The sequence below is a fragment of the Phyllostomus discolor genome, chromosome 5 (genome assembly GCF_004126475.2).
Source record: "Phyllostomus discolor isolate MPI-MPIP mPhyDis1 chromosome 5, mPhyDis1.pri.v3, whole genome shotgun sequence".
NCBI lineage: Eukaryota > Metazoa > Chordata > Mammalia > Chiroptera > Phyllostomidae > Phyllostomus > Phyllostomus discolor.
In genome coordinates, this window is record NC_040907.2 from 93100279 (window position 1) to 93388636 (window position 288358).

Genomic DNA, 288358 nt, shown 5'->3' on the forward strand with positions numbered 1-288358 from the left:
TTAAATAAAATGAATGCTGTACCTATTCCAAAGGATGGAGAAGGTAAAAGAGATGGAGAAGGAGATGGAGAGAATGAGACAGGAGGAAGAAAGACAGAAAGATAAAGGAAAAGGAGGTGGAGAAATCGACTATATGGCTTGAGTCTGCGGCTTGGGGAGCTCTTCTCCATAATTGTCTCTCCTGTTACCAGAGACACAAACTGGGAGTCCAGAGGTAAAAAATGCAGGCTATGGAATAAAACAGATCTTGGTTTAAATCATGGTATTTCTGCCTTGTGGCTGGACAAATGACTTAACCTTTCTGAGCCATGTATGTGTAATCAGTAAATGGGTGTTTTAGTAGTACTCACTTCATAATGTTGTTGTGAGAACTGAATTGGGTAATACATGTCCTTAGAAAGTGCTGGCTCTTGGGAAATACAAGACACTATTTTTATAGCTTTTAGGCAGATATGTTGAAAGATAAGAATTTAATTGCCCACATAAACTCTTTTACCGAAAATTCTCCCTGGAAAATGAAATTACTGTCTTCCAAATAAATACCAAGACTTTTTTATTTTGAGATTCACTGCTGAGGGCTCTTTACTCAGCTGTGGGTCCATCATTTAATGAGTCTCCATTAAGGATACAGAATGTCAAGGCACGTACTTTATTCTCAACAAAGGCAATGTTGGGTTTTCCTCTCTGTTCCCATTTTTCTTCCTCCTCAGACTTCTCTTTTCATTTCATTCTCTTCTTTCTCATTTCTTTGTCTTTTTTCACTTTGCCTACTTTCCTCTTGGCCTCTGTAGTCACAAGTAACCTGAATGTTAAAAACAGGAGTGACCTTAGGTGACCATCACTTTAATCCATTCATGTTGCTGATGAGAAAATCAAGTCCACAAAGAAAGAGTTTTCACCCCAGGCCGCCTCCACCACCCTGCCCAGGTGGTCGCAGACCAGGACCAGGGCCAGTTTTCCTGTAAAGTTTCCTTTCCACTCAGCTTTTGGAGGTCATCTTATGCCAGAGTGTCCCAAACCCTGTATTGACCAAAAAAGGATAAATTTGCATTTAGAAAACAAATGAGACATGAATTGTTTTTTCATTGGGGAGTTTATACTTTTGAAACTTCAGTGGTAGACATGTTTGTCAGAGGGATATAAATGAAGCACATCACAGTGGGGCTCAGTGAACTCCTGCTCCATGTTCAAGGGCATAGGAGGACCTTCCGGCTTCATGACTTAATAGGCAGGGATACCCTTCCAAGCACTCTCCTCTTCATAAAGGCCTGGCTGGTGTAGCTTGAGTCCTCAACCTGGAAGCTGTGGAACAAGCACCAAGTTTTAGAATAAGAAGGTAATGAAGGGCAATAATAGCAGTCATCTATGGGACCATTACTCTCTGCTGAATGCTGTGCCAGGGGACTGATGCATATAGCAGGTCCAAACATCACAGGGCATAAAACTCAGATGTATAAGAAAGGTCACAGTTCACTTTTCTTTACCTTAATTTCATCTCTGCCTTTTCTAGAAAACATTTTTATTTATATTTAGAGAGAGGGGAATGGAGGGAAAAAGAAAGGGAGAGAAATATCGATGTGAGAGAGATGTTTCTAGGGATCAAACCGGCAACCTTTCACTTTTTTCACTTCGTGGGACAACATCCAGCTAACTGAACCACATTAGTTAGGGCTCTTCTCAATCCTGAACCTCCCTTTTACTTAGAGGCCAAACCCATTTTAATAGAATTACTCCCAGGATTTCTCAGCTATTTCACATGAAATGCAGTCAGTTTAGGGTGGGCTCCCTCCACCTCTTCCCAAGCATGCATCTAAGTTCTGAGTGGTATGCAAGCACTCAGTTATTGAAGATGGAGGGTATGGTCTGAGACCTTCTGCCCTGCTCCCAGTTGGCCCATGGGAATCAGGATCAATCTGACTGGCACCTCCCAATCAATCTGAGCGCCTTGCATCACCTTTCCTAGTAGATGTATGTAGTCTTCATTTTCCTCTCCCTAATACTGAGGCCCCTCTGGCTTCACCAAATCTCTCTAAAGTTTATTTCTAGTTTTTCTCTTTCAGGCATATGGAGAAAATGTACTTCCCATCCCCTTGAAGTTGGGTGACCTTGTGACATGTTTTGGCTGATGAAATGTGCTCACTTACTCAGTGGAGCATGACATTTCCAGGTAGAACCTATACAAACCAGCAAAAGTCACCATCTCCCTTCCCCTGAGCATCAGTCATCAGCAATGTGTCATACAGTAGTGTCTTCATCTTCCTGGCAAGGGGTGAGGACAACGTGAAGTAGACATATCCACTTTCAAGATGGACATTTAGCAGGAGAAAGAGATAAATCCTCATCATTTCAAGCCATTGACATTTTGGGCTGTTTGTTACATCACATACCTAACCCATTCTGACTAACATGAAGAGAATAAAATTTTAGAATATTCTCCCATGCCCCACTGAGCCCCAGAAGAAATGAGGTACTCTTGTGGACCTCTATACCTAGCCTGCCAGGCCATGATTCACATTCTGTTGTTACCACATCAGAAAGAGGAGGGGATTCCCTATGAGATATAGGATGCTCCCAGACTCCTCCTGGGAAGTGGAACACAAAGCTTTCATACTCTCAAACTCTCAAAATTTTTTGAGGCTTCTCTTCTCATTTCCCACCAGAAGTTTGGCCCACAAAGTGGAAAGAGGAGAGAGGCAAGTAGAGTTTACCCACCCCAGTGCTTACTTCTATCATCCCATCCCTAATGTCTTTGTCTCAGGCTCTGATCTGCATTTGGGGATGATAATAAGGGGCAGGGAAGTAGGAAGGAAGAAAAGGCCATCAGTTGCTAAAAGGTAATATCTATGTGCACCTCATGTCAAACCCCAGAGTTGAGATACTTTTGGTTTTTATTTTGTCTCTTTCTGTTTCCTTAAAAAGATGGCGAATCTCCCAGGCAGACTCAAATAAAAATCTAAGCTCCCTGAAGCCAGAGAAATGTATTTTAAGGTTCTTTGTTTCCTCCACAGAATCCAGCAAAGATGAGTAATCTGTAGAATGCATCTTTAATTGACCCAGAGTGATCTTATCCTCCTGCCCGATGTGACTCTAAGATCATATTTTATTGGCACGGATCACATCTCCATTGTCTGAGAGGCAGACAGAGAATATCCTGTTAGGTCCCTTTCCTTTTAAAAACAGGTTTATTTTGAGGATGACCTGGGACTCAGTCCTTCATATATGTAAACATGACATGTAGAAAACAGACAATTAGGTCTCTGTGGGTTTTTTCCCCTATTGGACTAGTTGTAATCTTTCTATCTGATTCCTAGTTAATCTGTCTATTTCTTTCCAATTTGGTGATACAAAAGTAAACGAAGCCTTTTAGTTTCTCTGGTGACATAAAAGTCTCAATGAGGTAGGATTACTCATTGATATAATAGAAATTTAGAGAAAATGAAAGTCAGTATTTCCTTGATAAATAAAATCTTCAATTGGATTTTCTTTCCACAATTAAATTTGCTACCTTAGTGTCCTGTTTTTGCAATGTTATGATTAATACATTAAACCAATTAAACTCTAAGTAACTCTTCACATTTGTTTGCATATTTCCTTAGAAGCACACACACAGAATTAGCCTGACTCAAAGGTGTAATTTATTTGTCTGCAGTCTGAATCATTAAGTTCCCTCGGGGTATCTTTCAACTTGTTTTCTAAAGCTCAATGGACTATTTTTTTTTCAAAACATGTAATTTATTTAGAAACAGGCTACCTAGCACAAAGCCCAAACTCTCCCATGTCTTCTATTTCAGAATTTGTTCACATGACTTGAGAAACTTGAATATTCTGTACTGTGTTTTTACAGCTCTGAACTGGTATGTAGTGGTGAATATTGTTACTGTGGTTGCTTTATCACATAAATCAGAAAAGGCCACTCTCCCTAGATGTGCCTGTCAGGGTTGGAAAGGTAAAGCAAGAAGATAAGAGAAACAGTCTTCACACACCCTTTCAGATTTATTAAACTTCATGGCAGTACAGCATCAGACAACATTTGACCTAAAGTTCAAAAGAAATTCTCTTTCAAAACATTCACTTGACTTTTGGCCTTGAGCTGAAAGAGCATCAAAGATACACTCAATGATTAGGTCCCAGACACAAGACCACAGTTTTTTTCCAGACCAACAACTCTTCTGAAATATTCATGAACTCGATGGTTTGTGTCTAAGAAGACACCAGAACTCAGGCTGCAGGTCTGCTACTACTTACCATGTGATGGTGGGTGAGTTACCCTCTCTGGGGATAACACTTTGTAGGCCCACCTCAGGAAGCTGTGTTTGGTTTCAGATGATTTAGTGCCTGTTGGAAGTATGTCCAAACATGGAGCATAATTATGTAGCTTTTTGTTACTTCTCTTAAAAGAGAGCTCTGCAATAGGACCCACTTGGGGGCAGGAAGAAAATACCATAATGCCTAGAATGTTTACTCTCAACCTTGAATTTCTCTTTTTGTAAGCATCTGTGGAGTGTGTGACTCATGTGTTTGATGGTAGATTGGTCCTTCTGGTTGGACTTCCTACACAGCAGAGGCTGGAAAGCTAGAAATCCAGACCCCTTGTGGCTAAGGTATCAGAGGTGATTTAGCTTTATGTACTGACCATATTTCTAGCTTCTGTAAACTTGATGCTTTCACATCTCTCCTACTTGGATATACCAGACATGACTTATTCTGGACAACCCAGGGACATGCCTGAGTCACCTTGCCTTGGCCTCCTGCCTTCTGTGTCAGCCCCCACTCCCTCCCCTCACCACAGGAGGAGTCCTCCTGGGGTGGTATACTTTTCAAATTCAAACCAGTTGATCTAGAGCTCATAAGCTCACCACCTCCTCCATGGCATTCTGACACTCTGGTTACTGTCCACTTGGCCCAATAACCCAGGGCCAGGTACCAGAAAACTAAGGACATCCCCTGTGCCTCAGAGCCCACTAAAATTATTTGAACTAGCAGGTCCTAAGCCTGCTCACTTTGCCTCACCTGTTCTCCTCAAGGAAATCACAATGAAGGCTCTTGCTTACATTTCTCTCCTTCCTTCTCCCTCCTGACTGACCATGCTTCTTCCTGTGTGGTGCTGAATGGCATGGCATGCCCCCTCCTCTTGGGACCTGTGAGAAATAAGCTATCTTTCCAATGAAATTGTTTTCTGAACTGTTAGTTTTGCTATACCTCAAATTTTCTATCAATACACTATATTTTAAACCACTGCATTCACAGGAGAATTTCTTTTGGAGGGTTAGGAGGGGAGTAGATTCAACATCCATTTCTCTGGGCTCCCAAGTGCAATATAGCTCTGGAGCTAAGAGTTTGGCAATGACTTCCTGACCTCTGGTTTGCAGCTGAGGCACTGTATTCCCAGAGCTAGAGCCTAGCACCTGCTTCCTGCTCCCACAATGTCCTGACTATGGAAGAGGTAGCTGTTTCCTGGTCAGTCCCATCTGTGGTATGTTACTGTACTAAATCCCTTTTGGGTTATGTGCAGCCAACCCTGACTGATACAATTTTCATGATGAATGTATCACTCAGGGTAGTCAGGAAACAGAAACCACACCAGAAATCTGAATAAGGTTTAATACACAGAATTTTATTAAGTAGCAATGGGAGATTCACTCCTAGGAGGTGTGAGAACTCACTGAAGAACACAGAAGTAGCCACTGTGGGAAGTGGCTGAGGCAGCACATCCAGACAACAAGCACACTGGGACCAGGTCACCTCCTCTCCCACAACTGAGAGTCATACCTAATGGAAAGTGGCTGAGGGTTGGTGGGCAGGAAACTGCTTGCCTGGTGCCAGCCAGAGTGGCTTGAAAGACTTCTGTGGGGTGTCAGAGAGACCCACTGGGGAGCCCCTTTTGGATGTCAGCAAGAGTTGCTGGCAGGTTAGTGGCTGGGCCGCTGGTGAAAGTCACTGGAGACAATGTTCAATGATGCTCCCCAACACCACCAATGGAGCGCTCCCATGGGCAGCCAGGCTAAAGATGCAAGGGGGAACGGACATTGGACTCAGTCAGAGAAGCTCCTTCCTCTCACAGTGTGCATCACTCTGAGTCTAGTCAGGATAGAGAAACCACACTGTAGTTTGAAACAGTCAAACTTTAGTAAAAAGAATTACTAACTATAACAGGGGGTGGGAATAATGAGGCATTGACTAGAAAGAAGCACAGAGAACTCTAAAATTTCAGATATAAGAAGCAGCACTGAAAGGGGCTGAAGTTCAGAGGACCCAAGGAAGCAACATATACCACACCCTAAACTGAGATCTGGACTCTCCTAGTGGGGTCATGGCCATGGCCAGGTCAATGGCAAAGAAGCTGTGGTGCCTCACCAATGAAACCTGCTGGAAATCTGTGCTCTAAAATCTGTGCTGTGGAAAGCTGTTCATGGGAGTTGTGATCAGAAGGAATGCTGGGCAGGACACCATGGCAGTAATGAGGCACTTTGGGGTCTGCAAGAGGAGTCTGGTGAAGGAATTACAGATAGGGAAGGAAAATCCATATCCTGAATATGCATCTATGCCTGTGAGAAGAAATCCCTGCTCCTCCATGAGGGGAGAGGTCAAATGCAATCTCTCTGCACCAGGTGGTTGGCTGGTCACCCCAGGAATGGTACCATATTGGGACTCATGTTGGTCGCCCCCATGAACCCCCAAATTGGTTTCTCAAGTTTGCACATTTTAGGTGTCAGTTTTCCCAGTAGACATCAGAGTTCACTAATAGGCAATGGTCATCCTAGAGTGCAATTTTGCTTTCCTGTGTAAAGAATCCCTCTTCCTCTTACTGAAAAAGAAAAAAATAGTCAAATCTTTGATAAGCCAAATAGTACACTGACCCTTCTTTCCCTTTTTCCTCCCCCCCGCCCCCGCCAATTTAAATTTCCATCTCTGGTCTCAAAGATACCCCCCCCCCCAAATTACTGTGAAGTGTTCTATTTTTAAAACACTGATAATAAAATTGCAATGTGATGCAGACTCCGGCCCTCTGGAGTCTGTGTGCTGTGGATGAGGTAAACAAATTCACACAGACTACCGAGTCCTGTGGAGAAAAAGGGACAGCATGGCCTTGAGAGTCACCGAGCCCTGCCTGAATAGGCTTTTATTGCTTTCCAGTCACATTACATCAAAGAAGTTTCTCATTATTTCTAGATTTAGTTAAGTGATTACTTACAGATAACAAAAAAAGAAAAAAAGTTGCAAATGCAAGGGATCAATAAAAATAACATCTTAGCACAGACTTTAGAGAGTTGCTTCAGAGATCTACATTAAACATCTGCAGTCTTAACTCGGGGTGAGGGAATTTTAGGAAAAGCAAGTCTCATAGCAGCCTAGGTACAATGCAGGCCTGATTCCCCATGGGAAAGCCAATCTGCACACCTGGCTCCTGTATACCACCTTGCATTGATTGGTTTTCCAGATCAATGCTGGGCTACATTTGCCACTACCATGCTGATCAGTTCCCTACAGCAATGTTGCTTTGAAAAAAAACAAAGGAGGAAGGAGGAAGGAAGGAAGGAGGGAAGGAAGGAAGGAAGGAAGGGAGGGAGGGGGAAAGAGAGGGAGGGAGAGAGCAAAGGAAAGAGAAAAGAAAAGAAATAAAAGGAAAAAGAAAAGGAGAAAAAGAAGAAATGCAGGGAACCTGACATGACAGCAGGCCAGGTTCTGAGTGCTTCACCAACTCATGAGGCCAGAGCCTTTTTTTTCCCTCCCAGAAACACAGTGGCTCCATCCAGGAAGGTTTTTCCCATCAGGGATCTATTACTTTCAGGCTAGCTTTGTATGGAAAACAAGTAATTTAGGAGCACCATAAAAGCTTATTGATTATCAATGGTCCATTCTGTGGTATGTACTTAGGCAAGGGGAAACAAGGAAAAATATAAATAAACCCCAACTTTACTTCTGCAGAAAGGAATGGACCCAATTCCAACATGGCACTTTTCCCAGCCTAGACCATTTCTTGCTCTCATTAAAATTCAGAAGTTGTGATCCAAGTGTGTCCTGGAAGAAACTTCCCAGAGTCTCGCTAATGGATCTCTCTAGTTTCCTTCTCCATCCACAGCAAAGGTGCTCTGAGGAAAGAAGGGGAAAAAGAGCAGTGCTTCACAAACTTGAGCTTGCATTAGAATCACCTGGATGGCTTGCTAAAGCACAGTCTGCTGGGCCCCTCCCCGAGCAGGTCTGGGCCAGCCCAACACCTTTTATCTCTAACAGTTCCCAGCTGATGCTGATGCTGATGCTGCCAGTCCAGGGACCACTCTGAGAGTCACTGGTTATTAGGCAGAAAACTATCATGGCTAAGAATGAACACTCTGAAAGGCAGATCACCTTTGTCCAAATCATTGCTCCACTAATGACTGGTATGACCCTGGGCGATTACTTACTAGTGCCTCACTTTCCTCATCTTTAAAATGGGGATTATGGGAGCACTTACTTCAGAGGGTTGTCAAGAGAAATGAATTCGCTAATACAGATAAACACTTAGAACAACACCTGTCACGTGGTAAAGACCATGCGCAAGTATTGCCTAATATAAATGTTTTAATTTAGGTAATTGCTGTTGTTTGTTCTGTGACCCCAGTCTGGCCCGGAATCAACAAACCTGTTCTGTGAAATGTCTTGTGTGTGAGTCTGCATTCTTTTCTCAGCTCTGCCAAGTTTTTGCTGTGAGACTAAGACTGGTCAGCTCCTAACTGAGCTGTGGTTTCCTTATCCATAAAACAGGATTGGCTAGTTGACTTTAAAAGTTCCTTTTCATATAAATACAAATGATGTCTGTAGCTTATCTACTGGAAGCTCTTTGTGTGTTCCTGGGCTATGAGAATACCTGGCCATGCCTGCTTTTGTAACTTTCAGATGTAGCTGGCACCTGAGTTCTGTACAACTCAGATGGCAGCAGAGCTGCCTGTGTATGAACTGGCTCCTGGTCTTGCCTGCACTTTGTGTGTGCATGTACATCTCCCACCTCCCCACATGGTTCTGGTGGAAGGAGAGGAAAGGGAGTTGAGCTTGGCACAGGGCAACCACCTCACATATTCCTTAGGATGGCTCCACAGGGCAGGTGGCATTGTCCTATTTTCCAGATGTGAAAACTGAGCTAAGGAAGGCTAAGTAACCTGCCTAAGGTGCCCAGTTGGCAGGTGATGAACCCACGATCTGAACCCTGTTTGAAGGTCTGTGCTAGGTACTAAGGGGTGGAGAGGCATGGGATAAACAGACACAAACTAACAGACAATGATCGAGTGAAACAGAATGGGCACCATTCTCTTTGTGTGGATGCCAAGCCTATTGTTCCAGAGTCTACTTTACATAATCCTGCCAGAACGAACCATTTAACAAGGGATAATTGTACCCTTCATCTCTGCCCTAAAGGCTTTACAGGAGAACAAGAGGCAACTGCTGCCCCTCCTTGAACTTCCCTTCACACAGTTATTCCTCTTCTGGTGGGTAGCGAGCCCCACAACCTCCGCTTCCCGGCCCCATGCCCACAGCAGTAAGTACTCATCCGTGAAGGTTTAGCCCCTCGAAGCTCCTCTAAGGGGCTTCTGAAACCTGTGCCCTCCCCCTGCAATGACCACTCTTCCCTCCTTGAACCAACACCCTACATGTTTCCACCTTGGCCCTGGGGACACTTTAAAACACACTTTCCTTCCCCTTTCTGACCCTTTATTATGGGCAAGATTGTGTCCCCTTAAATTCAGATGTCGAAGCCCTAATTCCAAGAGATAATTAAGATTAAATGAGGTCCAATATGACAGGTGTCCTTTTAAAATGAAGAAACCAGGACACACACACACACACACATACACACACACAAAGACCATGTGAGGACACAGGGAGAAGAAGGCAGATGTCTGTAGGCCACAGAGAGAGGCCTCTGAGGAGCCAACCATGCTGGCAGGTTGGTCCCGGACTTCCGGCCTCCAAAACTGTGAGAAAATAAATTTTCATTGTTTAAGCCACCCAGTCTGAGGTATCTGTTATGGCAGCCTTCATAAATTAATACCCCCACCCCAACCGATGTAATAAACACCTTGGCATCTTGGAGACTGGGGATTGTTCATCCTGGAACTCCTCATGCCCTGGGTAGTCCTTTCAATAAATGGGTGTTGACTGAATCAATGGACTGGTATCCAAATACATACATATATGCGCACACACGCACATCATCCTGGTATTTCGTTATAAAGCCCCTCTTATATGTTCCTCACCTGACACATGAGATATAAGATAAAAACTGTTGTTTGCCCTTCACCCCAGCCCAGAGCTATGTTTGAGAAACAACAAGCAAAAAGGATCAGGTGAAAAAACACAGATATTTCTTTTGCTGAGTGCTGAAAAAAATTTACAGGAGTTGTCCCTGACACCACAAACTGGCCTAACTGTGCTATTCTCTTATTGGACACAGGCCATGGCTCAGAACACCAACCCCTGATGTCACTCTGAAACCATCATTAAATGAGGCAAAGAAAGGCCACTTCATAATTGTATCTAAGCACAGAAAAAACAAGGTCACTGTGCTAACCACAAAAATACTCCCCCCAAATACCTCTTTTGGCTAAAATGAGTGTCTGCCACTTTGCCAATTACAGCTTTATGTTGTTTGTGTCTCTCCTCCTCATAAAGATTTATTAAGATCCCCACTCAAAGATTGTCCCCACATTCTGACAGCATCCAGGCTGCAATCTAGAGCCAATCCCAGTTTCCTTAGACCCTCCCCCAAATCCTCCAACAAAATGCACAATCCCATAGTAGATCTCTCCTAACACCCCCTCGCTGAGATCCTCCATCCTTCCTCACAGTGAGCCTTTCGCTCACTGCAACCCATAATACACCCACCTTGTCTGAGCACAGGTGTGCTCCTGGGGGGCCTCAAGCTGGAGCTTCTGACAGTGCTGATCACTGGCTTTTGTTTGGTGGAGTGGGATAAGCTAAGATGAAGTGGAGAGGCACTGAAGGTTAAGAAGAGGGATTTCACGGTGTCCAAAGGAAGAGAGAAGTTGGGAAGCCATATTAAAGTAGGTTGTCTCTAGGGAAGGTGGGGTAATGCAAATATTTTCTCCATCTCCCCCCAAAAAAACCTTTAGTAAAGTTTGTGCTACTCATTGAGCTCTTAAAGTTGGATTTGAGTTTGGGGCAGAGAGGGGCTGGATCTTACCGAAACTGGCTGAAGAAAGTGAACAATAAGCAGATGCCATAAGAGAGGCAAGGGGCCCCAAAGACTCTAAGGAGTTACTGAGACTTCCTCTCCACCAGCCAGTCTGCAAATGTCTGCAGGACAGTTTAGTAATGACAAGAATAATTTAATTTCCACAGTGTCCTATACCATGTGCTGGCCATGGTGGGTGCTCAAGACTGACTAAGGGACTGTGTGAGAGTGAGGATACCCTTCTGTGACCATTCCCAGAAACTCTTTAGCCTTCCAGAGAAAGGTGGCCAGGGATTCACCCCTACCCTGTCCACAGCTGATGGAATCAGCTGGGCTTCTGACCCCAGGGCAGCCAATCCATAGACTGGCCAGTGGCCCATGAAGTATCCAGTCTGTGGGCTTGGCAGATCAGGGATGACAGTGGCTCATGGGCCTATGCTGGTCACTGCCAGTTTGAAAGTAAAATATATAAAAGACAGCATAAGTGAATTAGTTCCATATGGTTGCTGTAATAAAGTACCACAGTCTAAGTGGCTGAAACAGACATTTATTGTCTCTTAGTTATAGCAGCTAGATAGTGAAGATCAAGGTACTGGTAGCATTGGTTCCTTCTCAGGGCTGTGAGAGAAAGATACACACCCAGGTCTCTCCCCTTGGCTTGTAGATGACCATATTCAGTTTGTACATGTTTCTCTGTGTACAGATTTCCTCTTTGAGAAGGACACCAGGCATATTGGATTGGGGCCCACCCTAATGACCTCACTTTAATTTGATTTCCTCTATAAAGACCCTATTTCCAAGTTAGGTTACATTCTGAGGTACTGGGGATTAGGACTTCAAAATATGAATTTAGGGAGATACAATTGAGCCCACTGTAGTGAGCGGTCAACAGACAACCAAAGCAGACACTGAAAAGCATCTTGGACAGTCCCTTCTAAACTATAAAGTTCCCATGAGTCATTTTTGGATCTTATTTCATGCATATGCTAATGCAATAGGTCTTCAGTGGGACCTAGGATTCTGTACTTCTAAAACAAATGGCCAAGCAATGCTGGTTCAAGAGCAACGCTTTGAGTACCTAGGGGGAAGGGCGATTCCCAGGGCCCTGCTCTCCTCTTGAAGAGGACTCACTGATCTGAAGAATTTAACTGTTGTCAGTGTTCCTGCATTCCATGAACCAAGGCAGAAGTTCCCAACCTTTGCACATTAGATCCATTCAGGGAATTTGAAAAAAAGTCCTCATTGTCTCACGTTCCAGAGATCCAGATTAGCTGATCTGGAGAGGCCTTTGTCATTTTAGAAAGCTCCCAGGTGTTTCTACCACTACTTTCAGGTATCCTTCCCACAGGTCATGTACATCTTAATAGATACAATTGTTTAAAAAATAACCTTAATTTTGAGAATTGAAACACTAATTTCAATGGTGGGAAACAATTTATGTACAGATACATCTTTTGTTCTTCAAATAGCAATAGAATGAGGTCATTGTAGGGCTTTGTAAGATCATCTGGGCAGAAAGTATAGGGTGTGAGGCATGGGTGATAGTGCCAGTTCTCTTATTTGGAACAGAAAAATGTGCTCATTCTCCAAGATGCAATGAGTTGTGCTCAAGGCAAGAACTACATCCCACCCTCACAGGGGTGTCCAACCCATGGCCTGAGGGCCACATGTGGCCCAGGATGGCTATGAATGCGGCTCAACACAAAATCATAAATTTACTTAAAACATTACGAGATTCTTTTGTTATACATGCTGCAATGTATTTAATGTGTGGCCCAAGACAACTCTTCTTCCAGTGTGGCCCAGAGATGCCAAAAGGTTGGACACTCCTGGTATACAACATCTGGAATACTCATAAGACAGGAAATAGTCTTTCCAGTCTTGTTAGTGGTGCTTTAGCAGAATGAGGATGCCTGGATAGGAATGGGCTTTTTGCCACCAGACCTTTGGGACCATAACCAAATAGGACAATCCCATGACCAGGTGCTGAAAATCATCAAATATGTCTGTAAGAGACATAGTCTATGTAGGCCTGCAGTGTTGACAATGAAGGCAAGAAGCTGAGATCTGGTCAAAATAGAATGGCATTTCAACAATGCTATAAAAAAGAGCAGTTTTTAAAAATCATAGATAATTTGACCCTGGCTGGTATAGCTCAGTGGATTGAGTGCAGGCTGTGAAACAAAGGGTTGCCAGTTCGATTCCCAGTCAGGGTACATGCCTGGGTTGTGGGCCTGGTCCCCAGTGGGGCCATATGAGAGGCAACCACACATTTTTGTCTCTCTTCCTCTCTTTCTCCCTCCTTTCCCCTTCTCTAAAAATAAGTAAATTTTTTTAAATAATACAGAATTTGAAAAACAAAATAAAAAATGAAATGTGCCCCTATTAAAGAGTTTTAATTTCTTCTTTGTCCAAGTGGATGACATATGAGCACTAAGTCCTAAATACTGTACTATTTAGAATGTTCATCACACGTGGCGTGGTAACTGCCTCCTGACAATGATTTCCTCCCTGACAAAAAGTCCCTTCTTGTAAAACTTGTGTTATTTTTATCAAAGACTCTCCAGTGTCTAGCATGATTCCTAACACATAGCAACATCACGGGTGTGATAGACTAGAGATACAAGCACCAGGAGGGCACACTGTCTTGATCCTCTACCCCAGCGTCTGGCACAGAGAGGAGGTCAGCAAGTATTTGATAAGTGAGCATCAGACCATTGAATACTCAGAGGTCAATTTCTCATTACTCAAAAGTGTGCCTCATGATTTTTCAGATTGTTTCATTTGTCCAGATTGATGCAGCTTTAATGGAAGGGAGGCTGGGCAGGGAGAGGCGGTGACCATATGACACTGGGAAGGTGAGGAAATCTTCAACCTTGACCTTCACTGTTGCCCTGAGACAGTCTGGGCTCCAACCACCCAGCACCTACTTTACAAACCACCAGTGAGTGTTGAGGGTCAGGAATCCAAGCTATCTTTCTATAGAGTAGTGTTTCTTCAGAAGAATGAAGTGTCCTATTCAACAGCTCCTCTGTCTCACACATGCTTTGATGCTGCCAGCCTTGCCCTCGAGTGACCCTGGTAGCTGCCTTTTTTCGAATGAGGAGACCCAGCACATTTTTGCCACTGGCAGGCACCCTCAGGCCAGGACTGCATATCCTAAATAGATTTAAAATAGCACAGCCAATATTTTGGAAGCTGGTTAGTAATCTGATGTTTGCTCAGCTCAGCTGCCTAAGTTGAAACCTATTCATATCAATCAGCTCATAGCTATTAAATACCTACTGGGAGTTTGGGACTCTACTGGGTCAAAAGAAACACAAAGTGCTCCATAACATGAAGCAGTTTCCTCCTTCCCTATGGAGGCACAAAAATGTTGAAGATAGCAGCTAGGTGCTTCATTGAGTGACATGGGTACAAAAGCAGTTGAGAGATGGAAAGATGACTAGGGACAGGAGTAGGTGGAGAATATGGGGTTGGGACTTAAGCAGATGGAGCACAGAAAGGAATAAGTGTGGTTGTAAGGGTAATTTTGGAAGAAAAGGTGTACGGGTGGGGAAGAGCATTGTGCCTCAGAGCATTTCAAGGATGCTGTCCTGACTGGACTGAGGGTGTGTGCTGGGACTACTGGTAAACAGGGTTAATGAGTTGGGGTGGGGCCAGGTGCCAAAAGACATGGAAAGCCTTGAAATACAAAGTATTAGGTGGGTAATTCAGAGACACCAGCTTTTTCAGCAGGCCAAACAGGAAACAGACCAGAGACTGCAGGGATACCCACCAGGGAGGCACATGGCAGGCACAAGGTGCTGGGGGCCTGGACTGCAGTAGCAGAGTGGCGATGAAAAAGAACAGACAACCTCAAGGTAAGGAAGACAGGACACCATAACAGATTGGAGGGAAAGGGTGAAGAAATGAGGGACTCTCAGGCCCTGGGGGGCAAGAGAGGTAAATAGTTTAGGGCAAATTTTAGTGACATTTGAATTAGTTGGAAAGATTTTCTCTTTCTTTTCTTAAAATATTTTATTAGTATTTTTAATTATAAAATATACATAAGATCTACCATTCTAACAATGTTCAGGTGTAGAGTTCAGTGGCATTAAGTACATTCACATTGTTCTGCAGCCATTACCACCTTCCATCTCTAAAACTCTTTCATCTTGCCAAACCAAAACTCTGTGCTCATTAAACACTAACTCCCCATTCCCTCCTCCCCACCTCCAGCCACTGGCACCCACCACCATTCTACTTTCTGTCTCTGTTAATCTGACTACTCTAGGAACCTTGTATAAGTGGAATCATACATGTGTCCTTTTGTGACTGGCTTAGTTCACTGAGGAAAAACTCAAGGTTCAGCCATGTTGTAGCATATGTCAGAATTCTCTTCCTTGTTAAAAGTGAATCACATTCCATTTTGTATGTATATCACATTATGCTCATCCATTCATCTGTGGGCAGACACTTGGGTGGCTTCCCCCTTTTGGCTATTTTGAATAATGCTGCTATGAACATAGGGCTACAAATACGTGTTTGCAGTCTTGCTTTTAATTTATCTTTCTCCTCTTGTATTTTACCATAAGCAAACCAAGTCACTTCTTAAATGTTTTGCTTAGAAGTCTTCTCAACTAAGTATCCAACCTTATTGCTTTCAAGTTCAACCTTCCAGAAAACACTAGCACAGTTCTTTGCCACTTTATAAGGATTGCTTTTCCTCCAGTTTCCATTAACATGTTCCACATTTCTGTCTGAGACTTCATAAAAATGGCCTTTAACATCCATATTTCTACCAACACTCTGTTCACAATGAAATATGTGTTCTATAAGACCACAGAGGCTTTCTCTCCAGCTCTTCTCCTTCCTGAGAATGGACCAGAATCACCTTTAACACCCATGTACCTGCCAGCAGTCCCTTTAAGCAGCCTAGGGTTTTTCTAACATGCATCTTAAAACCCTTTCACCCTCTACCCACTAACAAGTCCCAAAGCTACTTGCACATTTTTACATATTTGTTACAGTAGCACTTCACTTCTCTATACCAAAATCTACAGGGGTGGGTAAAAGTAGGTTAATAATAATTATAAACACAATGATTAATAAATAAATGATAACAAGACTAAACTCTGTGTTTCACAACTGTAAACCTACTTTTTCCCACACCTGTATATTAGTCAGTTCAGGCTGCCATAACAAAATGTCACAGACTGTGTGACTTAAACAACAGAAATTTATTTTCTCACAGTTCTGGAGGTGTCCAAGATCAGGGTGCTAGCAAATTTGGTTTCTACTAAGAGCTTTTTTTCCTGGTTTGCAGACAGCCACATTCTTGCTACTTCCTCATGTGGCCTCTTTCCTGCGTACATGTGGGGAAGAAAGAAAGATCTTTGGCATCTCTTCCTATTCTTAGGACCCCAGTTCTAATGAATTAGAGCCTCACCCTCATGACCTCATTTAACCTCAATTACCTCCCTAAAGGCCCTATCTCCAAATGCAGTCACATTGGGGGTTAGTTACAGTTTCAACATGTGAAATTTGTTCCACAATTCAGTCCACAATAGCATCTCTCCCATGACCCTTGTTCAGGTGGCTGTGATATCATGGAATGAGCTCTAGACCTCAGTCAGATCAACTTGTGCTCTCATCCTAGCCCTTCTTCCTTGGGAAGCCATTTAACCACTATGGGTCTCAGTATTGTCAAGGGGAATGGAGGGGCAAGGGCAGACATAATCTTTTCTCAGAGTTGTACAAAAGGTCAAATCCAGTCATGAAGGGGGAGACACTGTTGTGCCCTGCACACTTAAGGAAGTCCTAGTCACAGCCTTCCAGGCCCCCAAGTGGTCTAACAGTCAAACAACTGAAGCCCAGCTCTATCATCATCTCTGAGTATACACCCTTCCTACAAACCTCTTGCCTGCTAGGAAGTGCGGAAAAAGTAGCATCCTTTTTGTTGGTCATTGTTTTAGATTGAAGACCAAATATAGCAAATATTGTGTTGCAGAGGACTCTCAGCTGTGTTCATTCTCAACATGGCCTGATAAGGTGGTGGGATCTACCTCAGGGGCGGGGGCAAACTCAGCTCACATTACCTGGGGCTCTAGGAGTCAGTCACTGGGCTCTTGTTTTCAGTTTTCTAGGCTCTCTGTAACCCTACTAGCACTCTCCAGGATCAGGGTACATTGTTCAAGGATGAAGAATCATAATATCAGAAGATGGGAAGCTCTACTTAATGAAGCTCTACATCATCTCAGGCAAAGCAAGTACTTAAGATAACCTACAAATAGTTATAAGCAACTTTGCCTATGTTTACATACCTTTCACTTCTGTGTGCTCTAATGGCACTTTTTCATTCTGTCATTAGCACTTCCCATGAGGTATTATAATTACATGATTCTACTTTGTCTCTATCATTAGACAATGAACTCCTTGAGAGCCAGGAACACATCTTCTTAATCTCTGTGTTGCCAAAGCTTGGCATACAATCTCCTGCATTAAAGTTATGTGTGGACCCTGGCTGCTATGGCTCAGTGGACTGAGTGCCAGTCTGTGAACCAAAGGATCACCGGTTTGATTCCCAATCTAGGGCACATGCCTGGGTTGACAGCCAGGTCCCAGTTGGGGGCTTGCGAGAGGCAACTGGTGGATGTTTCTCTTGCACATCAATATTTGTCTCCCTCTCTTCCTCCTTCCCATCCCCTTATTTTTCTCTCTAAAAATAATTTTTAAAAAACTAAAGTTATGTGTGGGATGACTTTGATGAACCATGAGGGGTGTTGTCAAGCTGCCAGAGCCAGAGATGCCAGTGAGGTCTTCCTTTTCTTGTTCCTTTCTCCCACATCTCATCACCTGAGGGCACCAAAGCAGGAGCCACTTGATTTATTTTTGTCTTTGTGTCTGTAAATGCATAAATTAGCTGGCTTTTTGAAAGAGGAGGCTATCCGAAATACAAAAGATGAGAATTAGATGTGATGTTGGATGCACACAGAACTAATCATGGGACTAAGAAAATGCTGTTACCCAAGATATAAATTGTGAAGCTTTCTATTTTTTTAATGCAAAACATGAAGTAAACACAAATCACTGTCATTTTTAATGCCCTGGTACATTTCAGAGACTCGTTTAATATAAATGATTTTCAAATGCCTGATTAGTCTGGTTGGAAAGCCTCTATGGAATTAATTTGCTATAATATATTCAAATCATTTTAAATCAAGCTCTGCTTTGATGTTTGTTTTTCATTGTCATCACTGATGAGCATAAAGGTCACATAAACAGGGCATTGTTGCTAGGATGTGTTCTACCCCAGCCATTCATTCAAATTCTCATTTTCTAGCTCAACCAAGATTGGCATGAAAGTTCCAAGACAAGCCACTGGATATCTTTATTGTGATCCATGTGTAATGGTGTGATACAGGAGGGTAGAGGGTAGAGGAGGGTGGGAGAGTTAGAGGAGGGTAAAAGTATGTGTGTGTGGTCCACTGCAGGTAACAGAGATACACACAGAGGAGAGATTTTTGAAATCTTTCAGGTACAGTGAAGTGTTTTTTAAATAAATATACATGGTTAAAACTCAAGACAAGTGAAAAAATTAATTTTAAAATATATACATTAGGGACTTCCAGCCAAGATGGCGGTGTAGGTAGATCCATGTTGCCTCCTTACACAACCAAAAGAAGGATAACAATAAATTTAAAAACATAAAAAAAAACACCAGAACTGCCAGAAAATTGAACTGTATGGAAGTCTGACAACCAAGGAGTTAAAGAAGAAACATTCACCCAGACCGGTAGGAGGGGCAGAGACAGGCAGCCAGGGTAGAAAGGATATGTGGCAGGGTGGTAGCTGGAGGACCTGAATTGGCAAGGCAGTGTCTAGCAGTCCCTCACTTGCATGTGGATAAACTGGGAGTAACAACTGGGTAGCAAGACAGACAGCACAACCCAGGGTTCCAGCACAGGGAGAGAAAGCTGCAAAACCTTTTCCAATGGTTTCTTCCAATGCCACAGTGGAGGTTGTGGCATTGGAAGAAACTCCCAGCCTCACAGGAGAGTTTGGTGGAGAGACCCACAGGGTTCCTGGGATGTAAACAAACCCATCCACCCTGGAATCAGGACCAGAAGGGCCCAGTGTTCTTGCAGGTAGCAGGGGGAGTGACTGAAAGCCAACCAACAACTGAGCAAGTGGCATTGTTTCCTCTCTGACCCCTTGCCCACATATAGTACCACATGTAGTCACCTGGGTAGCCCCGTCATGGCAAATACCTAAGGATCCACCCCTTACAACATAATTGGTATGCCAAGACAAAAAACTATATGGCCCTAATGAAAGAACATATAAAAGCTCCAAAAACAGAACCAAGCAAATGAAGAAATAGCCAATGTATAAGAGGCAGAGTTCAAAACACTGGTAATCAGAATACTCTCAGAAATGGTTGAATATGGTCACAAAATGGAGAAAGAAGTGAAAGCTATGCAAAGTGAAATGAAGAGAAGTGTACAGGGAAGCAACAGTGAAGGGAAAGAAACCAGGACTCAAATCAACAGTTTGGACCAGAGGGAAGAAATAAACATACAACCAGAATGGAATGAAGAAACAATAATTCAAGAAAATGAGGAAGGGCTTAAGAACTTCCAGGACAACTTTAAATATTCCAACATCCAAATCATAGGGGTGCCAGAAGGAGAAGAAGAAGAGCAAGAAATGGAAAACTTACTTAAAAAATAATGAAGGAGAACTTCCCTCATCTGGCAAAGGAAGTAGACTTCCAGGAAGTCCAGGAAGCTCTGAGAGTCCCAAAGAAGCTGGACCCAAGAAGGAACACACCAAGGCACATCATAATTACATTAGCCAAGATTAAAGATAAGGAGAGAATCTTAAAAGCAGCAAAAGGAAAGGAGACAGTTACCCACAAAGAAGTTCCCATCAGACTGTCAGCTATTCCTCAAAAGAAACATTATAGGCAAGAAGGGGCTGGAAAGAAGTATTCCAAGTTGTGAAAGGGAAGGACCTACATCCAAGCATCCTCTATAGTTATCCTTTATAAGGGGAGGACAGATAAAGTGCTTCCCAGATAAAGTCAAGCTAAAGGAGTTCATCATCACCAAGCCCTTATTATATGAAATGTTAAAGGGACTTATCTAAGAAAAAGTAGATGATCAAAAATATGGACAGTAAAATGACAAACTCACAACTATCAACAAGAACCTAAAACAAAAACAAAAATAAAAAACAAATGAAGCAAACAGCAAGAACATGAACAGAATCAGAGAAATAGAGACCACAGGTATAGGGAATAAAAAGCATAAATGGTAGGTAGAAAATAGACAGGGGGAGGTTAAGAATAGTATAGAAAATGGAAAAGCCAAAGAACTTAAATGTATGATCTATGGACATGAACTAAGAGGGGAATGCTGGTGGGAGGGGGTTGCAAGGCAGAGGGTAATAAAGAGGGATGAATGGGACAACTCTAATAGCATAAGCAATGAAATTTCTTTTTAAAATGTAAAAAATAAAAATATGTACATTAAAAAGTCATTCTCCCATTTCTTTTTTAGTAGTTTTTAGTGTGTGCCCCCAGCATTCCTTTGTATGGGAATATATTTTATTTTCCCCATAAAAGGAAGATTATAAAGAAGGGATGCTAATTGCAAATTAAATTTATTATGTACTTAGAAACCCTCAAGTCAATTCTAAGAGGCATTATTAAAATATCCATTTTACAATGCAGAAACAGAGACAAGTACAGAGTGAAGTAATTTGAACCAGGTAGGGTTGGAGCACCTAACCTCTATTTCCTTGGTTCTCAGGAAGAGAGAAAGATCTGCAGAGAGAGTTTCTGTTATTCTTTAGTGATAAACTATTCAGAATCAACTGCTCCCAGGTCTTAGGCAAGAGACCAAGGAGGTCCCTGGAATGTAAAGGCAGAGCGGCAGGACCTTTCCAGCCTGAAAACCACAGTGAGGTTGTCAGTGCCAAAACTTGTCTCAGTGTCTGTGAGAAAATCTGTGTTATTTGGGAGGCATGTCTTGGGTGTGTCAGAAATACAGGTAAGCCTAGGTTGTTCTTCCATCTACTTCAGGATGAAATCAAAGCTCAGTGGAGTGTCAGGTGCTAGCTAGCAGTGACTTTGTGGGCCCAATACCTAGTGCAGTCTCTCCCATATGAGATGCTGCATGAATGGATGCCCAGAATGACAGATGGAACCATTCACTAATCCATCAAAAAATGATTGACAGAAACTATGGGCCCAATGTTGGGCTAGAATGGCAGAGATGGAGGGGTGAACAGGACATTTCTGCTTCAAGAAGTCTACAATGTAGAGAAGAACACAAGCAGGCACACAGGATGCAATGCAGTGCTATGAATGTTGTGATGATAGTACATGCATATGGCGGACCAATGATGGCCACCGTATCTGCCAAGAAGTTGCAGGTGATATATAGGTAGGAAACATATTTCACCCAGATGATTAATCTTAACAAAATGTGTGAGTAGGATTAGGAAAAACAAGGTGGGGGTGGTATAATAAAATGAAAAGAATTTGTTATTTGTTCCTGGTTTCTGGCACAGATCATCTAAAATTGTTGGTAACTCCTGAGTATAGGAGTATCTTTTGTTATTCATGATGAGCCCTTTTTGACCACACTTGAGTGTATGCTAATCAGGAGGCTCTCCATGGGTTCCTAGATAGTTTTAGGATGGGACTAATCAACGGAAGAACCACCATGTGATTAAAGGGCTGAAATTTTCAGCCCCACTCCCTGGCCTTCTGAGAGAGGAGAGGAACTGGAGACTGGGTTCAGCTACCAATGGCCAATGGTTTAATCAATTGTGTCTAGGTAATAAAACTTCCATAACAACCCTGAACAATGAGGTTCAGGGAGCTTCCTGGGTGGTGAACATATTGATGTACCATGGGGGTGGGGCACCCCGACTCAACAGGGGCAAAGTACCTGTACCTGAAAGCTCCACAGACCTTACCCTATTGATCTCTCCCATTCGCTCTTCCTAAGTTGTATCCTTGTAACAAAACTTTAATTGTAAGTATTGTATTTTCCTGAGTCCTGTGAGTTGTTCTAGCAAATTGTTGAACCTAAGGAAGCATAGTGGGAACCCCTGAATTTATAGCCAATCTGGACAGAAGTACAGATCACCTGGGGACCTGGAACTTGTGGTAGCATCTGAAATGGGGAAAATCTTGTGAGAACGAGCCCCTTAACTTCTAAGGGTCTGTGAGAACTCTGAGTAGTTAGTGCCAGTATTGAGTTGAATTGTGGGACATCTTGTTGGTGCCAGAAAACTGTAAAATTGTTGTTGAAAGGATAGAGGGGTATTAAAACACCCAGAAAATAGCTTTTCCCACACTTACAAGTGTAAACCAGGACAGCAGGAGGTGTGTGGAGGGCTTACTTCAGCAGGAGATTTCATTATGTGTGCAGCTGCTGCTGTGCTCAAAGTACTAAATGTTTGGGGGGTGGTATGCAGAGATGAGAAGAATAGGCCTAAATTAGATGCCATAAAGAATGAAAGTAGGCATTGACTTTGGAAATATCAAAGGCTGCCAGGTTGTGCATATGGCTGAGCTGACCATGGGCTTGTACTAACACCACCTGTACTATAAAATGCTTTTATCCAGCAAGGCTTGCAGCCTAGGCTTAGGAGCACAAAGGGGAGAGTAAGAATGATCCAGAAATAGAAATTGGTGGGGGGGGGCAGGAAGGTAGGGTATATTAGAACAACAATGGAGTTTGGGATGTTAGGTAGATATGGTTGAAAATGGTGAGCCACATAGTTTATGTAAGAGAAGGGATAAATGAAGCCAGCAGAAGCAGGGTGGAAAAGAAAAGTAGATGCATAAAAAAGTTAAACTACTGCCCTGACTGGTGTGGCTCAGTTGGTTGGGTGCCATTCCATGAAGCAAAATGTCACTGGTTCGATTCCCAGTCAGGGCACATGCCTGAGTTGCAGGTTCAGCCCCTGGTGAGGGTGTATATGAGAGAGGCAAAGGATCGATGTTTCTGTCTCACATCAATGTTTCTCTCTCTCTTTCTCCATCACTTACTCTCTCTCTAAAAATAAATGAAATCTTTATGGAAAAAAAGAAAAATTAACCTACTAAAAGTCCTAGTAAAGTTGAAAACAGGTATAGTGGGAGTGTTGGTGAAATGGCACCAGGTATTAGACCAGTGGAGTCAGCAACCTCACTACTTGAATTCTAGCTAAGTAACCTTGGTATTTGAGTTCTACAACCTTGATTCAGTAGTCTCAGTACTTGAGTTCTGGCTAAGAAAGAATTCAGAGCCAAGGTTCAAACTATAAGAGAAAGTTTAGAGATTCCTGTCAAGGTGGAGGCATAGGTAAACACATTTTGCCTCCTTGCACAACCACAGAAAGAAGGACAACTAGACCTCAAAACAAATAACACCCACAACTGTCAGAAAATCGAGCTGTATGGAAGTCCAACAACTAAGGACTTAAAGTAGTCACATTCATCCAAACAGGTAGGAGAGGTGGAGATGTGGAGAAGGGTGGAGAGGTATGAAGACATGGTTTGGCATGGGGAAGTGGCAGTGGTAGAGCAGTGGTCCTACATTCACATGTGGTGGATAAAAATTGGGAAGGATACATTAGGAGCAAGTGATGCCAGCCCTAGGCCAGACAGCACAGCCCACAGAGATAAGTCCCCATAACTTCTGGCCATAAAATCCAGTGGGGGGTGGGCTGGCAGAGGAAACTTCTGGATTTTCAAGAGACTCCACTTAAGGCACCCACATGGACTTAAAATGTACGCAGACGCACCCCATCTGGGATTCAGCACCAGGGTAACAGCTGGAAGTGTGCCAGTCATACAGTGCACATGCCAGGCAAACCTCCAGGCAGCAGCATTGTCTCCTCTCTGAACCCTCACCCCACAGAGAACCACAAAGAGGTGAGACAGGTAGCCCTGCCCTAGTGATTACCTAAGGCTCTGCTCCACACAATTTACAGTTGCTTTTTTTACAATAGCCCACACTAATAAGACAGGGAGTCAAAGCAGCTCTATCTAATACACAGAAACAAACACAGGAAGGCTGCCAAATTGAGGAAACAAAGAAATATGGCCCAAATGAAAGAACAGAATAAACCCCAGAAAAAGAACTCAACGAAACAGAAATAACCATTCTATCTGATGGGTTCAAAGCACTGGTGATCAGGATGTCTGAAGAACTCATTGAGTACAGCAACAAAGTAAAAAAGACCCAGGAAGAAATAAAGTTTACACTAAGTGAAATAAAGAAAAAATCACTGGGAACAAGCAGTGGAGGGGATGAAGCTAGGATCAAATCAATGATTTGGAATATAAAAAAGAATTAAGCATTCAATGAAAACAGCAAGAAAAAAAAAGAATTAAAAAAAAAAGAAAGGATAGTATAACGAGCCTCTGGGACATCTCCAAAGGCACCAACATCCTAATCATAGGGATACCAGAAAGAGCAGAGGAAGAGCAATAAATTGAAAAGTTATTTGAAAAAATGATAAAAGAAAATTTCCCTAATTTGGTGACAGAAATAGACATACAAATCCAGGAAGCACAGGGAGTTCCAAACAAGTTGGAAGCAAAGAGGACCATTCTAAGACACATCATAGTTAAAATGCCAAAGGTTGGAGATAAACATTCTTAAAAGCAGCCAGAGAAAAGCAGAGAGTTAACTGCAAAGGAGTTCCCATGAGACTGACAGTTGAGTTCTCAAAAGAAACTTTTCAGGCTAGAAGAGGCTGGCAAGAAGTATTCAAAGTGGTGCATGGACCTATAGCCAAGATTACTGTATCCAGCAAAGTTATCATTTGGAATGCGAGGGCAAATAAAGTGCTTCCCAGACAAGGTAAAGTTAAAGGAGTTCATCATCACCAAGCCAGTATTACATGAAATGTTAAAGGGACTTATTTTTAAAAAGATAAAAACTATGAACAGTAAAATGGTAACAAATTCACAACTATCAACCACTGAATCTAAAAAAAAAACAAACTAAGCAAATAAGCAGAACAGGAAGAGGATCATAGATATGGAGATCATTTGGAGGGTTATTAGCTGGGAGGGGTAAGGGGGAGAATGGGGGAAAATGTACAGGGATTAAGAATCATAACTGGTAGGTACAAAATAGACAGGGCCTGTGAAGAATAGCATAGGAAATGGAGAAGCCAAAGAACTTATATGCATGACCTATGAGCATGAACTAAGGGGGACATTGCTGGAGGGGGACAAAGGGAGAAAAATTGGGACAACTGTAATAGCATGATCAATAAAATATTTTTTTAAAGTTTACTTAAAAAGTCACAAAGGTAGAAGCACTGGGCTGTAGAAGAAATGGACTCAGGAAACAATTTACAGAGGCAAAAGAAGGGCCCTTGGAGCTTTGGTGAAAGACAGAGGCAAGGAAAACATGCCTGGGAGAAGGAGGTGGGGAAAGGCACTGATGAGCTACATGGAGAGAGCTGCATCAGGTCCTCTGTCCTGAGAGCTTTTAAGGGTAAATATTTTAAGGGAAGTTCCAGGTGAGGATCTCAGTGAAATATTCATCAGCTTTCTAAGTGTGTCCTTTAAGGGTTGTGGTCTCCACTGATTGACTATCACCAGGGTGGTGGTGGGGTGGGGAGGTCACTAGTTAATGCAGCTGGTCCTGATGTCAGTCTGGAATGACTTGTCTGGTTTTGCTGCTTTTCTGGGCCTGGAGCAGAAACACAACTGAGGTCTAGATGTTATCCTTAGGGGTTAATGCTTAAGGATGTGGTTGTGCAAGGGCCCAAATGGAAGCCCCATGAGGCCACGCTTCAGCCCCTTGTTCCTCCTCCAAGAGAGTCTACTGCATAACTAGCAACATGCCAGGAGATGAAAGGTCAGGGGAAGGTCTAAACTGCATGACCAGTAATAGGAAAAGTCAGGGACAAGGTCTTTGTTTTCCTAGTTTTGTTCATTGTTAGGTACCCAGGACTTTCTGCCCTGGTGGTCTCCTGTACCTGGACCACCATCCTTGTTCTGCTCATGCCTATCTAACTGCCTCCTAAAGGCAGAACCTAAGTACCTAAGTTAGGGATCTGGAAGCAAAGCTGTATTCAAAATAGAATAATCAATCTCAGAGTTGATGCCATTTAGGGTAACAGTGAGGTCAGGTCATTGTTATGAACTGACTTGTGTCTCCCAAATTCATATGTTAAAGCCCTAACCCTCAATATGACTATATCTGGAAACAGAGCTGGCAAGAGTTAATTAAGGTTAAATAAGGTTATAGGGGGGCAGTCCCTATGTATATAAATAGCTCTGGCAGCCTGAGCTGACTAACACAGTTGTTGCCGGGGGAGAGATAGCTCTGTAGTGGGGGTGGCGGGGGAGGTCACTGGAGTTGAGGAACTCAAGGAACTGAGAAGTCAGAATTCTAGGGCTGGGTCAGCCATATAATCATTGAAGTCACCAGAACTGTAGTAGGACTTAGAGTGGTGACAATGAGCACTTGCTTAAGTATTTAAAGCACAGATGAGAGGGAGTGACTGGGAGGCATTAGATGACAGCACATCAGAGGATAGAATATGGAGTAGCCAAACAATGTGAGTCTCAAAGGAGGAGAAATGACTAGGAGGAGAAAACTGCTAGTGCTGATCCCGAGGTCTGAGGAGAATATAGAACAGCCACTGGTGAAGGCTGCTGGGAAAGGAATAGCCTAATATCCTCAGCAGAGTCAGACTTCTGTTACAGCAAGAAAGTGTAGGGAATACACAGTGGGGAGTTGGAAGTACAGAGGTGTCCATACTTGATGGGTTGGGAATAACAATAGAAGAGCTGGATGTCTGGGTCTGCAGGGAAGTTTCCAGCTCTCCAGAGAGGGAAATATTTTCACATCAATCAATAGTTTTGTGATGTGGTTGAACCAACAGAAGGACATAATGTTGCAAATACATAAATTGCAAAACTTGAACCATAATCAACTTATAAATAAACTTTGTACCTAACATGTTCAATAATCAAAGCAACATATTCATACCCCACTAACCTTAAGGATGAGAAGTTAAGAAATGATAGATGATAAAGAGGGCTTCTGTGTTGGGTAATAAGAAAGGATAAGAGGCATGTAAGATGTAGTGGTCTGGTAGGCAGAGTTACTGAAATGTTGGTCCCTGTGGATGGGAGCATTTGAACCTCACAGAAGTTGGGAACTTAGTCTAGGAGGGCAGGCCAGTGACAGAGTTAGCTGATCCTGTTGGGGAGAGCAATGACCTCTGATGGAGGGAAAGAAGAGCAGGGTCCAAGACCCCAGGAATAGGGTACTAATGAAAATAAGAAGGTAAACCACTTACCTCAAAGGACAGGTGACCTAAAGAAATTACACTATATTTACTCTGTCCTCCAAATATTTAGTGCAGTACACAAGTGTTCAAAATGTCCTTGTAAGGTTTTGTGGGGGCTAAAAATAAAATATTTTTTCTTCTACCTTCTAGGTTACTCTAGCTGGGCTAATAATCAAATTAACAGGGAGATTAACTGGAGAAAAATCAAAATTTTAATGTATGCACATGAGAATTTTCATAAGCATGAAAATTCTAAAGACAGTGAGCCCACATTGGGTATTTTTGAACAAAGGAGGAGGGACCTTTGATTTGAGAAGCGAGAGTGAGTGGTTTACAGGTAGATGAGGAAGAGTGGAACACACATGGCAGGAGACTTTTGGCAGGCAAATCAGAAACAGTGGACAAGGTGGCTATCAGCTCTCATGCCCCTGCCTAAAGCCTTCCTGTTTACCATACTTAGTTCAAATCAGGCTAAGTTGACATCCTAAGATCTCCTTCCCAAAGCCAGTTTCTCTGTCTGAATCTCTTGGGCAAGAAACGAAGGAAAGGTAAAGGTTCTTACTCAATCTTGTTTCTTAAAAAACAATATCAATATTCCAAAAATGTAGCATAAGGGTGTCAAAACTTTGGTTCTCTTCAGTTTCTTCATGAACAAAGATTCTGGAGGCAATTACTAACACAAGTGAGGGCAAGTCTCAAGAAAACGACTATGCAAAGAAGAGTGATGCTATGGGAATTCACAAAGGGCTCTGCCTATATTTGGCAGATGGTTAGAGCCTGCTCCAAAAGTGCACAAAAAGGGACTATACACACAACAAAATCTGACACAGGATTGTCATGAACCATTGCACCAGATCCAAGAGAAAGGACCCATGACCAGGAGATGTTTGTACTCTTGGGAGTGAGTCCAGTGTCATTGTGAACTGCTCAGAAGATTCTGTGAGAGTTAGGGCTCCCACCTTGCAGCCAAAGACCCCAGGAGTGGGCAACACACTTAAGAACCAAAAGAAGATTAAGAAATAAAGAGGACAGCACCAAGACTTGCCTTAATTTCTGTCAAGAATTTACCAGTCCTGTTTCTCTGTTTCTTTAGAGAAACAGAGATCCTACAAAACCACATCTAAGCAGCACTACTGTAAAAAGACATTAGTTAAGAAAAGAGTTAAGAAAACTGCAGTGGGGTTCACCCACAATGTTGTGTTAACTCTTCTAAAATGATTCCAATTTTTTGCAAAACCCTGAATTAAAGAGCACACTTTTATGATTCCTTAAACAAAATGTAAGAAAGCACAATGAACAATAGAAAAAGACTGACAAATTGACTACATTAAAATTTAATACTTTCCTGTAATGACAGGCACAGTAAACAAAGTTAAAACCAATACCAATAACAAAACAAGCCACCAGCGTATTTGCAGGTGAGAGAGGATTAGCTTCTAGTATACATAAAAATCCTTCCAAATCACTGTTTTTAAGGGTGAACAATAGGAAACAACCTAAATCTTTATAAATAGGGAAATGGATGAATACACTGTAGTAAAATCCATAAGAATACCACTAAAATAGCAGCTCAAAATACATGTATTATGTCTGCAAATATCAGCCAGTACAAATTTTGAAAACATAGAATCAAGAAAAGATGTTAGCTGCAGAAAACTGTGGTATTTATATAAAATGCAAAGCACCACTAAATATTGATTATTTACACACACTTGTGAAAATATAAAAGCATGTTAGAATGAATAGACACCAGGTCAGAGTCCTGTTGAGGAGAGGGTGGGAGCTGTTAGAAAGCATGAAGGAATTCCTACCATATCTTTGAAAAACATGAAGAAGATATGTCAACATTTGTAAAATCTGGATGATACATGTTTATATTATTCTCTTTACTTTTCTGTATGTTTGATACTTCAGAGAGAGGGACTGTTCAGGTACCCTGATCCCCTCTCTGAGCCCCAGCCACCCTGAGCTACGTGTTGGTCCCAAATGTTCTGGTAAACCTCTTCTTTTCAAATTGGGGTCAGCCAACTGTGTATCACCTAGCAGCTTCTTGGAAATGCAAATTCTCAGTCCCACCCAGATCCACAGAATCAGAATCTGCAATTTATCATGCTCCAAAAAATATCTATATACACTGAAGTCTGAGCAGGCTCATGAAATTGCTCCTGCTGCCACTATGCCTCTCCATTCACTGTCCCTGTTACCTAGCTAACTCCTAAAACTCAGCCTGGATATACTTTAAGAATTGCCTGTTCAACAATTTCTTTGAACCCCTATCTAGCTCAGGAGTCATCTACATACATGTACTTTTCTCAAAACAGACAGCATTGCTGTCTTCTGCTAACTGGACTGTGAATTCCTTATAAGTCCCTAAATATAGTTTTGGGACAGTTGTCCTGTCACAGTATATGGCACATGGCACAGGTTCAACCAGTGTGTTACAAATGAATTAGAATCCACATTTTAGATCCCAGTAAGGCAGCCATGCATACTAAACTATTCAGGGAATGGGAGTGCCTGGCTCAGAAGCACTTTAATACATGGAATTAATTACTTACAAACTTCTTAAGTTCTAAATATAAAAGGTATTACATTTACTTTTAAAATTATTCACATTTTTTAATATGCATATTTAAAATTTTGTAGCAAAGTGCTAATTTTTAATGACACACCTTTGTAAATTGATGTAAAATGTGTCTCCATTTCAGGAACACTTTATCTTTTGAGAAGTCTTGGCACCATTTTAAAGTCTAATGAGAGATGTGTGCCTTCTACTCAGATAAATGCACATAATTATATAATTTCAGTGACTACAAACCTCAAGTAAAGAGATCCTACCTTAAAGTGGACAAGCTGTGTATGACCCCCTACTTTGCATTGTTAGTAGTTTTACACTGTGTCACAGTAACAAAAATGTGTCCATGGGAACCCTTGACAGCAACTGTGTCATTTTTGCTGAGAAAACAACCCCAGCAACCCACAGAAAATCACGACCACCTTAAAATCTCTGACCATTGCTGGCTGATAAAGTGATGTTTCGAAGCATTTTAAGTCTGGATTAACCCCATAGTTTCTACCTGCAGGTGTAGAAGACAGGAAGTCACCATGAGAATCAACATCTGCTGGTCAGAGGCAATTGTGGAAGAGAAATGTGGGCCCAAGTGAGCAGTGAGTCCTGTCCTCAGTTACCTGGGCCAAACATATTTTATCAAGTGGCTATTATTTTCCTAAGATAGGTCAAAAGGGCTTAGGTAGCATTCAAAAAAAGCAGTGGAAATACTTTATTCTACTTGCAAGCACCACCTAATGACCACATGTTTTAAACATAATAAACTAGTGACACCCTAAGGGATCAAGAGATGGGAGGGACACCTGCATAACACTCTGGTGATGTAAGAAGCCCAGAGCATGGGGCTGACTCCCCCAAGTTGATGCTCATTTACCTCAAAGAAAATTCCAACACCCACCCTTCTCAGCAAATGACCCCAATCCCTTCAGGAGAAACACTACCCTCTCTATCAGAAGTTATCTCCTTGACATTCAATCATTGGAACTGTGCTACACTTTATTAGAGGAATATAATAATGAGTATCCACGCCATTTTTAACTTTGCACAAGTCTTTTACATGTGTTGGTCTAGCATTTTATTTATGTCATCAGAAAGGAAGAGGAACATCCTCCACTCAGCCCCACAGGCCCAGACAAGTCCACACAGCCACAGAAGCCACAAGGCAAACTGCCACAGAAGCCACAAACCTGTGCAGCCTTGAATTAGCGTCATGTCCTGGGAGCCTGGGTTGGTTATTGCCTTGTTTGTGCTCACATGTTTGTGAAATGATTCCCAAGAACTGTAAGTCAGCTCTTCCTAAACTCTGAGTGCTTAGGTATAGTAGACTGTTCTGCATGGTGTGGGTCCACACAGGACCCATGCCCACAGATAGGTTCTCCCATGGGGAATCAGGCCTGCATTGTACCTAGACTGCTATGAGTCTTGCTGTTGCTAAAACTTCCTCACCCTGAATTGAGACAGCAAGTGCTTATGGTAATTTCCTAAAATCCATGCTAAACCTTCCAAGGATGAGTATAACCAGTTCAACCACTTTTTTCTTTGCATTTGCAAATATCCTTCTTCTGTGATGTGATTAGCGGCATCCTCTCCTTTGTTTTCTGTAAAAGGTAACCACCTAAAGCGAACCTGTGCACAGTAAATGAGGACCGTCCTCAATGTAATGTGCCCAGAAAAGTAATAAAGGCTGATTGAGGCAAGGGCTGAGGCTTTTTTCTCTTCTTGAGAGAGAGGCCATGCAGTCCCTTTTCCTCCATAGGACTCGGTAGTCCATGTGAATTTCTCATATCTTATCCATAATGTGGTGGACCCCATGAGCCAGGGTCGGCATCACTTGGGTTAGAGGTTGATTGAAAAAAATACTGAGATGTTTTGAAAAAGGCTGAGGAATTTCAAGCAGTGTAGAGTTTATAAGAGGCTAGCTTTTCCAGAAGCATTGTCTCCCTTTTGAGAAGTCAAATAGTAATAACATTCTGGAGATAAAGTGAAACTTTAAATAGGTAACACTTTTATTTTGGATTTTAGGTTTCTTTAAATATTGTATTGATTTCATAAAAACAAGTCAACTTAGTCCTGGCCCAGTAGCTCAGTTGGTTAGAGCATTTTCCCCATACACCAAGGTTACGGGTTTGATCCCTGGTCAGGGCACATATAAGAAGAAAATAATCAATGTACAAATAAGTGGAACAACAAAAATCAATGTTTCTTTCTCTCTTTGTCAAAACAATAATTAAAAAATAATAAGTCAACTTCATCAAAATAATGGAAATGAAAAATTGGAACTTGCTTCTACCTCTGGCTGGTTACCTTTACCAATTGGCACTAACAAGAGATTCAATGTGGTTCTTAGTGAGATAGCTGGTTTTTGCCTTGTTTTATTCATCCCTTTATTCACCATTTATTGAGCCCCTATATGGTACAAAATATGAAGGTATAGATAAAAAGAAGTCAGGTTCCCTCACCCAGATGTCTGGGCAACTATGACTTAGCAGTATTCATATAATCTTGATTTGGCCTGCACGTGTGGAATCACACTCTGTTATATAATATCTTGGCACTCTGCCAGCTTTGTGTTCATTTAGTATATAAGGGAGTCCAGACTTCCTGTGGGTGACACATGGCTTGTGGCATGCATGGATGCCTCACCCTAGAATAAAGCCGTGTCAGACATCTCAGTGGCTCCTTGAATTTTCTTCCATCTGCCCGAATCCCGTGTGAACCTGCCCGGCCTTAAATGGCTGCAAGACAGAAGGATACCCAATTGGGTCTTCAGAGAGCTTAAAGTATCAGGGAGGAACTCAGAGAGAGCCTATTTTAAAACATTTAAGCTATTTGTTTACAAGAGATGAAGTTGGAGAATGATTAGGAGAAATGTCCTACTGAATGTGTGCCCAGTTCTGTTATTGATCATAAGGTATTCAGCACACATTCCATTTTTACAGAGGCAGCATCCAGGATTTAGTAATTGGAAATCAGAAGAACTAACTGCACTCTAGTCCCAGGTTGGCCTCTGCTAAACTCTTTGGTTTAGGTCAAAGGATTCAATTTCCCTAGACCTTAGCTTTTTCTCCCAGAAAACAGCAGTTTATAGTAGATGACTAAAGGTTCCATTTAGCTTAGTTATTTGTTCTCATTTAAAAATGGCATTTTTCTGCCTAGGAAAGGGAAAATTATAAATGCTGTGTTGTCTTGGAAGAAAACCAGTCATGGTGCACTGACAAATACACTAACAAGCTCACCCTGAACAAGTGGCTTCTTCCCTTCTTTTTATGACCAACACCACTGGGCCTTCAGGTTGCTCTTAAAACAAATGAAAAGAACCCATTCCTCCTTGGCCTGAGCATAAATACATTGGCTATTTGCAAAGGTACATAAAGGTCTTAATTAGTGTTAGTTCATACTTGGGTTTGATGCAAAACAACATCTCTTAGCAACAGAGAACTTCAAACAGTGAAGTGAGGCTGAATTCCAGTACAAGTGAATGCAAGCAAGTGAAGAATCAAGTTAAAGGAAAAAAATGAGACTTTGGGATAGAGTCCAGAAGCTGTGAGACTTGGTAATTAGAATAGGAAAATAAGCTACCACAACTATTTTCCTTAAGTAGCCTAAGTGGCTGATTAGTATATTAATCTGAGGTAACTGAAGATCCCCAGAAAACTATTGATAAAGGTGCACTTTTGTTGAAAATTGGCAAATTGGGACCAGCAGGATTTCACACCCTGAGACTGAATTAGGTAGACAGGGTCACACCTTTGAAAGGAAGAAAAATAAAACACGTGGAAGGGAGAGCCTGGAGGAAGTGGACCATGTTTTGATTTTGTTTTCTAATCCTTTTATCTTACCACAGTGAGAAAGCTAGGCCTCTCTGAGTGAAAAGCAAATATAAAATGAACCTTTCTCTGGAGGACACATGGGCAAGGAATAATTTAAATTCTTCTCCAGTTTCTCTTGGGGTTTAGACATGTTGTCACTCACTAAATGAAAATGTGAAGGATAAATGTTCAGCAGGGATCAAAAAGGAAGTGACATTTTAAAGTGGGGATGGAGAAGAAAGAAAGTTCTTTCATAGCTAATCAAACCCAATCTCACGTTGCCTCAGCACAGTACAGGCTTCCTCCCATCCAAAGCCTTCATGTGCTCAGAAGACAACCATCACCTCCAGAGCCCCTTTATAGACAACAAGAGAAATTCTACCTCCTTATTTTGTAGTCACAGGTTATTATAAACCCCAAATGATATTTCTCAGTTTAATCACTAAACTAGGTTTCGATTGACTTTTAGCCACTGTTCTTAAAGTCAAGAATATAAAAATTTTTCACAATTGAGAATATTCAAAAGAATGCACTGCAAATTCCAAATATAATTTCAGGAAAACAGGGCTAAATGGTTTGAACAATAACGGCACCTCTTTCATGAGTCTATTGTCCTCTGTCAGAAAAGCAGAGGCTTATACATACACATTCAGGTCTGCTCATTTAAAAATATCCATTTCTATTTGTAAAAACCTCATCTAATGCAAGGCATTAAAGTCATTTATTCAATGAACTAGATGGGGAAATGGCAAAAATAGAAAATACAAATGGAGTTTAGTTTCTCCTGTTTTAGATCTTTTCTGCAGAAGGGTCCCCCCAGGGTATAGAGAACTATACCTGGCTCCCTTGACAACTCAAACCAGCTTCAGCTTCTGTTTCAACTTCAGCTCCAGCCAGAGCTGCTGAATCCTTATGTGGCCTCAAATGAAAAGTAAGGGACTGAAGTAGTACACCGGTGCTTGTGGTTACTTCTGCTTTGAGCAAGTGGGATTTTCTGAGCATCTCAACCAACAAAGGCAAGGGAAGACACAGAATTCTATACTCCACAGGTCTTTTCAGTGGGAGAACACTTCCAAACCCCAAACAAAAGGGAATAAGGAAAGTTCATAAGAAGTCCTCACTATCTAGATTTCTGTTTTGTTCCATTAGTCATGGTTAATGCCAGAGTTACCTCCCTCATTACATAAGTGTTTCCTGGAGAGCCGAAGAGCTCAGAGATGTCTCCAGTAAGGACCATGGGTGAAAGTACTGGCTTGAGGTCCCAGAAGTGGGCATTTTTCTACAAGAAAGCTATTTGAGTTTTCCTAAGGTCACTGTTGGGGCAGAGAGGAAGCTTGGTCATGAAGCAAAGGCATTTGCAGGGGTCAAGGAACACAATGGGCACAACTTTCTGTTGAGGGAAGAGGGGCAGAAAGGGACAGAAGCCACACAGCTGTGGGTGAGCCCTGGCAGATTGAGGACAGTCATCCAAATATATCAGAAACACCTGTGGGGAGTTCCGGCCAAGATGTAGGCATAGGTAGAGACCCATCACTTCCTTACACAATCAAAAGGAGGATAACAACCAATCTGAAATCAATACATAATCAAAAGTGCTAGAAAATCAGACTACATGGAACTCCAACAGCAAAGGAATTAAAGAAAAAATAAACCAGAACAACCAGACTGGTAAGGTGGTAGACTAGCCAGCAGCCTCAGAAAAATGGAGCGACTCAGAAAAATCAGGCAACACAGGGGACCTTGGGGGTGAGGCTGGCTGCTGAGCTTCTAGGGCCGTCCTGGAGGGGCTGACTTAAGGGGACTCAGAGGTGGCTGTGGCCTACGGCAGTTGCAGCAGTAAGAGAAGCTCCCAGTCTCACACAAGAGTCTGTTGAAAAGTGTGCTAGAGACCAGCAGGTGAACCACACTGTTCCTTCTCTGGCCCCTTCCCCACAGGCAGATCTGCAGCAGCAAAGACGGCTGCTCTGCCCTGGTGAATTCCTAAGGCCCTGCCCCCGTGCAATCTATTAGCTGCAACAAGACAAAGAAATATGCCAAAATGAAAGAACAGAGTAAAGCCTCAGAAAGAGAGCTAAGCAAGGAGGAAGAGATCGCCAACCTATCTGATGGAGAATTTAAAGGCCTGGTAATCAAAATGCTCACAGATCTGATTAAGCTTGGTCAAAAAATGAAAAAACAAATGAAGGATACCCAAAGTGAAATAAAGCAGAATGTTTAGGGAACCAACAGTCACAAGAAGGAAACCAGGACTCAAAGCAATGACTTGGAACAAAAGGAAGAAATAAACAGCCATCCAGAACAAAATGAAGAAACAAGAATTCGAAAAAAATGAAGAGAGTCTTACACACCTCTGGGACAACCTGAAATGTTCCAATGTCTGAATTACAGGGGTGCCAGAAGAAGAAGAGGAAGATCAAGAAATTGAAAACTTATTTGAACAAATAATGAAGGAAAACTCCCCCAATCTGGCAAAGGAATAGACTTCCAGGAAGCTCAGAGAGTCCCAAAGAAGTTGGACCCAAGGAGGAACACACCAAGGCACATCATAATTACATTACCCAAGATTAAAGATAAGGAGAGAATCTTAAAAGCAACAAGAGAAAAGGAGGCAGTTACCTACCAAGGAGTGCCCATAAGACAGCTGATTTCTCAAAAGAGATCTTACAGGCAAGAAGGGGCTAGAAAGAAGTATTCCAAGTCATGAAAGGCAAGGACCTCTATCCAAGATTACTCTATGCAGCAAAGCTATCATTTAGAATGGAAGGGCAGATAAAGTGCTTCCCAGACAAGGTCAGGTTAAAAGAGTTCATCATCACGGAGCCCTTATTATATGAAATGTTAAAGGGACTTATCTAAGAAAAAGAAGATAAAAAATATGGACAGTAAAATAACAAACTCACAACTATCAACAAATGAACCTAAAAGAAAAGAAAAACAATGAAAACAAAAACTAAGCAAACAACCAGAACAGGAACAGAATCAGAGAAATGGATATCACACAGAGGGATTTCAGTAGGGAGGGGAAAGGGAGGAATAGGGAGGGAAAGGTACAGGGAAGAAGAAACATGGTTAATAGGCATAACTTAGATGGGGAGAGGTAAAAAATGCTATGGGAAACAGAGGACTCAAAGAACTTACACGTACAACCCATGGATGTGAACTAAGATGGGGGGAATGCAGGAAGGTTGGGGGGGCAGGGTGGAAGGAGTATAGAGGGTAGAAATTGGGAAAATTATAATAACATGATCAATAAAAAATATTTTAAAAGAAAAAAAGAAAAGAAACACCTGTGGGAATTCCCTGCCTTACCCAGTTCTTTCCTCCCACTGCAGGGTGATTTCGGTGATGATTGGACTCCTGAGTGCTGGCATGACCTGATCTGAGTTTTGGTTTTGAGTTCTGGTTCTTATACTGTGTGACCTTGGGCAAGTTATTTCATATCTTTAAAACTCACTTTCCTCATCTCAAATGATGCAATGGTCCCTCTTTCATAGGTATATAAAGTACTTCGGTGAGGTAGTATATGTGTAAATGTGTTCCATGTACAAAGAATGAGAGCTGTGATTTTTATTAAGATTATTAGAAATATGTCACATTTCTGGACTTCCAGCCAAGATGGAAGCATAATAGATACACTCTGCTTCCTTGCACAACCCAGAAAAGGACAACAAAAAATTTCAAAACAAACAAACAAAAAAAAACAGAACTGCTGGAAAATCAAACTATATAGAGGTCAGACAACCAAACAGTTAAAAAAGAAACATTCATCCAGACTGGTAAGAGGGGCAGAGACAGGCAGCTGGGGCAGAGAGGACCCACAGCAAGGCGACAGACTGGGTAGGCAAGGCAGTGGCTGGAGGACCCTGGCAGTCCCACATTCATGTGCAGATAAGCTGGGAGGAACAACTGGGGAGTGAGACAAATTGTAAAACCCAGGGTTCCAGTGCAGGAAACTAAAGCCTCAGAACCTCTGGCTGTAAAAACCTGTGGGGCTTGCAGCACCAGGAGAAACTCTCAGCCTCACAGGAGAGTTTGTTGGAGAGAACCATGAGGTCCTAGAATGTACAGAAACACACCCAACAGGGAATCAGCACCAGAAGGGCCCAATTGGCTTATGGGTAGTGGGGAAAGTGACTAAAATCAGGGCAAGAGCCAAGCAAGTGGCATTGTTCCCTCTGACCCCTTCCCTACATACAGTGCCACAATGCAGGGAAGCGAGTTGCCATGCCCTAGTGAATACCTAAGGCTCTGCCCATTACAATGTAACAGGTACACCAAGACAAAGAAATGTGGCCCAAATGAAAGAACAGATCAAAGCTTCAAAAAAAGAACTAAGTGATGAGGAGATAGCCAACCTATCAGATGCACAGTTCAAAACACTGGTAATTGGGATGCTTATAGAAATTATTGAGTACAGACATAAAATAAAGGAGGAAGTGAAGGCTATACAAAGTGAAATGAAGAAAAATATACAGGTAACCAACAGTGAAGAGGAAGAAACCAGGACTCAATAAATGATGTGAAACAGAAGGAAGAAAAAGCATCCTACCAGAACAGAATGAAGAAACAAGAATTCAAAAAAATGAGGAAGGGCTTAGGAACCTCCAGGACAACTTTAAATGTTCCCACATCCAAATCATAGGGGTGCCAGGAGAAGAGAAAGATAAAAAAATTAAAAACTAATTTGAAAAAAGAATGAAGGAAAACTTCTCCAATCTGGCAAAGGAAATCGCTTCTCAAGAAGTCCAGGAAGCTCAGAGAGTCCCAAAGAAGTTGGACCCAAGGAGGAATCCACCAAGATGCATCATAATTACATTACCCAAGATTAAAGATAAGGAGAGAATCTTAAAAGCAGCAAGAGAAAAAGAGAGAGATACCTACAAAGGTGTTACCATAAGACTATCAGCTGATTTCTCAAAAGAAACCCTACAGGCAAGAAGGGGCTGGAAAGAAGTATTCCAAGTCTTGAAAGGCAAGGACCTACATCCAAGATTACTCTATCTAGCAAAACTATCCTTTAGAATGGAAGGGCAGATAAAGTGCTTCCCAGATAAGGTCAAGTTAAAAGAGTTCATCATCACCAAGCCATTATTATACGAAATGTTAAAGGGACTTATCTAAGAAAAAGAAGATCAGAACTATGAACAGTAAAATGAAAACAAACTCACAATTATCAACAACTGAACCTAAAAACAAAAACAAATTAAGCAAACAACCAGAACAGGAACAGAATCACAGAAATGGAAATCACATGGAAATCGCAGGGAGGGTGAGAGGGGAGAATGATGGCAAAGGCACAGGGAATAAGAAGTATAAATGGTAGGTACAAAATAGACAGGGAGATGTTAAGAATAGTATAGGAAATATAGAAGCCAAGAACTTATATGTATGACCCATGGATATAAACCCATGGATAAGGGGTGGTGGTGGTGGTAATGCTGGTGTGAGGGGGGTTATAGGGTGAAGGGGGATAAAGGGGAAAAATGGGGCAACTGTAATAGCATAATCAATAAAATATACTTTAAGAAAGGTTTGTCACATTTCTGGTTTCATTAAAGATGCAGAGCAATGTGTTTACAGCAGGATAGGGCAAGTAGGATGAGGTGGTGCCAGCACCTAGCATTAGATCTGCCCAATGGATAAAGTCTGGAACAGGGAAAGAGGGATGCTCATGGTGGGGATTGGGTTCAGTGTGCAAGACACTACCAGGGTGTTGTTAGGTAATTTAGACAGTAAACCAAGGCAGGAAGGAGAAGAGATCCATGTCTCACCCCCTGACTCAGGAGTCCTGAGCTTGGTCAGATAATACTGCCAGGTGTTCCAAACATCACAAAAAAACAGGATGCTTGCTTGGGAAGAGGGCTGTCCTGGAAGTTCTATGTATCATTTGCTCTATCTGGGAAAGAAAGCCTTTAAAACTGTGTATTCACCCCAAGGCCTGGAAGGCGGGAGGGAGGCACAGTGCCCAAAGATGAAGGTCCATAAAACAACTTTGGTGAATTGCCTGTCTGTGGCCACTATCTGTTTTACAAGGGGGTCCCTAGTGTTTACAGAAAGAGCCCATAAATAACTTTGGGTAATTGCCTCAACTTTAATGAATTGCCTCCTGTCACATATCAGTTTTACAACAAGGTAGACAAATGTGGTCGGTAGCAAGATAAGAATTTGAGCCACCCATATCTATATTTGAGTAGTCATATCCCCCAGGGGAAGCTGGCACCACCTTTACCCACAAATAAATATGCAAACTTCTTCACTCCCACCCCGCCAAATATATAGGTCCTCCAAACAAAGGACCTGATGCTCTTGCTGCCCTTACTTTGCCCTGCCCTCAACCTATGCCTTTTAACCCCCGCCTTAGCTAGGCCTACTCTCTTCCATGAGAACTTAGTACTAATAAGCCTTGCTTGTACTTTAATAGACTAGATGATCTGTAATTCTTTACTGCATCAGCAAGAATAACTGAGTTTCTCCTGTAACAGTGTGACAGGCCTCCACTCCTGATGTTTATTTAGCCTAGTAGACAAGATGGAGGACTGGCTTGCCTGCCCCCAGGCAAAATGAGGAAACCAGGGATTCAGAATAATACACAGAGATCTGGGCCAGCAAGCACTTGCTACCAGAATAGTCTGACCACAGGCAGCAAACTCAAGCTCTGTGTCCATCTGATTATACTGTAGAATTATTTAGCAAAGTTAATGGAATGAAATGTCCTCTGGGCATTCCAACCTCCTTTATCTATTTGATTGCTATTGGAATCTGCCCCCAGGTTTGTGGTGTCCGGGAAAATCAGAGAAGCTCAATATAGATATTTTGAGTGTTTGGGATCAAAGTGACCACTTCTGATAGCACATAAATAATAGTGGGTATTATATAATTGTCTACACTTCCAAGTCCCCTTTGTTCACATTATTTCATTTGTTCCTCACAGCAATCCTACGTGACAGGCAGGTAAGGCAGGTGTTATGACTATCCCCACTTTACAGAGGAGGAAAGTAAGGCTCACAGTAGTGATATGACTTGTTCAAGCCATGGGTGTAAAAGAGGTTCTATGGAAAGTAACCTCATAGGGTGATCTGATCATAAATTCCCAACTGGGCAGATCATGGTGGGTAGTCATGCACGCCCTTTCATAACTTATTTAGTGAAATGTTTGAGCCAGCCCTGTCCATTGTTCTAGTGCATCTAGGTTAATACACCTTTGAAATACCGGAAGTAATACCCCTCAAAGGGGTTATCCACCCTCAAGAGGTCTTAAGGGTTAAAATCTCAATATGTGTAGGAATAACTTTGTGGTATTTTACAAGGGCACCTGGAACACCTCAAAGGACTTGAAATTGCATAGGAAGCATTGTAAAATAAGTGATGAAAACTTCTAGGGTATATTGTATGGATAAATAGTAGTTGTAAATTAAACGAGTAGTTGGGGCTATAGGAAACACAAGATGGCTGCTTGGTTCTTCCATACTCCCTGGATCCAACATACTTTTGGAATGTTTTTGCATTCCTTCATGCATTACAGTGCATTTAAGCTGGACTTAGATGAAGGAATTTAAGAGCTGACATTATTGAAAGGAGACATTATACAGTATTACTGAGGTTTGATAAAGTCACTTCAAGAAAATGCCGAGTTAGTAACCGCTTCCTTTCATAGTGACCTTCCAGGAGACACAGACTTTACAGATCATTGACTAACACCTGGAGATTTTTTTTTCTTTGAAAGAAGATCAAATAAAAAACATTCTCCAACCTCATTGGAAGGAAACTTATCAGGTGGCTAACTGCAAATGGACATCTACCCCTGTTTACATACATCAAAGACTCCTCAAAAATGAGAAGCCATAACACCAGATGTAGACAGCTATCCCAACACATGGGCAAGGCTTGTATACCTAAACATTAATATTGAACTCAGAATCCAACTTGTCTTTTTAAAATTTATTTATTTATTTTTAGAGAAAGGGGATAGGAGGGAGAAAGAAAGGGCAAGACAGACATTGACATAAGAGAGAAACATCGATCCATTGCCTCTCTTCTGTAGCCTGACCTGGGACTGAACCTGCAACCTAGGCATGTGCCCCAACTAGGAATCAAAACAGCAACATTTTGCTTTGCAGGATGGCACCCAACCAACTGAGCCACACTGGTGAGGGTCATTTTGTTTGTCTTTACCAGTTTGCTAATAATATTAGCCATAGTTATGCTTCTTTGGATTTTCTACATGTTCCAAACATTAATGATTCCTGAACATGTATAAGGTAACTGCTAATACTCTTTTCATGGCTTATGTAAATGTACTAGATCTCAAAAACAGAAAAATGAGACAGAGGGCAAAACTTAGATCAAGATAATTCACAGGATAGAAATGACCCAGAATGTATTTTCCACAATAAAAGCCATGAAAGTGACTGCCCTCCATTTACCTGCTCTTCCCATTTTGGAAAACTTGGCCCAAACTCAGATCCAACGGCTATGGTATTCCCATCCTCAATGGTCAACAAGTGATGTAAATACTGAGACTTCTAGGAATGAGCCATCCTAGAGCTATAAGATCACACGATCTGACCAAAGGTTGGTCATCAATGCATCCTTTGGATTGAATTATGACCAAAAGGGGAAACTGTGGACAAAAATGGGGTTCTATGGAAAGGATGATCTGTTCACAAATTCCTAACTGTGCAGGTCATGCTGGGTAGTCATGTCCAAGGCCTATAATGTCTTTAATAGAAGGTTCTAAGCCAGCCCCACCCATTGTTCTGGTGCATCTAAGTTAACACACCTTTAAAATACCAGAAACAGACTTCCCGCCAAGATGGAGGCATAAGTAGACACACTGTGCCTCCTCACACAAGCAAAAGAAGGACAACAACAAATTTAAAAACAAAAAACACCCAGAATTGACAGAAAATTGAACTGTATGGAAGTCCAACAACCAAGGAGTTGAAGAAAAAACATTCATCCAGACCTGTAGGAGGGGCAGAGATGGGCATTCTAGTGAAGAGGACTCTTGACAAGGCAGCAGTTGGAGGACTGAGGTGGGTGAGGTAGCAGCTGGTGGAGCAGGCAAGCCCACATTTTTGTGTGGATACACTGAAAGGAACAAGTGGGGAGCGAGACAGACTGCACAACCCAGGATTCCATTGTGGGGGGAAAAGCCTCTAAACCTCTGACTGAAAAAACCTGTGGTGGTTGAGGCAGTGAAGGAAACTCCCAGCCTCACAGGAGAGTTTGTTGGAGAGACCACAGGGTCCTAAAACATACACAAACCTACCATCCTGGGAATAAGCACCAGAAGGGACAAATTTGCTTGTGGGAAGCAGAGGAAGTGACTAAAAGCCAGCAGAGAACTGAGCAAGCAGCATTGTTCCCTCTCAGACTTCTCCTCCACATACAGTGCCACAACCCAGTGATGTGGGTTGCCCTGCCCTACTGAATACCCAAGGCTCCGCCCCTTACTACATAACAGGCACGCTGAGACAAAAGAAAATGGTCCAAATGAAAGAACAGATCAAAGCTCCAGAAAAAATACAACTAAGCAACAAAGAGATAGCCAACCTATAAGATGCAGAGTTAAAAACACTGGTAATCAGGATGCTCACAGAATTAGTTGAGTATGGACACAAAATAGAGGAAAACAGTGAAGACTATGAAAAGTTAAATAAAAGAAAAGATACAGAGAACCAACAGTGATGGGAAGGAAACTGGGATTCAAATCAACGGTTTAGACCAGAAGGAAGAAATAAACATTCAACCAGAACAGAATGAAAAAACAAGAATTCAAAAAAATGACGAGAGGCTTAGGAAACTCCAGGACAACTTTAAATGTTCAGAAGGAGAAGAAGAAGAGCAAGAAATGGAAAACTTACTTGAAAACATAAAGAAGAACTTCCCCAATCTGGAAAGGGAAATAGACTACCAGGAAGTCGAGGAAGCTCAGAGAATCTCAAAGAAGTTGGACCCAAGGAAGCACACACCAAGGCACATTATAATTACATTAGCCAAGATTAAAGATAAGGAGAGAATCTTAAAAGCAGCAAGAGAAAAAGAGAGTTACCTGCAGAGGAGTTCCCATAAGACTCGGCTGATTGCTCAAAAGAAACCCTACAGGCAAGAAGGGGCTGGAAAGGAGTATTCCAAGTCATGCAAAGCAAGGACCAACATCCAAGATTACTGTATCCAGCAAAACTATCCTTTAGAATGGAAGGGCAGATAAAGTTTCCCAGACAAGGTCAAGTTAAAGGAGTTCATCATCACCAAGCCCTTATTACATGAAATGTTAAAGGGACTTATCTAAGAAAAATAAGGTGATCAAAAATATGAACATTAAAATAAAAACAAACTCAAAACTATTAAAAACTGAAAACAAAAACCAAAAACAAACTAAGCAAACAACTAGAACAGGAACAGAATCACAGAAATGGAGATCACATGGAGTATTATCAGTGAGGAGGGAAGGGAATGGTGCAAAGGTACAGGGAATAAGAAGCATATATGGTAGGTACAAAATAGACAGAGGGAGGTTAAGTATAGAATAGGAAATGGAAAAGCCAAAGACCTTATATGTATGACCCATGGACATGAACTAAGGTGGTGAGGAATGTAGGTTGGAGGGGGCATGCAGGGTGGAGGGGAATAAAGGGGGAAATAGGACAACTGTTACAGCATAATCAATAAAAATATTTTAAAAAATAAATAAAATACCAGAAGTAATAGCCCTCAAAGGGGTTATCCATCCTCAAGAAAGCACATACTCTTGCTAATTATCCTTTTCTGATCCCCCCTTGCTTTCTCTCACTTCAATGTAATTAATCTTCCTTATGTTCTCTCCTTAACTTCAGATGAATAAAAGCAGCTACAAAACTGTTATTCTCTGGTGCAACTGAGATCTTGTTCCTCAGCATATGTTATCAGTTTGGCTCATATAAACTCTTGTTAAAAATTCTCTACAGGTTTGGACATTTCTTATGTTGACAAAGCTCACATAACCAGAAGAATATAAGTTCTGAACAAAAAGTTGGGAAGTTTGACATTAGATTCTTTACTTTCTCCACTAGAGCCTGCCAAGTGCTTCTTTGGGCTTGAAACTTTCATCCTCATGAACTCCAGCTTTGATGCCTAGAAGTAGATCCTGAAATGAGGTTTCATGTGCAAAGAGCCAGGGAAGAGGGTTCTTTGCACATGAAACCTGTCACAGGTTAAAGGGAAACTAAATTATTAGGAATTTCCTGCTCACTTGGCAAATCCGCTCTAGTAATCCAAGAGCAATGCTTGGAGCAAAAGTCTGAGTGGGAGCTGCTGGAAGCAAAATATCCTTGAAGCTGGCCTCCTTTTCTCAGTCCCCAGAACTCCAAAAAGATATAGTAAAAAGGGCCTTGAGGGATCTGGGAAAAGCACTGATATCATCATCTATGGTCACTTTAGCCAGGAGGGCTTTGGAAGGCCCTGGACCCTGATCACCTGATGAGGAGCCATGTTGATAGTGCTCCTACACTTGCTTTAGATGGAAGACAGAGTTTAGATAACTTGTAGTCACTGGTGTTCTTGTAGACAGTAGTAAACTTTAATTTATTTGCTGAGTTTTCCTGAAAAGTGGAGGATTCTTTTCTGACATAGTTTGCAACTAATGTCTTATCTATTTTCTCTTTCAGATTAAGGGCCCCAAAAGACATCTATATTTTTAAAAATCTAGAATTTGCATGTCATTTCTAACCAGAACAATTGAGATGGATATCATTGTTTTTCCTGACAACTCTTGGGAAATTCTGATCCTCCACTTTCAATCATCATTAAGAACATTTCCATACCATGTGGACCAAGTCTGACCAATCAGAGCATCACAGCCCTGGAGCCACAGGGATAAGCTAAAAAATATCATATGACCCAGCCAGCAATAATCAGAGCCAATGAGATTGGCTGTGATATTTTTGGAGCTTTTCGTGAAGAAGTATTCTTTTTCTGCTGGGGCTGCTAGGGGTGAACATGGAAACTCAAATGGAGCCTGAGAGTGAAGGTAACAGAAGAAAGTGAACCCAAGGAGTGGAGACACACCAGGATTCAGCCATATCTAAAGCCATGCAACCCTTGGTCTTGTTGGTTGCATAAGCTAATAAAGTCCCCCTTTTGAATAAGTCAGTTTGCCTTAGGTTTTCAATAAGTTTTCGTATAAAAAATACTAATATACTCACAGTGTTGGTAATTTCTTATAGATTGTTTGCTAGGTAAGCAAGTGTGAGACCCTGATACACTACCTAAAGTAAGTCAGCTTTCAAATGCTAACACTTAAAGTGTTCACTTTAGCTTTAGATTCACTAATCGGCATACTCTGTACTTTCCCCCATTGTCACTTCTATTCTCAAGCATTACAAGCAAAATACAAGCATTATTCTATTTTCATAAGAACGGTAGTTGTTCCATGCCAGCTCAGATGATGCTCTGTCCAGCCTGGGTGAGTCACCCTCTGGGTGTAGATGTGTTCACCGACCTGGAAGCTCTCTGAACCCCTTACTATGGAGATTTCACGGAGGCTTTCTCACCTAGGCACGATCAATTGTAAACTCCATTTCCAGCCCCCTACCTCCTCTCTGGGAACTTCCAATCATAGTTTGGTCTGTCAGGTGACCAGCCCTCATCCAGGAACCCACCCAGCATCACCTCATTAAAAAAAAATGTTCGTAGTACTCTTGCCACTTAGGAATTTACAAAAGTTTTAAGAGCCTTATGTTAGGAACTGGGGGAAGAGACCAAATGTATGTATTTCCTGTTATTCAAAAACAAATTGTATCATCAAATTGTATTCTATAAATCCTATAATTAAATCATATTACAGAAATGCCATTAGGTCTATAAACTTTGCCAAAATGCAATTCTCATTACTACCTTTGTGTCTTCATTCCTGCTGTTCCTTCAACCTGGGGGGAAAGAAGAGGTTCTTTCCCTGGCAAAATCCTATATATTATCCTGTTTTTCATTAATTCATTAATTCATTCCACAAATATTTATTGAGTGCCATGCCCTGTGACAGGGAGTGAGGCTACTGAGACATATAAATCAGGGGGCTTTCCTTTGGGGACATATACTAAAAAATGGAGCTTTACCTGAAAGCCCTTAGATTTATACTCCCAGAATTTTCTGGCTTATAAAAAGATTGTCAAAGCTCATTAACCTGGAGGCTACAGCCTGCTGTATTACATTTACTCAAAGCATGTGGTTATTCCATACACATGTATTTTTCAACCTCCCTAAAGGTTCTATGTTAACTTTAAAGAAATAGAATCTTTGAGGAGGTTAACAAAGTAGGAGAAAAAAGCTCTGAGAAATTAAAGAAAAACTTGGTTTAAATGCATTTCTGGGTCAGTGATGAAAACAGATTAAATGTGGAAATGTAAACTCAAATTAAACAGAAGAATTTAAACAAAACTACACTTGCCATATGCCCAAGATGAAGTTTGAGGCTTGCACCCCCTTACTGGCCTTTTAGACCAGAGCCCAGGCCACAACTGAGAAGTTTGTTGATGTTGATTTCTTGTAAACACTTAGGAGTATTTTTTAGAATCAATTATATAATAAGCATTTATTAAAATTTACTTTTAATTATATTTTTCTGCTCTCTCATCAATTTTGTGTTCCAAACTATTAAATCTTTACTTGATTAAAAATATCACAGAGATAGAACCTATACAGAGGGAAATTACTGATTTAGAGCTTAAAATGAAATGTTTGAAGAGTTTTAAATCATCTTTTTAAAAAATAAAATTTTTATTTTAGAATATTTTCACATTTGTAGAAAAAAATTACAAAGAGAGTAGAGCCTCCCCAAATACCATACCTAATTTCCCCAGTTATTAACATCCCAAATTAGTCTGGTACATTTGTCACAACTAATGAAAAAATATTGATATGTTTTTATTATTTGAAGTTCATAGTTCACTCAGATTTTCTTAGTGTTCACCTAATGTCCCTTTTCTGTTCCAGGATCTCATCCAGAATGCCACATTACATTTCATCATTGTGTCTCCTTAGCCTTCTTGACCGTGACGGATTCTCAGACTTTTCTTGTTTTTGATCACCTGGACAGTCTTTAGTACTGGTCAGGTATTTTGTAGAATGTTCCTTAATTGGGATTTGTCTAATGTTTTCTTCATGGTTGGATTGGGATTATGGTTTTGGGGGAGGAAGATTACAGAAGTAAAGGGCCATTCGCATCACATCATATCAAGACTATGTGCTATCGACATGATGTACCACTGTTGATGCTGACCTTGATCACCTGGCTGAGATAGTGATTATTAGGTGTCTCCATGGTAACCTTCCTCTGCCTCTCTCTTTTTTTTTTCTCCTCCCGTTTCATACTATCCTCTTTGGAAGGAAATACTATGCATAGCCCACAGTTAAGGAGAGTAGTACTTTATTTATTTTGTTGTTCAAATTGGGCTCCCATGTCCTTTTGACATAACCCTATCATTGTGTGTGTGTATGTGTGTGGGGGGGGGGTGTTAAGCACTTTCTTACTTTCTAACACTATGAGATGCCCCCAGCTCATCTTTTCTATTTCCTGCCCCAGTTTTATAATCAGTTATTTCCCCAAAGAGCCTTGGTTCCTTTTCTTGGAGAATAGTCTTAGAAATAGTGCCAGGTAAAATAGCAATGAGTATCACTGCTATTAGGGTGTTAAAGAACCTTCTACAATAGCAAAAGTGTTTTACTCAATCAAAGCTCAAACACTCAGTTTCATATTTTAAAGTACTGACTGTTAAATTTAAAAAAAGTTTCAGTGACTTTATCCATACATTTATATGCCTTCTGCTATAGAGACACTAAATTTTTAATCAAAGCCCTTTGAAGTAGCCTATAATTTATGCTGATATGCATATAGGTGCAGCTAATTTTTTAAATATAAAAATACTTTATGACTTGGTCAAATTCAAACCAACTTTATTAGAGATAAAAAGTTTATCAAATTGTTCCAGTCAAATATCTTGCTTCAGAAAATATATTCTGGGTCTGTGATCTCCCCCACTTTAAGAGTATTTTTTACTCTTACCCTCTTTTAGCTTCTGTCATTCGAGGAAATTAATTTAATTACTTTAGATTTGGCTAGAACACCCAGACCATGCAGATATGGGTTTTTCTTCAATTTCATTAGAATTAGTAGCAGAAGAGTTAGGGGGAAAAGTTGTTTAAAGAACATATCTGGCTCTCTTAGGAAGTGAAAATTTTTTCCTAAATCTTTGCTACTTGACATTGTTCCTATAAACCCTCCTGACAATGATTGCCTTCAGTTGCTCACCCATTGCGGTAAGCCCCAAAGTCCACACTTGAAATCTGAAATCCATTTGCAAATTTGGGGATGGTGAGAGAGAGAGAGAGAGAGAGAGAGAGAGAGGGAGGGAGGGAGGGAGAGAGTCTGTCTCCTTGCTGGAATGAGTGACATACTATAATGTTCTCCTGTAAGTTCTGGCATTCTGTCCTTTTTCCTGTGTGTTTGTGAAACAAAGAACATTCTTAAGTACTATAAAGCAAATGTGGTATCTGTGATTGTTAGCAAACAAAAGCCAACATACAAGTCTAGATCAATTTGTTCTGCTAATTGTTTTTTTAATTCAACAAAAGAACTCAAAATTAAAATTTGACCAAGCTTTTAAAAAGTGATTGGGCCCCATCAATCACATTTACAATTAAATAGCTTTTTGCATAGAAATCTTATCTTCACTTTGTTATTTCTACTTGGCCTTTTGATCAGGATGGGTGAATTTGATTTGTACAGGATGCTTAGTTTTCCTTAAGATAGATTATGTGACATTTTTATTACTTTTGCTAATGAACCAAAGTAGCTTTTTCATTTTTGTTTATGATAGGTTTTGTAAATGTCAAATTCCTTGTTATAAAGTCAGAGCTAACATTCCAAAAGTCAGTGGCTGATATAAATAATGTTCATATATGCACAGTGTGAAGTAATTTCATATCACTTTCTCTTATTCTCCACAAATCAAGATAATGTACTTTTCAAATAACTATTTGAAAGAAATCAAACTGCAGTCAGAATAAAAAAAGACACATACTATCCTAAAATGTGGTATCTATCTATACTTTAAGTATAAATAAAAAACATGAACATATAGGTAAAACCAATGTGAAATCGATTTGCTATCACTAGTTTTGTTATTTTAACTTAACTAACTCTAACACCAATTCCTTGGAACTTTTATAAAAAGTTTGGGAGGATTTAAAATTAGATTTCTATCAACTTCAGAAGTAAGCTAATTTTTTTAACTCCAGTTTATCTCCAAGCAAATAAGATTGTTCAAGTGTATTGGTGATTAGGTTGCATCTTTCTTTTCTTTATCCTCTCAAAATTAGGAAATTACAAACTGGTAGGTTATTTTTTAAAATATTTATTTATTTATTTTTAGAGAGGGAAGGGAGGGAGAAAGAGAGAGAGAGAGAAACATCAATGTGCGGTTGCTGGGGGCCGTGGCCTGCAACCCAGGCATATGCCCTGGCTGGGAATCCAACCTGTGACACTTTGGTTCACAGCCCGCACTCAATCCACTGAGCTACACCAGCCAGGCCTTTTTTAAAATATTTTACTTATTTATTTTTAGACAGAGGGGAAGGGAGGGAGAAAGAGAGGGAGAGAAACATCAATGTGTGGTTGCCTCTCACATGCCCCACACTGGGGAACCTGGCCCACCACCCAGGCATGTGCCCCGACAGGGAATTGAACGAGCATCCCTTTGGTTTACAGGCCAGTGCTCAATCCACTGAGCCACAACAGCCAGGGCTGGTAGGTTATTTAACATGCTTTCAAAGGAAGAGAGATTGGCTCAGTATTTTTTTTATTGGAATCAGTGAGTTCACGATACTACGATAAATTTAGGGTCACAAATTCAGATGCTTTCGGTAGCCAGACAAACGTTGTGCGTAAGAGATGCAAGCTGATGGGTGAGGACTAGGGGAGCTGGAGAACACCTGTCCCTCTACTGCATTCCAGGGAGGTGTGGCCCAAAAACCCATCTTTGAAGCTTCTACTTTCTCTGTGTTTTTTAAATGTTCAATCTTCTGGTTCTCAAATGTTGGCAATTACCATATTTGGCTGCATATAATCGCACACTTTCTTACCCAGATTTTTTTAGGGAAAAATAAGGATGTGCATTATACATGGGCATATGATTACATACCACAGGTATGATGATTCTGTATACAATGCACATGAAACCATGGGCATATATTATAAATGACAAAATATAGGTATTTTTCTTCAAAGATTATGTGTAATATGTGAGCTGTATTTGACCTACAAGCCTACTGTCTGCAAGCCAATAACTGCCCACAATAACTTCATACTGGGAGTTAATCCATTAAGCACAATTACTTATAATAAGATATATAATTGTCAGCGACCAGAGGGGAGAGGGGAGGAGATTACAGGGGAGAAGGGTGAAGGGTTTGCAGGAACAATTATAACAGACATATGGACAATAACAAGGGCAGATGGAAACAGGAGAGGGAGGTGGAGAGGGCTGGGTGGTGGGGAGGGGTGGGAGAAAAAGGCAAAAAAGTGTACTTGAACAACAATAAAAAATGTTAAAATAAAAAAAGATATATAATTGTCAAGTTCATTTGAATTCTCATTTTGGCTGCTCTGAGTGCTATATTTGATAAGTTAAACAAATATGAAAAGGTTGCTTGGTGACTTAGGAATCAAAGTAAACAGTTAAAGGATCCTGATAGATAACTTGATAAACTCTTTTATTCAACAAATACATGGGTCTTACACGTACCAGGCACTGTTTTAAGCACCAGAAATACAACTGAGTACAAGGGACCTATCTAGAGCTGGGAGGTGGTCAATAAATAAGTAAACAAGAAAACTAGCACTTAGTGATAGCTACCACACAGGAAAATAGAATAGGACAATGTGATAGCAGATGCCTGACTGGTTTCCCCATACTAGTCAATACTCAACCTGCAGGCTATCAGAGTGTCAAATTCTTCCTCTTTATTCCTTTTGTTCTAGGTCCCTCTATGAGGTTGTTTGTGGTATGGCTTAATGAATTGAAGGCCAGTTTGTTTTAAATTAGTCACCTTTCAATCTTCTTGGGGGCTATGTTGATCCAAGAGGGATTTAGGGAAACCTCTAATCTAACCAGCAATTTAATTACAATGCCTGAGTAGGTGCTGCAGATGGCTAAAACCAAACATTTTATGTTGATTCCTTTTAGCTTGTATTTTAGAGAGTATCATATCCTAGCATATCCCCAAGTCCTGGGAATATATCATTTAAGGATTTCTACCACTTTGGGGGGACAAGGACAAATAACAGCTTGGCAATGAAACTCCTTGCCAAGACCAGGGTTTCTCCTACCTAAAAATGCACATTCACAAATATATTTCAAACTCTTCCCTATGGTGTTGTAATCTGTCCCTGCCCATTGAAATGGAAAAACCCTGGAATGTCAAGTCAGAAGATCTCGGTTCAAAGTCATTGATTTGTCTCTGCTGTGGACCACCTCTTTGATCTGAGAGTCACCTAACCCTCACAGCCTTATCTTGAAGATCCACCTATTAAGGGTCCTGGGAGGACCGAATGACAGTGTATATTTGAAAGCCAACCCTGCAAAGCTCAACATTATTTATTATTATGAGTGGATGGCCATCAAGGTCATGCCTGTTTTGCAATTTGTAAAATACAACAAAAAAGTAACGAGGCAGAGCCAGACCCAAACCCAAGTAGACAGATCTCTTCTGTCTCAGTGGACCAGTGAAGAGCAAATAAATAACATCTTTAAAGTTATATTTAAGCTCAGAAATAGAACTGCAGATTTTCTGTAATAGTAGGAGTAGCAGTGGCAGTAATAAACGGCTAACATTTATTGATCACTTTCTCTGTTCCAGGTATGGAGATAAACACTTTGCATTTATTATCTCTTCTAATGGTGCAAGGAGAGGAAGAAAAAGTAAAGTTAATAAAATGTGAAGTTGGAAAAAATTATCACTGCATGCACAATGTGCACTGTCACCCCAAAAAGTTCTTTAAATACGACAAGTTTTGAGCCCCATTCTTAGAGGTTTGGTGTCTCCTACAGCCCTTTGGGTCCCCTCAGACCACAGTTATCTAATCTCCCCCTTCTCAGCAGGAAAGCCCAGTACCTCCCCTGCCCCACTGGCAGTATTAAGAGTTGTCTTGGATATGCTAGAATTTTACCTAGTAAGCAAGATGCCCATAACAACAATAACAGCAACAACAAAACAAACCTTCTGGTTAAATATGTAAACAAGTAATGGAAATGCAAAACAAGACATTCAGTAGGTGTAGCTTAGAGTGTATGTTTTTGGAAAGCGAAGGCATTTCTTTTATCTCCCCCGATTGCTCTATCAAGACTTCCATAAACTTCTCGGAATATGAAATGTGTCCAACAAACGAGGACACTGGGGTGAGAGGTGCGGCCCCATTTTCATCTGTGCCTGGGTGCAGAAGGAAATAATGCTAATTCAGCCGTTTGCCGCAGGGCTGGTGTTACTCATAAAGAGCCGGCTGGGCAAGGTTGGCACTGGAGCACGGGAGAGGAGAAAGGTTTTATCTTCATGAGAGTGAATACAGACATGTGCGCCTGTGCAGTCAGCGTTCAGCGTTCGAAAGGCGAATTTAAGATCCTGGGGAGGGGGTGGGGAATAACATCACCATTCACGTTTCTGTACATGTCACTTGTTTTGGCAACATACCCTTCTAGCATTGTAACTGTATAGCATTCATTTGGGAGTGGGGAAGAAATGGCGATTCGGGAGTGGGTGCTGCAGTCACTGGTGGGTGACCCAACGCTGCGGTTGACAGACGACCAGAAACTGGCAAAAGCGGAGGCGGGAGCAGAGCCGCGAACACACGCCTATTCACACGATCCCGGCGCACGCAGCCTCCTCTGGAATCCCCAGCCCGCCAGCTCAAGCCGCTCCGCGCCTGCTCTCCCTAGCCTCGACAGGCGCTGGGTGTGGTGGGGGGGCAGGAGGGGGCGTTTGGGACTGGCAGGGGACCCTTGGGCAAGGCGGGCGGGAGTATCCCATTTCCCCGCCCCCTCTCCGGTGGATCCCGCGGCGGCGACCGCGCGTCAGGGCTGGAGGGGGCGCTCGCGCCCAGGAGTCGGGCGCAGCAGGTGCTGCTGTTACCTCCACCTCCGCGGGGGGAGAGGGGGCGGGACTGGGGAGTCAGAGGAGGCGGAGGAGGCGGAGGAGATCCCCCGGAGGAGGGAGATCAGCTCGCCGAGCCCTAGAGCGCGGCCGGCTCCCGGGGTTGGAGCCCGAGCTCACAGCTTCCGGAAGGCGTGGAGGTCGGATAAATACATCCCGGGCGCCTGGGGAGCGGCTGGCACTGCACGCACTGCCCGCACCTTCGGCACAGCGGTCCGTACGGCTTAGAGGCGGCCGCAAGGTGCTGCACCCGCTCCTCCTCCTGCTGCGGCCGGCGCGGAGCGGCGGAGAGCTGCGGGCTCGGCCGCTGGCGCCCGGGCCCGCGGAGCAGATGAGCGGTGGCGGCTGAGGGCCCCGGCTGGCCTTTGCCCGCAGTCTTCCCGGCGCCCGAGCGGGGCCGCAGCGCCCAGGGCGCGGGGTCTGGGCCAGTGACATGGGGGCGGACTGAGGTGCCCGGGGCAGCCGTGCGCTCTCTCTCAAGCCGCGGGCCCTGCTCGGAGGAGGCGGCGGCGGCGGGCGCCTGGCCCGGCGCGCTCTGCTCGGGGCACCCGCGGAAGCCTCCGCCGCGCTCTATGCGCCTAGGTGGACGCCCCGGGCCCGGGCCATGGCGATAGACCGGCGGCGCGAGGCGGCGGGCAGCGGGCCCGGGAGGCAGCCACCCCTGGGCGAGGAGAACGGCTCTCTGCCGCCTGGGGACGCGGCTTCCTCGGTGCCCCTCGGGGGACGCGCGGGCCACGGCAGCGGCGGGGAGATCCAACCGTTGCCCTCCCCGCATCCCGCCGGCGGCGGTCAGCACCCGAGCTGCTGCTCCGCGGCGGCGGCCCCGAGCCTCTTGTTGCTGGACTACGACGGGTCGGTGCTGCCTTTCCTTGGGGGCCTGGGTGGGGGCTACCAGAAGACCCTCGTGCTCCTCACCTGGATCCCCGCGCTATTTATCGGCTTCAGCCAGTTCTCGGACTCCTTCCTTTTGGACCAGCCGAACTTCTGGTGCCGCGAGGCCGGCAAAGGCGCCGAGCTGGCGGGAGTCACCGCCACTGGCCGGTGGGGAGCCGAGGACTTGGTCAACTGGACTAGCCCGCCGACTACCTTCTTCTCCACTGCCGCCTCGGGGTCCGCAGGCCACCTCAGCAACTGGAGCGGAGCGGACAGGGGCGACACGCCACCTCTACCGTCCCCTCCGGACAAGGGGGACAACGCCTCTAACTGCGACTGCCACGCATGGGACTATGGTATCCGCACAGGCCTTGTCCAAAACGTGGTCAGCAAGGTAAGGGCCGCGACCGACCAGGCCCCGGTGTCCTTCTCCTGAACCTTTTCCCCTGCTATGTGCCCTCCACCCTTACCTTCGTCCCTCTCCTTACATCCGAGGTCTAAGCCCGAGGCAGCCCGGGAGGAAGTCATTAACGTGATGCTAGTCTGTGTGTATAGGCATCTCGAATTGGCTCAATCGCTTCCCGTCCTCTAAAGGAGATACATTTACTTGGGTGTGAAGCGAGAGCTTTTTCGGGTCCCCCGCAGTGACACTGCCTCCCAACTCTAACGGGACACCATAGCCTTTCCTAGTTTGCACCCAAACTCCTGTCCCAGTGCACATAGGGAAAGAGCACCCCCCCACCTAAAAAGACTAGAGCTTTTTCTGCCACCCTTCTAACTATCACCCTCATTAGGGAAGGGTGGCCTGCGGCGGGTAAGTCCTCTGACCTGTCACCAAGCCTGCTCCGGAGGACCTGCCTCATTCAAGGTCTGCTGGCCGGGGCCAGGCCCAGGGCTCTGCTTTTCTGCCTGGCTAGTTGTCCTTGTGTCTCCCATAAAGAAATGTCTATCTGTAAGCATAGTGCCCTATTCCCAGATACCTCAGCCATCTCCTGCTTGCTTTGGAAACAGACTAAAGCCAACTACAGAACCGAAGTTGTAGCTGGAGAAGCAAAGAGCTTTTGAAAATTCCCTTTCCCCCTCCCCAGGCTCAGCCTATTCCAAGCTGGGCATAATTGGCTTTAAACTTTGCCACTCCAGCGTTCTCTCCATTGATTTCTCAGGACTTTAGTAAACATCATTGGAATGTAGGAAGGATGCTAAGAATGTTTTGGTGTCCCAGGACCACCACTGCTGCTACATAGCACTTCTTTTGTCTGAGGTGCTGAGACCCTGGTCAGCTTTAGCTGAACTTCCAACTTACTACCCGTCTAGCGGAGGCCCCCTAGCAGAGGTATTGTGTAGAACTGAACGGGAGTGTATGATGAGAGCTGTGTGGCCAGCATAAAAATGGAGAATGGGCAATGTTAGAAAATCAGTCCCCAAGTTATCTATAATTTTCTGGATTTCTTAACATATAGAAGATATCTTATGCCAATTTGTCAAGCAATTTGTGGTTTTGGCCCCTTCTGTGTTTTAAATAGCTAACTTGCATTTCAGAGTAAACCTTCAGAGTAGACCTTTTCCTCTTCTGGGCTGCTCTAGGCAGAGTTTTAAATGATTTGTTTAAATGTGAGACTGACATTTAACAGTTTATGATAATCAATGTGCATGTATTTTTTCCCAAACGCATGTTATTAAACAGTTGTAGGTCACAGATTTGTAAGATGAAACTATTACATCATCATAACCCTTGCTTTAATCTCAGCAAGAAGTGATCTGTCCTGTGGGAGCTGTCTGGATTAGCTATTAAATAGGGAAGATCCTTCCAGTTTACTTCACCCTGACACCCCCACCTCTGCCCCAACTCAGGGTGGCCTTCCCAAAGGTGTTTCTGTGACTCTTTGCCATTGATGGAAGGCAAGATTTGTTTTTCTTTTTACCAGTATGGAAAAGTTAAGAACAATGACTACAGTGACTATTTTAATACTCTGTAATTTTGTGAAAATAAGGATTTGACAACATTTTCAAATCTTTTAAGCCCATTTTTAAAGTAGAGGAGGAGTAATATAGATCAAAGCAAATGTGGGTGGAGGATGCTGTGTCCTGGGATCAGAGAGGAAGGAAACTTAAAAGTTAGGAGGGGGATGGACTATCATTATCTTAGCCGTAGGGACCTAGGAACAGCTATTCACACTCTGCCATGGATGATGAGAGGAGAGAACTAAAATAGTTCATGAAGACAGGCTATGGAGGCATATTGGGGAGCTGGAAAAATTTTCTACATTAGCACTTGAGAGGGTCAGAGATAGCACTAATGTGTGTAGTATGTTCGAGGGGTGCTAGGTAAGTCACAGTTACGTATAGCTGACAAGGCAAGCCTGGGAAGAGAAGACTTGGAGACAATAGTTAGAGACACATTTTCTTGTAAGATAAAAACTAGAAGGGACATATCGATTTTCACACACAAATAAGATCTAAATAAAGGACAGTCCTTCCACAGTGTTCTGTTCCATAACCAATGCTTTAAAGAGCTCTTGAAGCACATTTTGGCATGTACTAAGAGTTTCTCCTCTTGGCTGTGCACGTTGGATACACCGTCAGATGGACAAATGTGGAATCTACTGGGTGCTGATTTCTAGGGGTCAGGTGCCTGTCAGATTTATAAGTAGAAGCAAAAGTAAAAGGTTTGCCTTTTGTCAGCGAATGAAAGTTCAGGGTTTGAGAAGCTGCCTTTTGTACCCTCATCCCTGACACCATCCTACTTGCAAATAGGCCTCACACAATGTCTTTATCATTAGACTTCCTTCAGCATATACAAGGTGGGACCAAAAATGCCCCTGGAATTTATTTATAAAAAATTGTGTATTTATTGTTACATGTTAGAGCTTTAGTCACCTTCAAAGTACTCTCCATTTGATGCAATACACCTATGGAGACTTTTTTCCCACTGCTCAATAGTTTTTGAACTTGACAATTTTGATGCCTTTTAGTGCTTCTGCCATTTTTTTGTTTCATCTCTTCCACAAAAAAGTCATTCAGAGAGATCAGGTAAATAGGGATGTGGGGCCCAAGGGTCCTGCTGTTTTTGGTCAAAAACTGCTGGACACTTAGTGTGGCATGGGCAGGTGCACTGGAAAATCACCCACCATGAAATGGGCAAACACATTGAAAGAGTCTTCAAAAAAATTCACTGAAGCTGAATGCAGCCTCTTACAACAACATCAGCTGGTACACTGATATAGATGGGTTCCTAGAATACTCACCTAGCAGGAGAAGCCTGTATTACAAGGGGCCCGCCCTCCAGAAGATCATTTTGTTTTTTGGGGGGGTCCCTCTTCATATGCACCCCTACAATGTACACTTTATTAACTCCTTAGGTGTTACATGGGGAGGGGGATACCAAAGAACAGGTAAGAATATATATTATTATATTTATATATTATAAGTATATATTATATTATGAACATGTTAATATATATTATGTGTTGTATTATATATTAAATAGCTTATTATTTATGCTATAATAGCACCTATACAAACTAGTTAGAATCCCATGTTACTGTAGTTAAAAGGGATCTTCAGGCCGACAAGCCTCTCTCCCATCCTGAATAAAATCTGTGGTGTGGATGTCCCTTCCAGAATAGGAAGAGAACCCCCCTTAGCCAGACAGCTGACTCCGTAATTGTTCTTTCTTGCAGAAAGGCATGTTTTTTGGTGACTATAAGTAGGGCAATCTCATGCCTACTTGTGCACTTTGCTCCTCTGAATGATTCTTTTTCCTTCATATAATACATGTTCAGATGTTTGAGGATGCCCAAGTATGTAGTTTCTCTTCAGGGTCAGAATTCACCAGCAGCTTTAGCTGTTTCCATACATGACAAACTTTGCTGTACTGACTGCTCCACTTGACATGTGTCTCTCAAGCATGGCACCCAGAACACAACCCAGCAGGCCCTGTGTCTTCTAATCAGAACTGAGGAAGAGTGGACACTGCTTCCATGAACAAGCCTAGGGTTGATGAGTTAAACCTCTTAGTAGACACGACATGCTTCTAACTAGTATGTCGAGACCGCAGTCACCAAACCTTTCTGGGATTATGCTGTGTCTGTCAGGGCTTTCTCAGCCTACGCTTGTGTGACATGGTGCTCGATATATGTAAGGTTCATCTTAATAATTTGGGGTTATTAGATCTCTTTTGTTAGGATCTTTTTTTCTGTTTATGCCTTGGTCCTTGGTATTTGTTATCTGTTCCAGAATTCATAGTCCCTCAAAATAATACCAACCTTCTTTTGTGCAGCCCTATAAAATTTTCAAAATACTTTGACATGTATTTCCTTTTATTAAGAATATTTAGTAATCCAAGGCCAGTCTTAAAACACCAAGCATTATCTTGTAATTAAAATCAGTTGACACACACTTGGGTGGGCCAGGTGTTCTATGCCTGAGCCTGGTGTTCAACTTCCCGATGACATCTATTGCTCTCTATTTTATTTCCCAGCCATGTTGAAAGGTATTGTGAGTCCCTTCCGGAAAAGAAGAATCAAATAAATACCTGCACAGTCACTTAGAGGGCAGCTCTAGGGGAACTGAAGCTGGGAAGTTTGGGAGCCCTGCTCACCCTGCCTCCCTGACCCCCACCAGCATCACTCCCTGTGCAGCCCAGAGATCAGGTTCTGCCGAGATTTTACTCAACAAGGTTAAAAAAAACTCCATTGATTTAAAAATATTTCTCTTAATAACTTCCAAAGTTTATTCTGCATCATTCTGAGTGAATTCTCGTTGGATTCTAATGCTCATCAGTTCTGTGAAAGTGCCTAGAATTTTGCAAAAATAAAACCCAAAACAAAACCAAAAAATGTCAGCTAAACTCTCTAAGCTCCATTTTTTCCCCATATATCAAGCTTGTCTATCTCCAGTCTTCTGATATTTCTTCTGTTCATAAATTCTCAAAGGTTGCTGGCTTTTACCCTGTTAGGACAACCGAGGGTTATTTAAATATCCTGAGAAGTAATTTGTATTCTTTTTTTGTTACTCAAGACTAGAAAGTGACTCAGGACAATTTAATTAATGTTAAAAATAATTACAATTTCATTGCAGTAGTAATATTTTAAAAAGACCCCACTCTTTTGTCAGTCTAGTGGTTTTTAAATTTCATCTAGTATATACAACACAACAGTGAACATATTCATGCATATCTATGTTTAAAAGTTGAGTAATAAATAATGCATGCACATGGTACTGAAAGCAGACAGTAAAGTAACATTTCTTGTCATCTCTGCCTCCAGTTTCCCTCCTCAGAAGCAAATGGTTATCAGTTTCTTATGTATTCTTCCAGAAATATTCTAAGTATGTTTTCATTTATATATTTTCTTTCACAACCAGTAACATTGTGTACACTGTTCTGTGCCCCCCTTTTTTGCCTATGTTGGGGATGGATGCATATTAGTGCATAGAGAGCCCCAGATTCTTTTCTGTGTCTGCACAGCATTGTATGACTGGTCTGTAATTTATTTAATTAGTCACCTCCTGAGAGGGCATTTAGGTTGTTTCCATTCTTTGCAATCACACACTGTGTAATGAAATCCTGGTACAAATGAAATTTTTAGAAGTGGAGGGTCAAAGTGGGCTGTGTTTTTATTTTGATAGGTGTTGTCAAAGTGCCCTACACAGAGATTTCAATACCAATTTACTCTCTTGGTATGAGAGGTTCTCTTCCTTCCCATCTTTCCTGAGCCAGGGAGTTAACCACACTTTTACATGTCTCCTGGTTGGATATGTGTGAAGTGATGTTTGGTTATCGTTATGACTTGTATGTCTTGTCACGAGGAGGGTAGACATCTCCCTGAAATTGTTGGGGCTGTTGTGTTTCCTTCTCTTTGAACTGTCTCTGCATGTCCTTTGGCTTTATGTGTGTGCGTGTTTGGGGGCACCTTATTTCCTTACTGACTTATAGAACAACTTCATGCATCAAGTAAATTAACCCTTTTGGATGTCTTGTAAATTTTTTTTCCAGTTTGTCTTTTGAATGAGTTTATGGTCCTTTCGTTAGGCAGAAACTTTTGGTTTGGATAGTGTCAAATGAACTAAACTTTTTTTTAATAGTTTCTGGGTTTTGTGTTAGATTTAGGGCTTCCCTAGTCCCAGAATATTAGGGAAAATATTCCATGTTTTTCTACCCATGTTTTCTTCTAATAGTTTTATGATCTTAATACTTCTTTAATTTGGTGTTGTAGGGACCAGTTTTGCTTTTATTGAACTCTTAGGGTCAATTGCTAGAAAGGGGAGTAAATACTAGACAAGAGGATATAGCCAGCATTTCATACAGGCTCTCACTTGCTCATAACGATATCCTAAGCCTTGACTTTCCCGCACTGATGGAAAGACTGAAAGCTAAACTTTTAAACATTAAACTTTTAAACTTTTAAACATTTCCATCAGTGGCCCACACTGATGGAAAGACTGAAAGCTAAACTTTTTAACATTTCTTTCCTCTCCTTTCAGAACACAGCACTTGTCTCCATGCAGTGGGTCTCACCTTTCCCTTCATCTTCTTGTTCTGGACTAGCTGCAAAACATCTTTTTTCTTTGCTTTTTCTTTTTTTTTTCAGTCTTTAGCATTTTTTTTTTGCAAGGCTCAATTCATTTTGGCCATTAGTCCAACATAGAATTGAATCAAAAGTTAATGTCATTTAAAAGCACATTGGACTCTCTGAATGTCAGTCCTGGCATCGCTATAAGCCAGTGGTGTGCTGGAGCCAGTCTTTCCTCTACCGACCCTGCACCAATGTGCACATCTGTATCCAGCTGCTCATTCAGGAACAGCATTTTGGTGGTTTGGAACAGGCCATGATAGGAGCATTTACACTATGGAAATTGGCACAAAATTTTTTTTTATTTAGTCAGAAAGCCAGTTGTTAAGCAATTATTACTCCACTGAGCCTGACCCTGGGCCACCACTTTCCCTTTTTTTTTTTAAGCCTTTTCTTCTCTCCCCTTCCTTTCATAGATGTGAATGTCTATTCTGAGTTAAGCACTGTGCTGTACATTGGGGATAGGTGGAAATAGGTAGTTCAGCTCCCATAGAGCCTATAATATGCTAATGAGGGAGGTACACCTTGACAAATTAAATAATAACCTTTTAATTACCAACAGTTAAATGTATGGAAAGACAGGAAAATGAATGACTGGAAGAGCCAGGCTTAGACTTACTGGTCTCTGAGTGAAGCTAACATCTGAGATGAGATCTGAGGTGGGATACGGAGGCAAAAGGTATGTGTGTGTGTGTGTGTGTGTGTGTGTGTGTTCCAGAGAGGGAACAGCATGTTCAAGGGCCCTGTGGCATGCAGGAGCCTGGAACTGATAGCATGCTGTGTGGCTGGGAACATGGGAAGGGGATGGCTAATAAGAACATAAGCCATGAGATGAACTCAGCCAGCTGAGGGGATGAATTAGGAATGCAGGGCAGCAAAGGAGAACATGTGGGGTGGGAGGAGGGCCTAGGACACAGGCCTGTGCCTGCACTGGAGAGTTGGTGCTCTGCAGGTAGGCCGAGGGGAGGGGGGAGGGAATTTGAGAGAGAGAGAGAGGGAGAGGTAGCCTGACCAAAGTTTCCATGGAAAACTGGGCCTTTTTGTGCTGCTGAAAGGAGACCAGCTGGCCCCAGGTGGGGGTGGTCCTGAGCAGGATCTCTGGAAAATCACTCTGGAGCTGCAGGTCCAGTCTAGGCGTGGGCAAGTAGGCCTGAAAGCCGTTCCCAGATCTGTTGATGGGAAACAGCAGTGGGCACTAGAGTGTTCTAGTTTTTCAGTTGCCCTCCTGCTCAAAAGCGGAGAATGCTAATTAAATTTCCACAAGGCTGAAAGACCCTGACATGGGAAACCATTGGTCTAGAATTTATTTTCATTCAACCAGCTTTACCTTTGCCAAGTGCCTAGTGTAGGTAAAAGACTGCCTTGGTCACAGCTGACATGTAATCTAGTCCAAACTCCTCAGTTTATAGATGAGAAGACTGAGGCTTGAAGGGGAGAGGATCTTTGACTTGTCCAAAGCCACCAGAATTAGGGTAAGAACCCCATTTTCCTCACCCTGCAGGCATTCTTGCCTCTGCCTGCAAGTGGTCCCAGCAGAGGAGAGGGCCAGGAAGCACTGGCCGGGCTCCGGCTCATTCTCCTTGGGTTGTTCCTTCTAACTGGCCTAGCAGAGAGGGTCTCCTGCCTGAGGACGGTCATACCTTCCTGTAAGCCTTGGTTACTGCACATCGAGGTGTAGTTGGTTATACTGTGGCTTCATAAGGGTGGGCTTGAGCAAACCACCTCTCTAGGCAGATTTCTCTAATCTCTTCTCCTTCTGCCTTTATTTTCCACTTGCCTGGAACTCCCTTTCTTCCTTCCTTTAGCCAGGTATTTCCTGTTCATCCTTCATATCAGCTCAGCCCTCATCTGGTACTCCCAGCACCCAGCTGCCCCTTTGTCACAGCACTCACTGTGTGGTGATCAGAATGGTGTGTGTACCATCCCCCACTGGAGGTATGTCTTATCAGTCTTTTGCCTACAGTGTCTTCACCAAAGGATGTCTGAGCTCACCTGGTCTTGAAGTTATGGAAACAGTGGGGGTTTTAGTTTGGCAGATGTGGGTTCAAGTCTTGTCTGAGCTGCTCATGACCAATTTACCTTTGAGTGCTGCAGGAACCTCATCAACAAAGTAGGTCATTGATCACCTTACCTGGAAGGCTGTCCTGAGGCTAGAATGGGAACAGCTGGAGAGAGAAAGTGGAATTTTAGAGTTGATGGTAACCTTGAGCTATAATAGCAGGGATCAGAGAGCTAACTTCAAGGGGATCAGAGCCCCCTTGTAGAGCTGCCCTGTCCTGTCTGGAGTGTTAGTCTTGCTGAGTTTTTGTGGGAGAGCATTGACTCAGTAGTCCTTGGACTTTGCTCTTCAGTGAGTCGGGATTTAGTAGTTTTATTCTTTCATTTGCTCAGTATTTACTCAATGCTTGTCATTATCCATAGGCATACCTCCCTCCCAACAGTGACCTGCAGATTGACAAGGCCTACATTTCTAGGAAAGGGGGGCAGTGTTTATTGACTGATTGAAGCCCAGGCCATCCATTTGCATAGTATTATGTACCCCACCAGCCTCTCTTCTTAGAACTCTTGGTTGCAAGTAAAGAAAAACAAATTTCAAGCTACATTAACAAAATGGAAAATAAAGTTATTGGGAAGATGCAGGGATGATGGCTCAGGGAACCCAGGGTGGGGTCTGAGACCAGAAAATGTGTGGCTAGGGAGCATCTTTCAGGAGCCCTGCTGCCACCTGCATCCTGTCAGAAGCCACGTCTGCTCTCATCCCCTTCTCCAGAAGTCGGCTTCCTTCCCCCTCCAGACTGGCTTTGTCTGGGCTTTTGCTCACCTGGTCCCTGGTCAAGCAATGGCCAGCACAGAGGCCAGTATTCCTCTGTCCACCTACAGGTTCCTAGACATGTAGCTGATGTCCAGCTTGGGCTGGGGTGGGGAAAGGCAGTGGGTTGGGGACCCAGGGCTATGTGTAAACGTAGAGAGGTAGGGCCCCTTCAAACCATGTGACAGAGCTGTTCTTTGTTGGGATGTAAGGGGTTTGGGATCTTTTTGGCAGTTAATCAAGAATAATTGAGTATTGATAGTTTGACCATTAAATGCTTTAAACAAAGTATTCATTTTCTTCCCAAGGACTCAGAATGTAACTTACCTGGCTACTTATGTCTCTGGTCCTAAATTTAGCATGGAATTGGCAAGAATACCCCTCCTGAGGTTAATTTTCTGGAAATAGTTAGAAATGGCCTTGGTCGTTAGCTCCAGACCACTGAAGGAGCTTGGAACAAGCCCTCAGGCAACCACTGAAACAGTTTTGCATGTTCACTTCCACCCCTGCCCCATGCAGGTTTCCAAACCTTTCTTCTATTCAGGACCAGCTGCGTAGCTTGTGGGACCCAGTGCGAAATGAAAATGCAGAGCCCTTTGTTCCACAACTATCACAAAGATCAAGACGATGACAGCAGCATTAAGCCAGATGTGCGGCCCTCCTGAACTGGGCCCTGCTTCTGGTGACCTCCGGCCTTTCACAAAGCTGGTTGCCCCTGCTACAGAGCTAAGCAAGGGTTCCTCAAGCTTGCCAAGTTTTTCTTCCCTGCTTTTAAATGCCTTTGGTGCTTCTCTAGGCCTTTGTTGTGTTTGGTACCTTTCTAGATTTCTTGTAGTAAGAGTGGCGTGTACCTTTTATGAACCTATTTTTCTCAGGGAACATTATCACAAAGGCCTAACCAACTTTGTTGTGCATGTTAGTCAGCTCAAGGAAGCCAGGGTGCCTTCTTACATTTGAAAATGCTGCTCCAGAGGCGAGACAGTTCATTTACTTATCCGAGCAGTGAACCAAAGAGCTGAGTCACAGGAGCGTGTGGTAAAGAATGTTAAGTCATTGGGAATGCTAGTTAAGTGTTCATTGGCCTTTTTTATTTTTTTAAATATGAAGAAGGGTCAGTCCTTTATATAATTTAATTCTACTAGGCAATAGTCATACTGTATTTCATAGTATCATTTAAAGAATACATGCAAAGGAGATGATGCTGGCATAAAGCAGCCGCAAGCATCCCAGTGCTCATATTAAATTATGGATGGGTTATGCACTCAGCATCACAATTTGCACTATAGGGTGTTTCCTCTCAGATTAGATTAAAGGCTGCCTTTTCAGTGTGTTTAAAAGACAGTTTACAAATGGGGCACCCTGACTATTACATACTGAGGAACTCCACTGTTCTCAGGTGGATGTACGTGAGTGCTTATAGTTAACACAAAATTTTTTTTGTCCTACTTAAAAATTGTAAATTATGATAAAATGGACATAACATGAAATTTACCATCTTAGCCATTTTTAGCTGTATGGTTCATTGGCAGTAAGGACACTCACGCTGTTAGGCAAGCATCACCACCATCCGTCCACAGGACTTTTTCATCTTCCCAAACTGGAGCTCTGCTCTCCTCACTCTCCATACCCCCGGCCCCTGACAGCCACTGTTCTGCTCTGTCTCTGTGGATTTGCTGCTCTAGGAACCTGATATAAGTATGTTTTGCAATATTTGTTCTTTTATGTCTGGCTTATTTTACTAGACATGATGTCCTCAAGGTTCATCATCCATGTTGTAGCATGTGTCAGAATTTCCTCCATTTTTAAGACAGAACCATCTTCCATTGCATGGATAGGCCACATTTTGTTTATCCATTCATCCATCAGTGGACACCTTTTGGCTATTGTGAAAATGCTGCTATGGACATAGCATTATCCTTCTTTTTAAAGACAACTACATACAGCCCCATGTCCCTTGTCTCCCCTGTCAGAGGTGATTTCTGCAGCCACTTGGGTAGTGCCTGTCCCTGGTTTTTCTTCTCAGACATCTGCTCTGTGACAGACCTTCTGCCCTGCCCTGGGTGGGCGACACAGATGGATAGAAGACTGTCTTGGCCCTGCAGAAGGAGCTAGTGGTGTAGCCGAGACATTTGGTCAATGGAGGATGGATTTCAGGGCAGTGTGGGACGAACTGGGATGAGAATCTGAGGGGCTGGGAGCTGAGATGTGGGGAGAGCAGATGCACATCCTGAGGAGCACCCACCGTCAGGCCGGCAGGGGTCAGGGTGCTGTGAGCTGGCCCCAAGTAGGGCTGGTTTTGCACAATCCTACAAGCCAAGGAGAGAGGCCTCAGAAGGAGCCAACCCTGCTGACACCTTGACCTTGGACTCCCAGACTCCAGAAGTGTGAGAAATAAATGTCTGTAATACGTGTTTCAGCAGCCCCAGCTGACTGATATGCCTGGAAGCTGCCTTAAGGGGCTGAGTGACTGAGGATTCATGAAAGAGATTGGGAGAGGGGAGCAGCCTTGAGGCAGAGGGAAAATCGAGAGAAAGCAGCACTGCCTGTCCTAAGGAGAGGGTGTGGAGTACCGACTGGTCACTGCCAAGGCCACACAGAGGCCAACTGAAACCACGGAAGCAGTCCTGAGGGACCTGGCATCAGGCAAGCCTGACAACTCCTGAGGCACAAAATCATGTGGCCCCGTGTAGCAGGGACGCCGGGCACAGCTGGTGCTCTCGTGGAGACAGGCAGAGAGAGAGAAGGCAGCAGCCACTTCCCCTGCACAATTGTGAGGAGCTTGTTGGGGTGGTGTTCCAGAAGACCCAGACTAACCTGTGTGCTGCGGGCCCCCAAGGATAGGGGTGGCAAGGGTGGGCTGGAGAGGGAGTGTCTGAGGTCTGCTGCTCACATCCTGAGGACACAGCAGAGCCAGGCTCCAAGTCCTTGGGCAGACATGAGCCTGGGGCTGAAGCACTTCCCTCCTGGGTCTCTTCTGTCACCTCTGCCTGAGGTTTAGAACCCTCAAACGCCTCATAGTCTCCTGGGTGACACATCCAACTGACCGGACTCGTGGAGTTGGGTCCCAGGCCCTCCTCCAGATCCCTACCCCTCTGCACCTGGCCCCTCCTAGCATTTGTCAGCTCCTTGGCAGATGGGCCCCTTTCTCAGTCCTTTCCAATCCTGATTCCATCCCACGTGGTCTCTGTGTCAGGCCGGCCTGATGCCAGGTCCCTCAGGACTGCTTCAGTTGGCCTCTGTGGGGCCTTGGCAATGACCAGTCACTGCCTCAAGACTGCTCCTCTCCTTCCAGTCACCTGCATGAATCCTCAGTCACTTACCCCTTTAAGGCAGCTCCCAGATGTATCAGTCAGCTGGGGCTGCTGAAATAAGTACCACAAATATTCATTCCTCACACTTCTGGAGTCTGGCAGTCTGAGATCAAGGTGTCGGCAGGGTCGGTTCCTCCCAAGGCCTCCCTCCTTGACTTGTAGATGGCTGTCTTCTCTCTGTGTCCTCACATGGTCATCCTTCTGTGTCTGTCTGTGTCCTAATCTCTTCTTACTAGGACACCAGTCATACTGGATTAGGGCCCATCCCAGTGACCTCATTTTACCTCAATTACCTCTGTAAAGAACATTCTGAGGTACTAGGTGTCAGCTCTTCAGCATATGAGGGTGTGTGTATGTGTGTGAGGGAGCAATTCAACCCTGAGTTCCAAGCACACACCCTGAGTATAGCAGCCCCAGATCTTTATCTGTAACCCAGATACTTCCTCAAAGTCCTACACCTGTGCATTTGGGTACCTGCTGGACTGGGATGCTAATATGGCCTCTGGTCCTATCCACTCCTATTCCCCTCATGAAATTCTAGTGTTTTGGTTCTAAGTAGCTGAGTGGCTCTTTTAACTCCTCTGGTTAAATACCTTTGTGGCTTTCTTTAGCCTTTTGGATGAAGTTGGGCCTGCTTGATGGATTTTCGAGGTTCCTCATGAAGAGCACCCTGCCTGCCTCCTCTGCAGCTGCTCCCATCACTCTTGCACAGAAACCCTGTGCCCTAACCCTTGGCCAGTTCTCAACACTTGACCTTTGCCAGTGGTGTTCCTTCAGCCCAGAATCCACCTCTCCTTCCTGCCAACTTCCTCAGGTCTTTCCTGACTCCCTGTTCCTCCACTCCGGTCCCCCATCTCTCCTTTCTTGGCCCAGGTCCCCCATCTCTCCTTTCTTGGCCCACATACGTATCTTCAGGACCTGGATCTAGTAGGTGCTCAATTAACATTTCTAGTATGATATAGGTACAGAAGTGGTGAAGGAGCTGCCACTCTGTTCTGGGTAAGGGAAATTGATTTAATTCTGGAATCGCAAGAATAGGAAGAAGAGGACAGATATCTAAGTCAACTCATACCTAAAGTCAAAACAGAGAGCTGCCGAAGACTAAGAAGAGTGATGTAATTTATCTGAAGTAGCAACTAATAAAACTTAAAATCATACTGGGCTACGAAGTACATTGTCTTTACTTTAAGCCACTGATTTCAGAACTTTAAATCATAAAGCTATTTCTTCTACTGGAAACTCCATGTTGAACTGGTGGTTCTGAATCTAGGATTGGGGACAGAAGTGGTGGTGTCTGGAGCACTTAGAGTCACTTGGGGAACCTTTGGAAATATCTGTGGGACCCAGGCACAGTTGTTTAAAAAAAGTTCTCTGGATGCTTTCCATGCAGTCCAGTTTCCCCCTGGGGCGCATTTGGTGCCTGGAAACATTTTTGGTTGTCACAGCAGGGCGGGGGTGCTACTGGCCTCTCTAATGGGTAGAGACTGGGGTGCTGCTAAATATCCTGTAATGCAGAGTGAGCCAGCTCAAAATGTTGAATGCCAAGTTTGAGTAATCTTGGTCTAGGCTAATGTAAAGGTCCATTGTATTTTCTAACCACTCCCGATAGCTGGCCAGGGGTCAGCCCAGGAGACACAGCTCCTCCGTGCCCCACAGGGGCAGTGTTGGCGGGCAGGCTGAGGAGCTGCACAAGGGTGCTTCACCGTGCGGGGAATCACCACAACTCTGTCCCCTCTCCCGCTGTGAAGAAATGGCTCAATAAGCATATTAGTGGTGTAAACCAACTGTCAGCAGGCACATTTAGTCCACCAGGGGAAGCCTGTTAGGAAAGCTACCCTTTGGGTATTTGCGTACAAATGAATGTTGTTAATGACCACACCACTCATTAAAGTAGGTCCTTTGAACCTCTGCTTAGAATAATGTTTGATTACTTGAAAAGGAAACATTTATTTGGATGTAAAAGGTATTTATGTTCAAAATGCCCCTAATTCTGACTAGGCTTTTCCATAGCTAATTCCCAGTAAGGGGCTCTAGTATTGTTTTCAGTAGCTGGGAACGAGAAGTCCCCCAGGAGACAGGCACCAGGAGTTAGAGGCCAGAACCACACATACACAGTATGTATGTTTGCTGAGTAACAGGTTGGGGTTCACTGCCCTCGTAGGCACAGGCAGTGGTCCTGCAGTGATCTGAGAGTAACGTCTCCAAATATGACACATGCACCTCTGAAGGCAGGCTTGTCAGGTGTTAGCTGGGGCTACTGACGAGGTGCCCGCTCTGCTGACCCAAGCTGACCTCTCCACTTCGATGTTCACAGCAGTGGCTGTCTGTCCCACTCACTCGTATTTCTCTTTGAGGGTTTGGCTGACATTCTTGGTGTCCTCTAGTAAAGAGCTGTCAGGGGCTGTAGATGGTGAGACTTGGTGAGTGTTCTGGGCTGGGCAGAGTGTCTGATCTGGCACTCAGAACTAACTTTCAAGTAGAAGATAAAGATGCTTCGACGAGTGGTCGCCCAGTGAGAGGAGTGGGACTGAAGAAGGTGGTGCATCTCTGGGGCCCGTCCACAGCTGGGCCATTTTCAGGGGTGCATTATGTGGTGAGCCATCAAACCTCCTACCTCCCAGAGTAGGGTTTTGACAATTTAATTTTAATAGAAGACTTATTCTTAATCTTTTTCTGGTCTCATAGGAAGCAACTTTTCAAAAATGAGTATCAAGTTTATGAGGGTGTGTTTTTGTTGTCTGCTTTAGTGTGTCTGCTGATAACATGTTTGAATTGAATTGAACTGTGGTTCAAGCTGTGGTTTCTCTACTTGATTAATTTTTCATCTGCCATATTGTTTTTCCCTGTTTAAAATTCTAGTTCTTTTTGACAGGTTTTAGATAAGCCCTAAAGGGAAAGCAAAACTGCCACCTTGGTCATGAATCTCATTTCCAACAGCCACTTTTGGGAAACTTAAATGACCTTCAATAAACAGAATGTAACCAGGGACTTTGAAGACTTGTCATTTATCATACTGAGAATAGGTTTTTAAGTCTCCAAAAGGCATTTTTCTTCTTAAGTACGGGCAGGTGATGATACACAGCAATCTTTCTTTTCTGATCTGTTTGAATTTGTGTAGCAAATATAGTGGCATAATCTCATATAGTAGTTAAAAATGTAGGCAGGGAAAACATCATAGAGGAAAAATCCAGAGCAGTATATAATGTTCAAATGTTTATTGAGCAGATAGTATGTGTAAAACACTGTATCGGGAGCTGCAGGGGAGAAGGAGCCTAAGAGTCGTTCCTTGAAGAATGGGTGGTCCTGATAGACAGATGGGCTGAAAGGAAGCCTTTTGGGCAGAGGGAAGCATTGAGCCAAAGAATGGAGATGGGAACGGCAGAGTTATGAATCGGGAGTAACTAGGATGTAGGTTTTCTGATGGGAAGGAGGAAGAGGAGGCATTTGTTTCAGTTAGGAAGAGAGAATGTACAATGTTGTGAAGGGTTTAAAAGCTAGAGGAGGCCAGTTAAGATGCTGTCTGCCGCAAATGGCTGAAAACCTCAAATTAAATGGAGTGAAAAATACACAGAAAAACTTATGACATCTCTGGAAGCCCAGAGATAGGATAGGCTGTAGCCCCTAGTCCTTTTTGTCTCTATTCTCGGCCTTCCTCAGGATCAGTTCATTCTAACGCTGTGTTGGTCAGCTTGAGCTCTCATAACACAAGCACAGACTGGGAATCTATGCACAGAAGTTTATTTCCTCACAGTCCTGGAGGCTGAAAAGCCAAGATCAAGGCATCAGCAATGTGTGTGTGTGTGTGTGTGTGTCCCCTAATCTTGTAAGGACACAGTCATATTGTGTTGGGGCCGCCCCTAATGATCACATTTTAACTTAACTGCGTATCACCAAATACAGTCACACTCTCAGGTAATGGAGATTTTGAGGGTACACAGTCAACCCATAACAAATGGTGAGTTCTTTGTAGTTGCAAGGTGGCTCGCCTTAGCGAATTATTCACTACCTCTGCCCCCTGACTTGGAGGAGAGGGAATGAAAAAGGGAACAACAGTCTTCTCCTTTTCCTTGAAGCGGAGTCCTCTCTTATCTGCACCACTTCAGGCCAAACGCCAGTCCCTGACCAACACCACTCACCAGGGCATGCTGTGTGCATCAGAGATGGGGCACCTTCCTCCAAGTCATATGGAGTGCAGGGGGCCCACACAAAACTGGGTTCCAAAGGGAATGGTATGGGGAAGAGGTGCTATAAGTCACTATCACAGCCCCCTGCTCTCTGCAGAGAAGCCCAAACTTTCCCTGGTGGGTGATGGAAACTACTGAAAGGTTTTGAGCAATGGTGTGGCAATACGTCCCAGGCACCCTTCATCTCCCCGTGTGCTGGCCGCTGTAAACAGTCCGCTTATTTCACCCTTGCAGCAGGCAGCCCTGTTACCAGCACCCGATCAGTGAAGAAACAGACTAAGATGCTAAGAAATTGGCCAGGAACACACTGTTAATAATCGGTGAAATCAACATTCTAAAATGCAATACCCTAGCATCAGAGCTCCAAAATCTATGCTCTTTCCATAACACAAGCTTCCACATTTTCAGGATACAAAACTGGCTGTGGTGGAGGAGATAAGGGATAAGAGGGTGGTGCTTAGTGCTAGGAGAGAATGGAAAGGGCTTTGCAGGAGCCTGTGCTATTGATACTGAAGTCCTGGGCCAGGCGGTGGTGATGACATAAAATAGACCACACTCAGATGAAAGGAGGTGGGAGGGCAGAAGCATCAAAGAAGTTCTAATCTGCCCCAGGCCACTTTCCAAGCTTCTGGGGGTTGCTGCAGTCCTTGGTGTTCCTGGGCTTCTAGAGGTATCACCCCAGGCCCAGGCCCAGCCTCAGGTCCACTGCTTCACATGGCCTTCTCCCAGCGTGCCTTCCCTTCAGCTTCCCTCCGTGTATGTCTCTGTGGACAGATTTCCTGTTAGCTTCGGGCCTACCCTAATGACCTCATTTTACCTTAATTACCACTGTAAAGATCCTGTCTCCAAATACTGTCACATTCTGTGGCACCAAGGGTTAGGATTTCCCCCAGATCTTGTTCAGGGGACGTAACTCAGCCCACAGCAGAGTTGTTTCAAGGAGAAGGCTCATGTGGCAATTCTGCCCTTCATACCAGTTTAGCAAGAAGAGGGCTCTCCACCCCATTTTGTCTGTTGTAAAATTATGGTTCCGCAAGTGAAGTTGGCTGAAGTGGTTGGAATCCAGGTGGTGACAGAAGGGAGCAGGTAAATGGAAGAGGTGGCTGTGAAGAGGGGTAGGAGTGCCTGTGGGCACCCTTCACAGGGGGTGGAGGGGGCAGGGAGAAGGAGGAAGGGAGGAGGAAGGAGGCTATGACAGGCTCACCTAGCCGAGCACCTTAGGTACATCAAGGCCGAATCCTGACAACAACCCTGCTGAGGAGTGGACCTGCCTCTGGCTTACTCACAGTGAAGCTGCAGTTCCGAGAGATTATGTAAGTGGCTAATGTGGCTAATGTGACACAGCCAAGCCAGGTGGTGGAGGTGCCCTGAATTCAGTTCTTGCTGGTACACCCCTGCCTCTGGGAGGGGCTTCTGGAGAGCAGCACTGCCTGGAGCTCCTTACCAGGAGGATTGCTGTGCCAGCTTCTCCTCTGCTGCCTTCTCATCAGGAGTGTAGGCCAAGGGTAGGGGCCTGTTTTGTTTGCTTTTGATACAGTTACAACGACGTTCTTGTTTTGGACTGACATAGGAGGACCCATAACCATATTTGTTAAGAACCTCAGGCCTTGAAATAACAACTGTGTGAGTTGTTTACTCTCTGTTCTGAGCTCTGTCCGGGCCTAGACATCTACTTCTGCAGATGCCTTCCTACTGAGGTTAATTGATCTGGTTGTTTGGGGTCTTCCATCAGGGACTTGCCCACGCTGCTGCCTTCTCCTTCCCCTTTGCCTCCTGCCACCAGAGGGCCAATGGAAGGAGGAAGAGACTGGACATTTCTGCCTCATCTTTAGGAGCCTATTTAAAACAATTTCTCAGATTTTAAAAAATGGAGGTATAATTAACATAGAGTAAAATGCGCATATGTATTTTAAGTGTAAGTTTAGTGGGTTTTGACTCATAGTACACCCATTAATCTCCACCTAAATTAAGACACAGAATTTCTGTCACCCTGGTAAATTCCCTCAAACCCATCTCCCACCCCATTGGCAACCAGTGCTTTTATTGTCATCACCACAGCTTAGTTACACCTGGCTCAGAACGTTCTCTAAATGGGATGCTGCAGTGTGTAGAGTTTCATGTCTGCTCACTTTCACTCAGCACCATCATTGAAATTTGCCCATGTTACAGTAAATGAACAACTGTTCCTTTTTTTTTTTTCTCAGTGGTATTCCATTGTGTGTGTATACCACATTTGGTTTACCTCTTTACCTGCTATGGACATTCAGGTTGTCTCCAGTTTGTGATTATGATGCATAGATTATCATGAAGATTATAATCTGAATTCTGTAAATCCTTTCTACCTCTTATTACCTTCAAGTTCTAATATTTAAAAGTTGATTGACAAGATCAGAGTAGCTAGTGAAAAATCTTGACTTTTTATAATCTAGGTAAGCTCCCTTCTTTCTCTTTTCTTTTTGGGAGTGGGAAACAGGATGGCAGGGTGCATGTGGGGGAGGAGGCTACCACCTTTAAGGGGCAGGAATCCAGTACCTGTTCCCCTGCCCTAAAGAGCTGCGGCGAACCACTCCCAGTGTGGAGGCCCCAGGAATGGCGGTGGTGGCAGGAGTATGTGTGGGTGGGGAGAAACCACAGCTAGAAATGGTGTTGCCGGTCAGCCGCTGTCTTGTCACCCAAGGAGAGTTAACCAGGTGTTCTGATGTTTCATCCTGTCTCCTGTAAGCAGGTGAGTGGCTTTGAGCAGCCAATACTCCTGCCTGTAGCCACCTCCTGCCATGTGGGATCCTTGAGGAGAACCTCCTTCTCTGTTTCCTTCTTTAAGAAGACCTGGGTCAGCCTTATGAGGCCAGGCAGCTCAAGGGTTAAAGAACCTGGAGCAAAGCCCCAGACAAAAACAGATGGAGCTTCTCCTATCGCTCAGCCCACAGCTGAATGTGGAGAGCAGCACCGCCCAGTTCCTAGAGGCCTAGGCAAGGGGAGTTCTCTTCTTATGGAACCTGCCCTGCAGGATCCTATTTGTCCCCTGCACTGGGTTCAGGAAGGAATTAGAGGAGTATTTCCCAGCAGGAAGGAGTGAGTGCGAGGAGAGTCAGCCCTCCTAATTTCTCACTGCCTGTCCAGAATCCATAAAGGAAGCAATGAAATGCAGTTGGACATTTCCCACGTTTTTAAATATACGAAAGATGTGGCTTTTAAACAGGATTTTCCCATTTCTCTGTTTGCAAATCATTCAGCATTTTGTCAGGAGGTGTGTTTTGTGCTTGCTTGTGCGCATTTGTGGTCATGCACACTCGTCATCCCGAGTTGAACTGCATTTCTTTTAAGGCAGGGTGGGCAACTGGTGGTGGGCTTCTATTGAGATAGCAGTGAAGATTGGAGGCCCCATAGTGTTCAGCATAAATGATACATTTATCATGATGGCTGTTGAAATTACTGAGTTAGCGAATAAATACAGGAGGCAACTTTACTGAAAGTTCTCCCAACACTTAGGTGTTTTGTGTTTAGAGGACTAGTTATACACAGCAGCAGGAACACTTGGTTCCTTTAGGCTTTGTTAAAGTAGTCACATGATTTGGGAAAAAGACATTTTTAAAATGAGTTTCAGTATAGGTTTTTCACAGCCTCACAGTCAACTGCACCTCCAACGCTGGGTGTTCTGGAGAAGCCTGGTGGCCTTCAGCAGGGCCAGGGCCCTCTTGCGGCAGGTGCTGCTCCCACTGAGGTCCAGGAGCAGAGGTGGGGGAGCCCGGCACACAGCACAGTGCACAGGACCCCGAGCTGAATCCCAGCATTGCCGTGTTACCACTGTGAAGCTTCCTGGAACCTAATTTGCAAAGTGGAGATGACACTTATTGCATAATCCTGTGGGGACTAAATGACATGGTCGATGTGCAGGCTCCTTCTCAGCAGAGTGTGTGCTTTGAGACACACATGTAATATGAGTCCTTATCTGCAGTCGTGTAGACAACTACTGTGCCTCATACAGCTAACCACAATTTCCTGACCATTAACTTGAACCTTTAGAATAAGAAGCATGGGAGTTCACAGGGTGCAGTTAAGACCAGCCCTGGCAGTGACTGTCTTCATGGCATGTGGCCAGCCAGCTGAGCCGTGGACACTCATGGCTGCTCTGTTTTCTTACTTTCAGAACCCTTCTTCCTTTAGCCCTCTATCACACCCAGCTATTCGACATCTCCTTCTTTAGGTGTAGTTCCTCGGTGCCCTAAAATGCCTTCTTTCTGAAAATTTTCTTGTTCTCGTCCTACTTTCTAAAACACCTGGACAACTAACCTTACCTAAGAGAGTGAAGCAGTTCACACCAAGGTATCAGTGACTGACAGGGATAATCCTCCTTCGGGTTCATCCATTTCTTTCAGCCTGTTGATCAACAGCCTGCAGCTATAGGTGGTATATTTTTATATTTCTGACAGCAGCAGCATCAAACAAAAGCCAAAATAAGGTTTCATTTCAGTTAACATTTTAATTCTATTTAAAAGTTGTTTCTGATAAATTCTCTACTCCGCAGCATGGTATGCAAGGACCCCGCAGGATCTGCCCCCTGCTTGTCTCCACCCTGCTCTCTAACTCAGTGTCTGGCCCCAGTGCATGCCCCCTCCCTGCTCCACAGCTCTAGTCTCTTCCAGTGCAAGGAACAGTCTTGTCACCACCCAACCCCCATGCCTGTCTAGGCCTTGGGAATTAGAAGAGAAAGTCACTACTAAAATGGACTGAAACGGAACCTTAGGCTCTTCTGTGTTCTCACAGCCCAGTATATGCATCCACTGTCACAGCCCGTTACTTCTCATCTTGTCAGTTCTGACGCACGGCCTGTTCTCTGCACTTACACCCTGACCTCAGGAGTGAAGACAGCACTTTCTGCACTGCTGCTTCCCTGGGGCCTGGCACTCAGTAGGTGACCAAACAGTCGTTAAACACTGAAGCTGTGCTGTTTTCTACAACATGTGCATGAGGTCCCAGTGGCCTGTATCAGCATGCTGGCTGTTGGCCAGTGACACAGAGGGAGAAAACCATTTTTCAGAAGGACAGAACTTGGGGTCACCTGCCTTGACCATTGTGTGAAGTTGAGGGTATAGGTTGAGGGAGCAGGTGACTGTGTGAGGTAGGAAGTTGTGATTACTTCCCCTTTTTTGTGATCAACATCTCCTGTACTGTTTCACTCAGAGGCAACTCTGAGAAGAAAGGGTGTCTCATGACAAGGAATAGTCTCTCCAACAGAGATAAGATGCTGTATAGAGAGGTCTGGACTGTGGAAAAGATTTTCTTGGGATTATGTTCCCTTAGACTGAGAATATACAGGAAGGAAGTGGTTGCTCTGGTACCTTCTGCTAAGACACAGGTGGCAAACACAAGGCCCACGGGCCGAATCCTACCCTCCACTTTGTTTTATCCAGCCTGGCACCTTATTTCTACCTGGCGGCAGTGCCAAGTTCTCGCTTAACTGTTAAGGGGTAGTTGCATTTATACAGTCCTAAAGTTACATTTGGCCCTTTGAAGGCAACCACAAGGCTGATGTGACCCCTGACGAAAATGAGTTGACACCCCTACCTTACACAGAGGAGAAAGAGTGAGGGATGCCTAATGGGAGAACTGGTCATCCTGTGAAAATCTTTGTCAAGTCTGCTCTGTTGAATCAGTGGTTAGTGGGGAAGCATTATTTTGGATTGTCTGTGAGCTGTATCTTTTCAGACCATGCCATAGGGCTGGGATAGAATTCAGGTGCCCTGGCTTAGCTAAGCAAGGCCAAGCCCATGGAATCACAAATACTGATTGCATTTAATATTGTACTATAGCAGAAGGATGATGGTTTTCAAAAAAACCATCAGAAGCAAAACAACTGCTTATCATGTTCCTCATAGGGGGCTTCCCCACTGTATCCTAAGTGCTATGACTCCAAATCCATCAGCAGCAGGAGGACATCTTCTCTGCAGCTAGTCGTCTGAGGCCCGCCACCAGTACGAAGTCCTGGATCGTTCTCCAACCTGGGGGTAGTGGGCAGTGCAGCAGAGCTGGAGGGCCACTTTGCAGACTGTCCGAGGACCCTGACTCGGTGACATTGCAGCTACTTTGGGTTCAGACAGTCTCCGCCTTTTCCTCTCTCTTCTTGCTGGGGTTCAAATTGTGTAGTATATTCTCCATTTCCATTTCCCACACATCTGGCCAGGCCCTCTGTGGGTTCCTGGGGTCTGTCCTCAGGAGAATTGGTCCACAGTATAGTGAGCAGTACTCTTCAGGGAGATGGTTCTGGCTTTGGCTTAAGGATAATTTTAAGATTTATTTGAGAAAATACCTTGAACTATCTGTCAGTTAACATATTCCCCAGGATGTCAGAGGCACCCAGAGTAGAAGGTGAGGGCCCTGTCCATGCCCAGGTCCCTGGGGCTCGGCCACCGTTCTTCCCCACCTGCCCCCAGGGACCGCACCTGCACACTGTGCTCTCTGCAGACGCAAACTACACGGTCACATTTTGCTGTCACGTTGCCAGTTAGGCGCGGTGTTTTTAAGAGATTAATAGTTAGTTCAAGGAAAAAATTGAAAAACACCCTTTTAGATATAGAAGTGTTGTTAGCTCTTGAGAACCAACCTACTTTTTTTTTATTTTGGTCAAAGATATAGTATATTTAATGAACCATTGTGGGAAGTCTGGGAAATGGCACTGTGCTGCTGTTCTCGGTGTGCTGCTGGGAGGTCAAAGTGAAGGGCATTGCATCCTGAACTGTGGTGAAGGACGGGAAAGGCCTGGAGAACCCCATATGGAACTGTGCCTGTTCTCCCCCCAGCCATGCTCCCTAGCTGCGAATGCAGTAGGACCCTGGGGGTACCCTCTGTACCCACCTCCCCCACTTGCTCTTCTGGTGCTGGCTGTGCAGACAGGATGTAAACTGGTAGCATACCCCTTAGTTCAGATCAGTTAGGGGTAAGGCTAAATGAACAATGCAGACTCCCAATGTTAAAATCCTTTTTGAAAGCAGTTTTTTTATTCTTATATTCAAATATTACTTACCATCACACATAACCCCCCAAGGAGCTGCTTAAATGACTGACAAAATTAATGAGTCATAATCACCTTGTGTCAGTTACTACACTAGACACTTTACATTATTTTGCACTCATGACAAACCTTTATTACAGGGTTTGTGACCCCGATATCACAGCTGTTGCAACTGAAGACCCAAGAAGTGAAATAACTTGCCTAGGGTCACAGGATGATCGAGGGAAAGCTACCAAGAATCAAAACTCAGTCTATCTAAGTTAGAACCCGTGCTCTCACCATGATGCCCAGTTGCTCTCGACAGTCTCAGCCTCCATGTCAGTCCCTAAGTTCCTCACCTCCAGGCTCTTGTTTATCTGTGATGCTCTTCCTCAGAGGTGATGGTGAGCTGTAGCCCAGGTCAAGTGCAATGAAGACAAAGAGCAAATGGGTAAAAGTTCAAAAAAGCGTGCCCCATTTCTGTTAGACCATTTGTTGAGTTCAGTAACTTTGGGACACAGTGTGGGCTGGGTGCAACCTGAGGGTTTTGTGGACCTTTATTTTAGTAGGTTGATGTCGGCTGTCTCCAGGGCAAAGGCCATCAGTTAGAGTCACAGTTGTGCTAGCTTCCAGTTTGAGTTGGACAAGACAGACAACATCCTTGTTTGAAGAGGCCCTTTTACTTTGTATCATTCACATCCTTTGGAAATGATTAGACCAGTTGAAACAGGAAAAAAACTGGTTTGGCTTCTCAACTACTCTGATTTATAAATTATAAAAGGAATGATTATTTGACAGCAGGCCAAAGAGTTGGTCTCAATCAAAATGTTGAGTTAATTTTTAAAAAATCCTTTATGCTGGAAGTGTTTTGGACTAGAGTGAAGGTAGACAGAATGACCATGAGGGTAGGAAATGCAGTTTCTTCTTACTGTCTTGCTCGGCAGTAACTGATGTGTGAGGTGTGTGGGAGAACCACTTGTCCCTGTGCATTGATTGGGGTGAGCGGTCAGGAAATGAGATTTTCCATGGAAGCCTGGGGTGCAGCGACTGAGGAGGTGCAGCAGAGCCCGAGGAGACCTGGGCTCTGCCCACATGTGGCTAAGCTTCAGGCTTTGTTATTTTGAGTGTCACATAACCTCTCTGGGCTTCAAGTTCCTTGTTTTTAAAAGTAGGACATTGGCCTTGACTTTTTCCAGCATTTCAGCATTAAAATTCTATAAGGTACTGTGATATTTTTAATAGGTGCCATGTATTAAATACCTGCTGTTCACAGGCACTTTATAAGTTATTTTTGTTTGGTCACCATAACAATGAAATAACAGCAAAGCCCGTCATACTTCCATAACACTGTGCTTCCGTGTACATGAAGTGTATCTAATACCTGACAAGACAAATGCTATAACCTGTAACAATTTAATATAAACCAGAGAATTGTTTTTATTTGCATGAACTTGGGCTGTTTCTTTGAGTTTATTGGGGAAAGAACATGTTTTAATCACACATGGATTTACTTAAAAGCCATTTCACCTTAGACTAGTTGCTTCACCTCTCTTGGTCTCAGTTTCCTCACCTGTGAAATGGACACGCTGGTAATCATGTCTGTGTTGTGGGCCTGCTGTGGTGGCTGAGTGAGAGAACTTAGAGCAGTCAGCAGAGTGCTCGGACCATGGGGTGTGTTAACAGATCTTTGTTTCCTTTCTTCTTAGAACAATGCCCAACTTATATAACAGATTTGTTCTATAAAGAGAGAATTGCTTGGGCCCTGGCTGGCGTAGCTCAGTGGATTGAGCACAAGCTGCGAACCAAAGTATCTCAGGTTCGATTCCCAGCCAGGGTACATGCTTGGGTTGCAGGCCATAACCCCCAGCAACCACACATTGATGTTTCTCTCTCTCTCTCTGCTCCCTCCCTTCCCTCTCTAAAAGTGAATAAATAAAAATCTTTAAAAAAGAGAGAGAGAATTGCTCATTGTTTTAAATAAATTTCTCTATACCCAATATTCTATTGGCTTTTATAATAAAGCTATACTTATCTTTCTCTGGGGAAAATTACTGATAGTGAAAAGTTTGGTGGAAACATTTAAAAACTAAATTGCCTATATAAATGTTGTATAATAATTATGTATTAATTATTTAAATTAAATTATAATCACAGAGGAAAAAGGATTAAGATGCTTTGCACAATGAACACATGCAGATGCAAAGAACCTTTGACTTCTGGGAGTGGCAATTTCTACATGACATTATCCCTTTGTACCTCCTTCATGCCACACATTGGCTTAGGGACTCGGGGTATAGACATAAAGCATGGTCCCTTTCTTTGAGGAATGCAGTCTGGTGCTGGAGTCTGGAGTTGGCAAAATTCCTATGAAGGGCCAAATAGTAAATGTTCTTGGCTTTGCAGGCTGTATAATCTCTGTTGTAACTCAACTCTGCATAATTCCAATAAATTTTACTTTCAAAACAAGTGTCAGGGCTGTTTGGCTCAGAGGCTGCAGTTTGCTAACCCCTGAGCTAGTGAAAGTCAGACTTGTAAACAGCCAGCAATTATAATATATTGTGATAAATAGTCTGGGAGTTTCTGAAGAGTACAGGATGCCATAGAAGTACAGAGAAGGGTCACCAGGTCCAGCCTCAGAAAAAGAGACCCCCTCAATTGAGTTTATTAAACTTGTTAGAAATATAGAAATATATTCATTTGAATCTTTGTAGTTTTGTACCCCTTTACTTAATTGCATGCTTTCAAAGATAATTAATAGATGCTTATTAAAAGAAAAAAATGCAAGAGAGCCTGCCATACTCTCTGACCCCAACCTAGGTGATATGCAATGTTAAATAATTTTGGTGAAATGAGCTTTATCCTTTGAATAGCCATTGATCCAAAAAAATTGGGGGTGTGTGGATATTGTGGGCAGATACTGAAGAGTGAGGCAGCAAAGGGCAGTGAGGCTCTTTAGGAAATGGTGAGTATTTTGGTGGGGCTGGCTCATGGTAGGGCTGGCAGCAGAGGGGTTGGGCATGTGAACGGGATGAGGGGATGACAGATGACAGAGTTGAGTCGGGTCATAAAGGGAGCTTAACAGGGCTGTGTTAAAGTCAGGGTCATAGCCTGCCAGGCAGTGGGAAGGGATTGAGGCATTTGTTTCTAGCAAGTGAAAGATGATTTTCCTTCTGACTCTGAGTTAGTGCAGGATTGATCACACCTGAGCAATCATCAGTCCTTCTCATTCCAAGAATTTTCTGATCCTAATGTCAAATGTTGCCCTTGGACATTGGCTCCTTTCCAGAATTAATGAGACCATTTTAGATGTTAATGTTATAGTCCAGTTTTGCTCATGCACTTTACTATACCAAAGGATATCTTCTATTAGCACATGAAACAACTTCAGTTTCTCAAGTTAAGGGTCTTTGAGTTACTTAGTATAAATCAGCGTGCTGGAAGCCTGTGTTGCTGGTATTCACTAAGGACATTAGTGTTTGCTCCTGTTTAATGCTCAGGGCTGTGAGGTTGTTTTTCTTCCTTTCTTTTTTTTTTTCTTCCTGGTTTTGCGATAGACCTCTTTTATAGCATTCACTTTTAATTTCCCTTTTTAGAGGTAGTTGGTGAGGGCCATTAGTAAAATATGCATTGCAGAATTTGGAGCAACTTGCCAAGGTTTGGGGCATGAGAAGGGTATTGCTTATAATCTATGCTGCCTCATGGGATATATATTCAGCTTCACCAAATGCCATCGGGGGCATTGTACCAAATGAATAACATTCAATAATGTAAGCTTCTGCTTAAATTATATGTATCTTTGTTTTCTCTAAGAAAAAGTAAAGAGAAAAATGAGTGCCTCCTAATATTGTCCTCCCAAAGGTAATCCCACATCGGCTACCTTGGACCGGTTTGGGTGGGTTTTTTTCTCTTTCCCTTTCCACTATGAAAGGTGAAACTTGCCCTTTGAAAAATGCTCAAATTCAATAAGAACTGGAAAGCTCCCAACGCTTGTAACTGAAGCAGTGTGTTTCCTATTTCTCCTCCTCCAGGAAGACAGCATGGCAGCCAAGGAAGCAGGCAATAAGAGTTGTCATTGGAAGAAAAAAAGAACATGGAGATCATTGTGTGAGGGGGTTAGAATGAACCCCAGATTACCACATTAGTAAAAAATGGGACCATGTGAAGTTTAAGAAATGTAATCAGCTTTAATGCTGTGGTTCAGAGTGGGTTTCCTGCAAACAAGTGGGAATGCAGATTGGCTAGTCAGGGTGTGCCTTCCATTGTAGCACAAGGAGGCTTGCAGATCATAGGTGGCAAACACAGGCCGGTGGGCCGAATCTGGCCCTCTACCTTGTTTTATCCGGCCCTGCACCTTGTTTCTACCTGGCAGCAAGGCTGAGCTCCTTGCCCCTAAGTTAAGGAGTAGTTACATTTATAGTCTTAAAATTACATTCGGCCCTTCGAAGGCAACCGTGAGGCTGGTGTGGCCCCTGGTGAAAATGAGTTTGACACCCCTGCAGTAGATTGTGGTACAACTATTTTCCTTAACGTGCCATGTTTGGTTTTTTGGCACTAAGTTAGAACTAAGTTAGAAAAAAAGGTGAGGAGCAATTTGAGCAGCAAACAAAACTAAAAAATTCTCCCACAGTACCTGGCAAGGATGTTCATTATGTCATTAAGGAAGCTTGCAAGGATGCCAGCTCTAACAAGCAGCTGTGTTGGCTACTGTGGAAAGTGAACCTCCTAAAACTGGAGGATGAGCTTTGGGGCAAAAAGTTGAGAATAATTTTCAAAACACATGGCATAGCTTAAATTTTGATAGAATCTTTTAGGAAGAAAGGTTTTTATACTGCTAGATTAAAAATCCTGAAAAACACAGGGTAGCATAGGCTGCCTAAACATTGAGAAGCTGATTGTAGCTAATGTGCTTCATCGGTCCAGCTTGTGCAGTGCTCCTTTCGTCTGTCCGTGACTGATCTGCAGGGTCGGCCTGTGTGCCCACGAGCACGTGTTCATCTGTTGTCTTGCTGTTTCCACTGTTTCTAGTTAAGAAATGCAGGGCATGGCAGGGCCGTGGTATATAAAAGTGGTTCAAGCTGCTGAAATACCACTTTAGGAGGAAAAATGGTTGCAGAAGATTGCTCACCTGATATTTCTTTAAATTTCTACAACTCATTAAGGAATTTTTATTTTATTTAAGCTTTTGAAATTTTAGGGAGTATTATCTCCTTTGTAGTGCTGAGCAGAAATGTGTCATCCTTTTTTCTTAGCCGTCTGTTCTTAGGTTGTTAACAGCTGACTTGCATAGTGACTGGTAAAACCCTCCTGGTTTCTAATGGAGTGAGCTCAGTGGGGATCTCCACTACGAAAGATGAAACTTGGGGGAGATTTTTCATTTAGTTCCCTAGAAATTTTTTTTGCTTTAGTCAGTATGCATTAACATAAGCAAACTTTCAGGCTATGAAGACCTGGTTTGTCCCCAGTCACTTTCCAAACAAGCTTTCTCTAGGCCCGAGTTCTTAGATTGTGGTAAAACACACATTTCTGAAAAGGTGGAAAAGGCTTAGGTTGTTATTTTCTGTTTTTAATTGTTTTGTCCTACCCTCGCCAACATCATTTCCACCTACCACCATGGTAGTTTACATTGCATTTACCTATATTTTTTTCTCTCATTATAAAGTTTATAAGTAATTGTAGAAAGTTTGGAAAAGTCAAAAGTATAAAGCTGAAAATAAAACTGTCTTAATTCAACCCTCCAGAGACAGTCACTTCAAATATTGTGGAATGTTGTCTTCTAATTTCCCCTGCATACATAAAATCTATTCACTGCTTTTTTATTCTAAGGCATTCTCATACCGTTATATAGTGAACCTTTTTTTCTCAATCATTAGTTTTCAAAAGCAAAATTTTAATGGTTCTATAGTATTGTTGGACATTTAGTCGAGTTCCCTTTTTTTTTCTTGTGTAAGTTGCACCCCTTGAACACCGTTGTACTGGGACCTCTGTGGGCATCTGATAATTTCCTTGGGAAGAAGTTCACGAAAGCGAATTGCTGGGATGGGGAGTATACACTGTTTCAAGTCATGTCATGCCTATTGCCAAACTGCCTTCTGGAACCACAGTGCCTAGGTTATACTCCTAATGCAGATTTGCACCTTTTTGTTTCTCCTGCATCTTTGGGAAATTTTAAAAAATTATTTTTAGAAAATGGAATATTAAGTTTTGATTTTCACTAGTGGAATCGAGGGTTTCCCAAGTAATTTTTAGCCATTTGTTTCATATTTTGTTCATTGTCTTGTTGCTCTACTTATTTCTAGTTGGAATATCAGTCTATATTGTTATGTAAATACTTACATATTAAGGATATTAACCCTTTGGACATTGTAGGGGAGGAAAAAAAACTTTTTCCTTTTGCCTCCCTAGGTTCTGTGGCTGGGGCCCTGAAATTCACACTGACAAAAACAGGTTAAGAAGAAAAAAAGCAGTTTATTAACATGTGCAGCTAGCATGGGTGTGGGAGGGCTCCATGACGAGTGGCGCAAAGAGCAGGTTACAACTCGGGCTTATACAGCATCTCAACAAAAGAACAAAAAATAGGTAGCAAAGCAACAAGACAAAGGAAAAGGGGATTAGGCTTTTAGGGGCAGCACACTTGGGAAGGTAAATATATGAGGGAAACTAATGGAAAATGAGGGCCATTTTAGTAAGATGACTTCCTGTCATCTTCATGGCCATACAGTTCCCCCAGGATTGAGGATCTATGGCAGCCCTCGTTTCTCAGAAATCTCTGCTGTAGTCAGACAAGCCAGGCTTTGAGAGGGCTTCTTTCTGCATCTGTTGATTCTCATTTGCCTCCAGTTGAAAATTATCCTCACGCTGAAGTAGCATCTTTTGGGGTGGCATATTCTGATCCCATACAATATATTTTACAAAATTGTTTATGGCATTTTGATTCATGCATTTTTTAATTAATTAAAATCAATAATACTTAAATAGTAACAGTCAGTTAAACTTATAAAATCTATCAGTCAGTCTTTCCTTAGGTAGTTTTTTCATCTTAGTTTTTAATGTTAGGGATTCCATCTTTACTTCACAATTGGATAAGTAATGTTTCCTTCCAATGTGTTTATGTTCTTCTTTTGTTCTCTGTATTTATGTTCCTTCCTTTTTATGTTCTTGTTTTACATTTTACTTTATTATAGTATTCATTAGTGCTGAAAATGAGGTTGTTTTCTTTATCTCCCACTTGTTTCCCATCTTCATTAGAAATTTCATTAGTTTCCTTGATGAATATTTCTCTGGCAAGTCAAACAATTAGATTATTCCTTTGAAAATAATATAAATTTTCTTTCCTTTAGTGTATCCTTAAAAATACATAGGTAGAGAAAAATGGACCAGATTTTCTATAACCTTTGCCTTTTTTATTTTTTAAGGAACATGTGCAACTAAAATTGAGAACACTTCTTAGGGTACATTTTCTCACTGTTTAGTTCTGGCTCACAAGCATCATGGGGCACCCCCACAGACATCCTGGTGTTGGAACATCGGCAAAGAAGGCAAGCCCACAATTATGAAATGGGGCCGTGACTATAACGCTTTTATGATCTTGTTAGAACTTCCGATGAAGTGTTAACAGGCCTAATGAGAGCGGTGCTTTCATTGCTGTGTAGGGAATGGATCTGAGGAAGGCTGCAGTTAATGCCTCAAGGCTCTTGTATTAGTTCAGGAAGGGAGGATGGCAACACCCAGTTCTGTGAGTTCCATCCCAAGAGAATTTAATCAGGGAATAGGGTTCACTTTGCAGGTAACAGAAACCACAGTAGGTATTGGAGGAGCCAGAGACTGAATACAGGGAAATAGTGCTTAGTAAATTGTGGAGCAGCTGAAGCCTAGCCTTCCAGGAGGATTCCTAGAACAGCTCCCTAGACTGGGGAAGTGGGATTCTGTCTCCGTGTGACCTCTGGCTCCAAGATTACAGCTTAGCCACTCTGGACCAAGTTCTACTGCCAGATCTGACCAGCAGAATGGGTGTCCCACTTACTCCCTGCTTCACATGCTTTCTAATTCAAGTCATCATCCCAAAAAATTAGAACTAGGTTGTGCACTGAAAGTTATTTTGGGCCATGCAGCTAATTGGCAGAACCTAAATCACATTTGAAACTTTACCTGTAAGGGAGTCTGGAAGGTTTTTTTGATTTTTGTTTGTTTGTTTGTTTTTGTTTTTTTGTGGGCTTTGCAGCCCATACACCAGAAAGATGGTGCCTGAACCCCTAGCACATGCCCATGAATCAGGTTGTTCAAGTAGAGATGGAGTGTGAGGGAGAAGTATAGGATATGTGTGCAAGGGAAAATTCTTGGAAGTGGTGGCTGATTAATGGAAGGGTGGTGAGAAGAGGGAGGTGACAAGGGTGATGTCAGAGGCAAACCTTTCGCTTTAAGTCCTGGTTTGGCATGCTTTAGATTTTTTAAAGTCCCTTAGTCTTTGCTTAGTAAAATGATCAATTACCGTAGTGGAGCAAACAAATTTCAAGAACAAGGTAATCTCAGAGCTTTCTCATACTTTTGAGATTCCCTTGAAGATAATACATCTGAATATATTTTCTTTTCCCAGTACATTTTTGCAAATACAGACGTAGAAGTCAAACAAGGGATGTTGTCTTACTGGTGCCACTACCCCACCCCTCTGGGTTTGTGGAATGTGCCTCGGGGTGGCTCTGCAGGCTTCAAGAGGGTTGTGATAAGCAGAACCTCACCTTGGGGCTGCTGGGGCCTGGAGTCAGCTCACTTGTTGACTCAGAGATGCTGTCTACTTCTGTGCCTAATTGAGGGGATTGATGCAACAGAAGGCTGCTTGGTCCCAGATCCCCTGGGCCCCGCCCCAGGCTGAGAACAGCAGTGCCTAAAAACTCTTCCAGCCAGGCTTTCTTTCTTTACTGGCTGTGAAAGTGGTTCTGTGTCTCTCTCAACAGTTTTAATCTTCCACTTCAGAGTTGTTAATTGATAGAGACTGCATTGAGGAGGCCAGTGAACATCTTATTTGGTAGTACCTAAATTGAGTCTTGGCTGCCCAAGGTCAGCTAGAGTTATTATTCAGGTGGCTGAGTTCACAACAGTATTGGCAATTTTTCCCACCTCTCCAAATGCTTTTATAAAAATCTCTTGTCTCCTGGCCACATAATGTAAGTGTAATGTGCTCCTTTGTATCACTTCACCTCAAGTAAACTCATCAATGAGAAGTCTGGGTAGAGACCCAAGCCAGTGACTCTCTGCCACAGAGTCAGCAGCTGGTGCTCTCCTCAGCAGCAGCCTGGGACCAGGAGTGCCCCTCTCTTGCCAAGAATGTGCCAGGCTGAGGCACAGGCAGGTGTGGTATGATTGGGCTGTTATGATTACAGGTGTCATAGCACTTCCTCTCCCAGGTTAGCCAGCTGTGCTTATAGATGTAGCTCTTACTCTTGAAGTCAATTACTTTGTGCCCAGGTTCATGTGCTGGGCAGTGAGGAGAGGAAGCACCTCAAGGACGGCTTCAGTGTATAAACCTGCAGGGGAAGCAGATATACACACAGTTAGTTATGTTGCTGTAACTCACAGTATAGGCAGAGCCTGCATTCCAGAAGTTATAGGTTGCACGCTGAAAGCTGTTTATTATTAAAGATATGTTTTCTTCTAGAAATGATATATATATGAATGTTGGTTTTCCAGGTTTACCATCAAAAGCCCACTTAACTCATGATCTAGTTTTACAATCTGCATTTGCAGTACGCAAGAATAGCCAATGCTAATGTGTGTGATTCAGGCAGCGTTTGGCTGCACGCTGCCCTTGAACCTCAGCCCGGTACTGCGAAGCTCATTCATCGTCTCCAGGATGGCAGGGAAATGGCAGGGCCTGGCTGGCCAGTGGTTCTCAGACTTGAGCAGGCATCAAAATCACCTGGAGGGCTTGTTAAATTACCTCTACCACTTACCTCATTCTGGAAGTTCTCATTCAGGGATCTGGAGTGGGCCTCAAGAATTTGCATCTCTAACACATATCAGGTACTGCTGTCACAGAGACCACACTTTGAGGACCACTGGAATAGGCATAGGAAGAAGTCACACATTTAAAGAATGCCTGTATTTGAATTCATAACGATAAGGTTCTGTGCACCCAGCAGTGCCCGACTCCCCAAACACGTGGACAAACGTGGACAGCAACACACCTCAAACCATCCCCTATTGACAAGGCTCTTCACGGTCAGTCTGTGCGGGCATTCCCTTTCTTCCTGAGCCTAGCATTGGCCACCAGTCTGGAAGTTGGTGAGGTAGATGAGTTAGTCACTCTCCCTGGAAAGTTGGAAGTGCCTTGGGGGCATCAGTGAGCAAGTATGTGTCCCAAAGAATCCAGGGAAAAATGTGACAGGCAGCTAGCTGCCTTCCTGTTTTGTCTGGGCTAAGTGCCTTTCTCCAGAGTCTGGTGTAGAAATTCAGCTTTTCCCAAAGCCCACTGAGCTGAGACCCACAGCTAGGAACTCCTGGGGGTCTCCATCAGACTTTCCAGAGATTCACCTGAGCTTACAGTGCCCTTTGAGGATCCCCCACATTATACTCTGGGTCTCGAGATGGACAGAAAGGGGAAGATATCAGAGAAGGTGGAGCTAAGATCAGATCTCAGCCCGACCTTCTATATAGCCCACGCCACCCCCACGAATCCTGTGTCTGCTTCCAGAACTTCTGTTCTGAACTCCCCACTCCCTTAACTCCACTTTGCATCTATCCAGCCTCTTTCTTCCCTACCCCTCCCCACTGACCTGGAGTAACTCATGCTTACCAGAACTGGAAGCTTCAGCCACTTCTTTTCACAAGACAGAGGGATTTGTACCACTGATGTGGGGACATGGGTAGGGGACTGCTGTCTTTAAAGTGCCATCTGCAGAGACTGTCGTCATTTGCCCTTGAGCCCAGAATTAGCTGTTTGGGGTCCACTGGGACACACATCACTTTGAGGGAATAAACATGCATTTCTCTCCGGCTTCCACAAAAGGAGAAAAGAAAATTTGGAGGGTTATTTTATTTGTTTATTAAATAATAGAACTTAATTGTAAATAGTCTAAATGTTGTATCCAATAACTGATCGGCTTTCTCTCCAAGTGGAGCTTTGGGTAGGAATATGGGAAAACACAAGGGACATGTACATGGAAAACAATACAAATGCTTAGTTAAAGTTGATATTTCAACATTTGCTATCAACCCTCTTTATTCTTAAGACTACTTGTGAAGTTTGTGGAGTTTTGGGAAATGGAAACACAGAACTTGTTATAATTTCCTCACCCCATTATGATATCTGGTGTAAAAAGTTGTCACGGCCTTCCTGTCTGCTGGGCCGTGCTCATGGGTGCTGGTGACCAGGAACCCCGGACTCCCAGCCCGCTCGCTGCCCCACAGGCTATGTTCCCTGTGGTAGCTGGGACAGAAGGAACACACATCCCCAGATTTCATGGGGGTACTTCCTGTAGACTTTTATAATCTGCCTCAGACTAAAACATTACACTGCCTTCCGTAGGCAAATTATATTTCTTGTTGGATTTCCAAAATCATTGAAGAGAGTTTTAATGGTGCATATGACATGGCGCTGTGAATGGTGTCATGGTCCTCACCGCAGTTGTTGTTTTGCCCTTATGATTGACTACCACCGGCATGTGTGTATGTGTCTCTCTGATTTATTTTCTATTTGCCCCTCTCTAGTGGGATCTTGTGTGTGATAATGCCTGGAAGGTCCATATCGCTAAGTTCTCCTTACTGGTTGGATTAATCTTTGGCTACCTAATAACTGGATGCATTGCTGACTGGTGAGTACCAATGTGCCCGCACATGAACCTTTGGAAGCCACAGCAAGACTCTGCTGGCTAAAGAGAAGTGGTTAGTGTTAGCTGCTGTCACTGAGTCTTTTCTCTGTCCTGGTGTCAGTGCCAGAGCAGAAAAGCTGAAGCTGTTAGCTAGAAAATTCAGAACTAAAAGAATTGGCCAGTGCACCTAACAGACCCTTTTGAAGCAAGAATTTAAATTCATTGCAATTCCCTAGCTGCTAGAATCTAGCAAGACCGGCCAGCAGCCTGCAGCCCTGCGATCAGTGTTTAGATAGGAAGAGCCTGAAGATACAGGTTCAGGGCTTTCTGGGCTGAGGTAGCCCAGAACAGGTAGGGTTGTGCTGATTAGTACCTCAAAATGTCCCACAGATTTTAGAGAAGGATAGTCATTAAAGTTCTCTTGGCCAGTGGACACCTCTGTAGGGTCCATGGGGAGCTGAACCTGGAAAAGAGGACAGCATTTGGATAACAGATGCGCATTTCAGGCAGAGGCAGAGTAGTAACCAGAGGGCAGCATGAATATGCTTTACTTGGGTGGGTGAGGGAGTCTAAGGGTCTAGAGTAAAATGTGTGGTTCAGAGGGAAGTGGTGAGGTTGGTGAGGTGGGGAGGGGGAGATGATAGCAGAGATGATAATGATGCAGTAGCTGACAGTTATTGACTGATTACTCTTGCCAGGCACTGTGCTAAATATTTCCATACATGAAAATATTTCATCCTTACAGAACCCCTGCTATGTAGGTACTATTATTACTTCTGTCTTATAGTGGAAAAACAGAAGCACAGAAGTTTAAGTAAAATCCCCAAGTTCCCTCAGCTTTCAAGCTGGGGAGCCAGGATTTGAAACCAAGCCCAATGGTTCCAGTGCCTGCCTCCTCACATGTGTGCACAACACTTTTCTTTAGGGTACACTGTACTCCTGAGGGCAGCAGCGGTGACATGGCTGAGCAGCGAGGCGGTTGCCCAATGTTGGCAGGTTGTCAAGTAACGTGACTGCTCAGGGAGAGAGGCGTGGGCTGGCTGTTCCCTTTGACATTCCTTTATCTTTAAAGAACTTTTTGTGTGTGTGTGAGTAAGAATGTCTTGGAACCAGTGACATAATAAGGACCAAGAATGATGCAGAGCAAACTCCTTATGCCTGTGGCTTTGCTTTGTGGTGGCTTTGCTTTGTGGTGCCTTCTGTACCTGGTTAGCTGAGAAAGCTGGCTGAGGCAAGAGCCTGGGAGTATAGAGCAGCAGTGGAGCCCAGCAGGGAGCTGACACCACTTTCAAGTTCTGGAAATTTCTTTCCAAAAACTAGCGTCTATTTGGGAGGTCTTTGCATTAACATGTGTGATTTCCTGTGTGTTCTGAATTGGCTTAATCATCATTTCTAAAGGTTTCTTAAGGACACATTTCCTAGAGATGGTAACAGAGAAGCTGCAAATGACCTCTGGAAAGCTATGCCAAGGCCCCATTGGATACTTTTTCTCTGGGGGCCTGTGGAGGGGGAGCACAAGTTTTTTTTTAACCAAATACTTGAGCTTAGAGGTTTTCAGAGTAAACTGAGCTGATCTAAGGGCTTTTGTTTCCCAAAAATCAGCACTGAAATAGTTTAGGAAGATACAATTCACATCACTTCTTTCTAAAAACAAAAATTCAGTCTTGACACAGATTCTAGTTTCCTTCTTCAGTGATTTTTATAGGGAAAGCAAATACGGACTTTTATTAATACCAGTCTATAATGGGGTTTAAATTGTTCAGAGGTAGTTTTGTGAGTACTTACTTCTTGCATATACATGCTGCTCAGCCTCCCTGATCACACACCAGGCCTGGGAACAAAAGGCAGGAGAGTGTGGGGTCTCCCTTCAGGAGTAACCAGGGTTTGGGTTGCAGACCCCCTCCTGTGCAGTTGCTTTGCCAAGGCCTGTGGGGGGTGGGCATGGGTGCCTGAGAGCCAGGGCAGAATGTTTTGTGCTGTGTGCGACTTGTTGAACATTTTGAGTGGGCCTCAGTTCCAGTTTGAAAGTTTGGTGTTTTCCACCCCTTATTAATTTATTTTTGGCATTGTACTCCTTACTAGAGGCTTACTGGAAAGGAAATGAGCACATTTAGAGGGAACTCTGGGTTCCCCAGGCGTCAGCCCTGCTTCATGGCTGTATAGGGAAGTTGTTCGAGTCATGAGTTAGGCTTTCGGAGTTTGCAGTCAGCATATAATAAGACTTAAGTAGTACACTTTTTTTCTGTAAGAAGTTACTGTTTCCCACATACATTTTGTTTGGAGACATATCAGTGCATTACATGTTGTTATATAATGTGTTTAGTAGTTTGAGGGAGCGGCCCTCTCCATGGCTCATGTCACATGACCCCTTTCCCCTCCATTGTTGTTTTTTTGCTACATGGTCTGCATTGCTCACTCCAGGAGCTCTCTGTGCCCTTTTTGGGCTACACTGGAGATCCCCTTGCACTCTAGGTTCTGGCTTAGCCAAGCCAGTGGTGGGGTGGGGATGGGGGGTGCACGGGAGGAGCCTCACCTAGAGATCTGAGAAAAAGAGGAGAGGTGGGGGCATTTTAATCCCCAGCTAGGTCTCTGCAGGGTTGCCAAGGGCCAGCTGCCTCCATCAGGGGCCCTCCACATACGGCCTCTCTCCCTGGGTTTGGTGACCATCCTTCCTTCAAATTCCCTGCTGCTAATAGCCCCATGGTATCTCTCACAGCTTGCCCACCTTTTGTAAATAATCCCCTTATTATAATAAAATCTCCTCAAATTACTTCATTTGAGTGGGACATCTGTTTCCTGGTGAGATCCTGTATTTGCTATGGCTGCTCTAACAAATTACCACACATTTGGTGGTTTATAAATTAGCTTACAGTTCTGTAGTTCATGCTGGCTAAACACAAAGTGCTGGCTAGGTTGCATTACATTCTGAGGGCTCCAGAAGAGAATCCATACCCTTGCTTTGTCTGGCTGCAGAGGCTGCCCACACTCCTTGGCTCAGGGCTCCTCTTCTAGCTTCAAAGCCAGCAAAGGTCATCAGGTGCTTCTCACGCTGCCATCTCTCTGGTTCCCTGGAGCCAGGAGAGGTTGTCTGTGTCCTTAGATTGGACCCATCTGGATAATCACCTCATCTCAAGGTCTTGAACCATTATTGCATCTGCAGAGCCCTTTGCCATGAAAGGTAATATATTCATAGGTTCTGGTATTTAGGATGTGGACATCCTTAGGGACGTTATTCTCCCACCACAGAGCCTAACTATAAAGCCTCTGCATTACAGATTTATGAGTGTGATTTTGTCCTTCATCTCTGAGGGGGTTCTGCTCTGGGGGAAGCCAGTTCACACTAAAATTTCAGTGATTATGACTAACACTTGTTGACCACTTGCTAAATCACTTGCACTTACCTAAACCTGACCACAGCCCTAGTTAGTATGTGGGCATTGGCTGTCATTCTTAAGAAAAAAAACACCAGGCTCGTTTGAACAAGTGTGGTCTTTCTCAGGACAATGTACTGCTGCATATGTGAAGAGCCCAGATTTAGGACCAGAGTGCTTTGACTTTGAAGACCATGATTACCCCACAGTTCATAATAGTAACTTTGCCCACTGATTTTAGCAGTACAGTTGGGAAGGAAAGATTTAGGACAGTTTCTACAAGTTAAAAACAAAAACAAATGAACAATAAAACATCAGGGATCTTTTCCAAAGTATCAGAACAGAATAAACCATGTTTGGTGGGCATCAGGGGTAGAGACTCGCAGAAAGGAACCATAAGAGCAGCCACATTTCACTGTTTGCTTTGTGCCAGGCATTGTGCATATTGTACCCATGGTCTCTCTTAGAGGTTTTAATAGTGCTGTGAAGTAGGATGGTCACCCTCACTTAGAGATGTAAAGGCAAATAGAAATTGGTAAGTTAAATTTTGTTTTCCTTTATTTTAGGAGAAAACCCAAGCCATATTTTAAACTTACTTCTATAAAGTTTTTGGCTCTGGACAAAATTACCTATAGTCTTTTCTGATAAGGGCTTAGTGATTCCCAGCACCAATCAAGGAGTAATGGCTAAAACCTCTGACAGAATTATTGACTTACATTGGCGTTGATTTCATAGCTTGGCCTCATTTCACTAAGCTAATGCCACTATGGGGAATGTTAGAAGCCTAAAATATTTTGAATGAAATTGTGTCCTATAGTCTCTTCCCCGTCCCCCAAATTTTCTTGAAATTACATTCATCTCCTTAATGGGGCAAAGCCATGTATTACTGAGCATTGCTTTTTTATTTTTGAACAGTTTTACTGAGGGATAATTTACATACCATAAAGCTCACAATTCAATTGGTTTTAGTATATTTCCAGAGTTATACAATCATCACTATACTCTAAGTTTAAGACATCTCTACCACCCTAAAAGGAAGGCTCATGCCCATCTGCAGTCACTCCTCATTCTCACTCCCAGCCCCAGGCAACCAAGAATCTTTGTTTCTCTATTTGCTTTTTCTTGGCTTTTATGTAAATGCCTTGTCATAAGTATGTTTAAGTGAATCCAAGGCATTCAGCTGCCCTTGGGGTGTTGGGGCTACGAGGCATGGATTTTCTTCCTTTGGCAAATAGATTTCTCTCCAATTTCTCTATGAGCTGTTTTTCTAGTTTAAGTTAGTTGTGCTATATTAATTTGTATATAATGGAGATTTTTCCCCCTACTAAGTTGATGAAAGAAAATCTGGAAGGTTAGGAGGGGAGGGGTGAAAAACTAGTTACTTTCCATTCCCATGGACCACCCTGCTGTCCTCTCGGCCACACCTAGAAGCACATCACACCACAGTGTAGCTGATCTTGCCCGGCTCTGTAGTCTGCCGACCTAGTTGGTACACTGCTTTTTCCAGAAACACAGTGGACTGGGCTCCTTCCAACCCTTTGCTGCCTGGCAGGCTTCACTTTCAGTTATTCTTTAAAGTTCAAACTATCTGAGTTAAGTCTGTGATCTCTTAAAAATTACTTCTCATCATAAAGTTGAAACAAACAGCAGCTGGCTTGGCCCTGGCTCTTGACAGGCTGTGTGTGAGGCCAGGTGCCCGACTAGTTACCAGCCCTAACAAACGATATGAAGCTGCTTTGCTCTGTGTCTGTGTTGACTTTGGAGCCAGTTCCAAAGGTCAGTAATTTCTCAAGACATTTTATGCTGGGTGTGTCAAGGTTTATGTTTGGGGAATTGTTATTGATTTTATTGCTCTTGCCTTGAATTATCCTCCTATACATTTAAAAATAGACTTACCAACAGGAATTGGGTTCCTGTTTCAATTCTATTATATAGTAGCTCTTTAATCTATTGCCCCCTTAGCTACAAAATGGGGGGTTGGACTAAGTTTCCCCTGAGGGCTTTTCTATCCCTAAATATACCAAAGTGGGTCTCAGTAGTAGGAAGACTTAGCCCAACTCATTCAGCATCTCTGGAACACCTGCTGGATACTGGGTTTTAGCATCATCGCCCTGTTTAATGATGACTCCTAACTTTTTCCTTCTCTGTGTGCAGGGTTGGCCGGCGGCCTGTGCTGCTCTGTTCCATCACCTTCATTCTGATCTTTGGACTGACCGTGGCACTGTCAGTGAATGTGACAATGTTCAGCACACTCAGGTTTTTTGAAGGATTTTGCCTGGCTGGAATAATTCTCACCTTGTATGCATTACGTAAGTAGGAGCCTTCACAACTAGTCTTGAAAAAATTAGCAAAAGAGCTCTTGGGAAGGGGCCTCTCTGTGCTAGGTGTTTGGATTGGCAGTCTTTTGGAAGCACAGACTTTAATGGCATCAACTGTTGTGGAAAAGCTTCCTAAGGTAATGTCACCCGACACCCAGCCTATTCCAGTCTCCAGCTTGGGCTGAGGGCACATCAAAGGACATAGAAGGTGGCATAATTGCTTGGAGAAGCAGGGATCAGCCCACAGCTGATATGGAGGGGCTTTTGCTTTCCTCCAGAATTTTCTGTGTTAATGTCCTGTGCACTTTCAAGTCTAATACGTAATTAGGCATCCCTGTACTTGGTTCCAGAAAAAGCATACCAACTACCTGCTACCACCTGGTCTGGGTTCAATGTTTTAATAGACTATTAAATTTTTATTTTTTAATTTGTTTTCTCTCTATGCAGGGTCCAAATTACCCACATTCTCATGTGCCTAGATATGGTCTTAAGTCATCTGTACTTGAACCCTATGCAATGGAACTAGAAGAGTAAATGGCAATATTTGTTAGTATTTGCTCTTTTAGGGTGAAGAGAAATTTCCTTCATTAATCCATCATGTTTATTGGCTGTACTAACTCCCCTGTCAAGTATGGTTATGTTTTATTTCTTCATAGTTGTTTTCTAGAACATAGCCACAAAGCCATAAGAAGGAAAGTTTTAGGCATGAATGTTTTTACTTGTGTTTTAGTTTTATGCTTTGTAATCACCTGATGGAAAAACTGTTAGGAATAATGTAAGGCGATTTGTGATATGTTTTTTCTTTTTCTTTCCCTTTGACAGGATGGGAAGCAGTCAGTTATAAGTCAAGTAGCAATTCCCAGTGAGGTCAAATAAGAGTGGGTCTGATTCTCTTAGGTTTGCTTATTAAAAACTTGACAACCCTTTTGGATAACATGCATTTCTGTCCCCCTATTATACAGAATAGAAATACAATCATTTTGTAACATAGTTTTAGAGTCACAAAGAAGAAATGGGCTAGAAGAAAGGCTATGGGTGTGTTCTCTAAATCCATAGTTGGATTTTTTCATCTTCCCCCAAAGCTGAATTGTTGCTAGTTTATTTTCATTTATTTTGGATCCCTTGTTGTTTAGGGGGGTTCTTTAGGAATATAAGTGTTCAAGGTCAGTGGGTCTATGTAATGGCTGTTTGGAAGTTTTGTTTCTTTGAACAAGGTGAGTGTTGGGCTTGAACTATTTCCAAATAAAAGGCCTGTACCCCATTTTCTGGCCCTGCCCACCCATTGGCCTGTGCGGAGGAGCAGGTTCCTCACCCTTTTCTGAGGTGACTCCAGGCCGTGCTCTCAGGCACTCTCTTACCCTGCATATGTGCAGGTGTGATGGGGTCTTCTCTTCAGGCAGCCAGCCTTGTATGGCTTCTGGTTCTCACAGGAGGATGTCAGTCTGGTGCTGACTGGACTGACCTGGTAGATGGCCTTAAAGGGGATAGCTGTGCATACTGCCAGAGCAGAATAGCTGTGCTTCAAGAACTTAGCAGAGTGTAACCTCAGTCTCAGCACATGAGTACTTATCAAACTTCGTGGAAAGAATGTTAATGGAAAATTGCCTTAAAGCAAAGATGACATATTGGTTTTGTCTTGCATGCCATCTGCTAATGATTGATTGAAGCTACCAGGGAACTCAAAGACTTCAGAGGACCCACTGGGGCTCAGCTGGAGAAAACACCTTGATCCAAATAGCCATGTCTGCCTGGGATAAGGAAGGCAGGTGGGGGAGGGCTGCACAGAGCTGACACTCCACATCTCCACAGATCCCCCAAATTAGGGCAGACCTGAACTCAATCGTTTCAGCCTTATGTAGAATCATTTTACTACCAGTGTTATGATATTATGCCACTGACTCTGTGAAACCTGTTGCTATATTTACAGTAAAAAATGAAGCTAAGATTATTTTTTCAAGAGATTACATAGTAAGCTCTTTATAGTAGGAAGTTCTCTTTCTTTTCAGAATCATACAAAGAATGTGCTTACCCTTGGAAGCTGCTGTGCTTTTATCTCACAGGCACAGAATTATGCCATAGGCATCTGCAAGCTTTTTTTTTTTTTTTTTGCTAAAGGCCAGATAGTGACTATTTTAGGCTTTGCAGGTCTGTCATGACTACTCAACTCTGCTGTTGTACCATATAAGCAGCCATAAATAACATGTAAGTAATTAGGTATGGCTGTGTTCCTATAGAATTTTATTTGCAGAAACTGATGGTGGGCTGGCTTTGACCAGCAGGCCATAGTCTGTTTCAACCACTAATTGTAAGTGCATCTCTCTCTTTCCATTGACTGCTAGGAAGCTTAGAAGCTTGGAATCTAATCTTCCATGTGTGTGAGCCTGACAAACTGAGCTTTAAATTAGGCCTTTCTCCTATTTCATCTGAACTTTCCTACTTTAATTTCTCTTTTGTCCCATCTCCTGTCTGCGTAATTATTTTATTATGTGTACTTGTAAAAGCAACCTTAAATTTTTTCTGAAATAAAGCAAGGCAAAAATAAAGTTATGTTTTCTTAGATTGGGATTACAAAAGAAATGTCATGACAAATGAACGTTGCAATGAAAAATTCCAAGTATCAACCAGTGGCCTCCTGTCTGAGCTAATACAATATCTGTTATAGCAAAATTAAAATAAAACCAAAGGATATAAATGGTTACTTGTAGTTCATTGAGATAATATTTAAACAATATAAATAGAGGGCCATTGATTGAGAGATGGCAGAAGAGCTAACTAAGCTTGGCAAGAGAGAATCAAAAAGACATAAAGCTGTGATGGGCAGACAGGGTTGGAGCAGGATATGGTGCATGCTGCACTGGGCAGCCCATCTCTGTCAATCTTGGATCAAGACATAGACTGCTGACGAGTAGTTAAGAAATAACCTCCCAGTCAATAGGGCAGATGACTCAGAATTTCCAAATTAGTGTGCTTGCTAGCATTTTATACACGAGTAGTATCTGTCTTAGTTAATGCTTAAGAATTTATTTTGCTTAAAGGCAATTATTGATAATCTCAGTCACAGGGTTGAAGTATTTCTTGGCTCTAAAGAAAAGTTTAAAACTTTTGGGTATTGATTATTTGGAAGAGACATGTTCAGTGGTCCTGACTTTTTCTACCTCTTCAGCCATAAGGTTCTCATCTCACTTTAATGCATCTGCTGGAAAGGACTGTACTTTCTCAAAAGAGAACTAGGTATCATTTTTTTAAGTCTTGCAGGTGCTTGGCAATATTAGTAACAAAAGTAAGGATTTTTGCAGATTCCATTTCTTGTATAGCTTGCCATGTGGGTGGACTGTGAGTTTTGAGAAATGCTGCTGACTTGAGTAAGTTTTCTGCTTTATATGCAAGGCTGCTTAAGGGTTTTTTGCACACTTTGGAATTTGCCTTGGCTGGTGTGGCTCACTGGATTGAGTGCCAGCCTGCAAACCAAAGCATCGTTGGTTCAATTCCCAGTCAGGGCACATGCCTGGGTAGTGGCTCATGTCCTCAGTAGGGGGCGCACAAGAGGCAACCATACTTTGGAATTTTTCTAAGGTACATTCTAGTTAACATACCTTTAAACTTTTGTTTCCTTCAAGTCAACAAAGGGAGACTTGGTTGTATGATTAGGACATAAAGAAATTACTGGCATCTTCCCTGAGATTCTTTACATGGAAGCAGAGTGCACACTGGCGAGAGCAAGAAAGAATGAAAAGAGCTGGGAGGGTTTGTGCAGGGCCACATTTGGCTTTCCTGCCTGCCTCTGAGGGCATTCGGAGACACTGCAGTAATTAAACATACCTGGGCTACATCAGTGGCCTGTGTGCCTTTACTTCTGGGCAACGAAAAAACGTAGAAATCTTAGCTGGGCAAAGCCAGGGAACCACAGACCAGGAAAAGAAGCAATTGATCATCTTTCTTTGTCTATTAAAATAAAGTCTTATCAAAAACTAAAGAAAAAGTTGCTTTTCAATATAAGCAGACATGATTTGTGATGGTATGAATTCTTTTTCTAACTAGGATTGTAACGCTGTAGGCAGGGCAATACAGCATTGTTTGAGATGTGTCTTTCTTCAGAAGAGGCTGATGAGAGATCATTGCTCTTTAATTTAATGTTGGATGTAATAAGTCCTGTGGGAGAGAAATATTTTTTAAAATATACTTTTTTTTGCATTTCTTCTCATTTCATCAGTGTCTTCCCCTTCTCCACCATTAACAACCCCTCCCCACCATTTGAGATAATGAACACTACTTTTTGTTGGCAGAGACTGCAACTTAGTTACTGTGGGCAAGAGAAAAAGTTTCTTTTTCTCTTTTGCCTTATAAGAATGAATAATTTTCTTGAGAAATGTTCTTAAAGCTTCATACTTTCATTATAATAACTCTCATACCCAGACAGCTTAAATAATTGGATGAATTTTTTACATAATCAAAGAGTGACCATAAATTTCACAGGCAACTAAGTTACTGATTACTTTACAAAATTAGAGGCCAAGCCTTAACTGGTAAATAGACTGAAAAAAATCTTGAGTTTGCTGTGGGTGGGGTGGTGTTCTCTTTTTCACATTGTATTCATAGTTTTACACTCTCCCTGAAGTGGTTGAGTAGTTTCTAATGTGCTGACGTAAGATGACTTTTTCTTCCTCATATTGCATGTATTTCTATAATTTGATATTTTTCTGAACTAATATTCCTCGGAACATATTCAGTCTACAAGATGTTATTAAGCATCAAATCTGTGCTGTGCATTTCAAAAAATTTGACAGAATCAAATGGCTCCATGCAGTGAGTTATTGAAATGTGGAATGAAAAAAATGGAGATTGTTGAGTGGAGGAATTAGTGGAATGGAGATTGCCACTGTTGGCTATAAGGGACTTCAGCTGTCTTGTGCTTCACTTCTTCTGGGGAGCAAATATTTTCATTGTATCTGGGTAAAGGGCAAGTTTGACATGAATGCGTGCTCGGTTGTCATAATCGATAGGTCTCTCTCTCTCCCCTCTACTTTTTCACCCCCGCCCCCCTCAGATACCTGGGCCTTCCCATTGGCAGCAAGCCCAGGGAACCATCATGCTATGCTTCTGGTGGAATCAGATCTACTGACACGGCTTTTTCCACCAAGGAAATGAGTCACAGTTTACGAAAAGCCTTTGACAAATGACTTTATATATTTTTAAAAAGCTTCAGAAGAATTTTGGTTTTATCCCAGTTCAGACTGGGAGAGCTGGGAAATCAGATTGAGGTTTCATTCATCTTTTTGTTCACCAAAAACATGTTACTAATCCTGCAGACAGACTGTGAAAAGCAAAGGAGTAAATGTATAAGCAAAAAAGTACTGAAGCATTTGTACTCCACCACCCTGTCTTTCCTCTGTCATGCCTCTGAGGAGTCACACGACTCCTGGTATAAGTGTGGAATGTTGCGTGACAGCAGGACTCCTGGTTAGGGGCTTCTAATCCCTAGGGTGGAGGCGGTGTGGCAGCTAGTCAGGGCAGTGCCAATTATTGGTCTGGGACCAGAGGGGTGAGTCATCCAGCAAGCAACCCCCCAAATGCAAACTGAGGACTGTTTTTTCTCAAAGTTGTTCTAGCCTTTCAAATAAAAATGATTAAACCTCTCTCTATTCCTACTTACACATTAGCCCAAATTTGGATTTATAGCAAGACTTTTCTTTGGAAAAAAATGAAATGTCTGTATATCTTCTAAGGGCCTGTAAGGATATACCACCTTATCGGCATAGTAAAAATGAAAGTTGAGGGCAGAGGAGGAGTAAGTGCCTGTGGGGCATCAGTGACACTCATTCACCCACGTTTCTCCTGACCAGAAGTTAGGGCAAGGAGACATGTGTATGTTGCCTAAATGGGTAAGTAAGCTTCTAAGTACACATTTCTTTGGATGTTTTGAATTCATTGAAGATAGTCTTGTATCAATTAGAGGAAAGAACTGCAAATATGTAGATATCTGACATTTTAAAATTAGAGTATTTGGATGCCTTGCCACACAGTAGAGGATGTTGTTAAGGCTGTGTGTATCCCTAAAGACTAGCTTTCTCCCAGACTGGAACTTCAGTGGTACATGTGCACTTCATTTGAAACAAAGCTGTTCACCTCACTAAAAGGGGAGGTAGAAAGATGTAGAAATCAGGAAAGCTGAACTGTGGTGTGAGCTCTGCAGTGGACCGACTGTGCCTTTGACAAATTGCTTGATCTCTAAGCTTTTGTCTCCTGCTGTGTAAAGTTGAGGCATGGGTTTTCAAACTGTGCACCATGGAACTGTAGGACCCATTCCTGGAACCATTTGTGGGGGAAAATGTATAGAAAACAAAAACAAATGGGTTCTATGTGACAATATTTAATACTGCTATAAAAATAAGGGCACAAAAAATCAAGTGGAAAACCACTAGTCTTGTACCTTCCAGTTTTAGAATACAATGGCTTTTGGATTCCAAGCTCAACCAGTAAGCCTCCTTCAGTATAGAAGATTTCATAGCTCTGGGTGGGGGGGAGCATGCAACCAAGGGTGCTTGCCCCCAAGTTGTGTTCTTCTCAAGGCCACACTAATAGTCACTGGACCTCCATCCTTGTTCGTGAGGCTGCTGCCCTGTCTACCAGGGAGATCTAGGAAGAGACGAAGTGATGGGGAGGATTAATGGTAAACAGCCTCCCTCTCCCCATGGTTCTGGACCTCATGCCAGCAGCTTCACCCTTCCTGACCCCTTCTTGCTCACTTCGGTCTCTTTTCTTACCCCACTTTTGCTTGGTAGACTCACAGGTCTACTCCAGGAATCTTCCTCTGCAGAATTTTCTTTTCTCACCTGGAAAGACAGGATGGGACATAAAGCTAAAAGCTGTGCTGATTAGAAGAGGAGGGTGAGAAGAAGTAGGAGAGCAATATTGGACTGATTTTATTTTGTTTTGCTTTTTCAGTCTTGATATAAAATAAAAGAGAGAGTAAATAAATCAATCACCTTGAAACCACATAAAGAACACCAGGCTTCCTCAAAGTTTCTGAACATATCTGGTGGAAAGTAAAATCATTACTGATTTGCCAAGGCTTACGATAGCAAAAAAGAATCTCGGCTGAGAGAACAGAGAGAAGTATAGCTCCAATGATTTGGAGCCATCATATAACTCAAATGGTGTAGTTAGCCGCTGTGTCAGTCCAGATGAACTCTACTTCAGACAGTTTGTTTTGTTTTTTGGTAACTCGTGGAAACACAAGACTACTTTCTCCATCACTCATTTGCTTGGCAAACATTTAAGAGTTCACTGGGTGCCAGGAGAACAATAATTGGTTACCTTGAGTACTCACTGGAAACTGTCAGATGCTCGGCATGCAAAGGTGGACCCACCTTCCTGCTTTGCAGGACTCTCAGTTTAGTGAATAAAGATGCAGGATCAGGCCCTGGTTGGACTGAGAGTGTCAGAAAGTGACCCCTGAGTTGTGAGTTTTGCAGGAGACTAGGTCTTTGTTATTTGCAGTGGGTGTTCAGAGGAACCTAGTGCATTCTGGGTACTATGGGTGATTACAACTTAAGGAACCTGGTGTATTCTGGGTGCTGCAGGTGATTAGGAGCCAGGTGGAATGGCTGTGATCACCCAGAGACTGTGTGACCTGAGAAGTAACTGAGTACCAGTTGAGGGAGATGGGAGGGAATAACCTGAGTGGTCAGGGGAAAGTCAGACTAGGCTGATAACCAGGGAGCTAAGGAAGATACAGATGAGAGGTCAAATGATGCAAGACAAGGATTGAGAAATGTCCATTGGATGTAGCAACCACTATCGACAAAAGCAACTTTAATTCCATTGAGTGATTAATGCAATCACTAATCTAATGTAATCTAAATGATTTCAAGTGTAGGCTTTAACTCATGTACTCCCCAGAAGAGTACTGTCTTACTGTTATGTCGAGTATTTTAGAAGTAAAATACATTTTTATTGTAATAAAATAAAATTTACCATTTCAACAACTTTAAGTGAACGGTTCAGTGTACATTCACATTTTTGTGCAAGAAAATAACATTAACAATGGTTAATGTTCATCATAATTGGGTAGAAAAGCTGGCTTAGAAGACAAATCAGTAATGACTTTTTTTCCAAATCACCTGAAACAGTTACTGAAACATTATCATGGTTCAGTAACTGGAAATTCAGAACTACAATAGGGTTAGAGAGGCAGTTTCGTTCTCTGTATGATGTTATGTTGCTTATGTTGAAGGCAGTGCCTGAAGACTCACCGTGTGCCCCACCTCAGCCTGAACCCGTGTGCGTGACCACACGTCGTTGTTGAGCAGATCTGGGAAGGATCCCAGTGTTGGATAAAAGTCAGGCCCCACCAGTTTCCCATTGTGGTCCTGGGAAAGGTACTGAATTCTAAATCAGTTTTCTCACTGATGCAAGACTGTGCACAGGGTCAAGAGCATGAATGTGATCACCATCAGTGAACCATGAATATGCAGAGAAGTAGTGGCAGGTGTGTCTGTTTGTGTCCACGTGACAGACAGCCTGTGCCGAGATAACCCTTTCCTCTGCCAGTAGGCCTTCTCATGTCAGGTCACATGTGAGGGCTTCTCTGAGGTCACAGCAAGCTTGGAAAACACCACTAAAGAGGACCTTTGGACTGGGGCTGACTACTAGCTTACACAGGAGAATAACTGTGATGGGGATGGGGTGGCAGGGGTGGGGGGAAGCGGGGCCTAACAATCCACTTTAGGATGGTTTCTCCAGTGGCCAGCTTAGTAAATTACCTCTCCTGTGACATCCATTCAGAGCTCCATAGACTGCAGTTGAAGTCCTAACTGTGTCAGGGCTGGGCAAAGGTAAGAAACTCATGGAAAAGTTCTCCTGGACAAATCATACATAGGGACCTTGGCTCTTCTGTTAGACATCAACACCTAAGTATTCATTCACACCCAGAATACTCTGTTAATTGCTGAGAAAAGATACTCAAGAAATAGAATACTGGTAGCCATTTTCAAAATTCATCTTACACACATTCAAAAAAGCTCCCTTTTTCTCTTCCCTATATTATCAATTCTGCTTTATTAAACATGCCTATTTTCTCTATACTCCTAAACATTAATTCGTGGAACTTGCTTTCTGTCCCTTCATGCAGCTGTCGGCCTGCTCTGGTCCTATTGCTGGCTGGGTTCTGCCATGAAGTTTCATTTGCCCGCCTTCATGCTGGGGTGATGGCAGTTTCTATTTGGGATGTGATTTGTGTGAAATATATGCTCTCAGCATAGTTGTGAGTAACTGTCTGAGGAGGTGTGTTTCTTGAAATAGCGCAGGGCTTTGTTTTCTGTTGTATTTCCAAATGACTCTTCTGGAGGAAAAGCTGTTCAGGAGCCACCTCCCAATGGCTGGTCCAAGAGCATGTGAGAACTAGAAAGGATTTGTTCGTTTTGCTGTCCGCTCTGAAGAAGCACTCCCTGTATGTGAATGAGGCTTCCCAACCCAGAATCTAGTCTTTATGATCCATGTGCACCAAGGCTGAGCGGGGATGTCCTGTTACGTAGGCTGTTTCTGGGTTGTAGGACCCATCCATCCCTTCTCCCTGGAGTCTACCACACCCCATGGCTGAGGGCAGACCCTCCCTTTGCCATGTTTGCAGATCCCAGTGGCCCAGACTCTGGGTGCCTTTCTGGTGATTTTCTGTGAAGTTGGACTCGCAGACCTTCTGGGCATCTTTAATGCTATGACCTCTACCCTGATGGGAAGCAGCCTGGAGAGCCTGAGGAGCCAGGAAAAGGTTACACTGTGTCAGGACACTCTGCTTTCTGGGTGGCATTCCCCAGTGACCAAGTAGGACAGCTCAGAGACCGAGGTATGGTATTCCCTCTGAGCTGTGTGCATTGAACACAGACCTGAAAATTATGGGACTCTGAGAGCTGTTGTCTTCCTTTCATTTCCCACTCTGTGGCAGGGGGAGGGGGAGAGGAAAAGGGGTACCTTGTGTCCAGCCTGATTTGCTTTTACCCAGTCTTTTTTTGAAAGGTGAAAGGTTCTGTGTCCCTTCCAACCTGTGCCTTTTGCAAGAATCTCTGATATTTACTTTAGGTCAATTCTGAGAAAGGGCTCAAAACTCCCTCCAAACTATTGGCAGGAGAAGAATTAAGGACCATTTAGTTCAAGCCTAGCTCTCTAGCCATGTCAGTTTTACTGAAGAGGGAACTTTTATTAGTTCCAGTGTGACTTGGAATTAATGACTGTTTCTTCCCTGATATCTATTTAATTTGTCAAACTGGAATTGCTGTGTAAAGCCTTGGGCTCAAATTACAGAACAAGGGGCTCCTGATGTGGAAAAGAATATGTGGATAAATATATCCATGTTGATAAGTATTCTTGACTTCTTTGTGTTGGGGGCCTGTGTCTGTCCTTACTTACTACATGTGAGGTGCTTGCAGGGAGGTCCCCTGGCCCTTTATCCCTGGTCATTTGCTGTTTATCTGTGCTCAGTGCTCGAAGTGTGATTTTATTTACTATCCCATTATACCACTGAGATAGATAGATAGACAGACAGACAGATAAAGACAGACAGACAGACTCCCTTCCTTTTGGAAAAAATCAGAAGCACCCCTGCTGTGCAGGGTTGGACTGAGAACAGCTGAGGTGAACCTTGTGCTGAGACCCTTTCTGTGTACTCCAGTGTGTACAAAGCATGGATGTGGCATTGTGCTGTGCTACGTTATTCATTCATACACACTTATTTTTAAAATTTCATACTATATAAAGTAGATCCCACTAATAGCCCCATTTTACAGATAAAGAAACTGAGACCCCTAATCTCTGGGCTTATCTACTTCACTAGCAGGGCCTTTAAGCAAGGGCTAACATTTGTTAGACCTTCACAGTATAGCTTGATGCTGTGCTGAGTGCAATATAAATATTTCATTTAATCCACCCCAGAATCCCATGACATGGATAGTTGTACCCTTGCCAAACGGAAACCTGAGGTGTGGGTGAGGTAACCTGCCGAAGGTCACATATGAAGAGAGAGAGAGGAGCCAGAACTGGATCCCACATCTCTGGCTCCAGTGCCTTTGTTTGTTAGCTCCTGAGTTACTCTAACATAACCTCTTCTTTGATATTGGGTTGGCCAAAAAGTTTTTAGTTTTCTCTGTACAGTGGCTCTCGTGGTGTTTAGTTGTCTTTAACTTGATTTGAAACAATTTTTTTAGATTATATTATGACAGCTGTCACATCAGTGCATTTTAAAAAATCATCAAGATTGGTGAATTTTTGTGCAGCCATTTTAATATTGAACTTGGGAAAAGATATGCAACATTTTGTGGCATATTATGCTTTATTATTTCAAGAAAGGTAAAAACACATCTGAATCACAAAAAAAAGATTTCTGCAGTGTGTGGAGAAGGTGCTGCGACAGATGAAATATAGCAAAAGTGGTTTGCGAAGTTTCTTGTAATTGTTGACATTTTGACGAAATAATTCTTTGCTATGGGGCTGTCTTGTGCATTGGAAGATGTTTAGCAGCACCCCTGGCCTCTACCCACTAGAAGCCAATAGCAAAAGATAGCTGACGTACTCAAAATATCCAAATCAATAAAGTTATTGGTGAAAATGAAAAACACATCTTTTATTTTATGAAAAAAACTAAATGGACTTTTTGGCCAACTCAATATGTTATTACAATATTATTTAAATGTGTACAAACATCTCATAAGGAGTTTGCATTAGTTCTTCTAAATAACTGTACGACCAAAATGTCAACAATATTCCATCAAAACTACTACAACCAAATTAGTAGTGGTACATAGATGTGATGGATGATGGTCTTTTCCTGAAACAGAATCACCCATTCACCCTTTTGGGGTTAAATAGCAGGAAGGCATAGCTACACATTCAATTTCATATTTAATCTATTGTGGCACTTGGACTTGAAAAATTCCAGTGTACACAATGCCTTGTTTCACATAATTTTTCTGTCTAAGGTAGAATTAACAATTTTAAGGCTTTGCCAGCATGGAATACTGAAACTTCGTATTCTAGCACGCTCATTAGCATGCTGCAATCACTCACATTTATGGGGTGCCTCTTGACAGCTCTGCTAACCTGCCTGCTTCTCTGGAAGATAAAGCTTGATTTGTGACATGATTAAAATATTAATTAAGGGGGTATTTAATCCATTATGACTGGAAATGAGACTAGAAACTGACATTATTGCTTGTTTCCTAATGCTCCTCTGCTGATGAAGTTGGTCTTTTCAGAGACCACACACACAGCGCTTGTGTGCTCAGCCTGACACCAGGCTCAGCTACTGTGCAATGTGGTGACTCAGTTCTCCTGCTACTTTATTCACACCACTGTTAAACCTGCATTTGCACAGCCCCTCATGGTGCCATTTGGTTTTTGCAAGGGTAAATCTGGATGCAACATGAGCTCAGAAATCTAGGTCCACACTAGGTTATAGCTGCTTATCCAGACGATCCAGGTCACACTTATGTTAATGTAGACTAAGATTTTCATTGACACAAGAACATAAAATTTGAAAACTCTTGTAGATTGCCAAGAAGGAATGTACCCACAGATGGCCATAGTCTCTAGCCCCCCTCCCTGGTGATCCCCTCTCCCTGTCCTCATTCCAGCTCTTCTCAGTGCCCACCACACCACTGGTTGATCACTAGACTTAGGTGTGCTCCCTGCTCCCCTCTGCCTTCCATGGTGCAGCTTCCACTCTGGCCCTCTGGCCTTGTCCTCCAACAACCTGAGGTCAAGGTATTTTCCCAAGACTTCTCAGCCCCTCTCCCCATGGAGCCCAGCTAGCACAGATGTAACCTCTCCACAGGTAGTCACCACATGGGGGCTGTGCAAAGATGCAACAGAGACGGGGTTGGGAAGGTTTTCCCCAAGGGCTCAGGCCAGTGGAGGGACATGTGTGCCAGATAAGGTATTTGGGCTTTGTTCAGTAGGCAGTAGAGAGCTAGCACTGGCTTTTTGAGAAAGTAGTGTCCTCTGTTTGGGGGAGATAACTCTGGGCATTGTGCCCTTCCTGTCTCTTGGGCTGCCATGAAGCAATAACAGTTTGTGCCATTTAACAAGTTTGAAGTGATAATTTCCATTGATGAAGAAGGCATCCCTGGAAAAAAGTAGATGGAGAACCGAGAATCCATATCTGTATTTCCCATAAATGAAATGAAATTTCCCAAATCACTCTGCTTCTTGGCACTTTTTTCACTAAAAAGATGGGATCGTCTTTCAGCTTCCTCATTTCACGTGGGCTTCTTGAGTCTCATGTAATTCATCCTGCCAAGCACGGGGAAGAGTTATCCTCAGAAGTTTCCTGTGAGCTTAGAGTTGTCCGGAGAATCAGGTTACTCTAGGCGACACGAATCTTGTTCTTTCAAAGGGTGTAATTGGATTACAGAATGCACCACCCAGGGAGTCCCAAACTGAAGTCCTGGGATATCTCAGTACCCAAATCCTGTTTTTTCCTTTGTAATCATTACCCGAAAACAGTGGTGTTCTCTGACCTGTGGTTGGATTGTATTTTCCATTTCCTTTGTGGGGTCACTGTAGGGTCTTATTTCATGTTCTCTTTAGGGAATAATTGCTCTTTTGCTGTTTTTCCAACCTCTCCTTTTTGGCATTTTTCCTTTCTACCTTGTGACAGACAGTAAAGAAGCGAATGTTTGCACAGTTGGCTGTTCCTTCCATCACTGCTGGTCTGACATCTGTGGGCCGTGGGGAGAGAGGGAGGGGCTCTGCTGCCTTCAGCAGAGTGAAGAATCACTTTGGTTTCCATCTTTTTTTAGAGGGATGGTAAGGCAAGTTGGAATGAGAGATCAGTTGAAAACCTTAGGATAATTACCTTCTAAAAACTTATGCAGATCTCTGGTTTCTTCAAATTGAAAATTATTACAAACAGTTTATAAACATGACCTGAAGAATTTGGACAAAAGAGCACGAACGATGGTGGTTACATGTCTTAAGTTACAAATGAAAAAATGAAACCAAATGGGGAAATGCATGTTTTTTCCCCTCCTATTCTCTCTCACACATACCTTATGAGACCAGGCGAATCAATCATAATAAACTATTTCCAAGCAGGTTTCGACCCGAGCTCTCCACGAGAACCTGCTGCAGTGAAGGAAATGAATGCCTGCACAGTGCTGTAGCCCTAGTCACATGTGACTGCCAGGCACTTGAGATGAGGCCAGTGTGACTGAGGGACTGCCTCTGTAATTTTAGTTAATTTTAACTAAACTTAAGTAACCACAAGTAGCTGGTGGCTGCTTTTCTCAGTCAGCTGTCCTGGACATGTGGATGTGGCAATAAATCATCTCCATATGACCTATGTCACCGCCTCTGACATTCCCACCAAGGTCCAGCTCATATATCCAGCTGCCTCATAGAGGTTTTACTTAGATGTCCAGCAGATCTTTCAAAGTCAGTGTGACCAAAGAGAACCCTCCCTCCAGTCTTTCCAGTCTTAATAAATAGACCCACCATTTATACAATTACTCAAGCCAAAAGTGTTTGAGTCACCCTTTATTCTTCTCTCTCTTTCTCTTGATCAGCAAGTCCTCTCAGCCCTTTCTCTGAATTATACCCTGAATCCCTCAATTTCTGTTCATGTCCACTGCAGCCTTCTGAGACAAAGGCTCATACCTCCATTCATACCTCCCAACTGCTCTAGAGTGAACTCCACAAAAGCAGGACTTTATCATTCTTGTTCTCTACTGTATCTTCAGTACCTGGACTAGATATATACTTGGACAGAATATCTACATATGAGCAGGATGGGTGGATAGATGGATGGGCAGATGAATGAATTCATGGAACATGATGAAAACCTTGCTTCTTGTCTGGATAATCACGACACTTCCTGATGGATCTTCTTGCTTCCCACTCAGACCTCTACAACTAATTATTCACTTACCACCATGGTGGTATTTATACAGACATGAATCTGACCTTATACTCACGTGCTTCAAACCCTCTGTATTTGTTAGCACTGTGAAAGGCTGAGAACCAAAATGACAGAGACCTAAACAAAGTAGACATTATGTCTCATGACACTAGGGACCGAGACCCTTTCTGACATGCCAGTCCTGCCATTGTGTTCGTATTCCAGCCACAGAGAGGTGGAAAAGAGGAAGCAGGGACAACTTTCTCATTATGGTTGCTTCTTAGAAGCCATAGGTACCACTTCTTCTTTTATTTTTTATTTATTTATCTTTAAAGAGAGGGGAAGGAAGGGAGAAAGAGAGGAAGAGAAACACTGGTGTGCAAGGGAAACATCAGTCACCCCCAACCAGGGACCTGGTCAGCAACCCAGGCATGTACCCCCACTGGGAATCAAACTAGTGACCTTTCAGTTTGTGGAATGACACCCAACCCACTGAGCCACACCTGCCAGGGCCGTTGGCACCACTTCTTTATTTCATTCACCAGAATTCAGTAACCTGTCTACATCCAACTGCAAGGGTGGCTGGAAAATGTCTTATTTTGTATAGCTATAAGCCTGAAGGAAGAAGGGCAGAATGGATTTTGCAGGATAACTGGTGGCCTTTGCCACACCCTCCGTTGGCTTTCACTGTGCAATCCAAACTCCACACCATGGCCCATGAGGTCCTACGCCATCTGATGCAGTACACTATTGTAGCCAAATTGACTCTCTTTGGTTCTCTACATGTCAAGTTCTTACTTTTTCTTTAGATCATTTGTACTAGTTTTTCCTTCTGCCCCAAATGCTCTGTCTCTGACTTTGTAGGCATGGCCATGTCTTGTCACTATGATTCTGCTCATGTAATATCAGTAGAGCTTTCTCAAACTACCCATATACTCATCACCGAAATAATTCCTTTAGAGTCATCTGTTTTCAAGCATCTACCACTCCCTGAAAATACATGTAATTATTTGCCTCTCCATTCATACCTCCCAACTGCTCTAGAGTGAACTCCACAAAAGCAGGACTTTATCATTCTTGTTCTCTACTATATCTTTAGTACCTGGACTAGATATATACCTGGACAGAATATCTACATATGAGCAGGATGGGTGGATAGATGGATGGGCAGATGAATGAATTCATGGAACATGATGAAAATCTGTGTAGCAATGTTACAGAATAAGCATATGTGTGTGATTGTAAAATATTAAAGCTGGATAAACTAGAGTTCTCTTAGTCCAATTCTCACATATTAAACATGCGGAGAAAGGACACTGGTCACATAGGTGGTAGTAAATAGTAGAGATAATTTGCCAGAATTTCTCATGAAAGCCTTTTGAACTGGACATATTTGAACTGGATGCCAAAAAATTGTTTGGATTCAAAACTGATTGCTCAGCTGTATCATACAGCTATTGATTAGTAAATTGATGTCAGTCAGAATAAGGTCTTAGTAACTTGATGAGGGCATTTGTGTGCAAATAATGTTTTAATGAGCACAAAATGGTGCATTGTCAATAATGAATGATAACATGGGGTCACCATCTTCCTTTTCCAACCTTACTATTATTAGTCGACTGTCCACGAGTTGGCTTTTATCTTCTGAGTATTCCCATGAGAGGGCATGGAGCTGCTCCTCTGTCCTCTGTGTGTAGCAGAGGCCCTGCCCAAGGTGGATGTACAATAAGAACTTTCAAGGAATGGGTAACCATCACTAAAAGGTGAGGGTAAATCTTGTCGGGGGGGTTGGGTAAGTTTAAGAAAATTTTCATCATTGTAAAGAGTCAGGGTATTATTTCTCTACATTCCATGTATGCAGTTCATCAAACTTATTTACAGAATGGAGCCAAGCGTCAACTAAAATTCTGGGTAATTGATATGGTGTGTAGGGGCTTTCAGGCAGGACTCCAGCTTCAGTGTTAAGTCCTTGGCTCTAATTCTGTCCAGCCTACAGGATCTGAAACTAATGTTTAGAAAGGAGAAAAAGCCGAGTTCTAATTACTCTGTATCCTCACTTAGGGTTCAGTTGTGCATGCCAGGCTCAAGAATGCTAAGTGTCCAGTGTGGGGTAGATGCCAGCTCCCCAATTTTTACCTAGCCCTTGCCATATGAGACAGATTGGTAGTAAAATAGAGCCCAAGTGACCACAGGGGACACATCTCAGCTTAGTTATTCCTTAGAAGATATTTAAGCCTACGTGAACACTAAGTGTACCCCAGGACTCTGGGCCCCCAGGACCACTAAGGTTTACTGGGTGCTCTTAGGACTTATTATGGGAAAGCCTATGGACTAGGGCTCTTGCAGACATGAGCAGAATTCTTGGGCTGTACACATCGGATCGCTCTAGGACTAGACTGGGTTTTGGGCATGGAGGAAAGAGGGAGTGGGGCTTATGTGGGACACAGGGTCTGCTTAGATCTCTCTGCATTCTCATGGAGGGAGATCTTTAAAAATTGTGTTAGTGTTTTGTGTAATTTGAGTCCAATTACTTGAGATAGCTGAATGTAAGTTTTTCTAGGCGATCATACATTTTTCTTCCTTCACTGGCATTGGATATGAGGTTTTGGTTAGATCAAGAGGTTGTAAAGAAAGCCACATTCCCTCATGCCTGACTGCGGCACATAGCTGCTAGCTCTTCCAGATGCACTAACAGACAGATGTTGGTGACTGGCCCAGTAATGCCATGCCAAAAGCAGTCTGTTCATTTCATTCCAAACTGGGCCTTTTTGGAAAGGCAGAACTCTCTCACTTTCATATATTAGCCCACCCTTTGACTGTCTGAGTATTATTGTTTGAGGACAAGTGACATCAAGTTTGCAAAGTTAGCAAAAAAGGCAAACAGTGGGAACAAATCTTTGATACTGGTTCCAGCACTGGCATATATGGCATTAAGCTGATGGGATTCCAGCAGTTGGCAACAATGTGACATGCAAGTATCAGAAACCTGTCATCCCCTTGTGCCTGGTTTACATGGGTTGATTCTGTTGCTTTCACTCACGAAGAATAACCTTTTCTCTGTACTCTGTCCTGCACAGGCCCCAGGCCAGATAGCCAGGCATTTACTGCATCACCCTGAGGAGCTTAGGCCTTCCTGAGGTGATTGCAGGAACAGCCTGAAAAGGTAGAGATGTGGTGCAGTCAGAGAGCAGCAGTAATGAATGATGCCAGAGAGCTCTGTCTAGACTTGTATCCCACCTTCCTCCCCACTTCTGTCCTCAGAGAGGCCTTCCCTGATGGTTCACTAGAATTCACTAGCTTAATTCTCTGCATACACTTAAAGTTTTTAACTGTGGTAATATATATATATGTGTGTGTGTATGTATATAACTTATCATCTTAACCATTTTAAGTGTATAATTTAGTTGTGTTAAATATATTCACATTGTCGTGCACCCATCACCACCATCCCTCTCCTGCTGAAACTCGGTGCTAATTAAATGCACAGGACAGCCACCCCAGCCCCGCCCCCAGCCACGCCCCCAGCCCCACAACAGCCATTCTACTCTCTGCCTCTGCAAGGGTCACTACTCCAGGCACCTCGTGTGAGTGGAATCGCAGACTACTTGTCCTTTTGTAGACTGGCTTATTTCACTGAGCATAATGTCTTCAAGACTCATTCATGTAGCATGTGTCAGAATTTCCTTTCTAAGCCTGAGTAATATTCCATTAGTGTATATGCCACATTTTGTTTATCCATTTATCTGGCCATGGACACCTGGGTTGCTCCCACCTTCTGGCTATTGTGAATAACGCTGCTGTGAACATGGGTGTGTATAATTACCTCTTTTGTACAGATACCTCTTTAATGCCCTGCCTCTGATTTTTTTTGGAAATATATCCAGAAGTGGAATGGCTGGAACATATAGACTCACTTTCTTCATCTGTAGAACAAAAGGGTCGGCCTCCAAAGCCCACTCTGAGCCTTGGGGCTGTCTCCAACAGTGCTTGTCATGACTGCTGAGGAACAAGGGCCTTCAGAGCCCCCACCCACAGGGATGGCTGTCACCCAGCAGTGCCAGTCTCCTCTGTGGCACTAAGAACAAGGCTGTCTTAGAACTGTGAGGCTCCATGGCTGCTTTATTTCCAGTGAGGGGCCTTCCCCCGACCTTCCAAACAGGCACACTTTTTGAGGAGGAACAGGGAGAAACAAGATACTAGTGCCCACTTACAGAGTTCATAGATGTTGGCTTTGTGGTTTCTGTGGAACAAGTGAGTTTTTCTCTTTTCTTCTCTCTTCAGCTCTGAGGTTTATCTGCCTCCCTGCAGCTCCTGCTTGCTGCCTCTGCCACCAGCACCCCTTTCTGCCTCTTTCTCACTTTCTGAAGTCCAGCTCTAGACTCCCAGAGGTGTGCTCTCAGGGCCTCTGTGGTGTCCATGTCGAGTTTCTAGCTAATGTAAAGCTGGGTCATTTAATAAACCCATAAGGCCAGGTAATTAAAGACCGAGGAGGAGTGTGGAAACGTGTTTTTTGTTTCTTTAAGCCTGTTAAAACCTCTTCTTTGTGTCCAGCGGGGCCTACTGTTTAATGCGGAATTTGAGAGCTTCATTATTCACAGTGCGATGCATTTAATTTGGCGGCACTTTGCCTGAATTCAGAGCTGGGCACTTGTTGCAGTACCTTGGCAGCCTAATGCATTATTCTGAGTATGTTCTTTAGAGATGAGCTAAAGAAAATTAAGTGACAAATTCATTCTCACAACATCCCAGCTCTGCATCCCAGCTGTAATGCATCTCTCCTAGCAACAAAATGTTCTCTGAGGAATTTTGAGGACAGAGGTTTTTGTTGTTTCATACGGGCCAGCGCAGGCATGTGTGTTGGGTACCATAAGTAGGTCGATGGGGATGTCCTGACCCCTGGTCAAGCACTTGCTGTGACTTGCTGAGACCTCAGAGGAATTCTGCAAGAAGCCCACACCCTTTTCGGAAACTAGGACGATTAGGTCCAACAGTGCAGAATTCCAGACTACAGTCCAGAACTGTAGGTCTGGTCTACAGTTGTGTGGTTCAATTCAGACATCCATGGTTTGGAAATTTTTGTTTTATTGTGGTCAGATATACATAATATGAAATTTACCACTTTAGGTATTTTTAAGTGTGCAATTTGAGAAACTGGGGAATTAAGTACATTCACATTGTTGTGTAACCATCACCACCATCCATCTCAGTTTTTCATCTTGCAAAACTGAAACTCTGTACCTATTAAACACTTACTTTCACACCCCTACGCCCGGCCCCTGGCAACCACCATTCTGCTTTCTAAGTACCTTGTATAAGTGGAATCATCTAGTTTTTGTTGTTTTGAGTCTGCCTTATTTCGTATAGCGTAATGTGTTCAGGGTTCGTCCATGTTGTAGCCTGTGTCAGAAGTGCTTTCTTTTTGAAGGCTGGGTCATAGTGCAGTGTGTGCACACACCACAGTTCGTTTATCCCTTCGTCAGTTGCTAGACGCTCAGGTTGTGTCCGCCTTTTGGCTACTGTGAGTAATGCTACTATGAACTTGGCTGTGCAGGTATCTGCGTGGGACCCTGCTTTCAATTCTTTTAGGTATGTATTTTGAAATGGAGTTGCTGGATTATATAGTTTGAAGGACTTTTACTATATTCCTTGGAGGCCATCTTTGAAGATCTGGTAGAACTTAGTGCAAACATTAATAAATAAAAGCATATGTTGACATTATTTAAGTAGAAGTAACAGGAGGCAAAAATATGGTAATTATTGAGCAATTAAGGCATAAATTTGAACTGGATGGAAACCAGAAGGCAGTGCTGTTGTTATGTTTTATTTTCTTTATAGCATATATATAGATAGATAGATAGATTGTTCTTGCTGCCAGAGAAATGTTTTCTAACTGATTAAACTAATGTTATTTAAAATTATTTATAACAGTCATAGTTTTCATTCATCTACATTTTAAAGAATTAAGAAGCATTTTATATAGAATTTTTTAATGAGTCTGACAGATTAAATTCTTTTACCACCAAGTCAACAAGTGGTAGGAGATTCTTTATTTTAGAGGAGCATCAGCTTTTGTGAAGATTCACCATAGAATGTCTTACAATTGTAAGCTCTACTAATACACAAATATTTAATTCAATGTACAAAAACATCTTTTACACAAAACTCTGGTGTGCTTGCACCTAGAGTCGATAGTCAGCAAGCATCTGCTGTGTTACGCTGTCATTTTGGCTTCTTGACTTCATTTGTTTGTGCAGTGGCTGGCACTGCACGTCACTGCCACACACTACGGGCACCGGCATTATTCCGACCCGGCAGAAAGCTGATGGGACTTCAGGTAGCAGAATCAACTGGAGTTGCCACAGCAGGAAGAATCTTTTTTAGAGGTGACTGTGAAGATGTCTCTTTATTCCATGGCTTAAATCTGTCAAGGGCTCATGGCACTTTGGGAACAAAGGACACATTTTTCACTGTGGCTTATCAGGCTTCCCTGTGTGGCCCCAGAGGACCCCTCCAGCCCTGCTTTCCCTACTCTCCACCTCACTTGCTGGTTTCACTTCCTCGAAAACTTGATAATCTGTTGGATCTCTCACCTTTTGCACAGGCTCTTCTTTGCTAGAACACTCTTCTGTGACCTTCTTGGGGTGAAATTTGCTTGTCAGGTCCTCAAGTGATGTGTGCCATGTTTCCTAGGGATTTTCTCCTGACCCTCACCTCTGAGTGAGTGGCCCCTCCTCTGTGCCCTCGGTAGTCTCTCCTGTTCATCATATCACTTCTTCATGCAAAACTCAGTTTGATGAAATATTGAGTAGATATAAAAATACTAATAGAATATATCAGGTATAAAGGTTCTGGCATCATGCACATTTGTGCACCAACCGCCCAATTTTAGAGGAAGAACACCATAGTCATTGCATCTGAAGTCCCCGGGTGCCCCTTTCCACCACCCCTCTCACTGCCGTCCTCCCAGGAACCACGAGCCTGGCTTGTGTGTGACTCCTTCCCCTGCTTCTCTTTATAATTTTGCCGCCTCTGTTAGTATTCATTTAATTTTGCATGTTTTTGAACTTTTAGTAAGTTGAATTGTATAGCATATATTCTTCTATATTTTCTTTTTACTTAGCATTATTCCTGAAATGCACCTGTGTTGACCTTTATAGCTGTAATTCACTCATTTCACTGCTGTGTGAATATATCACCATTATTTGGCCTGTACTTGATTCTTTTTACATACCTCTATTTCCTCCCTTTCCCTCATGCTCCCATTTTTATTCGAACACACAATTATAAATTCCCAAAGGGCAGATATTGAGTTTATCTTGCTCATTTTTATGTCCAGGTATCTGGCACATAAGAAAATATTTGTTAAATAAAATGTGTACCCTTTGGCCTGAGGGTCTACCTGTGAATGGGAGTGAGCAGCCATAGCATTCTTGTTTGGCCAAAGCTCTTTCCTTCTTACACCTTCCCTCACCACAGTGCTCCAGACCAGGGCTCGGCAAACTTTCTGGAAAGGGCCAGCTGGTAATTATTTTGGGCTTTGCAGGCCATTTGGTTTCTCTCATAATTACTCCATTCTGACATTGTGGCGTGAAAGCAGCCATAGATGATGCATAAACAAATGGGTGCCAATAAAGCTTTACTTACAGAAATAGGCATCAGGTTGAATTTGGTCCACTGGCTATAGTTTGCCAACTTCTGCTCTGGAGAACTGCTCCAGTTGGAAGGGAAGACAGTGATGCTATTGGATCAGAGACAGGAAGCCTTGATCGTGCCTGTGCCTTCCAAGGGGACCATCCCAGTCTAGTAAGACAAGGACAAAGAGTGGGCTCGTGGCACCTCATAAGGCCATAGGCAAAATAATACGGCTCAAGTGAAGGTGGAAAGGTAGAAAAGTGCATGAGACTCGCACCAAAGTGCATCTTAAATGTCAACATGTTATACGTATAGACTGTTGCAAAGCCATGAATAAAAACACTGTAACATCTGAGCTAGAACAGTTCAGGTATCTATGTCACCTCCTTTCATCCGGACCCTTTCTTCCCTCCTCCATCTCTAGCATCTGAGGCTTGAGCCTGGCTGGCTCCATGTGTGAAGAACTCAGAGTTGGCGCCTCTGTTCTGTCAAGCACACAGAGGATATTCTGATAGAGAAAACATTGTCTCTTATTTGTCAAATTGAGCAGAACGGTATCTTCAAAAGTTCTAGTACAAGGGGGGAGACCTGGACTGAGCCATTTCCTTGCATGAAAGTGGCCCCTACACTCATGACATCGGCAGACCAAGCAGAGCACTGCAGTGCCAGAGCGCAGGCTCAGGTGGACACATGTGAACCCTGAGGCCATCTTGCTCTTTTCATTATTTGAGTGGGGACACTTCTGCCTTCTTCACAGGATTCTTGGGAGGAATGTGACTTGCTCCTTGTGAGAGCAAATAAGTTTGAAAGAAGTGTGGCTGAAGGGAAGTCAAGATGATGAGGATAAGAGAAAGAATAGGAAGGAACAAACAGCCATGCTTACTGAGCTCTGTGCTCCTCATTCCATCCTCACAGTGATCCCAGAGGGAAGGTACTGCCACTGTCCCCTCTGACCAGAGGGTTATTTGGCCAGGTTTGCTTGACTAGTGATAGAACCAAGATTGAGACCAGTCTGTCTGGTTGGAGAGTTCCCATTCTGCACCATGACCCTGCCCCACATGGTGTTGCTACCAATGCTTTACATTTGGCTACTATTACATCATTACTGGGGGGTGGTCCTAAAACCCCTCACCACTGAGGTGACTGGCTCAGCCCCATTCTGCTCTTGATCATGCCCTACCTGTGTCAGAATAGAAAAAAACTGCCATAATGAAAGTTCCCAGAAAAAAAATCAGGGTATAAAATTGTAGAGAGCTGAGTCTCCACCATGATACAGGTGCTGTGGCCAAAGGCCAGGTAGATGTTACTAAGTTAGGGTTTTGTTTCCCCCTACCAAAGATGGGGTGCCTCAGTGGGACTTTAGTTAGTCCCTGTGGTGGTTTTAGGACTCCAATGATAGAGACATAGAAAGTGGTCTAGAGATATCAGCTATTCCTCTAAGGACACAAAGCATCCAGGAAATTGTGTCATGTACGATGTGTATTTGAAGCATTTTTGAAAACTCAACAAAAACTCAACTAAAACTCAACTGCACATAACAAAGTGTGGAAGTCATTGGTGCCTTTTGCCAATATTTCTTTTCAGTTGGGCAGGTCCATGTGCCTAGTTCCGACCAACGAACTATGAGTAGAAATGACATCTTTTATGGTCTGGAACATTTAATTACCTGTGAGAGACACAGGCTTCTAAGACATCAACCAGCAATATTCAGGAGTTGGCTGCTCTTTCAGCCTACATCTCAAGTGACAATGATGAAAAGAGACCCCCTGCCAACCCTCAGTGGGCAGGTAGTTTGAGCAAGAAATAAACTTTGGATGTTTTAAAGCTCTGAAATTGGTAAGAGTTGTTCATTCCTACAGCATAGCCCATGACTAATCCACAAACCTACAACAGTGATCTGCCTGAAAAGCAGATTGTTTGTACAGTTTTAAAAATGACTCTACATGAGCTAGGACTGGAATGAAAGAATGTTAGTATTGCTTTGGGTGTATAGAGTTTTACTGGAGAGTAAACAAGGAGTTCTAAAAATAGAGTCCAGTTCCATAGGACTTTGTACGTATTTGATTGTACTTATTGATAAATCTATCAATGTGGCTGATTTTATGATAATATTGAGAAATGTTTGTTTCATTGGTAGGCCATTGTTAGGGGACTCAAATGTATATAAATGCTACTAACTGATACATATAAATTAGTCCCTTGAGTAGTCTTCATATCAATGCCTTATGATTATGGTTTGAAGTAATTCTTTGTAAGAAGACTTTTTTTACTGACATCTTAACCAACTATATTACAGGATAGCTTAGTGTAGGTATTGTATTTAAAAAACATCATTCCTATTTGCCAGACTGATTCCTATGCATTGGCAACCTTAGTCTAAACATTTACAAAACCTGCTAAAGTTGCTGAGTTTGGACAAACCACTCACCCCATAGGCTCTGTGGTGTTAGCATATTGTTCACATATCACACTGCTGTCCCAAAGCCTGTTTCCTATTAACTGTGTCTTCAACAGTTACTATTCAGGATTTTTGCACCTTTTACCCTCTCTCCACCTTATCCATCATCACGTTCTTTAGATTTTTCTCTTTTGTTTGCACGCAGGCGCGCGTACACACACACACACACACACACACTTGCTCTCTCTTCAAAGATTTGAATTGATTCTGCTCTAAAATCCCTGACATTATGGGAAATGACTGCACAGTATTCATCATCCCTAATGAACAAAACTGCAGGAACCCTTTGAAATGCTTCTTTGGGAACTAAGGGAGGCTTTTTGGCTAGTTGTCATTAATCCGAGCCCACCTGGCTGTGTGACTTCAGTGTGCGTGGTGTAAGTTTCTGTCTTAAGCACAGACTCCAAGGCTTTAGGTTTTCAACTGTGTTCAAGGTGATATGGACCAGGGCGAGTTAGTGGGAGAAAATTTAATATTGGGTGAAAGAAAAAAATGGCAGCATTCCAGTCTCTGCAAGGCATGCTTGCCTTTCCCTTCTACATAAGCTAAAATTTTCCAAACCAAGTGGAAATACTGTCTATCCTCCCCTCTCCCACCCCAGGCCCTGCAAGTGTATAATACCTTGGATTTGCTACATGGTGTTCTGTAGTTCATTGACAGTGACCCATAGCGTGAGATAAAAATTTCATCCTTGCCAATGAGAAGCACACCCTGAACTTTCTCAGGGAGTATTTGGTGGTTTTTTAAGTTTTTTAATTATGCTTTAAGAGGTGGGTTTTTCCCAAGAGCTTCTAATCTAATCTTTCCCAAGAGTAAATTGTAAGACTTTTGCTGAGAAGAAAGAATATTTGAGGGAGAAGACACCTAAGCCCCTTTGGTAGAGGAGAAGTATGTTTTAAATTTCTGCTCCAGGCAACACTCAGCAATATGACATGGTCTCAGAGATGGGCCAGGTGGAGGAGAGACTCTCCAGAGAGCTCAGTAAGGGACTCAAACTTCCATCACGGGAACACAGGCGGAATCCTGGCAGGCCAGCAGGAAGAGTAGAGCAGGCTGTCCTATGAAGTCAGGCTTTGCTCCAGCTGCAGCTCAGCACCTAGACCACAGTCCAGCTCGTCCTTCATGTTCAAATCTGATGCTAGGAGAGGTACAAAACATAGGTAAGGCCAGACAGATGGTGTCTGAACTAGAGTTAGAACTCAAACCTCCTGAATAGCAAGCAGTCTGATGTCCCTCATATAGTAAAAGGAGCTGACAGTTGTCCAGGAGTATACAAAAAGAAGAAAATGATTGATTTTCAAAGGAAATTTATGCCTATTGTCTGAGTAATAATAACAGCAACAATCACTGTGCAAAAACTTTGTTTAAATTCTCCTCGAGTCTTGTAGGAGTAGATTCTCATGCATGGACTGGGAGAACTATCCAGGTTTTCCGTGTCTATGTTTGATGGACTTTGGCCATGTTGACCTCTGGCCCTCCAGCACACCCATCTGACAAATGGAGGGCCAGAAAGAGAGGCAAGGGATTCTAGGTCAGCTGAGCAAGAAGGACTGTTTCCGGGGCTGCTGGGAATACTGAATGTTAAAGGAGGACTTGAGGATACGTAGGAATTAGTCACAAGTAGGTTAGCTATGTGCTGTTGTTGCCAGTTTCCATGTAAACAGGTTCTGTAACGATGACACCCAACCCTTCACACACCTCAGGAAACATCCTTATGCGCATGTCCCTGGTCTGGGGTTGGATGGAACTACTCATAGGAGTTGCTTAACAGTAGTTTCCTCAGCCAGGGAAAAATTTGTATGTCCTGTTCTTGCAGTGGACTTGATGGGCTCAAGGAGGAGATGAGTCTTCCAGGGTGAAGCATAAATGCCACTTGCCACGGTCACTGCCTCGGAGCCATTAGCTCCTGTTGAGGTGTGTCAGTAGTCTCCTAACTTGTTTCCTGGCCACTGCCCCTCCTTTTCTCAATACTATTCTTGGGGCTTCTGTAGAGCACAGCACAGATCACCCTGGAAGTCAGCCCAATGGCACTCGCTGCCATTCACATTGAAAAACCGGGTCGTACCCCTTGCTTCCAGTGTGGCTGCACTGGTGACCAGCTCTAAAGCTGGGAGAGGCAGGGCCTGCCTTAAAGACTGGACAGAGGAGGCTGCTCACATTCAGTCTCCACACTGTTCCACCAAGAGTGTTGGAGGCATCAGGGAGGCAAGACCTGAGCAGGTGGGCTCTTCCATGGTGTTCCCCATTGTTCTCTTCCCTGTGTTCCTTCCCCTTGACTCTCTATATCCACACCCAGCCCTTCCTTCCATCTGAAATGCCCTTATTCCTCTGTCCACCATTTGCATTTCCAAATTCTAGCAGTTTCTCATTGGACCAACTCAGTAGGCCCTTTCTTCCCCCTTTCTAATAATATGGAATGCTTCACAAATTTGTGTGCCATCCTTGCACAGCAGCCTTGCTAATCTCTGTACCATCCAATTTAAGCACGTGTGTTGCCCAGGCAGTCACAAAGGGCCCTTTGTCTTTATAGATCATCCCATGTCCCCAGGCCCCAAGCTACAGGGCCAGTGTCACTCTAGTGAACCCCTGCCAGACTTTACTTTTGCCTTTCTTATGATCTGTGTCACGTCTCTCTTCAGCTAGCCTACAAGGTTAACATATGTCCCATTGGGTTTTTTTTCCAAGTGACCCAACACAGCATTTGTACATTGAGCTATATACCTAAATACACTGAACTGTATTCAACAGACTCTAAAATATTTGTAATATAGGTGAATGAATTAGGGATTGGTACAGGGTGGCTGTAATTGGAAATTTAGGAGAAGGCAAGAAGGACCTCAGTTTGCAAGATGGGAGTGTTTCTGTGGACTGGAAGATGGAGGTAATTATTGGTGAAGATATGAGAAGGCACATTCCAAAATGAAGGAGATGCATGGTGACTGAAATGGGAGCTACATGATACAAGCAGAGAGAGGTGGAAGCTGTGGTGGGAGGTGGCAGGGCCGGCTGGGGTCTAACCTGGCTCAGAAAGGTTGGCTTAAAAGGAGAGCACTGGGAGGGTTCACTCTGCACCAAGATTTGGTGTTGGCTTCATTCAGCCACAGGACAGCAGTGGTTAAATGAATTGCTCAAATCGTACAGTGAAATGGGGAGGGAGGAGGATGCAGCTGGGTGTCCCCTTCTCATTAGTGAATGCCACTCTGAAATTTTTGCACAACAGACATCTGTATTCTGAAGCCATCATTAGTATTTACTGCTCTGCTCTTACTGGCACAATTGCTTAATAAAATCTGCAGGACCTTTAGTACTCCAAATGCAAGGTGTTTTTCCAAAGAAACATGTATGGCTATAAAATATTCAAAGATGAAATGATGAAGAGGCTTCCTAATGCCTGCTAGAAATGATACTGAAATACACATAGCACTAAATGAACTTATTTCTACTATTAAAATTCCTAGTTTACCAACTGCTTAAAAGGCAAATTTAAGGCAACAGAATATTCATGTGTTGTCCTCTAAGGGGAACATTTCAAGCAGAATAGAAAGACAGTTGATAGACATTTCTATCTGGATCTCTTCTTTCTGCCCCATTAAACCAGAAATTGGTCTTTGCCAGTACTAACCTAGTATGTGTGTACAAGGGAAGATAATTAACTGGAAAGAGGCCAATTGCAGAATTGCTTACCCTCTCATACTTAATATCAGCCATGTATATTCAATGCTGATACATACATTAGAGGCTTTATGTCCCCTCCCTGGAAAAAGACTCTGTACAAAGAGCAGTAAATTACATCTGCTGGAAATAGGTTGTGCGGTAGGACTGAGCAGTTTATCCCTGCAACTCCCATCTTGGCCCACAGTCATGGCCTTGGCACTAGCCCACTGGCCCATGTTGACCCCCAAACAAGGAAAGCTTACAGTAATGCCCCCCACCACGGTGATTGAATGGTTTAATCGGATGCTTAACTGTGCTGAATATGTGGAAAAGCAATTAGCTTGCTGAGGGTCAGTAGCTGATATTCTATTTCAAAATGCAGAATTAATCAGACTCAACCACGGTTGTATAAGCAATATTTTGAAAGGGGGTGGTTTGTTTTGAAGCTGGGAGTGCTGAAAATGCTAAATGATGAAGATGAGTGGATTAAGCAACTACCATCTAAGTCCTTTTCTCTTGGGCTTACTTTTAATTTTTGTTTGCATTTTGTGTAGCTTACTGTCATTTAAAATCTCACTTTCTGTAGCTGTTGAGATGATTTTTTATTAAACATATTTTTTGTGTGAAATAAAGAATGTATTTGAATTTTTAATGATTAAAATGTGTTTTATACTGTCTTATATTGCAATGTCTGGAACAGAATTCAGAAATTTAATTAAAGTCATAAAACATAGAAAGATACTATAACAAAAATTATTTTTAACCCTTAAAAATGTCTGTGTAATACATTTTAACCAGTCTATAGTGGTCTGTTTACAAAAAATATGTAAATAAAGTTATGTACTCTATTATTACTAAAATTAGTGGCTTAGGAATAAATTCAGAGCACCTATTTAACAAAAATTTATATCAACAGCACACTTACAGATGGCTAACCTCTCCCAGTTTAACTCTTAGAAGACAACCTTCCATCTTTAAGGAAATTCCCCTTTTTGCAATATCTTCGTGATCCTGAGTATATTAAGTCCTCTTTCAACTTAGGGTTCGAATTTATAAAATATTGAAAACAAACATACCTGCATAGTAATGTAGTTAATCTGAGTTTCAGTGGGGTAACACATACATAGCATTAAGCAAACTTTCTAGCATAGCACATCACAAGTGCTCAATGAATTTGTATTAGTAATTACAAAGTAGTCACACAAACACAATGAATTTGTTTTGTGTATTAGTCAGAGTAACAGATGCTAGCCTCTGTAACACAACCCCCAGATTCCAGTAGCTCATTGATTCCTGCATTGGTCTGATGCTGGCAAGTTTTCCTGGGTGGGTCTCTACCAGGTAATGATGACTCAGTGATTCAGAAGTTTCCAATCTTTTGATCTGCCATCTTTATCATCTGACCTCCACTGTCACTGCAGAAAGGAAAGAGATGTAAATGATTGAACAGGAATTTTGATGACTGGCCTCAATGTGGCATACTTCCCTCTGTATTCCGTTGGCTAACAGTTGAATGGGACCCAAATGAACTGCAAAGGAGCTGGTAAATGTCTTCTTTCTTCATGTTCAAGAAGAGATGGGATTGTTGAACATCCTATCATTCCTGTTGCACTCATTGTTCCAGCTATTATTGCTGTGCAACAAATTATTCTAAATTTACTGACATAAAACAACAGCCAATTTCTTTTTTAAATTGAATTTATTGGGACAACATTGGTTAACAAAATTATGTAGGTTTCAGGTGTGCAACCCCTCCAGTTGTGGGCTCTGGCCATGTATCCTGTTGACTGACATCATGCTGAGACTCTTGCAGCTATTTCTCAACTTGTCACCCTGTTCCAGGACTCTGGCCCATCAAGCCGTCTCTCTGTTGTGCCCCCAGATAAATCTTACAAAATCGTTATTTTTTTCATTGTCACTTTCTTGCTGACTGGCTGCCCTTTGCTTGTAACTCCTGCTTTTCATTTCATCATAGTTAGATTTCACCCACTTTTGCCAAGGTACACTCTTTATCCCAGCCAGTCTTCCTTCTCTTGGTCCTCTCACCTTACCATGGTCATTGTTCCACCTCTCCACCTACATTGTTGCTGCCGTGTGGAATGCCTATTTGGAACTTAACTTTGAGATCCCTCTCAGTGCCACATGTTCTCTGAGACCTATAATCACAATTTTAGACTGTGCCAACCTCCCACTCCTGGATGGTTTTTCTCCTCCATCCATCTGCATCTGAATGCTTACCATGTGCAAAGTGTGCCATGGAGGTGACCCAGAGACGCCCAGGGCATGAACCTAGCTACTCAGCTTAGCCTCTAGCACAGGCATTAAAACATGCACAAAAATAATTCTGATGTTCAGTAGAATGTAATAAATACTTTATTTTTTATTTATTTTAATTTTTTAAAATCCTTACCTGAGGATATGCTTATTAATTTGAGAGAGAGAGGAAGGGAGAAAGGGGATGGGGAGAGAAAAAAGAGAAACATCAATTGGTTGCTTCCCACACATGCCCTGACTAGGGATTGAACCCGCAACCTTTTGGTGAACAGATTGACGCTCCAACCAGTTGAGAAACCCAGCCAGGGCAATACTATATTTTTTAAAATGTAGGTTAAATTGGGCCTATTTATAATAGTTAGGATTTATCTCTATGTCCAGAGAGAGATAGTATGGTGTACCAGCTAAGAAGTCAGATTCTGAAGCCAGAGGATATGTTGCCAATAACTAGCTATGTGGACTGGGCCAGTACTTAACCTTTTTGTGCTCAACTTCTTCATCTGTGAAGATGGAGATAATGAGATCGCCTAGGTACCAGGGTTGCTGTGAGGATTAAACATATTGACATGAGAAGTGCTAGGAGAATACCTGGCACATAGTAAGTGTTAGAGGCACATAGTAAATGAGAATACCTGGCACATAGTAAATGTTTGTTGTTATTGCCTCCATTGCCACCACCATCATCACCACCACCAGCATCACCACCACCTCCACTGTTGTCTCCTATACTTGACTGTGAGTTCCTGAAGGACAGAGATCACAAGGTTAACATCTCCCTGAGCATCGCAGCCTTTGAAGGGAGCAATAGATAATCTGATGCCTGCCCTCTGCCACAGAGGGCAGGATCAGTAGCGCAAGCATCTTCATCTCTCCCCCAGGCTCTCCTGTGCTGGCACAGCACCGTTTCAGAAGGACAGTGTCCTCAAATTAATTGGCTGAGGATGGCTGTGTCAGGAGTCTCCAAGATCACCCCCAGGACTGATGATTCACTGGAAGACTCACAGGACTCAGCACCTCAACATCTAGTTGGCTGTGATTTGTTACCACAAAAGGACACAGGGCAGTGTCCACAAAGGGGAAGAACACATGGGCCACAGTCTGGAGGAAACCAGGCCCAGGTTTTCCAGAGCCCTTTCCCAGTGGAGTCTCACAGGATGTGCTTCATTCCCCCAGCAGTGAGTTGTGACAACATGAGTGAAATGCTGTCCACCAGGGAAGCTCATTAGAGATCCAGTGCCCTGGGTTTTCACTGGAAGCTGGTCTCATGCACACCCTCTACCTAGCACATACCAAACTTTGCCTTCTCCAGAGGAAAGCAGATGCTCAGCATAAACCACATGGCCTGCACAAACTGTGTAGGCATGGAGAGCCACACTTGTCAGTTAGGGGACAGTGGGGCGACTCCTGCAATCGGGTTCCCAGAGGCCAGCCAGGGCCGGCCTTGCAAGGAGGCCTCTGCAGGAAGAGCAGTCTCAGGTCTGCTGTTCTGGCACCTTTCTGCACAATGGCACAGGCTGAGACTGCATGTTGAACAGCTTTTGACTAATTGGAGTCTTATAAGAAAAAGAGAAATCCCATTCTTTTTAGCATATTTAACCACTCCATAATTATTTGGTGACAAAATAATTGGAGAAAGAGATTTGAGGCCAAATTTTGAGAAGAAAAACAAATCAAAATTTCAAAGAAAGTTTCAGCCTAAAATCTCTCTTAATTTCTGCATTCGAAGGCTCACATTGTAACTCCCATATCGTGTTTCCAGCTCTCTGACTGATACAAATGGCCCAGCCAAGAGCTCAGAGTCTGTCCAGAGGATGGGAGCCCCAAAGGACCATGGCTTCCCAGGTGACAGCGTCAGAGGGTGGTCTCTGGCCTTTGGACTCCACACTCCACAAGAAATAAAGCTCAAGGATAAGAACCTTCTCCATGGCCTTCCCCTCCTGTCCAGCCCCGTTCTCGTTACATGCTTTTAGCATCTGCTCCCATCCTTCACTGAACCCAATAGGACTCCCTAGACAGCTATTAAGAGGGAGCTGCAAGCTGAGAAGTTAGTGCATCTTGCCATCCTTATTCTATAAAATTCCTGTTCCCTCTTACTGCATACGCACCCTACTTCAAAACACCAGAGGGACATGACTGACTGGTGTGCTATGTTTCCTCTGACTGAGGAGGGAGTTCATTAGGGCCAGACTTCCATGACCTTGCCATTTCATACTTCTGTTTCCACCTTCTTTCGGGCACTCATGCCCTTAAGGCAGAGCTCAGACTGTGGACCAGGTTGCCCATGTTAAAAATCCCAGCACTGACACTTCTAGCTGTTTGAATGTAGACAGGAAACTGTTCCTCAAAATAGGGACAATACAATGTCTATGTAGGTCCTAGGTGGTACCTGTCTTAAGATACTTGTGGACCGGAAGGAGATAGTAAATTTCATTGGTTCTACAGTGCACCCCTCACACACACATTCACATCTGTGAAATCAGGACGTATCTTACAGTCAGGGCCGTGTCAGAGGCTAACTGGCAGCTTTTTTTCCCCGGTGGTACATTCAGTAATGGTGCATCTTAAAACCAATGGCATCAAAGATTAGATTAAATACTGTAAAAGGTATGCAGCACTCAACACAATGCCTACCAGGAAACAAATGCTGTTGAAGGTTAGTTTTTATTGTCATCACCAGTGTCATTATCATCATCAAACACAACATCCCTCCAGGAAGGAGTTCAGCTAACATTCATTTAGTGTTTTCTCTGTTTTGATATCTAATTCTTAGAACACACAAGACAGAGATTATCATCCCCATTTTACAGATGAGGGAAGTGAGGCTCAGGAAGTCAGGGCAACTTACTGTACTTTCCCCCACAGAGCTGGTAAGGGCCAAACCTGAGAGTCTCACCCAAGAGTTTGTAAGCTACAGCCCTGGCCCAACCCAGCCAGCTGCCTTTTTTATGTGTATTATGAGTGGTTTTTACATTTCTTAAAGAGTTGTAAAACATCAAAAGAAGGTTAATATTTTGTGACACGTGAAAATCGTAAGAAATTTAACTTTTAATGTCCATCAGTAAAGGTTTGTTGGAATACAGCCCTGCTCAGATGTCATAGGTAGTCTTAGTGGCTTTTGCACTACAGTGGCTGAGTCGAGTCATTGCAGCAGAAGCCACATGGCCCATAACAGCTAAATATTTGCCACTTGGCTTTTTACAGGAAAAGTTTGCCAGCTTTTGGTCTGGTTCTAGGCATTCCTACATGTGTTCTTTTGAGGACAGAGGGTACCTTGTTCATCTTTTTACCTCCCACACTTGGTAGGCCCTCAGTAGGTGTTTGCTAGATTGAATTTCTAGTATTGCTCCTAAGTTTAAAAAGTAAAAAAAAGTTGTGCTGGTACCATGGAATCAGATAAACAGCAAAATAAAATGATCATTTGCTCAAGAAGAGAGAAACCACTTACAGACTCTCCAAGACACTTTTTCACATAAACTTATATTGGTGTCACAATATCTCTTAGAGAGTAAATAAAATAAAGTGATTTTCTAGGAACAAGGCTTTGTTTCAGGAGCAGCTGAATGGGCAAATTAGTCTCAGGTAGAAAATGTTTTTGGGAAATTGAACATTTGGTTTCCTTCTTGTCTGCCCCTTGAAAGGCCTGCTGTGCCGCTAGGACCTAGTGTGGATGGCAGGGGCTTTGGCTGCCAGGAGACTCTTTAGCAGGTGTGTGGAGAAATGAGTCCATGATGGTCTGGCTTTGAAGGCCTGGTTAGTTTCAAGAGATCAATCAAATTATGAAAACTAAACCAGGATCGATATTTCCTCTGCATTAAATGTTTACAAGATAGGCAAGTGTAGGCACACTCAAGGTCACTGGGGGAACTTGCTCAACTTGGAGTTTGAACCATCGGGCACATGGGCCCACTGTCAGGGAGAGGCACTGGGAAGAGCGGGGAGCCCTACTACCTCAGGCTGCACAGGGAGGTGGCGTGGGGCCCCCAGGAGCTCCCTGTGGTTGCAGCTGCAGCAGCCTTGGGCCAGCACAGTCGGTTGATACCCAGAGCAGCTCTGACAAGTTACAGTCCTCTCTCCACACCCAGGCGGAGACTTCTCTCTCAAGCTTAGGAGTCCCTTGGGAGGAGCCCATTCTTCACATGTGTATAGAGAAAGCTTTGTGCAAAGTCAGAACCAAGAGCCAAGGCCTGCTGTGCTTGGAAGTCAGCATGCACCCTCTGTGTCCCCCAGACCAGTTCAGGATTCTTCAAAACTTGTTTAGCCATTTAAGTTGTTTTATTATGTATTTTCCCTTTAAGCCACCCCCCCACACCCAAAACTTAATTTTATAAAAAAGATTTTTTGGCATTCCTAGCTAATCGATGGATTTCTCTTTATGAATTTAGGAGGAAAAAAACCCAATCAAGGCATTTTTTAAAAGGGGAACATATACCATATTCCATAAAGTGAAGGGCAGTGGCGTGCACTGTAATCTAGTCTATAACAGTAATTCTAATAAAATTGGATCTATTTTCCTATAATTTGTCTTTCTACCCTGCAGAAAGTATAATGCTCAACAAATGTTAGTTGTGGTTACAGTGTACTGATTTTTCTTTTTTTCTTTTTGCTCTTGAATATGGAGGTATACCTATATATAAAGGAAATTTTCACATGAAAAAAGTTACGCTTAAGATATATTAAAAACTATTTCCAATATTGAAGCAATATTGTTTCAACACATACACATTTTAATACACATTTTAAGTATGAAGCATTTAAGCAGATTTTGGTTGACATACTTGTGTGCACTAGTCTGGGGTTTCTAAAAAATGTGGCTTCTAATTGAGAACCTAAAGATAGGTTTAGTTTGTACCATTACTTCTAAAAAGCAAGTTACACATGAACTTTTGGAAAACACTTGGGAGGTGGATATTACCTTAACCATAAGGTTGAAGGAAAATTACAGGGAGGTGGTGGTGATTTTTTAAATGTTAGGGTTATAGTCCTTCTTTTGTCATAATTTTTTTGTCCTTTTATTTTTAATTAGGGACCCTGCAGGGTGGGTCACAAGGGTTCAATGTGGTTTTATCGGTTCCCCTCTGCCTAGAGTGGCCCCATCTGTCTTGAGAAGAAAGGAGGCTGGAGGAATTACCAGCTTAGCTAAACATTTCACAGGAATATTAGGAAGGAAAAAAGTATTTTCTTAAAATATATAAATTGCACACTAAGTGACAGACATAATTGTGTTAAAAACAGAGCTATCTCTGGGAAAGACCATGGAATTTTAATTAGCTTATCATTCTGAGCACTTCTGACATGTCAGCAGGTTGATCCCAGAGGGGAAGCCAACTTCTGTGCCATATACACTTTTTTTTCAGTAGGTTTAAGTAAAAATAGCTGGTATGCAGCCTAAACAAGCTGCCTGCGGAGCCTGCCTCTGGAAAGCATCCTTCTGGGAGCTGGACCTGCCGCCTGCCCTGTGGATTTCCTCCTCCATTTGTCATTTCCCCTGGTTCTTGCTCTTTCCTGATTTGTATCATCCTTGTCCCCCCGCCGTTTCCACAGCTAATGGTGCCCCATTTTTTGGAATCTTTTTGCATAATTTACTACATCAGAGGATTTGTTTTAATTTCCCTAAAATTATACATATTAAATTGCCCATTATTGACTTTTTTTCAGCTTTTAATTGCTCTGACCCACTTTATGCCAAAATTTGGCCAATTTGACAGAAATGAACATTCCATTTAAAGCAGTGCTTCTGAGTCTTCTGAATCTTTTTTGAGTCAGAGACCCCTTCCAAGAGTCTAATGAAAACTGGATCCTTCCCCTGGAAAAATGCCTATCTAATACACATACACACACTCAAGCATGCACACATGTGCTCATATCTTTGTACATAAAAGCACAGAAAATTCATGACCATTCCTGGGACACATGTGTAGATCCCAGGTTGAAAATTGCAAGCTCTGGCTGAGGACAAGGGGCAAGTACCCTGGTGGGGAGCCTAATACACCATGCAAACACTGGGATCACATGGAAGGTGTGTCATGTGAGGGGCCAGAGCAGGAAGCATCTTTCCAAGATACATGTGCTTTCAAGTACTTTGTCATATGAACCAAGGATTCAGTTTTTGGTTAAAATCCCCTATTTCCAGAAAACGCTTTTTGTCCAAAAGGGTGGGAAGTGGTTATGTCCCCAGAAAACCTCCCACCTTTGCTATCCACCCTCAGTTACCTTGACCTTTTTGGAGCCCAGTGATGGGCTATCCAGGTGCAAGACCTTGGGCTACTGGTAAAGAGGCAGAGAGCCAGATGTTTCTTGAAGAGTCTGAGACAGCACAATAGGACTTAGCATTCTAGAAAACATAGCTCAGTGAGAAAGTGCAGAGACCAGTGCCCAGGTTTTGCCCTTTTCTGAGCAGAGGAAACGGTAGTTGCTCATTTGAGTCCTACTTGAGGTCACTGGATACATTGAGTGGAGAGCATCTTTTCCCTTTTCACCTCAATGTGTTTCATCTTTAAATGCTAATGAGTAGTCAGGAGTCCTTCAACAGAGCAGCCACTAGAAAACCTCACCTAGGATTTATTCTGTGCTCTTCTGCCACCATGAGCTATGTGACTCTGGGCAATCTGACTCACCTCCCTTAGCTTGAGTTTGCTCATCTGTGAGATGGGAATACCAATGTTTTCCTCTCGGGGTTGTGAGGAACCCATGTTGTAAAGCTGTGTAGTGAATGCCTGGCTCCTTCTCTGTACTCTCCAAAACCCAGATGTGTCTCTTTCCTGGCCAGGGTGGCTGTGAGCCTGCACTACCTTCTGGGGGGAAACTGGGAGAAAGATGGCCACAGAGCTATCTTTAGACACTGCCAGGGCCAGGTCCTGGGGCCAAGGGGGGAACGCCCCTGCAGGTGTCATCAGGCCTGGCTCATTGATGCCTGAGTGACGGTGTATAGGAATAGACATTTTAAGCTCTGACTAAAGAATGAATACCCACCTACCTGCACCTGCATGACCTCTTATCCTGCCTCAAAAGTTTGGTGTCCAAACTGTTTTAGAAATGTACTATGTATTTCTGAATCCTCTGAGAGGGATGCTCTTGCCACTGAAGCAGCCGTGACCTCCAGAAAGCCCAGAAAACCCAAAAGCTCCATGGAAAAGAGCCTTTGAGCTCTACATGCATTTTCTCTAAAGGTGTGCCAACAGAGACGTCTGGTGAGGGAGGGCAGTGACGCTCCATTGAGGTTCATGGGCCTCGCCGAGTGACTGGTTGCCCTTTGTAAGGAGGATCCTGCCTGCCTCCTCACTGCGTGGGGCCTGGGGTCATCCCCTGCCCTTTCGTTTTAGAGGAAATATCTAGGGTGACTGTTGCAACGCTGACAAATCTCAATGGAGTTTTAATTTTGAGTAGAGGATGGGCTAGTGCTGAGAGGCCACTTGCTTAAACCATATTTCACCTGCCATTGCCAGGACCCCTCCTGTCTGAGGTCCATGTGGCTTTGGCTGGAGCTGAGCCTCTGATTTAGAAATTCTCTAAGACTGATATTTGGGGCAGCCTTTCTGCTTATGGGAAAGGTCTGAGTGAGATCTGAGTAACAAACAACTCAGGCAAGGTTAGTTTTCATATATTACCAATGATGATAATAATAAAGTAGTAAGTTATTTATTGAGTCAGGAACTGTACTGGACAGTTGACACATATTAACCCATCATCTCACTACTATGAATAAAATCCTGACTATCACTTAACAGAATACTGTGGCTTAAAAACTGTACCAAAGTTACCTAGCCTTGCTGTGGGTGAGTGCTAGCTTGTACCCACATGTTTCTCACTTGACTCCCAGTGTCCTTCTGCCATTTCCTCTGTTGTTTCATGGTGCCTTAAACCTCTAATATATGTGTAACTACTGTAACAAGTTAAAGGAGTCAAAGAAAAATTAAGTGAATAAAAGAATAAGAAACCAACATATTTTTTGGTTGACAATTAGGAAGTTGTTTTAAAGTTTTCTGGTTTTCATTTTTCTTTTGCCTCCGATGTTCCCAGAAGAATTCAGGATAAAGATGCTTGCATTACAGACCTGATGACTATTTTTTTAATGTTCTAAAAATTTTAGTGGGAGAGGAAGGGGTCCTAAACATATGGCCCAATACTTGTCTTATGGTAACAATAGAAAATAATATTTCTAATGGGGTTATTCTGGAAAATCCATGAGGGATAGTCTCCATGATTATAGGTTTAACTGTGTTCTTTAATGTTTAATTCTTTGCCAAAACCTCTGTGGAGTAGAGAACACGTGCTCTCCACGGAAGGTGTCCACACCAGCTTGGCTCACTACGGCACCCCCAAGTGCCCGAACAGTGCCAGGAGTGTGGTGGGGACTCAGCACATGCTTAGTGACTGTTGGCACCTAGAAGACAGTATTTCAGGGAACCCTATTCTTTGCTCAAAGCATTGTGCCGGGATAGGTTTAGGGTGGAGGTTTAGCATGGTTTCCTCTTGTGTTTCCCAGAACTGGAGTAGGCACTGGAGGGTTTGTCTGTCTGAGCTGCAGCAGTTCACAGTGGACCTCATACCTTATCTGTCCCCTTACTCCTGTCACTTCTCCTTGGACCCTGGGTGCCTCACCTTTGTCCCAAAGAGGCTCAGGAAAGTGCCCCAGAAGTAGCATGATTGGGTGAGACACAAAGACATTGGTCTGGGCTGGTTCCTCTGGTGCCTCACCCCGCAGGCCGGGCCACATAAAGTCGGCACCTGTCTGAGCCACCAGTTACACCAGACTTGCATCTTATGGCCTGAAGTCAAAAAATGTCCTTTGGCTGTGCTTGCTCGGTTGCTAATGCCTTGTGGGGTCAGCTGGTCCCTGGCTCTGCCCTATGTCCCTGTGTACTCTCAGAAGTGTAAAGCCAGTTCCCCTGAGCAGCCAGGACTGGAGAGGTGGGGGCATTGGAGTCATTGCTGAAGTGGAGCTGAGCATCGGCCAAGATGGGCAGCTCCCTCCATCGGCCCTAGAAAATTTCCCTTGTTCCCTGGGACATAGTGGTGGTTGGTGCACGGAAGGGTCAGTTTCAGTGCTCCAGTTGCCTTTCTGGAGTGCTATTGCCCTAGAAGGAACGCAGGCAGGCCCCTCAGTGCTGGGGACACCAAGTCCCACTCCGGGCGTGTCTGCTGGGCCCCACACTAGACCCCTGACTTACAGACAGCAGCCTGTCTCATCAACCCCAACAGCCAGGCACTGAGTGGGGGTTGAGCCCATGAGCCTATTCCTGCCCATTTATTTTCGCTCCTCTCCAGTCCCTTTCTCCCTCTCAGTCCAGCTCAGGCTGTGCCCAGGGGCATCATGGTTCCCTGAGGAGGAAAGCCATAAAGCTACCATATCCTGCCTGGGCCACATCTTACATCCTGCTTTGGTTAGTAACCTGGCCCCTGGGACACAGCCCCACAGCCAACTCCTCCTCCACCCCCAACCTGCCATCAACCCTGATATTACCTGGGCTGAGCTATCTGAGCTCCCCCCCTGCTGCTGTGCTAGGTGAGGACAGGTGAGCTGGTGCTACAGGAAGAAAAACTGGTGGAGGGAAGATGCAACTGCTTTTATGTTTTTGTTTTGTTTGGAAATCACAGGAACTTAAGTCACAGAGGGGAACATGCTACTGCCTCACATCCTCAAGCTGAGTGGAAAGTCCATTTTTGATGCCCATCAGAAGTGATGGCCAGTGGGCCACAGGATGGGTCCCAGGCGTAGCAGGAAAGAGTCCTCGATAGACTTTTTCAGGTCGGGGATGTCACCTGCTGCTGAGACCAGGGCACAGGGACCTGGCCGCCTAGGCTGACCATGGACTGCCGGACAGTGTGGTGGGCATAGATCTGGCCAAGTGCTGCCAGCCTGGTGGGAAGTGGGGTGAGCAGAATGTTAACAACACAGCAGGAAACTGTTCCCAGCTGAGAGCTGGGCTACTCAAGCGAGAATACAGATCAAAACTCAGCTCCTCAGCCTCAGAGCAGTCTGCCTCTGAAAGTCTGCCCGTTCATTGGCTGAGCCTGCTTAATATTTCATTCACACATGCACATGGAAACCAAGAGGCTGGCCTGTGGCAGAAGCTGGCAGAGAACTTTCCCCTTTCTCTTCCACCCTGTTTGATTCTGGGCAGTGGAGAGATGAAGAGACCAGGTGGCTGACCGGGCATCTCCACCTGGACCAAGTCTGGTCCTGTACTGCCTTCTTCCTAAAAAGACGGGTCTGCGGACTTTGCTGGGGGTCATTAACCTGGTTCCATGAGAGGTCCCAGGAGGAACATGGCCCTTATCTAACACTGTTTGGGTCAGGAAAGGGTTTCCTTGGTAGGTGTTTCAATTCCTGATAAAAAAACAAGTACACTAATTTTTAAGTATACTTTAAGCAACTTTTTGGGGGTGGTTAGAGAGTCATAGAGCCTTTAATTTACTGATATGCACACAGAGCTCAGAGAAAGGTGCATAAAATGTTTCCTACGTGTTTCTCTGCTTTCTGTGTGACAGCACAAGTGGTGCGATGTTTTCTGCATCTGACTGTAGTTCCCTGAGGATCGGGACTATGTCTTTGTGCTCTTGGTTGTGAGCATGGGAATTGGCTCATACCTCACACTGCACTAATGTTTACTGCAAGAATGCCTGTTGTTATCTATCAGGGTGGCCTTGTGTTTCATATTGCCCCCAAAATGTGATTCTGAAAGAGTACTAGAAACAAGTCCATGGAGGGTTTTTCATGGTTACACAGGGCTTGCCGTTGCCAAGGGAGTGCTTGGTAGTGAGGTGTGGCTGTTGGAGAGAGCTCTCCAGACCATTACCCCAGCCCCTTGCCCAGCTGCTTGCTCTCCGTGGAACAGGAGATGGGAGCTCCAGTCTGGAGACTCAAACCCCAGAGTTTCGGAAATGGTGCTGATGACAGGTACAGTCACCACTTCCTCTTGGAACCTTGGCCTTTGTGACCTTGCCGCCAAACTTGAGATATTTCTATTTCTATGCTGGTCCTTACCTGGTCTTTATGATGCTGTTTGAGGGGACCCAAAGTGTTTGAAGTTATGAGAGATAGGAACAGGATGTAGGATAGAATAGTCATTGGCACAGATTTAATTCATCGACTTTGTAAAAAGATAAATGATGTAGAAATTGTCGAGTTTCTTAAAAAGGGAGGGCTTTTGGGGGACCCAGCATCCCCCGTCTTTCAGTGCCATTTCATTGGGTTTTGGTAGAAAAGGGGTACAGAGGGTATGTTCCGTGAGATGTAGACTCTTTGGGAGGGAGGGAAACCCTGGTTTAAACCACAGTTGTTTCAGGTCTTAAGTCACTGGAGCAGTTTAACATGGGGCAAGCATAAGATGCATAGAAATAAAAATACATAAACTGTGGAAATGTAAAACAGATGCTCTGTATGTCCTGGACGTTGGGTCCCTCCAGGGTCACGCCCCTTGCTGCTGCATGCACCCCACTCACCCTCTCACTGACCCCTTCTTTCCTCCGGCTCATGGAGCCCCCTTCCTTCCCCCATCCGGGGAAGTCTCCGGGGAAGTCTCCTTCAGTTCAGCCCAGAAGGATGCCCAACCATCAGGGTCTGTGTTGGAGGACACCCACCTGTGTGGGGGTTGTCTGAGCCTTTGTTCTGCCTTCATCACAGAGGGCTCGATTCAGGGTCCTCTTTGTTTCCTAAGTAACTAGGACAGTGCTGGGACTTAAACAAGCAATTAACATAAGAGGAAGTAGGAATGTGGAGTTGGGGACCCTGACTGTCAGGGTTGACCTCAGGAGGTGAAAGGCCCTGAAAACACCTTCCTCTGCTATTGGGCCGCTGCCTGAAATCTGACCATGAGAATGTAATCCTCTATTTTAAGCCACAGAGGAGACTTGACCCCTGAGAATGGTAACACAACAAGCTCTATGAATCAGTCCTAGTGCATGGTGATTGGGTTTATGTGAAGGGAAAGGGGAGAGTGTGAGGATCCTTATGTGGTAGGGTGGGGTGAGCACAGACCAGCGGAGCTCCCAAAGGCAGATAGTCCTGCTTTACATTTTGAGATTTGTTTGCTTATTTGTTAGTTTGCTGGGGAATTTTTTTATTGTGATAAAATACACATAAAATTTACTATTTTTACCATCTTTAAGTGTACAAATCAATAGCATTAAGGATGTAAACATTGTTATACTACCATTCATCTCCAGAGCTTCTTCATCTTGTAAAATGGAAACTTTGTACCCATGAAACTGTAAATTCTTGTTCTCTTTCCAGAGCCCTGGCAACCACCATTCTACCTTCTGTCACTATGGATTTAACTACTCTAGGTACTTCATATAAATGGAATCCTGTGGAATTTGTCCTATTGTGTCTGGCTTATTTCACTGATTATAATGGCCTCAGTGTTCTTACATGTTCTAGCATGTATCAGAATCTCCTTCCTTTGTACAGCTGAATAGTATTACATTGTATGTATATGCCACATTGTGTTTATCCATTTATCATTAATGAACATTTGGATTATTTCCACCTTTTGGTTATTATAAATAATGTGGCTGTGAACATGAGTGTAGGAATATTTTTAGAATCCCTGCTTTCAAATTATTGGGGGCACATACCCAGAAGTGGCATTTCTGGATCATATGGTAATTCTGTTTAACTTTTTGAGGAACTGCCATGCTGTTTTCCACAGTGGTGGCACCATTTCACATTCCCACCAGCAGTGCACAAAGATTCCTATTTCTTCACCTTTGCCATCCTGATGGGTATGAAGTGGTATCTTGGTGGCATTCCCCTGATGATTAGTGATGTTGAGCACATCTTCATGTGTTTCTTGGCTACTTGTATATCTCTTTGCTTTCCATTTTGTTTCAGACTTGCAGTGAATATTGACTTATGTGACCTGATCAATCAATGATGGAAGGTAATGTGCCAGGCAGCTACCTTAGCAGCGTCTGTCCAATAGTGGCAAGTGCTCAGTGAGATGCTTGCTCGCCCTTGCATTGTGCTAGAGGCAGATGAGGTTTAGTTGCTGTGTTCCTCACTTCCCTTTTCAGTGCCCCTCTTTTGTTCAGTTGAATGATCTGGGATTCTGGGTGTGGCCTGTATCGACTTTTAGCTGTCTCTGTGTGGCTCTAAATTAATAAAGAGTTTTCTTCTTTGCAGTTGTATGGCCCTCTGTCCTGTCACCCTAAATGACTGTGAGGCACAGGAGTAGGGGTACAGCAACCGTGATGTACTAACACCATAGGCATGCAACATGGCTCACATAATGGGGATGGAGGGCCGGAAGCAAAGGCCTCTCAGGACACTGTACCCAAAAGGAGCCAGAGCTTCCCTTTGAATCTGCAAACACCCCACCAGCCTCTTGAGGTCAAATCGCTGCTCTCCTTTTCCTCAGCGGAGCTGTGCCTCCTTCTGATGTTGTCATTGATTGATGAAACAGAAATCCCCTTGGGACTTTTTGATACTAATGACCAATCCTGTTCTCAGGCTCTCTTTTCTCCCTCATCACCCACAAAGCAGAAAAATCCCACTTATTTCCCTTTAAGATCAAGTTCAGATACTGCTTCCTCTGCAAAGTCAATCCCAAGAATTACTCCCTGGTTTGCATTTTCTGCATGGGTGTCACGCCCATTACGGATGTGATACCAGGTGTGCCTCGTCTCACAGTCATGTGTCTCCTACACCAGGCTGTCAGACCCCTGAGGCCAGCACCGCAGCTTCCCCATCTTGGCATCTCCCCTGACAACAAACTATGCACAGTCCATGATGAATAAGTGACCCACACTTACGGTGCACAGCTAGCCTTCTGTTCTCCGTTTCTCAGCATTATTCAGGGTATTCTCTGGGTTGAGAGCTGGGCATGGGATGTTGACTAACAACACAGTTCCTAAATTCAAGAAGTTTTTAAGTTCGTAACCAAAAAGTCAATTCTAAATTTTTATTTATGGCATTCTTTTAGATATCTTCTTGGTATTTAGGAAGAGGTAAACAACATAGTACATGGAGTCCTGTTTTTTAAATAGTTGAGATCTGTGGCTAACGCAGTGTAGGAAGCTAGGAAAAACAAACCTACTCTTTGCTTGAAGTCATTTCCTCCTGCTGATTGATAAGGGAAATAATCTGTGTACTGTTGCTGAGCCACCTGCGTTTGCATAAGAAGCTGTCTGGGTAATTATTGGCAAAGACTTGTTGGGGCTATCACAGGTACTCCAAACTGGTTGTTTGCCCTGGGTGGGAGGGGCGGGTGGTTAAAGTGAAGTTGACCTTTGCTTAAGGTAAGGGAGGATTTGTTTAGCAAAAACAATGATAAATATGTTCCATGGCATTTAAATACTGCTGGATTTTTGAACCTCTGGAAGCTAATGGGGACACTACACAAAACGTGAGCATCTTTACAGTGCCTGCGTGGTTTCTTGCTCTGTGTGGGTTTTCTCTTCAAGGCTGCTGTGCTAGGTGGTCTGTTTACACATGCATGCTGCGGGTGCTGTGGCCTCTGGGTTTGTCACAGGGCTTGGAATCTAGGAGCCTGTGCCTGTCTCGGAGGTACCACTTGGCATCACTGTGTCCATGAACTGACCTTTGAAGGTGCTGTTTCCCATCTTAGAAATGGGGATAATACTTCACATCCTTATTTATAGGATTTGGTGAGGGCTTATGAGGTAATGTGTCTAAAAATGCTTTGAAGGGCTTGGGTGTGACTATGCCCCTTATTACGGATGGTTGTGGATGTGACAGGTCTGATTTCAAAACCCCGAGGTACAAGCCAGCAGTCCTCGCTGCTGAGCTGATGAGGAGGGAGACGACAGGGTTACAGCTGAACTCCAGACTGAGGGAGAAATGTCCTACGCAGGTGGGGTCCTGGCCAGCAGGTTTGGTTATAAATAAGCACTCCTATGTCTTGAGCTGAAGGTTTGCCCAGTGAAATGAAGAAGCTAATGGGAGGGTTATACAAACTGGCCAAGTTCAGGGTCAGCTGTATGTTCAGAAGCAGATAAGGAAGTGAGAGACTTCCAGGATCACTCCTGAGGTTTCCCCATCCTTAGAAGGTTGCTACCGTCTCTGGATGGGGGTGCAGGCCTTTAGATTGGATTTAATAGTGTTTTAAGATCCGAGTCCATCAGCTGTTTGTTGTTCACCGTTTCCTGTTGAACAGTTCCTGTAGCTGGCAGTCCAAATCTTGAGGGCTAGCATGCTAGCGAGAGCACTCAGCAGCAGCCAGTATGTTTTGATTTTTTTGTTTTTGTTAACTGCGAAGTATTTCTGACATCAAACATCTATATACCCACTACCCAGACTTGGAGGCAAAACATTATGAGTACATCTTCTTCTTCTTCACTTTTTCGGAGTCATCTGCATTGTTGTCTGTGATTCCCATGAATTTCTTTCAGTTTTACCACTTCTGTACTCATTCCTAAGCAGTTTATAATATTAGATGGTACCGTTGTGCCTAGGAAATTTGTCTTTCTCCTACTTTCTAAGTTAAAGTCTTCTTACCATGCACAATAATCTTTTTCCTCTGATACTCTGTATCTTAAAATGAGGAAATTAATGGTATTAGGTCTTCTCTGTTCATCTTATTTTATTTTTACAATGTAAAGTTGAAGAGACACTAGTACATATTGGGGAAGGAGATTATATTTTTTTGATCTGTGAAGGCAATAACACAAAGAGAGGGAACCACCTCTAAGTGGATGGAGAATGTGAAACCAAAGGTAAGCATTTGAATACTACCTATTATATAGGTACAGAGGCACTATTTTCTTTTTCTTTTTGTAAATTCAATAACAGGAGCCTCAGGATTTTTCCTGTTTACTATTTAAAGGAAAAGATGAAGCACAAAGGCATCTAGATGTTTCATACTCATTGGGACAGAATTAGTGCTGTAACCCTCTGACCCTCAGATCATCATCTTCTCTCTTACACCATCTTGCCTACCCACGAACTGACAAAGCTACCTCCTTAATTGACTTGGAAGGACAAGTATTAATTGAAGAAGGTGACATTGAATTATGAGATTCAGCAACCAATTACATGCCAACTTGGCCCAGGATAGTACCTTCCTCATTGTAGGCATTCACTAATTATTTGAGTGATTAGTAGGAAATGAGAGATGGTGTGGATAAATGAAATCTAAGCAATGTCCCCAGCTTCTTGTCTTCCCCCAACAATCTTAATGAGGCATCTACTGAAATGCAGGGGCCATGTTTTAGTTCATCTACAAGCAAATGGTTTGGCCACCATTTATCAGGTGCTTGCGCGATGCTGGAGCTCTAAAGATGGAAAGGTGTTGTGCAGCCACCAGGGCACAGAAAACCTCCCTTGTGACCCTGGCTCTGACCACAACACAACGGTCGTCGAGAGAGAGGCATGTACTAACTACAATGGGGAGGTGGGAGAAAGGGAGTCTCAATTTTTCCGAGATTTTCTTTAATCACACTACCTTCATGTAAAGGTGCTACTTAACAAAAGCAAGGAGAAGGGAGTCTGAGTGCCCTTATTTATTAACTTCTAGGCAAATGGGCATTCCCTGCTGAATTCACCAGTGAGGTGTCTCAAAAGGATTATCTTTGCCCATCTGGTGCACTGACTGCCTCTGATTTGCAAATGGAAGAAGGAAAATGAGACGGAGGCAAAGATTAGAGTCTGTAGAAATTAAACCCTTAAAGCAAGCTTTCTTTTCCTTTTGTTGTAAATGATTGTTACACAATAGTTGAAGCTTAACGGCTGTCCATGCCCGGCTTGCTTGCTTTCACTGTATGTGTGTGTGTGTGTGTGTGTGTGTGTGTGTGGTTTTCCCATCAGAGTAGGAGGAAGAGATTCTTTCAGAATCTGCCCTTCTCCATGGTTCTGACAGGCTGAGGTTGGCTCTTTGTCTTGGTTGCCCACCTTGCAGCGCTCTACCAGCCCTGCTGGCAGCAGAGACTTGGATTTCAGATGCTGGGGAAGGAGCAGCCCCTTCAGTTGGGCCTTGGGTGGTCACCACTTCTGAGGACTCCTCTTGCTTTCCTGTTTGCTGAGGCCACGGGCATTGGGACTGCCTCAGGTTGGTCCCACAGTCTGCAGTGCACAGGTAGGCCTTGGCATTGTCGTCCTCCCTCCTCCTCAGGGGAGGCAGTAGAGCCTGGGTCTCTTGGCTCAATCTGGAAGAAAGCACCCTGTCTCCTTAGCTGCCATTTGGTACCAAATAGCAGAAATATGGCTTCCACAGTCCAGCTGCTGTGGGGCAGTGTAGGGGTGGGGAAGAGATGTATTACTGAATATTCCAGGTGGGCAATGGCGTGTTCCTAGCCTCAAGGCAGGAGAGGCAAAGAGAAGAGGATTCCAGAGCTGCTGGGGTGGAGCATGAGTGGGTGTGGGGAAGCCATAGAGGCCAGTGACTCAGCCATGACGCCTGCTCATTAGTCCTGACGGTACAGACTTGATGGAGTGCTCCACGCTGGCCTGTTCCCAGACAAAACCCCAGGATTTGTATCCGGTGCCCATCTCAGCCACCCTGCCCCCAGAAAACCTTGAGACTTGTTTTTCTGCCAGCGTTAGTGAGAACATCAGATTACTTTTCACCTTACCTTTTCCTTCTCCTCTCTTTTTTCTACCCCAACTGGCTAAATCCCAGGCCTTTTCCACCCTACTCCAGTTACGCTGGACAAAGACCCGTCAGCTGGAGAGCTCACAGGGAGATTTCTTTTCTGTCCAGTGTGGGCCCCACACAGGCTGGGGACTTTAACTGCAGGGCCTTCCAGCCCTCTCTCTCTCTCTCTCTTTCCTGTAATTCCATACAAATGGCATTAGCCTTTACCAGGTCTTTGTTTGCAGCCATGCTAAGGGCACTTTTCATCTGACTTTGGTTTCTTGAATTTTAAGTGAAATTTGTTCTTATCAGCCTGGTGTTGCTTCATGTGGAGGAAATGCAGGCTCACGATTGTAAGTTATTGAATGCAAAACAGATAGTTAAAAAAAAAACTTTCTCTTCTACTACAAATTAAATGCCTCAATGGGAGAAGAGCATTAAAATTTGAACTAACCTTTGATGATTCTAGCTCATTGCCCTTGGAATACAGGACTGAGAAGGGCTGTCTCCCCACACTCTGAGAAATGCCTTTTGTGTCATCTCTGATAAGAAGGCAGCTCACTGTTTGCATTCTTTAAGTGATATTACTCATTTTTCTGTTACAAACTGAAGTAGAACTAAAATATCCTAGCTCTGACAGCCATTTGACAAATTGATCAGATAATCCAGTCTGTACCTATTAAAACTTCAGAGCACATGACCTCAAACTTTTTGGGTAAGGGACCAGAAATTTAGTATTTTCAGCTGTGCAGACCACACAGCCTGTACCACATCTACTCAGCACTGCTGTTCTTGTGCAAAAGCAGCCACAGACAACCTGGACATGAATGAGCAGGGCTGTGTCTCCATAAAGCTTTTTTGTAGACATTAAAATTTGTATTTCTCAAACAAAATATTTTTTGGTTGTTTTGAATCATTTAGGAATTTCTTTTAAAAACATTCTTAGCTCACAGGCTGAATGAAAATGGGCATCAGGTTGGTACAAAAACAGGCAGTGAGCAGGATTTGGCCCACGGGTCATAGTTTTCTAAACTCTACGTTTTACTTCATCTTAGCTGAAAGGCTGAGAAGCAATTCAGAACCCTGCTCTAAAGAAGCATTTAAAAGCAGCAGTTCATAATGCACTGGTGAGTTATGAAGTCCATTTGGGGGATCCTTACCAGTATGTTTAACAGAAAAAGAATAGAATTTAGTGCCTCACACATAAGAAAGGTTATCTTTGGGGTGGGTGTGTGTGTACTGAGTCACCATGTGTCAAGTACTTGGAAGGAATTTTATATCAACCATGGCCCTCCTCGGCCCCCACACTATTGTGTAACCCAAGGAACACAAAGACTCAGAATCAATGGAGTGCTAATGTTGTTAGCCAACAAGAGGGGCCAGAGGTGAGTATGCTTGCCTTCCTTCATGTATAAAGGGAGTTAAGATTCCTAGCACAGTTTCTCTCTCCTAGGTCTACAGCTGGTGAGAGGTAGAAACAATAAGCAAATATCTCTCCTTACAATATTGGGTTGTTTGGGGCCATACCCACTAAATATGAATTTCCTGCTTTCATGTTTTGCTTCTTTCAAAGTAGTTCTAAGAATTCATTTTCATCTCTTTGTTTTTCTGTCTCCCTAGACTCAGTAAACCTTAAAACCTTCACTTTGGTATTCGGTATTCTTCACTAAGTAGAGATACAATTGTGTGTGAGAAGATGGATGATATATTTTAGTCTGACAAAAACAACTTGTGCCAACCGTGACTGTTAGCCTAATTGCAAGCCAAGCCTTGAGGAGGTGGAAGAGGGGGAAGGAAGGAAGATTCTAGCACTCTAATAATTCAGTGCCCACAGTGGATGGTGCCCTGTGGATGACTGATATTCTAGAAAGGGTCCCAGAAACTCCAGGAGCCAGAGGGCTGTCCTGGGCTTTGGTGGCTGTAGTTGGGCTGAAAAGTCTTCTGGTACATAGGATAGTGATGAAGGCAAAGAGGGAGGGAGAGACAGACTCTTAGGTTACTGCCTTGGATGATCTTTAGGAAATTATATGGGGTATACGAAGGAAAGGTAGAGAATCCAAATGTTTGAGGGTTCCCACTGAAGAACTGAAAGCCCCAGCTCAGCCCTGTACTTCCTGGTGGTTGAGGGCAGGCCGTGTGTGTTCCCAGCTCTGAAGGCCTCCTAGAGGGTAAATAAAGAAGGAGCAGACACAAGTAGCCCTGAGGCCAGCTGGATGCTTCTGGCCTGATGAGTGGGAAAGGCTCCATCTACTGAGTTGGCCAGAAAGTCTGTTTAGTTTTTTCCTGTAAAATAAAGACACATTTTTCATTTTCACCAATAACTTTTTTATTTGGATATTTTGAGTATGTGGACCCTCTCCTGCTATTGGCTTCTAGTAGGTGCTGCTAAACATTGTCCAATGCATAAGAAAGCCCCACAGCAAAGAATTATTTGGCCAAAATGTTGATAGTATCAAGAAACTTCACAAACCACTTTTGACATGTTCGATCACTCACAGCACCTTCTCCATACACTGTGCAAATCTTTTTTTTTGCAGTTCAGTTATTTTTTACCTTTCTTGAAATAATAAAACATAACATGTCAAAAATGTTGTGTATCTTCTTCCACCTTCAATATTAATGCTGTACCCAAATTCACCAATTTTGAAAAATTTTTTTAATGCACATTGATATGACAGCTGTCACAATACAATCTAACAAAATTGTTTTGAATGAAGTTAAAGAATTAAAGATAACTAAGCACTACTAGAGTCCTTGTATGGAAAAAAACTAAATGAACTCTTTCACCAACCCAATACAAGCCGTTGAGAGAAAAGGCATGCTGGCTAAACCAGAAGAAGCCTAATGCTTCCTTGTTCTCTTCTCAGATGACACTTGGCGCTTTCTTATTTATCTAGAGAAAGAAATGTTTACTTTTTTGAAGGGATAATGAAAGATTAGCTTCTAACTGTAATTGGTATGGTTCAGTGGATTGGGCATTGTCCCGAAATCTGAAAGGTTACTGGTTCATTTCCCCCATCAGGTCACATGGTTGGGATGCAGGCCAGGTTCCTGGTTAGGGGTGTGCAAGAGGCAACTGATTGGTGTTTCTCACATCTATGTTTCTCTTCCTCTATTTCTTCCCCCTCTTCCCTCTCTCTAACAATAAATAAATACAATCTTTTTAAAAAAGAAAAGAAGATGCAAATATATGGAAGCACATGCTGTACACAAGAATAGGAAGAATTAACATCATTAAAATGTTTATATTACCCTAAGAAATCTACAGCTTCAGTGTATTCCTTATCAAAGTGCTGTGGCATTTTTCACAGAACTAGAACAAATAATCCTAACATTTATATGAAACCAGAAGACCTTGAACAGCAATCTCGAGGAAGATGAAAAAGTTAGAAGTATTGTGTTACCTGACTAAACTATATTACAAGGCTACTATAATCAAAACAGCATGGTAGTGGCATAAAAATAAATACATAGGTCAATGGAACAGAACAGAGAGCCAAGAAATAAATCCACACCTATATGGTCACTTAATCTCTTACAAAGATGGCAAGAATATATAATCAGGTAAAGACAACCTATTTAATAAGTGGTTTTGGGGGAACTGGACAGACACATGCAAAAGAATGAACCTGGATCACTTTCTTACACCATATATAAGAATACACCATAAACTCAAAATAAATTAAAGACTTAAATGTAAGACCTGAAGCCCTAATACTCCTAGAAGAAAACATAGGCTATGAACTCTTTGATGTCACTTTTAGCAATATTTTGTTGGCCATGTCTCCTTGGTTAAGAAAAAAAATAAAGAAAAAAATAGCATATTTTGCCATGTATTATGCCCAAATTTTTGAGGGAAAAACAAGGATATGCATTATACATGGGTAGCACTAAGTCCATATCTATATAAATGTTTTTAATTCTTTTATTTATGCTTATGCATTAAAAGAGTAACTCTAGAAAGCAATAATGATATCTGTATGCCAAGTAATACCCTGGAATATAATAATTGGTTTTGTTTCTAAATGTAAATAAATAAATACATAATTGGATTAAAAAATGAAAACAAAAGATTTTTTCCTGAAAGTTTGGCCCAAAAAATGTGAGTGTGCATCACACATGGCAAAATATGGCAAACAAATGGGACTACATCACACTTAAAAGCTTCTGCACAGCAAAGGAAACCATAACAAAATGAAAAGTCAACTGCTAAATGGAAGAAGACATTTGCATGTGATACATCTGATAAGGGGTTAATATCCAAAATATATAAGGAACTCATACAATTTAACATGCACACACACACACAAAAAAACCCTCAATCCAATTTAAAAATGGATGGAGAGGACCTGAATGGACACTTCTCCAAAGAGGACATACAGATGGTCAATATACATATGAAAAGATGCTCAGTGTTACTAATCATCAGAGAAATGCACATTAAAACCACACTGAGACATCACCTCACACCTGTCAGAATGGCTATCATCGATAAATCAACAAACAAGCGTTGTGGAGGATGTGGCAAAAAGGGAACCCTAATGCACTTTTGGTGGGATTATAAATTGGTACAGTCACTATGGAAAACAGTATGGAGTTTTCTCCAAAAATTAAAATTAGAACTGTTTCATGACCCAGTGATTCCACTTCTGGGTGCTATCTGAGGAAATTCAGAACACTAATTTGAAAGGATACATGCACCCCTATGTTCATTGCAGCATTATTCGTGATAGCCAAGATACAGAAGCAACCTGATTATCCATTAATGCATATATACAATGAGATGTTATTCAGCCATGAAAAAGAATGAAATCTTTCCATTTGTACAACATGGATGAACTTAGTGGTATTATGCTAAATGAAATAAGTTGGAAAAATACCATATGATTTTATGTATACATGGAATCTAAAAAACAATAAACAAAACAGAAACAAGCTCATAGATACAGAGAACAAATTGATGGTTGAAGGGATTAAGAGGTGCAAATTGGCAGTTACAGAATGGTCGTGGGGATATAAAGTAAAGTTTGGCCATTAGAAGTAACACTGATCCTGGGAATCAGCAAAGGCAGGATGTTTTAATAGGATGAGTGGGATAAGCAAAGGCATGACAGAAAGTAAACTGGGAGGTGTGTGTGAGGGAATGAGTGCCTCTCACGGGGCTGCCTGGGAGTGGTGGGCAAGATACAGCTCAAAGAGTAACTGGAGGTGCTGGAAGTCAGTGTAAGTAGGGATGGATGCCAACAGAAGGCTTTGAAAAGCTGCTCGATTGTTCGGGAGTGATCTCATTGCTGTGTGTCAGATCAGAGAGGGTGAAGGAGGATGCCCTGCCTTAGCCGGAGCAGTAGCAGTGGAAATGGGGAGGAAAGTCAGATCTGAGAGGATTTGTAGGGAGAAAGTTTAATGGATCCAAAGACTGAGTCCAGGTAAGAGGATGAAGAGGCCCCCAGGTTCTTAACCTGAGGTAACTAAGGAATGCATATGTCATTAACAGACATGAGGAAATGGAAAGATTGACATGGGGGAGAACCATGATGAGCTGAGCTTCAGATGTGGGGTATTAAGTCTTAGGTGTGGCAGAAACTTGCAAGGGGATAAGCAGAGATGCACAGCTGGAACTTAAGGAGAAGACAGCTCCGGCAGGTCAAGGTGACGTCATTCACATACTGGAAGGAGTCCATGCCCTCTGACAGAGAGGCTTCAGTCTCTGGCTCTGAGCAACTGGAGTAGGAAAAAGTTTTGGTGGCACCAGGTTGAACCAGTCATAAGTTGTAGGTGGAACATTTTAAATGCACAAGTGAAAGCTGTTTAGTAACAGTAGAACAGCTGACAGCAAGCATGGTACCATGTCACTTTGGGGTCACGTGGTATATTCTGTAGTACCCAAGAAGGCCACAGCAGACCACACACTTTAGAAAATAGTTGACATCCACACAAGGGATGTGTAGCAGGTTGTAAATGTAAAACAAAAACAAACTTCATTTAGCGTCTGGTAGGCCGGATTTATTACATGACTGGGGTAGCATGGAGCATGCCATCTCGAGTCTGTACCTGCACTAGTTCCACATGTTGTCCTGCAAAAGGCACCATGTTTTTAGAAATGTAGGCTATACGTACTCTTTATAGCTGAAAAATGAGTGGTTTTCCTGTAAGGAACTGTTTTCTTCAGACGAATGAAGAAGGACTATACGAAGTCAAACACATCTTAGCATTTCTTTCCCAGTCAGTTAAGTCCCTGTAGCCATCAAAACCCCTCTGTGTGCTGATTCCCCCAAGTGCAGTCTGCTGGATTCGAGAAAAGAGTAAAAGTGACAGTAAATGAAAGAGCGTAAATAATTCTGACAAAACCAGCATTGGGACATAGGGACATACTTATTACAGACTTAGCCATGGATCGTTTCTCAAGTATTGGACAATAAATATTTGTTTTCTTCGTATAGAGGGAACTTGCTCAGTGAGGGTTCCACTTGTTTTCTGATGCATAAAACTTACTGAATGACTTACCAAGACTAGAGACATGTCTCTGCCGGGCTCCAGAGCTGCCAGGAAAACATTTCTTGTGTTTGCCTCTAGCCCTGGAAGCCCCTTACTCCTTTCACAGGAGACAGCAGGTGGACACCTTGCGGAGAAGCTTGTTTTTCAGGTTAACAGGAACCAAACAGTGATATTGAAGGAGTTTGTGATTGCTTAACTGGTTGCTTAATGTGCTTGAAGTTTGGCTCTTTCCAGAGACTTCTCTGTTTCTACCTCTAGAGAAAGGATCTATATGCATCATTTTGTGAATTCAAATTAGTTTCACCTTAACCTTCAGCGGAACTCCAAGCATTCTAGAATTGTTACTGGTTCTTTGGGAAACCTGGCCCCATACCGTGTGATCCCAGGGCCCAGGTTTCTCACCACATGGTTGTTTCCGGGCACCATTGCTTTTGTCAAACAGAATACTTTAAACTTTTCAGTAAAGTATTTATTGAGCTCATTAAAGGGCTATCATGGGATTCTATATATCTGTGTGTTTTATTTCTTATCCTCACTGAAAAATGAGTTGGGGGGGGGGGATAGTGTTAATGTAAATATTTGACCCAGCTGTGTGTTGGGCATACAAGTATTCTCTATTATTTCTTAATTTTTTCATATACTTGAAATATTTTTATTAAAAATATTTAAGTTCAGTTTTCCCCTCCTTCCTACTTAAATATTCTTGAGTGTGCTCACAAAGTGTCTTTATTTCAACACTTTAATGTCAGATTCTAGATCTGTGCTGTTCAATAGAACATTTGAAATGTGACTAATATAACTGAACAAATGAATTTTAATTTATTTAATATTAATTAATTTAAATTTAAGTTTAAATAACTGTATGTGGCCATCATATTGAGCAGTGCAGTTCTGAAAAACCTGCAGGAACCAAGATGTTTCTCCAGTGCCATCCAAAATAGGCTGTATATTCTAATTTCTGTACTATTCCTTAGCGGAAATCCTCTTAAAAGATCTTGGGAATTAATGAACCAAGTCTGAAATTTACTGAAGGAAATGATATCCTAAATACAGGGTCTGGCAGAAGTAAGGCCTGCTTGAGTGTGGCTGGTCAGGTAATAATATGGGTGTAATAATTTATAGTTTTAATTTGAACACTTCACCTAAATTGTCATATGGTATGCTTGAGTGTGATATTGTTATATTACAGAATTACATGCTCATGGGTTTGTAATAAAAGAGTTTGTAACAAAAAAAGGGGGGGGCGTTATTTGTGCTGGATCCTGTATATCATGTAAGTTTCTTCTCCCACCTCCTACTTGTCCTTCTCTAAATGAAATGTTTTTCCTCTTGTGGAAGAGATGTCCTCACATAGGCACTAGTGTTTGACAAAGACTGGCTGTTCGCTAGGTTTAACCATACCCTAGTCCCTGGGTCACCAGTCAGTAAGTATCATTATGTTTGGAAGCAGATAGAAAATTTGAGAGCAACCATGGTCCTTAGATGGTTGGCTGGTTGCTGAGCATTTAATTATGTCTCAGCAAACACCGGAGTAAGCCCTTATTGATAAACTTAGTTTATGAAGGGCTGGTCTCCTTAATGGTTGTGGTGATAAATCATGCTAGTCTATTGAAAAGAGACAATTGTATGTTTAAATGAAGGGAATTTGTGTGTGTATTGGGGGGCGATGTTGTTTGTTTTGTTCTTACAGAATAATCTGGTTTTAAAAATCAAAAGATCTAAATTCAGGTCCTGAATACTAGAAACCATATGACCTGAGGCCTGTTTGGTGACCAACCTCTTGACTCCTGACCCCCATAAAATGGGAGTAACTCATTTGCATGACAAGAATGCAAGAATGTGGTTAGAAATAAATGTGGTGTTCTGGTAACTGTGTTTGCTAATGAAGGGTCCCCAGTATGCCCCTGTGGCAGGATTATTTTGAGCCGATGGCATTTGAGAATCAACAAATGCAGAAAGAGGCTTTCTCTGCAGCCCCCTGACTGCCTAAAAGCAGATCCTTTCAAAAGAATTCAGCTGTTCAAATACCCCTTTATCTTCAGGGGAAAATATGACTTCTGTCACCAAAGAGAACTGCATGAACAGACTTTACTAATACAGACTTTACTGTCCACTGGTTTCCCTCACCTATTTTGCAGTCATTTCCCACCATTTATCGTCCCTTGAAACCCTAATTCTTTCCCTGTGTTAAGATAGTGTATAAAACCCAAATTCTAACGGCTTTTTCTAGCCACTCTTTTGTGAGCCCTCCCCCATACAAACCTTCCTAAATAAGCTTTACCCTTTCTCTTGTTAGTCTTTGTTCGTTTAATTCTCAGACATCCGATGATTAGAGTTAAAGAGGATAAAGGAAAAGTTTGCCCCCTCTCCCAATACTAACAGGTGAAGGAGTTATTCGTACAATTGTGGTTTGAGGGAGAAAAATCCCTTTAAGGCAAAGATTCTGAGGCTTTCCTGTGTGTCAGGATGTCCTGGGCCCCGTCATCACACTCCGGCTCCTTCACCCTGAGACCATCTGCTTCAGTCTGGGCATAGGACCCCAGGAGTCTGGCTCAGCAGGTCAAGGCAGCCACAGCTAGCGAAGCACTGATTCTAGGGCCTCTGTATCTAGGGAGATCAAAACGCTGGGGATGACCTAGGATGGCTTCACTTTCATAGTTTCTGGGACTGTACTTTATTCTGCATTTCAATTTTGAGTTTAGAATTTGGTTGCCTAAATGGCATGATTGGTACCTTTCAATTTTGCTTCATCTCAATTTGCTAGACACACAATACCTTTTTGATGGAGTTGAATTATGTTAAGGAGACTCATATCTTTAAAATGTCAGGCTTTAATAGGTTTGATTTGAAATTCAAGGTTATATTTTGGAACAAAATGGTAACTGAAAATAAGTTTTCACACAGACAGACCTGGCACCATATTATTTACCTAAAGGAACAAATACTAGTTGAGGAGTTACTAAACTTGGATTATCTCCTCAACTCGACTGGGCGGCTTGCTGCCTCAGTCCACGAATCAAAATATATTTAACCACTTGGGCCCAGGATTTGTTTTTGAAATGAGAGAAGTACATGGAGATTTAAGTTACATGATTTTAAAAAATCTGTTAACTTTTCAAGTTTACATTACTTATTTTGCTTAAAGCACATGACTTGAATTTTATTTTATTTTTCCCAAACCAATGTCTCACAGTTTTCCCTGCTTGTATTTTATTGCCAAACATGCTTTTCTCCCTCTGCCCCACCCCCATGCTGCCAGGAAAGCTGTCACCTAAGATGATAAATGGATTGTTCACTTGGTCTCTGCTGTTTTGTCTCTTTCTTTTCTGTCAGCTTTGTCAAAGGCTGCCTGGCATGAATCAGAAGTGTTGTCTGAACACTTACCCCAGACATCTGGGTTGTTTTGTATGACAGCATTTACATTTGAATGTTGCCCAATACCACAGACGTGAATAACCAGTGACTGCAGCATCACATGCAAAGTGGAGTCGTGGAATGACTTTTTCTATGTCTTTATGTTCTGGACCAAAGACAGGGAGAGAAGAGGGAGAGAATGAACATTCATGGTAGAAGTGTGCCCTCAAAACTTCACCTTGAAATGGCCTCGTGCACCACATTAAACTAAGCTTTTAGAATAAAATCTTTTGAACAGAAAGATTCAATGGCAGAGCTTTTTAAAACTTTAAATCCTTTGTAGTTAACATGGTCCTTCTCAACTTGATAGGAGGGAATGCTTTTTGAGAAACTCTCTTCCCACTGACCCTCATGAGGGCATCTGTGAATCTGGTCAGCCTGTCTAAGGCCTCAATATGGGGAACGTTTCTCTTTATGAAGTGCTGTGAGTCCTGAACGCGTCTTCTTCAGAACCAGGAACTCTCAGGAGCCCCTCGCAGCAGCTCATTCTGGGCAGCACCACATGTGGGGACATGTGTATGTGATGATGGTGCGCATGTTCACATGGAACATAAGGACCAGGCTTCCGATCACTTAACTTCATCCTCAAAGAAGGACTGTCATGTGAAACACTATTTTAAATAGAATTACTTTAAACCTGTGTTATCTCTGTTTCTGCTTTTCCAAATACTAACGTGTCCCTTCCAACCCAATCTCATCAAAACCACAGATACCTTGGGGAAAATATTTCAGTTCCCCCATCTCTGGCACATGGGGGGCTGTCCTTTCCCACCTGCCCCATTCATTTTTCATGTGGACAGCTTTATACATTTGCTGTGGCAATTGTCTCCTCCTTTTTCACATGGGACCTTGAAAATCGGTTTTGTCCTTTACACAATGAATCATTTAGAGAGGCACTTATACTGTGACTAGAATTCCAGTCCCTTTGGAAGTTGCCATTCTTATGCAAAAAGTCCTCAATTTTCACAAGGATTATAAACTTTTACAAAAGTTCATTTATATCAGGGTCACCTGGAACTACAGGAGCATTTCATTATAGCTCTGTTATGGTTGTTGAACTGTGTCGCTGAATTACTATAATGTGCTGTGCCAGGCACCAGAGCGAACATGCCTTGTATCATCGTGTTCTTTAACTCCCACACCAAGTCTTGCAGGTAGTACCTGTCATCACTTCACAAGCCTTTCATGAGCATGTGAAGTACCTTGCTCAATGCCACATAGCTGGTACTTGTGTTACAGAACAGCAAGGGGGGCCTGGGACGATATACTATTACCGAAAGGAACCCCCAGGTCCATTATGTCTGCCGTCTATAGGAAAGATGTCTCTCAATGCCAGAGATTCATGAAAAGGAAAGGAAATGTTTATTTAATGCTTTACAAACTTAAAGTAGTGACCTAATGTCTTCATCAAAATTCTAAAGTCCCTTAAAACACCCACAAACATACACAGTCCTTCCTTCCCCCTTTGCCCAGTCTGGGGTACCATATCTCAGGAAAGGAAATAGAAGTCCTGGGCTCAGGCAGCCCCCAGTTCTTCTCAGTAATCTGTCTCGGCTGGTAAGCCTCCCTGGGTTCCCAGCACCCTCACCTGTGTCACCGGGATCTCTGCTAAAGCTCGATGGTGGTTCCCCCTTCTAAAGCTGCGGGGGTCCCCACTCTGGCAAAGGCATGTGGTCCTCTCTCCAGCACTCCAGCCCCATGGTCCTCTCTCCCCCAGGGCCACGGGAGTCCCCACTCAGCCAAAACCACGTGGTTCTCTCCTCAATGGCTGCCGTGTCTGGGTTTAAATCCCCGCACCAATCTTCCTCTGCAGCCCCATTTCTGACTCCTCCCACACTCAGCCACACTTGCTCTCAATCTCTTGTCCTTTCCAGCTTTTCTGGCTGCCATCGTGGGTCTGGGAAGGTGTGGCCCCATGTCATGGAGCCAATCTTCGAGCTCCCACACAGGTGCTGTAACTTGGGGGACCTGCCCCCTCGTCACATCTTGGGCAGGGGGTCCCTTTCCATCCCCCCTGGCCCAGACCATGGCCATAGCTATTTAGCATATCTAAGTGACCAGCCAAAGGCTATAGGTATGTTAAATGACCATGCCATGGATTAGCTGCAAAGCAGTTACTATACAAAACAGCCCTGCATGTTCTTGCTCCGTGTGTCCCTTCCCCCAACTCACACCTGTGGGGGAAGGGGTGAAGACATCTTAAAATCTCCTGGACACCTTGAGTTCTGCACCCCTTTTCAAATGCCCATTTGGGGTTCCCCCTCTTGGCTGCACCCTGTGACACTTGGACAATGGAAATTCCAACCAATTTCAAAGCTTCTGCTATTTTTACTGCTTTCTCCAGTCTGTGTCTGTCTCGGAAATATTGCTTCTGTGGGACACCCTGTAGGAAACAACAGGAGGGAAGGTGAATTCTCGTGGATATATTTATTTTGAATCTCAAGCATCATAAGCTTGGAAGCTAAGGCTCTCACCCCAAGAGGGATAGGGCTGGAGCTTGGGCTAGGGCAGTGCCTGGGGAGTGAATGTGAAACAAGAAGAGAAACTTGACTGAGTCGTTGGTGACAGTTAACCCTTAGTCTCTACCTGTGCACATGGTGCTGGGTCATCAGACTGGGGGTGAGGGGGAAAGTGGGAAAAAGCATACTAGTTTTGTTTTTATCAAAATTTAAGAGTTTTAAAGGATTTGAAACCCCAGTAGGAGGCTGATAGGATGTTAGTTGTAGTGGGAATAGTAGCCACAAAGCCATTGTGTCCCCTAAGGAATGACTAGCTACTTTCTCCCCTGGACCTTCCATTCCCTCCCCTCACCCCTTCATCAGACACCTCTGCCACATCGCTCAGGTTTCAGTCTAGGGGTCACTTCCTATTGAGCCTCCCTAGATCCCCAAGCTCTCTTCTGGAGCTCCTGACTTGGGTTTTCTCTTGCCCCTTACTATCCAGCTGGTTACTTTTGATGGAATAGTGACTGTAGGCAGAAAGGGCAGACATTCTCAGACAAAAGAAATTCAAAAGGCTACACCTTATAAGATTGAGCTCATCTTAATGCGACCACTAATATTGTACAGACTTTTAATTCTCAATGTTTTTTTAGAATTATGACAAAAACAGTCACACAATTATGAAATGTTACCATTTTAAGGATGTAACAGTAGGGGAGAAAAAACTTTTTCCTGTACCCTCTTAGGTTCAGTACATGGGGCCCTGTAAATTAAACCAACAAAAGATAGATTAGCAGGAGAAAAGGCATACAAATTTTATTTGAGCTTAATATTTTAATTTTTATATGCACACAGGTCTCACAGAAAAGAAAGTGAAAACCTAAAGAAGCAGTTAGGCCTAAGAGCTTATATGTCATTTTAATGAAGAGCAGTACATTTGTGGGAAAGTGACAAGACAAAGGAAAAGGGTTTGGACTTAAAGGGGTGGTAGTTGTGGAGAGGCAGATATATGGGGAAACAAATGGAAGATAAGGGCTATTTCAGTGAGCTGTGTTATGTGGACTCAAATCGGTGTCACCTCCAGTAATAAGGGTTATCCAGTCTCCTGTCCCTGGTATGGGTGGAGAAGGAAAGAGGGACACTTTCACAAAGGAGAATTTATGTCCTGCCTTTAGGCTAAAAGGAGGGGTGAAGAACTTTTCTTGTGTCTGCTGTTTCTCATTTGCCTTCAGCTCAAAACAGTCCTTCCACCAAAGTGGCATATTTTAGAGTGGCATACACTAATCTCCTTTGTAATCTTGTTTAACATTCCTTTTACAAATGAGAAAACTTAGTACCAGAGCGACTACTCATGGGTCACTGAGGCGGAGCCAAACCCGGAGCCTCGCTGTACCTTTCTCCCTCACTGGCTGCTATACCCCTTGTAGGTCCCCCACAGAGATCACTCCTCCGATCCTGCCCCTTTCCCTCCTGTGACCTTCTCAGCAGGCCCCACCGAGAGCCAGTGGGTTATTTCCCTGAGCCTCAAATTAGAATAACACCTACCAACGAGGGAGGGTGTGCAGATGAAATTTAAACAAGATGTGTGTGAAGAACCTTGTCTAGCGTGAATCTAGGTATGTTATTGAAAGTCTCCAAGCCTGTTCATCCAATCTGTTTTTTAAAAAAGGTAATAATTGCATACCTTATGGTTTCCTTCCAAGAATAAAAAGAAAGATAAAAGGTGCCATGCACAGTGCCTAACACATGCAAGCCCTCCCTAAGTGATAAAAGCTGTCCCGCTGTCCCTACCAACACCATGTAGCAGCTCGGTAGATGTGCTACCTGAGGCAGCAGTACCCATCTCAGGAGCCCAAGTGGGGTGTGGCGGGGAGCTGCTCCACCAGACAGGCCCACTAGCTTTTCTGTGGTCAGGCAGCACTGAGGAGCTCAGTGTATTTGTGTTCAGTGCAAAGAGCCCTCAGAGGTTCCATTCATGATAGGCCTTCATACCTTCGTGTAAAGGTGCTTAGTACATGCTGCAGTCCTTTCTTAAATGATCCAGTTCTTTGACTCTCATGGAAATTTGTGCTACTTTTGTCTTTGTCATTTTAATCCAGCATTTATTAAGCATCTGATAGGTGCTAGATATAGTACTAGACATTAAGAAGGAGGCAGAGAGCTTCTTTTTGGCCAGAACCACCATCTTCCAATAATTAGCCAAAATGACTTAACACAAAGGGAAAGAGGAGAGGCACCTACTCTTTGTTTTCTAGGTCTTTTAGAAAACATGGAGGTGTTCCTTTGGCCACATACATGCAAATCTACAAGAAAGGCGATATTGCAGACATCAAGGGACTGGGCAGTGTTCAAAAAGGAAAGCCCAAAAAATGTTACCATGGCAAAACTGGAAGTCTGCATTGTCACCGAGCATGTGGTAGGCATTGTTGTAAACAAACAAGAGCAAGATTCTTGCTAGGAGAATTAATGTACAAATTCATCATATTAAGCCCTCTAAGACTCGAAATAGCTTCCTGAAACTTGTGAAGGAAAATGATTAGAAAAAGAAGGAAGTCAAAGAGAAAGGTATCTGGGTTCAGCTGAAGTGTCAGCCTGCTCAGCCCGGAGAAGCACACTGTGTGAGAACAAGTGGAAAGGAGCCTGAGCTGTTCGAATCCATTCCCTATGAATTAATGACATGATAAATGTGGAAAAAAATAAAAGACCTCTGTATTGATAAGAAGGAGGAGGAGGAAAAGAACGCACAGGGGACCAAGCATGGTTTTCATTCTCAAGGAGCTCATGGTTGTAGGGGGCACATGACAGCTACAAGAGAAGGGGAAGCCAAGGTTCTAGAATGTGGCTATAGAGTGCTGTGGCGTCCAGAAGGAGGAGGTCACATCTGGCCTGGCTGTTGGTGGTTGATGGAGGAAGGTGTGGGAGGAGCTGATCCTTAATGGGGGGGGGGGGGAGTTTCAGGGGACAGAGGCAGAGGGGCTGGGAGGGGCAAGCAGTACAAGGTTTGGAACAATACGATTTGCCAGGAACGTCAAGTTATATGAAGAGAGCAGAGAGTGAGAAGGGAGACAGGGCCAAGGTGAAATCAGAGAGAACCATTACTAGCATGCTCAGAATTGGGACTTGACTTGGCATTTTCAGGAATGCTGAAATATAGCAGAGCTACAGTTTAGGGGAAGTAATCTGTCAGCAGTGCCAGGTGAATTAAAGGGAACACCTTCCTAGAAAGCTACTGGAGCAGTACAGGTGAGCAATAATGTGGGTGTGACGATGGAAGAGGAAACGTGTGGTGAGGCCCTGTCTTCTCCCTCCAGCCACCTGGAGTAAAAGTTTGGGTGGATGTTTTGATTCCCAGTTTGTTGGGAACATTTACTTAACTGCTGAGCTGGGTGAGGTGCAGCTCTCTGTGTATGCGTTTCATATTGCTTCCTACAGCCACTCTTGGAATACAGCAGAGCAGCACTTTAATGTAGAGCTCCTCAGGTCCAGGTGTGAGTCCTTGGGGTTAGGACTTTGTACATTTTAGAGACAGAGCCCACCAAGGGGATACATACCTCTCATGTCCAGGAGAGAAGGAGGCCCCTAAGGTTTGTTTGTGTGCTTGCTTGCTTTTAAGATTTTATTTACTTATTTTTAGAGAGGGGGAAGGGAGGGAGAAAGGGAGGGAGAGAAATATCAATTGGTTGCCTCTCACATGCACCCCAACCAGGGAACCAGACCAAAAGCCAGGCATGTGCCCCAACCAGGAATGGAATTGGCAACCTTAGGTCACTTCGCAGAATGAGGCCCAACCAACTGAGCCACGCCAGTCAGGGCCTGACTAAGGTTTTAAGAGGGTAAGTGACTGCCTCAAGGCCGTACAGCTGAGTAAGTGGGGATCACAGTAGGGCTTTGTCCTGTACTGTGAACTCGAATTGAGCTGTGAGGAGTTGACGTCCACAGTGGCAATTTAAGCAGAGGAGTATTCTGTTACTTGATGGTTATAAATGTGTTGCTCACCAAGCCCATACTGTTCGCACAGCCGGGCATGTGTGTGTGGGTGTGGTAAATGTAGCGTGACCCTTGGACTCCCCTGGGTGGGACTGCAGATTCGTGCCCTCAGAGGCTTTGTCCCCACATGGGACGAGAGGCTTTTCCACAGAGCGAGCATTATCACTTAAGTCCCAGGGCAGGACTTGGCTGAGACCTATTGCTCTGTGGTGTCAAAATTCTCATCCCACCCAACCCTAATGTGCAGCACTTTCAAAGCTGATATGTCATGGAACAAGTTCTGCCAGAAGCAAGATGGCCCTGGGACATGGTGGCACTGGGTCTTAGAGCATCTCAGATCCTGCTACTGCTGCTGCTGAGGACACACCGTTTCTGCTGGGTGGGGAGGAAGTTTTTATTGCTCCTCCTGGCCAATATATCCCCTCACCAAGGACCTGTTTCTTGAAAATCCCTTCCCAGTGGCTGACTCTCTGACCCTTGGTTTAGTTGGCTGATGTTGTTAGGTTGAAATAGCACAGAGGGGTTTCCTGATTTGGTGGAGGAGAAAAGAACTAATTTTAACTGCCTTATGTCACATCAAGTTTGCCTCTTGTTTTTATTGGAATCTCTCTTTAAAAATAAACTAGAAGCAATCCAAGTGACTTGTATTCTGCAGGCATGAAGTGCCCCAGGCTTGGAATTCATGTCTTGCTTTTGCTACCAACTAACCCTTGTGACCTTATTTTCCCCTTCAGTAAAATGAGCAGGTTGGGTGAGGCTTAGCGTCTGCAGGCTGGCAGCGCGTGGCCAGATCCTGACCCTCGTCATGTTTTGTATGACCTAGACAGTGTTTTATTTTCTAATTGAATTTAAAGACCTTTAAAATGGTGATTTGCCACAGGCCCCACCCCTAACACCAGGTCAGTTTGGCACATTTCTTATCTGCCTGGTATTTGACTCCGCCAGCCCTGGGGGGTGTTCTCTGGGTTTCCTTTCAGCTGAAATAGTCCGAGAATTGAATTTCTTTGCAACTTCAGGTCTTTTATGCCTCTGCCTGACTTGCTCTTTGGACATTGGAAGAATTTTCTTCAATGAAAAAAAATCACATGTCAGTAGGCCAGCAGGTGTTATAAGCTGTACTATAGTTTGGTTTTGTTTTATTTTTATATGCCAGTGCTGCAGAGGGATTGTTAATTATGGGGTCTCAGGGTTAATATGTGTGAAGATCTGCCTACAGTATTCAGATCTGGTCCACTGCAGTGGTTCTTACACTTGGGAACCATCAGAGTCACTGCATGGTTTTTTAATACAGATGCCTGGGCCCAACCCTAGGTTTCGATTCAGTGGGCCTGGAGAAGGGCCCTAGGAATATGGTTCCAGAGACCCTTATCACTCTCCCCTGTGTGATGAGTCATCCAGGAGAACCTCGGGAAGTGAGAAGGGGCAGGGATTACTGTTTTGTATAGGGGGCCAGGCAGAACCTCCCTAATAAGGTGACTCTTGGGCAGAGACCTGAAGAAAGAGAGGAGGGAGCCCTACGACTTTCCCTGGAGAGTACTCCAGGCACAGGGAACAGACAGTAAACGCAACCAGGAGGCCAGTGAGCTGGTGTGGAGTGACCACGGAGGACAGTGGCAGGTGATGAGCTCAGAGGGGTGAGAGAGAGTGGTGAGCACGTGAGGCCTTCAGTCACTGGGAAAGACATGGCGTCTGCTCTGACGGCAGTGGGAGTCACTGGAGGGTGATGTGGTGTGTGAAATTACTCATTATCCAGAGTGTCCATGACTATATTGTGCTGCCTCTTCCGAATTAGCTATATTTCTGGGTAAAGAAAGAGCCATCATTGGTAAAGAAACATTCTATGCAAAATAATTCAAGGTAAAAAAAAAAACGTACAATGAATGGTGGAATTACAAAATCAAATCACCATTTTTCACCTCCAGTGAAATCATGGATATGGGCATTGGTCACGAGAAGATGCTAAAACCAGCAGGGAAAATGTTGGTGAGCAGCTCCAGGGTGGGAGGCCGAGATGTCAGCACTTGAATTCCTTGATTCATCTTAGCATCATTCAAAGTTGGAGCACCTCCCAGGTGCTGCTACATGACTAACAGACCCACCCCTGAACTGTCCCATCTGGCTTTTGCAACAAGACGGTGCCCTGGGGGGAGGAGAGTAGGACTTTTCTAGATCGAATGGGACCTAAGACATGTGCAACATGTGGATCTTGTTTAGACCTGAATTTGTTTGATACAACCATAAAGGGACTTTTTTGAGGTAACTGAATTTGAACACAGACTGGATATTAAGTACTATGAAAGAATTATTAATTCTGTTACATGTGATGATGGTATTGTCTTTGTATAAGAAAATGCCCTTTTTGTAGTGGGACATATATTCATATTTAGAAGTGAAATGACACGATTTCAAGAATTTGATTTAAAATATTACAGGAAAGAGTGAAAGAGAGAAAAGAGGCAAAAGAACCAAGAGAAGCAAAATACTGTTAATTGCTGACCCCAGCAGATGTGATATAGGTAGTTATTAAACTATTCTGTTTTTGTGAATATATGAACTTGCAAAAGAAAAGGTTTTTGAATGCAAATGCAAGAGAAGATGGAAAGATAAGAAAATTTTTAAAAAAAAGTCTTGTTAGAAAGACAAAGTTACTGATAATTCTTTCCTGTGTAGAAAAATTATGCGAAATAGTGAAATGGATTCACTATTGCTAGATGTTACATAGTAATGATACTATGAAGTATTGTTGAAATATATTCTGTTTATCACATACTCTATACTTAATTTCCTGATTGCTTGCCAAGCTCATAAAATAACAACAACATTGACAACACTGATGGTGAGAAATAACAGTTTTGTAACGCTCCCTGCCTCAGACATTCTGGGGAAGCTGAGAGCACACTGCTGTGGGGCAGGGTTGGGACCACCCTCCTTGGAAAGCCTGAGGCTTCCATTTGCTCCATGGGTAATCTAATTAAGCAAACACGAGCAGTCAGTGTGTTTGATACACGGAATGCACAGTATCATGGAAAATGAGGACTGTGGATTGTTACTTAGGAACTGGTTTCTGGAAAACCTGGATGCTAATTTCCAAACTGTGTTCTTGACCCTAAAACCACTCATGTTCTGTGTCTGCTCCTTCATTTAGCTTGAAAATGCTCAACCAAGTTAAAATGCAAAGACTTCTGCAAACTTGAAGTTATTCTGATGCTTGAAGTCATTTCTTTCCTTGGATATTTCTTCTCTTATTAAATACAGTAGGCTGATATTAAATTCATAAGTGTGTACTACTGAACACCATTCGCTAGTTTTAAACAGAAGAGATTGCTGAGCAGAGAGATCAGTATTTAAATCCCTATTCCTCATTTTGAGTAATTGCAACATTAGTTAAAAGAAAAAAAACATAAGGTGATAGAAAGAACTTATCTGGAAAGGAAACAACTTTATGGCTCATATTGGGTAGCTGGGTTTTATGGTCACCAAATTTTATGAGCATATGAATATGTAGACCATGATGAGCTCCATGTATAAGACTGGGGTCTTCGGGTTTATTGACTGACCTCAGCCACCCTGACTCTAATTGTTCCATTGTAGAAATCTAAGGGAAGAGGAATGCAGGTGAAGTGACTGCACTAGACAGGAAGAAGCCATCACACAGTGCTGCATTTGACAGGTATCTGAGCCCCTGCAGGGTGCCCGACAGTGGTGGCAGCTCTCAGAGACTCTGAGGAAGAGGCTGAGCATGAGCAAAGCCAAGGGAGTCCCCCCTCCTTGGCTATGTGATCTTGGACAGGTCACTTAATGACTCTGAGCTTCAAGATCCTCTTGTGTAACAGCACAAGTTAAGAAACAGTTAAAAAGAATCATAGAGTTGTTAGGCAGATTAAGTGAGTTTAATGCACAAGAAATGCCCCCAAGGGCTCAGCCCACAGCGAGTGGCAGTCGTTCCTTAGCCTAGCCCTGGAGACATGATAGATACTCAACAGCTAATTCATTTGGTACCTCTGCGTCTGAGCACTGAAATGCCCAAGTCCCTGTGTCTGCCGGTCACTGGAATGTCATTGGTAGGAAATATTTACATTTTTGTCGTTTTTATTTTCTCTTTCCCTAAATGGAGAAAACAGCCTTCAGACTGTTCAGACCATTGCTTTAGGTTGGCAGGTCCTAAAATTAAGAGGAAAAAGCAGTTTCCTATGGGGAAGGGGAAACTTGGAGTTATTGTGATAATAGCAACCTTTTACAGTCATACCCTAAAATGCTATTTGAGTCTACATGACTGGCAATTTCAGGCCCTCTTGCTATAATAAGTAATTTCACAATCCTGTGTCCAAAGGTGTATTTTTTTAGGATTCCTGGGGCCCTGTGTGCTTGGCCAGGGCAGTCATTAGGGAGTGGCACGTTCACATCCAGGCCTGGCTGCGTGAGGGCGAGTGTGGTAAAGAGACAGGCTCACAGGTGCCCGGACACAGGAGGCCAGTTAGCGAGCCAAAGCTCTTCAGTTCTTCCCCTTGCTGAGTGTGACCCAAGTGGCTCACATCCTGCTTGGAAGCGCCTCTGTCAGCCTCCACGTAGGTGTCAGCAGCCCCAAGGCTGAGAGGGAGTCAGGCTGGAGGAAGCAAGTGCCCAAGTGAGACAGGCCACATTGCCAACCCCTTGGTCTCACAGGTGAAGTTGGGAGATGCCATGGAGAAAGCAGGGCTTTCTTCCATTTAGCAGGGAAGTTCTACTCCAGGATTGCAATGCACTTCTGAACTATTTGATTGATAAAAGAGGAGGGCTGGGAGAGCAGGCTTAGTCTGAATGGTTGGTGAGTTTGGAAAAGTGGCTTCTGTGAGTGACATTTGTACTTGCTGCAGGGCTGTGCAGTTTGGTGGTGGTGGCCCAGCAGCCTTGGTGTGGGTTTGCCCCTTTGTGCAGCTGGCCAAGCCATTCAGCAGTGCCCTGTGTTTTGATGGGTTTCTCAGTCTCTGGGCCATCCCAGGAATAGTGTTTCACTGCAGTGCTCAACATCAGTTTGGGGAGACACTGCCCTCTCCTGAGCCTGTCTTGGCCCCTCCTCCAGTGAGCTGTTCCAGCTCATTTGTGTGGAGCAGTGTTCTGGGTCCAGCAGAGTGGCCTGGGCAGCGCAGCCAGGGAAACTGCAAGGACTGGCTCTTCTTCCAAAGTCCGTTGTAAAATAAAAGGTTCTGAATCTTTGCTGAGCTTATTAGGAAGAGTGTGTGCTTTTATCAACTTAGAGGCATTTTTCTCCTGCATTCGGATCTCTCTGTTTCTTTGGTGAAATCTGGTCTAGGAATTTGTGACAGGGGGAGGGAGGTCTGGGTGTGAGCTTCCTGGCTAGAGTGAAGCACCACAGGAGTAGATGGGTAGCAGGAAGAGAAGGACATCTGGTGGCTGCCCCCACACAACCTCCATTGGAGCAAACACCCTTACCCAGAAGAGAGTCTTCTTCCTTTCAAGTAACCTCATCAACTTTCCCTGAGTAGCAAAGGCTATTAAAAAATATGAATCCTGTCATATGGTGCTTGTACACCATACCATTCTGTCATTTCTGGCCAAGTTTTATCTAACACACAGGACAATTTAGGTCCCATGTGGAAGAACTTGATTCACTGGAGCTAGTCTCTTGGTGACATGGCCCACCCAAGGCCCCACTGAGGTGGCTGAAGTCTGTAAGGATAGCTGCAAACAGGAAGCCCTCTACAGAGGTTAGATATGTCCAGCATGAAGCAGGTGCAATTACTGTCTACTCCATAGACCAGGGAACAGGAGCACAGAGAGTTTGAGTGACGTCCCCTGGCCTGGAAGAGGCAGGAAAGGAATTCAACCCCCACTTTCCACCCACAGTCTGGGCCTCAGCCTCTCCCTTGCAGAGCACATTCCTTGTTCTCTGGTGTAAATAGTGTCAGTCAAATCCATATATTCCTTTGTTACTAGCCAGTTCTGATCAGAAGAATCATGTGGGCTATTTTTTTAATTCTCACTTTAGGATATATTTATTGATTTGAGAGAGAGAAAGATCAATTGGTTGCCTCCCACACACACTGACCAGGATTCAAACCCACAACCTAGGTATGTGCCCTGACCAGGGATTGAACCCACAACTTTTTGATATATGGGACAACACTCCAACCAACTGAACCACCCAGTCAGGGTGTGTGGCTATTTTAGACACGTTAGGAACACTTAGCAATTCCAAGAAAAGAGAGTCTTCAGCATATGCACATACACAATTTTGTAAAAATATATTTAAGAAAGATAAGGATTGTGTTTTGTCTACTTACATATTATAGAAAAATGGGACATGTCTTTTTAAGACTGGTTTCAACTTTGTTAAATTAAATAACCATAATTCCCAAATATAGTCAACAGGTAAGTGTAATGTTGGGGGTTGGGGAGGTGGGAAGAGAATGTTAAAACCTCGTTCCCTAACTGGTATTTCTGGCAGGCAAATAAATACCTTAGACACTGAAGCAGGGTGAGTTCTGCCAGCACAGAGCTCTGTCTCTTACCCGGTGCCCTGGCCCTAAAGCTTCAGTGTGAGTGCCTCTGCACGCAGCGTGGCTCCTGTCCAGCTCTGCCGCCCTCATCTGAGGGGTCCTGAGCTATGAGTCACCTCTGCCTGCCAGTGCTGAGGTAGGCTCAGCTTTATGTGAACAGAAGTCTCTTCTTTTTAAATGAAGTTGTATTGATATAAGCAAGGAGTTTCTAAAGTCATTATTTGGCATTGAATAAGCAAAACCGTAGGCCTTTGTTTATTTATTTTTTGTAAATTGATAATTGGCTTTTTTTAATCCTCACCAAAGGATATATTTGTTGATTTTAGAGAGAGAGAGGAAGGGAGGGATAGAGAGAAACGTTGATGTCAGAGAGAAACATCAATCAGTTGCCTCCATACACACCCCTACCAGGGACCAAACCCATAACCTAGGCATGTGCTCTGACTAGGGATTGAATCTGAAAACGTTTCCGTGCATGGGATGATGCTCCAACCAACTGGCAACCTGGCCAGGGCAAAACTGTAGGCTTTTACAATCCATCAAGCCCAGTATGGGTGACAAAGAATGAGTAAGTGAGAAGACGGAGCCTTTGGTGTTAGCTAAAGGACAGTATTTTGTATGTTGACGTTCTTGGCGGACGTGTTCAGAGGTGTTTCCTGGAAGGACTCTGTTTTTCTCTGTAATAGTCACCTGACTTTTGGGTTCCTCTTATAGGACTCCCCACTTAGGCTCCCCCAGAGGTGCCCTGTCACCAGCCCACAGAGTCTGTAGGCACCGTACTCTAGACCGGAGCTCTTGGTTCAGCGGCAACAGTGGAGCTGGATTTGGGTGATGGAGCCACCTGGACTCACCCTTGGGACTCTGCATCCTCAAAACCTTTTATTCAGACCGCATGGCTACCGTATTTTTCAGATTATAAAACACACCTCCCTCACCCAAATTTGGGAGGAATAATGGTTGTTAATGTTGCTATTGGGTTCTGTTTACATTTACATTGGTGAAATACTATGTTATTAAATATTTACCACATTTTTTTTGCTTCAAATTTTTTTTCCTATTTTCCTCCTCTAAAACCTAGGTGTGTCTTATGGTCCAAAAAATATGGCAATTTCAGCTGCTTGTGCTTTGATACTATCACTTTAAGTGGGAGAGTGTTTGAAATTTAGGCCATATGCATATTTAAGGCCTCTTAGTAGCTCTTGTGTAGGATCATGGTGTTTGCGAGCTGAATGGGGCCTTGGAGAGCTGTTTGCTCCCTTTTCAGATTGGCCCTCAAATTCCTGGTGGGTCAGAGCACCCTCTCCCTAAACCTTTCTGCCGCCCAAATAAAGGTAAAAGCCATCCTGGTTTTTCTCATTACTGCAGAATTAATGAAATCCTTTCCAAACTCTGAAGTTTAATGTTAACCCTTCAGCTGTCTTCTTTCTGCCTCGCTCCCCTCTGCCTGAGCTGCAAATCCTTTCTAGTTCTCAGTGCTATTTTGTTATCTAATCTGAGGGGCCTATCTAAGGGCCATGTACATACTTAACAGAGAGAGTAGAACAATGCCTGCCCCCTTCATGGGTTTTGACTTAGATGCCCCCTGAGCTGGGCAGTGCTCTGTGCGTCTGGGAATGGTGTCCAGGCTGCCCTGGGAAGAGAAGCCATGCCAGGAGGTGTGAGAAGGCACAGCAGCCAGCAGAGTGAGCAGCTTCTGAGACAGGGCTTTGTGTGGCCCCTGTGTGACCTGGGGTGGGTGCAAGAAGCCAGAACCAGGCGGAGATAGATAGGAGGAGATTTTCTGCGGTGAACTGGCTTACACGGTTACGGGGGCAGGTTGGGCAGATCTGAAATCTTTGGGACAGGCCAGCGGGAAGGGCAGCTGGAAGTCAGGCACAAGGTGAAGCTGCCGTCCACAGACAGAATGTATTCCTCATCCTCAAGGAAGCCTCAGCTCTGTTTTGAAGGCCTTGCAACTGTTGGGTCAGGCCATCCTAGATCATCTGGGATAATCTATTTTACTTACAATCAACTGACTATGGATGTCAATCTCATCTACAAAATACCTTGGCAGCAACACCTAGATTACTGTTAATAGACTGCCTGGGAACTGTAGCCTAGCAACACTGACACAGCACACTGACCCTCACATCCTCTTTTGAGGAGTGACTATCAACTCTCTCTGGCCAGCTGATGACCCCTAGGCTTCAGTGCCTCACTTCTGGTCTTCAGCTTTCTCTTTCCTTCATCACCTGAAATGACTGATCCGGGCAGCACTGCTTTCTTTTCCTCCAGGAAAATTACAAGAATCTGAAGGCTTCTGAAAGGCCCCTAGAAGACCTCACATCCCAGCAGCACATTACCAGCACAGCTTACGGACGGGCCTCAGGGCTATACCTATGCCCCGTGTGCTCTGGCTGTTGTGGTCATAATCCCTTTTTTTCACAGGCCAAATGCCTCAGTTAAGTCTTAATTACATGCTATTTAATTCTCATAACCTTCAGTAATTTCTCTGTTTATTGACAAAGTCTGTCAAGCTTGTAAGAATAGCTTTTAAGCCTTCTCCACTAATGTGTTAGGGGAAAAGTAATTTTTTATTATTTTTAAAAATATATTTTATTGATTATGCTGTTACAGGTCTCCCATTTTCCCCCTTTTATTCCCCCCACCCTGTACACCCCCTCCCACCCACATTACCCCCTTTAGTTTATGTCCATGGGCCATACATATAAGTTCATTGGCTTCTACATTTCCTATACTATTCTTGCCCCCCCACCATCGATTTTCTACCTCCCATCTATGCTACTTATTCTCTGTACCCCTTCTCCTTCTCTCCTGGAACATTAGGTATTTACCAGGGTGGGGCAACCCAGGTCACCATGTTGTGGCACTTTGTATGGAGAAGGGGCCCGAGAGGGAGCAATGCTGCTTGCTCGGCTCTCAGCAGGCATTCAGTTCCCCTGCTATCCACAATCAAATTGGGCCCTTCTGGTGCTGATTCCTGTGTGGGTGGGCCTGTGTACATTCTAGGACCCTGTGGGTCTCTCCAATGAACTTTCTTGTGATGCTGGGAGTTTCTCCTGCTGCCACCTCAACCTCCACAGGTGTTTTCAATCAGAGGTTTGAGGCTTTATTTCCCTGCACTGAAACTCTGGGTCCTGAGGTCTGTCTCACTCCCCAGTTGTTCCTCCCCATTTATCTGCACCAGTCCACAATCCGCTGCCTCTCTGGGTCTACCTGCCTTGCCCTCCCTGGTCCTCCAGCCACTACTTTGCTGTGAGTCCTCTCTGCCCACCTGCCTGTCTCCACCCCTCCTACCGGTCTGGATGAATGTTTCTTCTTTAACTCCTTGGTTGTCAGACTTCCATACAGTTCGATTTTCTGTCAGTTCTGGTTGTTTTTTGTTTTTACATTTGTTGTTGTCCTTCTTTTGGTTGTTCGAGGAGGCAGTGTATCTAACTATGCCTCCATCTTGGCCGAAGTCAGGAAAAGTAATTTTAACAAAGAGGAATTTTATTTTGGTTTTTGAGGATTCACTTAGTTCTGTTTTTTAGTTGGCAGATTGTTTCTAGGTTTACAAAAATCTCTAAGAAATCAAATATAATGAGAAGAAAGGATATAGACTATCATTATAGGCTATTTCTCTTTTTCAGTCTTTTTAGAACAAACAGCCCTTCCCTGAAATTCACCCAGTCAGGTGAATAATAAAGAGGTCAAATGAGACCAAAGAATGACTTGGCAATAATTATATTATAATATATGGTAATTATGTATAGTATTAATACTTACAAAAGCCAACATATAGCGTCTACTCTATTCAGGCACTCTGTGCTTCTTTGATGCTTATTACAACAGCCCACTTTACAGATGACAAAACTGAGACACAGAGTTCCTGGATGGCTGAACCAGGTCACATGCACATAAGCACTAGGGACAGGATTTGAACCTAGACTGTCTGGCTCTAGCCTCCTGGCTGTTACGCATGTGGTGAAAGCACTGCATGCTGGACACTTGAGATATTTTTATGTTTGAATCTATGATGCATCACCTAAGATGATCGTTTTTGTGACCTTTAATTGTTTTACATGATGAAGGGGGTGGCTGCCATATGTGAAAATCTACTAAGATGAATTGAGGTCGGCCCCATTGGCAAAGAAGGTAGCTCTAAGAAGTATTATAACACAGCATGTAGCCCAGGCTTTCCACAGGTGCTGCTGAGCAGCTGACAACACAGAGCCAGGGATGCCTGCTTGTGGGTGACCTGTTATTATTCTACATATCCCAGGTTCTGAGTGGGTGGCTGGGTTGGGGACTCCATTCCCTACTAGTGGCAGGCTTCCCTGCCTTTCAAGACCAAGGCCAGTAGCCTGGCCAGGAATCTATAAGCATCTCTGAAGAGTGTGAAGCATTTTACCAACTGCTCCTGTGTGCAGAGCTGGCAGCAGGCCCTTTGTGGGCAGAAAGGATCCACCTGCAACTGCAACCTCAATGCCTCCTTCCACATGTGGGGACTTAGGGTTGTAACCTTCTGACATATTTCTGTCTTCCACTTAGAGAATCTGATTTCTCATTATCCAGAAGGAACATGTGATTAATGACAAACTTCAAGTGCCTGCAGTTCTTTGATAATTGCTTTTTAAAAAAATCTTTATAGCCACCTTCAGAACACAGTTGATATCAGGCAATTTGGAAAGAATTTCTGGTGTGTCAAGGCAAAAAGTTCATTACCTGCCAAGTGACATACTTGTATCCTTACATCAGATGTGTGTTTTTCCATTGCTCCTGCAGGAGTGCCAAAATACCACATGGCTGCTGGAGTGCTCTCCATTGTTCTATCTAATGAAACACAGTAAACTCTCTTCTAGGATTCCTAGCAAAAACAGGGAGTGGAGGGGCTGGGAAATGCTTTTACTCATTCAGCTCTCTTAGATGTGTGTTGGGCAGGCAAGAGCATCACTCCTGTTTTGGGCGATGCTTTTGGTTTGGGGAAAATATAGTTAGCTAGTGCTTCTCAGGGAGTCATCTGGGGACCTTGTTAAAGTGCAGGTGCTGATTCTGCGGGGCTGGGTGGGGCCTGAGCGCCACAGCTCTAACAAGCTCCCAGATGATGGTGGTGCTTCAGTAACAAGGAGAGGATTGCTCAGACCGCTTGTGGGAGAGGAACAAAAGAAGCCCACAGAGGAAAAGCTGCGTCTGTGAAATCATATCCACAGTAACAATGACACATGTACTGGTCACAGTGCATCATGTGCAGCAGGGGGAGAGTGAGACGTCAGACTGGAGTCGTTGGCCCCTGAGGGGCAACTTTCCTTCATCATCCACTAACATAGCCTGGCTTTGGAAAGTTGCCTCGTGGTCCTTGTATGAAACTGCATAGTGTGGATTAGTGTGGATTCCTGTGTAGCATCAGATGTCCCAAAGGGGGTCGGTGGGGACAGAATTGGAGTTGCAGATATTTTCATACTTCTAGTATCACAGAGTTAAAGAGAAAGGTGGTGAAATGCAATGCTTGTTGTACCAGCTTTGTGTACTGTTGGCACAAAGCCATGATGCTACACAGTATCTCTGTGACTTTGTTTAAAAGTTACCTGAGTAGTCAAGGGCTAAATTTCCTCATTTGATACCAGCCTGTGCTGAGCTGCAGAGCTGGACTTAGCCCACCTAATGCCAATTTCAGGTTTCCATAGCAAAACTGCTTGTGTTTAATAAGTGAAAACTAGAACTTGCAACTGGTAGTCTTTGCTAAAGAGAATCTAGTCTCTTTATTATTGTTAAGAGCAGACATGCCAGGCCTAGAGTGAATGTCTGAGCCCTGCTAGGAAGTAATCTTTGAAGTGAACCTGGCCTGCGCATTGAAAAGAATATCAAGTCAGTGGCTAGGAGAGGACTGTTTAATCCTGTTTTGTTCATTAAATGGAAAAAAGTTCTTTATAAGCTGTTTTCAAGATGTCAGTTTTTTCACTCTTGCTCACCAATAGGAAGATGAATGTGTGTGTTTGTGGCAGAGCGGCTGTGGGAGTTCTGATCACCTTATTATTTGTTTCCCACAGATGTGCCAGTATAGATACTGCCTGGCATGGTGCCCTCTCCCTGTTAGGGCTGATTTTGTCCTCGTGGCCAAGTCCACAGCCTGTCTCTTCTCCCCTCCGATCTGCCCCCCTTCTCACTGACTTTCAGCCTCCTACTTCTGCCCTGGTCTCCCAACAGTCAGAAGATGAGCGATGGACTATAGCAACTGATCTACAAACAGTCTCCCAGTACAGAGGCATGAAAAGTGTTTTCCCCTGAGAGTCTGTAAAAAAAAGATTCATTTCAACTACACTTTAAAGAAAAGGCAAGCTTTAGGGAATGCTGCATATTGTAGGAGAAGAATAGCAAACAAATTTGTATGCTCTGTGGGGAAAAAATACATAAAACCTAGCTGTCTTTTGTAGTACTGAAGACCTTTACTGTAAGAATTCATGTGACAGATCTCTGCTGGTTGTCAGTTGGGTGCTACAGTTTAAGGTCTTGTGACCATCATTTTTACTCAAGGTCAAATTAAGAACACAGATTCTTGCAAACAGGGGGGATTGTGGTGTCCTTCCATTCAGCAGACATTTAGTAGGAGGCAGGCACTGGTGTTGTCTTGAAGCTATGAAGGTAAATCCAACACACCCCTGCTGAGGCATCTAACTAATAGGGCCAGAGGAAGGAGTGCCCCACACACCATGTCACAGTGGGCAGGAGAATTCCAGTACGGAGAAGCTTCACTGTGATCATCACAAGATCTGGGTCTGCTTTACTGTTTGGGTTTTGTCTTATTCAAAAGTGGGGATGGTGCAGGTAGGTGGGAGTGAGAAGATGGATGTTCCTGGGGCCCTGTGCAGAGATTGAGAGGGTCCCCTAGTATAGCATCCTAGATGGAAGGAATGGCAACAGATGGGCTGAGGGAATCCATACAAGAAGCTCAGTGACATCCAGAGATCAGAACTGGGAATAATGTGTGATGCAAACACTCTGCCCCCATACAGTGTTTTCTAGGTTCTGGCCTTGGCAACTCCAAATTACCATGTTCTTTTGCCACTGGCTTGCTCTGTGACCTGGACCAATGATCTCGCTCCCTTTCCAGTCCAGTCCTCAGCTCATCCTGCTGTAAAAATGAGGATCTCAACACTGACACACCACATGAGGCTCTGGCATACATGCAGGGCTCTCATGGCCACCAGCAAATAGAAACCAATTTTATAGTTCTTGGTTGGCTAAGAAATGCATTGGCCCGGGTGCACCGTGGCTCCCCCAGGCCATAAGACAGGATGCTCATGTCTCTCCTGTCCCTTCTGTGTTCCAGGAATAGAGCTGTGCCCCCCCGGAAAACGGTTCATGATCACAATGGTGGCGAGCTTCGTGGCCATGGCAGGGCAGTTCCTCATGCCCGGGCTGGCCGCTCTGTGCCGGGACTGGCAGGTCCTACAGGCCCTCATCATCTGCCCCTTCCTGCTCATGCTGCTCTACTGGTCGTGAGTATCCTCCCCAAAGACTCTGCTGCCTGATGCCTCTGCCAGCCTGTTCAAAAGGCCGCGTGTCCCCACCCCTGGGAGGAGACAAGTAAACCATGTGACTTGGACCCCAGTATTCCAAAACTTCTCCCAAATTTCAGCTTCTGTTTTGCAAGGGAATGTGCCTCTCTCTCTCTTTTGATTTCGTTTTTTAAATGTCTTATTTTGGGAAACACTCAAACATACACAAAGTATGCAGAAGAGTGGAATGAGCCCCAGTGCACTGCCCCAGCTCCGATACTGTGTCCTCCGTCAGTCTGCTTTCACATTTGCTTGAAGAGTTATTTTGATGTGATTTTCATGTCTGGATTTGCAAAGGGAGGACCCTTGTGTTGGGAGGGAAAGAGGGAGACATTCGAGTATTGACTTAGAAATGCCACCTCATCTCCTCTGGACTAGGGGTGGGCAGGCTCCAGGGCCAGGGCTGCTTCACTGGCCAAGTGGCAGCAGCAGAAGCTGTGTGGCCTGTGAGGCCAAGAATATTTCCTAATTCATCATGCATAAGAAACATTTGTTCACCCCTGTTCTAGACAAGTTTAATAGGACTTTTAGGGTACTGTGTAACTTTTAAGTTTCTAAGTTTAAAGTTTTTGGCTTGTTGACGTTAGGAAAAAAAGAAACAGCTAAGCGTACTCATCCTGGGGTCCAGCCTGGGCAACTGGATTTTTTTTTAATACTCCCAGGGGATTAACAAATAGCCAAGGTTGAAAACCACCATTCTTAGACATTTAGGGAAAAAATGAGTGCTCTACCCTTTTGGTAAATAACTCTTTCTTTCCCTCTGTCCTATCCCCCTCCACACCAAGACTCTTACTCTTCCCCCATAAGTACAAGGGACTGTCATGTAGATTATAATGCTGTACTGTATTTCTGTTACTCACTAATGAAAACCAAATGTCTGACAAGAAGCAGTTAGTTGTGTCTTAGCTTTGTTCACTGGAGTGGAGAGGGCACAGCTGGGGCTCTCTTGTCTAAGGTACCAGGAAGGGAAAGAAAGTGCCTGCCTTTTCACTTCATTGTGCTGGGCCCACCCCACCAGGGTCGTCACACCCCTGGCAGAGAAAAATTGGTGAGCAAGGGTGCAAGTGCCTTTTTGTCAAGAGCCCCACCCCTGCCTACTCCATCATCAGAGCCTCCGCAGTAGCCATAGCAGACGAGAGGCAGGCCACCCACAGGGGAGGGCCCACATCACAGCAGCCTCCCCCCAGTGCTCTCCTCCCACCAGCAGCTCTGCCAGGCGTCTTGGCCTGAGGTGGGCTGGTCCAGACAGCCCTGCTGCTGGGGCCATGCAGAATTCAGACAGCCCATTCCCTCCAGCAGGGCCTTAAGGGCAAAGAATGAATGGTGTCCCCAGAACAGGACAGACTGGGCAGCTCCTCGTTTTATTAGCCTGAGGAAGCCCTTCCTGTTCCCTCCCTGGCCATGTGTGTCCAGAGCTTGGCTGTGCTTGTTATGGAATTTGGGGCATTTATTTATTTAACAAATGTTTGTATAATGTTTACTCTATGCCAGCCACAAAACACTAACCCCAGGCAAAGAGCAGATCATTCAGTCTTCCTATTTACCACCCTGTTCGTTGTACAGATGACAAAAACTAAGCCTACCCAACTGGCCCTTAAACCCAGGCCTGCTCTTCTAGCATACCAGGCTGTCTCTCTCCTCCCATCCCTTGTCCCTGGCCTCCAGAGACACTGCCCTGGGAGAGGATCCCCATTGCCCTAGAGGATCCTCTGGGTGGTCTGCCATCCACCAACCTACCTCCTCTCACTTCCTGGCCTCCAACAAAGCTTTATGGTGAAAAGGGTACCCAGGGTACTTTGATAAGTAAAATGTGTGTGAGGACAGACAGATGAAAGGACATCCCAATGCACTGACACCATGTAGTCCCAGCTCTGGCTCCACAGTCTGGAGGAGACCTGCTCCACTCATATGTGTTAACTGCTGTGATCATAATCATCATTGTTTTTATTTATGTTATTATTCAATGTGCCTGGCACATGTCAGGCCTATAGCAAGTGTTCACTAATATTAACTACTGTTGTTACTGTGGTTATATCACCTCTTAACATATATAGAAGCCTGGGTATACGGGGCAGGTAAAAGAAATTGGTGGTGAGAGACATATTCCACTCTGCCTACCAGACTTGAAAGGCTCCATAACAATCATTGGCTTTTAAAGATCACTGAGGTGCTTCCCCTTTATTATCATCTTCTAATTCCCACCCTCCCATCTACTGCAGCAAGAAGCTGGTCACTCCTGAAGGCTCTTTGTTTGCCAGGATGAAGTGGGCCATTGCTGCACCAGCCAGCAGGACCAACTGTTGGTGACAAAATATTGGAAGTCACTTGCTTTCCTTTAATGAGCGAGTATTTATTTTGTGCACCCAAGGTGCCCAGCAGTGTACTTCGTACTTTGGAGTAACTCTGAGAACAATGCATTTACAAGGATGATAAACCAAACTGTATGGCACAAGGTCACCGAGTCACAGGGTCTTGGGTTAGAAACAGTAATAACAAAGAGGTGGAAATTGGCCAGAGGGATCTTCTAGACCCGATGGTGGGCTAGACTGACAGGAACCTTCCAAACACACACAGATGCTGGGTAAGATATTGCATTAGCCAAGTGCAATATGTACTCTGTGCTGGGTTCCACTGTAAGAGAGGGGAATTCCCAAGGCCCAAAACAAGGAGAGCATTCAAGCAGCAGTGGACACAGCAGCCCACAGGGCATCTGAACCAGAAAGTGGAGCTTGAGTTTTAACAACTGCACAGGGGGCTGGAGCTGAGATCTCAGGCCCCTTATGCACTTAGAATTGAGCCCCTTGAATGAAGCTAGGAGTTAGAACTGTCAGTAGTAACAGGACTAGACAATCTTTCCCCACCACAGAGATTCAACTCCAGAGCTGGCGGACTGCCTTGGACTAAGGGCAGAAAGGTTCATCCTTAAGACACTGGAGCCTTGAAATCTTTACCACACAGGGCTGTGTGCTCTAAACTCCAGCCCTTCTCTAAGGCTGAGATATTAATGTAAGAACAAGTGAGTTACTTGGACCCACAAGATCAAAAATGAAACCTCCCATGGAGAATCACTGGGGCCAGGTCCTCAAATCTCACATGGAAGAAAATGTTCGCCAAGGATGAGCTCATAGGCAAAATTCACAGAGCACATGGGTATCCATCATGAGGACCAAAAACCATAAACTGGGGAGTTTCCATCCCAGCAACTCCAGAAAATAGAGCGATCTGAAAGATAAATTAATTCAGCTAATTTATTAAGTAGTTACCACTCCCCCACACCAAATGCTATTCTAGATACTCAATATTCTAGATACTGCATATTTATATGAGCAGATCCCCTTGTTACCAAAGCCAACCAGTGGGGAGGGGGAAGTTCCTACCACTTGCTACCTATCAGGCCAATCTCCAAAGATGGAGTTCAGTGGAAAAGAAAGGAATCATTTTTTTCTTTTTTTTTTAAGATTTTACTTATTTATTTTTAGACAGAGGGGAAGGGTGGGAGAAAGAGAGGAAGACAAACATCAATGTGTGGTTGCCTCTCATGTGCCCCTACTGGGGACCTGGCCCACAACCCAGGCATGTGCCCTGACTGGGAATCGAACCAGTGACACTTTGGTTTGCAAGCTGGCACTCAATCCACTGAGCCACACAGGCCAGGGCAAGAAAGGAATCTTTTATTTAATGGCAAGTTTCTGCCTAAAATATCCAGGTAACAAAAGTAAGGGAAACAGAAAAGTCAGAGTATGACATCAAAAATAGTCTCATTACAACCACTACATAGGTTCAAGAACTGAAAATAACACAAGAACAAGTCTGTTCACAGTGCTGACTATTATCACCAAGGTCTTTGGAAATAACAGTAAGATTCTGCCTCAAAGTCCCTCCAAGACACCCAAAGAAAAATCACCTTGTCACCCTCTGCCAGCTCAGTTCAGGATTGTGCCAGGAACCTCTTTTGCCTCCCAAAAGTATCATAAACTTAGGTGGCTTAGCTGGTCTCCAGTCGCTGTCCAGCTCCAGGCATCTTGCAGAGTCTGTACCCCAGGCCTCCACACACAGACCCGCTGGTGACCTGGTACAACCCCTGCCCTGGGGAGGGGAAAGAACCAACTAACTTTTTGCTTTCCAGCATGCTCTGTTTCAAAAGTTCTCTCCCAGAATCCCACATGTGCAAGAGCCAGTGGGAGTGCCCAGCCTTCCAGCCAGTGAAGGCCAGTGTCAGCCATGTTTGCCTTTTCTCCTTTTCCAGTCTCCATGGTCAGCAAGGGGCAAAGTCTCCTGTCACACATGTGCAGCTCAAACCCCTTCCCCATTTCCAGGAGCATGTGTCATCCCCCCACCCCCATTACACCCACTGACCATAAAGCTGTAAACAAGCAAATAGCACACTTGCACATAACCAGCACATGAAGAAAAATGAAATATAGCAGTGAGGTAGATAAGGAGGAGTAGGGTGGTCAGGAAAGACCTCTTTGAAGAAGCAACACTCTAGCCAAGACCTAAATGATCAGAAAAAGGAAATCATACAAAGTTCTTGGCAGAAAAGTTCTAGACCAATGGGAGCATCAAGGGCAAAAGCTGGCTTCCACATGGCTTTTTCTGGAAGCGGAAACAGGAGGTCAGTGTGGCTGGAACATGAGGGACAAGGTGGGGGCAAAAGACAGGCTCAGTCACAGGTGGGTCCAACCACATGGGGCCTGGAGCCCAGTGGGTTTATTTTAAAAGCATGAAGGTACATTGAAAGCACTGTCTACTGGGTGGCAAATGGTCGTGGGATGGGCCAGAGTTGGGGCAGAGGGGCTGGGCAAGGCGGTCACTGGAAGAGGTCTCATCCAAAGTATATTCTGTAAGTGGCTCTATGAAGGTGTGCCAGCGGACCGGCTGCAGCACAGGGGGTAAGAGACAGCAATGACTTGGGTTCCGGTGGTTTGCAGAGATAGGGGACTGAAGGTCCCTGAAACATGGAGGCCCATCTAGGAAGTGGAGCATGAAGCCCTGTCCCAAGAGTAGAGTTGGAAGGGTGACAAATGAGACTGCTGGCTAAAGGAGAGCTTTGAAAAGGGAGGTGTTTGATCTTGGGGGCAATGGGTAACCACTGCAAGGAGCTTGGAGACTTGATTGAAACCACAGCCTGTTTTCAATTATAGGGTTTATTAGTCCAGGCATGGTGAGACCAACAGAGCAGGAGATGACAGGCATTGAGGCGATAGCTTGTCACTCAGTTCCCAAGAGGAGGGTGTACCCCATCATGGGAGCCACACAGGAGGCAGAAGGAAGGAGGGGGAAATGTGGGTCACAGCCTTCACTGTGGTTTCCTTAGAGAAGGAGCAAGTGAGGCAGGGTAAGCAGGTGTAGGATCAGCCAATTTGAATAATTTCAGGGCTCTGGGGCACAAGGGCTGTCCCCTGATTGTCTGGTATCTGGTCCTGGGGTGACTGGGGCAGGGGAATCGTGGTAATAGTGTGAAAGCCCCATAGAGGAAGTGGTAGGGGTGTGGGGTCTGGATCAGCTAGTTTGTATTTGAAAGGTACCCTTACAAGTTAGTTGTTGGCTATATCCAGAAATTGGCTGACCATGGAAGGAGCACTCCTCCCTCCCAGCAATATCAGAAAACATGAAATAAAAAGGCATGGTTAATGTGTATCCCTGTGGCAACTACAGGGTTGCTGAATGCTCTGGAGTGATGTGAATCTGGGGCTGGAGAAGGCAGCCGGAAGGAGGTGGCAGCAGCAGAGGATTCATGTTCCCTGAGGACTGGAGGGGAGTTTGGGCTGAGGGTGTAGGGAGCACAGGTGGATTCTGGTGGTGGGAGGACATGATGCCCCAATGAGTGGGCTGAGATGAGAGATAGATGGCATCGCACGAGCTGCGTGGGACACTCCTACCTTCCAGGTCCAGGCACAACCAGTTTCTGCTTTCCTGAGGGCTGTAGGTAAAGGAAGAGTTTCAAAAGCTGAGTGGCCCAAGAGAAGAGAAGTATGTGCTTCTTGGGTGGTACTTCAGCATGCTTTGCAGAGTCAAATTTAGGCATGTCACCATGAAGCACAAACCGAAGAAAGTGTAGTTGTAAATATTTTCTACCTGAATGTAAGTGCTGTCAGAGGTGGAGGGTGAGGCTGCCGATCGGTGCCTGGGCCTGAGACCCAGGCAGCCTTTGGCCTTAGGACACTGGGCTGGAACACTCAGTGGCCTTGGGACACTGAGATAGAAATGCCCACTTAGTCATTTTGCTTGGGAATTTACTATTACTTAAGAAAGAGCAGCAGAACTTAAGTGCTAAACTAGAAGAGAGTAATACTGACCAATCCTTTTTTCTGGAATGAATGTGGAATTCTTCCAGGGTTACAGAAAACAAATTGAGGGCAGGGTGGGAGCGGGGAAGGATACAAGAAGAAGGGAGAATCAAAGAGAAACTGTGATTTGATATCCTGGGAACTGGCAGATGATGACAGTGGAAGAGGGGGCTGTTCGAAGCTGCCTTCTAATTATGCACATGGTACAAAAGGTGTCCCAGGAGGCTGCGGCCTGCTCCAGGACACGTGGCTTGGTGACACGCCTCCTTGTCCAGGAGCACTCATGCAATGTACAGCCTATTTCCCTGCATTCATGGATCCAAGTCCATGTTGTTAGAACATCAAGGAAAACTGGGGGGTGGAAAATCAGGAAGGTAACACAAGGAACAGGTGGAGAGGGCTATCCATATGGTGTGTAGCTAAAGATTTTTTTGATGGAAACAATGGAAAGTAGGAATTCCAATGGATGATGAAGAAGTTAGTATCACTTCCCCAAAATGTTAGTGCACACCATGACCATATTTAAAATGTAAATTAAGGAAGCCGAGTACACACCATTCTTTGTGAAAACAAGTGTGTGCACATCTGTTGGGGGACGTTTGTGACATGAGTTCAGTAAGGTCCCCAGTGAAGGCTCTCATCACATGAGAGTGTCTACCCTCCTTCAAGCAGTGTTTTCTGGGTGTCAGGTCATCGTAAATGTGGCAGACACTTTCCTGCCCCATGGACATCTCAGCCAGGAGCGGATGCACTCCAACATATGCAGATGTGAGCTGTCTTAAATGTTAGGGACACACTTTTCCCGAGATCAGCAATAAAGCTCTGTGTGTGAAGCTCTATTAACCAAAATATTCTTGGGTTAGTAGGAACAGGTGGTCAGTGGGATTATTCTGGTTTTTAGCATGGGGAAACCAAGGCACTGAAAGGCTCCCCAAGACACTCAGAAGTGTGGGAAAATCACTGAAAACTGTTTTTCAAACATCAGTGGTTCTCAGGGTGCAGCCTCTGCACCAGCATCATCCTCACCACCCAGGAACTTGTTAGAAACACAAAGAGTGAGCATGGAGCCCAGAAGTCTGTGGTTTAAGGAGCTCCCCCAGGGGATGTTGATCAATGCTCAAGTTCAGGAAGTGCTGTCTCGAACCACTATGCATACACCTGAAACTAATATAAAATAATATTGCATGTAAACTGTAGTTGAGAACATTTTAAAAAAATATTTTATCTTAAATTTCCACTGCTATTTATTCTTTTTAAATTTTTTTGAATTTATTTTATTTTTAATTACAGTTTTTATTCTAAGAGGACATAATAGAAAGATATAAGTCAAAATAAAGTAAAAATAAATTTTTAAAAAAGAGGTGCTGTCCTATGCCAGGCTACACCTCATAGAGGAAAAAGGCAGATGCCCTGCATGTAGAAAAGGGACCTGGCACACTTTGAAGAATGATGGTGTTAAGGAGGCATGAAAGGAGATCAGAGTCAGCTGTGGAACACACGCTGCTGGTAAGAAGAGGTTTCTTAATTCTGTAGGAAAATGAAACAGATGCCATTCTTGAAGGTCAAGGAAATAGCAGGCAGGACCTGGTGCTTAGTTCAGTTCCCATGCAGAGAACAAATGTGTCTCGATCATCTCAGACAGCAGAAGTCACAGAAACCCCTGGACTGATGTAAGAAGGCACAAAAATCTCAGCACTGCATCCTACCATTTTATCTGTTCTGTGAGAACATAAACCTATATGCATGTTCATTTTAGAGTCTTAAATCATGGCCTGTGACCCTGCTTACCTGTCCTCTGCATGGGCAGCAACAGCACACCTTTAGGCAGTTGTCACTCTCAAATGCGCCCCTTCGCCCCTGCAGGGGAGCGTTGGGTGCAGATTTCCTTCACAGTCCCCAGGACTTTTAACCAAGGAACTAGGTAGGAGGAGCTCATGGTGGATGCGCCTAAGGTGTGCTTTGCATGAATTGCTTTGAGAAAGAACAGCAGACATGGAGATGGGTGAAGGTGGTGAATTATTAACCACACTTGGTTCAGCTGGAATTTCATTCTGACAAGACAGAAGTGCTGTTGGCAGTCATCATGATCATCTAGCATCTGGAAAAGCAATAAGAAGAAGATAACGAACCATATGGGAAATAAAGAGGAAATCAGAGAAAGATCAAGCTGCACCGTGAAACAGTGGAGAGTAAGTACTAGTATCGAGTCCCCAAGTGGAAGGGAAACCTGGAAACAAAGGAAATTAGAGCACGCTGCGCAAGAAAGGAGTAACACAATTAATACCCTTAGGGGAAAAGTATGTGTTAAAAGGAATTTTAATTTTTGGCACTTTTAAGAAAAAAACAGTGTAAAACATTTAAATGGCCTCAGGTTAGATAAATAACTAGGAAAAAAATTGCTAACAATTTCAGTAAGTAAACGGTCCTAAACACCACTGGCTCTTCATCAGAAAAATTTTGGCCAGAATAACTCTAATTTTTAACATGTCTTGAGAGTTTGCTATATCAGGTGCTGCTAAGCACTTTCTATAAGTTAGCATGTTAATCCTCCCACCGACCCTCTGGAGTAGGTACTGGGACAGCTCCAGCATGGATGGAGACTAAGGCACAGACAGATTGTTCACAGGGCCAGTACATGCCACCAAGGTCTGATCGCCAGCAGGTGACTTCAGAGCCAGAATGAGGACCACCAGCCTGTCCACTGTGGTCACACATGCAGTGAGTAGCACTGCAGTGTCACAGGGATGGGACAGAAGTGCTGGGTGTAGGGAAGACCTTGTGCCACCAAGCGCAGTGTGTGCACGGCCCAGAGCTAAGCTTCTCAGAAGGAGTGTTTCTGAGTTCCTCCTTTTTAGTTAGTCCATGTGGTTTAACATTACAAAAAGGTTTCTGAAAATCATCAGGGTATCACTACCTTCCTTGATGGAAGCTAAATAAAAATTTGAGTGGATGAATTAATGTTCTCCCTGTCACCGTTGAAATGACTTTACAAGACCCTTTAAAATTACGTAAAAAAGTCAATATTCAGAAATCGATGCCATTCTTGTACACCAACAACAAAATATCAGAAACAGAAATTGGAAAAAATCCCATTTGCTATAGCAGCAAGAAAAATAAAGTACCTAGGAATAAATAACCAAGGAGGTTAAAGACCTGTACTCAGAAAACTATAGAACACTAAAGAAAGAAATTGAGGAAAACAGAAATAAATGGAAGCATATACCGTGTTCATGGATTGGAAGAATTAACATCATTAAATATTCATACTACCCAAAGCAATTTATAGATTCAACACAATGCCTATTAAAATACCAATGACATTTCACAGACATAGAACAAACATTTCAAAATTGTATATGGAACCATAAATGACCCCAAATAATCGCATCAATTTTGAGAAAGAACAGTTTGGAGGGATCACAATACATGATATCAAACTGTATTATAAGGCCATGGTAATCAAACCGTCATAAGAACTGGCATAAGAACAGACGCATCGATTAGTGGAACAGAATAGAGAGACCAGAAATAGACCCAAGTCTCTATGGCCAATTAATATTCAACAAAGGGGCTTATTATTTGCATAATAAAATGAAGTAAAAATAGCCTCTTTGACAAATGGTGTTGGGAGAGCTGGACAGCTACATGCAAAAAAAATGAAACTCGACCACCAACACATACACATACACAAAAACTCACAATGGATAAAAGACTTAAATATAAATTGTGACACCATAAAAGTCCTAGAGGAAAACATCGGCAGGAAAAGCTCAGGTATTCCATGCAGCAATATTTTCAATGACATGTCCCCTAGAGCAAGGGACATAAAGGAAAGAATAAACAAATAGGATCTCATTAAAATAAAAAGCTTGTATGGCTAAAGAAAACATCAGCAAAATGAAAAGGACACCAGCTGTATGGGAAAATATATTTGTAAGTGATACCTTGGACAAGGGTTTGATCTCCAAGATATATAAAGAAGTCACATGACTCCACCCCAGGAAGATAAACACTCCAATTAAAAAATGGGCAAAGGACCTGAACAGACACTTCTCCAAGGAGGACATACAGAGGGCCCAGAGACGTATGAAAGGATGCTCAGCATCACTAACCATCAGAGAGATGCAAATTAAAACCACAGTGAGATACCACTTCACACCATTCAGAATGGCCATCATAGACAAATCACCAAACAAGTGCTGGTGAGATTGTGGAGAAAAGGGAACCCTGGCACACTGTTGGTGGGAATGCAGACTGGTGCAGTCACTGTGGAAAATAGTAGAATGTCCTCAGAAAACTAAAAATGGGTCTGCCTTTTGACCTGGCAATTCCATTGATAAGATTATACCCTGAGAACCCTGAAACATCAATTCAAAAGAACCTGCATACCCCAGTGTTCATAGCAGCACAATTTACAATAGCCAAGTGCTAAAAGCAACCTAAGTGCCCATTAGTAAATGAGTGGATCAAAAACCGTGGTACATTTACACAATGGAATACTATGCAGTGGAAAGAAAGAAGGAGCTCCTATCCTTCCCGACAGCATGGGTGGAGCTGGAGAGCATTATGCTCAGTGAAATGAGCCTGGAGGTGAAGACAAATACCGTATGATCTCACCTATAGGTGGAACCTAATCAACAAAACAAACAAGCAGACAGAATATCACCAGAGACACTGAGATAAAGAATAAACTGACAGTAACCAGAGGGAAGAATGGAGGCAGATAATGGGGGGAAAAGGGGGAAGGGTCATGAAGCAACAGGTATAAAGGACACAAGGACAAAGCCAAAGGGGGGTAGGATAAAGGGTGAAAGGTGGGGATGGGTGGGGCGGGAGGGAGTGGTGGGGGCAGAAATGAGACAATTGTACTTGAAGAACAAAAGAACGATAAAAAAAAAAAACATATATATGGCCCTGGCTAGGTGGGTCAGTTGGTTGGAGTGTTGTCCTGAACACCAAAAGGCTGCGGGTTCTAATCCCAGTCAGGGGCACATACCTAGATTGTGGGTTAGGTCTTCAGTCAGGTCATGTGCAGGAGGCAACTGATCTTTCTCATATCAATGTTTCTCTTTCTCTCCCTCCCTCTCTCTAAAAGTCAATAAAAATATCCTTGGGTGAGGATTAAAAACTTGTTTTAAGTTACATGTATATGTATTCATCCCAGCAGCTATCAGTCATTTTTCTTGCCCACACACACTTGAGGGACACAACAGCTTCCTTCATCAAAAATGGTTTTATTTCAAAATGGGCAGAGTACCACATTATGCCCACTCTGTTCCAGATAAAGTGGGGCTGCGAGGTTCCCACACACCAGAGGGAATGGGAATTCTGCTAGACCCACAGCTAAGTCACATAGGAAAATGTTTTTCACAGAGGAAACTGGAAGCGGTGGCTCATAAAAAGCATGGTTATAGTCTGTGGGAGCTTGAATAAATCTGCAATAATTATTTTTATAGGTTATCAGATAGTTAATTTTGGGAGACTTATAGGAAACTTAAAGCAAATTAAAAAATTTTTATTCAAGTTCTGTTTGTCTAAAGATAATCTAGGTAGGGTGATGCCAACCAAAGGCAAGGCATATAAATAAAACGGTGACCAACATTTTATTCACAACCAGTGAACAAGCAACTTAACAGTGAGACAAAAATGTTTTCTAAATTGGTGTTTTGGGATTTGCTGATGGCATGGAATTTTAGGGAGCCCTCAGGCAAGAGGCTGCCCAAATTTCAACCTCTGAGTATGCAGAGATTATGTAAGATACTAGGAACCCTGTGGTCAACAAGACTGCTTCCTGGGAGAAGCAGAGAAAGGCCTGTGCTGTGCCAGAGGGTGCAGCCTCTGCTCTAAAGGCCAGCATGACTGATTCCAGTGCCACCAACATTCCATCTCATGACCGCCCCACCCAAAGGAGCTGGGTGTTGCTTACGGCCAGCCAGTGGGAGGATCACTGAGCTCAGCTCTATAAGCAGGCTGACCTCAGGCGCCTGTCAGAGTCCACGCTGGTGTGTTTTGTGGGAGTGGTGGGGTCGGGCTGTTGGCAGCTGGCAGAAGTCAGGTAGGTGGTCCTCTGGTAACAGGTGGCTAGTGATAGTGGCTAAGCCATTGCTGCCAGCACCTGGCAGAAATCCAGGAGGCTGGATAAAGAGAGTCCAGGTGCCCAGCCCCCATCAGCTGGGCTAAGAGACTCTGGCAAAGCACACTTCAAAGACAAGAGGCTGCTTTCCAGAGCCAGGTGTGAAGCCAGAGCAGACCAGCAGGGCCACTAGGATGATGAGTCAGTGTGTATGTGGCCGCACGGGCTCTACTCTCTCCTTCGTGGGTGGAGATAAGATTGGAGCAGGCAGGTCAGGAGAGGCTGGGTCCAGGGGAGAAGGTTGAGTGGACTCCTGATGTAAGCTGCTGACACAGAAGCTCCAATAAAATTCCATTTAGAAGAAGCAGCGACATAAGACCTTTCTTTGTTCCTTCTGCCCACTATTTTCTCAAATTGTTTTTCAACACCGTATTTCTTATCATTTGCAAAAATGACAAATTAATCCCCCTACAGTGTTACCTTTTAAATGCCCCATGTGCTCTATACTTTCTGAGGCCTGATAATTATATATTGAAAAAGCACAAGGAAAAAGCTGAAGGAAGGAGAAAGTAGAAAAAAAATGAATCCGGATACAGAATATTTCCTGGTGAATGCCTAGTATTCATCTGGTTACAATGTTTCTGAGGAACACTTAAAATTTATCCCAATTTTTACATGTTCAGAGTTGCTTAATCTAAAAGGCTAGCTCCAGCTCTAAATACACTTTAGGGCCTGACGCCTTTCTGCCCCCCCAAAACCTAAAACATCCAGAGAATGTTCATTCAATGTATTGCCATGATCAGCATCTTTTTTACCTTCCAGAAAGAGGCAACAGTTACCATTAGTCCTTTGAAATAAATCTCCATAGAAAATGTTGGAGCTTTTGGGTCGTTCTACCATTCCACCCCCCTGCCACCCATTCTACAGATGCAGGCAAGCTGAGGCCTGAGGGGTCAGGTGACTTGCCCACGGTAACCAAATTGGTATGTAAGCCCAGGGTTTTGCCCAAAGAGTTCATTTGCCCCAGGAAACTTTGAGGTTTAACCATCCTAACAGCCAACTTTTATTTAATTTCATAATACTCATCTCTTCTCTCTAAATTACCACATTTAACTGAAATCATGAACTTGACACTTTTTTTATCCTCATCCCTAAGGACATGCTTAGTGATTTTAGAGAGGAGAAGGGAGGGAGAGAGAGGGGGAGAGGAACATCAATCAGTTGCCTCTCGTACACACCCCAACCAGGGACCAAACCCACAAGCTAGGCTTGTGCCCTGACTGGAAATCAAACCCACGACCTCTAGGTTTACAGGATGAAGCTCCATCCAACTGAGCCATACCAGCCAAGGCTGAACTTGAAATATTTTAAAGAGCTAATTCATACTGTCTGCTATCCCTTGGCCTGAACCTACTTACCTTATTTTTTATATACCAAACAGAACTAAAGGTTTTTTAAAAATCCAAGTGAAAGCTTATCTACTGGAACCAAAACTAATTTTTATAAGAGCTTTGAAGCAGAACCTTAAGAAAGTCTCCCAACTGATATTGATACTTAATTCAATTGTAGACTGTAGTTTAATTTTATTTGGAGAACCTTTGTGTGATTCCTATGTTCACGGGTAGAACCTAGAAATGTCAATAGCTGGAATCACCTCTTTAAATCAAAAGCACTCTTCATACATACTCAGGGAACTTCATCTCTACAAAGCCCTTTGTGGTTCTTGTCCCCACGTCCACGCTGTGCCCTTTCTTCTACGTTGGGCAACCTGTTTGATAGAAGCTATTAACTCTAAGGCATTTATTAATCTACATGTTTTTCTCTACTGGCAGGTTGAGCATGCTCAGCATACATTTATTCCATGAATCATACCATGTTGCATCACAACATGAAGGCATACCTGTCTATGCTAAGTACTAAAACTAAGTACTTCAGAAAAATAAATGACTTGAGGATAAAATTAATAGAGTATTAGCAGTTAATCTTATTTCCTTTCTATATTTTAAAGTGGACACTCATGCTTTTAATGTATCACCAAGTTGGCATTTTATCAGAACAGGTGTTAAACGAATTAGTACGAAAGCAGCCTAGATAGTATACTTGTCTGTGTCAGATTCTCCAGTTGGGTAGAAGGAATGCTTGGTTTTATTCTTAAATGTCAAGGGAAAATATCAACTCATAATGAAAGGATCAAGTATTTTCAATTACTGATTCTATGAAGTTACAGGTTATAGGGACTAAGATGTAAAACAGATCCATGAATGTAAATCAGGTGGGCTTGAGACTTTGCCAAATAATCGAAACGGCAGGAGTGCAGGCAGAGTGGGGCAAGTGTCTGGGAAGGAACAGTTACTGTGAAGCCATAGGTGTTGTGGTCTAAAAGGCACCCAGCAAACTGGGGTGCTGAAGAGGAGGAGTGAGCAGATGGGGTTCTCGTTTCAGTCGACACTGATGCTCAGCTTTGACGAACAACCACTTAGTAGCATCAGTTAGGAAAACAGAAAACTTTTCTGTCTTGACATAGTAACATTATTTACATGATACCATTGGGAAGATGCTTCTGTGTAAATAAATTTTAACTCTTTGAGAATTAATACTTATTGTAGCTACTGAGTAGGTATCTTCTAAAATATATTTTTCTGCTTTTTAAACAGTACTATGAACATAGAGCGATGTGGAGAAAATTACCTTGGTCCAGGTGTCTAAAGACCAAGTTCAGGTCTGATGGTGTTGTTGATGTCCCCCCTGCGAAGGCATTGCCTGGGTTCAGCTCATTTGACGTGCACTGTGGGGCTGGACTTACTGCAACTCGAGAGCCCCTCTGACGCTATAGTTCAGTTTTGTAGCTTTGCCTTTTCTTGATGAGCAAGTCAGGAGTTTTCATTAGGGCATCAAGTGTGTCCCTGTTAGAGTAGTTTGAACTTTCAAAGGGATTCATGGTTGTGTGAAGTCTTGCACCTTCCTGAGGGCGGCTGGAATGCCTGTGCTTCCTCATGCTGCCTTCCAGCCCCTTTCTGCTCAGGCCACCCCCCCATCCCTGTTTCTGGTCTAGGGCCTTCTAACCTAAAATTCAGGTGTCAGAAGAGAGCCTCAAGGGCCTTCTCTGAAGAAAGTCCATGTTTTCAGTGGATGGCTTCTGTCACCTCTGCAGTATTTAGTCAGACGTCTTTTTCACTTAAATTCTAGTTCTTGGTACGTTATAGAATAATGGAGGCCACATGGGAAGTATCCTATATGTAGATCCATGTGGTAATTTTAAGTTCCATGAACAGGCTGAAAAGTCATGTTGCTCAGGTTGCTCTGAAGTTGGATCCCTTGCATCGGTGCCCTCAGCTCACAAGTGGAAAATTAATGTGGTTTACATCCTGAAGGAACCACTGTGCACAACACATAGGGGTGACCTTTTCTGGACCAGTGGGTGGGCATATATATGGCACTCTGGAAGTAGGGGAAGTTTTGAGAGTGAAACTGACCTCTTTTACTAAAAGTTGGGGCATGGACACGTGGAGGAGGTGTGAGATACATGGGTATGCGAGTGCCCAGAATGTGACTGGAAGGGTCTGCACGCGCTGTGGAGGGGTCAGCCGCTGCTGGAGAAGAGGCAGTGCTGGGGAACTGGATTTGGGACAAAAGGTCAAGGAGGGCTTTTGTCTTCTCTGGAATATTTTAATTCTTAAGTAGAGAATGCATTGATGTATGATTTGCTTAGTTAAAATTTAACTTTCAAAAAAGTACTGAACCTAATAACTGAATTCGGGAAAGTAACAGGACACAGACACAGAGTCAGTATTCAGAAATCATTGGCATTCTTGTACACCAACAAAGAAGTATCAGAAAGGGAAACTAAGGGGGAAAATCCCATTTACTATAGCAACAAGAAAAATGAAGTACCTAGGAATAAATTTAACCAAGAAGGTAAAAGATCTGTACTTAGAAAACTACAGAACACTGAAGAAAGAAATTAAGGAAGACATAAACAAATGGAAGCATGTATCATGCTCATGGATTGGAAGAATTAACATCATCAAATTGGCCATACCACCCAAAGTAATCTATAGATTCAACACAATTCCTAGTAAAAGTAGACCCATATATCCAGACCAGTAGGAGGGGTGAAGTCTGGTGGCAGGGCAGAGAGGGGTCATGGCAAAGTGGTAGCTGGCGGACCCAGGGCACACAAGGCATCAGTGGGCAGACCCAGCGAGGTGGCGGATTGTGGAGAGGCATAGTGCACAAGGTGGCTGGTGGACCAGGAAATCCCACATTTGCACGCAGATAAACCAGGCATAACTAGGAAGTGAGACAGACCATGCAACCCAGGGTCCCAGCATAGGAAAATAAAGCTTCAAAACACTGATTGAAAACATCTGTTGGGGTTGAGGTGCTGGGAACTCCCAGCCTCACAGGAGAGTTGGTTGGAAAGACTCACAGGGTCCTAGAATGTATACAAACCCGCCCACGTGGGAATCAGCACCAGAAGGGCCCACTTTGCTTGGGAGAAGCGAGTGTAGGGACTGAAATCTGGTGGAGAGTGGAGCAAATGCCATTGGTCCTTCTGGGACCCTGCCCCACATGCAGCATCACAACTCAGCATTACACTGCCTGCGGGGAACACCTAAGGCTCCACCCCTTAGTATGTAACAGGTGAATCAAGACAAAAAAAATGGCCCAAACGAAAGAATAGATCAAAGCTCCATAAAAAATACAACTGAGCAACGAAGAGATAGCCAACCTATCAGATGCACAGTTCAAAGCACTGGTGATCAGGATGCTCACAGAATCAGTTGAATTTGGTTGCAAATTAGATGAAAAAATGAAGGCTATGCTAAGCGAAATAAAGGAAAATACGCAGGGAACCAATAGTGATGGGAAGGAAACTGGGGCTCAGATCAATGGAGTGGACCAGAAGGAAGAAAGAAACATCCAATCAGAAGAGAGTAAAGAAACAAGAATTCAAAAAAATGAGGAGAGGCTTAGGAACCTCCAGGACATCTTGAAACATTCCAACATCCAAATTATAGGGGTACCAGAAGGGGAAGAGGAAGAGCAACAAGTGGAAAACTTATTTGAACAAATAACAAAGGAGAACTTCCCCAATCTGGCAAAGGAAATAGACTTCCAGGAAGTCCAGGAAGCTCAGAGAGTCCCAAACAAGTTGGAGCCAAGGAGGAACACACCAAGACACATCATGATTACATTACCCAAGATTAAAATGAAGGAGAGAATCCTAGAAGCAGCAAGAAATAAGGAGACAGTTACCTACAAAGGAGTTCCCATCAGACTGTCAGCTGATTTCTCAAAAGAGACCTTGCAGGCAAGAAGGGGCTGGAAAGAAGTATTCCAAGTCATGAAAGGCAAGGACCTACATCCAAGATTGCTCTATTCAGCAAAGCTTTCATTTAGAATGGAAGGGCAGATAAAGTGCTTCTCAGATGAGGTCAAGTTAAAGGAGTTCAACATCACCAAGCCCTTACTATATGAAATGTTAAAGGGACTTATCTAAGAAAAAAAGATAAAAAACATGTACAGTAAAATGACAGCAAACTCACAATTATTAACAACCATACCTAAGACAAAAACAAAAATGAAGCAAATAACTAGAACAGGAACAGAACCACAGAAGTGGAGATCACATGGAGGGTTATCAACAGGGGAGTAGGAGGAGGAGAGAGGGGGAAAAGGTACAGAGAATAAGTAGCATAAATGGTAGGTATAAAATAGACAGGGGGAGGGTAAGAACAGTATTGGAAATGTAGAAGCCAAAGAACTTATAAGTATGATACATGAACTAAAGGGGGGGGGGGGGATATGGGTGTGAAAGGGTGTGCAGGGTGGAGGGGAGTGAAGGGGATGAAATGGGACAACTGTAATAGCATAATCAATAAAATATATTTTTAAAGAAAAGACCTCATATGACTCAACACCATGAAGATAAACAACACAATTAAAAGATGGGCAAAGAACCTAAATAGACTCTTTTCCATAGAGGCCATACAGAGTGCTCATAGACATATGAAAGGATGCTCAGCATCACTAGCCATCAGAGAGATGCAAATTAAAACCACTATGAGATATCACCTCATACCTAACAACAAATAGCAAGTGCTAATGAGGATGTGGAGAAAAGGGAATCCTAGTGCACTATTGGTATGAATTCAGACTGGTGCAGCCACTGGGGAAAACAGTATGGAATCTCCTCAAAAAATTAAAAATGGAACTGCCTTATGACCTAGTGATTCCACCGCTGGGAATATACCATAAGAATCCTGAAACACCAATGCAAAAGAACCTATGCACCCCAGTGTTCATAGCAGCACCATTCCCAATAGCTAACTGCTGGAAACAGCCCAAATATCCATCAGTAGATGAGTGGTTTAAAAAATTGGCACATTTAAACAAGGGAATACTACACAGCAGAAAGAAAGGAGTCCTACTTTTTGCGACAGCATAGCTGTAACTAGAAACTATTATGCTAATCTAGTCAGTGAAAGCCAAATACCGTATGATCTCACTTGTAACTGGAATCTAATGAACAGAATAAACTAACAAGAAAAATAGAACCAGGGACATGGAAACATGGAGCAGACTGACAGCCATAGGAGGGGAGGAGGGAGGGGGATAATGGTGGAAGGAAGAGGAAGGGACTAGTCAAAGAACATGTGTGAATGACTTATGGACATGGACAGCGCACAGGGGATTGATTATGTGCAAGAAGGGTGGGCTGGGTGGAGGGGGGCAAAAGGGAAAAAAGATATTGAACAACTATAATAGAAGATACTATATTAATTAATTCATTTCCTAGCCAAAGACTTTGACTCCCGATCCCTCACCTGGAACTCTTTGTCATTGATAATCTCACCTCTGACTGTGGCTGGGTGACCTCAGAGAAACCAGGCAGGGATGCTGCACAGCCCTGCAGCCAGTTGCCACTAGGCAGTTGCTGGATGCGGTGTCCTCATGCATAGCTCTCCTGTCACCTATTGGAAATACTGACCTGTGAAACTCTCATCACAGTCTCTGGCTACTCAGCTCAGGTAGTTGATATGTCTGCAGTGAAATGTCTGTGCTACACAAATGCAGGACGGTTTTCATTCCCAAGTGAGTTAAATGAAAAGGGTTTGGAATTTCAGAAGCTTTTGGATCCTGGAACTGACTTGGGACTGTGGACCTTCCAACCATCCTGACCTTGTTCCTGAGAAGGCCTCCGAACCGACGTGTCATTGGCCTTGGGGCAAGAGAGCCATCAACTGAAATGAGATGAGACTTCTGCCCTTACTCTGACCCTCACTTCCTGAAGGGTTTTCAGACTAAGCAGCACAAGTAGAGACTTTTAGTTTTGCCCACATCCTTTCCACAGAAGCCTTGGGACTCGTTGAACCAACAGCTTAGAGTGATCACAGCCTGCAAATCTCAACTCAGGCTGTCTGTATTCAAATCCAGCTCTGCCACTTTAATAACTGTGTTATCTGGGCAATGAACTTGGACTTTCTTTGCAGTTTTCCCATCTGTAAAAGAGGCATAATAATAGTACTACTGCACAATGAGCATGAAAAAATTAAATGCTTCCAGCTTTTGAAACTGCCTATTCCACCATTCACTCCCTGGACTACTTCTTTTCCCCATAGCCACAGCTGCTTCCAGTGGCCACTGCAAAGGTAGCTCCCAGAGAAGCACTGTGGCTCTTACACCTTGTTAACTTTTTGTCATTGCAGGAGTCATCCTCAAGGTCACTTTCTCACCATCCACATGTGAGCATGCACCAGGCAGATATGGCCTCCAGCTCCCTATCATGCTTTTATTTGTGTTGAAAATGATCGATTTCTCTGAGGTTCAGCTCTGTTCCTCTCAGATCTTGGGCCATTGGCTGGATTTTTCATTTGCATGTTATATTGTTACTTCTCAGGAGAGATTTCATTAAACATTCTAAAGTGGCCACACTGCACATTATCAAAACTAGAATAGCCTTCTCTGGGCTTTCTTAGGCTAACAGTTCACTGCATTCTTTATGACTTTGTAGCAAATTTAAATACATGCAGGGCATAGTAAAACTTCAGTAGTCCATATGTTCACTTTAGGCTTGTGGCACTCTGGAACATGTAAGGAAGCATCGTTAGAACAGTACCTCCCAAACTTCAGTCATCTGAGTACCAGGCAGGCATGTGGGGTTTGTCCACTGAGGGGAAGGATGTGGGCTTCTCCGTCAGGCTGCCTGGGTTCAAATCCAGCTGTCATTTAATAGCCTTGGAATCTGGACTATGACCTTACACTTTCTGTGTCTGAGTTTTCCCATCTATGAAACGGGGACAATATTACTACTAGGTAACAAGCTTGAGAGAGTCTAGCCCACGGGAAACATATAGAAGAGTACCCAGTGATCGTAAATCCAGTTGTGGGGAGAGAGCTTGCAGTGCGGTCTGCCACAGAGATGGAGGTGTGTGACTAACAGGAATCGCCCGTTATCTTGTGCCCAAATCTCCTAGGAGAGCCCTGCTTCTCCACGTCAGTTCATTCTAATCAGAGGGATGCTGCACACTAGACTCCATAATGTGCAGCATCCTTGGCTCCCTGAGTCCCGTCTCTCTCCCCTGTCTCATCTCATGGATAGCATCTGGTGTTACCAGCTTGCAGCCCCCCAAACACAGCATGCTGTTTCCTGGCCCTTGGCCTCTCCTCAGGGTCCTGTTTCCACAAACACCCCACAACATGCTCTGTGTGACCAACACCTGCCCATCTACCACACAGCCTGAGCATGTACCTCCTCCACAGAGCCTTTCCCAGCCCCCCTATTCCACCCATCCCAGGACCACCCACTCTCTTCTTTTGCCCCCATTGTATCCCATTCTGTGTGGGCTTCTATCCAAATCACTTGGGATGGGGGAGAGGAAGATTACTTTTATTCACAGAGATCACCTTCTACAGAATTCTAAATGTTCCTTGAGGTCGGGGATGTATCTACAGTGACAATGCTCAGTACAAATTAGAAAAAAATAATAATAATTTGGTGAGCAAAATAATGTTTGAGCTCTGAAAGGGGCCACACCCGCTTCTGGAGCCCTAGGATTGCGCTGTGTGTTTGTGAACGGTGCCACTTTGAAAGCTTTTCTATAGGGTTTGCACTCTCAGAGGTTCTCTAGGAAGAAACTTGTTCACTGTCATTTCTCATAAGGGTGTTTATTTTTATCAAGTTTTACTTATCCAAACTCTGTTGTCCTTATGCACAACTTGAAGGTAAAAAAATGAGTGATAAGGGCAACAGGCCACTTGGAAGCAGGGCAGCATCCCTGAGGCCAGCAGGCCCTTGGGCCTCCGGCCCGCACACCAGGCCTTCCCCAGTGACTCTGGCCTCCATCTGAGGTCTGGAAACCTGGGACAAGAAGACTCTTCTCCTGAAGGGCATGGGCTTTGTGGATCCAGATATGAGGGTGTCCTTGCTGGGAATTAACACCCAGAGTGATGGAATTTCAATAACAGAAATGTCTGCCTTTTATCCATAATGCATGGCTTTACTCTGAAGACACAATGACATCAAATCCACATGGCTTTGTATGTTCCCGGAGCTGTCACTTCCCGTTCAGGGATCCAAACGATTCCTAGTGCGCACCTCACTGTGTTCCTCCCCACCCAGCCCCCACTCTGTTGGCAAAGCTTTAGACTAAATTGAGGAAGAAGACTTCAGCTTGCTGGGGATCTGAAAACCTGATGTCCTCTTGTGGATGATGTTCCCTTGCTTGTCTGCTCCCCCTGTGCCTGCGGCCCTGGGCACCTGGGGCCCCCTGCCCTCTCCCCCGGCCCCAGGGTGGAAGTGGAGCTGGGGCCACCACCCTGCTGTCTCCTGTCCACTGGGCTTTGTTCTTCACCTGCATTGTATTTGTTTGTGGTCTTAATTTTCAAAATTCATTTTCTGCTGTGGAGTTCGTTCCATAATCATTTGATATGTTATTTTAAATTACTTTTAAAAGACTCAGAATGTCCACATTTTGTATATCACATTTTATACTTCAGAGATCCCCTGCAGAATAATTTGGACTTGCAGATTAACATATACCCTGGTTTTCTGAGAGACCTTTTAAAAAGGTTCTCCTGGAGTGACAAAGCCTAGTTGAACTACTCATAAATGTGTTTTGGGGAAGAAGGCAGCAGTTCTGCACTGCGTTCGCATTGTGACTGCACGTGCCACCCCCACTGCACAGCACACCCTGGACCTAGTGGCTCCCTGGTTCCGTACACAGGCCACAGCCAGGTGTAGCCAGCAAGGCTCTGCGCTGCCGCGGTGACTCGGTCATGTGCGATGGAAGGTGGGACATCATATGGAGCATCCTGAAGTTGGTGGCACTTCTTGAATGGCCTCAGTCTCTTTAGCCTCTGTAAAACCTACATCCTGCCCATCACCCACCTTGGGCCTACTGCTCAAAATGGCCCATTCACAGAGGGTTCTGCCCAAATCAGGACCTAAAATTTGCAGTCAGAGGGGCAGAGTGACCAGCTTCTTATGCTCCACTTGATCAGACAGACAAGAATGGAGAAAGCACAACACAAAGAGCAGCCAGATTTCACAGCTGCACACGGAACCCTGTGTGAACAAAAGGAAGTCGATGAGACTGATCGTGCACTGTGTCACAGAGCCAGGCCCGAGGGGCCCCAGAGAAGCCAGGAATGCAGACTGTGTTTTATGATCATGTTTAACAAAATTAAAAATTAATGAAACAAGATTGCAGCCTCATCATTACCGCCATCTCAGAACCTGTATGTTTGGAAAAATCCTGATAGAAAACACAAAATATTTAGAATCAAATCAGAGTAAGAACTACATATCAAAACTCGTGAAATGTAACTAAAATGATACTTGGATAAAAATTCAAAGCCTGAAATGCATATATTAGAAAAGAAGAATTAAAATTAATGATCTATGTGTCTATGTCAAGAAATTAGAAAATGACACTAACCCCAAATTGATCAGAAAGATGGAAATAATTTGATAGTGATAAAGAGGTTGGTGTTTGTGTTAGGTTATTTCATTATAAAGAAAAGATCTGATAAAAACATGACAATATGTTAATATCTATATTAACATCTGTATTGATGTCTGTTACAATATATTTTGTTTCTCTTTGCTTAAACTGTAGTACACAAAAATTAATTTGTAAAAACTACAGGCCAGCAAAACAAACATTAATTTTGACTACTTTTTTTAATGAATGACTACAATTTGTAATGTATGCTTTAGTGGCCTTACAGTTGGGCTCCCAGATGAAAAGACATGAGACTTCCTGGCCCTGTCTTAAGGGTCGGGCAGTGCCTCCACTGGGCTGGCACACAGCCCTCCTGTACCTGCGTGTGCTGTGCAGGAGGGTGGCTCTTCCATTCTTCAGGATGTCCTGGAGACCTCAGGTCTCCAGCATGAATTACCATTCAGATCAGACCATCCCAAATGTACCCCCAAATTCAGTGGGAATCTACCTGGCTGTTTCTGCAAAAGACAGTTACAAGCAAGTAGAAACTTGATATTTGTTCAAATAGGTAAGAGAGAGAGCAGTTATTAGATATTATTAGTGAAGTGACTTTGAAATAAAATTGTCCACTGGTAACTTTTTCTAGCCTCTCCTGAGACTCTCCTGAGTTTACAGGGCAGGTATTGGGTGGTTACAATGTAAACTTCTTACTAGTGCCAGTCATGACTCCTGATACTATGTAACCAAAGTAAATACAGTGATGACTAAAGCGCTGGGCTGACAAAGGCAAGTATGATCATTCTTAACTTTGATTTCCAATATTTGCTTCTCCCAATCAGCGGTACCACCCATTTTATAATGAAATTCTAAAGGTGCACAGCCATACCCACCCCTGAGCAGGTTCTCTGGCTGCTTGCACACCGGGCACAGTTGAGGAGTTAGGACGAACTGCATGGCTCTATGCAATCTACAATACTGACTCTTCGGACTTGCAGGCAAAGTGAGGCAACCCCTGCTCCAGACAGGAGCACTGTTCTCTTTGACTTGTACATACTGTCATAAACATAAACTTACAAAGTGCATGGATAATAAAGCCTTGGCTTTTTCTGTTGGCTTTCCTCACAAGATTTTATCCTAGAAGCCAACAAACAAGGAATTTGTTGCTACCAAAACTTGAAAACTGCTGTGTGTTATGGCATCATGTCTGGGGGATTAGACTTGCAGTCAATAAGATGAAACAAATTCTGTGGGTAAGCCCTGTGGAAGCCAGTCTTCAAACCCTCAAGAACTGAAAATAACTATCAGGTTGCTAGTATTTGGGGGCATTTTTTAAACTGAAAATTATCCTATTAACATGTGTTTTTTTGTGTGACAAAATATAACAAATGCAGCCCTTCAATGAATTGCTTAGACATGGTTTAGAAATATGTGGTTATTTTTAGCCCTGGCTGGTGTGGCTCCATGGACTGAACACCAGCCTGCAAACTGAAGGGTTGCTGGTTTGATTCCTGGTCAGGGCACACGCCTGGGTGGTGGGCCAGATCCCCAGTTCGGGGCGTGTGAGAGGTGACAGTTCAGTGTGTCTCGCACACATTGATATTTTTCTCCCTCTCTCTCTCCCTTCTCAAGTAGATAAACACAATCTTTTATTAAGGATTTTATTCTGTTTTTAGAGAGAGAGAGAAGAAGGGAGAGAGAAAGAGAGGGAAAGAAACATCAATGTGTGCTTGCCTCCCACATGCCCCCCACCAGGGACCTGGTTCGCAACCCAGGCATGTGTCCCGACCAGGAAAGGAACTGGCGACCCTTCGGTTCACAGGCTGGCACTCAGTCCACTGGGCCACACCAGCCAGGCTAAACAAAATCTTTTTTTAAAAAAGGAAGGAGAAGAATTTGGCCCTGGATGGTATAGCTCAGTGGATTCAGTGCTGGCCTGCAAACCAAAGAGTCACAGGTTTGATTCCCAGTCAGGACACAGGCCTGGGTTGCAGGCCAGGTCCCCGGTAGGGGCCGCCCAAGAGGCAACCACACATTGATGTTTCTCTCCTCTTTCTCCCTCCCTTCCCCCCTCCCTAAAAATAAATAGAGAAAAAGAAATAGGTGGTGGTTTTTGAAAGCATTTTATACGTACACTGAAATCTTGACAAAGTTGGTAGGATATTGTTCCTTTCTACCACATTTAAAAATCACAATTTTTATACTTTCTAAAAGAAAATTAGCAACACTATAGCACCCATAGTCTAGTGCCCCCAACTGGGCTAATGGGAGTCCTGAGCATTTATGGGCCTCCCCAGTCCCAGGGCAGAAACTGAGGGAGGTACCTCCTGCTGAGTTCACCTGCCGGGGACAGAAACTGAACCTCTGATGCCCCCCAGAATCAAAGGCATTCACTGATTCCTTTTATGTCTTTGAAGGGTATTCCCTGAGTCCCTCCGGTGGCTGATGGCCACCCAGCAGTTTGAGTCTGCAAAGAAGTTGATCCTGCACTTTACGCAGAAGAACTGCATGAGCCCTGAGAGTGACATCAAAGGCGTGATGCCTGGTGAGTACAGCCCAGTGGCCCAGTCAGCCCTGGGAGAGGCTGTTTAGCCCCAGACCGAGTCACAGAACAGTTCCCTGCTGCTGGGGATGGCTTGGTTTTACCAAGCAGCTGCCCTGGCCAGCTGTTTAATTTCCTGTGGCAGTTGGTCTGCAGCCAGGCTGGGAACGTGAGTGAACTAAAATCCTCTCTGTTTTCGAGGTGTTGGATTTTTCCCAACTAAGTCTGACCCACTGTGGGGCCCTCTGTAGCCTATCCAAACCAGGAGTGAGATGTGAGCTTAGTACACGCCTGGTTGTCAAGGGAACATTTGGGAGGGGTACAAAAGCCAGAGTCTGGCACACAGCCCTGCGGCCTACCCACCTACCCGCCTACCCGCCAGGTTTAAATGCTGGCAGAATGCTGGCTGGGGGTGTGGCTGGCCTCCACTGCCTCTTTATCCCAAATACGGTCTGCAGGGAGCCACCATTGTCTATATCTGTCGTGACCTATTTGTGGGGCGACTGAAAAAGTAGAAAAGTGAAGTATTTCCAGACATGAGTCCAGGTCCGTGGAATATCTACTATTTCATCCCAATATTAATCCTAATATTAATAAATGCTTGACATTTATTAACTTATATTTCTTCCCAACTTGAGTTTGCTGAGGGAAGTACTATAATTATCTATATTTGCAGGTGAGGAAACTGAGGCACAGAGGGGTGTAAGTGTCTTAATGGAGGTCACATACCTAGTAAGTAGTTGAGCTGGGACTTGAACCCAAGAAGTCCAGCAGAAGTGGCTTCCTTATGCTGCTTCTGAGAGACGAGGGCAAGCTCAGAGACTTGAGTTAACTTTTCTCCTTTTGGGTTGTGTTTGCTGATTTAGGCAGTTAATGGTCTTAAGTCTTTCAGTGCAATTTGTTTCTGGCATTTCCTTAATTAAATCACATGTTCCACTTCTTTCAGATTAAAATATTGTCCTGGAAAATCTTGTTTTCTCAATCTAAATTATACTCATTCATTTCCCTCCTATTTTTGAAAGTGGTATTAAATCTTTTTCCCCTTTCTTTGCTTATGAGGTTTACGGTCATATATTTTTATGCTGGTGCCCCAGCAGGAGGCTGGGGGAGGGAGCTGGCACATGTGGCAGCACCCCCACTCAGGAGGGGCGCCCTCCTGCAGGGGACAACCCCTTTTCTGCCTCTAAATCCCATTCACTCCCAGCTGTCAGACGTACTGATGATCGCACCGTGGCAGAAGCCGGCCCAGGGCTTGAGGGAAGACAGGTGTCTATTTCATCAGAATCCGCCACTTTAAACTTGCTTAGGCTGGACATGTTTTTCTGCTCAGAGCCTTCTTCCCATCACTTCACCGAATCTACCTGCCAACACCTTAGTGTCCTACTTCGCCTCTTACCTGTCTTGACTCCCTCCTCACTGCCACCCTTCCCCTCGCATCACTACCTGCTCAGACACTCGTCAGTGGCTTCCCAGGGCCCATCAACTAGATCCCCAAGTCCTTCAGCCGCTCTGAGACCCTGTCTCACCACTGCCTGCCTCTCACAGATGCCCTGGTCTTCGTTGGGCTCTCAGAAAACTCCAGGTGCTTCCTGTCCACGGGGCTTTTCCACTCTACTTTCCTGCCCTCAGCCTCGCTCTGCTTTGGCCAGTTCCTTGGAAACCAGGTTAGCCAGATTCCTCAGGCCCAGGCCAGCTCTCCAGTGGTGCATCATCACAGCCATAGGCCCTGGACCCTGCTGCCAGCATCCAGCTGTGACCAATGGTTTGCGTGGCTCCTTAGGGCCTGTCACCCTGTCTGCAGCGACTGGTTGCACTGTTTTCCGGCACTAGCAGAAGGCCTGCCTCCTAGCAGGCATTCCATGAATATCTAGTGAAACTTGGTCTCCTGTGGTCAGGCAGTGGCAGGACAATTTCTCCCGGGAGTCAGCTGCAGTCGCTGTGTATGTTGCCTCAAAGTAGATGAAGGCCTCAGGTGTGGCGTCGGTATGTGAGTGTAGGGCAGCTCCCGCCCCTGTGTGTGCCTCCTAACCTTGGATTCAGACTAGAAGAAAACCTGATGTTCCAAAATTTTCCTGCCCTTTCTTTAAAGATCTTTAAAAAAATCTTTGTTTATCATTGAATATGGCAGATTTTCTTGGTGGAATTGGGAACTGAATTACCATAGACATTTGGATCTGCTTCGGAGTCTCATTCTCACAGTATCATTCCTACAGTCGTTTGTGTCATGTGATATGTCCAAGTGCTGACACCTCTCCTTGTCTCATAATTCCCAAGAGTCTGAACATTTAGTGTAGGAGCAGGGTCTGCAGGTTTCAAATGTGGTCACGTATACTGCAGCCCACTCTGTAGAGAAATCTGGGAGTAAGAGCTCAACGCCATGCTCCTAGTAATAGCAATACTGGCAGTCACGGGGCAGTGACCCCACGAGGCATGGGGTGAAACACTTTATGGGCATTTGGTCCTCATCAGAGCCTGAGGAGACTGATAATCAGGTCGTCCCTGCTGTCCCTGTAAGGACATGGGGCCCAGAGAGGCTGCGCATTGAGAGCACTGCTTCCCTGCATGTGGAAGGAGCCCACCCAGAGGAGGGAGAGTGAACTCGACCCCCTCTTTTTCTTCTACATCAGGCCCTCTCTGGGCAGCACCCAGGAGAACCCAGTCTGGCCCAGACTTGCCAGGATGGGCAGGAGAGTCTGCACAATGCACGTGTCCCAACCCCGGGACCTTCCCAGTGACAGAGCACAGATTCTGTCCTCACCCGCCTCACTTGGTCTTGGCCATCTGTTTGGAACCCGAGGTGAGAAGAGAAGCCATGCATCAGGCTGCCTCAGGGTCCCCAACAATAGGTAACCTATCGAAAGTCACACCACTGGCAAGTGAAGAAACTGTGGTTGACCTTAGCACCCAGCATCTAACCACTGTGGCCTGCACTCCTTCTCCTTCCCCAGCAGGAGACTTTGCCCACTGGAGTTCCGCGCATGAGAGGGTGTTACAGAGGTCAGGAGTTAGGTCACTGGTAGGGAGCTTGGACAGCTTTTGGAGAGTGGGCCATCTGAGGTGATTTTATGATGACGTCCCTGTAGGCACCCTCCACTGTTACTTGATTCTGAAGCAAACCTCTTCAATTGGCCAAGTGCCACCATTTCTAAATCTGTACCTGAGGGTTGAGGGCCACACGGCAGAGAGGCAGCAGGCACTTCTTCTGAACATGGGCTCACTGGGGGTCTCAGAGACACTTCCCAGGAGCTTTTAGTGCATTTTGTGATGACTCGTGTGGGGGTGGCTGCTGCCGCTGCTCCTCCTCCTCCTGTTCTTCCACCTTTTTGCACCCTCCTCCTGACCCCCCTTCTCTTTTGGTCTTTTCTTGTTTCTCATTTCCGTAACTGATGTTTTTCCAGTTTTGCCAGGACTATGTTCACAGTGTACCCAAGTATAAAAGCAAAAAGCCAGTTTATGTGACACCCCCATCCAAGCAAATGCAGGTTACCCTCAATGCATGTTGCCCCTGTGTCCCTGCAGCAGGCCTTGGGTGGTGTGGCACTGTCCACCCTCTGCTGTTCTGGGGAAGCAGAGGTCGGCCCCTCCCCTGGATCTCTAAACCTTGGAGAGATCCCGACACTTCCACTACGTCTGCAGGGGACACCTTCCCTTCTGCAGTCAGTGCGGAGAAGTTGGGACAGACTGGGTCAGCAGGAGCACTGAGGTCCACACAGGGCTTCGCGGCTTCTTTCATTTGGTTCTCATACCAGTACTCTGAGGTGGGGGCATTGTCCCACCTAACACATGAGAAACTGAGACAAAGAGCAACTAAGTAACTTTCCCAGGGAACCTCAACAAGAATTCAGGAAGCTGGAACTCAGCTGAGTGGGTCAGACCCTGTGCTGCACCCCAAGTCAGGGAAGGAGACCCTGCCCAGCTAGACCAGCGCCCTCTGGCTGTGTCTCGCAGGGGTTAGTGGAAATGCAAGGGCACAGGGGCAGAGCAGGGTTGCAGAATGGCGAGTAGGCACTGTCTGGCTGCTTAAGTAGGAGGCTTAGATGGACGATTTCTAACTTGGCTCTACATGTTTTTTGTTTTGAAATGTTTCTAATGGCTCTGAATCAAGAGGGTTGAAGAGCTTTGGCAAGGAGCAAGAAGGGGGATTTCCTTAACAGTTGTTTCCTTGACGCTCAGAGCCTGGCCGACTCTCAGTGCCCCTTCTCCTCCTGCTATTTCTTCATACGTGGCTTTGGGATGTCCCTGAGATTTCTGTGCCACAGCCAGGGAGATGCAGAGGCCTCTTCCCATTACCTGTGCAGCTACCCCACGGGTCTCGGAAGTCATCTAATGGTTCCTGTAAACTCTGCTGCTGGGTTTTCATCCCAGAAGAGCAGACCTAGTGCTGAGGAAGTTTCATGCTGATGGGCTGGTGATATGTACAACAGAAACAAAGTATCAGTAGCACCAGACAGGTTAATTCAATTCCATTTAGAATGATGCAGTTACCTCTGTAGACTGCAGTCAGTTTTTTAGACTTGGGGCTCTAGAGTTTAATGCTATTTAAAAAACCCTGCGATCACAATTGCCATTGCTACAACTTCTTTAGCAACCTCTATTTTATTTGTAATAATGTGTTAAAAGTTAGGTTTGGGCCACATTTAAAAAAACACAACCTTTAAGCTTGTATAAATATGCTAGTGGACATTTAAGTTTTCTTCTTGTAAGATTTCCATGGTGAGCAACTGTAGCTTTTATGGTTGATTCCTGATAAGTTTTACAAAAGTGAAGATACTCAGATCACTGGGTGCAACATGTTACCATATTTTTAATTAATATTTCTAATGCTCTTTGAAAGTTCTTTAGATTTTTAACCATGGGGAAAGTACGTTTGTAAATCCAGTTAGTCTATTTTTACAGAGGGGAACATAAAAGTCAGGAAGACCTCAGGAGAGGGTCTGTGGACACAGAATCGAAGTGCCAGCCACCTGGTTTGTGCACAGACCTCAGTCTTAGAACCTAAATATGGGAAAGAAGAAAGTCCTGGATACTCAGGGTTGCATGGTATCCCTCAGACATAGGAAAGGTTTTTCCTTCTCCTTTCTATGCCCCAGCTGGTGACACTGATCCCCCCCAAAAATTTAATAAAAATTCCTAAATCTGTACGATTACAGAACCTATTTTCCTTCAAACTGTAACTGATGAGGCTTGTGTCCCCCCTGCCATTGGACAGCAGGACGAGGCTAGAAAAGGAGAGAAGTAAGGTAGGGGCAGGGTGTGAGGGGTGGAGGTACAGAGGGGGCAGTCCTCAGACACGGTGCTGAGGGAGCTGCTCCAGGTCCCTCTGAGACAATCCTGGTTCCTCTAACCTCTAGAAGCCTCCTCAGTAGAGAGGGGGACCTTCCCACCCCCACTGCTTTAAAAAAATTAGTAAACTAATTTTAGAATAACTTTGAGCTTACAGGAAAGTTGCAAAGACAGTACAGAATTTCAGAATACCCCTGACTCAGTCTCCCGCCTTGTTAACATCTAATATTATTTCCATAGTATTTGTCACAACTGAGAAATGGCCACTGGTGCACTACTGTTAACCAAACCCCAGCCTTTATCTTAATGTCCCCACTCTCTGCATTAGTAGCCTCTTCCCTCTCCAGGGTCCCATCCAGGAAGGCGTTCAGTCACCCCTTTCCCCAGCCCCCTCTGGTCTCTGACAGTTTCTCAGTCTTTCCTTGTCTTCATGGCCTTAACAGACTTAAAGAGCACTGGCCACCCACCAGATTGGTTACGTCTTCTTTTTGTCTTTTAGCTCTTGCATAGAGAATTATTCACCAAGGACATGTGTGGCTAGGAGAGCAGGAAGGTCCCTGTGAGGCCAAATGTGTGGTGGTCCAGACACTGCCTATTTTGATCTTCACTGTGAAATTGCTAAGTCAGCCCCAGGACTTCAGCAAACTCACTGAACCTGGTAATGTAGCCTTGGAGAGCCATCAGTCTGTCCAAGTGGCTTTCAGAGCTAGTCTGAGCCTCACGAGAAACTGTCTCATAACTTTGTAGCTGGTTACACGACTTTCAGCCAAAACATCACCTGTCCTGTCCAGCTCCCAAAGACTTTTGACTGTTAACTAAAGCATACACATATAGGGTAGGTATAATCACATATAAGCATACCCATTCCCTCACTCACTTCTCTTTTGAAGATGCATACCCTTGAGGGGCAGTTTCAGAAGGAGCGGCTGGCTACGGCCATCGTGTGTCCTGCCGCCAGAGTTAAGGAGCATATCAGCATGTGCTTCTCCCAGCCTCTGAGCAGTGGGTGATGCAGACAGATCCAACTCTGTGCCCTCATATGCCCAGGGCCCAGTTAGTGCTCAGTAACCTAGAACTCCGTCACGTAGTCCTGTGCTCGGCCAGAGTGGAGTGAGCCTCTGCTCTTTGTGTCTGCCTGGACTGCAGGGAGGCTCTGCAGTGGGGAGCCTCTGTGTGCTGACAGCATGCCCTGGCTCCCTTCAAACCCCTGGGGAAATTTAAGCTGCAAAGTTAGGGTCTGAACACATTTCCTACAATGACAGCCAGATTCTATCCCCTGGCTTAAAGAGGAAAAAAAACAAACTAGAAGCATTCTCCCCTCTTCCTGATGCCTGGACTCGGGGGACAGGGCTGCCTTGGAGAGCGCCTATGCAGGCCCTTGCTGAGAGGTCACGGCTCTCTCTCTCTCTCTGCAGAGCTGGAAAAGGAGCTCTCCCGGAGACCCAAGAAGGTCTGCATCGTGAAAATGGTGGGGACCCGGAACCTGTGGAAGAACATCGTGGTCCTGTGTGTGAACTCGTGAGTCACCAGGGGGACACATCTGGACTGAGGTCAGGGAGGGGCCGGAAAAGAGCCACTTTGAGACAGCCAGGAAGAGCTTCCCTTCTCCCCAGCTGGACTTTGAATTATGACCAAGACAGGCCCACTGGCCTGTCCAGGGCTCCACCTTTGCTAAGAGGCCCTCATTAAGTCTGATAAGCCCGTCAGAGCTCCCTAACCAGTGCTCTGAAGGTTACACATGTTGGGAGACATGGACTCCACCCCCAGCCTCGGGGCAGCTGGGGCGCCAGCCAGCTACCCGCAGCCCAGCAGGCCAGGCATCTGACCCTGAGCGCTACACAGATAGGCAGTGTGTGCTAGAACTTGTCCCTTGCCAGCTCGAGAATGCCCTCAGCCTGTTTGCCCACCTGTGAGCTGGGTTCCACTGGAGCTTTTCCAGCACCGATGTGGGATTAAATGAGCTGACACATGGGGGCACGTTGTCTTCTGTGCTGGGTTCCCTTTACTCCTGTGCTGTCATACCTTTTTGCCTAAGAGATGGCCGCCCGGCGAGGGGCACTTTCCTGCTGTCTGCATGGCACTCTGCTGCACTTCCATTGATGGTAACAGCATGCTTTTGATCACATACAGAGTTGCTTATACGTTTCCTGTACCCAGGCAGTGCACGCAGTGACCTCCCAGGGCACGGCCCGGCCCCTTGTCGCTGCATGCCACTCACGGCCCTCTCGGTGTGTCTCCGCAGGCTGACAGGGTACGGGATCCACCACTGCTTTGCAAGGAGCATGATGGGCCATGAGGTGAAGGTGCCGCTCCTCGAGAACTTCTACGCTGACTACTACACCATGGCTAGCATTGCCCTGGCGTCCTGCCTGGCCATGTGTGTGGTGGTCCGGTTCCTGGGGCGCAGGGGAGGGCTGCTGCTCTTCATGATCCTCACCGCCCTGGCCTCGCTGCTGCAGCTCGGGCTCCTCAACTGTGAGTGGTGCCAGGGAGTGGGACCAACCCCAAAGCAGGGCCCAGGGATGGGGAGGGGGGGCCGATGGTGTATGACAAAGGGTATCTGAAAGGGCTGATGAGCCTGAGAACAGTGTTCAGTGACCTGGTATTCCAGAATCAACAGCTTGAGGAGATGGTTTGGGAAGGATGGCTCCAACTGAAAGGTGCATGGTGACCGCCTTTCCCCCCCTCCCCACCCAACCCTGGGGTCCAGCTCAGAGCCTTCCTGACTGCACCACTGTGGACATGGCTTTTCTCACCACCAGACTTTCTCTCTGTGACACGTCACGTGACAAAGAAGAACTGAGGACTCGCTTCTCCCCTGGGAAATTCAGGGGGAAATTAATTTTCACATTCTTGCATTGGGACACTGCTTTTCAGCAGACATTCCCAGTTTCATCAGCTTGTCTTTGGGCCAAAGAATCTCTCAGTAAATGTTTAAAATAATGTAAAGAAAAGCTAGGGAACCCATGCAGCCCCTCCACTATAAGTGGGCACACTCAGAAGAGCTCCTCATGAACAAACACCCACCTTCCTGCCCGGAAGAAGCCACAGGGATTCTCTGACCTGTCCCCAATGACACCTGCATGAGCAGGACAGCTGATCCGTCCTTGCCCAGGCAAGGCCCCCCTGGGGCCGGCTCAGACCCTGCAGGGACACAGAGGCCACTGACTGCTCCCGCAGTCTCAAGGAGAGTTAACCCAAACTGGGGGATCAGGCTCAGAGCCCGTCCAGCTGTACCACAGAGCAGAGCCACTCGAATTTCAGGTTTGCACCATGTGGCCGAGGCACAAGAGTCAGCATCCAGAATGGAAGGAAGAGAAAGGAAAAAACTCACAACTTCTTCAGCCTTGTTGTGCAAACTGGATTATAGATGAGCTAGTTTCAAACTCAGGAGCTGTTTTTCTATCGGCACATTCTCATGCACCATGCATTTCCTTTGTGAGACTGGCCTTTGCTTCAGCTGTGACTGATGAGGAAATGGATAAGTGGTGTCTGTCTCCTGACCGTCCTGTCCCTGCTGGGGCCGCCGAGCTACCCTTCCAGGGAGCCTCTGTGAGCGGACGTTCCAGCAGATGTGCAGGGGTGTGGCAGCCCCCGGAGGTGTCACAGTGCTCTTTGTCCCCGAGCAGGAAAGCCACAGGAACTTCGTGCAAAGGACAAGTAGTCTGAGAATCATCAGAGTTCAGAGTATAAGAAATGCCGCCTGCCGGGTCTGCCCCCATAGTGCCGCTGCTCCCTTGAGCCCAGACCAGCAGTGAATAACTTTACACACAATGAAATTAACCCTTTGGCTTGAGGTGGCGAGGTGTGCCAGAGTCTCTGTTCCGGAGAGCTCCCCTCTCTCCCCAGGATCTGAGGCCTGCCCTTCCAGACAAAAAGGGTTTGTTTAGTCGAGTGTTAATTCCAGTGCTGGGACTGTTGCCACGGGTCTCCTCCGTCTCCCTAACACTGGCCCCAGACCTGGAAGGGAATTCACTGAGATACCAGTCACATGGAAACACGGTGATCACTTCATACCTAACATGCTTTCTTTCTCCCCCCTTTTCCCACTGTGTTCGTCCTTGGCCGGGTGGGCGCCATCATCTCTGCTGCCCAGTGATTGGAAAGTACAGCCAGCATCCAGACTCAGGTGAGCCCTGCACACTGGTGCCATGTGCCTCATCATCTTGGTGTTGCATCCAAATGGGCGTTTTTGTGAACACTCACAGACCTGTGGTTTCCCTCTCTTTTGTTTCTCCTCCTTTGCCCTCCAAGAGTTGCAGCTGAAGTTGGCCGTAGGTTGGACACTATAAGCATACATCTGTGTTCTCTACTGCCTCTTGCCTCTAGAAAGAGTGGCTGGTTCTCCCGTTTGTGCCCGGCTTGCACGCATGCCCTCGCCTCTTCCCCTGGCAACAGCACCAGCAGCCAGCACAGACCCTCACCTGCCACCCATGCAGTATGTCTTAGGCACAGTGCCTAGACAAGATCAGAAGGCCCTAGAGTACAGGAAGCCTGGTTGGCTGTGCTGCCAGGGGAGGCTGCTGCCCGCCTTGTGAATCACGCAAGCTCACTGCTCTCCTCCATGGGGCCACAGAGCCACCGCCATGCACTCAGTGCTGCTGGTCACATGTGCCTGGCATGACCTGAGCCCATGCTACTAGGGCCCTCCACAGGGAGAGCCCTGAGGTCCCCATGCACCCTTGCAAGGAACTGAGCCGTGCTCAGTGTATGATCCCCAACAGCATGCTATTGCTCTGTGCTAGATGCCACCTCGGTGTGAGGTCAGACTCTGGTGCCATTTGTAAGATGCTTGGGTTGGTTGAGACTTTCCCTCCAGGCCCATAAATTTTTCTGCTTGGGTTATTTAAGTTTTTGTCCTTTTGAATTAAGCCTGAGGTACCTTGTCCCATGTATTGGACTGGGCACACCTGAGACCTGAGTAACCAGGGTTCTCTGGAGCACAGAAACTTTCTCTGGAGCCACCGTGGAAGGCTGGGACAGAATGGATGTTGCTGCAGCACCAGAGACACCACCAGCCTTCCTTCTGGCCAGGCTGGCTCTTGGCCTCAGGAATTCTGGTGGAGTCCGAGTGTGCTCCAACATACAAGACCCACAGGGACCTGCAGGAACCCGGGCTAAGTCCACTGCCAGGAAGGCCTGACCTCCTACCCCTGGAGGTGATCCTCCATGTACAGAGGGAACCGAGCACCTGGTCTGCACCTCAAACTGGGCGAGGGGAGGACGGAAGACCCTTTGTGTGTTCCCAGACCACCCTCCTTCCCTCTCTCCCTGCTCTCTCTGCCCTGGCCTTGCTAGCTTCCTTTTCCCTTCCCTCTGCTCCCCCTCACCATCCCGTTCTGATTGTCCTTCAGGTATGAGTGACAGTGTCAAGGACAAATTCTCCATCGCGTTTTCCATCGTGGGCATGTTTGCCTCCCATGCAGTGGGAAGCCTCAGTGTGTTCTTCTGTGCAGAGATCACCCCCACGGTAATAAGGTGTGTATGGGAGGCGCCCATGGGGTGTGTTCTGGGGGCCCAGGGTGGGCTGCCTGTTCAGCAAGGCTCCTGGTGAATTAACCACTGTCAGCTTCATCTGGCCCCAGCCTCTGGATGGGGGCTGTGTGTGCTGAGCATGTGAGCTTCAAGATGGGGTGCTCCACCCTCACCCCGAGGCAACAGAGAATCAGGTGAGAACTTGACCCTGGTTCTGTCCAGGTAGTAGCTGAAGGAACGGGGAGCAGGGCACTTGTCAGCAGCGTACAGGAAATGGAACAATGACTGGAAAAGGAGAGAAAATCGGTAGATAACTTACACCATTACTTCAAATGAAATCAAACACTCTCAACTCTTCTGAGACCTCAATTTAAAAAAATTCCAGTTCAGAATAAAAATGTGAAGTAGAAAAGACCTTTCTTTTTTACTGACCTGAGAAATTGATGTCCCTAGTCCAAACAGAAGCCTCATGGCTTTATTTATTTAATCAATATTAATCGCAAACCCACCAGTGTGCCAGGCAGAGTAGGTCAGTGAGCAGCACAAAGATACACTCCTGGTGGGTTTGTGGTTATTTCGTAATTTCCTAAGAGGTGGTGATAACTGCACTTAGCTCATTTTGTTTTGGTTTGTGAAGCTGGGTCTGATACTTTCTGGTGCTGTCCCTGGGTGGCGGCTGGGGGAGGCGGGGAACACTACACACCACTTGATGTTACTAAGATTACAGCACGATGTAAGTGTTCCCCTGTGTTTGAAACGGCACCACTTAACTGCAAAGCCGTACATTTTCCTGGTAATTACTGTGTGTGACTTATGGAAGCACTCATCTTGATTTACTTTGACTTTTGTATGGGAATATCAGTAACATTTCTAACACATGCTTTTTTTAAATGTAAATTGTGAATATGGGTGATTATCAGCTGTGAGATAAAAGCCCAGAAGCCAGTGTGGCCCTTTCCACCCTTACCTTCCCACGTGGGAAAACAAGCAGCGGCCAATGCAGTTCAAGGTGGGGTTGGTGCAAGCTGCTGGTTTCTGCCCCGGGGCTGGGAAGGGCTCCAGGAGGAGGCAGGCAGGTACACGGTCTCTTCTTCCCACACATCCAGTAGTCATGCTGACAGTGAAATTTTCACATGACCTCACTTTGATTCATTCTCCTGGATTTTTATGACACAAGCCAAGCCTGAAGGCAGCTTGTTGTTACCTGTGAGATAAAATGCCGAGAAATTGTGTGTTTAAGAGAAATGCAGTTAGGGACAGACTCATAGCTGGAGAGCAGGATGACAGCTGGGTGGAGGGTTAGGGGGTGGAGGGGTCCAGCAGAAATGGAGAAAGGACTCACTGACATGGACAACAGTGTGGTGACTGCTGGGAAGAGAGGGTATAAGGGGACAAGTAATAGGGGGAAATACAATAAAGATTAGCTTTTAAAAAACAAAAATCAAATAAAATCTTTTTTTAAAAAAAGCAAGTAAATGCCAAGTAATTCATCTGTGCAACCTTCTCCCTAAGGCAAGTGAGAAGCCGGAAGCTTTTTTTGTTTGTTACACTGGAAGTTGCAAAGTGCCTGATCCAGACAGTGGCTCTGTCTGTCTTTCCCTTACCTAAACTTCCTTCCAGCACGGGCATTTTCAGTACAGCAGAAGTCAGGATTAGATACGGCTTTCCGCTAGCCCCCCAGCCTTTGTGTGATTATGGATATTTCCCAGGGGATGGCCTCCCCTGCACTCTGTTAATGGGTGGACGTCATTATTCACGTAAGACTTTGCTTAAGAGGCTCAACTCAAGGAAATGCAGTATCCTTTTCCTCTGTGATGCAAACCTAGAATGATGATTTCGGGATAGAATTTAAACAAATATGTTGTCATATTCATCTTGCCAAGATGAAGAACTGGAAAAATATTGGCCCCTCGGTGATGTTTTTGTACTTGCAGAGAATGAAAGAATTCAGGCCAAAGGGGGTCAGGTCTCCTGGCCAGGATGCAAGAATTTCTGGTGGTACTGATGACCTACTTTTGGCACCCTTTCCTTCTGAAGGCCGTCCCTTCTTCCCTGCACACTCAGTGATAGGTCCCAAGGAGCCCCTGCGACCTCAGCGACTTCCTTTATCAACCCCTGCCCACTTCAGGCAGATAAGTCCAGGGTAAGCTAGGATGGGTGGCTCTCAATTTGTGAGCTTCATTTTTCCTAATACAAAAGGAGCCTTTTTCTATAATGCTGTATTAAAAACACATCTTCTGAACAAGAACAGTAGCACAGGATAAGCTGCCAGGATGGACTCTCTACAAACAGGAAGATAAGAACCTTTCTGCACAAAAACTTGTGGAACTCCATTGTCTGAGAATGGCAGTGACTCACCAGAATGCTAACTGAACGAATACAGACTGTTTCATGAGATTCCATCCAAACTTCCTGTTGCAGAGAAGCGCTTCCCTCCCACATAGGCCCATCCAGATGCCATTCATTTACCATTAGCTGAGGCAGTTTCTTCTCAGGCTTTTCAGCTGGGTGACTCGCAGGCAGATTGGGAAGGCCGCTGTGTCTGCAGCACCTTCTCCCCTTTGGCTTGGAAGGAAGTGGCCGGGAGTCCTGGTTGATCCAGAAGCATGTGGTAGCTTTTTGGTGGCAGATCATCTTTTCTGTGCAGTGTTCACCTAGAAGCTCAGGCCTTCACTGTCTTCTTGTCCCCTCAGAGAGGGGTCGGGTAAGAGAGAAGGCAGGTGCCACTGCTGACAGCAAGCGCCCTTTGTTTTCCCACGGTTCTCACGGGTTCCCTTGGAGCTCTGAGCCTAGTTTGTCTGAGTTACCTGCTCCCTCCTGGTGGGTGTGTCTCCTGCTCTGCTCCCCCTCAGGCTCTCCCACCTCTTCTAGAAATTTTTCTGGAACTTACCTCATCTGAGACCTTCCTTCTAACCAACTCCTCTCTGTTCCCACTTCAGGACTAGAACTCAGACCCTGACGTCTTCTGCTCTAAAGACGCCTCAGAAACCAGCACTGAGGGCAAAGGTGGCCTATATGTAATGTGACATGTGGAGTCTGGTTAACTTAAAACCTGTGTCATACACACACACAGTATTTATCACAATGTTCAGTGAGTGACCGGAAGCCAAGGAGATGAGGCGTGCATGTTAGAAGTTAAACAGGTGGAAGAGGAACAACCAAAGTGCAGAGGATGTGGCCTGGAGCCTAAGATTTGGCAGAGGTGGAGCCTAGTGTGATCCCAGCAGCTGCTTGCCTATCCCTGTATGGCCCTGGGCGAGTCCTGTAGCCAGCCATGTGCATCCCTTTGCCCTAACAAGAGGCTACTTGTGGCCACCTATGGGGTGGTGGTGATGGAGGAGGAGATATTCTGTGTTAAGGGTCTGGCCTCAGTAAATTGATATTGACAGCTATCCCAAGACATGGACAAAACCTATATGCCTGTGGATTGATAATGAGCTCAGAATCCATTTTTTATTCTTTTACCTGACTGCTAATGCTATTAATCATAATAGTTACATTTATTCTTTGGGTTTTTCTATATAGTCCAACTGTCTGTAATTACTAAACATGTATACCTGTCAATATTTTTAAAAGAACATTAGTATTATTATTACTCCTACCTGAATATTTTCAGCAGTTAACCTTTATTTCTGTAAAAATGACACAAATATCTGTTTATCCTTGACTTTGCAGTCTAGGTAAAACAAACTAAGTAATATAAAAGACAGTGAAAAATGGGAGGTATGTTTGTGGGATTTACATGTTTAATGGTATGTTTTGAAGATTCTAAAATTCTTAATTCATTAGCTGCTTCCAATAATAAGTCTCTGTGTATATGGATCTTTCTATCTGTAATTTAGATATTATTACTGGTAAAACAAAGCTATCCAGTGGAAATGAAAATTTGTGTGCTTATAAAGCACAGCAAGGCAAAATTTGCCCCTCCTTCGTTATCTTTTATCTGTAAACTGAGGGTCTGACTGCTCTATTAAAAATGGGCATGTTCTGCCCTCTACTGACAACCTAGAGAAAAGCAGAAAAGTGCAGAAAAGTGCTCAAAGCTTTTGCCGGGAGGAAAATGAAACTATCATTTATTTATTTTTTTGGATTATGCTATTATAGTTTTCCCAATTTTCCCCCTTTATCCACCCCACACCCCCAAACCCTCCAGCATTCCTCCCCTTAGTTCATGTCCATGGGTTGTACATATAAATTCTTTGAATTCTCTGTTTCCTATACCATTTTTGACATCTACGTTCATCTACCATAAATGAAGCATCAGTTATGCTTCTTTTTCCCTGTACCTTTCCCCGACTATTCCTCCCCTCCCACTCCCCACTGAAATCCCTCCATGTGATCTCCATTTCTCTGATTCTGTTTCTGTTCTAGTTGTTTGCTTAGTTTTTGTTTTCATTGTTTTTCCTTTCTTTTAGGTTCATTTGTTGATAGTTGTGTTTGTTGTCATTTTACCGTTCATGGTTTTTGGTCTTCAATTTCTTAGATAAGTCCCTTTAACATTTTCATAAGGGCTTAATATATCATAAGGGCTTGGTGATGATGAACTCCTTTAACCTGACCTTATCTGGGAAGCACTTTATCTGCCCTTCCATTCTAAATGATAGCTTTGCTGGATAGAGCAATCTTGGATGTAGGTCCTTGCCTTTCATGATTTGAGATACTTCTTTTCAAATATCTCAAGTCATGCCTTTTGGTTGTGAAAGGAAGTGAAGGTTTTCTACCTATGCCTCCCTTCTTGCCTGCAAGGTTTCTTTTGAGAAATCAGTTGATAGCCCTATGGGAACTCCTCTGTAGGTAACTGTCTCCCTTTCTCTTGCTGCTTTTAAGATGCTCTCTTTATCTTTAATCTTGGGTAACTTAATGATGATGTGCCTTGGTGTGTTCCTCTTTGGGTCCAACTTCTTTGGGTCTCTGTGGGCTTCCTGGACTTCCTGGAAGTCTATTTCCTTTGACAGATTGGGGAAGTTTTCCTTAAATAATTTGTTCAAATAAGTTTTTGATTTCTTGTTCTTCTCCTTCTGGCACCCCTATAATTCATATATTGGAATGTTTAAAGTTGTCCCAGAAATTCCTAAGCCTCTCTTCATTTTTTTGAATTCTTGTTTCTTCTGTTCTGGTTGGATGTTTTTCCTTTTTTCTAAATCACTGCTTTAAGTCCTGGTTTTCTTCCTGTCACTGTTGCTTCCCTGAATATTTTGCTTTATTTCACTTTTGGTATCTTTCATCTGTTCTTTTATTTCTAGACCAAGCTCAGTTAGTTCTGTGAGCATTTTGATTACCAGGGCTTTGAACTCTTTCTCATATAGGTTGGCTATCTCCTCATCATTTAGCTCTCTTTCTGGAGTTTTGCTCTGTTCTTTCATTTGGGCCCTTTTTCTTTGTCTTGGCACCTGTTAAGTTGTAAGGGGGCAGGGTCTTAGGCATTGTCCAGGGCAGGACAAACCTCCTTGCTGTACTATGGCACTGCCTGTGTGGGAGGAGCCAGAGAGGAAACAATGCAGCTCACCTGCTCGGCTCTAGCCCCACTTTCCAATGAACTCTTGTGTGAGACTGGGAGTTTCTCCCACTGCGGAAACCCCCACAGTAGTCCACCATCAGCTCTGAGTCTCTGTTTCCTGTTCAGTCAGCCTGGTCCCCAAGGTCCACCACCTTGCCACAGTTCTCTCCATCCACCTGTCTTACTAGTCTGGTTGGCTATTTGTTTAATTCCTTGGCTGTCAGAGTCCTATGCAGTTTGATTTTCTGGCACTATTGGTTGTTTATTGATTTTAGATTGATTGTTACCCTCCTTTTGGTTATGAGAGGAAGGCGAAGGGTTTCTACCTATGCCTCCATCTTGGCTGGAACTACCCCAAAATTGTTTTAATCTTACTGAGTAATTTTAAAGTATCCTTGATGGAAAACCAAATAGAAAATTGCTTTCATAGAAAAAAGATATAAAGATACATTGCACATTACATATACATGTGTATTTACATGTACATGTGTATATAGGTACTTTTTTAATACTTCATCTAGTCCTACCAAAAATCAGATGTATTTCATTTGACATGATTTATTAACATTACATATTAGTATGATAGAGTCCATTTGGCATGATGAAGGGAGACTTCTGTCTGCTCCTTTAACCATGCATCTGTGCTCAGCCTTCCTAACGAGTCTGTGCCCTCTGCCTGCCTGTACACTAACCACAGTGGCCTTTACATGCACTGAGCAGGGCAAGTCTCTTGCTGCCTGTCAGTAGCATTCACCCTTAGTGAAAAGATCAAGTGGAAACCCAGGAGGTTTCAGAAAAAAATGATGTCTTCTTGGTATCAAAGGCCCGAATGAAACACGTCCATTTTCCCTGGCATCTGATATGTCCCTTGCAATGTACTTTGGCTTCCTGAAGTGGCCAGAATAATCAAAGACTAAGTGGCAATTTCAGGTGTTCATATTCTTCATCTTATAGATGGAGTCAATCCCATTGCTCTTTCTTGTGGTTGTCTATATTTAACCTGTCCTGTTCATTTGGGTGAGCCGAACTTCCTATGCAGGAAGCTGGTATAGTCCATAAACATCCAATATTTATTAAGCGTAAACAGTGTGTGCCAGCTGATGTTCTAGGAAATAAACCTTGACCTTGAAGGGTTCATAAACTAATAATGATGATAAGCATATGAACAAATACTAGCAGAAAGGTTCAGAGTGTCTTTAAAAGATTGCCTGGGACCCTCTGCCTAGGAAGGGGGTTATTGTCTGGGAGACACTCCCCAAAATACTGCTGTTTCTCATTAGTGGCCCACTGATGTCTCAGTAGCACAGTGAGATGACTATTCCTCTAGCACTTCCAGCCTCTCCCTTAGTGAAAGGCTTTCTAATACACAGTACTGATGACACAGCCTGGGTGAGAAGTCCCTGTTTCCTTCCATGGCTAAGGCTGGGGAATTCTGTCACTCACTGATTTGTGTATTGGTTGTCTATTGCTGTATAACAGATTATCCCAAAGCTTGGTGGCTTCAAACACCTATACTTATTGTCTCAGTTTCCGCGGGCAGCAGTGTGCATGGCCTAGCTGGGCCCTCAACTTCAGGGTCTCCCCAGGCCATGACTAGCTTCCAAGCTCATTCAGTAACTGGCAGGTTTCTTAATCTATTTGGGCTGGTATGACAGAATACCATAGACTGGGCGGTTGATAAACAACAGAAAGTTATTTCTCACAGTTCTGGAGGTGTGGAAGTCTAGGACCAAGGTGTCAGCAAATCTGGTATCTGGTGAGGGCCTGCTTCCTGGTTCATAGACACCCATCCTCTTGCTGTGCCCTTACATGGTGGAAGGTACGAGAGCTCTTGGGTTCCTTTTATAAGGACACTAATCCCATCCATTAGGGATCCACCTTCCTGACCTTATCACCTCCCAAAGGCCCACCTCCTAACACCATCATTCTGGGGATTAGAAGTTCAACATATGAATTTGGAGAAATGCAAACATTCACACCATAACAGCAGGATTCGGTTCCTTGCTCACAGTTGGACTGAGGGCCTTAGTTTCTTGTTGGCTTTTGGCTGGAAGCCACCTTAGATCCTTGCCACATGGAACTCATCATAGCAGCTTGCTTCATCAATGCCAACAAGAGAATCTGCTAGAAGTCACAGTCTTTTGTAACCTAAGCATGGAAGGACACCTTATTACCTTTGCTGCATTTTATTTGTAAACAGTGAGTTACTAGGTCCAGCTCATTCTCAATGTACAGGGGCATGATCACAGCATAGTGGGAGTGGTGGGGCCATCTTAGAAATCTGACTTCCCTGCCCCATAAAGACCCAGGTGCTAGCCAGCTCCCCACCAGGGAGCTGGGTTGAGGTGAGAGATAACAAACTGAGTCAGGCCTGGTTGCTGCCCTTGAAAACCTTTTAAGTGTATATCAGAGACCCACAGACATTCGAACATGAGTGAGTCTGGGCTGTAAACTCAAGTGTGCTGACGGCATGGTGAGAGCACCCAAGAGCGAGGAAGGGAAGAACCTGGGGCTGAGAGAACTAGGCAACATGTACAGCCTGCATGGGGGTGCTGCCTGGGACTGCCGGCTCCAGGGAGCAGGTGGAACAGCCAGCGGTCCAGGAGGAGGGAGGCATGTGCACAAAGGAGCAGTGTTAGGGGAAAGAATGAAGCCTCATTCCAGATGATGCAGTGAGCAGGAGCAGAGGTCTCTGGAAGGGAGAGGGCAGTGAGCCTGAGGCAGCTTCAGGAGGCATGGTTTGCAGGGCTTGGGTGAGAGGACCCGGGCAAAAGGGGAAGGAAGGACCAAAGCAGTTCCAACACCCTCTGACAGCCTTTGGGTCTCCACGTTATCTCTGGAGGCTTTGGCCTCCTCTTCTCTTTAGCCTCTCAGTTCTTGAACTTGCCCAGCTCCAGCCCTGCCATCAGGCTCCTGGCCAGCTCTCACCAAACACCTCCAGCCCTGAATCAATCTGCTGATCTCCAGTCTTCCCTCCACCTCCTGCCCTTGTCACTGTAATGTTAATACAGCAAGAAAGAAGTTAGAAATGCATCAATATTTTTGCTCTGTGGTGCCAACAGAGAGGGGGAGAGAGCTCAGACAACTGGAGGAAGAACAGCAGCACGCCTGCACTCTGTGTGTCCTGTCTGTCCCCTGCATCCCAACCCCGGCACCCCATCTCCAGCACCCATACATCAGAGCTCCTCGCTTTGCTGCTCTTCCCAGTCTTCTCTGAGGCTTACAGGGGCAAATCCTGGTGACGGTGGAGCCAGAGTTCTGACCCAGTCCACTGGCTCCAGAACCTCTTCTCTTCACTGTTGCAGCTTCCACCTGTGTAGCAAAAAGGGTCTGTGTAGCCTGGCCTGTGTATATGGGTTTACTTGATGCCAGGGCAGCCCTGATTGCTGACTGTCCAGTTTTGGCACTTACTCCTCAAAGTGAACAAACACTAGTGAAGTCTCCATGCCAGAACTGTGCCAAGTGTGGGGACCCAGGTAAAAAGCCACGTGTCCTTCAGGAAACACATGAGACGGTTATCTATCCCAGGAACCTGGCAGAGCTGGGCATGAAGGACCCAGAGAGCTTAGCTGAGCCAGAGTGCAAAAACCTCACGGAGGGAGTGAAGGAGAGTGAGGAACTTTGAGGCCAAAGGTGCTGGGGGAGCCAGTGGACCTAAGGGCAGGGCCAGGGGACAGGAGGGAGAAGTGGAGCCCTTGGGAGCTGTGCAGGAGACAGGAAACGAGCCACCAAAGGATTTGGAGCAGAGTGGTACCATCAGCTCTGTATTCTAGACAGGCTGCTTTGTCAACCGTGGAGAAAGAAAGTCTGAGGGGATGGAGGATCCTGTGGGAGATACACCAGTGAGGGGAGTGTAACCCGGATGGGCCTGAACTTGGTCACTGGCTGGGAAAGGGAAGAGTCAGGGACGCTCAGGCTCTAGCTTTGTCCCTAGGACACTGTGCCTGGTGAGGCTGTCCCTCTTGAAACCCAGCCTTAGACCTTAGCCTGCAAGCAACCAAAGGAGCATACTCTTCCCCACCCCCACCTCTGAGTCACCCAGCACCAAAGAAGTGAGGAAAGCCCTTGCCACTGTGCCTGAGGCCACACCCTCTGGTGGGTTGGCTGCTATCTGCAAGCAAACAAGGCCATTCCTAATTAGAGTGAGAAGGGAGAGAGAGGAGTGTCTTATTTTTTTTTGTTATGAAGCATGACAAAATGGGGAGACCACCCATTGTCCCACCCATCACACACAATTGCCACTTTAATGTCCTATTCCTGAGCTAAAAATGTTTGCATAAAAATATTCTTAAAAAATGTTTTTGAAAGCCCTGGCTGGCGTAGCTCAGTGAATTGAGCGCAGGCTGCGAAACAAAGTGTCGCAGGTTCGATTCCCAGCCGGGGTACAGGCCTGGGTTGCAGGCTATAACCCCCAGCAACCGCACATTGATGTTTCTCTCTCTCTCTCTATCTCCCTCCCTTCCCACTCTAAACATAAATAAATAAAATCTTTAAAAAAAAATGTTTTCGAGACTGTGCTCCATCCTGTCTTGACCATAGAATTCTGTATGTCTGATTTGAGGCAGCCCTTAGGTACAAGTGTCCTCCTGGGGAGCCCAAGACATGGCCCTCCCTGCCTGAGCGTCCCTCGTTCCCTGTCTTCCTCCGATCCAGGACTGGCCAGCCTGAGGGCCTGCTGTAGTAGGACAGCAGGTAGCCAAGGCAGGATCTCTTTCCCCTTGTTGGAAACAGTGAAGGCCCTGGAGAGGAGAATTTGCTGCTCAGCCCCACGGTGGGCAAAGCAGAGTAGAAATTCCCACCAGGCAACAGGGGTGGCAGGCAGAAGGGAGCGTGGGCAGTGTCTGTGTCCTCAGGAGGAAAAGGTGAGCCCTGGCTGGCCACCCTTCTAGGCCAGAAGTTTGGAGAACCTGTATCAACAGACAGGTAGAACAGTTTTGGGATTTTCTTAACAGCTTTATTGAAGTATAATTAACATATCATAAAATTCACCCACTTTTAGTATGCAATGCAGCAATCACCACAGTCCAGTTGTAGGACATTTCCACCTCCCGAAAGTTCCCTCATAGCCCTTCGCAGTCTCCGTCCCTACCCCAGCGCCGGGCAGCCACTAACCTGCTCTCTGTTGCTATAGATCTGCTTTCTTCGGACACTTCATATAAATGGAGTCATACAGTCACTTAGTATGTTTCTGAAATCCATCCACGGTCCTTTTCTTATGGACCACCTTTTGTTTCTCCTGTCACCAGCTGGTGGACATTTGAACTCTGTGCAGTTGGGGGCTGGTATTAATGATACTACAATGAGCCTTCACTGATAAGTTTGTGTATGGACACAGGTTGTCATGTTTCATAGGATTGGAATTGCTGGGTCGTAAAAGTTTAGATTTAAGTTTTTAAGAAAATGCCACACTTTTCCACAGTGGGCACATCATTTTTCTTTCCTACTGGCAACATATGAGGGTTCTAGTTTCTCTGCTTCTTCACCAGCACTTGCTATTGTCTGTCTCTTTGATTATAGCCATCCTCGTGGGTGTGAAAGAATATCTCATTGTGACTATGATATGCATTTCTCTAATGACTAAATGGTGTACATCTTTTTGTATGCTAATTGAATATTTTATAGTTTCTTCAGAGAAATGTCTATTCAAACCTTTGGCCCATTTTTTAAATTGGGCTTTCTTCTTACTGAGAGCTCTTTATATACCATATTTTTCAGATCATAAGACACCTAGGTTTTAGAGGAGGAAAATTGGAAGAAAATTTTTGAAGCAAAAAATGTGGTAAAATATTTAATAACATAAGCCCTGGCTGGGATAGCTCAGTGTATGGAGCGCGGGCTGAGAACCAAAGTGTCGCAGGTTTGATTCCCAGTCAGGGCACATGCCTGGGTTGCAGGCCACGGCCCCCAGCAACTGCACATTGATGTTTCTCTCTCTCTCTCTTTCTCCCTCCCTTCCCTCTCTAACAATAAATAAAATCTTAAAAAAATACTCCTTTAAAAAATATTTAATAACATAAATAACATACTATTCCACCAATGTAAATGTAAACAGAACTCAACAGCAGCATTAACAACCATTATTCCTCCCAAACCAGGGGAGCTGGGGGGAGGGGGTGTGCATCTTAGAGTCTGAAAAATACAGTATTCTTATCATATATGCTTTGTAAACATTTCTCTCCAGTGTATTGTCTATCTTTTCATTTTCTTAAGAGTGTCTTTTGGAGGGCAGAACTTTTTAATTTTGATAAACTGCAATTGTTCTTTTTTTTCCCTCTTTATGCATCTGTTTTTGATATCATGTGTAAGAAATCTTTTTCCTAACCTAAGGTCCCAAAGATTTTTCCCCTTTCTTCTAGAAGTGTTATAGCTTTAGCTCTTACATTTAGGATTATGATCCATTTGTATAATAGCTCATTTTCGTGTATGATGTGAAGGTCCAACTTCATTCATTTGCATGTGGATATGCAGTTGTCCCAGTACCACTTGTTGAAAACTATTCCACACTGAATTTGCCTTTGTCAAAAACCAGGTGATCATAAATGTAAGGGCTTATTTCTGAACTGTCAATTCTGTTCCCTTGATCTATCAATATGTTAAGGTAGTACCACACTGCCTTAATTACTATACCTTTATAGTAAGTTTTGAAATTGGAAAAATCTATCCTGAGATTTTATTTTTCAAAATTGTTTTAGGTATTTTGAGTACTTTGCATTTCCATGTAAATATTGAGATCAGCTTATCACTTTCTACATAAAGTCAGTCATTGGAATTTGATAGGGATTGTATTGGATCAATTCAGAAAGAATCACCATCTTAAAAATACTGAGTTTTCCAATCCATGAACATGGAATGGCTCTCCATTTATTTTTATATTTTTAATTTTTCTCAGCAATATTTTATAGCTTTCAGCATACATCTTGCATTTCCTTTGTTATTTATTTCTAAGCATTTTACTATTTTGATGTTATTGTGAAAGGAACTTTCTTAATTTCATCTTCCACATGTTTATTGCTACCATGTGGACAGTTGACTTTTATATGTTGATCTTGCAGCTTGTGTCCTTGGACAATATTGTTGTGAGTTAGAGGCACCTGCAGTGTCACCAAGGGGATCACAGGCTCCTTAGGAGCTGAGAGCTCACCCACCCGCTGTCTCCTGCAGGCTGCAGGGGCCTCCCCTTTAGCTTCTCTATGCATGATAAGCACATCCAAGAATAAAGGTCACTTCCCTCAAGGGCAGTACCTAACTATTGAGCAGCTCCCTTTGAAAGTTATTTAAACCAACTGAAATCTGCATTCCTGTACCTTCTGTCTACTGGTCCAGATCTGCTCTCTGGGGCAAGGCAAAGAACTCCACTTCCCTTCCTGGAGACGTGATTTCCTTGTCTGCCCCTTCACTGTGGCCCCAGAGGCTCTGAGACCAGCCAGCCCTATCTGGCCTGTGCGGTGAAGGCACAGCATGACCATGACCTCCTATCATCTGAACACCCTGGTCCTCTTTACTGCAGCCCAGTACTGCACTGCTTTCTCAGTGTCCATATAACACCTTCTCGCCAACACTATACCTTTATGTCAGAATAGACATTAGTTAGACCTGTAAGGGTCTTCTGCAATGATGTGTATCTACAATGCCTTTGGGACATCTGGTAGGTCCCTTTTGTGACAGAGGAGTGCAGAGGAGTGGCCCAAGCTCCAGGCTCGCGTTCAGTCCTTTTGGAGCTCAGTGCTGCAGTGAGTTTCTCTATCGGTGCTTGGTTCTGGCGCAACACTTCCCATTGGCGGTGTGCAGAATGATCTTTAGGAAATACATGGTACAGGACAATAAATGACATCAACTCACAGTGAGAAAATTGCTGTTTTTTAAAGATCTTCAAATCTCTCTGATTATGGCAAGGAGAAAGTCTATTAGTGCTGGTATGTCTTTAACAGCTTCTTTAACCCCTGGTGGTCCCCCAAACCTCACTCACACACACTACCCGTTTTCTAAATGAGGAGCATGAGAGCAAACCATGGGAAAATAGCATCATTTAATAATACTTTCTTTTTCACTTCATGTATATTACTTATGGCCAGTGATACTGTTTTCCATTTACAGTGATGCAAAGTCAGTGAACCAGAAGTGATGTGCAGATGACTGAGCTGAAGGCGGGTTGGGACATCCCACATGAGAGGCTCTGTCTGGTGTGGGGTGGCGCCCGGTGCCCCTGCTTAAGCCAGGATTCTGGGTCTACCATGACCATGCCCTTTGATCCCCATGAAGCTGTGTCCACACTCTGGGAGCCACTGTGTCCCTGGGTACCGAGGTGTGGCCGTGGACACTATCTAACCTTGTGCACTCAACCGTCCTACAGGTGCGGCGGGCTGGGGCTGGTGCTGGCCAGCGCAGGCTTCGGCATGCTGACAGCGCCCATCATCGAGCTGCACAACCAGAAAGGCTACTTCCTGCACCACATCATCTTCGCCTGCTGCACGCTCATCTGCATCATCTGCATCCTCCTGCTGCCTGAGAGCCGGGACCAGAGCCTGCCCGAGAGCATCTCCAACGGGGAGCACTACACGCGGCAGCCGCTCCTGCCACACAAGAAGGGTGAGCAGCCACTGCTGCTCACCAATGCGGAGCTGAAGGACTACTCAGGCCTCCATGACGCAGCAGCGACCATGGGGGACGCGCTGCCTGACGGCGCCACAGCCAACGGCATGAGGTCCTGTGGCTCTGGGCGAGGCCTGCCCTGAGGGGCACCTGGGTCCCCAGGGTGGGGTTGCTTATGCACAGGTTTACAACACGTGGCTGCAGCAGGCAAACACCGCAGGGGCATGGGACCTACCACTGGTGTGGGGAATTCTTTCCAAAACTCTAAGGATCATGTGTGAGGAGGCAGACTCTTCAGAAATAAGACTTTCTTTTCTGCCATTAAATGTTTGTATTTATTTTGGTCATTTTTACGAGAAGCACTTTATTCCCTTTCCTCTCACTGACCTTGCAATAGAACCACCTCCTTCAAGAGAGGGACCCAGTCGCCCCAGCGCAGCAGTCGATCACCACACAGGTCCCTCGCTGCTGCCCGCCACCCCCTGAGCAGCCAGGTGCCACCCGCTCGAAGCTGCACCCATGCTGCCTGCGTGTGTGCAGACACCCACCACGGAGCCGTTCCCAACTGATACTTAGACACAGAAATGTAAATGATCAGGTGTTTGCTAGCTAGGGTGTCTGTTATGGTTTGTAAAGTGTTTTCTGTCTGTAAGGTCAGAGCTTCTGTTACGTGTTTTGGGGGAAAGCAGCTTACAATATCATTAAAACCAGCTTAGTCTTTCCTTCAAGATCATCATCCTTTGGTACTTCATGCTGGAAATCCTTTGGGGAAAACCTTAAACATGTAACCACGAATCTTAAATAATTAGCAACAATGTTGCCAGTTTTCTGACCAAGTTTACCTAGTTAAGTTCACAACTAGCGTAAGTGTGGAAGTCTGAGACATGTTAGCATTAATACTCCTCAGACTTGGCTCCTACAGCAAAGTTCCCTCTTTCACTGTCAGCTTTTTTTTCCAGAACTACTTGAAAACGTGGCTACTTTCGGAACTGAAACCAATAGGGTAAGAACTGACATAGACAGCTAAGGCAAACCCACAAGAGGGCAGGGTGCTCTCCCAAATATGGCCCTTCACGCACAACTGGAGCACACACCACGTAGAAATCACCAGCTTGGATAACTGTCAGCTCTCACTTAATTTCACGCTGAGAGACTGTAAAACCTGTGGGAGTCCATCTCCTTCATGCCTGCCCTTATCTGCTTCCTGCCGCTTCCATCAGCACAGAGGTGGAGCTTAGGGCAAGGAGTGGAATGCTCTCCTCCTGGTCCAACTGACCTCCTGCCTCTTAAAGCACCAAGACCATTTGAGAGAAAGCAATAACTCATCAAAGTTCACTCCCATCCCCATCCCTGATATCCAAAAGTTTTCATTGTGTTCTTCATGTGGTCCCAAAGCTTCCTCTTCCCTTTCATGTCAGGCTTTCTCCACCTGTTGAGGAGTGTTTCAGAGGAAACTCGGAGGGCCTCCTCAAGGACACCCAGGGGCCACTGAGAAACAAGCTTCATTGGCATAGGCAGGCACTACCTTGTAGTAATATAGGCACCTGATTTTTTTAGACAGCATGGGTTCTTTCTAAAAGTGTCCACCTCTCCCCACGACTTTGTGACATGGGCTGTGTTTTTTCCAAGGAAATCGTCGTCTCAGGTCTGTGAATCAGGTGACCTCCAACTGACAGTTACTAGAACTCAAAGGGCCTCAAAAGGGGTTGACTTAACTTGCCTTTCTCCCCTTCTAGCTTTCTATGTTGTCTGCATCTTTCTGTCTCCACTCACCACTGTCCTCCAAATCTGGTGGACATCAATAGGAAGCTGTTGGCTTGATAAAAATACGGTGAAGAAGTGAACTAACGGGCAAGCATGTGTGATTCCAGTGAGTAAACCGCATTTTCTCTGTCAAATCAGTAGCACCTGGAATCTCCAGCCTCATCCACAGACCACTGCTTAGGAAGGAAGGCCATCTGGCCAGTCTCCCTGTTCCAGCCCAGTTCATCCTCGCCTTCTCTCGTCTCTTTTAAGTCACTTTTGTTCCATGTTTCAATGTTAGTCCACATCCACCTTAGTTTAAAAAGGCCTCTACAAAGTGCAGCCTTTGTGTGCCAAACTTGTGAAATACCTTTTGCCTTTTTTAGAGTATTTGCTACAGAGCCACCTGGCAGCAAGATCCATTAAGTCCAGGACATGACATATGCAGCAGCCAAGCCCCTGGGCAGCCGAGGAAGCTGGGAAGGAGCCCGGGAGGTCCTGGGCCAGGCCCTGGCTGGGTGTATTTCTGCATGTATCACCCCAGCACAAGGATACCTTTCAGCCCCTTTGCTGTCCCGCAGAAGGACCTGTGAGTATTCCCTCACAGATCACAGAGACCTGCTCTAAGAACTGCACCGAAGCTAGAGAGAGCTGCCAGTAATGTCTAGGAAGGTGGAGGCATGGCACAGCATTTTAAACTCCTGTTCCAAGGTCTCTGATCTCCATCCTAACTGACAAAAACACTGGTCCAATAGAGACAGCACTGTCACTTCAGCAATCAGGACTAACCCACAGATGACAAGAGAAGCTAGCTGTGAGGACTGGGTTCTTGCGACTGAGGTCTAGGATGTGAAATGAGTAGACAATCAGTAGATGTTTCTGGGCAGAGGTCACACAGCTCTTTGCTCCCAGCAGCCTCATGACTAGGCTGAGCTCTCTTGCTGTTGGTTTAGCTTAAGGCTATCTGAAGCTCTTGAGGAACATCTTTATGAAATATACCCAAAACAGAAAAGTTTCCTTGTGGGCTGAGCACCGTGAAATTCCACACCAAGTGGGCTAGGCGTCAAAGGCCCACCTGAGCCTGATACACGTCCAGTCCTGCCCTGTTCTGCACGGAAGGGGCCGCCGCCAGCTCCCTGGCAGCTGTTGGTTGTGCTTGGACTCCTCAGTCCCATTTCCTTTGTGGTCAGTAGGGAAACAGCTCTCAGGCATTTCAAGTCTGCCTCCCCACCACCTCCTCCCCTGCCTGGGGAGACCCGTCCGGGTATGTGCTGCAGCCACTCTTCTCCACCAGCCACACCTGCATCCTGCCTTCCTACCAGGGAGCTGTGATCCCTTCCAATAAAATTATGCACAAATGTGAACACCTGAGGCAGGGCTAGACAGGTCTTCACTTTCTTTTCCAGAAGTCAGTAACTCTTATCAAATATCTGAGAGTACTAGCACCCAAGACAAGAAAAAGTTTTTCTGTACAGGAAAAAGTTTTAATATTTTTGTTTTCTAAGAGTGTAATTACTTGCAACTAGAATAAAGGGGATGGTAAGTTGTTTTGGCCACAGACCAGAAAGCAAAAATAAACCTCGTAAAGGAAGTATCACACTCAAACAATACCACTTCCTAGAGCCAAATAAGAAATGACTGAAGTGCCATTAAACGAATTGTGACCATCGCGTTGCCCGGCCCCTAGGTGGCGCATGGGGCAGGCACGTGCTGGGGAAGGCCCACACTTCACTTCCAAGTACTCCTTGCTTTGCTGTGTCGTTTTGGAAAAGCAGCACAGTGTGTTATGTCGAGTGGGAATACTTCCCTCTGTCCTTCCTGCCACCCCCACTTGAGGTTTCTAGTCAGACCATGTTACTGTACATGTCAACCGGGATCAATCTGGAGGTGCTCATTCACAGCACAAGCCTAAATCGAGTTCTGAACTGTGTTCAAAGCTAAATGTCTGCATGATGTCACATCTGTTGTACCTTTGGTAAAAATTTGTATGTAAATGTACAGAAATAAAAATGTTGCCCCATTAACAAATTTCCTCTGGAATGTCTTCCCTACCTCATCTGATGGTATCCAATAAAGGGCATTTCACAACCATTGACTACAAGTAATAAAAAAACTCTCCATTCAGATCTTGCTGTGTCCCTGTTTTAGCGCCTCTGTAAACTGAGACTCCTTCAGCCTGGGAGCGGGGGTGGCCTCTCATCTGCTGGCAGAGGTCCAGTCTGAAAGGCAGGCAGAGGCAGAGACAGGATCAAACATGAACTGTCTTATTTAGAACCATTCTCAGACCATCAGTAAGTTTGAGGTCTCTTCTCCTGTGTACTCATGTCTTGCTGATCGTGGCCTGCGAGTCCTAGGGAAGTCAAGAAATGACTGTCTCAACCTGTGATTCTGTGAGGGAAGACTGATAACCCACAACACTCTTCTTTAATGTAGTGGTTTTTTAACAAGAAAACAATGTTTCTTTAATAAAGTTTTATACCAAACTCTTCTCTCCATAGCCCTAATTTTGTGTCACTTACTCTTCCTAGAGAGGTGCCTACTGTGCTGCCAAGCACAGAAGCCCGCTAAGGAGGGAAGCCTCGTAAAGCCTAGACCCAGTCTTCTGAAATGCCTCTGTGCCCTGGCCAAGTGTCACCACCCCTGGCTGCTTACCACTGGCTCAATGCCTTTCGCCACCACATGGAAGTGTTAGAGACCTAAACTATCCTCTTCTAGTAACAAAACAGGCCCAGGTGGACCCAAAAGATTACAAAGTTCTGTCAGTGGTCCTCAACCTTGCCTGTGCTGAGAAGCACCTGGGGAGCTTTTCCACACTGCCAATGCCAGGTCATGAGTCTCTGGGAAAAGGTCTAACACGAGCAATCTGAAAACTTCCCTAGAGATTCAAATGTGAAGCCAAGGTTAGAAGCCGCTGACCCATGAAATACTGGGTTTTGAAGAAAGAAGTGGGGGAAAAAATGTGTAGCATTTGGTATTGGAAAGATTAGAATCTACTTCAAGTGGTAGACCGAAAAAGCTAAGAATTAAAGATGACTTGGAACTTGGGGAAAAAAGAGAAGGAAGGAAAGACAGGAAGAGCAAGCATCTGGACCCCACAAACATGACACAGATAAAACCGTAACTGACATCTTATCTGCCATGGCACTTCAGGTTGGCAAAGTACTTCTGTGTAGTCCATCCTAAAAATAACCCACCAGAGTGAAGACTATTCTCATTCTATAGATGAGGAAACAGAGTCCAAAGAAGTTAGAGACTTCACCAAGACCACAAGTCTCATGAGCAGCGAGGAGGGAATCCAACCCGGCCCAAGGGGGACCACCACCAGGGAAGGGGTCATCACCTCAATTTTAACTGGGAGTGGACATAACAAGAGTTGGGACTAATTTACCCTGCAATCCCAACACAGCCCCGTGTTAGCTCCTTTTCTCCGTCACTGAGCAGTAACAAGGAAACTACTGCCCATTTTGCTTTCCTCAGTCCCCGGCGTGATCAATTACAGCCTTTTGGCCCAGAGTCTGTTGAGGGGAAGAAGGAAAATTAGTAAGATTAATACTTTAAAAACAAAATGTAAACACAGTAACCTGGTGACAAAGAGTGAAACTCAATCCCTTTATTTAAACGTGTATTGTACATAAGTTACAAATCCCCACTTCGGCCACTCAGCTAGAACTTTTCGGGAAAAGCCTCCATTTCTTCCTTGATCCTGTTTTCTACAAGTAATGCGAAGTTACTGTCTGCATTCTGTAGGTTATAGCTGACGAACACCTGCTTGTTGGTCTTCCTGGCTAAAACGAGAAAACACATTGACACAGCCATGACTGGAATACCTGGTGATTCTTTGTGTCTCAGGCCTGCCATGTAGCTGAGAAATATTTGGAAAAAGACAATGGGCTTTCAAGGAGAGAAGAAAGCTCTAATTTTTATGACTTTACAAGCAGCTGCTGCAAATGCAGACTAAAATCACTGGACCCTACCTAAGTCTCTGGAACAGTGGTCTTAAGGCGAAGGCCCCTCCTCAGCAGCATCCCCTGGGAAGGTTAGAGACGGGCGTTCTCAGGCCCCACTGCCCAGGCCGACCAATCAGAAAGGCTGGGGTTGAGGCCTGCAATCTATGCCCATGAGAGCTGCAGGGGATCCGAATACCAACATTGTTCTACACATACTATTGGTTTGTTTCACTTTTCAAAAAACATGGACAATATTCAAGTATTTAAAATAAAATATTAAAGTTCTCCTTCAGTACCATCCTCTCTACCAATTCCTAGAGATAATCCACTTCTCATTTCTGTGCATACACACAGACACACACATCCATATACACATTAGTGTGTGCACATACACACATATACCCAAATGTATAATTTTCAACTTGACACTGAATGTACATTAGTCCCTTTCTACAGAACCAACACTAGCTAAGGTGTACCACTTCAACTACAGAAATCCAAATGAAAGATGACACATATATCCTGAAGGCACATCGGGCAGCAAGCCTGAAGCAGTTAAATACTGAGACTGCACCAGCACTGGGGCCTCCTCCCTCAGCCACACACCACACACAGAGCAGGTCCAATTTCCTCCCCCAACAGAGCCACCCACCTACCCTCCCACCCCAAGGACTTAAGGTGACCACACTAACCCCAGTATAGAAGGCAAAAAAGGTGGTGAGGAGGTGAGGCTGGTGCCTCTCAAGTCATGCCCACTCAGCCTGCTCTCGTTCAGTGGCAGGAAATTCCCTGTCCCAAAGGCAGGGCCACTCTGATGCCAATCACTCGCTAGGACAGGGACTTTCAGGGAGCAAACCTGTATCCGCCTGCATCATCTACCCAGCAGTCCCAGCTGTGGCCTCCAGAGTCACACACAGAAAGGGGTTTCCATTCACACCACAGCCTCCAAACCTTCCAAGGTCACTCTGAACCCTCTAGATCATCTTTTTCCCAACTATTTTTCATCATCCATAGAAGATACTGTTGGGGACACTGTGTCTTCTCATTACCCCTTCCAGACAACTGACAATGGCTAATAATGCATTTAACTAATTTGCTTAATAATACACTTTTTAAAAGTATATCTTATTGATTATGCTGTTACAGTTGTCCCACTTTCCCTTCACTCTCCTCCATCCTGCACACCCTCTCCCGCCCACATTCCCCTCCTTTAGTTCATGTCCATGTGTCATAAGTTCTTTAGCTTCTATATTTCCCATACTATTCTTGCCCCACCCCATCTATTTTCTACCTACCATCTATGCTACTTATTCTCTGTACCTTTTCCCCCTCTCTCCTCCTCCCACTCCCCTGTTGCTAACCCTCCACGTGATCTCTACTTCTGTGGTTCTGTTCCTGTTCTAGTTGTTTGCTTAGTTTGTTTTTGTTTTAGGTGTGGTTGTTAATAACTGTGAGTTTGCTGTCCATTTACTACACATGTTTTTTCTTTATCTTCTTTTTCTTAGATAAGTCCCTTTAACATTTCATATAATAACAGCTTGGTGGTGATGAACTCCTTTAACTTGACCTTATCTGAGAAGCACTTTATCTGCCCTTCCATTCTAAATGAAAGCTTTGCTGAATAGAGCAATCTTGGATGTAGGTCCTTGCCTTTCATGACTTGGAATACTTCTTTCCAGCCCCTTCTTGCCTGCAAGGTCTCTTTTGAGAAATCAGCTGACAGTCTGATGGGAACTCCTTTGTAGGTCACTGTCTCCTTATCTCTTGCTGCTTCTAGGATTCTCTCCGTTTTAATCTTGGCTAATGTAATTATAATGTGCCTTGGTGTGTTCCTCCTTGGGTCCAACTTCTTTGGGACTCTCTGAGCTTCCTGGACTTCCTGGAAGTCTATTTCCTTTGCCAGATTGGGGAAGTTCTCCTTTATTATTTGTTCAAATAAGTTTTCCACTTGTTGCTCTTCTTCTTCCCCTTCTGGTACCCCTATAATTTGGATGTTGGAATGTTTAAAGATGTCCTGGAGGTTCCTAAGCTTCTCATTTTTTTGAATTCTTGTTTCTTCATTCTTTCCTAATTGGATGTTTCTTCCTTCTGGTCCACTCCATTGATTTGAGTCACAGTGTCCTTCCCATCACTATTGGTTCCCTATACATTTTCCTTTATTTCATTTAGTGTAGCCTTCATTTTGTCATCTAATTAGTGACCAAATTCAATACACTTTTAACAGCATAGGCTGTACTGGACTGCCCCCTTGTGATCTCAGCCTTTGGTGATGCTGGCAGCCACATCACACCACTGACTTTTCAAGCTTTTTCCATGTGCCCATCCTTATTGGGCAATGGTGGAGAGCTGCCAGTTTATGCTAACACAGGCAGGATGGGAACCCTCATTAATATTTGAATTCAATAAGATGGTCAGGATATTATTTTGTCTCTGTTTTGTTTCAATTAATGTAGGTTATTATAAATTGATGTAAACCATGTGAGGAAAATGTTAATTTTAAAAAGCACCAATATTTGGACAAAACACACACAAAAAAACCTCTAGTTTTTTTACATACAAACTAGGCATCCACATTCAGGACACCCATGAGCCACCTTACTTTTTTGGGCAAGAACAACTGACTCACAGCACACCAGACAAGCCCCCAGCACCCTGCACTAGCAGAGCCTGTCATCCACCCTGTGGCGGTCCACCTGCTTTCCTGGCTCTAGAACTATAAACAGCCTCGTTTCCTCACAGGACCAGGCAGGGCACACGACAGTCAATACAACAAAGTAGGGTCACCCCTTAAACACTGGCGATCCACAGTGGAGCACGCGGAAGCAGCTGAGTCTCCGACTCACCTTTATGCAGTTCAGAAAAAACAATGATGTGAACATAGAAGGGAGTGATGACAACCGGGAATCTGGGTGCAGGCTGAGCGGAGACTCTTTGTATCTTTTTATGCAACTTCTCCATAAATTTAAAATTGCTTCCTAGTAAGTTACCAAACACCTTACTAGTCAGGTTTCTCTAATTTCAGGCCAAAGAAAAAGTGGTGGATGGTCCTGGAGTGCTGCCACAGCAGCCTCATGGTCCCCACCCTACTCACACACAGACCTCAGTGAGGCAGGTCTGCCATGGCCTGTCCTCAACCTGACCATGACCCACGCTCCACATGAGCTGCGTGGGTGCATTCCAGAGTGACTGACATACACATTCCCATGGATCAGGGATCACATGGACAGGATCTCAACATAACTACTGGATAAAATATAGGGGCTGGGCCTCATTCCCCGTATACCCTCAGCACCAGGACACTGGGCCTCTGACTAGCTCTCTAACTGAACAGGCTGGGAACACTGGCGTCCATGAAGACTGAAGAGGAGACAGAGGCTGCCCTAGTTATTTGAGAACTGAATGAACTGCCAAGCAGGAGTATCCTGGATGAAATGTGTCTCCTCAGAAAGCAGTTGGCAGAGAAAGGGAGCACTGTCCCAGGTCCCTGCACACTCTGTGATGACAGGTGACTGCACACACTAGCAGGGGGGCAGAACACATGCTGCTCTTACCTGAACTGCCTGGATATTTATAGGAAGTGAGTGTTTGGGGACGTAGGGGATGGTGGATCCTTCAACCTCATGTTCTTGCTTAACACTCACTCCGTGCCACATGCAGGCCAGGCCAGCCTCCCTTCTGAATTCTGAATGATATTACAGGGAGTGAAGGACAGTCCCTCGTGCACAGTGCTGGCAAACTGCTCCGCAGGCTCCACTGAATCCCCAAAAGACCCAGGAGGTTACCTGCAGCCACTGCCTACTGCACACTGTGAGCATCATTCACACTCTCCCCCCATGAGGAGTGATGTGCTTACAGAAGGAAGCTAAAGCACCTGTCACTCATCAGCTTGGGAAGCAACCAAGGCACAACATGGGAGTCTCCTAGGAACATGCTGGCCCTGAGACAGTGGTGGTACCATGTGGGCGTGGATGTGCCCTCCTAAAGAAGACACAATATACAAAGGTGTATGTTTACCCTATGGTGATAAGTTGATTTAACTCCCAGTATAAAGACCCTTTATTTCTAAAGTGACTTGCCTCACGGTCCCATCAAACAGCGAGGCCCGATCTGGTCATTCTAGCAGCACTCGCTATGGGCACGTACCTAAGCGCTGGGCAAGGCCAGTGGAGGTTGTGTCGGAAGTGTCTCCAAGGAGGGAGGTAGACACAGGGATGGAATCCTAAAAGGAAAACAAAAAATGCAATGTTGCTTCTCCATCAGTCGAACTTCTGTTGCTTCTCATTTTTCAGTTTCTGCTTCTTCATGAGGGTAGTAGTAGCAGGTCCTGGGGGTTAGACAGATTCATGAAGGGAAAGGTCTGGCACCTGTGTCAACAGCCAGGTAGGTTGACCCTCTGAGACATATGAGGTCACCTGAAGCTGGAATCACAGTGCTGTCAATAAGTTCTTAGAGTTATTTCACATAAAGGGCTTGTTTTAGTGTGGGAAACTCCAAAGCATGCTGAAGGGCAACATTACAACCAAGACAGAAGCCAACAATATCATTAAGGCCACCGCAAGAAGAAAGCTATGGAGTCTGGGCGCCAAGTGCCTCCAGGTCCCTCCCACCCAGGGCGGGGCTGCAGCGGAGACGCAGGACCCCTAACCTCTGTTTCTGGAACCAGTAGGAGAACACAGAGCTCCATTCCTCTAGGGGTATCTGGGGTCTTCCAGGCCAACGAATGCCCCATAACTTTGCAAAAGGGCACCAGCCATCAGCATCGAAATAATGAAAATAAAAACTTTCGAATGTGCTAGTCAATTCTCATTTCAGCAAAGAAGCAATAAAATTAAAGATAAACAAAAGTAGCCCTTTTGAAATCTAGAGATAATCTTACTTCCAATTACTTCGAAAGTACTCCCCCTTACCATTAAAAAGGCCTAACTTAAAAGGAAACACCCAGTGACTTTTATAACATGGCCAACATTACTTTTACTGATAGCAGAGCACAGATCAAAGATGCTCCTTATCTCCTAAGGGTTCACAACTACTTCATTATGAGAGAGAATTCATTTAGGTCTATAAAAGAATGACAAGAATGAAAGCATTTACTACATGCTTTTTTCTCAAAAAAGATACAAAAATATTATCTTAATTAATTAACTTGTTTTTTATAGATCCCAAGCTCCACATTTTAACTGCTAAGAGTATTTACAGTTAAACCTCCTGAAAATAGAAAATATACCTTAACGGGGTGACCAAACAAAACTAAAATCCCCATACTGTCACTCTTTTAAAAACTTTATTATTTCTGAAGTCATGCTACATCAGGCTGGTCTCTCAGGTAGACAAATACCTAGGCAGCTGACCGTGGCCAGAGGACCACCTTCCACTCACCCTGTGGGCCAGGCACATCCTAGACTATCTGAGCACACAGGGTCCCACACCCGCCCTTGCCCGGGCCCTGCATCATCCTATTTCTGCAGCTTTTCTTGGTGCCACAAACAGACTTGGTTGATTCGAGGTGAGCCACCTGGAAGAGCAGCCCAGTTGTCTGGCTTTGTTCTACATGGTCTAGTCTTACACCCAGGGGTTTGGACAGAAGGGAGGAGGAAGGAGACCTCACAGACCCTTCAGTGCCATCCTCTGCTCATGGGCCAGTAAACTTTTTCTAAGGGCCAGACAGTAAACAGTTTAGTTTTTATGAACTATCAGGTCCAACAGCAACTGCTCAACTCTGCCATCGAAGTGGAAAAGCTGTGACAGACCCTATTAAATGGATGGGCATAGATATGTTCCAATAATACCTTTTCGCAAAAGTAGACATGAGCCAGCCCCCAGGCCACAGGCGTCCTTGTTTTCCTGCCTTAAGCTATGGCCTGCACCTCTTCTCTCCAGCTGGCCAGTCCTCTGCCACTGGAGGGCAAAGTATAGGCACACTGGCCAATCAGGCAGAACGGTTCCTTTTCCTGCCCCAATCTTGTCTGTAAGGTGACTTTCCAGTTGAGAAAATACACCCTACTAAGAGTTATGACTATCAAGTGGTCAGACCGCCAAAGCCACCCACAGCAGAAGCCTTGTAACTAATTCAAGGAATCAATGCCTGGTCTTACCAGTGAGCAGTCCTGGGGCCCAGGTGGCCCACAGCCTTACACGTGGTCTATAATTCTGCCTTAGGATTACGAAAGAAGCTGAGGTGACTGCAGGGTGCCATGACCTCCAAACACACAGCCTGCCCATAACTGCTCCCCCCACTCCCAGGCTCTCTTCCTCTCCTCCACTGAAAGACGACCAGAAATTGCCACCTGCCCTAAGTCCCACCCACTATTACCCACTGGAAAAGAAATAAAAGAAAACACACCCAGAAAAAGAACAGTGATTGGGGAAAAGGCATAGGAGAAGGGCAGCCAAAAGGGAAGAGGGACACGATGAGGACATCCAGAAGTGCCATTCAGAGGCTGTATCCTTCACAAAGCTTTGTTCAGGTCCTGCTTCATGGCTTGCTCCTCTGATTTCCCACCATCCCTGGGGCCCCAGAGACTACAATCCTTACTGCCTGACAGGCTGCGGGTTACTGGCAGTCCCTAGCAAATGGGGAGTTCCCTGAGGGTTGCTCACTTACTCATTCAACAAGGATTTAATGAGCAGCTTGTCAGGCACTAGGGATACCAAACCTCATAAAACAGACAAACCTCAACATTGACAATAAACTGCAGAGGGAGCAACTGCTGGGGTTTGCCAGTGTACTACAGCAGCCAAGAGGCCAGTGGGTGGACAGGGAGGAGGGCCTGGAGGGTCACTGTCAAGTCTCTGGACTGTGCTCTATGTTTTTCTCTTGAAAGGTGTGGAGTAGAGGAATGACAGCATCTAACTGCAGTCTGCTGTCCCATGAAGAACTCACCGTAAGGTACTATTATGGATTAAACTGTGTCTCCTCCAAAAAGATACATCCATGTCCTAACCCATAGTACCTGTGAATGGTAACTTCATTTGGAAATAGGGTCTTTACAGAAATAATTAAAATGTAAGTTAAGATGAAGTCATACTTGAGTAGCATGGACCCTTACTTTATTATGACTGATGCCCTTGTAAGCAAGGAAGACACACACAGACAGAGACACTCAGAGAAGGCGGCCATGTGACATTGGAAACAGAGACTGAAGCGATAAAGCTGCAAGCCACAGAACACCATGGACTGCCAGCAACACCAAAGAGGCATGGATGATTTCTCTCTGAGCCTCGAGAATGAACTAGCCCTGACAACACCTTGATTTCAGATTTCTGGCCTCTAGAACTGTGAGAGAACAAATCTGTTTCTTTAAGCCACCCAGTTTGTGGAACTTTGTTACAGCAGCTCTAAGAAACTAATACATAAAGCAAAGTGGGGAATCAGCCAGAGGAATGATGCCATGAGCCTAGCCCAGGGTGGTAGACCTTAAGGAGGTGAGAGGTGACTGGATTCTGTGTATTTTTTAGAGTATAGTTGACATACAATATCATTACTTTCAGGGGTATAATGTAGTGATTCTATATCTGTATACCTTATGGTATGATTACCACACAAGTCTCATTACATCCCCATGACTTATTTATTATATAACTGAAAATTTTTACCTCTTATTCCCCTTCACCTTTTTTTATCCATTCCCCAACTCCACTGCCCTCTGGCAACCACCAGTTTGTTCTCTGTATGGGTAAGTCTGTTTCCGTTTTGTGCTGTTTGTTCATTTTTTTTGGTGGGGTTTGTTTTGGGTTTTTTTTTTTGGTTCCACATAAGTGAAATCTTATGGTATTTGTCTTTCTCTCTCTGACTTATTTCACTGAACGCTGACTCGTGTATGTTTTGACTGACGGCAGTGCTCACGGATTCACTGCCATTGGGCGTATAGGAGTGTGGGTGAACAGTATCAAGGATGACTCCTAGGTTTCAGTGGAGTCACTATAACAGAGATGTGCTGGCTGTGAGAGAAGCAGGTTTAAAAGAATAGGTCAAGAGTTTGATCTTGAAATGCTATTATGAGATGCCTATTACGTTTCCAAGTAAAGACACAGGAGTCTGAAATTCAGGAAAGAGGTCTGTTCTGGAAACATAGATAAATGGTGGGGTCAATACAGATGGAGCATGAAAACTAAGAAGTAGATGCCATCCCCCAGAGTGCAAGTGTGACCGGAAAGCAGAGATCCCATGATAAAGCCTCGGGACACTCCAACTACAGAGATGGCAGAGAGAAGGAGCCAGCAGGGTGGTGGGAGTGGAGAGGGACCTGCCTGAGGTCCCACACGATGGCCTGACCGTACACAGCCCCCCTCAGGTGGTGCAAATTCCGACCAACCCCCATTCCCTAACACATCATAGGAAGCTTTCTGGAGAGCTCCAAGGGCCCCCTAGGCCCAAAGGACCTGAAGGCCACGCCCGCGCACCTGGAGGAACCCAACCTGCGGTCTCTCCAGCCGGCACCAGCCGCGCGTCCTGAGGGTCCCGCCAACACCCAGACCCCCACCCCCAGCCCGCATAGGCCCGACCGCCTAGGGACCGCGCACCCCACCGTGTTCCTAGCCACTGTTTCCTCTCTCCCCGCTCCACCCTCCCAGTAGCCCAAGCCCGGGCGGTACTCACAAAGCGGCTGCACATGGCCACGGCGAGGTTGCGCAGGTGCGGCGTGGCTCCCACCCACAGGAAGAGCGAGTCCGTCAGCCGCATGACGTGGAAGTGGACCAGCTGCTCCCATAGCCTCGCGCTGAAGTTGTGCAGGGAGACAGCCCCACCCGCAGCGGCCTGCGGCCCCTCCATAAAGGCCTCCCGGCCCCCAGCCCACCAGCGCAGCTACGCAGGTCCCTGCAGCAGTCGGCTGGTCCCGCTAGACCTGCGCAGGCGAGCTCCGAGCAACCGAGCGTGCTTTCGGTTTCTGATCAGGGGGAAGTGGGTGTGGCCTGTGTGGAAGTGGGCGGGGCCCAGGAGGGCGGGGCCGGGCAGCTCTCCCTGGCTTTACGCACTAGAGACTTGGCCATGGGTTGTCGCCGGCCTTTTCCCCAGCTCCAGTAAGTATTTAGACGCGGAGGAAAAACCCGCTCTGGTTATTTACTGCGGCAGGGCTGGTGTCCGCCGTGACCTCGGGGAGCCCAACGGCGCCGGGCAGAGCTCGCCCTCGCTGTTCCCTTCCTCCCCCACCCCAATTCGTAAACCTAGTGGCACTCCCGCGGTGGAGCTATAGCAGCCCTGGCTTCCCAGGTCTTGACACGCCCTAAAAAGACAATCCTGTTTTAAGCACTCTGAGAGCACCCACCTCCCATCGTACCATTTTGGGTTTGGATTTCTAAAACCCTCCTAGTAGCCCTGTAGCTCCAGAAAAACCTTGAGTGTAGCTAACCTTAAGAATGGCAGCAATATTGGGAGAAAGCCTATGAAAAGGAAAATTGCGTCGACTAGATTGTCAGAAAGATAAGGAGGATAAGTAGGCACTATTTCGGCCTCGGACACCCTGCCCCCCAAGCTGCAATTGCGTATAAGCCTGGGCCTTGGGCTAATGATTTAACCTCCCTGAGACTGTCTCCTCATCTACACAATGGACATAAGAATAGGTATGTCTCAGGAGTGGAAAGGATTATGAGCAAGTAGATTGAAAGTGCAGTCAGTGCTGGCCATTATTATCCCAGCTGAGGGACCCTTTAAATTTAGTCACTTTGAGACACTAGAGAGTTGAAATAAGGAAGCCTTCAGTATGCTAATAATGAATGTTTGCAAAAAAGAAGGGAGGGAGGGAGGAAGGAAGGAAGGAAGAGAGGGAGGAAGGAAGATTTGTGGTGAAAGCAAATAGGGCCCAACTTGTCAGATTCTGTTACAACTGACTGTTGGAATTTCAGTCAGAATTACCACATCCTTTTAAAAGTTCTGCTTTTAAAATCTCTACTATGTAGAGATTTTAAACAAGGTCTAAGTTGCCTAACTTAAAAATTTAAAGGGTATAAGTATTTTTATAGGTTTGTTCTATTTGCTAATTTCAATGATACAGTTAATTTTCAGTTCAATTTCAATTTTTAAAATAAATTATTAAGGTATAATTGACATACAGTAACTGCACATATTTAAAGTATACAAATCGAAGTTTTGACATACATATAACGCATGAAACCATGGCTACAGTCAAAATAGTGAACATGTTCGCCACCCCAAGTTATCCTTAAGCCCCTCCCCAACAACTCATTCGTATTTTGTCATTACAGATTAGTTTACATTGTCTAGAGTTTTATATAAATGGAATAATGCAGTATGTACAATATTTTTGTCTTTTTCACTCATCGTAATTACTTTGAGATTCATCTAGATTGTTGCATGTATGAATAGTTCATTCCTTTTTAAGTTCTGAGCAGTATTCTATTGTGTGGCTGGCTATATTACTATTTGTTCATGCATTCACATGTTGATGTTTATTTGGGCTATTTCCCATTTGAAGATATTACAATAAAGCTGCTGTAAACATGTGCACAAGTAAATCTTTGTATGGACAGTCCCTCCTCTCTTGTTTACCTTAAGGACTATTCTCTTCAATCCCTTACCCAACCCAAGCCCAAGTTCAGCAGATGGCTCTGCTTCTGATTCTACAAAGAAAATACAAGTTATCCGGCTTAATTTTCCCAATTCCTTATTCCTCTACTGAAACCCTCATCTTCATCTGATCCCATTCTTACTTTCTTTTACTCCTCATTACAGTGAGAGAAGTCAAAGTTTAATCTATCCACCTGTGCTCTGACCCTATCCTTCTCCACATCCTCAGAAGCCTCATTCCACCAACTGTGGTGGGCTCTGAGATGTGCCACCTCGATCCCCCTTCAAGAAAGGATTTGTCTCAGCTGCTAGAAACAGTGTTAGCAGAAAACCTTCTTCTGTGTCCTCCTTCAGAGTCTGCACACACGGCAGTCCACATCCAATGACTGAGGGAGGCAGCAGAATAAAGGCCAGGCCATTTTGGCCCAATGCAGGATGACTGTGTTGGACCATTTTCACTCCAGAGTACCCAGAGGGTCAGCTGAAGTTTACTACTTTAAGAGCAGTATTCACTTTACACCATCAGAAGAAATCAAGATGGATGACCAGGAGGTTGAGTATACTCATCTCAATAAAATCTTGTGGTCTCTTGATCAGTTTCTGGACCTGGAACTCAGTAACTGAAGAGGTGGCCAGGTACCCTGCAACACCATGGCCAAGTATACACAGTGTGACTGCCTTACCCTTCCCCAAGGGGACCAGTGGCATTTACTCAGGTAACAGTGCACTAGGGAAAGAAGACCCAGATATTTCAAGGCTCAGAGTTGGAACTGAGATCTGGAAGTGTGAAGTATGATTATGGTTCTCAGTAGAGTGGGAGCATACAGGAACCAGACAACAAATGAAGTCCTGGCCAAGCGACCAATGCGCCTGCAGACCCATCTGGACCCATCTGGGGTCATTTGCCCGGTCCCTGAATATATAATTGGGATAGACATACTTGGAAGTTGGCACAATCCCCACATCAAGTCATTGGCCTGTGGAGTAAGAACTATCATAGTGGAGAAAGTCAAGTGGTAGACTATGAAATTTCCCCTTTCCCAGCCAAGCAATATTGCATCCAGAGGAGGGCTGTGAAAATTAGTGCCACCTTTGAGGCAGCACTCTGATGCAGACAAGGAAATGAATGCAGCCACTTTGGCCCAACACAGTCAATGTCAACAGCCATTGCCACTCTGGAGCTCTCCTTGGGTTAATTGAAGCTTTTGGTCTACATCACAACTTTCCTCCTCCCTTTGCCCAATTCTACTTCCTCTCCCTCCCTTCTATAGCTGTCAATTTTGAGAGTACTCTCTAATAAACATTCAGACTGAACTCTGAAAAACCCAACCTGGGACAGGGTCCTTATGTCCTTATCTCACTTTATGCATTCTCTGAACAATTTCACTCATGGTCATGTATGACTCTACAGCCAGTCTTGATTTTCTTAGAGCCACATACATACCCAACTGACTGTCATTTCCTAATTGTCCCCCTAGTACCTGGACACTAAACGTGTCCATACCTGATCTCATCATCTCTTGCATCCCCTCCTTCCTGCCCCTAAGTCCTTTCCTTTCCCTACATTAGTGAATGGATCACCACTCACTCATTTTCCCAAACCGTAATTCAAAGCACCTTTGTTTGCTATTACTGCTAACAGGACTGTCTGTTTATGTCTCCCACATGTCCCCTCCCATCATCCACACCTGCACTGCCAGCTTGGTGCAGACTTTACCTTTCTCTTGCCTGGACTGACACTATGGCACTCTGACTGGCTCCCCTGCTTCTTGTTTCGCTGGCGTCCAACATATCTTTCTCACTACCTCCAGAGAGCTCCATTTAACAAATAAATTTACTCTTGTTATCACCCATAAATGAAAAATCCTTCAAAGGTGCTTATTCTAAACACCTGTGCAGGCACACAAGGCCCCTCACCCAGCCGTAGGTCTCCTCACTGCTAGCCCTTTCCTCACCTGTGACTTGATGCTCTGCCAATACTGGACTCCGAGAGGTGGCAGGAAGCAACTGCCTCTATTTGCCCTGCACACCATTGCCCACAGGTGTTCCTGCCTGGGCCTGCCCTGGACTTACCTACAGGACTTCCCTGGTCCTGAAGTTAGCCCCAACACTACCCCTGAGGGAAGCCTTCCCTTCTCAGGCAGGTGGGCTACATGGTCTCCTGGCCCTTGATTTTTGCCTCCCACAGAGCAATCATTTTGTGTAATGGCCTTTGTGCTCGCCTATCCTCCTTCTCAGTAAGGTCCTTAAGGGCAGCTAGGGGTTTCCCATCTTCCATACAGTGCACAGCATGGCCCGCGCGTAATGGCCATAAAACAATATTGATTAAGTGGTTGAGTGCTGAGTGAGTAAATGCTAGAAAAATAAATAACGGTCTCCTCTGGGCCAGAGGCTCTAGGCCTGACTCCACCACTTATTAGCTGTATGCGTCTCTTCTAGGTCTCTGTTACCTTAGCTGCAAATTGACAAAATTGGCTTAGATTATTTCTAAGGTACCTTCCAGAGCTAATACGTTATGAAGGTCAGATGAGAATGCAGAATGGTAACAGGAGTCCTCCCTGGCCAGTCCTAAGCAGGAGAATGGTATTCTCCAGGGAACCACTAGGTGGCAGGCGGAAGGAGGCAAGCCAGAGGCGGTGCTGCTTCCACTTTCAGAAAGCAAGGAGTGAGTTTCTGTGTTCTTACTCTCAACTAGCAAACTCTGTTGTCAGGAGCAGTCTTTTCTCTAGGCTCTGCACTTTTAGGCTGCTCCAATGAAACAGCAGGTTCTGTTTCTCAAGTAGTGCACAGCCTACAAAATACAAAAGCACCAAGCAACAGACTGCAACAGAGGCCAGCTTGAAGAGAAGGCATTGGGTCCTGGGTATTTTGATTCATCCCATTTCTATTTCTGCCACCAGTTTGGGTTGTGAGCCTTTGTCTCTTTCAAGACAAACCAAGAACTAATAACTTTATTTCGTTATCTTTACCCAAGGCCACTTTTTCTTTGCTTTTTTAGAGAAAGAAGGGAGAGAGAGAAACATCGATGTGAGAGAGAAGCATTGATCAGTTGCTCTCATATGCACCCAGACCTGGGATTGTATGTGTACAGAGTGTGTATCAAACCTGCAACCTACATATGTTCCCTGACCAGGAATCAAACCTGCAGTCTTTCTCTACAGGATGATGGTCCAATCAACTGAGCCACACCAGCCAGGGTGAATTAGAGAATTTTTTAGATGATGGATAAAAAAAACTGCTCTGTGGGGAGGACACCTGTCACCTCCCTTCCAGATGATGAAAGGTAAGTCCTGGACTTATAACCCACACCATCTGAAGATGGAACTGCCCCTGGCATGTTCATGGTGCAAACAACAAGTCATGAGAACATCCAGGAAGGTTACATCATCACAGGGATCTTTCATGAGATCATTGGGCCTTTAATCCAAAATCAGCCCCAAACTCTGTTATATGCCATGGTAGGTAATGTAGTTCTTGGGTTAGTAATAGGCTAGGTCATACTGCGGTAACCTGAAATGGAAACAGCTTGATGCAACAAAGTCTATTGTTAGACTTTGATATGTTTCTGGCTTGAGAGGGAAGCTGAAGGGGGTGAGGTAGGGGCCTCTGCTCCCCACAGTGCTTCAGGACCCAGAATGATACATTGTGCACAACAGCAGAAGAGGGAACTGCAGTGTTGTGTCTGGCTTTTTGGTGCTCCAACCTAGAAGTGACACATCACATCTTCTGCCTATTAGCCAGAGATTGTCACCTGCCGAGGTGGTGGGGGAGGTAGGGAGCAGGTGGAAGAGGAGGAAGGTGTTAGGTGAAAAATGTGGAGAGCAGATGGATTTTTTAAAACTATTTGACCTCCTTTACCTGTTCCTTCCATTCCCCCACAAAACTGGGAACCATCAATGTGTTCCCTCTGTCTATGAGTATGGTGGGCTTTGCTTGTTTGTTTGTTTGTTTTAGATTCCACACATAAGAGATATTATATAGTACGAGTCTTTCTCTGTCTGCCCTATTTCACCTAGCACAGTACTCTCTAGGTCTATCTATGTTGTCACAAATGGCAAAATTTCATTCTTTTATATGGCTGAATATATTTATATGAATCAAAATTTCTTTATGCACTCATCCATTGATGGGCACTGTGGTTTGGTTAGCACTACTGTCCCCACTATAGTGACAAAAAAAGTACAATTTACTGAGAGTTACTACATTTGTCAATGTGCATTTGTCCAGATTTTCCCTGAGGACCCCCAGTGGCCTGGTGTTAAGAGGCATAGCCCAAATCTCTATTCACCAACCCAGGTGGTTAAACTATTGTAAGTCTTTTTCTAACATGAACAGTATATGATAATTCACATCCTGTTCCACATCTGTTCCTCCCACCAAACCCAATAGTCTATTTACAGGGGAACACGTTAAGTCCACTTGTGCTCGTTACTCCAGATGGACTGTCCTCTCCCATCTGAAGGTAAACCTCCACTGCACCTTAGCTCCTTCGCCTCTCACTTTTGTAAGGACAGCACACAGCGGTTTTAGCTCTCTCTCCTGCATCGTCAGTTTTCTCCTCCCTACTAGACTATCTTTGTCATCATACAAAGGTGGTATAAAAAATATCTTTCTCTGTTTCCACATTTATTCTGACTAAAGTCCTTATCTCTGCTTCCCCCTACAGGAAAAGTCCTGGGAGGGCTTCCTGTGGCTGGTTTTCCCTTTCTCTCTTGAATTTCTTGCAGTCAGGCTTCCCTTCCCTCCACTGAAGTGCTCCCACCCTCCCAGACTCCGTTGCTGGTTCTTGTTCCAGGTCGCAGCCCCAGCCTCCCCTGTGGAAGTGCCTAGTGTCCTTAAGTGCTCTCATTGCCCTCCCTTCAAGGTGGGCACCAGCAGCCCATGGCTTAGGTACCTTCTACACACCGGTGATGACTCCCAGCTTCGTGTCTCTGGAGCCGACCTCTTCCCTTAGCTCCAACCATACAGAGTCAGCTGCCCACCCAGCATCTCCATCTGAGTGTGTGCTGGAAACCTCTCACTCGCCGATGTTCAACCTGTCTCATCTCGTGGTACACATAAACTAATCACTAAAAGTCTGTGGCACGCCAAAATATACATTATATTTTTGCCGACCTGACAAAAAATAAGTATAATTTTGATTAATTCACCCCGGATGGCTATTGTTGCATTGGCTGTTATCATTTTTTATTTGACAATCTAATGGAAAAGAAGCCAGTGTCCCCAACTTAATTAGGTATTGCAAGTTGTAAAATTCTTGTAGCATGCCAGCTGAAAATTGCTGCTCTAAATTAACAGTTTCCCCCGGAAGCCGTCCCTTCCCACAGTCTCCCCCAGATTAGACAGAGTCACCTGTCTTCTTCCAGACAGCCAGTTCGGAGCCCTCGGTGTCGTCCCGGGCGTCTCGTGTTCTCTCAGCCCTCACAGACCATTCATCAGCAAGTCCTGCGGCTTCTGTCTGAACTCGGCCCAGCTCCATCACCGCCAAGCGCTTCTGTCCGGACTTGTTTGCTGACCTTCCAAAGTGTCTCCCTGCCTCTGCCCTTGTTCGGCCCCTTACCATCTGCTCTCAACCAAACAATCCAGCTGATTCTTTTAAAGCGATTTTTCTACTTACCTCATTTTTGAAGGAAAAAGATTAAGTTCTCATACCAAATTTGCCTATTATGAGGAGTTTGTTTCCAGAGAAGACTTCTAGAATGTTAGACTTTTTTGGTGCTATAAGACTTATTCTTTTTTTTTTTTTTAATTTCCCGTGTCACTCCTCGAATCCCCCAAAAGGCGAGCATTCGCAGCCACATCTACCGCTCCCTGCCCCTGACTCCCCCCTCCTCACCCGGGCTCCTCCTGCTCACTCTTCACAAGTGCGGAGGGGCAACGTGTTCTGCTGGCAGCAGATGTCCCATCGTGTTTTGAAGCGCACAAAAGAAAAACCCTTGCCCAAGTTCTGATGCCATCAGGTTCTGGCATAAAAAGCAAATAAGATAAGCCTATCAGTTTGCTCCAGAGGGGAAAAAAGCTTAAAGTGATGGAGACAAGTTGAACCATGCACCACCACTATTATTCACAGGCAGGATCAACCATGATGAGATTTTTCTTTAACTATTTAAAAAAAATCAATGCAGGGGGACTTCCGGCAAGATGGAGGAATAGGTGGACGCACCGCACCTCCTCAACACAACCAAGATCAGAACAACAATAATTTACAGATAGAATAACACCCAGAACTGATAGAAGATTTATCTGAATGGAAGTTGGACAGCCAAGAAGTTGAAGTAGACCCGTACATCCAGACTGGTAGGAGACAACGAGCTGGGCGGGCGCGGGGCTGGCGCGGGTTGGCGGCGCACGGAGGTTGGGGAAAACTTGGCGCAAAATCAGCGCGACAGCGATCCGGCGCGCAAGAACACAGCGGTGGTCCCGGGTACGCAAGCTGCTGCTGGCGGACCCAGTGAGGCAGCGATTGTGGACCAGGGCAGAGCTCGCAGCCCAGGATCCAAGAAGGGCCTGAGATCCCAGGAAAACGGAACTACCGCCATTGTTCCCTCCCGTCCCAGCTCCTGCCCCCGCCCCCACATATAACGTCACAATCTAGCGACTGGGGTGCCCAGCCCCGGTCAACACCTAAGGCTCCGGCCCCCACCGTAACAGGAGCGACCAAACCGAAGAAAAAAAAAGGAGAGACAGGGAGAGATATGTTTCCAACAGAACAGATCAGTCCCCCAGGACTCATCCTTTTGAGCGACCAAGAAATAGCCAATCTATCAGATGCACAGTTCAAAACACTGGTGATCAGAAAGCTCACGGAATTGGTTGATTTTGGGTGCAAATTAGATGAAAAGATGCAGGTTACCATAAAAGAGATGCAGGAAGATACACAGAGGAGAGGCAATAGTGAAGGGAAGGAAACTGGGTCTCAAAACAATACAGTGGACCAGAAGGAAAAAAGAATCAACCAAGCAGGAAAGCATGATGAAATAAGAATTCAAAAAAATGAGGAGAAGCTTAAGAGCATCCAGGACATCTTTAAATGTTCCAACATCCAAATTATAGGGGTACCAGAAGGGGAAGGGGAAAAGCAACAAATTGAGCACATATTTGAACAAATAATAAAGGAGAACTTCCCCAATCTGGCAAAGGAAATAGATGTCCAGGAAATCCAAGAAGCTCAGAGAGTCCCAAAGAAGTTGGACCCAAGAAGAAACACACCAAGGCACATCATAATTACATTAGCCAAGATTAAAACGAAGGAGAGAATCCTAGAAGCAGCAAGAGATAAGGGGACAGTGACCTACAAAGGAGTTCCCATCAGACTGTCAGCTGATTTCTCAAAAGAGACCTTGCAGGCAAGAAGGGGCTGGAAAGAAATATTCCAAGTCACAAAAGACAAGGACCTACATCCCAGATTGCTCTATCCAGCAAAGCTCTCATTTAGAATGGAAGGGCAGATAAAGTGCTTCTCAGATAAGGTCAAGTTAAAGGAGTTCATCACCACCAAGCCCTTATTTTATGAAATGCTAAAGGGACTTATCTAAGAAAAGAAGATAAAGAAAAAACATGTGTAGTAAATGGACAGCAAACTCACAGGTATTAACAACCACACCTAAAGCAAAACCGAAAGAAACTAAGTAAACAACTAGAACAGGAACAGAACCACAGAAATGGAGGTCACATGGAGGGTTAGCAACAGGGGGGTGGGAGGAGGAGAGAGGGGGAAAAGGTATAGAGAATAAGTAGCATAGAATGTAGGTTGAAAATAGATAGGGGGAGGGCAAGAATAGTATGGGAAATGTAGAAGCTAAAGAACTCATAAGTATGACACATGGACATGAACTAAAGGGAGGGAATGTGGGTGGGAGAGGGGGTACATGGTGGAGGGGAGAGAAGGGGGGAATGGGACAACTGTAATAGCATAATCAATAAAATATATTTAAAAAAAGAAAACTAAGTTGAATGCTTTGGAAAGGATCATTAAAGGCAAGTTGTTAAAAAAAAAATCAATGCAGTTTCTTAACCAACTTAGCTCCCATACAGCTCTGCCTTACCCAGAGGACAGCTCATTACTCAGTGCAGCCTGTGACCTCAGAGGGCCACGTGGAGGCCACCCCTCCCCCACCCCTTCCTTCCACCCCACATTGCAGGAGCCCAAATTCTACCCTCCCACAGTGCAGGTCTGGCTCAGGACGAACCATGACTGATGAATAAAGAGGTTCCTCCCCACTCAGACTAGGCCAGGGAGCAGCCCGCGTGCACACCCACTAATTTTAGGGAAGGGTGTGAACAAAGAGCCCAGCACTTAGTAAAGCAAAGCAAGAAAGGGGTTTCCATCAGGAGAGCAGTTGGCAGCCACAGAGGGTGGCAGTTTGTCCTCATCTTACTGACCTGTGCTTCTTTCAGCAGCTTTTACAATACACTGAGCTCTGAGCAATGGAGTTTTTAACCTTGGTTTAAAACCTTTCTTAAGAGGCACAAACAGCTTTTGCAGAGACACAACAGTAATGCTGGAGGGCAGGGCACAGAGAGGGCCAAAGAGGATTTGAGGAAGGTTGAGCTAGGCTAGACAGGGAGCCAGGCCTTGAACCAGGGTGATGGGGGGAGGTTAACAATCAGTTACGCTGAAAGAAGAGAAAAGCATGTGCTGGGGCAAGGGGTAGAGAGATGAGAGCAAAGCCCATGGGCATCATGACTCATATTTTCAAACAAGGAAATGAACAGTTCAGAGAACAGATGAGAGGCCAGGAGGCACTTGGCTGCTTCCAGGTGGATCTGAACCTTGGATCCTGCATCCACCAGAGCCTCTTCTCCCCTCAGCTGAATCTGAAGAAGCCAAGGAGTGAGGTGGGACATGCAATGCCAGGCCAAGAAGGCCTGAATTGAAGGGAACATACAGGTTTCCAGGCAAGGAAGGAAGACGTGCGCACAGGGGCAAGATCGAGCTCGCACCACAGCACCTCCCCTTGTTGTTCCTGAGGGCTGTTGCTCCACAGCTGGCCCTGCATGAGAAGGACAGATGCTCCGAGGCCCTGCCATAGAAGCCAGTAGGACTTGTATTATGCCCTCTTGCTCTGGGTTTCTTATCTGATACCTCAGAATTCCTTACACAATCCCAACTCTAATATTTCAATTGTGTGGGCCTCAATGTGGTTTTATTTTGTGACTCTTTTTAGACAAGCCAACACACAAATGAGTGGAAGAAACTTTTCATGGCTGATGAGTGAGAGTTTGCAGGGTTACTTTAAGGATGCAAGGCACGAAGGGTTGGTATAGCACAGTGAGACTCACCGAGGAAGCAAAGAAACAACAGCTATTATCACATGGAAGATGGGGTTCATATCCCTAGGTTCAAAACAGTGCTGAATGAAAGACCATCCTATCTGCAGGGTGAATCCTCTGATGCTTTATTAAAATCCTCAGCCCAGATAAGCAATCATGGAGGATGGCAGAACAAAAGATACACACACACTCTCTCTCCCTCTCCGTCTCCCTCTCTCTCTCTCTCTCCCCCCTCCTCTCTCTCTCTCTCTCACACACACACACTCCCTCCCTCCCTCCCACTAAAAAGGACCACGTGATACAGAAGCAGAGATTCGTCTGCAGAGGTTCTGCTGGTGGGAGGGGCAGGTGGGCTGGTTGTTCCGCATGGTGCAGTGTTTCTTTCCAGAATGTCAAAGCCCTTTTCCTCTGAATTGGTGCCCGGATACAGTCTGAGTCATGCATCCCCCCCCTCTCTGAGTCTAGTCCTCATGGACTCTAAACCCCCCTCCCCTGTATAGACAGTTCTGTTCTTGGCACAAAGGAGAGCTCCTTTGCTGGGAATGTAGCTGCCCTGGAGGGTTCATTTCTGTGCTTGTTTTTTTCTCCCTGGCACCGAAAACACACCCAACTTCCCAATAAAGATACAGCCCATGAAAGCAGCTGTATTTCAAGAAGAGTCAGGGAACAAGCCCAGGGACAAATGAAAAGGCCCAGTGACAAAATGCTCATTCATTGGGTTCACTCAGCAAACATTTACTAAAGCCATCTGTGCTCCAGGCCCGCACTAAGTGTCGGGGACACACAAAGATGCCCTTGAAAACAGTGAGCACCACCTCCCACAGGCTGTCCACTCTCCCTGGCTCCACACAGGCGCATACTCACATACCCACTGCAGGGCTCCCCACCAGAGTGCCACAGCACAGGAAGGCACCAAGAATGTGGGCAGTGTGGGTGTGTGAATATGTGGCCAGAGGAAGGAATCTCTCAAAAAGGAGCAACACATGAAAGAGTATAAACTGTCAATTCCATCTTCATAAAGTGCCAATATTTACAAATTTTTGAGGGAAAAATAAGGATGTACATTATACATCAGTATAATGAGTACATACCATGGGCGTAATAATCCCGTGTGTGATGTGCACGAAAACATGAGTGTGCAGCATACGCAGTGAAAGATGGTAGTTACCAATCAATGCACACCTACCGCATTCCAGGACCTGCTCCACGAGCATTAAGTACCCAAGTTACTATCAATACATGTGGGGAGGTATTAATATTCCTTAGTTTCACTATTTGATTACTTATTTGACCTGATGTTCTTCCCACTCTGCTCTTCTGCTTTGTTTGTACGGCCCATGCTCCCCTTGGAGATATAGTTAAGGCTCCCTCCAGGTTAAAGAGGATATAACAGCACACCAACCTATGTCACATACAAGGGGGGACTCCCCTCAAAACAATTATCTTCTGGGCAGAGCCCTTGTAGTACAGGCTCCCTCCACTAGGTGAGTGTTCTAGGAACCCATCTGTGTCAGTGTACCAGTTGGCATTGTTGTAAGAGGCTGCATTCGGCTTCAGTGAATTTTTTTTAAGACTCAAAGTTTTTTCCCATTTCATGATAGGTGATTAATGAGTGCGCCTGCCCACATGGCACTGAGTGCTCAGCAGTTTTTGACCAAAAAAACAGCTTGATACCCACTCCCCTGCTCCCTGCCTGTGCCCCACCTGCCCTATGCACCAGATCTCACCCTAGGCGACTTTCTTTTGTTTCCCTGATGAAAAAAAGTCCTCAAAGGGAAACATTTTTCCAATGTGAAAAAGGTGAAACAAAAAAACAGCAGAAGTACTAAAAGGCATCAAAAAAATCAATAAATCCAAAAACTCTTTTGAGCAGTGGGAAAAAACATCTCAACAGGTGTGTTGCATCAAATGGAGAGTACTTTGAAGGTAAATGAAGTTTAAACATGTAAGAATACACACACAATTGTTTATAAATAAATTCTGAGTTTTCTGGTCTCCCCTCATGTTCCTTGAACCTATTGCTTCTTTAAATTCCACCCAGCTCCCCCTTCCCTCTGGGATCCTGCAGGGCCCGGTCCCTAATCCAACAAAAACAATATCAACAGCAAGAAAACACCTCTGCCTGGAACACACGCTCCAATGCTCGGGCAAACAAGCTAATGGAAAAGACCTCCACAGCCTTCCAGACACTGCACCATTCCTGGATCAAAGCCTATCTGAGGCTCAGGAATGAGCCAGCCACTGTTCAAACCCTGCCCTCATCTGATCCCTTTTGCACAAATGTGCACCATAGAAATTCTTGCAGCAAGTGCAGAGGAAAGGCAGCACCTTCACTGACTCCTCTTTTACCTGTTAAAACTGCACAGCTATGGCAGAGCTTGGGGAGAGAAATAGGGCTTATTGTACAAACCTTCACAAAATCTTGGTAGAATCTTCAACCTCAATAGCTGTTAAAAAAATACAAGCTAAATGATCCACAATCTGGCTTGTACTGTAGGGTGACATCTCACAACTAAAAATGAAATTCTCACAGTAGTTAGAGAGTTCCCTACTCACCAGCATCCCACCCCACTGCATCCCAACCCCACCCCTCTCACTATGCACACTTTCGTGGAAAGGCCCGTGCCTCCCGCACTCATGGTTACTGTGGTGGGCTCCTCACAGTGCTCACCCAGTGGACTCAGAGCTTCTAGCTTGGAGACTGGGGCCAAGTAGAATCCCTTTTCTAGCAATTTGCATTTGAGCCCCAGAGAGATTTGGTCTCTCTCTTTGGGTGGTTGGACTGTAGCAACGTGGGCCTCAAAGCAAAGTATGAAAACAGGGGGACAGAGAGACTTTCCAGAAGGTGCAGAATCATGAATAGTTTTATGGGGTCTGTTCGTAGATCTCCAACTTACATACATGCCCTTTCCTGTGAGTATTCTGCCTGAGCAGGTCCTGTCTTCTGAAGGCTCATCTTTTCCAGCTGGGCTTTCCTATCATCTGTCCCTGCTTTATAGAACAGTATAACTCTCCCCACTGGAAATCTTACCTCAGGGCACTGAAAACTCTCTGGCACCCAGAATGAACAGTTCAAGAATAAGTTGCTCCTAAGTCCCACAGGAGCAAAGTGGCAGGAGACAGAGCTTAGCGAGGTATGTAGCAGGGGCATAGCCAGATCTTACTCTGGAGTCAGACTCAGGGAAAGTCTCCACACCTCAGCAGTCCATTTTTCTTAGAGCAAGGAGACATCTTGTATGGTTGGAAGAAGAACTTGGTCTTTGACCAGAACAGGAGTCTGAAAGTACCATAAAAAGTGCTGGATGTCAGGTTATAAAGTAAAATAAAGGCATAATAGGCAGAAAGACCTGGGAAAAGTAGAAGTCATTATATCACTTATTAATGAAGTTTTGAATTGAATTACATATTGAAACATGGTAGGAACAATGGTATGAAGTTTCACTTACCACTTATGGCGATATGGCTTAAGGTGACAATTTAGTGAAAGGAAAGACAATGCAAACATTTCACACACACAAGGTTAGAGAGGCACCTCCATTGCAGAAAACAGGCCTGGGTGGCAAGCGGAGCTGAAGCCAGCCGAGTGCAGCAAACAAACAATAGCACTGCAAGTTGGATGAAACAACATACCCTGTCCATGCAACAGCAGTCTCTCAGTAACTAAAGACCACGGAAAGAGGGGAGGAAAGAAGTAAAGAAGGACACTGCATGAACAGATTTTTAAAAATCTAATCTATGTACTACTTATGCAGGCAAAGGGCAGGAAAAAATACAGATGCTTAAGAAAGTTAAGTTCCAGGGTGCAACCATACAGGTTACATTAATGCTACTTTGATGTGTTACCACCACAGCTATAATAACACAGTGGCGTCCTTTGGTGCCAACCTTAAAAGAGTTCAAAGCCCATGGCAGCATTATCTCATCTCAACAAAGCACACTATTCTTCTTATTATTATTCCCATCTACAGATAAAGGCCGCACCGCAGGGGCAATTTGGGCGGCTTATCCAAGGTCTCATAGCTCGTCAGTGAAAGGCTGAGAGAGCAAACGTGGGTGGGCAACTCTTCTTCCTGCCTCTTGTATTCTGAAATCAAATTGTCATTGTAAGGCTAGTTGCACACTAAAAGGGCCTACCTTCCAAACCTCTGCTGGCTGACCTGACAACAGATAAGTATGTCTGGGAAAGTGAGTTCGCCTTTGTCTATGTGGTATTACCTGTGGAATAGCCTAGGAGGTAGAGTTCATTTACCATTGAAACTTCACTCTTTCCTGGCTATAGCTACAGGATAAAGGAATGATTTTTCTGTTGCTGGTAGGAAGCACTGTTCAGTTTGGATTTTCCAGTGTGGTTTGGCTTTCAAGGTCACCTTTGTGATGATCCTATCAGGACTAAAGACACCCATTTTTATGCTGAAAGTTTGTTTCTGTGTGTGTGTGTGTGTGTTTCAATGAAATCTCAGAATCAGCCACTTATTTTCCTATATCAGGTCACAGAGAAAAAGAAACAGAAAAGGGGGGAAGGGAAGCCAGATTGAAACCGTGTCATTATTGAAAGTCTTTGTGTGATTTAGATAACCTTGATTGCACCTTGTCTAATAAGCTGTTGCAGACACTCCATTACAGTGTCCCCTAAGTCCTTTGTAACCTTTAATTACTTCATTCTGCCACACACACACTTTAGCAGAGGAAAGAGGAAGGTACAGAAAAGAATAAAAATGGGATAAAAAAGCAATGATGGGGAAAGGAAATAAGGAAGAAACAACAACAAAAAGGCAGGAAGCTGCAGATCTGAGGAATCATACTCTTCTAATGTGACAATTCTAACTGCAGTGCTAGCTCTGGGAACACAGGAATTTAGGCTTGATTCAATCACTGCTGTCTTTCTGCTGCCGAAATCAGCACCTAACACACAGTAAGCATTCACTGGATGAATTAATCATTTTTAAGGATGAAGCTGTGTGTGCCCAGCTGTATGAGAACACATGCAGAGGCCCGAGGGCCCCCCACACAGGGCCTAGTTACCTGGAGCAGAAGATCAGAGCCATCCCATTCTTCTTGGAAAGCCCACCACACCTTTTCCCAGTATATTGTATCTACCTAGAACCAAGGTGGCTTTGGAACGCATTTTGAAGCAAGCCTGTTTTCTCACCTTCACCGCCCATTGTGGCATAACCCATTCTCCCTGGGTTCTTCTGATCATGAAGAAAACTGTGTCTGAAAAGTTCAGGCACCATTAAACTGAATGTGTTGTCCATCTCAGGAGCACATATGATTTCAATTGGCTTCTAGGATAAAGGCAACAAGCGTTACAAAGGAACAAGTCATATGCAGTGACATCCTGGGTCACTCAGTTCCTGAGTGAGGAAATTATTATGATGTGCAGGTGGAGACCTCCTCGCCACACTTCAAATTGCAATAAGGGTTTTTTTTCTCTACTTTAGAGTACCTTGACAGCATTTTTGAATTTAGGAAATATTCTTTGAAAGTATTTTGTTTTCAAATGTTTTTATAATGTTTAAAATAATTTGCTAATTACTTGAATTACAGCAACAAAAATAAAACAATCAGATATTACTGTAGGTAGCTTCATCTTCAGAGTCTTCTTCATTTGTATCTCAAAAGGCATAATTTCAGGTAAGCCTAAGCAAATAAAAATTCAATAAGAAACAGTACAGTGGAAATGGATTTGAAGCATCTGTTTATTGTCCATTTTAATAGTCTGTTTATTGTCACCATCAAGACGTGGGGAGGCCTGTGAGCCATGTAGTGACCAGCTGTGAGAGAAGGGCCAGCTGTGGAGCCTGAAGACATTCCTGAAAACTGCAAAAGGTGAAGACAAATAGCCCCTGGCCCTGAGATGAGATGAGGGTGAAGTGGTCATCTCATGTTAGAAACAGAGGACTTGAGGGTCTCAGATTCTAAAGGGTGGGCTCGTTCCAAGGTCAAAGACACGCCCCTTACTCTGAGTCAAAGCCAGCTCCAAGTGTGTAATGTTCTCTAAGCCTAGCGGAGAAGCCCGGCAGGAACATGAAGTGGAAGAAGGCACGGAGGCCCAGAGCCACCCACAGGAGAAGGTGCCCCAGGACTCCGTGGGCGTCCTCCTATTGAAAGTCTAGGTTCTCTGACACCAATATTACCTTTAAGAGTCATTACTATAAAAGGGAAGATGTTACTTAGGTTTATTGATAAAGACTCCTAGAACCTAGTTCCTAGGCAAATTTTGTTCCAGAAATCTCTTTTGATCCTCCAGAGCAGTTTCAGGACCATCCACACACTATTTGGAGTATATTTCTCCCATAAGGGAAAACAAATTCAGAACTGTGAATACATCATCCATGTGGGCACTGGACAGAGCTTGTGCATGCCTCTAATTTACTGGGTGCAGCAGAAGAGCATAGAGAGGATTTCTCTCTGAAAGTCACTGGTTTAGCTGCATTAATTTCTGCCCCTGGCTGGCATATTTTACCTTCCACTCCTGCAACAACAGTGAGCCAGTTGTCATGAACTTTCTCACCGTGAAGAACAATCTGGGATTTTGTAAGGTCCCTCTGTTGGCATAATTCATTCAACATTGTGTCATTCCTCTGCTTGTAACTCTTCACTCTCTATGCAGCTGGTAGCATCTATTGTCCCCGCGCCCTCCCCACCCCATCTGTTCCAGTCATGAATCAGCTCCTTTCAGAGGACCATGTATTTCTGAAAATGAGAAGTCATTAAAGACCTCTACTTTCTGCTGCAAGGTTTTTTCCTTTGTTTTCCAGCAGCGTTTGGGGCAAATGGCATGTTAAATAACCCCTCACCAGTCAGTTTATGTTGGAAATAAAAGATTCAGCTAATATTTGTCTATGAGCACTTCATCTTCCTCCTCTGATTTCTTTTAAAAACTCTGCCTCTGCATCAACAGCAAAATGGAATGATTTCATACTTTAATTTCCTTCTCTTGGCAAACAGGACTTCTTATATACCTTTCTAAGAGTTCCCATGTAAATTTGTTAGCTCACTGAGCTCTGAGTATTTCTTTTCCTAGTTATTTTTCCACAAGAACTGCTGCATATTCTTCTTAAACTGGGTCACATTCTTCTCAAGCCTGGTGGAATTTAGAGTTCCTCTTTTCTTTACTAGCTTATCTTTATTACAGTGTATTTTTGCCTCTGAAAGTTTTTACAAAGTTCCTTATAAAAACGTGTGCTATTTCCATATAGTTTTGGCTTTCCAATAGCTTATTCTATTTTTTATATGGATCCTGAGTAGTCAAAGTAAAAAGCAGATTTTCTGCTGCCATCCGATTCCTTTCTTCAAGCCCTCTGACTATCTCTAAGGCCACTCACCTCTTCAGACTCTTATTTTAAATCGTGAGATCTTCAAAAGATGTCTTCATTGCTTTGCTCTTCTGCCTAAAACCTTACAATTTCCAAGTTTTTTTGTGTGCTACTTTTAATATCTGTGCAGCCTGTTATTCCATTCTTTGATATCTTCTACTCTTTGTGGTAGAAGTAGCTTCCAGAATAAACTGGCAAACAGAGAATTCCCTGTAAGGTGGTCACAATTTCAATTTGCAGGGGACTTACAGAAGATCTGGCAGGTCAGGTCCTTGGCCAGGGTCACTACGAGCACCTTGGGACAGCATTTCCAATACTCTTCACTGAAGGAGCAGAACATTCCCCATCTGAAGGACTTCTGTATCTAGGAACATCCTAGGCTACATTCAGGGGGAGCATCCCTCAGAACACATGCTATCAAACAGCAAACCTTTCCAAGCTCTATTTCTGTGTTCTCTGGGGTTCTTCCCCCCAAAACAATGACTCACAAAACTATATTTTCTTAGTTCTGTGTTTAAAAACACAGAGTTTAAAAATGTTATTTTTAAAATTAAAAGGCAATGTAACTGGATATACAAATATTGGGGCACATTTTCCTGGAAATTTTTATAGGAATTGTTTTACCACCTTCTAGCATTGAATCATGTTTTAGAAAATTCTGAGACAATTGTAACTTTTTCTTACTTTTATTCATGACTTGATCTTTTTTCCTACATTTCCCAAAGAAATTTTTCTTTACTAGTGAGGTCCAGAAAGTTGGTACTATTTCATCTTTTCTTCAGGTTCTTGGAAGGTGGGATTTGCATTTCTGTTTCTTCTTGTCCTTCAGTCAGGGGAAAGCCCACTTTGTTCCGTTATCTTCAAACCTGCTTGCTCATGGAGACATTCCAGGGAGGAAGTTCCTAAGGAATTCAATGCTGGTTCCTAAAGAATTATTTCCTTCTCTCCTTTCCTCTTGTTCTATCTATTAGGCAGTCTTAACCAGGAGTCTCAGTTATGCATTACCAACATGGAAAAGAGAGTATGCAAATGCAGGAAAGGGCTGGGCAGCTGCTTGCAAGGAATTGAAAGATAACTACAGAGGAGGGTTCACCTTCTGGGCCTGTAGTGTCCAACATCCTGCTTAGAATGGTGAAATGCGATAAAGAGAAAGAAGGATGGTTTCATAGTGCTTACTTGAAGAACAACCTGCTCTTGTTTGGGTTAGAAATAGCTGGGCTTTTTCTGATTTTTCTATAGTTGAGTATTTTATTTATTCAAAGAATATTTATTGTTTGCCTGTACTTAGTTTCAGGCAATGTGGGAGATACCAAGGCTAATAAGACATGATGGTCCCTGCTAAGGGGTCACAAAGAGAAGGAAACAGGCATCTATGAAACTAACTCTAATCTAATCCAGAGGTCTTAAAAGGAAGACAGCAAGACCATTCTTTGCAGTGTAGGAAAAAATTATGAGAACTCTTATTTATCTTTATTTTCTATAAATAATTATGCTTTAAATAGTGTTTCAAATGATACTGGTGCCCTCACAGGATGCTGATGTTTTTTGGTCATGCGTTATGACTCAATCATTCCCTGGAAATTGAGGTTCATGAAGGAGAAACTGACAATGTGTTTACCCACCATATTATCTGGAATTTGCTCCACTGATCCTCACAACTGGGCAAGAGGCTTAAGACACTACAGCAGAAAAATGGCAAGGTGAAGATGATATCAGTGATGCAAACAAGAAAGAAAGAAAGAAAGAAAGAAAGAAAGAAAGAAAGAAAGAAAGAAAGAAAGAAAGGAAAGAAGAAAGGAAGAAAGAGAAAATAAGGAAATGGCAGACCTGACACTCCGATCCTTATACAAGCCCATAGTCAAACCTATTGCCAGGTAAGAAAACCATGAAGAATTCAAGTCTGGTGAGATACTGGCCAAAATAAAATAAAAATGTATAAAAAATGTACTTGAAATACTTATTAACATTTGATATCCGTAAAGATACACCTCATACTAAATATATGAAGTCTGTCTGGGAAAAGTCCAGCCATTGTTAATATAACAAAAAGATTTGCAGGACATTCAGGTAACCTGGCAGCCAAGAGGAGTAGACTGGAATATGCATGCATGAACAATGGCAACCTCACTGTACTAGTCAGTGGGGACAGTAGATGCTGTTGAGTGAGCCTGTGTACTGTGTGGCTGTCACATTCAAAATTACTGAGCCAGTGGAGCAACAAATCTGCATCAAATTTTGTGTTAAGCTTGAACTTTCCTTTGGAAACTATTGAGATGATTTAGAAGGCTGAAGCTATGGGCAACTGGTGATTGGCAGCTTCATCAGATACTGTACCCACTCATGCATCATGTCTTGTAAAGAGTTTTTTTGGTGAAACATCAAATTACCCAGATGACTCAGTTCCCCTACAGCCCAGACTTGGTGCCCTGTGACTTTTGGCTTTTCCCAAAACTAAAATCACTTTTGAAAAGGAAGCCATTGATGAGATTCAGGAAAATATGACAGGGCAGCTGATGGTAATTGGGAGAATTATGTGAGGTCCCAAGGTGCCTGCTTTGAAGGGGACTGAGTGTCACTCTCCTATGTGTAATGTTTTTTGTATTTTTCTTAATAAATGTCTTTATTTTTCATATTACATAGCTGGATACCTTCTGGACAGACCTTGTATTATACTTCAAGATATTGGTTTATAAAAATAAAAACAGATATATAGTTTATGAATAAATAAATGTACATATATTGGGAATGTATGCTCAAGTTTTTTTTAACCAGTAGAGGTGTGCATTGAAAAAACTTTGTGAACATTGCTTTTTGTAATCAATGCAAAACCCATACTAGCTGAATGAAGAAATATTTGGGAGAGTAGAGCATAGATAGTTTATTTTTTCTGGCAACAAGGGGAACATATCAGATAGTTAAGGTACTGTAGATGCCGTAGAATGTGACGAGCACACAGTACACATACTCACTCAACAACATCTACTGTACCTTAACTAATTATCTGTTAGTTAACAGATAGTTAAGGTACATCATGAAGAATGAATGAAATGTCACCAGTTGAAGAAGGGGAGAGGGTCATTCCAGGCTGATGGAACAGAATGAACAGTAACTCAGAGACTCAGTGAGCATATCCTAAAAAGGACATCTGTGGCCTGGTCCAAGTATCCTGAAATACACTGTGTCTAAGCAGGAGGGTGGCAGGTAATACTGAAACAGTAGCTTACACTCAGATTTAAGGGGCTTGAATTCTATTCTAAGATTTTGGACTGTACATGATAAATTATAGGGAGTCAGTGGAAGCAAGGATGTGTCATGATCCATCACTTTCAGTGGTCAACTGGCCAGAAGGAAGAGCAATAAATGATATAGGTAATGGTTTTTAAAATATCTACCTAGTTGAAACTGACAGCAAATCATAAAAGGCTAGGTATACTAGAATTTAGCATTTACTTAAAATTATTAAATTAACCCTTTTTAAAGTTTTATTGCCATGCTGGAATATAATAATGTCCTGGAGCCAGGATATCTGCCTGTAAAGCAGGTTTCAGGGAAGAATATAAAGGATACTTCGCTTACGAGAATAGAAGAGTATAGCCAGTTAAGCACAAGATGTATAGCTGTTTTTTCCCCTGCCCATAAGATAACATAGCTGACTCACAATCCTCAGATATTCTGCAGATCTATGTAAGCAGGAAAGATTCACTGGAAAGGGACTAAGATCGAGCCAATGTGGGTTTGTCCTGCAATGGTCTAGAATGTGTGGGTTCTTGACTTCGTGCAGGAAAGATTTCACCATATGAGTCCAGGTGATTTTGAGAGTGTGTTTATTAAAGCTGGGGACAGTAAAACAAAAGAAGTGTTTAAGATAAAAGAGGCAAGATCATAGCACTAGGAAAGAACCTAGGCAAGGCTGCCTTGGCTCTTTAGAAATAAAGTCATAGAGACAGAAGAAGTGAGCCAGCTGGGCCATGTGGACTTAGGAAACAAGTTACAGAGAAAAAAGGAGGTCCCTTGGAGACAGGTTCAGGGGGTTAGCCTGGGACAAGCTGCCTGTGCCCACTGCTCCCCTGGGTGTAAGTCTCCTGGGAAACTTCAGAGCCTAGGAGAAAGAAAGTAAAGACACACACCTGAGGAAAAGAAGTGGGGAAAGGTACAGACATGCTCAAGAGAGAGCACACATAGGGTTCTTTGTCTTAAGAGTTTTTAATCTGTTTTCTGAAGGTGGGAATTTTAGGGGAGGTTTCATGGGAAGATCTCTGTAGAATATTCATCAGCTTTTCAGGTATGTCCATTAATACTCCAATTCATCAAAATGAGCATATGGAAGGGTCATCATTCTATGGTCAGTTTCGCCTTCAAAGAATGCTACCAAACAGGGGTTGAGGCAGAGGTATGTCTGCCCCAGTACGATTTGGAATGCATAAACCATTTGCTCCTAAGTGTACTTGATTAAAGGAGAAAAGACCTTGTGATTTATTATCTGGCTATAAATTGCTCAGTCATCTGTTTAGCTGTCCGTCTCAGTTTCCCCATTCCACTTGCCAAGGAATTTTCCTAGCTTCTTACTAGCCTGCCTCAAGACCAACTGACCACAGCCACAAAGACTCCAGCCAGGGTGCTGCCAAGAGTTAAGTAAATCAATCAGATAAAGAAAATTGCTGACGCTTACACAAAAACTGACCAATCAACACAGCCCATGACCCTGAACCCCTTACTCATGATTTTTTTTGCCTTTAAAACTCCCTAATTGTAAGCCATCAGGGAGTTAGGGGTTTTAAGTGATAGCTTCCCATTTTCCTTGCATGGCACCCTGCAATAAAGCAACCCTAATTCCTCCATTGCAATTCTCAGTGTTCAATGTTTGGCTCTTCTGTGTGCAGGGTAGAGGAACTCTCTTTCAGTTTGGTTACATATTGTTGAGAAACTTGGAGCACTATGCTAACACCAAGACAAAGAAAAAAATGCCACAACTTGCTGGGTTTTTTTATTGTTGTTGTTGTTATTCTATTGTCTCTGAAAAACAGCTCAGTATTTGGTTAAGCAGCATAAGACCATTTTGAGCTGGCTCTGTGGTTACACTTGCTGTTTCAGCCTCTTTCTGTACACCAATGAGGTAGTCTGTCCTGTGGATTCTGTCCATTCTCCATAGAAAAGGCGACATGTGTGATAAAAAAAAAAAAAAAGGAATTTCCAGCCAAGATGGAGGCATAGGTACCCACACTTTGCCTCCTCTCACAACCAAAATAAGGACAACAAATTTAAAGACAAAAAAATAACCAGAACTGCCAGAAAATTGAACTGTACAGAAGTCCGGCAACCAAGGAATTAAAGAAGAAACATTCATTCAGACGGGTAGGAGGGGTGGAAATGGGCAGCTGAAGCAGCAAGGTGGTGGCTGGTGGAGCAGACAAGGCAGTGGCTGACAGACCAGGCAGTCCCACATTTGTGGGCAGATAAACCAGGAGGAACAACTGGGGAATGAGAGGCAGACTGAATAACCCAGAGTTCCAGTGCAGGGAAATAAAGCCTCAAAACCTCTGGCTGAAAAAACCTGTGGGGGTGACATCTATCAAATATATAGCCTAATAACCTGTAATAATTTTCTATGCAAATAATGTTAACAATCACAGTTTATGTATCTATATACTGTATATATATACACATATATATAACAATCACCATTTATATGTATATATATACATATATATATATGGAATATATATATATATATATATTCCATAAACTGTGGAAATGGGAATATATATATACTATATATAAATATATAATATACATATTTAATATTGTAAGAGAGGAGAGTCCTTTGCTGTGGGGATTCTAAATTTGTTACCTTATTTACCACTACACAAAGGAAGAGACTACAGTCCAAAGTAGAACTAGAATGCTTTCCCTTCCCAAAATCCAAGTGAGAAGCAAAAATGAATTTGGGACTTACCCTGCCTTACAAAGTTTATAAAGACAAAATCTGATCTCTAGTATATGCCAGTTCCTTGGCAACTGAGGTTGAGATGCAAAGTAAAAAGGGAAAAAATAGATCTAAGAGTGATGTTTTCAAAACATAACACTGGTAAACTAAACCCTGTCTTCCTTAACTCTGAACCATGACATGTACTCACCTACAGGTATTTCCCTTTTGCAATTATTAAATCATTGATTATATAACCTTGGCAATATTTTGATAACTTTCTATTGTTGACTATTTCCCTTAACTCGATATAAAATATTATAGGTTGTTTTCAATAAGCCAGGTTTTTTTTTTAAGTGGGACAGGCTTCAGGAAAGAAAGAGAGAGAGAGAGAGAGAGAGAGAAAGGAAGGAAAGAAGGAAGGAAGAAAGAAAACCTTAGAATGCAAAGCATGGACCTGCCATAAAGCTGATAGTGGGGCTTTGAAAACAAAGCCTGCAACCAAAGTGGATGGGAGCACAGTACAATTAATCTTTAGTGGCTCTAGGCTCCATAGTCTATATATTATTTTCACATATCAAAATGTATGTGTATGCTACTTTTTTTTAAATGGGTGGATAGCTCCTAGGCATAAAAACATTTTTCTTCTGCTATCTTCTCTTTGAGGTGTTTTTTGTTTGTGTATTTGCTTTTTGTCTGATTTTCTTTTGGGGGGGAAAGCCCTGGTGGGATGGCAGGGAGAATGGAAGGAAATAAATCACTATTTTTCTTTACACAGGTCTTTAAAAATAATTTATAACTTAACTCTTCCTCAAAATAAAATATCATTTTCTTCCTAATAATTACAACTGCTTTTATTACAGAAAGTTGCAATAATGACCCTCCAAATGTTTCCTTCTTTGTAGTACAGAGTGTAAAATGAAAAAAAAAAATTAAAAACCCTTACTGAATTGAAAAAAAATGTGGAGGTTGAGGTGGCAGGAGAAACTCCCAGCCTCACAGGAGAATTCCTTGGAGAAACCCACAGAATCCTAGAATGTACACAGACTCACCCACCCGGGAATCAGCACCAGAAGGGCCAAATTTACTTGTGGGAAGTGGGGAAAGTGACTGAAAGCTGGCAAAAAGCTGAGCAAGTAGCATTATTCCCTCTCAAAACCCTTCCCCATATACAGTGGCACAACGCAGTGATGTGGGTTGTCGTGCCCTGGCAAATACCTAAGGTTCTGCCCTTCACTACATAACAGGTACACTCAGACAAAATATGGCCCAAATGAAAGAACAGATCAAACCTCCATAACAAGAACTAAGTGATGAAGAGACAGCCAACCTATCAGATGCAGAATTCAAAACACTGGTAATCAGGATGCTCACAGAAATGGTTGAATATGGTTGCAAAATAGAGAAAGAAGTGAAGGCTATGAAAAGTGAAATAAAAGAAAAATATACAGGGAACCAACAGTAATGGGAAGGAAACCAGGACTCAAATCAATGATTTGGACCAGAAGGAAGAAATAAACATTCAACCTAGAATGAAGAAAAAAGAACTCAAAACAATGAGGAGAGGCTTAAGAACCTCCAGAATAACTTCAAATGTTCCAACATCCAAAACATAGGGGTGTCAGAAGGAGAAGAGGAAGAGCAAGAAATAGACTTCCAGGAAGTCCAGGAAGCTCAGAGAGTCCCAAAGAAGTTGAACCCAAAGAAGCATACACCAAGATACATCATAATTGCATTACCCAAGATTAAAGATAAAGAAAGAATCTTAAAAGCAGCAAGAGAAAAGGAGACAGTTACCTACAAAGGAGTTCCCATAAGACTATCAACTGATTTCTCAAAAGAAACCTTACAGGCAAGAAGGGGCTGAAAAGAAGTATTCCAGGTCATGAAAGGCAAGGACCTCTATCCAAGATTACTCTATCCAGCAAAGCTATCATTTAGAATGAAAGGGCAGATAAAGTGCTTCCCAGATAAGGTCAAGTTAAAGGAGTTCATCATCACCAAGCTCTTATTATATGAAATGTTAATGGGACTTATCTAAGAAAAAGATAAAAAATATGAACAGTTAAATAACAACAAACTCACAACTATAACAACTGAACCTGAAAAAAGAAAACAAAAACAAACTAAGCAAACAACTAGAACAGGAACAGATTCATAGAGATCACATGGAGGGTTATCAGTGGGGAGGGGGAGAACAAGGAAAAAGGTATAGGGAATAAGAAACATAACAGTAGGCATAAAACAGACAGGGGGAGGTTAAGAATAGTATGGGAAATGGGAAGTGAAAGAAATTATATGTACAACCCATGGACATGAACTAAGGTGGGGGAATGATGGTCGGGGGGTGGGTACAGGGCAGAGGGGAATAAAGGGGAGAAAAAAAGTGGGACAACTGTAATAGCATAATCAATAAAATATACTTAAAAGAACAAGAAAAAAACAACAAAAACAAAAACCTTGCCATTTCCTTTTCCCCAAAAGGTATCCTGGTCTAAATAGAACCCTTTCCTTTCTTTTGTTAATAGCTCACTTGACTCACCATCCTTCCTATAAAATCCATTCTGTACAACCCCTTAGAGCACACCTCTAGCTGCTGATGGGATGCTGCTTGATTCATGAATTGCTTAATAAAGCCAATTAGATCTTCAAATTTACTTGGTTGAATTTTGTTCCTTATAAGTATACACCACATTTTGTTTATCCACTCATCAACTGATGCACACTTAGATTGCTTTTACTTTTCAGCTATTGAATAATGCTGCTATAAACATGAGTATACAAATATGTCTGAAACTGCTTTCCATTTTGGGAGGTGTAAATATGAAACTAAATCTTTTAATGTGTCCTTTCTAGGGGTGAGGTCTCTCAGGGGCTCTCTTAATGCATTATTTTCTGGAAAACTGTATAAATATGTGGCAGCCATTCAAAAGCAGGCTGGGCATGTCAAGAGTTCCTGTTCAGAAGCTAACCTGTTTCTGCTGTGAAAACATAGGTAACGTCCGCTAGGCATCTAAATCCAAGAGACAAAATATGTTAACTATATGAATCTGTGGGTATCTGCCTCAATATGCATGTTTTAATTTTATTTAAATGGCAAGCAAAGGCCTAGGGCAGATTTAGAAGAGAAATGACAAGCTGCCTAGACTTTGAAGAGCAGCAGTTGCTGGTGGAAGTCTCTAACACGGAGTGGAAATCCTTCAAGGACATCGATACTGTAGCAATCTGCTGCTGAAACTTAAAATGGCTCCCCCATCAAATCTTCCTGTGTGTATTCATTCATTTCATAAGGGATTTATTTATAAACTTGATGTCAGGGATTGCACTTTGAAAGGGAACTCTGTCAGTTGTGGTATTTTATGTTTTATTTAAGAGTATTTTCTCCACTCTTCTGTTTCTGTTTTCTACACAATCTAAGCCTGTATCATAAAATGTCATTTATGATTACCTAGGTAATCCTAGGCAACCCATTTACTTAGGATTTACAAAGCAAGCATTCTCTGGCTTGCCTTCCCAGCCTAAGGAGCTCACAAATCACTGAGAGTATGGGGGAGGGGAGGCTGCTCATAGAAGGGAAAGGTGCTCTGTAAAGCCAGGGCTCTACTCCCTCTGCCAATCTGTGACAAAGAATGCAAATCTCTTCGGTGAAAGCACAGCAATCTCAGTCTGGACTCAGGCCAGGTAAACCCCAAATCAAATGCTGGCAATGGGAAAACAGCCTGCCTTACTGAGGAACAAAGTAAATGTGCCTACCCTGCTCTGCTTTCTTGGAATTTTCTCTGCTTGTTCTTGTCTTTTGTTACCTGGACGGGCTGGTCCTCACAGAGCCCTGCGACTGCAGAAGGACGGAGGTCTGAGCTTCCCACCTGGGCAGCCCTTCCATTAGAGAGCACAGGGGCAGCTCTGCCAGTAGCAGCTGGCTTCTTATCTGAGAGAGGGAAAGAGAGTGGGATATGAACAGGGGAATGACAAAGCTGAGAATGCATGTCTCTGTGGATCCCAGGAACAACCACCACCCTGCCTGCATCCTCTCCCCACACTCATAGTATAGGGCTAAAACACTCCTAGCCCCAATCCTCTGAGGATTTACATAAATGTTAGGATCCATAGCTCTCCAATCTTTCTAGCGGAGAGCACTGAGAAGAGTAAAATAGGAAATAATGATGGGGCTTGCAGTCTTTCAGTTCCTCTTCATTCATTGGCTGTGTCGGTTGCCTAGGAAACTGCGTGCATCTTGACTGCAAGAGCTGCCTGTGTCAGGCTACCCGAGCTGTGAGTTGTGTACTAAATGGTGAACGCCGGCAGGCAATGGGGAAATCTGAAAGGTAGATGTCTTGTAATTTCAATAAGTGTGGAAAAAATCTATATCTCGCTTTATGAAAACAATGCTAAGCTTCTTCAAGTAATGAAAACAATAACTGTGTAATAAATGCGAAATCACATGAGAATCTGCCATTGACCACATTCCGAAAACTGGGATAGTAAATATAATTTTAATAGCCTAGGTGGTACTTGCCTCAGCCACACCATCAGTTATGCATAAAACAAATGCTGAGGTTTATTTTACACTGAGCTATTCCTGTCTCAGGAAGCGAAAATGTTGAAATGGTAGTACATCATTAAAATTAATAGCATGTAAGTGATGATAAAATCTATTGTCCTGACATCTTTATGTCTGATATTCAATGACCTAGATGGAGAGGAATTGTGTATAATAAACAGACAAAAAGAAATGCAGAAGGACTCAGGTGAAAACGACTCTTTTTTTTTTTTTTCTTTGAAAGCCCCTCACCAGCCTATTTTTGGGAACTATGCGGAATAAGGATAAGGGTTAGCCAGTAAACTGAAAGACTTCGGGGAAAGGCTGGCTGTCATCAGCATTTAGGCTTTCGATACAAAATCTGCTCTTGTGAAAATTTACAGAAGTGCGGCATCATAATTCCAAATTGGGGGAGGGGCGTAGAACGATTAATGAGAATGCCGGATAAGGGGCGGGGGTGGCGTGCGGCGTGGGGTGGGGGTGGGGGCAGTACAAGCAAAACGTACGAAAGAAAGCCGATCTTGAATGAAAAGTGCCCAGTCCCCCAGGGCATCCGGGTTTTCATAGGGAAGAGTTCCATCCTCACCGTATCCCAAACGGCTTTCCGCGAGAGGAAAGGGTCCTCTTATCCACATAATCTTGATCGCCCGTTTCACCCAGGCACTCCTCGATCTGGCTCTGAACAGAATTTGAAAAAATAAACCTTTGGGTGAGGAAGAATGATGGTGGGCTCCGATCACCCTGCACGAAGCTGAGTCTCCACACCTCCTCCCTATGCTCCCTCCCCACGCTGCGTTCGGGGGGCTGCCCCTCGGCGCTGGCAGCCTCCACGAAGCGCTAACAGCGTGGGTGCGGCCCTCTGAGGCTTTCTTCCCACTGGGCTCAGTCCCCAGCCCCAGGATCGGGTGCTGATACTAGCCACAGTCCTTTCGGCTTGGACGTGGTCACTTTCCCTGAGGGCTGGGGCGCCCAGAAGACCGATTCCAGCCTTTGCTCTGTCTTTCACTGGCTGTGTGACCTTGGGATCTTTCGACCTCAACGTTTCCGGTCTGCAGGAACTGGATTATAAATTTAGGATGAGGCCCCAGGTCCTTGGAACCCCGTGAGTGAGGCATGTGGTCAGACCTTCCGCGCCTCACGCCGGACGGCATCTTAACCCACACGCGGGCATCCGGGTCTGAGAACACTGCCCCAAGAGTTGCAGTCTGGGAGCAATAAGGGCGACTGGGCTTTTGTTCTGTTTCTCTTTGTGCATTGACATGGAGTCCAAAGCCCCCCTTCTCAGCTCCCAGCTGGAAAGGGAGGCGATGACAGGTTGCTGATAGTACTGGGGGAGGGGGGCCTCATTCAGCAGCTGCGGACTCTGTTCCACCACGGAAACCCGGTCATTCGGCTGCTCTCGCCAGAGGCTGAAAAGGGGGTCACTAGGCAGGCGACCTGTCCAGAGTAGGAGGGGGAGGGGCGCTTCACCCGTGGAATTTCAGTTTCCAGGTTCCAGGTCTATAGCGAATGCAGTGAACGTTTTAGCCACCCTTCTCCCACGCAGATTCAGCTCTTTCTCTCTCTCTCTCTCTCTCTCTCTCTCTCTCTCTCTCTCTCTCTCTCTCTCTCTCTCTCTCTCTCTCAATAAAGAGAAATGCTCCTTCTTTGACTACTTAGAAGCTGTAGGTTTGAAGGAAGGTGGGTGTTTTGAGTCTGCGAACGCACTCTGTGCTCGTTGGGGTCTCGCCCGTGCCGCAGTTTTTAGGCGTGTCCCTCACTCCCGTTATCTGCCCAAAGGTTGGGGACCTCGTGGCCACTGTGGGGTCCGGAGCCTGAACGAAGATGAGAATGTCAACGATGGGGCGGGAAATGCACCCTTGGGACTCATGCCCATTCTGGACAATAGATGAACAAAAACCAGACCTGGGAAGTGCCTGGGGTTGATATTTTTAATAATTGTAGGAGGCATCCCACGCACTTATGAACCCTTTGTTCTGCCTTAGCCCCGCCCCTGGACCCCGCCCTCGTTCTGACTGCTGGACAGTTCAGACTGTGTCGCCAGCTCATCCACCCCATTCTCTCCCAAGGAACGAAAGCCAACCCGAGGGGTGGAGGAGTCTGTAGTACTAGCCTAGGAGCTGTGGATTATTGGAGAGGCTCGAGGAGGGCTGGAGAGGCCATAGAGGGTCTCCCCAGCCCTAGATGCTTCAGCCACTGTGAAAACGCGTAAAAGGCCCTAGTCAGAGACAAAGAGAGCAGGTGGATGCGGGGGGCGGGGCCGAGGGCACTCTGGGGTTCTATGCCCTCGAGTGTCCAGAGTCACGGCTCTTCGACTCCAGCAGCCTAAGCACACACGACTTCCTATTGCAACCGCCTGTCCGTCCAGTCTCAAGGCTCTGTGAGACAAGAGTTCGGGCGCTGGACTGGCATTGACCACTACTGTTGGGGAAAGGAGCACTGGTCTCACCAGGGGTGCGCGGTTTACGGATCTCTGGCCCTTGGCGTAGAAGGCATCCCAATCTGCAGTGGCAGCACATTCTTCGTCACCTCAACCTGCCAACAATCGGAGCGTAGAGCGCTCCTTTCCAGCGCACCTGACCGCCTCTCCACCTGCACTAGTCCCCTGGAGCCCCTACCCTGACCCAGCGCCAGCTCTTCCCCCATTCCCAGCCTGCCACACTCAGCACCCTCGCCTCGACACCCTCGGTTCCTTCACCCACCCCATTTCTCACTACCACCCCACCCCACCCTCAGCACTAGACAATGCGCAGGCCCCCACCCAACTCCGCAGAGCCCCCATTCCTCGCCCGGTCTGCAAACGCGCGCTGATTGGCTACCGGCCTATGGTCCAGCCCCCTGGACAGTCCCGAGGGCTCGAAGCCTTACGTCAGCCCGGCCTGGAGAGTGTTAGCGCAGAGGGGACTGGGGGGCTTGGGCAGGGGGCGAGGCCTGCGCGGGCCGCCCCGCCCTTCTTGCATAAAAGGCAAAGCCTGCTGAGCCGTCGCCCTTAGCCACGTCGGTTCCCAAGCGCTTTCCTATCGACTCCGACTCCGCAGTAGCTTTGTAAGGTAGGACGAACAGACTGACCAGACGCCGACCGGGCTCAGAAGAAGCTAGTTAGAAACATGCGTGAGATCGTGCACATCCAGGCGGGCCAATGTGGCAACCAGATCGGCGCCAAGGTGAGCGTTCTTGGGACTGGGCTGGGGTCGGGGAGGACCAGGGCCTAAAGCTCTTTCGAGTTTCTGGGCACTAATGGAATCCTGAGCAGGCTCGGGGCTCTCCAAGCACAGACCTTCCTGGGTGCTTTGTGCAGTAGGGCGTGGGCTTGGAGGCGACTTCCCTGAGTAAGGGGGAGAAACCTCTCATTTTTGCTGTAACTCATTTGGAATCCCGTTCACTCCTCTTGCTCCCGGATCTTCCCTTAGCCAAAAACGCGGACCTGGAAAAGGCGCCGTTTTGTCTTGTAGACTGTGCGCGCGGGTTTTCGAGGCGTGGGACGCAGGGAGAATTGATTATACTCGCTTGAACCGGAGTAGAGCAGCTGGGGGCGGGGAGGATAGCGATTGCCTGGAGGTCTCAGGACGTGCTTTGAATCTAAAACCACCTTCCTTCAGGTTCTTCGGGTCCCTGTTCCCCCCGCCCACCCCCTGCGTATTCACTGCAGTCCCAGCGCGGCGGGCGCGGGTAGCTGTGACCGCTGGTGCGGGCGGTTCGGTTGCTGTTCCCTTCCCCAGCCCCCAAAGACCCTCACCTCCCGCCGCGAGCAGCTGTTCGCCGGAGAAACGCCTGATTTCCATGTTTTGCCCCTGCAAAATAGAAGTCCTGCGGCTGTGGATGGCCACTCAGACCTAAAGTCCCTGGAAGGTTGGGTTGTTGAGTCTGGGGTCTATTCATTTTGAGTCCTGGCCACTCGGAGGGTTGGGCGTGGCTAAATACAACCGTTTACTGTGTCTCAGTTTTGGGAGGTGATCAGTGATGAGCATGGGATCGACCCCACTGGCAGTTACCATGGAGACAGTGACTTGCAGCTGGAGAGAATCAACGTGTACTACAATGAAGCCACTGGTAATTGCCTTTACTTCCCCCTACCTCTAGGTTTTCTCTCTTTCTCTCTCTCTCTCTTTTCCCAGAGAGCTGACCCAGGGAGTCTGGCCCCAAGGGAGGGGGAACTAAAGGATTGTGGGTTCACACTCTTCACTGTGGTATTTCAGTTAGTTTCCTGGTTCACAGACTAATGAGTCCTTTGAGAATTTGGTGGGTCTTGCTCCTGCCTTTGTTTGGGGATCAACAGCAATGCCTGTGAAAGGGAAGCTCCTACCACACCCTTCTCTTCAGTGTTCTCCACAGATAGGTCTAAGTCCAGCTCTGTTCCCTGCAGGTAACAAGTATGTACCTCGGGCCATCCTGGTGGATCTGGAGCCAGGCACCATGGACTCGGTCAGGTCTGGACCATTCGGCCAGATCTTCAGGCCCGACAACTTCGTGTTTGGTGAGTGACCGCTATGGTTAATGGCACGGGAGGCTTACTTTACAGCAGACAGCTCAGCATGGAGGGATGTGACGGCCTAGGGACAGGTATGATGAACATCCAGTTGTGTGCTGATTGAATCCTAAAATAAGCTGAAATAAATTTGCCCTTCATCTTCTAATAGCCAGGTATTCCTAGCCTTCCTTATTTATAATTATATCCATGACCAAATATTTTAATGTCTGTCCCTTTTGGTGATAACCTAAATTAATCTTATCTGGACACCAACTCATTGATTAAGGGGTTTCTGGTAAAGGAATTTAATTGAATCATAAGTGACTTATTAAATATCTTTCCCTCTGGCAGGCCAGAGCGGGGCCGGAAACAACTGGGCAAAGGGCCACTACACAGAGGGTGCTGAACTGGTCGACTCGGTCCTGGACGTGGTGAGGAAGGAGTCAGAAAGCTGTGACTGTCTGCAGGGCTTCCAGCTGACCCACTCGCTGGGGGGTGGCACAGGCTCGGGGATGGGCACCCTGCTCATCAGCAAGATCCGGGAGGAGTATCCAGACCGCATCATGAACACCTTCAGTGTGATGCCCTCACCTAAGGTGTCCGACACGGTGGTGGAGCCCTACAACGCCACCCTCTCTGTCCACCAGCTGGTGGAAAACACAGATGAAACCTACTGTATTGACAACGAGGCCCTGTATGACATCTGCTTCCGCACCCTGAAACTGACCACCCCCACATATGGAGACCTCAACCACCTGGTGTCAGCCACCATGAGCGGTGTCACCACCTGCCTGCGCTTCCCGGGCCAGCTGAACGCAGACCTGCGCAAGCTGGCCGTCAACATGGTGCCCTTCCCCCGCCTGCACTTCTTCATGCCCGGCTTCGCCCCCCTGACCAGCCGGGGCAGCCAGCAGTACCGGGCGCTGACGGTGCCTGAGCTCACCCAGCAGATGTTCGACTCCAAGAACATGATGGCCGCCTGCGACCCCCGCCACGGCCGCTACCTGACAGTGGCCGCTATCTTCCGGGGCCGCATGTCCATGAAGGAGGTGGACGAGCAGATGCTCAACGTGCAGAACAAGAACAGCAGCTACTTCGTGGAGTGGATCCCCAACAATGTGAAGACGGCCGTGTGCGACATCCCTCCTCGGGGCCTGAAGATGTCGGCCACCTTCATCGGCAACAGCACGGCCATCCAGGAGCTGTTCAAGCGCATCTCGGAGCAGTTCACGGCCATGTTCCGGCGCAAGGCCTTCCTGCACTGGTACACGGGCGAGGGCATGGATGAGATGGAGTTCACGGAGGCCGAGAGCAACATGAACGACCTGGTGTCCGAGTACCAGCAGTACCAGGACGCCACGGCCGACGAACAGGGGGAGTTCGAGGAGGAGGAAGGCGAGGATGAGGCTTAAGTTTGCAACTTAACACGGGTTAGGGAAAGTTGAGAAGGAAAGCAAGGGGGAGGGGGGTTTCTGGTGAAAATAATTTTGGCAGTTGAAGGAAAGACGCATGGTCTGCTCTAGGTGTGTGCGCTGGTCCTCTGGTGCTCTTCACTGTTGCCTGTCATTCTTTTTTCTTTTTGTAACACTGATGACATCAATGTAACATTTGAGATATATCTGAACTACTGTTGTAATGGCTAAAATCACATAAAAGTTTGTGTCCTAATGATCGTCTTCTGTCTCCTCTTTATTGAGTTCTTTGTTATCAATTTAAATGTAGCTATCAGAACACATTGTATTAAATTCTTAAAAGTTAAAATGAATTTACTCTTTCAGTGTAGTAAAATTGAACCAACCACAATCATACCCGATTTAAGATGGGAAATCAATCCAAATGTTAAAATGCCTTTAAGTAAATATTTAATTAGTTGAAAGGATGTGTACCTGGAAGTACACTAAATGTATTTTCATGTAGAAATCCTATTATATCTCTATTTCCTTTACAAAAATTTTTTTGGAATATTTACTATATCCACACAGCACAAAATTATAAAGGAGTAAAAGAGTGGAAGGTAAGTCTCATTTCCTTTTGTGTCCTTCGGTGTAGTTTCTGCCCCGGAGGTGACATTGTTAGTGTTGTTGTCTTTTCCTTGCATCCTTGCAGAAATACTCAGTATACTTCACATGTATGTAGATTCTCTTTTTCTTTCTTCACACACATTATGATACTAGTAATAATCAGCTGCCTGATTATATACATGTCTCTTTTTTTTTTTACTAAACAGTATACCTTTAGAACAGAGAGCTTCTCTCATTTAAATGATACATAGTATCCATTATGTAGTTGTACCATATTTTATTAAACCAATTTCTACCAATGGACATGTAGATTGTTTATACTTTTTTATAGTGCCACAACAAATAATTTTGTGCACATAATATTGTCTATATGAGAATAGCTATCCTATAAATTTCTCCAACTGGAAATTTCTGTCAAACAGTATATGATACTATGCCTTTTAAAGTTGATGATATCACCTGAGCTTAGGAATAGTCATAGGTTTATAAATACATAATATGCTAAAATTCTCAAACACCCTTTCTTCCCAGCACTTAATATTTGTACTACATAACAAAATATTTGTATTTAACTGCATTTGAATTTCTAGGTAAGTATGAATTCTGCATTACTGGAGAATTTTACTTTAAATAGGCAAGTCATAATTTTTACATTTTTTTGCATTCTTACCATGCAGAGCTGGGATTTGGGTTCGAACCGAAACCTGCTTCTAGACTTGAACTCAACCACTAAAGAAGCCATGGGATTTCCACATGTGTTCAGTCACAGCACATGCCTCTTACGGGATAAGTTACACTCTGTCAGAACAGTGCCAAAGCACTGCCTTCATCTGGGCTACTCATTTCCCCCCTGGGGAGAGAAAAGGAGTGTAAGTGACTAACAACTGCACAAGACGCACTCACATACCCTATGGGAAGGAAACAATCAAGAAAATGAGGTTTATGGTTTTCTAATTCAAATTCAAAATTAGAAAAAATAATACTACTTTAAATCGTACCCTGTATTTCATTCCACTTGGTTCTACTCTTAAGTGTTTAAAGGAAAAAAATGAAAAAGAAAGATGAAGTGTGAATAGCAATTTCCATATTAAAGAGACATGTATATTTGAAAACAGTTTCAAAGAAAAGTGAGCAGCGTCATTCTAAATGGTGTGAAAATAAGTTAATTCTACCAGAATTGCCCCCATAAATAAAAAAGAGCAGCAGTTCACTTCACAAGTATTACATATCATTAAAATTAGACCTACTGATGAGTAGGGTCAAACAAGACAGGAGCCACTGGCTTCTGCTTCAGTTTTCCATATCTGACACTGAACTGGCAGGTGTCATTCCTACTGAGCAAGTGTAAAGCTTCCAACAACCTAATTGAAGTGTAGGATTGGTTTTAAATGCCCTGAAGCCTTGGGTCAGCCGCCAGGGCCCCCTGGATCTATCCTTGGCCATGCATTTGCCACAACCAACCTGTCAGACACATGATCAGTCACTTTGGAGAAGAGAGAGATTGCTGCAAGGTGCCTCTTGGCATACTGTAAGTATCGTGCTTCTCTTTTCCACCTTGTGAGAAGATGATAGGCAGGCACCCAGCAGGCCAGCCTGCTAGCCTGTCAGCACACGCACGACTGCATACTGCTAGAGCTTAAGCATGATTAGAGGACTGGGTGCCAGACTGATCAGTCAAGCAGATGCTCCAGGAAAAAGCTTGAAAAGCACACTTGTATAATATCAATATGCATGTGAAATACATACTTGGGGAAACACTTCAAAAGCAGGAAAATGCACAGACTAATACTTGGACTAAGAGATACTTTTTCTATCAGCTTCCTCTGTTACATTACCATTGTGTGATGGGATTTGGTGGTGTTGGTTGTATGTGTGTGCTTTCAATACTCTACAAAAGAACTGTTCTGTCTCCCTGATGTGCCATCAGGAGGATATTCACTTCTGAGTAGGCACAGTTCCCAAATTACAAGACCCACTGGGATGTCAGATGTGATGCAGGATTCAGAAGTTGGAGTCATTTTGAGGCATCCCAAAAGCCTGAGAAGCAGTGGGTTCCCTGGTGTGTTCCAAATTTGTCTGCACCTCTACCATCAGCCCCAGAGATAATCTAAGATTATGTTAGATTTCCCACTTCATCACTAACAGTGTGCTAGATTAATAAAAATTTGAATTAAAAGTGACCCTAAGAGATCATCTAGTTTGACTGCATTACTTTGTAATAAGGAGACTGAGTGTCAGAGACTTCTAAGATCACAGAACTCTTTCTGAGAAAATCAGATCTTCTCTACAGCTGCCTATCTCAGGCCCTATTTTATACAAGGCTACATGAGGATTATGAAGCAGGAAAAAGAAATTTCCTGGTTTTAAGGAAAAACCCACAGTTTTCCTTGGTCCACAGCTCAACCTCCCTGTAGGGGCTGAACACAGATGAAATGCCAAGGCTTCTGTGTCTAAAGAAGTCACTGTTTGACAGGTGATGTGGAATTTCCTGGTTCTAAAACACCACTGACACAATGTTCACAGTGCAATCATGGGTGACAGAAGAATATTCTGTCAGTGGGTGGTTATTATGAAAATGAGTAGGAAGCTAATGAAAATTCTTTGGAGTCCAACCTTTACATACCTCCATTTTAGTTAAGGTGTGATTTGTATACTACACAAAATTAGTTAACAATTATTATAATGCTGATTTGTTCCAGTGTATAAGATATTCAACTGTGAATTCACACTCTTATAAATGTGCCTCAGATCGGAGCCATCCCTTGGAAACAGACTCACTCACACCTTTCCTTAGAGGCTTTCCCCCCAGTGCCCTTATCCCTGTGTTTTTCTTCAGGCACACTGCTAACACACACCCAGAGAAGCTTATCTTGGTGCAGTCCACTTCACTCAAAATGCTTGAAATCATTTCTTCTTTTTCTTTTAATTGAGATATAAGTCACATGTAATAAAATTTACCAGGTCAGTGGGTTCTAGTATATTCATAGATTGTGCAAATGTCATCACTATATAATTCCAGAACATTTTCATCACTGAAAAAAAGAAACCCCTTAGCCATTGGCAGTCCTTCACCATTCTCCTGTCTCTCCAAGCCCTGGTAACCACTATTCTTTCTGTCTTCATAGATTTGCCTATTCTGAACATTTCGATAAATGGAATCATACAATATGTGGCCTTTTGTGTCTGCCTTTTCATACTTAGCATAGTGTTTTCAAGGGCCATCCATGTTGTAGCATGTCTCAGTATTTCATTCCTTTTTATGCAAAAATAAATTCTATTGTATACGTATACCACATTTTGTTCATTCATCAATTCATGGGCATTTGGTTTGTTTCCACTTTTTAGCTATTAAGAATAATGCTGCTATGAACATTCAGTTGTATGTGTATATATGCTCTTATTTGTCCTGGATATATACTCCAGAGTAAAATTGCTGGGTCATGTGGAAACTCTACGTTCATAATCACTTTGCCTTCTGCCTAAGGATGTGCATGCTTTCAAATTTGCCCAGAAGGCCAAGATAGAACAGATACCAGACAAGCCTTGGGGATTTTGTACTTGTGCACTTGTGTAGAATCTTAAAGTTGTAGAGTTTCAGAAATGGAGGAGTGATCTGATAGGACCCCATCAGTTTATAAATGAAGAAACTAAGGCTCACTGCTTAATTAGTAATGTTCCCAGGCACTTTCTCAGTTAGGACTGATGCTGGACTGCTGGCAACAATGACTTTGAGTTATTTCTTTCCTCTCACTTAAAAAAGTCTAGGAGCTTCCAATAAAGATGGTGACATAGGCAGATATGGCTTGCCTCTTTGCACAGCCACATCAGAATTACAACTAAAATATAGAACAACCATCACTCAGAACCATCAGAAATCGAATTGAATGGAAGTCTATCTACTACAGAATTAAAAAGAAACCACATCCATCCAGACTGGTAGGAAGGAATGGAGATGTGGAATAGGCTGGTCCCTCACTCACATGTTGTAGATAAAAATATGGGAGATATCTCAGGAACAAGGAGTCCCAGCCTCATACCAAGTCCCGAAGCCTGGGTTTCCAGTGCCAGGAAAATAAGTCTCCAAAACTTCTGGCTGCAAAAATCAGCTGGGATTGAGTAACTGGAAGAAACTTCTTAATTCGCAAGCAGATCCTCTTAAAGAACCCACACATGGGCTCACCTACCCAGACTAACTCCCTCTGAGCTCCAGCACCAGGGTAGCAGCTTGAAAGGCACCAGTGGTGTACAAGGAGAAATTGAAGCATCTGGCATCAAGGTGAGCAGAGGTCATTGTCCCTTTTTAAACCCTCGTCCCACAGAACTGGCAAGCTGGTGCCATATCTGAGACCCCATCAGCCTTGCTAACACTGCTTGACCTGCCTTGGAGATTTTCAGAGACTCCACCCTTCCAACTTACAGACCCACCCAAGCTGCTTTTCCAAATAAATGGCGGGTCTTGGCTCATACTACACAACTTCCTAAATCCTCTCAAATAAGCAACAGCTAGCCTCAGTTAGTCCCAGGCTTGGCACTAGTAGCAGCCAGCCTAGACTCACTGCTTGGCTTTGCCTGGGAATCTCCAAGCCCAGCACAAGTAGCAGCCACCTCAGATTGCCTTATAGCTCAGGCAGGGTGGCCCTGGACAAAACACAGACTGGGGCTGAGCTTGGCCTGCACCACCTGGGAAACCCCAGGGCCAGCGTGCCCAGTGGACAGTTATAGACCACTTCGGAGAACCACCACCCTACCCCTGCACAGCTGATCTTCCATGGACAGTGGAGGTTGGTGGTAAGTGGTCACTGACAATCCTTGCAGCTGACTGGCCTGGGTATATCCCTCTGATTGATCTGCCATCCGCAACCAAATCTCAACTACAAGAGGAGGGTATACTCAGTCCACAGAGGGTGAACTTTGAGTAATCAGCTTGGGTGATAGGGGAGGTTGTGCCACAGGACTCTACAGGACACCTACTACATTAGACCATACTACCAAGATACAGAGTCAAAGCAACTCTACCTAATACATAGAAACAAACACAGAGAGGCTGCCAAAATGAGGAGACAAAGAAACATGGCCCAAATGAAAGAACAGATCAAAACTCCAGAAAAAGAGCTAAACAAAATGGAGATAAGCAATCTATCAGATGCAGAGTTCAAAACACTGGTTATAAGGTTGCTCAGGGAACTTAGTGAGGCTGTCAGCAGCATAAAAAAGACTCCATCAGAAATGAAGGATGCACTGATTGAAATAAAGAACAACTTATAGGGAAACAACAGTAGAGTGGATGAAGCCAAGAATCAAATCAATGATTTGGAGCATAAAGAAGCAGAAAAACAATAAAGCAGAACAAAAAGAAAAAAGAATTTTAAAAAAAGAGTAGTATGAGCAGCCTTTGGGACAACTTCAAGAGGTCCCACATTTGTATCATAGGGTGCCAGAAGAAAAAGAGAAAGAAATTGGAAATCTATTTGAGAAAATACTGAGAGAAAACTTCTCTAATTTGGTGATGGAAATAGACATGCAAGTCCAGGAAGCACAGAGAGTCCCAAACAAGATGGATGCAAAGAGGCCCACTGTAAGACACATCATAAAATGCCAAAGTTTAAAGATAAAGAGAGAATCTTAAAAGCAGCAAGAGAAAAGAAGTTTGTTACTTACAGGGGAGTTCCCATAAGACTTGTTAGCTGACTTCTCAAAATAAACTTTGCAGGCTAGGAGGGATTGGCAAGAAATATTTCAAGTCATGAGAGGTAGGGACCTACAGCCAAGACTGCTCTACCCAGCAAAGCTATTGTTTAGCATCAAAGTGTAGACAAAGTGCTTCCTAGACAAAATAAAACAAAAAGAGTCCATCATCACCAAACCATTATTATATGCAATGTTAAAGGGACTTATTTAAGAAAAAGAAGATCAAAACTATGAACAGTAAAATGGCAAAAAAAAATCTATCAACAATTGAATCTAAAATACAAACTAAGCAAACAAGAACAGAGACAGGATCCTGGATACAGAGAGCATTTTGATGGTTGCCAGATGGGAAGGGGGTGTAGTAGAATGGATGAGGAGGTGAAGGGATTAAGAAGCACAAATAGGTAGTTATAGAACAGCCATGGTGATATACAGTACAGCATAGAATATGGAGTAGCTAAAGAACTTGTACAAAAGACTCCTCGTGGACATGAACAATGATGGGGGATTGCCTGAAGGAGTAGGGGGGTTGGGTTAGAAGAGGGGACAAAGAGGGAAAATTCAGGACAACTGTAATAGCATAACCAATAAAATATCATTAAAATAAATAAAAATAATAAAAATAAAGAGACCTAGAGACACACAGTCCAGGCTGTGTAGCCCCACAATATCATCTTTCTGTTCTACCCACCATTCCATTGGCTTTCCACCTTGAGTTCTTCTCAGGCTGTGGGACTGCCACTGCAGCTCTGATCATGGTATACGGGTTCTAGGCCAGAAGCAGGGAGGTGGAACTTTCCACTGAGTAAGCTACTTTAAAGATCTATATCAGAGTTACCCTAATGTCTTCTGCTTTCACTTCACTGGCCACCATTTTTTCCTAAGGAAGGCTAAACAAAGTAGCCTTTTAGAAGGGTGCATTATCACCCCAACAACTTAGAGGTTCTGTTGGGAAGCAAGGCTAAGAAGTGGCATTAAGCCAGATCTCTTAGCAACTCTCTCAGTGCTCTCTGCAAACATATTTGCAAAGTGTTTCGTTCTGGGAGTCCTCATTTTCTAAAATGGAGGACTGAAGGCTTAATGAAGGAAGATTTCTTCTTTTTTCATTTATTTTTTATCTTTTTAAAAGTTATTTTTCAATTTCAGTTGGCACCATATTATGTTACTCTCAGGTGCACAACATAATTATTAGACATTTATATAACTTGAAAAAAGATTTCTTGATCTAAATTTCTGAATCAAAGTATTTACTCTTGTCCTGACCAGTGGGGCTCAGTTAGTTGGGGGTTATCCCACAAAGTGAAAGGTCACCCGTTGCATTCCCTGTCAGGGCATATGCCTAGATCACTGGTTTGCCCCGGTCAGGGTGCTTGCAAGAGGCAACGGATAAATGGTTCTGTTCTTTTCTTTCTCTTTCCCTTCCCCTTTCTCTAAAAATAAGTAAATAAAATCCTTTTAAAAATTTGCTCTTCTTACTTTTAGGTCTTTCTAACTTTTAGTCAGCTGATGATAACTCATATCTGTGACACCCAAGGGAATTCCTTTTAATAACCTATAGTAAAATGTCTATTTCAGTTGTATGGATCATGAACATTTACTGGCTAAAGCAATAGGATTTATTTTCACGAATAAGTTCACTGTGACTTGCAAACCTAGTTACTGAGGTGAAAGAACTAAGACTACTTTGGTGAACTAGGTGGGAGGAGAAGGCACCAGGTGCACACCAGGTGTCCACCAGGCATGAACAGGTGTGAGACCATCTGAATCACACAGAAGAAATTGTGGGATACACCTGCCCAGGAAGAAATTGGTAGACATCTGAGATTAATGTAAGTCAAAGGGCAGGATGGCCAGCCAGTGCCAGGAAACACATGGGATACCAACATCCAGAGGTAGCTGAGAATCTCAGAGGTCTGCTGACAGGAACAAGACTTCAGAGGTTAAGACAGGAAGGTTCAAGAACTAAGTAGGTCAGGTCACTCAAAGATAATGCTCTGAAGAACAAACTATACATAAATGAACCAAAATCTGGAGAAGCAATTTTTTAGCTTCTATTTTCTCAGAGATCTTCATGTTAGACAGGTGTGATTTTAGGATATCATTTGCAAGAAAGGAGGGAGTCAACACTTACCAACTGCCTACTATGTGCTAGCACTATTACTGCAGAGACTACCATGTGGAGTGAAGAGATATCTAAATTGTGTCATTTATTAACCTTAGGACCTTTAACAAATTACTTCACCTCTCTGAATCCCTCTATAGAATAGAGTTCTTAATGTTTTCCTTTATAGAGGATTAAATGTCATTAAGGTATGCATAGTGATAAGAAAGTGAACATCTAGTATTTATTGAACATGTGCTATTTATTACATGTTTATCTCATATCATCCTCACAGATATCTGTATAGTTTGGGTGCTTTTGTGTCCAAAATCATTTAAGACTTTGCTTACAAAAAGGGTAAGGTTGAGAAATTATTGGATCACACAATTAAAAAGTTCAGGGCAAATCTTTCAGGTTCTATCATAGGTATACCTGGAGCCTCTAAATATGTTATTGAATCATTCTCCTTCTTTGTTACTCTCTTAACACTACAGTTTTCTGTCTTGGCTTCATTGTTTGACAGGATCTCCCCACATAGCAGCAATTTTAGGTCCACATCACTCTATTGCCAGACTCCTAGAGAAAAGAAGAACTCAAACTGGCCAGACCTATATCATGTGGCCATCCCTGAATCAGTCATAGGGTCAGGAGAAAAGGGACATTTATTGATTAGCCTGGATCCTGTACCCTCCTATAAGGAAGGGCCACGTGACTGGCAGGTTCATCCTTTACGGAACTGATAGTTTCTGAAAAACTCAGGTTTAGAGTAAATAATTCAGCTCAATCATTCAGCTCTAAGTGGAGGACCTGGACAAAAACTCCAGTGTTTTGTGACTCCAAAGAATATATACAATTTAACAACAAAAAGGTGATTATACCAGTTAAAGGTGAATATCTAGAGCAGCAGCTGAGGGCAAGAGACAGTTTCAGAGGCAGGCAAGTCTTCAGAGCCTCCATCTTGCCTACAAGACCAAGTTTAAATTCAAGGCACTTGACCGTCTGCCCAAGAACCCCTTTACCCCTCAATATTCTCTTACTACTTTCTGTATGAATCCTCTTCTCCAACTAAAGATACGGTACTCCCCCTTCTCCCACCTTCACCATTGCTTATGCCATTCTCTCTTGCCAGAATATCTTCTTTTACTTCTCTCCCTAAAATACTTTTCAGCTCTTAAAGTCATGGTAAGGTTCCATTTTTTCTAAGAAAACTTTCTTTACTCTGATGCTTCATATGGTACATTTTTTGCACAGTTGTATGATAAGGGTACAGCACTAGAGCCAGGCAGTCTCAGTTCTGCTCCTGATATTTTCACTTCAGGTTTGCCTATTGTTCGCTGGTTATTCTAACTATTTTTTATTTTGCTTTTATCTCCACTATTGGATTATTTGTGTTTTTGTTTTTAGTGGTTGCTCTAGAGTTTATAATATAAATCTTTAACTTCCTACCATCTGCCTTAGAATAGTGCTGTCTCACTTTGTGCATAGGGTGAGATCCTTAAAAGAGTGTGCTTCCATTTGCCCTCCTGTCTTCCATGCCTTGCAGCCATATTTTATTTTCACATATTTTGAAAACCTCACTATACATTGTTATTGTTTTTGCTTTAAACAGGTATCATTTTAAGAGATTAAGAAACACCAGTTCAGGTCTCTTCTCTTTGGGTGGATCACACTTTCTTCTGCCTGAAAAAACTTCCTTTAACATTTCTTGTAATGCACATCTTCTGGAAATAAATCTCCTGCTTTTGTTTAGCTGAAAAAGTTTTTATTTTTTGCATCATTTTTGAAATATATTTTGCTGTATACAGAATTTTAAGTGGACAACTTTTTTTTTGTCAGCACTATAAAGATGTCATTCTTTTATTTCCTGAGTTGTGCTATATAAAATGAGAAATCACTAGTAATTATCAACTTTGTTTCCCTGTAAGTAATGTTTTATTTTCCTGTCTAGCTGCTTTTCAGATATCTCCTTATCGCTATTTTCCAAGTGTTCATATGATGTTCCTTGGTATGGTTTCTTCCATGTTTATTGTGCTTGGGATTACTTGAGCTTCCTGAATTTGTCAGCTTATGGTTTTCATCAGATTCATAAAATTTCCACCATAATATCTTTAAATATTTGTTTGTCCTCCCACTTTATTCTGCTATTCTAATTACATGTATTTTAGATTTCTTGATATGGTCTCATAGTTTACTGATGATTGTTCAGTCTTTTCTCCCTGTGCTTCAAAGTTTTGACTGCTGTTCCTTCAGTTCGCTGATCCTTTCTGTAGTGTCTAATTTGCTGTTCACCTCATAGAAGTATTTTTCATCCCAGAGATCATATTTTTATATTTTAGAAGTTCTATTTGTGTCTTTTTAAAAATAACTTTATAGACAGAAAAGGAGAGAGGAAGAGGCCAGGGCTGGTGGGTAGGGGGGCACAGAGAGAGAGAGAGAAAGAGAGAATATATTGTTCCATTTATTTATGTATTCATTGGTTGATTCCTGCCTGTGCCCTGGCTAGGGATTAAACGTACAACTCTGACGTATCCAGACAATGCTCTAACCAACTGAGCTACCTACCTGCCCAGGGCTTCTATGCATGCCCTTTAAACTTCTCTATTTCCCTCCTCTTTGTGTTCATGTTTTACTCTATTTTCTCGAATGAGTGCTTTCTCTGTCTGCTTATTTCATCATCTTTGTCATTTCTATGTCTATTTCTGTGACTGATTTTTTTCCTGGTTATGAGTCATATTTTCCCGTTTCTTTGTAGCTTTTGATTGGATACCAGACATTGTGAATTTTATGATTTTAGTGCTGGGTTTTCTTGTAGTCCTTTAAATGTTGTTCGATGTTGTTCTGGCATACAATTATACTACTTGGAATCAGTTGGATCCTCTTGAAATTTGCTTTTAAGTCTTACTGGGGCAGGCCCAAAGTAGCCTCTGGTCTAGGGATAATTTAACCCCACTATTAAGGCAATGCACATTTACCATTAGGTGATTCCATTCTAGCTAATAAGAACACAAATCATTCTCGGCCCTGTATAGGCTCTAGTAATCGTTTGGTCTACTGCTTTCTCTATTCTCAAGTAGTTTCTAATCTTGCGTGCTCAAGCCAAAGACTGGGGAGGACTGTTCTGTAGACTTCCAGAGCTCTCTTTGTGAAGTTTCTCCCACTTCTGCATTCTGCCCTGTAATTCTACCTGGCTTGAACTTTCTAAATTCTGATTTCTCTCTTCTCAGCTCAATGAGACCACCAGGCTCTGTTTGACTTTTCTTCTCTGCACTGCGGTCTAGAAACTGTCTCCAAATGGTAAGTTGGAGCAACTATATGCCAACTTCATTTGTTTCCCTTTTCTGAGGGGTCACCTCCTCCTAATTCTTTCTGCTTTTATTAGTAATTTTGTATAGGATCTGATCACGATCCTTTTCTGCTGCACACTCTTAAGTGAAATGAGTTTACCTGTAGTTTTGGGAGTAAGTTTTAGGACTAAGAGTAGGGCCAGGATAGTATGAAGAGCTGCATGGTTCTCCAGCACCCCCTTCTGTTGTTTATAGAAAGTGAGTTTTAAATTACTTTCTGAGATCTGCTTCAGTACTCCCACCTTCATCTCTACTGGGATCCTCTCTTTATTTGCTGCTGATAAATAACCCTATATCCCACCCCACCCCATATTATGAAATCTGCTTCCAGCAAATTTTCCTCACTGTAAGGCTTGTTCCAAAAGGGAATTTTGAGGGGTTTTTAATATTTATTTATTTTTAGAGAGAGGCAAAGGGAGGGAGAAAGAAGAGAGAAACATCAATGTGTGTTAGCCTCTCATGTACCCCCAACATGCAACCCAGGCATGTGCCCTGACTGGGAATTGAACTGGCAAAACTTTGGTTCATAGAACTCAATCCACTGAGCCACACCAGCCAGGGCAGAATTTTGACTATTTAGTTTGAGAGTTCATATGGTTAGTTTTTTGGTCTATGTTTTGGGAGGGATAGGTGAGGGGAGGATGGTTAAGGGAGATTCAAAACCATGGTCCCACCACGACTGTCTTCCATGTATCCCAGAATCCAGCTGTCTCTAAAGTCATTGCTCCAATTGTCATGTTTTCATTTCATTGTCCATTTACTTCAACAAGTGTTTGTTGGGTACCTGTATCTGGTGGTGGGGCAAAGATGTGATGGCCACTGTCATGAGGAGGTATCTTCAAACTGGAAGACAAAGCAGGCAACTTCATAGAATATATGAATTTATTATAGGGTAATTTATTTACAGGAAGATTGAGCCGCAGCAAACAATTACACACTTTACAATTTGCATCAGTAGTTTTGTGCAAATTCTCTGCCAAACATACCCATTACTGTACTATTTTATTAATATAATTCAGGCACTAATGATGGACAAGACAAAGGGACAAAGAATGCAGCAGTGCCAGGGGCCATAGCTCCTGGTGGTCCACACTATCATCAGTTGGCTATTCATCTTTTTAAAAAATATATTTTATTGATTATGCTATTATAGTTGTCCCCTTCGTCCCTTTATTCCCCTCTACCCTGCATACCCTCTCCCACCCACATTCTTCCCACTTTAGTTCATGTCCATGTGTCGTAAGTTCTTTAGCTTCTACATTTCCCATACTATTCTTGCCTTTCCCCCTGTCTATTTTCTACCTAACATCTATGCTACTTATTCTCTGTACCTTTTCCCCATCTCTCCTCCTCCCACTCCCCTGTTGCTAACCCTCCATTAAATCTCCATTTCTATGGTTCTATTCCTGTTCTAGTTGTGGTTGTTAATAATTGTGAGTTTGCTGTCATTTTACTATACATGTTTTTTATCTTCTTTTTCTTAGATAAGTTCCTTTAACATTTCATATAATAACAGCTTGGTGATGATGAACTCCTTTAACTTGACCTTAGCTGAGAAGCACTTTATCTGCCCTTCCATTCTAAATGATAGCTTTGCTGGATAGAGCAATCTGGGATGTAGGTCTTTGCCTTTCATGACTTGGAATACTTCTTTCCAGCCCATTCTTGCCCACAACGTCTGTTTTGAGAAATCAGCTGAGAGTCTGAT

The 288358-nt window shown here is 44.1% G+C and overlaps 3 protein-coding genes, 2 long non-coding RNA genes and 1 other non-coding gene across 10 annotated transcripts; 2 read left to right on the forward strand and 4 right to left on the reverse strand.

Moving 5' to 3' along the window:
- Positions 1-19787: 19787 nt before the first annotated feature.
- Positions 19788-43912, reverse strand: LOC118500749. Its single transcript, XR_004903336.1, has 3 exons — positions 43728-43912; positions 31084-31094; positions 19788-19870 (listed from the first exon to the last, which is right to left on the reverse strand). It is a non-coding gene; the product is annotated as an uncharacterized LOC118500749 (long non-coding RNA).
- A 10168-nt stretch (positions 43913-54080) lies between these two features.
- Positions 54081-229628, forward strand: SLC22A23 (solute carrier family 22 member 23). 4 transcript variants are annotated; one of them, XM_036026578.1, is made up of 11 exons: positions 54088-55301; positions 90472-90575; positions 96098-96252; positions 174838-175006; positions 200793-200920; positions 207616-207718; positions 208443-208675; positions 210297-210329; positions 210455-210478; positions 211555-211678; positions 225523-229628. In XM_036026578.1, exons 1-11 carry the CDS (start codon positions 54639-54641, stop codon positions 225902-225904), a joined length of 2118 nt encoding a protein of 705 aa, XP_035882471.1. In that variant the 5' UTR covers positions 54088-54638; the 3' UTR covers positions 225905-229628. The 4 variants fall into 4 exon arrangements, with proteins under 4 accessions (XP_035882474.1, XP_035882473.1, XP_035882471.1 ...); XM_028511301.2 differs by lacking the exon at positions 210455-210478 and having other exon boundaries at positions 54089-55301; XM_036026580.1 differs by lacking the exons at positions 90472-90575; positions 200793-200920; positions 207616-207718; ... (3 more) ...; positions 211555-211678; positions 225523-229628 and having other exon boundaries at positions 54082-55301; positions 174838-174961.
- LOC118500750 lies at positions 73066-89981 on the reverse strand. The gene is made up of 3 exons (XR_004903337.1): positions 86679-89981; positions 86385-86388; positions 73066-73076 (listed from the first exon to the last, which is right to left on the reverse strand). It is a non-coding gene; the product is annotated as an uncharacterized LOC118500750 (long non-coding RNA).
- LOC114498264 lies at positions 123641-123743 on the reverse strand. The gene has a single exon (XR_003684704.1). It is a non-coding gene; the product is annotated as a U6 spliceosomal RNA (small nuclear RNA).
- A 1458-nt stretch (positions 229629-231086) lies between the features above and the next one.
- On the reverse strand, positions 231087-240363 carry PSMG4 (proteasome assembly chaperone 4). 2 transcript variants are annotated; one of them, XM_028511303.2, is made up of 3 exons: positions 240048-240363; positions 235595-235670; positions 231087-231289 (listed from the first exon to the last, which is right to left on the reverse strand). In XM_028511303.2, the coding sequence occupies exons 1-3, from the start codon at positions 240219-240221 to the stop codon at positions 231168-231170; spliced, it is 372 nt and encodes a 123-aa protein (XP_028367104.1). In that variant the 5' UTR covers positions 240222-240363; the 3' UTR covers positions 231087-231167. The 2 variants fall into 2 exon arrangements, with proteins under 2 accessions (XP_028367104.1, XP_035882475.1); XM_036026582.1 differs by lacking the exon at positions 231087-231289 and adding an exon at positions 233885-235429 and having other exon boundaries at positions 240048-240302.
- A 31286-nt stretch (positions 240364-271649) lies between these two features.
- TUBB2B (tubulin beta 2B class IIb) lies at positions 271650-275168 on the forward strand. The gene is made up of 4 exons (XM_028514157.2): positions 271650-272192; positions 272970-273078; positions 273392-273502; positions 273848-275168. Exons 1-4 carry the CDS (start codon positions 272136-272138, stop codon positions 274906-274908), a joined length of 1338 nt encoding a protein of 445 aa, XP_028369958.1. The 5' UTR covers positions 271650-272135; the 3' UTR covers positions 274909-275168.
- The last annotated feature ends 13190 nt before the right edge of the window (positions 275169-288358 follow it).

Excerpts from the sequence above, each read along its gene's own strand:
- SLC22A23 (XM_036026578.1), top strand. The coding sequence starts at position 54,639 with ATGGCGATAGACCGGCGGCGCGAGGCGGCGGGCAGCGGGCCCGGGAGG. Across the intron at positions 55,302-90,471 it reads TCCAAAACGTGGTCAGCAAG|TGGGATCTTGTGTGTGATAA; the intron begins GTAAGGGCCGCG and ends GCCCCTCTCTAG. Across the intron at positions 96,253-174,837 it reads TCTCACCTTGTATGCATTAC|GAATAGAGCTGTGCCCCCCC; the intron begins GTAAGTAGGAGC and ends TCTGTGTTCCAG.
- PSMG4 (XM_028511303.2), bottom strand. The coding sequence starts at position 240,221 with ATGGAGGGGCCGCAGGCCGCTGCGGGTGGGGCTGTCTCCCTGCACAAC. Across the intron at positions 235,671-240,047 it reads TGGCCATGTGCAGCCGCTTT|GATTCCATCCCTGTGTCTAC; the intron begins GTGAGTACCGCC and ends TTTTCCTTTTAG. Across the intron at positions 231,290-235,594 it reads TGGCCTTGCCCAGCGCTTAG|CCAGGAAGACCAACAAGCAG; the intron begins GTACGTGCCCAT and ends TTCTCGTTTTAG.
- TUBB2B (XM_028514157.2), top strand. The coding sequence starts at position 272,136 with ATGCGTGAGATCGTGCACATCCAGGCGGGCCAATGTGGCAACCAGATC. Across the intron at positions 272,193-272,969 it reads GCAACCAGATCGGCGCCAAG|TTTTGGGAGGTGATCAGTGA; the intron begins GTGAGCGTTCTT and ends ACTGTGTCTCAG. Across the intron at positions 273,079-273,391 it reads GTACTACAATGAAGCCACTG|GTAACAAGTATGTACCTCGG; the intron begins GTAATTGCCTTT and ends TGTTCCCTGCAG.